At 39.9% G+C, this 288,358-nt stretch overlaps 4 protein-coding genes and 1 non-coding gene across 9 annotated transcripts; 1 reads left to right on the plus strand and 4 right to left on the minus strand.

Annotated features, from left to right (window-relative positions):
- The first annotated feature begins 20,536 nt into the window (after window positions 1-20,536).
- Window positions 20,537-95,317, plus strand: CEP162 (centrosomal protein 162). 4 transcript variants are annotated; one of them, XM_064486893.1, is made up of 29 exons: window positions 20,537-20,783; window positions 21,813-21,925; window positions 27,039-27,150; window positions 30,398-30,544; window positions 30,878-31,061; window positions 33,460-33,527; window positions 38,577-38,692; window positions 40,308-40,338; window positions 42,884-43,000; window positions 47,795-47,986; window positions 48,589-48,670; window positions 52,811-53,090; window positions 53,973-54,234; window positions 61,386-61,519; window positions 61,789-62,016; window positions 62,526-62,666; window positions 64,397-64,509; window positions 65,904-66,009; window positions 67,323-67,374; window positions 70,541-70,663; window positions 71,341-71,504; window positions 72,979-73,083; window positions 74,853-75,065; window positions 77,623-78,073; window positions 78,158-78,275; window positions 80,988-81,129; window positions 83,035-83,133; window positions 87,313-87,447; window positions 93,876-95,317. In XM_064486893.1, exons 2-29 carry the CDS (start codon window positions 21,869-21,871, stop codon window positions 94,083-94,085), a joined length of 4,182 nt encoding a protein of 1,393 aa, XP_064342963.1. In that variant the 5' UTR covers window positions 20,537-20,783; window positions 21,813-21,868; the 3' UTR covers window positions 94,086-95,317. The 4 variants fall into 4 exon arrangements, with proteins under 4 accessions (XP_064342963.1, XP_064342962.1, XP_064342961.1 ...); XM_064486892.1 differs by having other exon boundaries at window positions 20,537-21,040; window positions 77,623-78,275; XM_064486891.1 differs by having other exon boundaries at window positions 77,623-78,275.
- A 9,150-nt stretch (window positions 95,318-104,467) lies between these two features.
- Window positions 104,468-146,621, minus strand: MRAP2 (melanocortin 2 receptor accessory protein 2). Its single transcript, XM_031455996.2, has 4 exons — window positions 146,567-146,621; window positions 127,122-127,254; window positions 115,734-115,833; window positions 104,468-105,724 (listed from the first exon to the last, which is right to left on the minus strand). Exons 2-4 carry the CDS (start codon window positions 127,246-127,248, stop codon window positions 105,331-105,333), a joined length of 621 nt encoding a protein of 206 aa, XP_031311856.1. The 5' UTR covers window positions 127,249-127,254; window positions 146,567-146,621; the 3' UTR covers window positions 104,468-105,330.
- Window positions 146,622-196,573: 49,952 nt separating this feature from the next.
- LOC105089248 (cytochrome b5 reductase 4) lies at window positions 196,574-263,605 on the minus strand. 2 transcript variants are annotated; one of them, XM_064486895.1, is made up of 17 exons: window positions 263,396-263,605; window positions 259,148-259,301; window positions 242,451-242,551; window positions 237,954-238,035; window positions 235,194-235,223; window positions 233,207-233,236; window positions 231,969-232,029; window positions 230,502-230,559; window positions 228,878-228,971; window positions 227,011-227,043; window positions 224,353-224,475; window positions 214,282-214,422; window positions 212,601-212,753; window positions 209,719-209,869; window positions 209,332-209,418; window positions 200,897-201,061; window positions 196,574-197,160 (listed from the first exon to the last, which is right to left on the minus strand). In XM_064486895.1, the coding sequence occupies exons 1-17, from the start codon at window positions 263,468-263,470 to the stop codon at window positions 197,106-197,108; spliced, it is 1,593 nt and encodes a 530-aa protein (XP_064342965.1). In that variant the 5' UTR covers window positions 263,471-263,605; the 3' UTR covers window positions 196,574-197,105. The 2 variants fall into 2 exon arrangements, with proteins under 2 accessions (XP_064342965.1, XP_031311853.2); XM_031455993.2 differs by lacking the exon at window positions 235,194-235,223.
- LOC116154550 (small nucleolar RNA SNORA11) lies at window positions 247,294-247,421 on the minus strand. The gene has a single exon (XR_004138523.1). It is a non-coding gene; the product is annotated as a small nucleolar RNA SNORA11 (small nucleolar RNA).
- Window positions 263,606-265,916: 2,311 nt separating the features above from the next.
- RIPPLY2 (ripply transcriptional repressor 2) lies at window positions 265,917-269,995 on the minus strand. Its single transcript, XM_031455894.2, has 4 exons — window positions 269,863-269,995; window positions 269,604-269,682; window positions 269,209-269,273; window positions 265,917-266,084 (listed from the first exon to the last, which is right to left on the minus strand). The coding sequence occupies exons 1-4, from the start codon at window positions 269,970-269,972 to the stop codon at window positions 265,937-265,939; spliced, it is 402 nt and encodes a 133-aa protein (XP_031311754.1). The 5' UTR covers window positions 269,973-269,995; the 3' UTR covers window positions 265,917-265,936.
- Window positions 269,996-288,358: the final 18,363 nt, after the last annotated feature.

Below are 288,358 nucleotides of genomic sequence, written 5' to 3' on the forward strand. Positions count from 1 at the left end.
GTGTTCCATGTGAATGGCCACTCTCAGCATTTGTCCACTTACAGATGCTCTCTGCATTGTAGTCTCCTGCTGATTCTTTTCCCGCCCGATTTCGAATCTTATCCAGAAACCCGACTGGTGTGTGGCCCTAAGACTCATGATGAAGGATTTGCTAATCAAGACGAGCAGTTCTCTTTTCATGAAGCTTTGCTGGCAGAAACATCCATCTCTATGTTTTCAAAAGACAGATTATGCCCACGAAACCTGGGAGAGGGCACATCTGTCATACAGGAAAGATAAAATATATCTGGCTTTGCCTTTTTGTGTGTTATTTTTTAGAGCCATAAAAAATGAAGAGACTAAGTCAGGGGAAAAAGTTCAAAAAAGGAGTTTGTACCATTAACTCCGCTAGGGCATCAGAGGAGATATAGGGTTTCAGGTCTGAACTTACAAATATGTGAAACTAGAGATTATGAAAATAAATATTTAGCCATATTCTTCGTTGTCTTTTTGTAAAGGTTAACAGTTTCATACTGAATTAAAAGCAAACAAACAGTGGTGAATTAAGAGCTTTGTTCAAACTGCTTTCTTTGTCGTGTTCACAGCGATAATCCCACCTTACAAAACTAAGCAATAAAAAAAGTTAAAGGCTCTCCAAGATAGCACTAAAAAGTGACGTTGTTATTGGAAAGCATTTTCATGCAACATGGAAATTTTCATAAGTAATTCATCTGAAGTATAACACGTGCCTACATAGAACATACAAATATAAAGGAGTTCAATCATCAGATTTGCCAGACAAATTGTTTCATATAATTGAGTTAAGTCCTAATTGATGAGTCAGAATAATAGCACTGACTTGAGAGGGGCTGGGAGAGCGATGTGTCCATCAGCCTATGGGAACAGGGAAGGGATCATTGCCAATGTCTTTTGAGTTTTCCACACTCAATCACAAAAATGGTTGGTGGAGATTCTCGGTTCTCTATGTGGTTTCCACAAAAAAAAAAAAAAAAAAAAAGTCTATTTCTGACTATTTTTAAGCTCTGTCCAGGGCAAGAACATCTCTACCCTAATTCACAGCTCTTCTCCAGAGCTTATCAGTCACTGGTGCTCCTGAAATATTTGTTGAATAAATGAATGAAGGAATGAAAGTGTGAACAGAGGAGAGATGGTCTCATTTTAGGTGATAGATTTAAAATGGCAAATACGAGAAACACAAAACTTTTTGTTAGCATGGCTGATAACATTTTCCTTTCCCTCTCACTGTAAAATATTTTTCCAATCTAAAACTTTGCAAACCAAGAAATAGAAAGTTAAAGGCATTATCTGCAAAACTGAAGTCTTCGGTCACTAAATAGTTATTCCATGCAAAGTTTTATTTTAGAAGCACAAAGGATAAATGGGTGAGCAAAGAACAGGAAATCAATTTGAGGAACTTTGTGTCTGATATAAAGTGACAAAGAGAAGAATATGATACAAAAACGCCGCAAGTAATGACAAAACACTATCTTACGAAAATGAAAATGTCCAACCTCTGCATTACTTTGCCTTGACCAATAGCCCTTGTGCTTATTTTCATCTTCCAAGCTTATTTTGCTGGACAATGCTTTTAAATCACAACAGATTGTTCCAACCCTGCTAGGTGTTTGGAAGCAAAAGACACAAACACTTTGGCACCATATTTTCGTAGGTTCACCCTTGCTCACAGATCATCAGTTAGAAATACCTTGACAATACCTATGCAGTTCAGATCATTTTGAAATGGGATCTTGCACACACAGAGGTTTAAAAAAATACTTTATCTCCATAATAAAGAGAAGACATAGTCCCTCATACATATTAAATGACTTCACATACTCAATATCTCTCTCATCTGTGTGTAAGTACATACCTCTTCTGTGATACACATGGGCGCGCACACACACACACACACACACATACACAGGACAAGTCGGTTTTGAATGAAAAAGTCAGAGAACAAAGTGGAATCCACTTCAAAGGGCAGATGATAAAGACACCCATGTTAAATATCTAGGCAAATAGATCAGACCCATTTCTCTTAATTATTTGCCAAGTGCTTGCCAGAGCCAAGTTTATTACCAACACGATCTTGTATCTTAAAGCCCTGAGAAATAAGCATTATTGTGATTCCCATCTTATAAATAATGAAACGAATGCTCACGGAGATGAAGTAACTTAAAACCCAAGCCACACAGCACCAAGTAGCATAAATCAGATGTTGTCCTTGGTCTGGTCACAGAGTCATTGTTCCTTTCAAACCAGCCCAGTGGTTTGTAAGTGGTGTTCCATATGCAGCAGGGCATTTTGGCTGATGGCTTAGATACAACCCCCACCACAAGCATTCGTACATTTGCATATGCCCACAAGCACACCTTCACAAACATGTCTGTTTGACTTCATTTATATGCTTTTTGTCTCTTTATCAGGGTGAAAGATAGTAAAAGAAGTTATAGCTGGGAGGCACGGTATGGTATCTCTTTCCATCTGGATCATTAGACTGGGTTTATTTAAAAGACAACAGTTATAGGCAGATGGAGAAGTTCAGATGAACTTCGGGCTGTGCAGAAAGGTATGTCAGAGTGTGGGAGAGAAGGTCCTTAGGCCCACCTGTCTTGGATGCCCCGTACTGTTCTGGCACCCAGGCTCGGGAGCTTGGAGAGTGCCCTGCAACAGTGCCTTTGGTGTGGACACTTCAGGGCATCGTGCAGCTCCCCTCAACATGGAACTGCAAGCAGTCACTGGAGGCAACAAGAGCCAGAGAGGCAGACGAGAAACAAGGCAAGCCCCCTGTTAAGGTAGGGAAGGCATCCGGGACACTTTGGAGAAGGCTGTGGATCTAGGGTTGCAGACCCACATATGTGTATGTGCAGACGTCTGTTAGCCCTGGAGCCTTGGGATCTGAGGAGGTGCTTCAAGGGCGTGGTCTTGGGAATTGAGGAAACCCAGCACGTGGGACTCCTGTCCTCCCTGCCTATTTCAACCAGAGCCTCTCTATTTTCAAATGTTTTATAAATTGGGGTTCCAGGCACTATGTCACTTGAAAAAAAGATTCTGCTGCTTTAAAAATGTAAATTACAAATCTAAACCCTAGTACCTTTCTTTTTTTCCAATTAACATTGAGTCTGATTGTGCTTACACAATTCATACCACAAAATGACAGGTAATGGATGCAAGAAGTTTTACAGCAGCTTGTGGAGTGGCTGCTGTTGACGTTCCTGAGGCCATTGTCTTTAGCCAGCTGTTCACTCACCTGTAACTGTCCAAGGTGCTTCATCTGCTCTGAACACCCGAAAGTCCGTCTGTGTCTTTCCATCCCTCACTGCTCGGCTCAGATTCAGTTTTGTATTATGCACGTGCCTGCTGGATATCTCCAAGTGCACCTTAAATGCAATAATTCAACACATCAGACCTCTTCAACTTCCGTAGTCAATGACCCCAGCACCTATGACCCACCCATTCATCCAAGCTAGAACCCTCAAAGTCATCATCAACTTCCCCTTCCACCCCACTCTGTGAGTCAGCAATCCAATACATGTAGCTTCCGAAAAATCTCTCAAATCCTCTCTCCCTCTCTTCCTCCCTACCTCTTTCTTTTAAAACTCTTATTATGCTCGCCTGACCATCATAATAGTCTTCTACTTGAACCCTTTGTCCCCATTCTCCCTACCAAACTCAGCACAGACAACAGGGCTATCTTTTTAAAATGCAAGTACTATTATAACATTCCCCTCTTTTACAGTCTTCAACATGAAAGAAAATATTTCGCATGGCATATGAGACCCTTCACATTCTCTCCCAATCTTCCCAACTGAAACATGGACACTATTAACCTCAACAGGGTCATTGAGTTGTAAGAATTATGGCTGATAAAAGAGGAAATGAATTTATGGCAAGCTATATTGAGTAGCTCACAGAAGTTTTGGAAAGTTTGAAGAATCAGACTCAGGGAAGGCAGAAAGAAAGGGAGGCTAAGCAGAAAAACCACAGCCAAGAGCAGACTACAGAACCCAGCGAGCTGAGACCCACCACTACTGCCACCACAGAACAGTGGTCCTGCACTCTGATTTGCCAGCTCCCTCTCTCTGGACACTGGGCATGGCATTGGACCCACAGCCACTGCAATGATGCTGTTAACACCAGAAGGATTTTCCACTCAACGTGTTTTTCTGCTTCCTTGCTCCATCCGATGGGCAGAGCCTAAACTAAACATCCATTCCTTGCCAAGAAAGAGGGCAAGGTCTGCGAAAACAAGAGGCAGGCTTTTCATCTTCATAGGAAGAAACGGGTCATAAAAAGTAGAATCAGATGCTAAACAACAAAAAACGAACAGAAATTCAATCTATACTTCAGCCACTAGGGCTATGCAACATTCTCCAAAGGAGACAGGTTCCTTTTGCCTCTTTAAAAATGCTGTTCTCAATATTTGGAAAGATGATTCCCTGTTTCCTGATAAAGAAGAACCCACTGAACCCTCATCCGATGTCACCCTCTCTCTGAAGACAGAGCTGGCACTTCTTTTGTTTGTGGTCACCACATTTTATTGGATCACTTCTCACAGGATGTTGTAATTATTATGTCAGGTCACGATTCAATCTTCCCTCTCAACGTGAGTTCTTCTTAACAGGGACTATGTCTTTATCTCTGCCTTTGGAGCCAGGCATCATGCCAGGGACAAAATATATTCTCAGTGAAGTCTGTTGAATAATTTTTGTGGCTCCCCTAGAGAGACCGTGTCGGGGTCTATGAGTAATCCATAGAAGATGCTGGCCTCTCCTGCCGGTAGTAGAGTCATCATCTTCCTCTGGTCCAGGAACTGACAATTCCCAGAACTTTACAAGACAACTGCAAGCTGGAAGGCACTCCTGGTGTGAACATTGGCCATCAGCCTCATAATCAGTAGCCCTCAATTCCTTTCTGAGTTCTAACATTCATTACGGTGTGGTCTTTGGCATAATACTAAGGTTATATCTGTACCAAAGTTTATGTACCACTGGTTTATTACCTAAATTAATTTTAAGTGGGGCAGTATAGCAACTGTGAAAAGTTGTCCATTATTTTATAGGTGAAGGTTAAAGCAATTTCAAAAGTAATCAAATCCCATTGGGTAATGCTCGTACTCACTGAAGTTGATATTGTCTTCCCTGTGTTATGAAGACAATAAAGAACCTATTGTCTCTGCCTAGATTTCCAATTGCAAATAAGATTCCCTAAACTCTTTTTTTTTCAACAATAAAAAGGAGTTATTTATTGGTATATGCAACAACATAGATGAATCTCAAAATAATTGTACTGAGTGAAAGAAGTCAGACAAAAAAAGTAGGCATTGTATGATTCCATTCATATAAAATTCAAGAAAATGAAATCTAACATAGTGAAATAAATTAGTTCATTCCTTGAACTCTTTAACGTTGCACAATATGTCAGTATAACTATAAAACTTGATAAATTTCAGCATATGTTATAGCTCTTAAATTTCTGAAAACAATAAATTTCACACTAAGTATTAAATTTTTTGATCAATAACATAAGTAGAAGATAATGTATTCTTTATACTATTAATATTATCCAAGAGATAACAGAAAGCATCAGTGAATAATGTTCATTGGTTTCAGGGATGAGATATTCTATCTGATATCCCCTTAGATGCTGGCCTAAAAGCAATATGATTCTTCAACAAACACCACTGTGGGATGCCTCTTGGAGGCACAGAGAACTATTGTTCCTTGAGCATTTGAGAGATAGTGGTCAAAAAACTTGGTGTGTATCCCACCAACAAGCACCAAGCTTGTGAAAAGGAAATCAAACTGAAATAGCTAACTGGAGAAGAAATGACACTATAGTTTAAATGGGAAAATTGTGTGACAAATAAATATATATAATTCATGGGGAAGTGTAATTATTCCCTTGTTGTGAGAGTCTGTGATATATTGATTCTTCACATACGCAAACTTATTTTTTCATTTCACAACTTATGGACTTCATCAGTGTGCCTGGGAAGCCTTGGCATTCCTACAGTCCTCAGAAATTAATTTTGATAGACGTTCTTACTCTGGGTTTTTGAGAATCCTTCTAGCCACATAGTCTTGCTTGGGTTATGTCATAATATGTTGGGCCAGTGCAGATGTGAGCAGTAGTCTTACGAAACTATCAACAGGGGGAGGGTATAGCTCAGTGGTAGAGAGCATGCCTAGCATGCATAAGGTCCTGGGTTCAATCTCTGATACCTCCAGCAAAAGAAATAAATAGATAAACTTAATTACTTCCCCTCTAAAAAAAAATTTTTTTAATGAAACTATTAATGTATTCTTTTTGTCTCTTCCCTACTCCTACCTCTAAACTGCGTTCTCTTCTTCACCCTGGGCCCCTGCCTTTGATCCCGTACTCCATGAAATCAAATAATATGTGAGTCTCCAGCCTCAGGAAGAAATGTTTAGATTCACTGTGACCTAGATACATAACAATGGAAGGAGGACGTTTTATGACAAATCTCAACCTGCGTAGCCACCGTTCCTAGCTTAATATTTATTTATTTATTTTGCTATTAGAGCTTTATTACTTTGGACCCCTTCTGCAACATAAAATCTTCCTTACAAACGTACAATAACTTATTTTATTTTCATTTAAACTATAAACATTCTTAAAAGTTTACTGATTCTTCAGTCTTCCACGGATTTTTTAAAACCTAAAACTCTCACATTAGGAACTGCCCATGGAAGAGACATAAACATGACTGATACAGCCATGTTTACAATTTCTCAGAAAATTAAAGGCTTTATTACTTTTTTTGATTAGAAATGTATTTTTAAATAGAAATTAAACAAAGAACTTTAACTTCACCTCTGATAATTGATTTCTTCCCAAAAAATCTCAACCAAAAAATTTTTTAAATGAAAACAAGGGTAGTGCATATTTGTAAGTTTCATATGTAACTTGGTGTTTGCCCTTTTTTCAAAAAGACTGCACTTCAAAAAGCAGATTGTGGGGGAGGGTATAGCTCAGTGATAGAGAGCACGCTTAGCATGCACAAGGTCCTGGGTTCAATCCCCAGAACATACATTAAAAATATAAGTAAATACCTCCAGAAAAAAATTTTTTAAGATAATTAGAAAAATATAATAAAGTATAAGTAAAATTAATCAAATATGCCCTCCGAGCGCAGATAAGTTTCATGTATGGCCTATGCATTTTTTTCTCTGAGATTATATGCATATGTATGTATTTAACAAAATTCAAATTACAAATTCTAAACTTGATGTTTGAAATTCTATCATATCCTGAGATTTCAATCTTTAAAGACTAGAGAGCTTTTCAAAATATAAAAAGAAACCAAAAAGAAAATAGCCTTTTGTTCTTGAAGAATTGCCAGAACTGAAAATGTAAAACAAATTCAGTTTAGCAGTATATTCTGGTTGTATTATCCAGACTTTAAAAGACTGTTGATCTGAGCCAAAAATATATAATTTTCTTTTAACGTCAGATGCTACCTTCGCAGTAGGCTGCCCCAATTGGTTTTCTTTCCATTTCCTGCTAGCCCTGCCAGCCCTGCCTCCCCACTCACATAGTTAACCTGCCTGCAGCTCGCTGCACAGGACTGGGGGTTCTCTGTCTGTCCAATTTCAGCCTCCAGGATGGTGGACATCTCCGGTCATTTGTCTGCCATATTCCTGGATGTTTGGGTTCAAACAAAGTATATTTGTGATGGTGATGTTTCCAAGCTCTATACAGGGTCTACCTCCGGGTTAAAATCATAGCTGGGACTCTCGTGAGAGTCCCCTTACTAAGCCTATGGCTTCTTCTTACATTTACACAAAAAGTATGTTTTTGTTAATATGTGACTTTACTTCTTTATTTCTTGCAGTGTCCGTGTTACATATTTTTAGATAAAAGGCTCAATTTCAACTAAAATTAACTCAAATTTATCTCCTTTAAAATAGTATCAAGAAATCAGAGACAACCTTGAAATATGGAGGTCATAATCTCATGGGGTTTTTTGTTTTGTTTTGTTTTTTGTAAGAAAAGTAAATCATTAACTCCTGTCTTCCCAGTAGGGAAAAGGGGAGGGGAGCATTAATCCTGCATCTTTACCTGTGTGCTAAAAAATAGCCTTTCAGGTTAGGTGAACAGCCTAAATGTGTTTATTTTTATAAGAGAAAGGAAATAAAACTGCTGAAGATAGTTACTTTAACTTGTTACATTAATTTATGAGAAAAATATGGTAAAAATAGCAAAGCTTCTTCAGACTCCTCAAAGATATCGGGACCAGTACCTTGTCCCAAAGGCCATCACCAATGGTCTTCCTGATTCTAAGACTCTGAGGAGCCTTATCATGAAACAGTAAGCAATTAGTCAAGATTATTCATTTATTCTGAACCTTTCAGAATTAAGACATAAAATGAGATCATTTCCCATTGATGTGATATTTATCCAGATTAAAAGAAGCAACTCATTCATCCATTTACTAGACCCGGGAGGGTGGAGACGTGTATGTTGACTATGAACAGCTGCTGAGCTGATGGCAAAGATGCTACAATTCCTATGTGTCTGGCAGTGCTCCCCCTAGACATTTGGTTTTCATGGCTATCGATCCCTTCTTGGCCTTTTGGCTAAGATCAAGTGTGGTTTTCATGGCTATCCCTGAAATTAGAGAAAGTAATAATGGATCATCACCATATTTATTTAATTTTTTTTTTTGGTGGGAGGAGGCAATTAGATATTTATTTGTTTGTTTGTTTATTTATCTATTTATCTATTTATCTATTTATTTATTTATGGAAATACTAGGGATTGAGCCCAGGACCTCATGCATGCTAAGCATGCACTCTACCACTGAGCTATGTTCTTCCCCCCATCACCACATTTAGATTGTAATTTTGATTCTTCCTACTTAGAAATAATGTGGCTGCCTAGGATCAGGCCATAAAACAATCTCTCTATCCAATACACGGGGGTGGTTCAGTAGTGGGGCGGGGCAGCATTACCCCTATACATAGAACCATCATTTTAGAAATGTTTTAAGTTATAAAAAATCATGAGATAATAAAATGGAACCAAGAAACAGCAAAGCCAATAGTTTCAACAACCAGCTCTGCAACACCTACTTGTGCAAAACATCGGTCTGATACAGAAACTAATATAACACAGCACCCACCCTCAAAGAGTTTATAATCTAGTAAGGGAAAGGAGAAAGAGCAGGCATTCAACAAGTAAGTAAATAAGTAAATAAAAAAAATATTTTAAAAGCTAAATAACTTTCCTACTGGTAATAGAAGAACTCGTGTTTCCAACTTGAAGTATCGGAAGGTATACTGAAGGCTTGGGTATGAGCTTGAAATAAAGCTGAATTAGATGTCCTTTTGTCCTTTTTACAGTTTTCTCAAAGTTAAATGGATTCCTTAAATAAGGCAGTGGTGATATAGAACTAATGCTACTCTTAGTATCTTTGATTATCGAATGTAGAATAATGCAGATGGTAGGTTGTTCAGGATTTTTCTTTCTTTGGCTTTCACCATGAGAACCAGTTCATTGCTCATTAAAACCTCCTGCAGAGGGCAAACAAGGGAGGGGGTGGAGATGAAATTCATTTTGGAACCTGTTAGAAGCATTGGTGAAAGGTTTGGTGGAATTGTAGAAACAGCCTCTTTATATTTTCTTTTTCTTTCAAAGAAACCTTGTTTTCCATCAATGAGATTTATATGGTGACTAGAAAATGGTATGTGTACTTTGACTTTCTGGATAAAGGAGTTCTTCAAAGAAGGACTTCAAGAAAAAAATCAAAATTTTCTCCCATTTCATATCAAATATTAATTTATATTTTCCTCTTGAAATTGATTACATAGCCAAAACCAAACCAAAATAAAGTATTTCTCAACTAACAGAACACATCTCTATTCACACAAGTAGCAGAATCTGTTTTCATGTTAAAATTGATGGACCCTAAATTTACTAAAATAAGCAAGTGAGAGCAACAAAAACTCTAAAAGTAAGATTTTTGAAAAATCCAAGGAATGACTTTAGAATAGTGATTATTATCAAGAAAGGAACATGAATTAAAATAACAAAATCTAGGGTGTAGATTTCTGAGGCTCCAGATGCTAATCGGCCTCCTTGACCACCACATACCCACGGTCATTGTATGTAAAAACAAGAACAATTTCAGACAGAAGCAGGCTGCACTTATAAAGAGAATGGAGGCTCCCGGAACTCAATTGAACCCAGTAAGATAGAACTACCTCAAAAAAGAGGACAGAAGTGAGGGGAGGAACAACTGCATGGACATTAGTGAAGACTAAGGTTTGGCTGTTTAAACAGATAGTACACAAAAATGAATTCTTCTGTGAGTCACAGACTTGTGTTTTTATTACTTTTAAGGCTTTTTGATGGTGGTGATGCCCCTGGGGTTCCAAGAGACAAACGAAAAACATCTTTTTATACATTAGATGGAAAAACAGAACAATTAGTAGTGTTGATAGGCTACTCCCACTCTCTCCCTCTTCAGAGACGGCCCGCAATCTGTCTGTGGAGTGTGTACCTATTTTTACTCTAATATGAGCACACAGCTCCCACACCTCATGACCTTTCTCTTGCCTTTTGATGTATCTCTAAATAAATCTACTTTTACTCAACTGTGGCTCGCTCTTGAATTCTTTCCTGCACGAAGCCAAGGACCCACACTTGGCGGGGCGTGTCCCAGGGGTTCAACCGAAGCCTGGGACAGGGCCCTCCTCATGCCCCACATCCATTTTTCCTGCATCATCTCTTTGGTGCCCAAAGTGAGGCATTTACATAAAGAAAAGGGCTCAAAGGGCATAATCTTGATCCGCCAATTGGGCTACGGTTCCCCTCTCTTCGGAAGGTGGCAGGGGGGTTTCTCCAGCGCCGTGCAGATTCAAGTAGCCCTTAGGTGGCGGCTGACTCAGCCTGCAGGATCTGGCAGAGACCAGCTCTCTAGCCGTGAAGGAGCCACCAGCCCACCAAACCCAAGGTTTTTCTCCCTTTGATCTTTTCTCATTCTCTACTCTATTGCTCTATCTCTTCAGACTCGAGAAGATCCACCAAGGCGACCACTCGGACATCCAAACTAAGACCACATGGCAAGTAACTGACAACCTGACTGGATGAGCTTCCCCCCATGGTTCCTTGAGCTCAATTCCTCTTCTCTACACAGTCTTGGTCCAGTTCCAGGACACCAGAACTGCAAAAGGGGGCCCAAATTAGAGGACTCCAGGTGTTCCCCTTTAGAAGTTTGTGTCTTGGCCCTCCCCAAGCACCCTTGGGGGATATGGTCTCATTGCGTCCGCAGGAAGGAGTCACAGGCAGGAGTCACAGGCAGGCATTCCCCTTGCAAATCGTGGATTCTAGCACCCCTTGGTGGGGTCAAAGGTCTAAGCACACCTGAGTGGGAGTCACGGGTGGGCACTCCCTTCACGCATCATGGTCTTTGCACCCCTCCTGAGGTCGCAGTTTCGTTACACCACTGAGTGGGAGTCGCAGGTGGACACTCCCTTAGTGGGCTGAAGTATCTCTAGTCTAGGAAGTATTGTGGCTATAGCACTCCTGTTTTGTCCTAGATGTCCACCTTTTGAAGCTATTTTGTTTCTCCTTCTTTCAAAGAAGGTAATCGCCTTAGTTAACTCAGGACCGAGGTCTCCTCCTTCCCCCTAAGGGATTTAGGCCCTGGGACTCTAGTCACCTCTTCTCCCACTGGCCCTCACTCCTTGACTGGTCCAAAGGGGCCACCTCAGGCTCACAGGAAGGACATCCCAACCAAGATGGGGACAACTACAAGTATTCCAAAGGACTCCCTGTTAGGATACACATTAATTAATTGGGAAATGTTTAAACAGGATAGTTTGAGGAAAAAGGAGTTAATTTTCCTTTTTTTTTAATCTTTTTTTTTTAATTGAAGTATAGTCAGTTTAAAATGTGGTGTCAATTTCTGGTGTACAGTATAATGCTTCAGTCATACATAGACATACATATATTCCTTTTCATATTCTTTTTCATTGTAAGTTACTACCAGATAGTGAATATAGTTCTCTGTGCTATACAGAAAAAACTGTATGTCTAGTTTATATATAGTAGTTAGTACCTGCAAAACTATAACTCCCAGTTTATCCCTTCCCACCCCCTTTTCCCCTCTGGTAACCATAAGTTTGTTTTCTATGTCTGCAAGTCTGTTTCTGTTTTGTAAATAAGTTAACTTAATATTCCTCTGTAATACTGCATGGCCCCTATACAAACTAGGGGACCAAGAGGTCTGGCCAAAAAAAAGTCATTAAATTACAATGCCATCTTACAGCTAGACCTGTTTTGTAAAAGGGGAGGTAAATGGGGGAAAGTCCTGTATGTCCAAGTGTTTCTGACCCTACCCCAAGACCCAGGTCTAAGGAACACCTGTCGGATATGCCTGGCTCATGCCCCTTCAAAGCGGCTCCCCAACAGGAGCTCAGTGTTTTAGATGACCCTTTATGGGTCCACTTCTCCAAGTTCCACAGCCAGGAGCTTTTACCTCCCCTGACTCTAAGGGGGGATAGTCTTCCCAATTATCTACCCTAAGGCCCCTTCTGGGCAGCTGGGGACCCCAGATCACCATGAATCAGCTCATGGATCTGACGTTTAAAGTACTTAACAATAGAGACAGGGTTAAAGAGGCAAAAAGGATTCAGGGACAACAGTGAAAGGCACAGTTCTTAGCAGCAGCCTTCATCCCTGCATCACCTCAGGGTTACCCTCCACAAAGACCCATGGTGAGGACAGGATCCAGGATGCCTGGATCAGAGCCACTGTCTCACCAAAAAGGGACCTGTTTTAAGTGCAGCCAGGAGGGCCTCTGGAAAAACAAATACCCCATGTATGGGGAAAGTCCACTGGGACCCTGCCCAATATACAAACAAAAAGGCCACTGGAAGTGGGGCCACCCCCAGTCCCGAAGGGGGCTTGGGGCTCTCAAACCAACGATGGCTGAGATAACTGAAGACTGACAGGGCCTGGGACCCTCCCTGGCTCCCAAATGACACCTGGTCATTTCACCAGAGGAGCCTTGGGTAACCCTTGATGTGGCAGGTAAAAAAGTTGTCTTCTTATTAGATAAGGGAGTCGCCTACTCTGTGCTGACTGATTTCCCTGGATTCTTGTCCTCCCAATCCCCTAAGCTAAATGAGGAAAAACAAAATTGTCTCTGTCTTATAAATTTAGTCTTTACAGAACCAGAGGTGTGACTCCAAAAATGATACAAAGCCCACCAATCCTTCTGCTACTCCCCAAACCTCCCCTATGTATTTATCTTAAGAGACAAGTATTGAAAAAAGATTTTTTTTCTGGCCTTAAAGAAACATAGTCTTTCTAGGAGAAACTTGCCTTCCTATGACTTTGAGATACAAATATTCTGCTGTGTCTTCTCCAGGAACTCTGATTCACCATCTTTTTAAAATGCAAATCTCAAAAAAGAGGGAATGAATAATTGGGAACTTAATTTGCTAAGGACAAGTAAAATTTTTCTCTCCTTTTCATGAATATTAGTAAAAAGGCTTAGCCATTTAGATGGGCAACTTTGATTTGTTTTACTTGCCAAAAACCCAGTTTAAATCCAACCTCTGGTAGCCAATGGGTTTTACTTTGTTGTATCTGATTCATGACTAAAATTTTAAAATAAAAGCTATAAGGTGTCTGGTTTGTATGTAATAGGTGTATCGTATTGGCAAAATTAAATGGTAAAAGATCTCTTTGATTAGCTTAAAGGAAATTAAGTACTTATATAAATACTCAAACATAGAGAAATTGGCTAAAATAAATTTCAGGGTCACGTTATCTAAAAAATATTCAGTACTGGTATTGGTATTGAAGCTAGCTTAGGTCTGTTGGTTTAATTAATATACACATGTCTTTGGAGACATCAATGTCAAGTACAACACTTCCGTTGTGCCTAGGCTTACTAGAGGGCAAGTAAGACTTTATCATGTCTGTTATAAATTTACCAGCAATAAAAAAACTCAATGTAAAACAACTTTCAAAAAAGTAAACAAAGTAAGAGATTTGGGGTAAACTTTATAGGAGTTTTATTTTGGAAATATCTATCTAAAATTCTCTCTCCAAATGTTGGTACTTAAAACTTGAAACTAAGTTAAAAAGTTCACTGATTATCTGTGTCATTTATAAAATATTAAAACATTAATTGCTGGGCAGGTCTAAGTTTATCTACCTCTGCCTTAGGAGCAAAAAACTAAAACATAAGTTTACAGTCAGGACACAGTGCTATGACAACCAGTTAACAGTTGCTTGCTTCTCGGATTTTGCCAGAGATTTAAGGTTTTCAAGAGTTAAAATTATAATATATGTAATTAAAGCTCCTAAAATAGTGTTTTAATATATAGTGGGAAAGTAAGATGTTTTCAGTAAAAGAGTTTCATAAAAAAGAAATACTAAAAAATTTCATGTATAATCAGGATTTTAAGTATTTAACAAGTTCTAAAAGTTCTTTGTAGCTCCAGCTAACTTTGAGATGCTTTAAAGGAAACCTGAGGCATCTTAGATATTAAGTTAACTAGGGTTATTCGGTATGTTAAGTTAAATATAATCAGTCGTAATTCTAGTAATGACAAACAATTCTGTTTATCGATTACAGATGTTTAACCATGCCTTTTAAGTCTTTTGTCATTATGGACTGTTAAAACTGCTATTACAAAGGTACTTCATCTTTAAAAAGATTCATCAAAAGTCAGTGGAAACAGTGGGTTACAACAGTTCCACATCAGAGGATGGCAATGTGAGGTTTCCAGCCCATGCCGTCCTCTGATGCAAAAACAAACGGCAAGCCTGTCCCTGGGGCCCCTAGATTAGACATTCAGAGATTTTTACTCCCTGATAGGCAGGGTCAACGTCCCTTCTCAGGCCAGAAGTAGTTTCAGAAGACAGACTATCGCCCCTCTGCAACCCCATAAGATTCTGGGAGTAAAATCTCTGAGTGGAGAATGAGATAGGAAGAGGGCAGGGCAGAGCCATTCAAAGAATAACACAGCAATTAACACCAGAATGGCTAAAGATTCAACCCCTAGTAGGCCTTGAGGCTCAAGATGGTGGGAGACCTGACTTCTAGTAGACATTGACATTATACAACTATTGTAATACAATAGCATTGTAAATAACATGCTCACAGGCACCAAGGCAGCCCCAAGGCTAGCCACAAAAGGTCAAACAAAGAGTGGGAAATGGACAACTTCCTGGGAATCCCGGCCCCTTCCCCAGGCTAGTTAGACTGGTCCTTCCACTTTTTAGCATATGAAGCCACTGAGCCCATAAAAACTGGCAACACAGCGCCTCCTGGCCGCAGTCCCCTCTCTCTCCACCTTCGGAGACTGCCCGCACTCTGTCTATGGAGTGTGTACCTACTTTTATGCTAATATAAGCACCCAACCACCACACCCCGTGGCCTTTCTCTTGCCTTTTGATGTATCTCTAAACAAATCTACCTTTACTCAAAAAAAAAAAAAGCTGATAATAATAGGTATTAAACCGTTGTTTACCACATATAGCATATGACGTGCTTCACAAAAAACATATCGCTAATGTGTATTGAGCATTTTGATGTACAATCACTGATGAAAATTTTTACATGTTTTAATTAATTTATTCCTCACAACACTATGGTGTAGATTCTTTTATTATACTTGTTGGATCAATGAGGAATCTAGGTGGATGGTGTCACATTTCAATCTAAATTTCTTGTGTAAGTCAAATACAATTTCTAGCAACCAGGATTTTGATTGTCTGTCAATTCATATGCACAGTATTTTTTATCCCCCATTTTAAAAAATAGTGGTAAGATATCCATAACATAAAATTTACCATCTTAACCATTTTAAGTGTACAGATCAGTAATGTTAAGCATAAGCACATTGTTGTACAATCTTCAGAACTCTTCTCAAATCTTGCAAAACTGAAATCCCATACCCATTAAATAATCCACAGACCCACCATTTTACTTCCTGTCTCTATGAATCTGTCTACTCTAGATACCTCATACAAGTGATCCACACAGTATTTGTCTTTTTGTGACTCATTTATTTCATATGTTACAGAATTTTTGAAAACATGTAAAACTATGCTAATGCAAAAATACTAACAATCATTTTATAAGGTTTTTAATATTATTGTTACCCCCAAAAAAGGGCCATGACAACTGACAACTTCTGTGTTTTTTATAACCCAAATGATTATCTTAACTTATTGTTCTTTTTGTATTTCTAATCATTTACTTAAAGCAAGAAAGGTTTTAATCAACACATGCTACCTATGACAAAATATGTATCGATAGTAGATATTTAAAGGAAAATTTATTATCAGTAAGATACTTGATACATTTTGCATTGCCAATTTCTCAGATGAAGACTTTGAGACACACTTTACTACGCTTTATGAAGTAGACACTATGTTCACTAAGAAATGTATTCCTAAATATTTCTAAGTTTTAGTTATATTTATTTGCTTTCTTTTTTAATAAGTGGGATAATTTTTGTCAATTATTCAATCCAGCTGAAATTAAATATTGTATATCCCAAGACAAGTAGTTATCAACATTTCATATTTAAAATTTTATTCTTAAACTAAAAATTGAAAGCACCGAAGTCAAATATGAGTCTCGTGTTCTTGTAATCTATCAGATAATTTTATTCTTAAAAATTATTTTTTTTCCTTAACAAGTGACATTAAGTAGATTGTGGCTTTTCCTTTGTAAAAAGCCTCTCAAGAATGTTACAGTTCAGATTTCAAACTTAAGCTTTTTCAACAAAGCTCAAATTTTCTGTTCAACATTGTTCTTTCATGACCTCTGATGGTGAAAATGTAAATTGACTTTACAAATACCAACAGAAATAAGGCCACAAATTCCATTTACCTTGTTACTGAAGATCCTGTCCCTTCTTTTCATATTTATTCACCTTGAGAATGTAATGATATCAATTATTCAACAATGTAGAAAGAGTGCTGGACAATTTCATGCTACTTCAAAGCATAAGAAAGCCCTCTTATTCGCAGTATATAAATCTCAAAGTGTATGTGTGCACATTACATATAGTAGAATGAACATTTTAATGATATAATGACTTACTACTGTGACTACTAGCTCTCAAATGGAAATTGAATAAAGTTTGGATAAGTTGAAACAATTATTTTAATTTACAAAACCATCATTCTTCCTAAATCTCTGTACATATGAAAAAGGCAACAAAATTGTATAAGATCTGAATCATTTGTATTTATTTATTACTTAAACTTAGTAAGATTACTGTATTGACCTAAGTTCCTCCCAAAAAGGCCTTCCTCAGGGAATTTATCTGGGAATGTGACACCAGAGAGCAAGTATAATGAACAAGTGGTGAAAACGGGGAAGAAGGAAAAGCTGAAATAGGGATATGTTATCAAAATGACTATGGCCAACTGTGCTGGATTCCACAGGCCTTCCAAGAGGCCTCAGTGAAAGCCAGGAAGTAAAAAAGGAGAAGGATTTTTCCATGGGCTTCCATCGCCCATGGATTTAGTGGCCCCTGGACTTTGACCACCACATAACCACTTGTAGGCTGCATGCGTATGGCAGCTCAATGGGCATTCTGCACCTGCACTTCTTGTCAGAAGACTTCCAGGGAAGTTGGTCAAAGTCTGTGAGAACTGGTAGTAGAAGCAGTGACCTCAGTAGGTCACTGCAGGGCTGAGAGGATGTTAAGTGATGCACAAAGTGGTTGCTGATGCATTAGAGCCTCTGCACCCCTTAGTCATGCCATGCCATGCCATGCCAGTGAATAAGGCATTTTGTGAGCTCCAAGTTCATGGTGCTGGTGGAGGCTTTGCTGGCAGAGAATTAAAATGCATTACCGTTGTAGGTTTAGCAGGGATGAATTGTTACCATCTTCAGGGTAGAAGAGATCCAATAAAGTTAATCTGATATCAAATGGCTGGCTGGTCTCCTTGAGGGAAAATATATCACAGATTCAGGACGAGGCTCTGCTGTTGGCAAGCTGGGCATTCAGAAAGGAGCAGTGTCTAGATATGCATGGTGTCATATCTGTTCATGGGTCAATTGTCCAAACAGTGAGGTCTCTAAAGGTTATGGATAGAGTATAATTCACATTCGCAGAACAAACTAAGCTGTCCACATGGTTGTCAGGTACCTTCTATTCAGAGAACGCTCTTTGGTGGGCATTAACATGAGACAATGATCTGCAGGCTATATACTTACTCCCATAGATCCACCTGCCTCTTTCCCCAGATTTCCTTGTCTCTGTTTTTTTTTAAATCTTGCTTTATCAAGGCACCTGACAAAAAGCCAAGTCATTTGTTATTTCCCAGTGGTGTATATGTATACGTGTGTGTGTGTGTGTGTGTGTGTGTGTGTGTGTGTTGAATTCTCTTGTAGATTGTCAGGGTTAAGTGAAGTAATGCATGTACAGCTCCTATCAACTTAAGTGCTCAATAAATAGTAGCTTAAAAAAAATCTCTGTTATTTTTCACATCTTTATCATAGGGCAAAGTTTCTGGCACATACACATTTCTATTGCAATAAATACTTGCTGAATGAAAAGTTCAGGATGGATAGATATATATAGATATATATATATAGAGAGAGATATATATATATATATATATATCAGGTCACTTCTATCTCCATATAATTTAATTTATGAATTGTTCTGTTTGGAGCTCTTCCCACTGAGAGGATTTCCCTTTAGGGATACATTCCTTTAGGGATACCTCTGGATGAAGCAGCAGTGTGACAACAGTTCATTTATGGCTGCCATCAATATATCACTCTAACCCACATGTGAACCAGGCCAGAGCTTTTTCTCTTTAATCAGTTAGCACAGATATTTCTAGCTACCATCAGATCCATTGGTTCATATTACCTAAGCTTCCAGCAAACTTGCACAATTGCCTGGACCTCCTGCAGACCCATTTATTTATCTGGGCAACATTCAAGTCCAATAAATGGTTGGTACAGTATTCCTATAAGGCTCTTTGTGGAAGGGTAGGGAGAGTGTCTATTCTTATGACATTACAGAGTCGTTCCTCATGGGCACTCACACTCCCATTTAGCCCATGGTATCTGGGTCTGCTGAAATTAAATAAAGCTAGATATTGGGTGAAGAGACTGGACTTTCCATTGTGACAGCTGATGTTAGGAGTCTGCCCACCATGCATTTATTGGGGGAAAAAATCCGTGTATAAATGGACCCTCACAGTTCAACCCCTGTTATTCAAGAGTCAACTGTATTGACAAAAGACCACTGGAAGGATGAGAGAATGGAAGTTGGATAAGGAAGTAAGTAAAAACAAGGCTTGAATTCTAGTTCAGCCACTACGACTTTGAGCAAGTTATTTACTTAACCTCTGTGCTTCACTTGTCTGTAAAATGGGGGGATAACATAGAGACTTTGTGTATCTTTTCACATGGGCTTTTTCTCACTGAAAGTGGCATGTTCCTCTTCATCAACCCTTGCTGCCTTATCCTTTAGGTAGTTTAAGTTTCAATTTAGCCTTTATTTCCTCTAGGAAGCTTTCTCCACCCTCCCAGGGGTTGAGGTAGCCTCTAACTCAACCACACGGTACCTCTCCTACAATAGTTGCTGTCATACAGAATTGCAATTGTCGATCACTTGTCTATCTGCTCCACTAGACCAAAGACTCCACTAGGGCAGGGGTTATGACTGTCCTAGCCCATTTAGCACATATTAGAAACAAAAATATAAATTTCATTGAATTCTCTTGTAGATTGTAAGGGTTAAGTGAAGTAATGCAGGTACAGCTCCTATCAATTTAAGTGCTCAACAAATAGTAGCTTTTTAAAAAATCCGTTATTTTTCACATCTTTATCAAACGGCACAGCTCCTGGCACATACACATTTGTACTGCAATAGCTACTTGCTGAATGAAAAGTTGAGGATGGACGTGATAAGGTCCTTAACTATGTCTGCTGGTAGCGATACATTCAACTGCTACTGATTTTACTTTCAGTATCCTAAATGCTGTCCTCTGAAACTCCAAAGTGCATTGTGTTATTTTCTTTGGAGGAAGCAATAGCAAAAGTAAAATTAAAAATCCAACATAATAATTGTAAGATGCCGCTATAGAATGGGGGGAAAGGACAGGTAGCGGGAAACCAGAGAGATGCTCTGAGATGAGTAGGGCTTGGGGTGTGTCTGTGTATTTTCCATTTCTTGTCGGCTAAGGGTGAAACAGAGTCCCATATGCTGGTAACACAGTTCTTTTCTCACAGGTTTGAGTTTCTTTCAGATGGAAAGTACAAACTGGAAATCACTCAATAAGTTATTTTTTTCCAGGCTTCCCCTTAGAAAGCAGAAGGCTGAAAAGACACACAGAGGGGAAGGTTGGGAAGAAGATAAGCAGGGATGAGAAGCGCGGAAATACAAAGACTAGCGTAGCTAAACTACATTTCCCAGGAAGTCACGGGCCGGCGCACCGAACCCATCACGCCTCTTCCGGCTGTCGCGACCCTGCCGTCCATTCGCTACTCCCAGGAGCGCAGAGAAGGAGGCGGCATAGCTTCCACAGGTGCAGCAGTGACCGCTCCTGCCCGCCAGATTATCCTGGGAGACGGCGACCACTCCAACTGCGCCCGGAGAGGCGAAGAGACAGTAACCGCCGCCCCTCGGCGCCCGCGAGCCACGTGACCAGCTTGGGTCATGTGACTCCGGAGCGCGGCGGCTGAAGCCCGTTACCCCGGCAACCCCCAGGCCCTCCTTAGACCTTCCGGGAAAGCGCGGGATTCAGAGGCAAAGGTAGGCGAGGTGTGGATGCTCGCTTCCCGCTCCGGACTGCAGGGCCGCGACTGTCCTCAGACCCACTCCTCGCGGCTTTAGTTTCGGGTCACTCCCCGTCGCCGCCCCGCTCCGCTGCGGATGCGTTTTTGTCCTGCCGCAGACTCCAGAACCCGCGCTTCCTGGGGCTGGGGACCCTTTGCTTGGGATCAGCCTTTGACCCAGAATTTGCGGTCAAGACCTTTACCGCCCTCACCCAGGACTGAACAGAAACGCAGGTGAGGGGGAGGAGGTGTTACTGTGCAGGTCTCCACACCTCCCGCCTCTGCGGAAGCGAGCGAGGGTTTGAGCTGCCTCAGGGAATTAAAGTCCGGAAGCCGGCGCAGAGCCGAAGTTTGATTCCTTAGGGAGACAGGAGAGGTTTTTGTTGCAAGTCACCATTGCATAGTTTTTGTTGGCCTTCCCTCGCCCCCAAAGAAACATAATTCGTCCTGATGTGTATATATCCCATTAACTGTCTTTTAGGTAGATTCAGAGTCTTTTAATTTACTAAAATTAATACAGAAATTTGTGCCTGGAAACGTCTCCAAATCAGGAACCAGTCTATTGGCAAAACTGTTAATGTAGATTGATAAATAACTAGCTGAATGACAAGGCTGCACAAATACTATCCTTTGCAAAAGGGGAATGGTCTTTTGGATTTGCTAGTTTATAATTTTTAAAAGATTCCTTGTTTGTGTAAGGGATGTTAAAATATCACACGCACACACACCACAGATATGCTTGATTTAGGAAATATTGTGGCGGCCACTTTAACAATTGGATGTTAAGAATAAAGGTGTAATTCTAAACCCTAAGTACAAGGCAAACTGTGAAAGCTGCGTTTCCAAATTGGTTTTATTAATGTATTAGAAACTTCTTGTCCAAAACACTGGTCAATAATTGTGCATATGAGCTAAATCAAAGGAGAAATGTCTAAAGTTTATGCCTCGTAGTTTTTATGATGTGATGAATTTCCTTAAAGGCTGTTTCTTTTCTCTTGTCATGTAGTGTTTCCAACGTAAATACCTTGGAATGTTTACTTTGGGTAATGAAAATTATTGATAATGGCGCATTATTCCAAAGAAGAGCTGGATGAAGAGTTTGAACAGTTCATGAAAGAGGTAAGTTTCTGTTTTTAAAAGCTATATTGTATTCATATTCTTTTGCATTATAGGTTACTACAAAATATTGAATATAATTCCCTGTGCTGTACAGAAGAAACTTGTTGTTTATGCATTTTATACATAGTGGTTAGTATCTGCAAATCTTGAACTCCCAATTTATCCCTTCCCACCAAATTTATGTATGTATGTGTATGACTGGAACGTTATGCTGTACACCAGAAATTGACACAACAGTGTAAACTGACTATACGTCAGTTTTTAAAAAAGCTATATTGTCAATTTGTCTCATGAGGAACTCCTTCAGTTCTCTCTTTCACCTCTAAGATACAGTCAGTCACCAAGCTCTGTCACCTCTGTCTCCGGAACATATCTATCATCCATCTAGTTCTCTCCTTTTCACTGCCACCGTCCTCATCCAGGACACCATCATGTCACCTAGGCCACTGAAACAGTTCCCAAATATTGTCCCAGCGTTCCTTCACCACAGTGCAGCCAGCGTGGTCTGTGACATAAATCAGACTCTGTTACTCCCCAGTGTAGAACACTCTGTTGGCCTCTCATCACATATAGAACAAAATCCAAACTTCTTCTTGTGGTTTGTAAAGCCCTGGGTTTTGCTCATGTCCACCTTCCTGACTTTATACCACTCTTCTCCCTTGTCCATTCATGCTACAGTGGCCTTTTTTCTCCCCAAACACACCAAGCTCATTTCATATTAGGAGCTTTGTACTAGCTGTTCCCTCTGTCAGTGGTGCTGTCTGTTTCCCTAATCTTCACCTGGCTGGTGAATATCTCTTCTTAAAAATGTCTACCTAAGAGAAGTTATTTTCTGTTGATCAAGTAAAAAAAGTAACCAAGTCCCTTCTTAGTACACTATGTACTTTAATTTCTCTATGTGGCACTTAGAACCATTCACTCTTTTACTTGTTTAGCTCTATGTCCTGCCTCCCATAAGAATGAATGATCTATGACATGATGGCTGTATTTTTTTTTTATTGAAGTATAGTGGATGTACAGTATTTGTTTCAGGAGTACAGCATAGTGCTTTTATATTTTTGTAAGTTATTGTAAAATACTGGCTATCTTCCTGTGGCATACAATAAATTCTTACAACATTTATTTTATACATAGTTTGTACCTTTTAACCTGCTACACTTTTTCCTGTTTTGCCTCTCCCTGCTTCCTTCTCTTGCCGGTAACCACTGGTTTGTTCTCTCTATCTGTGAGTCTATTTCTGTTTTGTTATATTCATTCATTTAATTTTTTTAGATTCCACATGTAAGTGATTACTTACAGTATTTGTGTTTCTCTGTCTGACTTATTTCACTCAGCATATACCTTCCAGGTCCATCCATGTTGTTTCAAACAGCAAAATTTCATTCTTTTTATGGTTGAATAATACTCCATCATATGTATATATACACCACATCTTTATTCATTCTGTTGCTTCCATATCTTGGCTATTGTACATAATGCTCCTGTTATCTTTAGAGTTAATGTTTTTTGTTTTCTTAGGATATATACCCAGGAGTGGAGTTGCTGGATCATATAATAGTTCTATTTTTAGTTTTTTGAGGAACCTCCATACTGTTTTCCATAGTAGCTGCACCAATTTACATTCCCACCAACAGTGCACAAGAGTTCCCTTTTCTCTACATCCTCACCAGCATTTGTTATTTTTAACCATTTTGACAGGTGTGAGGTGATACCTTTTTAGGGTTTTGATTTGCATTTCTCTGATGATTAGTGATGTTGAGCATCTTTTTATGTGCCTTTTGGCCGTCTGTGTATCTTTTTTGGAAAAATGTCTGTTCAGGTCTTCTGCCCACTTTTTAATCAGAATGGTTCTTTTTATATTGAGTTGTATGAGCTGTTTATATGTTTTAGTTGTTAACCTCTGTCATATGACTTGCAAATGCTTTCTCCCATTCTGTAGGTTGTCTTTTCATTTTTGTCAATAGTTTCTTTTTTTTTCCCCCCGTACATTTTAAGTGTATTAAACATAATCACTTTTTTGTTTTTGTATTCTTTTTCATTATAGGCTAGTACAAGATATTAAATATAGTTCCCTGTGCCATACAATGGAAACTTGCTGCTTATCTATCTTATATGTGTAGTACTGAGTACCTACAAATCTTGAACTCACAATTTATCCCTTCCCACCCCCTTCTCCTCCTGCTAACCATAAGTTCGTTTTCTACATTTATGAGTCTGTTTCTGGTTTGTAAATAAATTCACTTGTCTTTTTTTTAGATTCCACATATGAGTGACATCATACAGTATTTTTCTTTCTCTTTCTGGCGTACTTCCCTTAGAACGATGATCTCCAGGTCCATCCATATTGCTGCAAATAGCATTATTCTATTCTTTGTATGGCTGAGTAGTATTTCATTATATAAATATACCACAACTTCTTTATCCAGTCATCTGTCAGTGGGCGTTTGTGTTATTTCCATGTCTTGGCTATTGTAAATAGTGCTGCTGTGAACATTGGGGTGCATGTGTCTTTTTTTTTTTAACTTTTTTTATTGAGTTATAGAAATTTTACAATGTTGTGTCAAATTCCAGTGTAGAGCACAATTTTTCAGTTATACATGAACATACATATATTCATTGTCACAGTTTTTTTTTGCTGTGAGCTACCACAAGATCTTGTATATATTTCCCCGTGCTAAACAAGATTATACTGTATAGCACAGGGATGGTTTCCTTTGTTGTGTAAAAGCTTTTAAGTTTGATGAGGTCCCATTAGTTTACTTTCCTTTTGTTTCCTTTGCCTTAGGAGACAGATCCAAAAAAATATTGCTACAGTTTATGTCAGAATGTTCTGCCTGTTTTCTGCTAGGAGTTTTTATGATTTCAGGTCTTAACATTTAGGTATTTATCCATTTTGAGTTTATTTTTGTATATGGTGTGAGAAAAATGTTCTAATTTCATTCTTTTACATATAGCAGCTGTCCAGTTTTCCCAGCATTACTTATTGAAGATGCTGTCTTTCCTCCATTGTGTATTCTTCCCTTTTGTGTTGTAGATTAGTTGACCATAAGTGCATGGGTTTATTTCTGGGTTCTCTATTTTCCCTTGAGTTAAGTGTCTGCTTTTGTGCCAGTATTACACTGTTGTGATTACTTTAGATTTTTAGTAGAATCTGAAGTCAGGGAGCTCAACATCTCCAGCTTCTTTTTTCTCAAGATCGCTTTGGCTATTTGAGGTCTTTTGTGGTGTTATATAAATTTTAGGGTTATTTTATCTAGTTCTGTGAAAAATGCCATGAGGTACATTAAATCTGTAGATTGCTTTTGGGTAGTATGGGCATTTTAACAATATTAATGTTTCCAGTCCATGAACACAGGATATCTTTCCATTTCGTTGTATCATCTTCAGTTTCCTTCATCAATGTTTTATAGTTTTCAGACTGTGGGTCTTCTCCTCTTTGGATAAGTTTATTCTTAGATATTTTATTCTTTCGGATGTGAGGTAGAATTATTTGCTTGGCAGGTGGAAATGTGTGTGTAGTCATTTCGGAAGTTTAAAAAGTCACCGAGGTAAGACTGTCCTGGTTGGGGGACTGTATAGTGTATTCCAAAGTGGATTTAGTCAGAGAAACCCGAGTTTGAATCCCAGCTCTGTATCACTTAATACCAGTAGCAACTTGGGCAAGTTTCTTAACTTCTCTGAGTTTATTTCTCCATTAGTAAATCTCTACTGGATTGTTTGGAGACTGAGATAACCTGGGTATAGCTTCTGACATGGACCAGGCAAGTTATTAATAAATGTTGGTTTCTTCTCCAGGAAGAGTGTGTAGAATGAGGATGAAAAGGACCAAGAGCAAGTCCTGGGAAGTCTTGTGTTTAAAAGAAGGGAAAAGGGCTGAGAGCTATTAGAGTTGGTTAGAAAAGGTCATAGGCTGCAGTGTCACCTGGGCAGTGGTGCTGCGAAGTCGAGGGGGAGAGTTTGGGGAAGTGAGAGCTGGTCACGGATCCAGTTCTGTGGCGTGATCAGGGATGATGACTGACAGTGGTCCTTTACTTGTGGCGTTCAGGAGGCCTTTGGTTCCTGGAGGAGAGCTGTTCTGGATGGGAACCAGATTTCAGAGGGCTGAGCAGTGAACTTGTGAAGTTGGTATATACGTAAAAAAGAAGTGAAAGGGAGGTAGAAATAAGTCTGTTTGTTTTTGTTTTGCTTGCCTTTTTTTCCCCTTCTTTTTGGTAGAGTAGACTTGAGTGTTCATTCTTTTATTGCACAGTCGTGCCGTGTGCTGTGTGAGCCCTGGGGTGCAGGTTTATACTGTGAGGGAGGAGGGTGGGAAGATGGAGGAGGGAGTGGCCATACAGAGATGCGGTGGGATAACCAGGGAAGGGAGAGCCTGGTGAGGTGGGAAGTGACCCCTCTGCGGGGTCTCCTTGGAGTGGAGGAGTGAATTTCTCTTCTGAGAGAGGAAAGAAATGTCCTAAAAGGTGAGTTTAGTGGTGGAGTAAGGTTTTGACCAGAGGTCTTTATTTTCTCTGTGAAGAGAGAGACCAAGTTATTGACTGAGAGTAAGGGAAGTAGATTGGGGTTTAGAGTAGGGGATACAGGATTGTACTAAAATTTGGACCTGAAGAGTAGAAAAGGACAAATGAAAGTTCATTAATCATTGTGATGTATGCTAATTTCTCTGGTAAACACCTGACACTCAGTTCTTCTGGTCTTAGAATTTTTTGTTCTTCTAGAGTGATGCTAGGTAGTTTTTCTCAATCATTGTTTATTCCTAAACCCTAGAGAGGATTTTTATCCTTTATACAAGAGGATTTTATTCTTTTTTTTTTTTTTTACCTTTCCTGATTAAGATTCTTGATCAAGTTTTCTTTATTTCTTTGTGGTTTTTTTTGATGTTTTTTCCCCTGGTTAATCGGCTTGTTTAATGCTGGGTATGAAGTCAGTATTCCGAGGTGTATTCTTGGTGTGTAAGTTATTTTGGCCACATATGTTTAGAGATATGAATATATACACTATTACTGAGAGGATTGTTTATGTGACAGCTGAACTGTGAGAGAACTAACAAGAAACGTTTTTAGTGGGAACTTTGGGATTCTTGAATTTAAAATTCAGTGGCTTATATCTGATTCAGCTTTCAGATGATTCTTTTGAAAATTCAAACAAAACACCTAGACAACCTAGAGAAGTGAAGAAGAAAGACGCAGTGCCGTGGTGGATAACTGAGGATGAATTTGAAGATGGTGGTAAATATTGGTTTTTAATTTTAAGTTATTTGACCACAAGGGGGCAGTCAAGACTTTAAATTCTGGATTTTCTTATTGTGCTCTAAATATATAAAGATAATAATCCTAATAGTGTGGATTTTTGAGATTTGAATTGATTTTCATATTTCATTTTATTATATATTTAGTGTATAATTGAGAACCTGTGTTTCTGTATTATCAGGTTATTTTACGTTGAGATAATTTATATGTACTCATATTAAGATGGTGAATAATGCAGGTATATTTATATATTATTGTGTTTAGTAGTAAATTGGTTTAGGGTGATTTAATAAGATATTCTGACTGTATTTTTTTAGCAAATCAAATGTACCTTTAAAAATATAAAATCATGCAACAGAAAGATTGTTCAGAATTTTTTTGTACATTAGATTTCAAACAGCATACCATCAACTAGGGAGAAAGAAAATATTAGTTTGAGAATCAAGAGATTATATGTCAAAGTTGGACTAAATCTTCAGTTGTCTCCAGATTTGAAGTTCTACATTATCTATTTTGTTTGTTTTCCTTTTATTTTATTTAGTTTTTTATTGAAGTATAGTCGATGTGTTAATTTTTGGTGTACAGCATAGTGATTCAGTTATACATATATATGACAATGTATTAATGTCATTGCAGTGGGAAGGTTTTAACAAATCTATGGATTTTGGTATTACTGTCTGTTAATAACAGTAGAAAAAATAATTTATTGCCCTAATGGTGAGGAACTCATTATTGATCCTGCCTGGCACATGTGTATACCTTTCGTAGAACTCTTCCTAGTCACATCTTTACAAATGGAAACTTCTCTCTTGAATATTTTCTTCAGTATACCTACTATATGTGATGTTGCAATTGTCTGTAAGGACCCCCAGGCTATCTCTAATAAGTATGTATGTTCACACTATTTGTGGATCATTAAGCACCATTTTATGAACTGATAGCATTTCTATATCTCTCCTCTAGGGGAAAAAAATTTACCTACAGCTTTTGTATTTTCCTCTAAAAATTGAGCCCAAATCCTTTAATGTGACGGTCAAGGCTCTACATCCCTAGCTAGAAAATGTGCTAGAAAAATCAGTGATTACTCTTCCCCAGGAGACACCACTGGCACCATGCCTCTGTGCAATAGCTCGGGCTTTCTTGCCGTGGAGCCCTTCCTGTCGTCATCCTTGTCCAGTAAAGCCTGGTGTCACTTACAGTCCTTGCCTAACTGCTAGCTCTCTTGTCAGCATAGTTCCTTATTTTCTCCCTGATTTTGATGTCAGAACATCACGACAGTACTTACACATTGTGTTTTGGTCTGTAGGGCTACTCCTGAGGGTGGGAACTTTGTGAGGGTGGGAAGCACTTCTTTTTCCTTATATCCCCGACCCTCAACAGTCAATATAAATATGTTTATCAATGAATGTTACGGAGAGTCTGATAGTCACTCCTCTGGTTTTTTCTTAATACTATTTTAAAGGAATTACCTTTTTGAAAAATCTAGTGTGTTTTTTTCTTAAATCCCCAGACCATGCATAATGTTAAAATTTACATGTAAAAGATTCTTTTTGAGAATCTTTCCTTTTATTGGTGCTTGAGAAGGGCATCATATGATTAAGTACTATTGAAATTATTGACAAAGATTTGAGACTTAATTAACATTAAAGTCTCTTTTCTAGAAAGTAATGAATGAGATATAGAAGACACAAACTTACCCTAAAGGGAAAGAATAGGTTCTAGACCTATTCTATAACCTGACTAAAGATACTGAAAATATTTTTTGAAGAATGTATCAATCAGAGTGGATTTGATTATAAAGGATGCAAAGGATCCTGAAGAAGGAAACTCTGACAGTGTCCATTTAAACACAAGGGAGAAGGTACACAAGGGAGGTTTCTCTGCCCAAGGGCATAACCTGGTCCCTGGTTCAATCACACTCAAACATGTTTTGAGTTCATGTTATGTTCTGAGTACTAGGCACTAGTATACAAAGACAAAATATGGTTCCTGCCGTCAAGAGTGCAGAAGTTGCTAACGAAGAGTTGAACACCCCTTTTGTGGGGAATACATTCCCAATCTTAGGTAAACGCCATTAAACATCAACATTGAGCTACTTTGACCTTTTGTGCTTTCCCTTTCGATTACCTTAAGGACAAAATGTTCTGTCTAGGTGGTGAAACTATCTAATTCTTCTACTGGCTGTACTCTTCATTAGAAATAACTAAATCATAGCTAAATCAGGTCTTGGTTTCGGATGTATTAGTCGCTTGTGAGGTTGGCTAGTGTGGGTCACATCCCTGAGTCCGGCCACAGAGCTGGGGTGAGACCCTGGACACATGCCCCAACACACTCTGACCTTGGCATGTGTGTTTTCATTTAAAGTGCCTACAGATACATCTCTTGATTTTTTTCCAGCTCTGTGGAAGTTACTATTTGATCCATTAAAACTATTATTCACACAAAGCCATAAAATAGTTTGATTCTGAACTCGTTCCACTTGTACACTAATTAGGAAATTGAAGTTAGAATTTGTGACTTAATAAAGCTTCCTTCTAAGCAAAAGTGATTTTTCTAATCTTAGTATTCATATCATACAATATAGTTACTTGTTTTTTCCATATATCAGTTTTTTTACAAGAAATACATACTACTAAGGTAAAGAAATTTTGATACTGTAGAACTTCATTGTTTTCTGGTGCTTTTGGATAAAGAGCAAAACCCTACCTCTGGCCTCTGAGGATGAGTGTGGTCTAACCATTGACCCCCGCCTGGGGGTTATTTCCTCCCAGACCACCCTGACTCTGCGGATCCAGCCTCAGTGGCCTTTCTGCATCCTCAGACGTGGCCTGTTCCCCCCAGTATTGACCCTTGGGCCTCCTCATTGCCTGCAGTTGTCCCCCCTTCTCCTTCACATAAGGCAGGAGATACACTTTAAAGTGGCCTGGCGTACTGTATTAAGTGCTTCTGCTTCAAAATAATTTTTAAAAATCTTGTCTCATTATGCAAATTTTTGAATTATTCTATTTAATACAATGCAGTGCAATCAAATAGAATTGTAACTTTTTTGTGAATCTTCGGTCTGATGGATTTTTACTTAATAGACGATATTTATTTAGTAGATACTGTCTACGAGTATAACTAGTATAACTGGAAAAAACTAGTGTAACAGTACTACCATGTTGGCGTAATGATCAAAATAGTCTTCTTAATATAGATATCCAACTATATTAAATCCCGTCCCTAGGACTGCGTGGAACAAATGTAAGCTATTTGAAAACGAAGAAGACTTCTCAGCCTGCTATGGAAGTAGAAGAGGAGTCTGCTGAAAGGATTCAATTTCTTAAGAGCAGTGGAACCTCTATCTTAAGTATTGACAGCTTGGAAGCCAATGGTAAGACATGTGAGGGCTGTGAGTTGACAGGTTACTATGCTTATTGTCAGAATTTTTAGAAAAATTAATTTATAACCGTTGTGGAGCCTCCTTTACTGAAGCATGTAGACAGTTGTAATATCTTCCTAGAGGGTTTAGAATTAAACCTCTGGAGAAGCCTTACATCTTTACATATCATTAAGAATGTAAAGCTATATTTAGTGGGTAAGAGTAAAGTAAAATATGTTTCAAATTTTTTGAAGTTTTATTATATATTATCAATAAATGCATCATTAAAATTAATTTTATCAAAATTCTGTATGTTAATAAAATATATTTGTGCTTTCCATTTAGACATAGTAGTTTCTGAGCTCAATCACAGTGTTCTCGGATTGGGATTGGACACATTAGAAGAACAAGAGGAAAAAGAGCAATTTTTTGCCAGGCTTGAGAAAGGCTTAACCTCCTCCATTGATTATTCAAGATTAAATAAGGAATTGGATTCCAATGACTCCATACATTTTAAAGCTTTACCTGGGTAATGTAAATATAATATAAACTAATCATTAAATGATTTTTGCGTCTCTCTATATTTTTGGAAGGCTGGTATATGCATGGACTTAAATGTGCAAGTATTATAACAGGCGAAAGTTAAATCTTATTTTTAATTCTCTTCTCTGTTCATTAGTTTGGTTGGAATTTCATGTGTGTATGTATACATATTCATATATACATATACATAAATGTGTATGGAATATGTTGATTTGTATTTGAGAACCTCCAAATATCTGAAATTTCATGCCTAAGATACTATCAAGTCTAATAGCACATTACCAAAGAGACGTAACTAAGTAGTTTATTAAGTGATTTTCCAAGATAAGGTAAATAAGAGAATCCAGGTAGCTCTTACAAACTCAGGGGAGATAGGAACAGAAAGGGAAGGAGGAACCAGGGAGCAAAGACTGATTTGGTTTGTGTCCTACCTTTGTGTGTGGTTGACCCTAATGATAATTAAGAAACCTCATTTATCTTGGAAATCCTACTCGTTGACCGAGCTGGTGCTGTGTAAGTGCAGTAGACCTTTGGCATTCTCAAGACTTTTGTGAAACCTGATCTCTTTAATTTCCTCAGTTTCAGTTTTTCATTTAATTTTTAAAAGTATAAAGGGAAGTCAGGTTATAATTTAAGACTTTAAGAATACCAAACTACAATTAAATGAAGGCTCAGGAGAATCATAGCCTCTGGTTACTAGAGTGCCTGTTCTCCTCAGGATGCTTAGTTTTTTTATACAGTGGACAAAGCAGTCATTGTCATGAGCTGCGTGGGATCTGAGATTTTCAGTCTACTTGCAAGCCAACAAGTTGTTGATTATTAAGCCAGTTTTATGGATACTGACAACAGATGCAAGATTCCTGGATCAGAAGCAAAAGGACTTTATTTCTTATCACAAAAGAAGTACCTGAATGTCACATTTATTTGCCTGGGTTTCCCATGCCCTTCAAGGTTCTTGTGGTCCGTGACGGCTGTCCCTCCATGCAGTGGCCTGCTTTACAGGAGAGGGTCTCTGAGCTTGGGGCATCTACTGCTATGACAGGAAGTGGAAACAAGCCTGCTTTGAGGGCAGAAACACTGCCTTGCCTCATGTCTCCAGGTTCCCTGCTGCAAACAACCTTGAGAAATAACCTAGAAAAGAGGAGTCCAGGCCTTGTGTTCCTGGCATACCCAGCAAAGATATGCAGAGACACTCAGGGCCCATGGTGATTGCCTGTTCTAACAGGGGATAGCACAGACTATAAGCATGTGTAGGTTTGCTGGCCTCAAGTTTTTGCCCCTTTGTAATATTTCTTAATATTTTCTTATTTAACAATATTCTTTTTAAAATTTGATTGATTGATTGATTTTTATTTATTTTTTTAATTGAAGTATAGTCAGTTACAGTGTATCAGTTTCTGCTGTATAGCACGATGTCCCAGTCATGCATATACATACGTATATTCGTTTTCGTATTCTTTTTCATTAAAGGTTATTACAAGATACTGAATATAGTTCTTTGTGCTATACAGAAGAAATTTGTTTTTTATCTATTTTTGTATAATGGCTAACATTTGTGAATCTTAAACTCCCAAATTTATCCTTTCCCACCCCCTTTCCCCAATAACCATAAGATTGTTTACTGTGTCTGCAAGTTTGTTTCTGTTTCATAGGTGAGTTCATTATTCTTAACTACTGATAGATATCTCTGTACTCAAGAACAGTATGGTATTGCTGTCAGAGCAGTGCAGTACTGAATGTGCAATAGTGTTTGCTATTAGAGTTTATAGTTTCTAGGATCTGCTAATGATCTCACTTAAGACCCAGCTAGGGGACTGAAGAGGTAGAACTGATTCCTTGGTTTGAAAGAAAGCAGTATATGAACTAACATATCCAATAGAATTAAAACTTGCTCAAGCTCCTTTGTCATCTTGCTGAATATTATTGGTTTAAGGCTCTTATTCAGCTTCCATTTCAGGATTAAATGACTTCTCAGCATGTAAATGCTGGCTCTGGCTTTTTTTCCTGACTTCTAGTAGACTTCACTGGTTCCCACAGCCTGTGGTCAGTTCCTAATCTTTAGTGTGGAAAGGCTATCTGGGCCCTGAGACATGAAATGTATATGCATTTATGTATAAAATTGTGTGTATTTGTGTATAGGGTTAAGAACTACAGCATTTTTTCCTTTGTATTACTTTGGCAGCTAGCTACAGTTAGTCTTAAACTTTGAATCTCCTTTATTTTCAAAACATTTTCCTCATAGCTTCCAAATATTTAGCTTTTGATAGAACAGGAGTTCTTGAGAAGACATTTGTATTGTTAGAGGTATATTTTAAATTTACACAAAAGATTGCATGGAAATGTACTGTTAACATGTAATACTCAATTAAGTAAATTTTTTTTAGTAATCAAGCTAATGTGGAACTTACTGAAGATAAACACGAGAATGAATCAAAACATGAAGAACTGGCAGGTAATTTCATTGGCTTTAAAATTTACAATATTTGAAAAGCTAATATAGCTTTCAATAAAGACATTAAGAGGAAAAAAAAAGGAAAATTGTATTATTTTGAAAAGAGCTTGAACGGGTAGGTAGAGTTGCTTATGTTACAATCTGAACTACTAAGAAATTTCAGGTGCACTGCTGCCTCATTCATTGGGAGTGGGTAGTGGACCCATTGGGAAGACAGAAGAAGGATTTTTATGCTTGGTTGGACCAGGGGAATTCGTGAAGCCAGGACAAATACCTCCAAAGCATGGTTGGGGAGGTATAACTTTTTCCGTCTCCAACTTTTAAGGTGTCTGTTTTTATATTTGAAATGGTTTTCTTATAGATAGCATATAGCTGAGTTTTGCTTTTATGTCCAATCTGACAATCTCTGACTTTTAATTGAAATATTTTACCTTTTGCAAAAATATATTCACTAGTATGAATGTGTTTATTTATTTTTGCCATTTATTTCTTTATCCTTCCATCTTTTTTTGTTACTGCTTTTTTGTCCTGCATTTTTTTGGATTGAGTATTTATAGTATTCCACCTTAACCCTTATTTTGGCTTGTTAGTTGAACTTCTCTGCTGTGTTTTCTCTTCGTTGTTGTATGATTCACAATATGCATCTTTATCTTATCAGAGTCTACTTTCAAATAACACTGTACCACTTTATATGAGTCGTAACAATGATAAACTCCCCCCAACCTTTTTGCCATTTTTGGCATATTTTTTTCTGTTTATCTTAGAAACCCATGATTCATTATTATTACTATTATTATTATTATTATTATTGCTTTCAATAGTCTGTTACCATTTTTTTTAATTTTAAGGAAGATTAAAAAATTATATAAAAATTTATATTTATCCACATACTTAGCATTTTCAATGACTTATATTCCTTTGCATAGATTTGAATTTGTTTTTTCTTTCACTTTTTAAAATAAGGTATAGTTGGTCTATATAACATTAGTTTCAGGTGTACAACATAGTAATTTAATATCTGTATACACTGTGAAATGATCACCACAATAAGTCTAGTTAACATCCGTCACCTTACCTAATTACAAGAAAATTATTTTTTCTTGTGATGAGAACTTCAAAGATCTATTCTCTTAGCATTTTTGAAATGGTTGCTGTCTAGTATTATTTTAAGTTTCTATCTAGTATTTTTCTTCAGCATGAAGAACCTATAACATTTCTTATAGTGAGATCTAGGAATAAATTCTCTCAGTGTTCATTTGTCTGAAAACATATTTTGCCTCTGGTTTTTTTGTTTTTTTTTTTTTTTGGCTTGATTTAAAATTGTGGACTTTTTTTTTCTTTGAGCACTGTAATCATTTCATTCTCTTGTCCTCTTGACATTATTTCTCATGAGAAGTCAGTGGTAATTCGTGGTATTGTGATTTTGTACATAGTGTTTTTTCCCCTCTGTTTTCAAAATTTTCTCTTTATGCCAGTTTTGTGCCAGTTTGACTATGATGTAACTTCGTGTGCTTTTGCATTTATCCTGTTTGGAGCTGCTTGAGCATCAATTGATCTGTGAATTTATAGTTTCCATCAAAATGAAAAAAATGTTTCTGCCATTAATTCTTCAAGTATCATTTGCTTTCTGTTTCTAACGACAAGTATGTTAGAAAATTACATTTTTTCCCTCAGGTCACTAAGACTGTTTCATTTTTTAAAGCATTTTTCCTCTCTGCTTCAGTTTTTGTTGCTATGTCTGTCAAGTTCACTGATTTTTTTCTTTAATTTTCTGTTAATTCCTTAAATGATTCTTTTTTCTTTCTGAAAGTTTCTATTGGATGTTTTTTCCATCTCTGTAGTATGTTTCCTCATGTCCTTTTTTTTTTTTTTTTAAAGTCTTCAACATTGAGCACATTCTGCTGATCCCAGTATTTGTTCATTTCTGGGTCTCTTTCTATTGACTTGCTTCTTTTAATTGTGGTCACTTTTTCATCCTTGTAATTCTAGTGATTTTTTAATTCCTGTTGGATATATTGTAGATTTTTACATTGTTGAGTGTCTGGATTTTGTTACCTTCTTTTAAAGAGTGTTAAGCTTTGTGCTGGCTGGTAGCTTGATCCTTTCAAGGCTCTCCTTATGCTTTGTTAGGGGACGTCTAGAGTAGTTTTTATTCTAGTAGAACTTGACACTGCTTCCAAGGCACAGCTTTTTAGAGGTTTCTACCGAATACCTCTCCTGAACAACAAGGACATTTTTCCACTCAAGCTGGTTAGAGCTTCAAAGTCCCTTACCCTGTGTGAGCTCTGGGAATTGCCTAGCCTGCAGCTTTTCAGCCGTTCTTTGCTCAGCCTGCACGTAAATGACTTGGTATTCAGGAAAAGACTCGAAGGGGCCCCATGCAGGTATCTAGTGCTCTGTTTCTGCATGGGTGCCTCCTCTCTTTGTCGCTGACCTGTGGCTTCTCATCAGCTCATCTTTTCTGTACTCTTTTATCTTTGTCTCCTTAACACGGTGATACTGTCCTGATCTCCCCCTCCCTGCTCAGTACTCAGATACTCAGTACATGCACCTTCAAGTACTCCTCTCACTGGTTTATTTTTTCTTAGGAATCATATTTTTGCATTGCTGGCTGTTCAGTGTCTGAAAACAGTTGTTTTACATATTTTGACTCATTATTTACAAAGTCCTTGAAATTCAAGATGGCAGAGGAGAAAGTCCACTAATTACATCATAGTTAAATTAAAATTTTCAGCCAGATTTTCCAACAGAGAATGAAATATGTTTCCCAAATGTATCTTTTGGGTCTTTTACATTGAGTGTTATTTACTTATTTTCTGTTTATGCAAGTAATATTTTCAAAGTTGCAAGAGTGTGGAATATAATAGTAGAAATAGTACCTTGAATGGGTAACAGCTTCCTGCCAAAAAAATCAGAACAATAAAAATTAACTTTCTTACCAGTTTTCAGTGTGGAAGGGCTGGGTATTATTATCTCTGATAATTTCTCTTGTGAGAATCACCTTCTTAATTGGGTTTTATTCTTTCATTTTTATATAAACGTAATTTGCCTGTGTGTTTCTTTCGGTAATCTCTGATATGCTGTTTTCCTTCTTTTTATTTCTCGTCTGTCTCATTTCTCTGTGTCAACCAGTGATATTTCTTTCTTGCTTCAAACCTAGTTTATTCAAGACAAATTCCTGCAGAGGGAGTTGGTCACTTATATATTGGACAGTGTTTGCCGATAAACGATTCAGTTACTAAGTGCACCTAGCAAAATATAGTTTTGAAAAGTGTATATTAGATTAACACTTTACTTTTCTTAATCAGAAGTAATATTTGGCTTTATTAACTTTCAATTCAGAATAAGTGCAACACAAGCAATAATAATACTAACAAAGATAATTATTACTACTAAATATAATCAGCAACACTTTGAAATAAATACTATTATCATCCCCACTTTAGAGATGGGAAGAATGCGGCAAAGAGGGTTTGTGACCTGCTGATGGTTCTCTAGCTGAAAGTGATAGAACCAGGAATTGAATCCAAGTCTTCTGGCTCCTGGTTAGGCTCTTAAGCATTTTGCTGTCCCACCAGAACTGTATCTTATACTGCTTCTTTGTAGTGACACAAACACTACATCTCCTTACACTGATTTCAGATAGTTTCCAAATCCTAAGTAGTTGTCTGAGTTTATTGTCATACCCTCCCATATCTCCTCTCTCCTTGTTTATCGTCTTTAGTTAAACAAAACTAATCTCCGAGGTACTAAAATTCAATGATTCCTGCCTAGACTATTAGAATCTTAATCATTTGACATTGGTCCTAGCACCTAGAATTTGTCTAATACAAAGTAATTTCTCAGTAACTGTTTTGTGAATTTAATTATATCTACTGATACTTAGAAAACCCCTGGAAGAGGAATGAAGGTGAGCCTCTCAGCCTCAGAATATAGATATTGACATACTTAACCAACTCCCGTAGCTTATCCACCTAAGTTACAGTGCCCATGCTGCTCCACTCTTGTATCCCTGTGAACTAAAATGGAGATATTTATGTAAGTAGGTCTCACGGGAAGCATCTCTAACTTACTCATTTTCATACTTTCTTTGTTAACTACACTCAAGTTGTCCCTCTATTCTAAGAGGAGACTGAAGGACAGTCATTCCAGAAGCAGACTCTCTAGTACCTCCTGCAGTCTTTCTCCCATCAGGCCATCCTGTCTCTGAATGTGATCTACTTTCTGAGATACAAATAAGATTATGTTTATTTCTAGAATGATAAGTTTCATACTGAAAAGGCCATTCTTGTCTACAGCCCACAGCCCACTTCAGTCTCAGTCAGTCCTTTGACTGAAGGGCTACAAACAACAAATTAAAAATGGACGAGGAGGTCCTGGCCGGGTGGTCCCTGCCCACTTTCACCACAAGTAGTCTGATGGCGTCGTGTTGACGTGGACACTTTTTCCTTCTGCTGCAAAGCCGTTGAGATATAAGTTGGGACTTGAGCTGAGAAGTGCCCAGGAATGGGAAACAGTAGAAGTCATATAAGGCTAGTATTTACCTGAGGGAGGGGTCAGAGACAACTTTCCATGAGTACTGCTGAAGGGTTACAGGAGAGATACCTGTAAAGACCAAACAAACAAACAAATAAGAAATCAACTTAAAAACGTAAGCAAGATCTAACCTTTTGTTGAGTGTCTCCATTTCACACTAGTGGTGCCTTTTGTAAGCAGTATGAGATTTTTATCTTTAAAAATCAAGTAATTAAAGTTTCTTCTAAAGATATGAAATCCTTTGAACAGCTCTAGAAGTTTTTAGTTGGTTAATAATGCAAAATATTAAAGATATAAAACTCATAACTATTTGAAAGTGCAATACACAAAATAAACCTAAATCTTATGGACTGCATTCTCATTAAATCTTTGCCCCCAAAGTATGTTCTTAGAAGTATCTTTATGTTTAAATAAATTATTCTTATGCAGATTTCTTTTGGAAATCAACAATCTTTTCTTGAAATTTGACGTGCCAGTATGATCCTTGAATTTTTTTAAAACCATTTTCTTCAGAATATTACAGTGATGATTTTGAAGATGAGGAGGATCTTGATGCACCGTTGGCTCCTAAAGAAGAGACAAATTCCAAAGAAAATTCCAAATCAGAAAAAATAAATGTGCCCAAACAGGTATGTGTCAATTACACGTTTGACAGTCTAGAAGCTGCTTTCATCACCTTAGCTGACTGTTGCTGTATGAAGAGCTGTACAGCAGAGTTCTTTATAGTCTTGCTCATTGCTGTAAAGTTACAGGTCTCCTAACTCTCAATTAGATGTGTTCTTAACTCAGGATGTCAATGTAAGTCTGAATGAAATAACATGGCAGTTGGTGATTTTCTAAAGGATTTCTTTTGGCAAGTTTCCTTAAGCTTTAGAAATTGAAAACTTTATGAAGATCTCAAATCTAATTTTTGAGCAGGTATATTAAATTATACTTTTCCTTGGTAGGTCTTAGTCTCATGAAATGCAGTACATACCCTCCTCGGTATTTGTGCTAATAGTGACATTACTCCCTAAAATTTACTTAGCTAAGATTGTGACCTCAGTTATTCTGTTCACACTCATTGTCACTGTAACCTAGTTCTCTCATTTCTCAGTTCCTGCCAAGAACTAGCCACCAAGACTGGCTAAGGGTGCTGCTCCATATTCCCTGCCAGACAGAACTTACCCTTGAAGCTGTCTAAAAGTAGCCAGTAGGACAGATCCTTACTATCTGTTGTGTTGGTCTTGACTGTGTGTTAGGACTGGATGTTTTGAACATGTATGAAACCATAGACCCTCTAAATAAAAGCAAGGATCACTTTCTGGGTATTAAGACATGCTCTTGTTTTTTTAATTTGCCTAAAGCTTTGTCCTTGGGTGTCTTTATGTCACTCAGTTTGGGGGAGAAAAGAAGATGACCTTGGAAGTACATGAAGATTAATGTGATCTGATGATTATTCTTGGAAATTTAATGGGATTCATACTAGGAATATGGCAATTACAGTGTTTTGTATTATGATCATTTCTATTAGAAAAATGAAAGGTTACGCAGAAGGCACACAATAGTTTCGTATATTAAGAAAATCTAGCCTGTGTAAAAATGTGTCAACCTAAATGTGGAAGCCTAGTAGAGAGCCATCTGGGTAAAGGTCAAAATAGGAAGGAATTAGAGCTGTGCTGTTATGGGTTGCTCCTACACACGGCCTATCCAAGTGGAGGATATAGGTGACACCAATGAGAAAACTTGCTCTAAAGGAACCTCTAATTTTGACAAATTTCAGCTATTGCTGTTTGATGACCTGCCTTTTTGAAGATTTTTGTGTCAAAATGTAGGTGAAACAATGAGTACATGTTCTATTTGATCATTAATTTTGAACAATAGGATAAAGTGATTGGTGATGTTATAATAGCAGGAATCTTACGTAATTAAGACATCTTATCTTGGAGTTCAAAAAATGGGAGAATTTCTGAGTGAGGCAGATGAACAGATGGGATCTAGATACTTTAATCAAGGCTCCTAAAGACTTGAATTATTTCCTGGTAATTGCCTAGATTCTGGAGAGGCTTTTAGAAGTTCTCTCACAGCTACATTCTCTAGTCTTGTTAGTGAATGAGAGCGATGAGAGAAACCTAGAAAGCACATTTCTTGATCTTTTCATAATGGAGTAAAGCACTGGCTCTCAAATTTTGTTACTGTTTGCATTGTGATTATTTTATATAACTTTGATTTCAAATCATAAATCATTTTCTTTTTTTAACTTAGGAAGAAGAGAAAACTGGCATGCTGGCCAATGGTAAATACTATGTTCATGAATTTTAGTTGACAAAAACTGATCTGTTTAGAATTACATATAAGTAATTCTGAATAAATTACTATCTTTGTTTTTAAATATCTTTAATGACACAAGTTTGTAAGTTTTCTCAATAATATGTTCTTTACACCTACCTTAAATCCTTCCTGTTGTATTTGAGAATATTTCTTTTTTTAAAAGCCCAGGACCAGATGCCTTTATGGGTAAATTCTACCAAACTTTCAAAGATGAGTTGATATCAGTCCTTGTTAAACTCTCGAAAAATAGAAGAGGGAATTCTTCCAAATTCGTTCTATAAGGCCAGCATCACCCTGATACAAAAACCAGACAAGACAAATACACCTCAAGAAAGCAATTCCACTTACAGTAGCATCAAAAAGAATAAAATACTTAGGAGTACATTTCATGAAGGAGATAAATTTACATAAAAGTATAAAACATTGATGAAAGAAATTGAAGAACATGCAAATTAATGGAACGATAATCTGTCCTCGTGGATTAGAAGAAATAATACTGTTAAAATGTCCATGCTTTCCAAAGTGATCTACAGATTCAATATAGTCCCTCTCAAATTCCAGTGACATTTTGCACAGAAATAGAAAAAACAGTCCTAAAATTTATATGAAACTTCAGAAGACCCCAGATAGCCAAAGCAAGCTTAAGAACGAACAAAGCATGGAGGCTTCACATTCCCTGATTTCAGAATATATTACAAAGCTATAGTAACCAAAGCAGTATGGTACTAGCATAAAAACAGACATATAAAACCATTGAAACAGAATAGCCCGGAAATAAAGCCGTGTATCGATGGTCATCTGATCTTTAACAGGGGTGCCAAGAATTTACAGTGAGGGAAGATGGTCTCTTCAACACTTTGTGTTCGTAAAACTAGGCATCCACATACAGAGAATGAAATTGGACCCTTACCTCACACCACATACAAAAATCTACTCAGAATGGATCGAAGACTTAAATATAAGACTGGAAACTGCAAAACCACTAGAAGAAAACAAAGGAAATAAGCTTCTTGACATTGCACTGGGCATTAATTTTTTGGATATGACCTCAAAAGCACAGGCAACAGAAGGAAAAACAGACAAATGGGACTGCATGGAACTAAAAAAAATTTACTGCATAACAAAGAAAACAGCAGAGTGAAAAGGCAGCCTATAAAATGGAAGAGAATATTTGTAAACCATTTATCTGGTAAAGGGTTAATATCCAAAATATACAGGGAACTCTTTCAACTCAGTAGCCAAAACAAACAAACAAAAAATCAAAAGTGGGCAAAGGACCTGAATACACATTTCTTAAAAGAAGACATACAAGTGGGCAAACTGGTATGTAAAGAGACAACCTCAGTAGTCATCAGTGAAATGCAAATCAAAACCACAATGAGCCGCGCACCTGTTAGAATGGCTTATGAGGGAGGAAAGAAGTTTTGGTGAGAACGTGCAGAAGAGGGAACTCTTGTACACTGTTGGTAGGGATGTAAATTGGTGCAGCCCCTATGGGAAACAGTGTGGAGGCTCCTGAAAAAAATTTTAAAATGGAGCTACCTTATTCAGAATCCCACTTCTGGATATATATCTTGAAGAGATATCTTGTACTCCATATTTATTGCAGCGTTGCACAATAGCCGAGATACAGATATAACCTAAATGTCCACCAGTGGATGAATGGATAAATAAAATGTAGTATATTTAATATTATGCATGTATACATATGTACAGTGTAATATTTAGCTTTTAAAAAAAGAGGGAAATGCTTCCATTTGTGACAACATGGATGAATGTGGAGGACATAATATTAAGTGAGATAAGGCAGACAAAGAAGGACAAATGCTACATGATCTCACCTATCTATGGAATCTAAAAATGTCAAACTTCTAGAAACAGAGTAGAATGATAGTTACCAGGGGCTGATATTAGGGGATATGGGAAGATGTTGGTTAAGAGGTACAAAGTTTCAGTTACGGGAGATAAATAAGTTATGGAGATCCGGTGTACAACGATGTGACTGTAGTTAATGTTGTAGGCTTGAAACTTGCTAAGAGGGGAGATCATAAGTGTTCTCATCACATATACAAAAAAGGGTAATTATATAAGGTAATGGGTATGTTAAATTAGCTTCGTTGTGATGACTGTTTCACAGTGCATACATTTATCAAATTAACAAGTTATGCATCTTAAATACATAGTTTTTAATTGGCAGTCATACCTCAATAAAGTTAGGGGTCAGGGAAAGAATGTTTCTTCTTTGCTAATTCTCTCAGGCCTTTTGCCTTTTGCATAAATGTACATTAGACCTGTATGTAAGCATAGATTTATGTAGATGTTAAGCCTACTCTTTTGTATGTAAAAAGAAAATCATGCTTGTTTTAGATATATGGTTATATATTCTTTATATGTAAATATTTGTCTTTATTTTTATAACAGATTGCATATGGTTTGAGTATTTTACTAATAGAATGGAGCCATACAAACTTGTCTATATTCCTAATATTTTTTCTTCTGTGTTATTCCAGTAGTGCTGCTTGACTCATTAGACTCTGTTGCAGAGGTCAACCTTGATGAGCAGGATAAAGCAACGACTAAGCCAAAGGCCTTGCCAGATGTGACTGATAATGAAATGACAGGAACAGGTAAAAGTGAAAAACTAGTTATTCTCTAAATATGTCAGAGTCTATGACTAATTGACTTCATTTCTAGGGAAATATATGTAATATTTAAAAATAGATATAATAACTATATCAACAATAAAATCTTACATTTCACATTTTCTGCCTCAATGCTAGTAGGCTGAGTAAAGTGTGTTTTAAAATAAATACTTTTTTAAAAAAATGAGTGAATGCTGTTGGTACAAAGTATAGCACTGTAGATGAATATTAACTAATTTTCTGTGCCCCCCAGAATATTCAGTTACATTTGCCATGTGTAAGACAATTGAGACTTCAGTTTTGGGCTTTTCCATAGTTACCTCTGTACAGGAAAAAAGCTAGCTTACATCCCAAAATTCTGCAATGTCTAGGACCATCTAGATTCCGCTAAAGGTTGTAAAGGTCTTTAAGACAATGCCTTTTCAAACTTCTTTAAAGCAGTGGAATCTTTATCTCCAAATGGAATCTTAGGTAGTACGCTCTATATAGATAAAAATGGTATTTTATCAGTATAAATATAAATGTTTACATTTGTGACATTTACTTAAAAAGTTAGTGATAACAGTAATAGCCTATTGAAATTTTTAAAATTAGAAGTTATAGATATTTGTTATATTCTTATATCATCAGGCTTCCAATATATTTGTATATTTTGTTTTTGTTGTATAATGCGAAAATATTCTTGGTTAATCACATAAATAGGTGCAGATGGGAACTTTTCAACTTGCTTTGCAAATCTCAGTTCACTAGTTTGGTCAACTAAACTAACCCAGACATTTTTCAAATGTTTACATTTGTGACATTAAAAAAAGAGCAATAGAAATAATAAATTACTAGCCAACTCTGAATGTTTGCTTGCATTTTATTTTTGCTTTATTTTTTATTTCTTTTTACTTTTTTATTGAGCTGTCATATACTTGTAGAAGAATTAATGTATCATCGTTGTGCAGATGATGAATTTTCAATTACTGAACACAGCCATGTAACTAGCAACCAGATCAAAAAAACAAAACATGATCAAAACCACAAAGTCCACTCATACCTCTTGTTTCTAGTCACTGCCATTCCAAGAATTACCACTATCTTGTTTGATCCACTTCCATTTTAAAATGCGAATATAAAAATTTTAAAGTTACAACAGAAACTTTCCATCAAGACACGTCACTCGTTTACTTATTACCCAACTGAATATTCCACCACGATGAAAGCATGTGCTCAGTCTTCCTGCTGTTTAAGTATATGTCACATATGTGCTGTGATAGTCCACTTGCACTGTTCTCAGTAAGCAGATATGAATTCTTTTAAAAGACCAGTGTAGAGCTACAGCTTTTCAAATCAGTGATGCATTATAGGAGGTTCATTTATGTACAGGGTGGCCAGAGGAACTTTATTCTATGATGTGTGTGAAAACAAAGCTGGAGGTGAAAGTTATCATGCTGGTGGTCTTCAGAAATATTATAGTTACATAAAAGGCACATTTGAGTGTACAAATTAATTTCTATTATAGTTTTTATGTTTTAAAATGAAATTTCAATCAGATATCTGTGGAACCCATGACTTTCTCTGAAAACTATTTTATAAAACTCATTATGAAAACCACTGCTATAGATTATAAGAAAAACTCAGAAATAAAAACAGTATTACTGAAATTGGTTCAAGATTTACAGATACTAACTACTATGTATAAAATGGATAAATAAATTTTTACTGTATAGCATGGGGAACTATATTCAGTATCTTGTAGTAACCTATCATGAAAGAGAATATGGAAATGAACATATGTGTATATGTATACTGAAACATGCTGTAGACCAGAAAAACTGACACAACATTGTAAATTGACTATACTTCAATTAAAAGAAAAAGTCAAAAAACTGTATTACTGAAAGATAAAGTCTGTTAAGATGGTCTGGGCATTTATATAATGCTAATTTTTTTGGCCTTATTTCTTTAATGTTCTCGGTTCTGAAATAATTTGATGAGTCAGTTACTAGAAGAGTGTAGAGTATGATCTTATTGCCTTGTGGCCTTGGATCTAAATGCCGGCCTTGCCAGTTAGCAGCTGGGTGACCTTGGACAATTAATGCCTCTAAGCCCGTTTCCTCTTCTCTAAAATGAGACCATGTGATGATCAATGAGATAATGTTATAGAGCCTCGTATATTGCTGAGATTCCACAAGCAGTACCAACTGTATGGTTATTATTTGCATCAACCCTCTATTAATAGTACAGATTATATGAAAGAACCTGAAGGCACACAGTATAAATACCTATTGGCTGTGAGGTATTAAATTTACCTCGTATTTCAAAAATACGCTTGAAAAATCTTCAAGTCAGCATCTGAACTTAGTTTAAAAACTGAAAAGATCAGTGGGTGGTTTTGTTTTTTTTTTTTTTTTTACCATGTGTCTTCCAGGATTAAGCAGGCTTGGTTTAGGTGGTATGTTGTCAAAGATTTTCCCATTTTTAATTTTATTCATGAAATTCTTTGTGCTTTATTGTCTTTAAAAAGTTGGTAACTATAAAATGAGAGCCAGATGTAGCCTTTTGCTTGTTTTCATGTGTTTCACGGGCAGGCACTAATTGTGCTGTGGCCATGAGACCGGCGCAGTCACAGGTTGTGACAGTATTCTCCACATCGGGATCCTTGCCTCTGTACAGTAGGATTTGACTTGTAATAATATACAAAATAATTACACGATGTCTTCTCTTTTTAACGTAAAAGACAGAGAAGTCAGTCCTTTACTTTTTTCTCCGTAAAATGCATGAAAAAAAGTTAGCATACATGACCCTGGAATTATTTTTAATATCAGTTGGGTTAATGACTCAAATTAGGAGAAAAGTACCCTTCCCTTGCTCTGTTGTCTGAGCAGCCCCTGGTACCTCTCTATCTTCCATTTCTTATTTCTAACTTTTAGGTCATTTGCTTTTCTGCATATTTGCTCTGCTGTTGCTTTAAGCCAGAACCTCTTCTTTCTGGCACCTCACGCTTGCCAAATTAGGCTGAGTGCTCAGTACTACTGTACTGCTTACCATTGGGGTCATTTCTTTTATCTAAGCAGATACTTAAACCCTCTGGTATTTCTATAGAGGAGAAAAAATACCTGTGCCTTTTTTCCTTTCTTCATAAAAATCAGTTCTCTCCTTCAGTCAGGCTACTCTGGGTCTGATCGATGATGGTTTAGGGGGAGAATTAGGCTTACCTTAGCAGGCACAGTCTTTTCCTCAAGTTCTACTGAGTATCCCTGCCACTTAACTGTTAGTGATTCTCCTCTAATGGTGTCTCCTACTTTTTTGTTTTTAGTTTATTTAAACAAATCTGTTCCTTTTTTGGGCATGCTTCAGATAGCAGTGGTGACCTGAAGCATTAGATAGACAGATGGCCCATCGTCGGGCATTCTTACACAGTCGTATGTGGTACTTGGCCGCCTCTTATGTTTAAAGTTGAAAATAGTCCCTCACAATTTCATACTATGCAACTTACAGATTATACAGAGGAATAGGAGGCTGTATATAGTATTTTATTTTTAGGCATTAATTAATTAGTCATGGGTATCGAGAGAAAAGGAGACTGCTCACCCTATTTCTCTTTTTTTCCCACCCTTCCTCTTTTATTCTTTTCTCTAACTTTGAAAATTCCACTGTTAGTAATGAAAGGTACAAAATGAGTTAAGAAAACACTCATCAAAATCGTGGATCATTATTGTCATTAGATCCTTAGAATTCTTTTTCCAGAGTTTATTTCTCAGTTGGTGGGAAGAGGAGGAGTTTAATAGGGAAAGAAGAGTGAACGGTGACATCAAATTTTCTGTCTTGGATGACTGGGTGAATAGTCATGCCACGGCCAAAACAGCAGATCCTGGGAGTAGAACAGGTTTTGTTGAGGAATATAATTAATTCACTTGAGGTTGTGTTAGATGTGATTTACTGATGGAACAGTCTGAATGTCTGTTTGGAAGTTTAATATTCAGGAAAGAGATAAGGACAAAAGACATAGATTTGCAAGTCACATGCATACAGGTAATAATTAAGCTAAGGGTCTTGATGAAATTAACCAGCCCTCCCCCCAAAAAAGAGAGGTTTTAAAAAGAGGGCTAAAGATAGAGTCCTGAGATGAACAGTGTACCATAAAAGATGGAGAAGTATCCGTCAGGGTGATCGGGAGAAGGAGGTGCTGTAGGGAAGAAACAATTCCCAGGGAAAGGGGGTGTCTGATGTCTCACAGGGTGAAGAAAATTAAAACGGTGGAAGAAATTTAAAGGCTGAATTTGGCCACTAGGAAATTACTTTTTTGTTATAGCAGCATTAACAGAATATTGGAACACATACTGGATTGCAAAGTTAGAGGATTGAATTTCAGTGGAAGACATGCAGAAGACGACGAGATGCGTGGTGGCATCGGAGACAGAGAGCAAAAAAGAGAGGCAGAGGAGAGACAGAATCCTTGAAAAGTTGTGTCAGTTTGAGAAATTTCGGAGTAGTTTTATCCAGTGCAGAGACAGATTACGGATGGTAGGAAGAGACAGTAACTAGCGGAGTGAGATTCTACAACGACCATGTCAGACACACCTCCGCCTGCTGACAGGGGTTACTGAGCCCGCCGTGGTTTCATTCTGGTGGGCTGTGCCACATATTACCAAGGTTTCTATTTCACTCTGTCTTTATCACGTCATGTTGTCCCACAGCCTTGTTCACCATTCCTGGTAGATTAAGGGATGACATTAATGTTGTTTTCATGTGTTCATGTGGTCATACTAGAGATTACATTTATTTCAACAGGTGTTTCTTACGGACAGAGCAGCAGTGACATTGAAGCTCTACGTCAGGCTTATTGTCACGTAGCCCATTCTTTGGAAGATGCAGATGAACAAAGAACTGAGAGTGACGCAGGGGGAAATACCAAGAGCTCAGTGAAAGATCATCTTCAAGAAAATGAAGGGTCCTCTAAAAACATCTCTACTACAGAATCTGGTAAAAGCTTCTTTGTTTGAGACCCTCTCTGAACAGTTTCCATTATGGTGTAATTTAAATACAGTTCGCTATAGTGATTGTTTCTCAGTCTGTGAATTTAAAGGATTTGTTTAAATGGAATCTGGGAATCATCGGTTTAACTATAAAATTAGAGCTGAACATAGGATAAAATTTCAGTTCCTCCTGTAATATGTCTTCCCAAATTAAGAAATCACTTAAGTATTTTCACATTTTTTACACATTTCCATGAACATATGCTAAAGTTATTTTTTAAATGGGGAATGGTATTTGGGGATTGATTAAATACATTACTTAGTGTGTGTGTGTGTGTGTGTGTCGTGTACACCCATACACATGTATTTGATGTGTGTACATAAATGAGGGGAGGGAGAGAAAATATATAGATGTATATATTTCTAATATAAACATCAAAGAAGATTTTCTTGTACAAACAGGTGTATACTGGGAAACTGGGATTATTATATGTGCCATTTTGTTAACTATGTCAACCAGAGAAAATGTAATCTTGTTGGTATTAGACATTGAATTAAGCAATTTACATAACTTTTTTGGTTGATGTTTTAACTTTTGTCCCCTCTTAGACCTGCCCACTGTAGAGGAGCTGATGAAACCTATCAGAATAGATGCCTTTGAGGTCGGTGATTTTGATTTACAACCTGTCAGGTATGAGTTTTTTGGAATGGATTGTGCAGGGTGTTTATTTCTTTATTGTTTTGTCACTGGAAGCTTGTGGCATCATTTGTTCTATGTAGCCCTCCCTAGTGAATGATTAATGGTAGCTAGTATGAGTCTACCTGTGAGATACTCTTCTCTTCTTTTAATATTAGTTTCTATCAACTTGTTTATCAAAATTCTTCTAGTGCTAAATTTTTTTTTAAAAAATGGATGCTACCAAAATGTTAATACCATTAGGCAGGTAATCTTAAAGCTTTTCACTGGAAAATAAAATCCCTTCAGCTTTAAATAGCTCAGGGACAGTCAATTCTAATAGTGAGAGGGAACATGAATTTTATTCTGTATACAAGTCATCCATTTGCTTCTTTTTTAAACCAGTTAGTTTTGCAATTAGTCACAGACCATCTGTGATCTCCCAGAGTGAGTTCTTTGATCACAAGAGTAACGGGCTTTGTGAAAACGTTCCAGCTCCAGTACCTTTTAATGGAAGCTTGTGGGACCTTGCTGTCATTCACCAGCACAGAGTAGCATGTCACAGTAACCTTGTCGTAAGACAAGTGTCACATCCATTATCTCATGAGATGTGCACAATAAGTAGGTCAGGCATCTTTATCCCCATCATTCACGTGATGAAACTGAGGTCAACCAACTTAGTGGGGCTCTCACAAGAAATAGATGATGATAGCTAGCATTTTTACCACATGCTTACTGTGGGTTTGATATTGTACAGGGTTCTTTACGTACTAAATTTCATTTAATCTTACAGCAGCCCCATGAGGTATATTCCATTATCACCTGCATTTCATAGGTAAGAAACTCAGGCTTAAAGAGGTTAAATAAATTGTTCAAGACCACATGGCCATAACCCAGCAATGCACTTGGATTGTCAGGTCTTTGATCTCCATAAAATATTTCTGTGAAAAGCCTGTCATCCAGTCTTGTATTCATTTGTTCATTTGTGTTTTCAACAGACAAGTTTTTGAACCCCATCCTCATCATGAAATCCATTTGCAGTGATTTCTTGGCTTTGTTTGTATTATCTGTGCTAGTTGAGAGAAAATGATGCACTGTAACTTACCCTAAACCCCATCTACATGAACGCTAAGCCTAGTATTGTCCACTGACCTGCAGTGCTAGTTAGTGTTTTTACAAGGCTGTCTGATATCATTGCTGTTTGGGGGTATGCTTGTGTCACCAAAGGGATTTTTTTTTTACACGTCTCATGTCTTTGTTGGCATAGCTGACACCATTTTAGTAATGTCAATTCTAAATAGAGATGTTTACATTTTTGTTTAAAAGCTGAAAACAAGTATACTTACATTAAAGGCATAACAATAGTTACAGGAATGTCAGTAGTAGAAACTTGAGTACACATATCCCAAAACTCTTAAACTATAAGATAAGTAATCCTAGCTGCTGTAACACATAATCCTTGAAATTTTAGTAATTTAACATCATCAACAGTTTATTTCTTGCTCACATCATACTTCCACGTGTCTCAGTGAAGTTGGGGTGGGACTCTGCTCCACATAGTCATTAGGGACCTAGGCATCTTTCTGTCATCAACACATGGTTTTAAGGTCCTCCTGGCCTCATCAGTCGATAAGGAAAAGAAAAGGAGGGTTAGCATACTTCCTTTTAACTGCCTAAACACAGGAGTGTTACCTCACTTTGGCCCACATTTTGTTGTTAAGAACCATCACATCTAGCTGACAAGGTCCAAGAGGGCTAGGAAGTATGGTTTGCTCGTGTGCCCAGAAGGAAAAGTAAATGCTTCTGGTAGACATCTAGCCAGTCTCTACCAGAATCTACCCTTCTAACAACCAAATATCCATTCCACTCTTCCTCAGACAAAGACCTACTCGGCCCCTCCCCAAAGCAAACAGCCCAGAGTCCCATTCAGAACTGGATCCATCTGGAAGGCCAGGCTTTCCAGGTGAAGCACAGTTCTCTTTGCCAGGTTTGAATGTAGCTCCTCATTGTCTACTAATCAATGAATTAAAAGACAAGTTACTTCCTCACCCCACCTAATATATGGTGTGAAACTGTGAGGACACTCCTATCCAGAAAGGGAAAGAGTGAGGAAGCTACAGCAATCAGTAGTGCAGCTTGGAGATCCACTGAAAGGGCTTACAAAGACCCCCTACCTTCAGATTGGGCAGTTGGGCTTATTTAGGCCATTATTCTGCTCTTAAGGAGGAACTGCTTTATAAATACATTGTTCCTTGGAGCTCCTGGTTCCAGTAGTCTTCTGTTTCTTTACCACTGGCTTCAGCTGAAGTGGGCGCTGCAGGGGGAGGGCATGCCCATCTTCAAGGATGCACTCTTTTCTCCATGCACTTTCTGCCTGCAGGTTTTAAGTCTGCCAGCAAGTCTCTAGCCTTTTTTTTTTCCCTTAAAGTAGAGTTGTGGTTTCTTTGTCATCTTTGTCTTTACAGTTCCTTCAAAAAGTTTATTAGGCTTTGATCTATTTCCAGTCAGTTCCAGTCAGTTCTGTGTGCCAGAAATTACATTTAAAGAACATTAGTTTTTGTTGGTTTCTCAGTTTAATTGCAACTTTCTGGTTATTATGAGGAACAATAATCTTAAGTTTGAAGATGACACTTCTAATGTGATATTTTCCAAGGAACTGAGTCACTCTTTTCAACCAAGAATTCTCATGAAATCTTGCTTTTTCTCAATTTCTCAATGCTGAATCTTACTGTTTAAGTCCAGACACAGAGTGAACCTGAGAGGTCCTGAGTTTCTAGACTCTGTTCCCTTTGTTTCCTTCTTTAAAAACCAGCCTGTTCTGGCTTGCTCTCATCTTTTTCCCATAGTGTCTTGTCGAAAGTAGCCAGTAGTAGCTAGCATTTACAGACTTCCTGTCCTCTCCTGCCGTTTACAGGCTCTGCTGAGGACCCCAGACTTGGGAGCCAGTGGTCTGCCTTATAAACTACTGTAGGTGACAGTTTAGCAGATGTTTTGTCACTTTACATAGAACGTGAGTTTGCCACCTCTCCAGCCTCTAATATCAGTTTCCTTGCCACCCAGAACCCAACCACTAAGCCCATGACGCATATTTTAGGTTCTGTTTGCTGTAGCACTCACATTCTAAAGGCAGGAACTAGTGACGGTCCGTCTAGATTCAAGGTGGTGAGGAATGTGGTTTAGTTGGTGCACAGCAAGCATGGGAAACAGTGTTAATGAGCAGCTAGCCAGGTTCTGCTGCCATAAAGAAAGAGCTGTTGTATTTTCTGATGATTCCAGCTACTTCTAACAGTTATTTCTAGCAATTATTGAGAAACCAGTCTATCTTACATGAAAATGGTAGCCTCTTAAACTTTCCTTTAATCTTATTTTATAAGTCATAAAATTAAATGACCTAATTGACTGTGGTTAAGTAATTTGAAAATGACAATATCCATATTTTTGGAGCTCCCATAATATGCTGATATTCACCCATAGTTATAACATTTCCTTAAGGGATATTTCTCATATTTTAAAATTTAATGATCTAAAGTGTTACAGTGCATTTAAGTGTTTTAAACTACAGAAATAATTTCATCTAAAAATCCTACTGATTTTGTTCTAAGATTTGCCTGTACATGATGGAATTTATGCATTTTAATACTTGTATTTTATGTTTCATTGATATAAATTATCGTTGCTTGTTTAGTTTCTACTGGAAATGTATGAAATGTTTTTCCTACCTCAAATATATGTTGACTTTATAATATGGATAAAAGATATATTACAAAAAATCCATTTAGAAATTCATTTTTTGTTTTTCTTAAACAAAAGCAATCTCAGTCTTACTTGGTTTGGCTTTCCTTTGAAGTAGGTCATCGGGTCAGCATGAAATCCCTTATATTATACTGCATTAAAATTATTATCTGAAATTTAAAACAGTTATGTGACACTATGTGAGTGTATTCTGTTAACCAGGATGGTAAGTAATATATTCAACATTAATGACCTAGTTTTAATAGTTACAGATATTCAATATATTTAATAGTGTATATATATATATATAAATAATATAAATGTGTTTTTACATATATCTCACATGTATACATATATATTAATAAAACTGATATTTGAGGAGTTATATAGTGTTCATTCTCTGTGTCCTATTTTATTTTATAGCTTTAAGAAATTAGATGAGAATAAAGAAACTGAATTGGCTAGCCCTTTACCCCTGAAGATGAATCCAAATGTTATGTCTCAGGAACCACAAAATGTGAACCAATTTTTGCACAAAAATGAAGAGAATATAGTTTTACAAAAGATAACAAATGAAGGTACAGAAAATAATTGTCCAAGAGTAAATACTGTGGAAGAACAAATAGATAAAATGTACCTTGATATTTTGAAGAAAAAAATATCTGTTGGTGACAGATTACCTCAGGATGACAGAATAAATAAGGTAAGTTTTATAATAAATAAGGTAAATTTTATAATTTAAATTCATTTGACATATTGATAAATGAAGTTATATACATACTGCTGATAGGTATGTACTTCTTAAGCCAGCTGGATTGATTATAGACTAACTCCACAGGGATCCTGGGTATCTGAGCAGTGTCTGTTACAATACCCTTAGTCCCCAGATTTCAAAATGCCATTGTAGCATTAGTTTTTTTTAGAAGCCATTCTTGCATTTTTAATTTTTTAAATAAATGTAGTCCAGAATATGAGTAGCATAAGAAAATTAAGTTTATTCATCATTCTAGTGTTTTTTATTCAGTCTTACCAGTAATCTGTGTTCTGCAAAAGGAAGTGAGTTGGCATTTCATATAAATGCTGTCAGCAGCTGTTGAGAAACTTAACATTACTGTTCCTTTTTTCTGTGTTCTTGATTTGTTCTGGTTTATGGGTTCCATAGCCCCAGTATTCCATTTTTATTTTACAGTTTTGATTTAAATGTTTACCATAAACTATCTCCAGTTCCTTGTGGAATAAGGCAGGGTTCTGATCAGTTTTTACCTTAAGAAATCTGGAGAAAAAGATAAGATTTTAAGTCATTTCAAACTATGTTCTTCCCACGTCCATTCTCGCAATTATATGTCTTGCTTTCTGGCAAGCCTATTTTGTTTTATTATTTTGCTTTGTTTTACTTCTGACTTTGAAGATGTGCTTCAGAATACTAAAATTCTGATAAATTAGGCTTGGAGACCTTTAATTTAATGTCATGGCTTGCCTTCTATGAACTGTGTTCTTCAATAATCGCTATGGTTTTGCAGTCTGTTAAATCTTACAACTGTAGTTGAAGTTTGTTTAAGTATTAAGAGTTTATACTTGTACACAGACTCTTAGGTCTCAGCTGAGTTCCGGAGAAGAAGGGGCTGGGATTGGTACACAGCTACAACACAAGAAGGCCAGGAGTGCCCCTCCTTTATTTAAAAGAAAACCCCAGAGTGGATTATATGCATCAGTGAGGAGCTCAGGCTACGGCAAACCCAGTTCACCATTCAAGACATTTTCTAATCTTGAAAAGAAAACTTCAAAGGACATTATGAAAAGCAAAAACTTGAGATCTATCCCTGCCTCAAATCAAGCTAGGAAAAAAGGTAATTATACACACTTCATAATAAAATTCTGTACATATGATGTATTATTCCATCTTCCTTATTCTCTGCTTTCCCTGTTTCCCTCTCTCCTTCTGTGAACTTTCCTTATTCATAGAAAAAAATTAATCTTAAGGTACTACATTCCATTTCTGAAAGATGGATTCAGCTCAGGAGGTTTTTCATCATTAGTTCTAGGTTTTCCTGAATGAGACCCAGAAAGTATGGGATGTGAATATAAGATAGGAGAGAGTCAAACCCTTCCTCAGCTGGTTGGCTTTGTGATATCTGAAATATTTGCCAGAAAAGAGCTATAAGTTTAGAATGCAAAGGGCAACATACAAATGAAGGCTGATACAGAGGGAAATAACCTGGATATGAGTCGGTCTAGTCCGGTGGTTTTACAAATCACATGCGTGCACTTATACATCACGGGGCCTCTCTTAGTTATTTCCTGGTGGAGTCATTATTGGGGCGGTAGGAAATGGTGGTTTCCCGTGTAAAAGCCCATGCCACTCTTAAGAGAAATACAAGTGTTCAAGTCAGACCAACATTTCTGTTGCCTTTAGACTCCAGTGGGGCAAGGAGACCAGTAGAACCAGAAGTGTTTTGTCCTTTCCTTTGTGATTAAATCGAATAGGTGACCAGTTCCATCACTGCTGTCTGCTGTGATAGAGGAGAACTAACCTCATTGGAAAATTCATTTCTAGCTTAAAGTGTCTCCCTTTCCTTTCCCTACAGCAGTCAATTCCAGGAGCAGGACTCTATTAAAATTCTTTCAGCATTAGAGACTCTCCTCTTCTCTCTGTGTGGTTGTGTGTTCCCTGCAGCAGCCTATCCATGTCAGATGGGAAGGGCTCACCTCTATCAGAGTTTAAGAGAACAGCAGGAGGGGCTGGTTATTCCGAACAGACAGGACTTAGATTCTGTTAGCTTAATAGCAGCATCCTTTCCTCTTGTTCTTAACGTAGGGACCTCTGATCCCTTCCCCTAAGAAGTGTCTCGTTCACTTATTTCCTCTCACTTTTTTGTGGAACATCTACTTGTGCTGTTGTCATCTGTTCATTGTTATTAATAACTAACCATCCATTGGATCTAGTGCTTAATGTTAAGAAAAAACACTCAGAACGTTTCCCAAATTTAAGAATCATCAAGAGGCATGTGAAAGTTTTTCATTAATGTTTTAGGAGTATTCTTTCTGTCTGCACTTTTGAGAGCAAGAAAATGAAATTTTGTTTTTAATATTATATTTATTTTAGATAAACTAAACCCCAACATTTTTGAAGTTTGCTTTATCCAAATTCATTCATTTAACAAATATTTTTGAGTACTGACCTTGATCTAGGCAGTGTTGGAGGCCTTCTAGATATATTGGTAAACAAAAAAGGCAGCGACACCTCCCCTCCCCCATCTTGTGGAGCTGTCATCTGATGAGAGACAGACATTTGACAACAAGCATAATAAATCAGTAAATGATGCTATATACTAAGGAGAAATAGAAAGCAGAGCAAGAGTGTCAGTGGTGGAGTCCAGCAGGTCACCATTTGACATAAGATAGAGTAGTCCTCAGTGAGAGAGAGCCCCTTGAACAAAGACTTGTAGGAAGAATCAGAATTGGCTGTGTGGTTGTGCAGGGGAAGCGTATTTCCCAAAAATGAAACAGTCAGTGCAAAAGTCCAAAGAGGGAGGAATGCCTGTCATTTCAGGGATCAGCCTAGAAGCCGATGTGGCTGGGGCAGAGTGGGCAGAGAGGGCAGGAGGAGGAGGTGAGATCGGGGCATCACAGGGACAGGCACGGCAGGCTTTCTGGGGCATTAGAAGCCTTGGGCTCTCACTCTCAGTGTGGAGAGGCGAGCACCTGGCAAGTTGTGAGCATGGGAGTGGCTTCATCTGACTTCCCTTCAGACAGATTCCTCTGGCTGATGTCATTGACCGTATGCATACAAATACAGACCCACACCATAAGGGCACAGGAAGAAGCACAGAGACCAGTTAAAAGGGGGTTTTAAGAATCCGGGCTGGGAGTGATGGGGCTCGACCCAGGGTGGTGGCAGTGGTGGTAATGAGAAGCAGTTGGATGGGGATGTATTCAGAAGATGGAGCCAGAAGTCTAAAAGATTGGTTTGGGGTTGTGAGGGAGGAGTCACAGATGATGGCAGGGTTTTTGGCTTGAGCAAATGAAAGAATGCGGTTCCTCTCCAGCTGGGATAGAAGGTGAGGTAGAGTGGTTTTGGGGGTGGAGAGAAGACCAGGAGTTGAGTTGCTGAGATGATGTTTTTGAGATGCCTGTTCTGCATGCAAATGGAGTTGGCAAGGAGGCAGTTGGAAAGAAGAGTCTAGAGTTAAGAGAGAGATGTGGACTGTAGGTATCAAATGTTGTTAAAAATGAATATTTTTGAAGCCATGGGTTCTTTTTAATTGAAGTATAATTGATTTGCAGTATTGTATTAGTTTCAGGAGTACAGAAAAGTGAATTGGTTTTTTGCAGATTATATTCTGTTATAGGTTATTGCAAGATATTGGGTAGAATTCCCTGTGCTGTACAGTGAATCCTTGTTGCTTGTCTATTTTATGTACAGTAGTTTGTATCCATTAATCCCATACCCTTAATTTGTCCTTCCCCCCGCCTCCCCTTGGTAACCACAGGTCTGTTTTCTGTGTCTGTGAGTCTTTCTGCTTTCATATATATTCATTTGTATTATTTTTGAGATAGCACAGATAAGTGATATATAGTATTTGTCGTTCTCCGTCTGACTTACTTCATTACATGCAATATTCTCTGAGACTAACAAAGATTATCAAGGGAGCATATACAGAGAGAAAAAGCAAACCAAGGCCTGAGCCCTGGGTGTGCTGACCTAAAGAGGTCAGGAGGAAGAGGAGTAACGTGCAAGGACAGAGCAAGGCTGGAGGAAACCTGAGTATGTGCACTCCTGAAGCCAAGGGGAGAGCGTATATAAAAGAGAGTTGATCTGCTCTATTTGTTGCTGCTGAGAGAGAGAAAATGAGGACTGACAGCTGACCTTTGGGTTTAGCAAGAAGGCCATCGGCATTGGACAAGCAATTTCCGTGGGGAGGTGACTGTGAAAGGCAAATTGAGTGGGAACAGGAGAAGTGGAATTGGCTACTTTAAGATACAGACGCCCCTGGAGGAAAGGGTGTAAAAGGTGGGGGGAAAAATGGGGCAGTAGCTGGCAGGAGGGTGGAGTCAGGGGAAGTCTTTTGCTTTGTCTTGATTTTAATGAGAGAAATCACGGTATGAGTGAATAACAGTATGTTTATGCTTTTTGGAAAGATGCAGTAGACAGGAAGCAATGCGTGATGAGAGGGGAGAGTTGTAGAGCAGTGTCCTCGAGTAGAGGGGCTGTAACGGGGTCCAGTGCACATTGGGAGAGTTGGCTTCAGATGGGAACGTGGTCAGTTCATCTGTGGAAAAGCAGAGAGGAGGGAAGAGGTGGGTCTGGATACTGGTAGGGGTAGAAGTGGTGAGAGATGGGGGTGAGTTCCTCTGATTGCCTCCACTTCCTCTGAGAAGTAAAATGTGCTGTGATGAGGTGGCAGTGAGGATGGGGCCGGGGTGCTGGAGGAGAGCGGACATTAAAGAGCTCTCCTGGGGGGCTGGACTCCCAGCAGCAAGAAGAGTCTGCTCGAAGTTGTGACCATGAATGTGAGTTGAGACCAGGCAGGCAGGAGGTGTGTGTGTTAATCTGTGTGCACAGCCACTTTCTCCCACATGATTGCAGGTGTTAGGTAGCTGTGTAGTTGGATTTACCGAGAGAAGTGGTTTTACCAAATGAGTGCAGTGAACTGAGAGAGACTGAGATTCAGGAGTGATTGCATTACTGGTAACAGAAAAAGACCTAGAAAGCCAGTGGGGGAGAGCAGCTGGGGCAGAGAGATGCATACAGGGAGGGAGTTGAAACGATCTCTGGTGAGTAGTTGGAAATTGCTAAGAGTGAAGCCAGAAGTCAGGTCACAGTGGGTAGAAACAAGGGGGATGGCATAGAAGTTGATGGATGAAAGCAACGATATTTTTATGAGTGTTTTCCCTAATTTCAAAATTTAATAGTGTTTGTGATTGCCAAAATTAACATGAATTTTTAAAATTCATATTAAAGTACAGTGACAAACTATGATTGTCTGTTTTTGTACTGAGCTACTTTTTTCTCATTAGACTTTCTGTTAAGTAGGATTTTTTTTTTTTAAATCTCTGTCTTTTTGTTGGAAAATTGCCCAGAGTGATTTTAGTTTTATTCCAAAGAACTGGAATTTCTTGGGGGTGGTTGTTACCTGTCGTAGGTTGGGTGTCAGAGAAGCAGCCTCTGAGTCGGAGGTGAGAGTACAGAAAGTCTAGAGAACGTGCTTGGCATCAAAACTGGTTCCGAGGAAGCAGCACCCCCCCCCATGACTGCGGCTGATGCATTTCAAAGGCTTCTCTTTTTCCCGTAACCAGGAAGGCAGAGCCAGTCAGTTCTGAGCTGGTGCGCCTGTGCAAGGAAACAAACCTCCTTATTTCCTCCTGCAAAATCCCTAGTCTGTGACTTTAGTCTTCCTTGTCACCAGACAGCTACACAACCTCCAGCCTTTCAGGAGGAGGAGAGGTGGAACGTCAAAGGTGCATGCCAGTTAATTCAGCAGCTTAATCAGAAAAGGTAGTCGCTTTCCTGGAAGCCCTGTGTTGGAATCTTTTGCTTTCATCTTATTGGTCAGAACTTTGATCCTGTACCCCTGCCCCCCACCCCCATCTCAATTGCATGGAGTCCAGGGAAATGGGTGGTTTTAACTGGCACACTGCTGCCCGGGGCAAAATTAGGTGTCTTTTAGTGGGGAGGAAGAGGAGATTGGCAGCTAGCAGTGTCTGCCATGTGGTGATTTTCCTTTTTATTCTAAAATTAATTTTCTTTGGCTATCGACTCTTGTGTTTTTATTTTTAGATTAGGAAGTTTATTGTCACAAAAGGAATAGTTGCTCATTATTTAAATTCAAAAATACAGAAAAGTAAAAAGGAAGCAATAATTGAGCCAGAAACAGCTGGTGTCATACTGGTGAGCCTCATTCCGTGCCTCTCCTGTGTGGGTCCGCATGCAGATGGGAGGAAGCAGGGATGAGAGCTGGAAGGAAGGAGAAAGGCAGATACGTGGACAAATAAAAATGGACAAAACATTTTATAAGAACAGATCACACTTTATCAGTTCTTTTAAATAAAATACTAGATTTTGTTCTACTTAAATCTCTAAGAAGAAAAAGAAACTTCATCCTGAGGAATGTTACATCCCAAAAGATCCCTTCAACAAAATAGATTATAAAAACCCCTGAAAGATTGCCAAAACCATGTTATTTTTAACTGCATTTTCCAATTTTTATATGTTATCAATTTTCCCTTCTATTAAATATGTAGTAAAACTCTTACATCCCCCATCGCATGCCTCCTACCCATTTTTGTTGGCTTTATTTCTAATAAATATAGTGTATATTATAGTATAGGATATGGGTTACATATCCTGTTATACATGTTATATTTATATATAATTATATTATTTATAATCAACATATTTATTATATTCTCTCCAGCAGCTGTAATTCCCTTCAGCTTTTGAATGTGGATCTTGGTTCTGGTTATTACAGAGTCCGAATGCTTTTCCCCAGTCCCTTAGCCATCACTTCTCCATTCTGGAATTATTTTGATTGCCTTATTGTTTGACTGAATTTTTTGAATCCATTGTTTTTTTTTAAGAAGGGTTCAGAAGTCTCAGTGTTCTCATGTTTGAATTTTATATCCAAGCAACTTTTCTTTCCTGTATAAAGGGGAAAGATACTGTCCATGTACTGTTACTGAAAATAACAACTTAGAGAAGTCAAAATTAAGAACTCAGGGTGGGAAAATTCTGGGGTAAAAGCACTGGCTGACTGCAGCTGGAGCAAGAACCACCTGCCACATTCTTGGCTGCCCTGTGCTAGGGAGAATCACAGTGCTGGCAGGTCTGACCCCTTCACTGGCCACATTAATGGACCTCCAGTGACTTGGAAGGATTAATTCCTGCTTTTACAATGACTCAAACAGGTCCTTTATGAATGCTATAAGAGATTTCTCTAGAAAACCTTCTACATCAAACTGTCCAATTAAATATGGTTACTACTCTATAAGGAAAACCTGGGAAAGATTAGAAGGAACTGTTGGGTGAAGTACTATTGGGGGCACTTGTTTCTTCTTCTGACTTTTCTGTATTTTGCAAATCTTCAAGAACCATGTATTTCACTTTTAACAAAAAAGTAAACTTTGCGTTTAAAAAGCTAACATCTTAAAGAAATTATATGAAAAATATTAATTTTTAATTCTTCATTTCCCTCTAAGGTGATCAGATAAATGTTCACTGGGGGTTCAGTTCAGAACCTGTAGTGTTTGAATATGGGCCTTGAGATCTCTTTTAGGTATTTCCCATAAGCTTTTTTTTTTTTTTTGTATTATTAACTGAATAATTTATTGGCCTCAGAACTATTTATGCTGTTTGGGGATTTATGAGGTACCTTAAAAGCTAAAAAGTTGACCAAAATATATATGTGAATAACATTGTTTCTAACGTAATGTATAATATCACAGTATTAGAGCAGTAATACCATTTATTTTGTAATCAAACTTAAACTAGTTGTTATAAAGTTTCCATGCAATTTATATGATTCCATTGACACTATATCTTGACATGCATTATATAGAAAACTGTGCTTTGAAAGCACACTTAATCTGAACTAAAATGCTTCATAAAGTTATCAGCTTCTCTTTAATTCATCTTTTAGATATTTTTAGTTGTTATTGCTATGAACATTTAAAAGAGTAATTTATTTAAAAGGTATAAAAGCTGAAATTACCCCAGTCTACATTCTCCTCACATTTATTTAGCTCCACGTGTCATTTGACGTGGACCGTGGGTCAGTCGGTCTCTGTGTCAGGTGGAGTAGAATGCCGATTCCGGGCAGCGGTTCTGAGCGTGGGGGGACAGCTGTGTGAGGGTGTTTGTTTGTTGTGTATCAGCCTGTTTTGAGATCCTCGCTTGTCTTAGTGTCCCCGTGTATTAGTACTTCTGGTTACGTAATTGCTGAATACACATTCAACTTAGTTTGTATTTGTGGTGCTTTTATCCATTGTTTACAATATTTAGAAATCTTATCTGGAACAAGACTCATCAAGCCTGCAGCTGTGGGTAACCCATCTTCCCCCAGGGAACGTGGCGTGGCTACCCCTGAGAAGTCTGAGGGCCCCGCAGAAACGGATTCCTGTGTTCAGTTTCCAAAGGTAAGTATTGAATTTCAAAATAATATTCAGAATGTTTTCATGATCTATAATTATATATTGAAACTAGAGTATAAATAATGAAATACATGAAATTTCTTCTGCATTGAGTAATACTCTAATCACTCACTCTTACTGAACATGTATTGATTTTCTTGTGTAGAACATTGTTAACCATGTCATTTTCATCCTTGGTGGGGTTTTTTTCCTAACTACCTGTGTGCAAATCTAATGTTAACTCTACGTAATGAAACAGTGCTTTTCCTTAAAAGGATTCTTCAGGATACGGTGGTGGGAACAAGGAAGCAGAACTGACTATGTTTGAAAGAGTTCAGGAAGCAGAGGGAAGATGGAGAGGGGCACAAGCCCTCATTGAGCAAATCAAAGTCACATTCGCAGAAAAAGAGCGAGAGCTGGAAAATCAGATGGAAGAACTAAAGAGACAGCAGGAAAAGGAACTCTTCAAACTGAATCAAGACAATTATATTCTTCAAGCCAAGGTACTAGACACCTTGTCCTATTTTTCCTTTTATTTATGAAAAAAGAACTTGTACTTCCTGTGAAATGCATTGTCATCCTCTGTCCCTGCGGCTCTTTGACTTGATGTATTTGCTGAATCAAACATCAACATGTTTCCAGAGAGTGCCTCCTTCCCCTGGGCGGGTATCAGAATTTAAATTGGCTCATTTTGATTGTTCTCTTGTTAGCAGTCCGATTTGAAAACAAATCCCTTGGTTCACAGTGACCTTCAAGGAAGACAAAGTTTCAGAAAAATTGCTATGGAAGGTCTAATTTCAGAGAATGACACTGGGTAGCATTTCTGAGTTAATTCCATCATCAGAACCATCAGCACAGAACATCTTGTAATGATTTAACTGTGCCTGGTGTTACCTTAATTCCAGTGTGGTTATAAGACAGTTTTAGGTCTGTGCACCTTGAGTTTTCTTTTGTTCTTCCTTACTTCATCATTTCCTTTCCCAAATAAAACAATTTCTGCATTTTCTCAAAGTTAAATAGCTTTGAAGAATCAAACAAAAAACAAAGGTGGTTGCATTTGGGGGAAACATCTGATCCTGTCACCGAAGAAAAATTGAAGCAAATCCAAAAAGAAATAGAAGAACAAGAGACACTTCTTCAGGGATATCAACAGGTAACAGTTCTTCAACACATAATGAGTTTGTTATGAGATCCTTTGGTTATAAACATAAGGCATTTAGAAATATTTGTGTCCATTTAACAGGTAATGGGAATTCTGCCATTGTGAGGAAGTAATGATTTGGCTGGTCTGCACATTTTTCATGAGCAAAATTAAAGTGGTTAAGAGCATGGGTTCTGGATTCAAAAAATCTGGTTTTAGGCTTTGCTTCACTACCTGCTGTGCAGCCTTAGGCAAATCATATTTAGCCTCTCTAAGCCAGTTTCCCCATCTGTGAAATGGGAATGAGAATGACAGTACCTGTCTCGGAAGATGGTTGTGCAATTAAAACAAGACAGCGCAGACCAACCTTAGTGCCTTCCACACAGTAACCAGTTAATGAATGTTGCCTGTTACTAATTTTAATAGCCATATTTCCTTAGAAACTGTCCTATTTTTCTTTCATTTTCTATGTTTTTCAGTAGATAATATTGGCTAGTTTTGATATTATATTCAGAAATACGAATCTGAAATCAATTGCCAGTGCCCTGAGATTGAAAAATATTTGACTTAAGTGGAAGAAAATGTCTGTGTCCTATAGTCAGACATCTGTTCTGTGTGATGGCATCTTGGTGACACTGATCTGACAGGCAGGACAGGTTTGGTGATCTCCAACATCAGACTTCATCTTCATCTCACTCCCCTTTTTTTCTTTAACTTCTCTCCCCTTCCCCTTCTGTCTCATTACCTTTCTCTCTTTTGACAACAGTAAAAAGCCTACCAATAAAAAGCATTTTCACTCCAGGGTCATCCAGAGAAGGCATTACCGCATCAGAGATGACAGCGTTCACTATAAAGGAAATAGTACTGATTTTGCAGGACACTCTGCCCTAGAGTTAGTGAGAACCTTTCAGACCCTCTGCTTGCCATTCAGAGCTTGCCATGTAGAGCATGCATTTTAAGGAGGGTTTCACAGACCCATAAGTATGCCAACCCCCCCACACACACACACAAAAAATCCCACAAAATTTGTATATCAACATATGTACGTATTTTTCTGGGTTTCATGAATTCTGCAGATAATTAAGCACAGACTATCTGCCAAGCATTAGGCCAGACACAGTGAGACAGTTCAGAATTTATATTAGATCCAGAAAGTTCTTTGGTTTTCATCAGATTCTTAATTTTAAAGAGGTCAATAAACCAGAGCATGTAACAAGCACAGAGTGGGACTGATCCCTGATCTTCCAGAAACACCTAGTCTCTAACTCCCTGCTCACAGTTCCAGAAACAAGCATGGTTACCCACTGTGGCTCCCTCCAGTTACCTCACCACAGAAAGATGGGCCAAAAACAGAAAAAAAAAGAATGTACAGTCCCGCTGGCCTTTCCATCCCTTATACGCAAAGTCGGGACGTGGTTACTCCTGCGGTCACTCGCCCACTTACGCCTGTGAAATGGAGTACATTATACTGACAGGCTCTTTGGCTTTGGGAATTTTTGCAACTTTTTTTTTCAACTAAGCATTTTGAGCATTTTGGAAAGAATTGTTTTTAGCTAACAAATTTTCTTCCAAGATAATCAAAAGATTTTTGAAAAAGATTTGAAGGCTTACTCAAAAATTGAAGAAATTTAATAAAAGACTTTTAAAATGTTTAAAGGATGTATCTTTTATGAGCACATACACTAATATTATATAAGTACTACTGACTTTTAACTAAAATGTAATTTTTTATTTATAAAAAGGAAAATGAAAAATTGTATAATCAAGTGAAAGATCTTCAAGAACAAAACAAGAAAAATGAGGAGCGAATGTTCAAGGAAAACCAGAGCTTATTCAGCGAATTAGCTTCCTTAAAGTAAGTCCTTTTTAAATTATTAAAATCAAATCAATTCTTTCTAAGCACTGTATTGTTATATTAATAATACATTTAGTTATACCTAGAAATTTTAAAAATTATACACTGGTTTACAGTTCTACAGCTTTCATATTTTTAATTTTCAATGGATTTTCTTTTGGCATTAGATGACTAGTACACACTTCAGTATTTTCAGCATATTCATATTTGAATTTGACCTCAGTTTTAGGAAATTGAACAGTCCTCGTGATCAGTCATTAACCCTGAGATACTTATGTAATGCATCTCAGTAATGATGCTTTTAGTAATAATAGTAATATATATATACAGTATTATTTACTGTCTTAGGTCAGGTTCCAAATAAGTAGAGCCTGATCTGGGGGTCCTTGTGGAGGTGATTTCCTGGAGGATAACTCTTAGAAGAAGGGGCAGGAGAAGCAAGATGTAGGGGTGGGGAAGGCGAGTAGGACCATGGTCTCAGCCAGAGGCTGGCTTCATTCTTCTCTCACCAGGAAGCTCAGAAGAACAGACTGCACCCCAGAGTTGGTCCCCAGTTGAGGCAGATGGGGGAAAGCCTTTGTGCCCCACAGCCAGTCAGTCCCCAGCTGAAGTGTGCCCCGAGAAGTGGGTGGCGGGTATCCTCTGGGCGGGGGCCGGGGCTGCTGTTTGGCAAGTGCGTTTCTCCAGAGAAGGAGAGCCTGTGAGTTGTGAGAACCAGCACTCACCGTGACAGACTGGCAGAGCACCAGCACCTACTTAGGAATCATACTTCACACTATAAGGTCTTTTGGATGTTATTACATCCATCTTTAATACGTTAAGTGAAGGAGCTGAGCCAACAAACATGGGCAAGTTAGGGTCCTGTCTTTTAGGAAGTAACTAATCATTTCACCTAATATTCAAATAGGACGGCTGTCAGAAGAAACTTCTTTGGCTGTGAATGTCATGTGTGTTACATTTATTCACATATTTCTTCCATTTTTTTGTAAGATAACTTAAGGCGTAAGAGGCAGGGCTGCTGTTAGCTCACACTGATCTTTCATGTAAAATAGAAAAAGGCACACATATACAGACAAAGCTAGAAAGTACACAAGTTGGCAAGCAAGGGCACTTCTGTGTAAATTAGGGGGGAAAAAAGCTCCTCTCCCTGGGCCAAGGCTAATAAACCAATACTCTCAGGGTTTCCATTCTTTTAGATTACACATAAACATTTCCCTTAAAGTATACTCCTCTTTTAGTATTTTAGTATTTTATTCTTTAGAGTAAATAAACTTTTTATCTTCAGTGACTCACAGAGTTCCACTGTGCATTAGTTTTTAATTTTTAAGAATTGAATATTTTATATTGAAAGGAGTACCTTGTAAAAAATATTTTTTTTTTTCAAAATAAATCAGAGAACAGATGCACAAAAGCCATTTCCTCTCTCAAGCAGTAGAAGGTGCAGAACCCACCCAAAACCAGAATTTTACAGATCTGTTAGCAGAACTACGGGTGGCACAGGTAAGTTGCATAAGAATTTTAACTATTAATGATAGTGAAGATTATTATAAAAATCCCCATATGTGTAAAAAAATATGTTTTTGTAATTATGAATAAATAAAATCCATTTATAAATTCCATGCCTTTTAAAAATTAAGAAATATCTAAGATGAGCATTTGGCATACATGTGACCTTAATATAGAGGCAGCAGTGTAATACCAGATTTAGATGGCTTCCTCTTTGTAATCCAGCCTCTTATCAGGCATTTATCACATGCCTGGCATATTAGAGACATAACCTTATCTGGGGGTGTATGCCTGACTTCAAATTCATCATTGGAAATGTACAGCTAAAATGGGAGAATAATCTGAAGATGACTATTCAGCTTAAAAAGTTGATTGGCTTTTTCCCTGTCTTCCTAAGTGGACTGTGCACTTCTAGGGGGCAGAGACTATAGCTGCAAATACTTGTATATGATGTGCCTAACACAAAGGTAAAATGTGTAACTTTTTTCTTTATTTTTATTAATTTGTGTTGTAGAGAATATAGCCGAGAACTTTCTAAAGTAGTATTTATCAATGAGAGAAGCTCTGAAATTTAGGGCAGGTTAATTCTATATTAAGCAGAACAGTTCTATGAATTGCATGATTTTTATCATCCCTGTCCCCAGGAACTATGGTCATAGCACCCAGCAGTCATTGTAGCACTTAGAACCACTGCCGCGTTTCCAGACATCCCCTGTGGGAAGGCAGTTAAGCCTCCACTCCATCCCATAAAGAACCATAGCACTAAACTAAAAAGTCTTTTCAATCTATTTGATTGATTATGTAAATTAGAAAAATTCGTTACATAGCACTTTTTAAATAGAAATTCATTATATAAAGTTTAGGTTACACAGAAATTTAAACATGCCATAATTTAATAATTGACGTTTAACAGATTTTTGTAGTATATAAAATGCAGCTTCAAATATGAATCCATTAGAGAAGTTTCTTCAGCTGCATGTATGTATTGAATGATTAGATAGCCAGGCAGATAGGTAGAATGGATGATTGGGCACCCTCACCTATCAGTGGGCCTCAAAACTGAGCGAGTTAAAAGAGAAATTAATATTGCTGTGGTTCATGAAGGCTTGGGAAAACACGGTAAGGCTTTAAGCATAGGATTAGTTTCATTTAAAGGCTGTTGTTAGTGACCTTTTAAAAGTGCTGTTTTGAACACATTTTTCTGACAAGTAGGAAACTAACACTGCCACTGAAATCACTGGAAAACGCCGGATAAAATATAATAAACATCATGTAAATTCATAACTCACACGCATACTTCTCTCCAGAAAGTAAAGAGAATCTCGGGGGGTCAGAAGTGGACAGGCATACAACCTAACGGTAAGCATCTGCTCCCAGGCTGCCAGTGCAGTAACCGCGGGTCTGGGCTCTTAACAGCAAAGTGCACACGGGGCTCCGGGACTTCAGAGGGCCACATCCTTCAGTAAAACAGTGGACTAGGAAAGAATCCACCCATCTTCAAAAGGGGCTGAGACGTCAAGGAAGCTTTTTTGTCTTAACTTGATCTCTAGAAAGAGAAGAGGCAAAAGTCTCCTTTGCTCAGTACTTTACTGGTTGTTCAGTTTAAATGTCATCCCTTCGGCCTTCATTTGTGTTTTAATATTTGAAATGACTACCGGTTAGGGTTGGTTATGCTCAAACTGGAAAAAAAAATAGCATAAACTGTGGTCCTAAGTCAGTTATCTCTAGTGTGTCCAGAAGAAATAAGTGCAAACCAATTCTTAGAGGTGTCTGCCTTCAACCCAGCTCACACAGTGTCCCTACTCCTGCTGACCGTACGTTCACAATGCAGAATCTAATTACAAAACCCAGAGAAACAAGCCCCCATGAGCAGGCATGGGGTGATTTAATAAACAGCAGGGTTAGAACCCCAATGGAATTACTGAATAGACTATAAAATAAATAGACTTAAAATGATTAAATATAGAAAATAAATAAGGAACATGTGAGGAAAGAACAAAATAGACCAGGAAAATTCAGAAAAAAATAAACAGTTCTGGAAATAAAATATATTCCTGGAAAATAAAAAATAAGTAGAAAAGTTAAATAGATGATCATAAACAAATAAGAAATTGGTAAACTAGAAGATAGATCTAAGGAGTTTAAAGTGAAACAGAAAAATAGAGAAATGGAAAATAGAAATGTGATGCTTATAGCATATATTTAAATATTTTTAGGTGATGACTAAGAATGTTCTAGAAATTATAAAAGGGATGAGTTCTCGAATTTAGGAAGCACAGTGAGTTCTGCTTAGTATATGTAAGTATGAATCTACACGTGGGCCTATCTTGGTGAAAACACCAAGGGCAAGGAGAGCCTTAAAAGAAGTCAGGGGAGAAAAGTTTAAGATAAAAATGAGTAGAAATTCTTGGAAGATTTGTGCAAATACTGAAAGATGGAATGCAAATATACCTTTATTTCCATTCACTTTGACATTCTGAGTTTAAATAGTTTAAGAGCAAAAATTCATACTTGGCTAAATATGTAATATTCATATCAAACCTACTCGTGTACAGTCTAATTTGTACCTTAAAAATGAATACCAGTTAGTGCAGTCTTAAGATGTGAGTTCGGGTGGACATGTACTGAAAGCCAAGGCCTAAGCCCTTTCCTTCTAGCTCCCCGGGATGGGGAGGAGGACGGGCTGCCCGCGGCTCAGTCGGGCAGCCAGGAACTCATCCTGGTGTTGGAAGAACGGCAGGTAACAAGACAGGCATGGGCCTTGCTCGCTGGGAACATACAGTCTCCCAGGGAACACAAGGAATAAGCAAACGAGTGACTCACGGAGGTAAGTTCTTTGAGGATAATGAGAATACAGACGAACAGTAGGCAGGGCAGTGTAAGGAGCACTGGGTGTGGTCGAGGAGGCGCTCTTTGAGCAAGTCGTGTCTGCATCAGGAGCTGAAGAGAAGCAGCGGCTAACCATGCAGCTGTCGAGCCTTCTAGCCAAGGGGAAAGTCAGGAGTGGGCTTGGTATCTCCCAGAAGCAGAGGCCTCGGAGGCAGAAGTGGATGAGTCAGGACCAGAGTGGTGGACGATGAGATCAGAGAGGCAGGCGCAGCCCTGAGTGTGTCTCCACAGTAAAACCTTGAAGAACCTCAGTGCTCTCCTGAAAAGGCATCCACAGAAGGTCACACAGAAGATTCAACAGTGAAATGATGCAGCCGGAAACTGTGATTATCCAGGGCTTTATGGAAGGATTTATTTTCTTTGTAAGATTGGATTTTAGATCATAAGGCAGTGTGATGCGGAACTTCTAACAATTTTTATTTTGAAACAACTATACCAAGTGTACTGCCATGAATCCAAGAGTTTCTTCTGCTGTTACGAGTTGAGTTTATTGAATACCTGCCCTCTGCTTAGTGCCACACAGTAAACAGGTAGTGACATCAGTCTCGGTCCCCAAAGAGCTTTCAGCTTATTAAAGAGAAAAGGCCTGTGCACAAGTCAGCGTCATATGAAACAAAACACTGAATGCTGTGCTAGAGGTACATGGGAGGTTTGTGGCAGTGCCGGGGGGGGGGGGGTTATCAGGAAAGGCTGCATTTGAACTAAGCTTGGAAGGATGAGAAGTGACTGTGTCAAGCAGAGGAAGGAGGCTATTGAGGGTTGTGTGGAATGTTGGGCACATTGAGCTTTCCACTTTATTTTTTTCTAATGTGCCAGGCTTTTTTTTTTTTTTGCATTTGTGATAGAAGGATGAGCAAAATCAAGTTCTGCTTTCAAGTAAACATGTTCTGTGTCAGGTGCTGATGAGTATTTTGAGAAGAAAATAAAGCAACACACTGGGGCCAGGATGGGGGCTGCTGTTTTAGGAAGAGGGATCAGGGAAGGCCTTCCTGGGGCCTCACCTGAGCAGAAATCCTGAGAAAGAGTGGAGTGAGACACCTGGCTCTGTGGGGGCAGAGCTATAGGCAGAGGAAACAGTAAGTGCGAACACCCTGTGGTAGGAATGTGCCAGGTGTGTTCAAAGAACAGCCAAGAAGTCTCTGCGGCTGGAGTGGAGCAGGAGGGGGAAGAATTGTGGGAGATGCATAAGAGGAGCGGGCAAGACTGGGTATGCAACACCGAAGGTCATGGGAAGGACTTTGGGTTTACCCTAAGAGAGAGGGAGCCACCAGAGAGTTTCAAATGGAGGAATGATACTGACTCTTCAGAACAATTGGTCTGCTTCCTGTGCGGAGGACAGACTGTAGTGCCGGGAGTGGAAGAGGCAGACTGGTTAGGAGGCCGTAGTAATCCAGAAGTCAGAATGGTAGATTGGAAGGGCTTTGAAGCTGTGTTGAGTTACGTGACTAGAACTGATTCTGGTAGGCTCTGGGAAGCTCGTAATCATTCGGAGGGGGCAGTGATAAAATCAGAGCTTAAATTTAGGAAAAATAATGAGCAGCAGTATTTATGATGAATTGAATGAAAGAGAGCCTATACCACAATCTGTTATGGTTAGAAGTCATTTGTTTCTGTATTTCTATGAATGTCAAGAAAGAAAAAACCAGTTTATTGGAAGACCTCAAAAGACTGAAGCAAGACAAGCAAGCTCTCGAAGTAGACATGGAGAAAATGAAGAAAGAGAGGGACCAAGCCAAAGAGCAGATTGCTTACGTCACAGGTAACTCACGGCGCTGCAGCAGCTGCCTTTATCCTCGTAACCCGAGGGTGGACATGGCCTTCCCCACCGGGAAAGACAAAGGAGAAGTAAGATAAGTATGTGGAAAAGTTTAATATTAAAAAAATTAGAAATAAACAGGAGGGTGCTAGTAAGAGTTTCAGGGAGGAGGGGCATTTGAGCTGGGTCCTGACAGGTGGAGGGGCTCAGGGGTAAAGGAGTCTGGGGAGGCCGCTCAGGTGTGTTTCATGGGCATGTTACTGATCGCACCTATTGTGGAGCGTGGATGGGCAGAACACAGGGCTGGAAAGGTCCATCAGAGGAGCCCTTGTTTGCCGAAGTAAGGATCTTTCCTCTGTGATTTTATGATCTTCAGTGTAAGATGTACAGTAAAATCCACTTACTTGTCTGCAAAATAGAATAATAATAATCCTTCCCATCATGTATTTGTTGTGTTAAATAAAATCATACGAACTTTGAGGACTGGGACTATGAACACAGTCTCCTTTCACTAACACACTAGACTAGACACAACCTTGTATATACCTCAGTTGTTTTTTTGCCTCTTATTTTTTCATAATGCTTTCATTAGTTAGGCATTGGTTTTCATGTAAAATCTTTTAGTTATTTCCATATTTTGAAAAATTACAGTCGGGTTATTGAGTTACTGTATCTTATAGGTGAAAAGTTATATGAAATAAAAATTTTAGAAGAAACACATAAACAGGAAATCAGTCGCCTGCAGAAAAGATTACAGTGGTATGCTGAAAATCAGGAACTTCTGGACAAAGATGCTGTTCGACTTAAAGAAGCAAATGAAGAAATTGAGAAGCTCAAACTTGAGGTAATAAATCACTTCAGAATGTGTTTCTGTAGATGAACTCTGTTATGTTTAACAGTCAGTTCTTAGCCTTGTGTCATTGAATCAGTACTCTAAATTCTGTTAATTAAAACAGCTGATTTGGTTTTAGTTTGCTTTTATTTGTGTAGTCTATTTTAAACTGAGAATACAGTCAGCTCTCCATATCCAGGGGTTCCCTATCCAGCAGATTCAACCAACTGTGGATTGAAAATACTTGGAAAAAAACAAAGTTCCAAAAGGCAAAACTTGAATTTGCCACACGCTGGCAACTATTTACATAGCATTCACATTGCATTAGATATCATGAGTAATCGAGTGATGATTTAAAGTATATGGGAGGATGTGAATAAGTTCTGTGCAAGTATTATGCCGTTTTATACAAGAGGCTTGACATCCATGGACGTTGGCATCTGAGGGGAGTCCTGCCCCATGGTTATCGAGGGATGACTGTAAGTCCAGGCTCCTTATATCACAGCCTGTCAGGTCCCCACGTGGTCTGAATCCTGCCTGTACCACACTCCCCTAGTCACTCCTCCAGCCACGCCAGACCGCCCTCTGGTTCTTGAACAGGCGAGCTCACCCCACTTGTTGCCTTGGCCCATGTCTCCCTCCTTGTTCAAGTCTCAGCTCAGATTTCTACTTCTAAGAAAGGTCTTTCCTGATCTCTTTATCTCATGTAGCAACCACTCTCGCCCCCTCTGACTCTTCTCATTCCTTCACCTATTTTCTTCATGGTACTTGTCACTCTCTGATATTATTTACTTTTTTAGCTTCTCAACTGTCTCCTTCCATTAGAGCATAAACACCATGAAAGCAGGGATCTGGCTTGTTTGCCTCTGTATCTGCAGCACAGCGCCCTCTCTGGGAAGCAGTAAATAAGTGAATGAATAAACTGCCATTTTGTGTCCCTCCTGTTGTTCCTCTGCTATGTTTTAATTCTTTTTTTTTAATTGAAATATAGTCAGTTTACAGTGTTGTGTCAATTTCTGGTATACAGCATAATAGTTCAGTCATACTGATACATACATATATTCCTTTTCATATTCTTTTTCATTATAGGTGACTACAAGATACTGAATACAGTTCCCTGTACTGTATAGTAAAGACTTACTGATTGCCTATGCTATGTATAGTAGTTAGTGTCAGCAAATCAAAATAAGCTTCTTGGAGGGATAAATTAAGAGTTTGGGATTAACATATACAACTACTATGTATAAAATAGATAAACAACAAGGACCTATTATATAGCACAGGGACTTATATTCAATATCTTGTAATAACCTATAATGGAAAAGCATCTGAAAAAGAATATATATATATGTAAACACATATATATGTACATGTATAATTGAGTCACTTTGCTGTGCACCTAAAACTAACACATTATAAATCAACTATACTTCAATAAGAAAATAACATAAGTAAGCTTCTTAACAAGGTCTTTACTTATTAATAGGTTGAGAAACTGAAAGCCGAATCTGGAAATCCATCCATTCAGCAGAAGATTCGTTTAAAAGAAAAAGCAGCTGATGCCAAAAAAATTCAGGATCTAGAACGACAAGTATGTGTTCAGAATAAATTTTCATTAAGGTATTTCATATACAGTGCATTTTTGTTTTCTCTTTTGTTTCAGGAGTTCCTACAGGATATAGTCAACCTGGAAATTCTTGTTTTTATTTATTCATTTTAATATAGAATGATACCTACTTTAAATATGCCTGATATACATTATTTAAAGGAACATTAATAAAAGCAGTAAACAACATCATTTTATATAATCTATGGCTTGATGCATGAGGAATTTTTAGAGTAATGTGTCTCATTAGATGGTAGACCTACTGAAGAAAGGTTATTTTGCATCCCAGCTTATTTGACATCCAGGAAAAAGGAAAGAGAACTTGAAAACTCTGGTGTAGAGCTAGGATTCCTTCTCCTGACAAAGGGTAGGTGAGAGAGCAGGACAGGAAAGGAGATCCTCAGGTTGGGAACTTGTTAGTAGCACTGGGGAAGTCTTGCAGGACACTCTGGAAACAGAACAGCCAGCCTCCCAGAGAGCCGGCCATAACTTTGAGCTATTGCTCACCGTTTAGGCTTAGAAATACTCATTTCATTGCCAGTGTGGCTGGGGGACCTTTTAAAAAACCATATGGTGATGCTTATAAATTAAGATAAAGTTTTTTTTCATTAAAATAGTTGTTTTGTAGGCTGGACTATTAATTAACTTTTTCCTTATGTTGTTGAAACCTTGTATAATGTAGTGTTTGTATTCATAACTAAATACTGAAACAAAATTAGAATTTCCAGCCCTTCATAAAGGAACACAATGCTGTAGTCACGTCGTGACACTGAAACACACCGCTATTATTCCGTCACACACCTAGAACTGTGAGGTCATCAGTGGGCTGAATATTATCCCAGTTTTATGAGAAGAAGGAAAACTAAGCAAAAAATTAGCTTTGTTATTACAGGACCTGTTATATTAAAAGGTGTGATTTGGTAGTTTGGTTCAGTGGCCAGGAAAGGAACAGAACAAAGGTGGTTTGAAGAGCTAGAAATATTCCAAAATAACTATAGTCCAGGATTGCCTGGCTTCTTTTTCAGTGCTTAAGGCTCAAATTAGCCCACGTAGAAGAAGCCATCCAGAATTGCAAGAGAGAAAACCCCAAAGGGACTATTTCTCCACTAGATGATTTTAAGAGAATCATGTGGAATGGAATTACAGAAAGATCATGTAATATGTTATTGTTTAATAGACTAAATGAAAAGCAGTTTTTATGAAGACTTCATTTAATGTCATTTAATCCTCTTTGCTTCCTAATTGAAAGAAGGCATTTTAAAGTAGATTAAACTTTATTTGGAGGAGGGTTGGGATGGGAGGATTGTTGCAGGTAGGAGCAGGTGCTTAGGAAGCTATACGTTTATTACAAAAATTGTGCACATCCATGTGCATATAAGTAATTTTTCAGTCAATAGATAAACACTATTATCTGAGAGGGGTCTGTGGAAGAAAGAGAGGGGAAAGAGCTTTGTCCTCAAAAAAACTGGTTAATACTAGTATAATAAGATCTATTTCACATAAATATAAGAAGATTTCTATAAATTAACCAGTATTAAATTAGATTTCATGCTATAGTGTTGTTTGATCAGATAATCTAGGATATGAAACCTGAAATTAATTTGGGCTACTGTGCATTTGATTCAGTCTTGAGATGTGATGTAAACATCTCTTTGAAATCTAGACCTGACTACAGCATAATCTAAGTTTATATATTAAACTGCTTAATTTTAAAATATTAGTGACCTTACCTGTATACAAAAATATTTTAATAGGTTAAAGAAATGGAAGGAATTCTAAAGAGAAGATATCCCAATTCCTTACCTGCTTTAATACTGGCTGCATCAGCCGCTGGTGATACAGTGGATAGAAACACAGTGGAATTTATGGAAAAAAGGGTAAAAAAGCTAGAAGCTGATCTGGAGGGCAGAGATGAAGAAGCAAAGAAAAGTCTTCGTACCATGGAACAGCAGTTTCAGAAAATGAAGGTGAGCGCCTGGTAGCCTTGGAGGTGGGGCTCAGAGGTGCACCGTGGGGGTTGGGGGCTTCTTAGATCTCATTTTAACAAATAGCTCTAAATAGCTTTTCCCGCAAAACCTTTACCACAAGTGTCAATAGATGAAAAAGAAGCCTAGAGCCCTCCTGTCTTTCTGTCTTCCTTCGGTGACTTCTGTTTTAAACACATAATAATCAGGCATAGGATAATCTTTACATAAGCCCCTCTCAATGATATTAGACTTAGTGGAAATTAAGTCATGAAAGGGCAGAGTAAAACACCGCTAATGTGCATTAAATATAATTTTTTAAGTACTATGGTTGAAAATACTTTTCTGCAGTTCACCCAGACAAGAGGGAACGAGACGAGACAGAAGACTGTGTTTCTGGGGCAGAGCAGGGAGCAGGGCAGTGTCTGCTGAAACTGTCTTCCTGTATGAGTTTTCTGATCCTTGATCAGGAGTGAATCAGAAAATACAGATGCTGGTGTGACCAAATATGAAACAGGGCATTATATTTAGTTTACTTAAAAAAATGTATTGAGTGCACAGTTTCTGCAGTAATTCATGCTAGACGCTTTCTCAGAAATTCTTGTTCATCCTGTGTACTCCTTCCAATCACCCATGAGAAATAGATATTTTACCCTGTATTACAGACACTTCAGTCCAGGCCTAGTTTCACCACTTATAGCTCCATGACTTTCCACGAATTAACCTCTCTGAGCCACAGTCTCCTCATATGTGAGAGAGATAGTAGCTGATTGATTGCCAGTTACGCCACTTTTACTCCTAAATTTCTTTCAATTCCTCTGTTCCTCTTAATCACCGTGTCACTCTACTGCCATCATTAATACCACATGGCCTGAATTACTGTCATAACCTCCTGACCTATCCACTTCATCCCGTCCACTCATCAGCTTTTGACACTGAAGTCAGAAATTTCATCTCTATCTGTCTTACACACACACACATCTTTGTTTATACCCCTCAAATAACTTAGGATAAAGAAATAGCCCATAAACCCATGAACAGCCAGGCCCCTCCTTTCTCTCCAGTGTTTCCTCACACCAGGCTTCCTCTGTCCAGTCCACTGACCTGTCTCTCCTATTTGCCATGTTTCCTATGGCCACAAAAATGAGTGTGCTCTGCAGCCTCTGCCCAGTGTCCCCTGCCCCCCTCTTCCACAGTGAGGGCCTTCCTAGCTTTGGCTCTCAACCCAGGTGTTGCTTCCCCAGAAAACCCCTGGCCTCCCCGGTAAGCAGATGGCCCCATGCGCCTCTCCTCCACTGCAGTCTCCACATGTCCGGCCGTTTTCATTGATCTCTCTCCCCACCCAGCTTCTGCACTTCTTGATGGCTGGGACTGTTCTGCTTTCGCTCACTGTTTGATTCCATCACTGAGCAGAATCATCTCTAACTCATAGGATTGAGGCTGAGTACATGCAGAGCCCTGGTACCATGCCTGAAGTGTAGCAAACACTCAGTAAACAATTATAATAATTACAATTACTAGTACTATTTCACTGACCAATAAAGGAATGAATTCCAAACCCCCCTTTTTATCTATCTACACCTACCTACCTTTTCCCTTTTCCCAGTCCTACCCTACTCCCCCTCCTGCCCCTGCTCACTTTTGCCACTTCCTCCTTTCACGTCTGGTTCCCAGGACAATGAGCATTCAGGTGCCTTTGCATGTGCTCTTCCTGCTTCCAAAATGTCCCTGCTTTCACTCACCCCAGATTCACACTCACCCCTCAAGGCTGAACTTGAGTGTGCTCTCTTCACCCTGTCTTCCCACATTCCCTTGGGCCTCCAGACACACTCAGGTGCCTTGTCCCCTCTGCGCCATGTTCCTGGCCTGTCATCACCGTTGTCAGAGGGCATTGAAATGGTTGCCATGACGTGCTCTCCCCAGGCCGTGAAGTGTGTGCAGGCAGAGCTGAGTGTGTCTCCAGAGTCCGACACAGTGCCTGGCATGCAGTTACAGCTCAGTACATACTCACTGAATGGACAAACAGAACTCTGTCACACTTCCCTCATGGAGTACACTGTTAGGTTATTTCACTTATAAATACTAAAGCTCCAGTATGCAAATTCTGAGCTGACTTACTCCGTATGAGATTCCTAAATTGATGTTAGAAAGTTGGAAATGTACTGTTTCTTACAGACATCAGTAATCCCAGTTGCTTTCCTTATTTATCCTCGAGGAGTATGGTTTGTCAGTTTGCATAGAGAAAGGTACACGATAATAGGTTTGCTTGTGAGGTTTGAAATAAGTTTCAGTATACAAAAATGTGTCATCTAATGTTTACAAAGCACCAGATAATTATGAAATTATATAACATACACTGAGAATATATAACAGTATGTATGCCCTTCAAGATTAGGACTTAAGCATATTTGACCGACTCGAGGAACATGGAATTGGGGAGGTCAAAATACGTGGTGAGTGCCTGAGGGAAGGAAGAGGCAGGCCCTGGGAGGACGCGGGGCATGGGTAACTAATGAGGCGTTTAGCAGTGGTCTGGCATTACGTGCAGTCTTTTCTTCAGATTCAGTATGAACAGAGACTGGAGGAGCAGGAGCAGCTACTTGCCTGCAAATTGAAGGAGGCAGCCCAGAACCAACATGACAACTCCTCCAGGGTTCAAGCACTAGAGAAGGAACTCGACGACATTAAGGAAGCCCATCAGATCACCGTGAGAAACCTTGAAGCCGAAATCGATGCTCTTAAACATCAGAATGCTGAATTGGAACGCAAGAAAAATGCTAAGGATGGTAAAGATTTCCAGTCTATAGAATTCCAGGTGGAGCAGGCTCATTCTAAAGCTAAACTGGCCAGACTCAATGAGGAGCTGGCGGCCAAGGGGAGAGAGATACAGGACCTTTCGAAAACGGTGGAGAGGCTTCAGAGAGAGAGAAGAACCATGCTCTGTAATCAGAACTCTAAGGGTAGAGAGGAGATAACTGCAAAAAGGGTGAAGAGAGATGCTCTGCACCCAGGTAAAGGAAATGCTGCCTCCCTCCCTGGGGCCCTAGAGGACAAGCTTTACCAACCACAGACTTTCACTGATTCCCGTGTTTCAGAGGTTTTACAAGAAAACTGCAGATTGAAAAATGAACTGGAGAGATTAATTGAGGAGAGGAATGAGCTGAAGATGAAATCCGACGTAGCAGTGAGCCAATATGAAAACTCCATGAAAAGGTAAGAATGAACGTGTCAACGTAGGGGGACATAAAAAGATAAAAATGTAAAGGTTGTAAGATACATTTCTCCTAGGTATTAGTTTGATCCTGAACTAAATTCATAACTAGAGTCGAGGAAACTATTACATTGCTAAGCAGCGATCTGGTTCAGTTGGATCCTCTCCCTGTTGGAAGCCCAGGTTCTGATGAACTTGAATCTCCATGTCAACCCGATCCTTGCACAGACCAGTCTTATCTTTCTGCATGCGTCCCAATGGTGTCAGTAAGCTGGCCCGTTGGGCCTTCCTGCAAATTGAGTATCATCCTTTATTATTGCCGCAGGCAGATGGCTGTCAGAGGACAGCGTACTAAAACTAGTTGACGTTATAAGAGGAAATGTCCTCTTTTCCGGAATAACTCTTTGCAAATTAATCATGATCACATCTATTCATGCCTTTGTTGAACTTTGTTTAACTTTCCTTCTCAGAATCTGCAAGTACTCCCTCCTGTCTCTGCTCTGAGCCCTTTCACATGCTCAGATTAACTTTTTTTAACATCATTTATTGTTTTTTTTACTGAAGTATGGTTGATTTACTCAGATGTCTTTCACCCGATCAAACCAAGTTCTAGGCCTCTTTCTGCCTTTTCTTTCCATTTTCCCACAAGTAGCCTCCTTTTGGTCCCACCTCACTTCCTCTAAACACGGCTCTCCGCCTCACTCTTTTGAACCTGGCCTCTCAGCAGCTGGTCTTTCTCGGCCAGTGGAGTGGTCTCCATCCTCATTTTCCGGGACCTTGTTGACCACACTCCCTTTCCCGCAGTGGTTTCCTCCCTTAACCTCCATGACTTGGCAGCTCTGACCAAAGCATCTTTTCTGCTCCTTTTAGCTGACTCCTGACTCTTCCATCCTCCCTCCTCCAAAATCTGACTTTCTGCCAAAGTCCAGATCTTGGCTTTCTGTCCTTCTCCATGGCCGCACTCATCCATTCTTACAACTTCTGTGAACCATGACTCCTAGATTTACTCTTCAAGGCTTGTTCTCTTCCCTGAGTTCAGATGTTTAAGTCTAAGAATTTTTGGATTGTTTCTCTTGGAATCAGTAGTATCTCAAACTGTCTCTCTTACCTGTAAACTAGCTCCCCCTCCCAATTTCCCCATCTGTCTATGACCATTTATTTTCGATTGCCAGGCCCAGCTTTTACCTCCTTCGTTCCTTGGGTTCACAGTCTCTGGGGTGCTTCCTTGTAAGTATTTATTTTGCTTTCTTCCTCCTGTAGTGTGGTTTTCCTGGTTTACTAGGCAGTTTCCTCACCCTCATCTCCCCAGCCATCTTGCTTAAAAACCGTGAATATTCTTTAAATGTTCCTGTGTTTGAGTCACTCATCCCTCCAGTGACTCCCAACTTCTTGAAGTATCAGGACTGAATTTCTCTCTGTCGCCTCAAGTCCCATCACCATTCTAATCCTGCTATATTAGAGTAGATTACTTGCCAAATGTCTTCATTGCTTTTTGCCTGTTTGTGTTTCATTTTCTAGGAAAAATCTTACCTCAGGCTTCCTAGAAACTTCCTGCTCCTCCCTCCAGCTCCTGTGTAACTTACATAAGAAAGCACGAGTCATACACCACTTAATAGCTCCTTGAGAACTGATGTCAGATTATACCTCTTTTGCAATCTATAGAAAATAATAGGTGTGATTATGAGGTTTAAAATAAGCTTTGGGCTGTACAAAAACACATGTAGTTTAATGTTTATCAAGTAACGTATTATGGAATCCTACAACATATATTGACAATATATATAACCGTATGCCCTTCAAACATTAGGATTTCAATACATGTGACCGACATAAGGAACCTAGAGTTGGAAACATCAGAATACGTAACAAGTACCTGAAGGAAGAGGCAGAACCTGGCAGAAAGCAGGGCTCCTACCAGAGCATGAGCTGTAGGAAGCACCTAGCAAATGCTTATTGGTTGATTGGCAGCCACTCTTGATTGAGTCGTCATGGCAGCCATATTGCTTCCAGTTTGAAACCTTGTTTCTTTAGTCCTGATTGTGATAGTAGTCATGAAGCTATTTGGAAATATCTTCCTATTTGAAAATGTTCTTTCCTAGAAATAATTTAAAATGTAGGTTTTTCCTATAAATTTTCCTATACAGAATTTATAATTTTTTAGTATCCTTAATCGATTTTCAGACAGCTCTGGACCTGAGAAGTGAAAAGTAACTTTTCCTAGTCCCAGATTTAGGCTGCTTTTTACATGGTTCAGTTATCTCATGGATGCTTTAGATTTTTATGCTTTTCCTAGGACCCTAATCACACTGTTTCAGTGAAGAATTATTCATATTGTCAAGTAAGCAACTGATATATTTGTTTGTAGTTTGGGAATTGCCATATTAATAACTATCAAATTTACTAAATATCTGCTTTGAGAAAAATACCTGCTTTGAGTACCAGCTCTGTAGCTTACTGATCTGAGACCCTAGACTTATCACTCAATTCCTAAACTCAATGTTTGCCCTTACAAAATGGAATAAATAAGAGTGAGCCCAGGGAGTGGTTGTAAGAACTCATGGCAGTAATGCACTAAGCACAGTGCAGTAGATATTGGTGCCTTCTCTCCCTTTGCTTCTCTAATTTCCAGGCTTCTTATGCTATTTTTGTGCGAACTCTGAATTGGAGGTTGAAGAGCCACTTTTATGTGTGGTTTTCTTTCATTTGCTCTAAAGGTTCAAGGAAGATACTGCAGCGCACATCACATCTCTCAAAGCATCTCATCAGAGGGAAGTAGAGAAACTCCTTTGCCAAAATGCAGTAGAAAATTCTTCTTCCAAAGTAGCTGAACTAAATCGTAAAATAGCGACTCAAGAGGTAAAAGACTTTAATGAACTTTCTTTGACTGGAATACGATTGTGTTTTCAGGACTGTTGACAGAAGATTTGTTTTGTAAATATTTTAACTTCAGGTTGGTGATAGAAGTGGGAAATTATTGTTGCCTTGATTTCTTTTAATAGGAGATGATGCCACTACCATATATGTGTCTAACTATTCTACTTTGCAGTTATACCTCTGAATAAGCGTTTTTGCAATTGTGGCCCCACCATTTCTCAAATAGCTCTTCCCCTAAATTGGTTGTAACAGATGGCCGAGGGGCACATCCAGTGGGACTGGGACCTTAGTCCTGGGACCTTAAACCTGAATGTTGAACCAGCTCCCTCCACCCTAAGTCCCAGCTGACAAGTAGTTATTCTAGTCATTCTTCTTTCCCCCTTACCTTTCAGTCGTTAAATGATTTGTGGTCTACAGACAGTCAGGCACTGGGGATAAAATAATGAGGCAGGTACACAGCTGTAGCCATTATGAAGCACAGACTTCTGAGAACTATGACAGGGTGTGGTGACAGCTCATCTGCATGTCCTCAAGTGTGTCTTCTTGGATAGCATGTATGTCTACTTGGAATATTTATGAATATCTACTGCGTGGCCTATCTTCTGTGGTGTTTGCAGGTTGAAAAAACAGCATTACTTGCAACTTACTTTGAAATAGTATATCCAAGAAAAAAAGAAGAAAGCAGAGATGTTAGCAGCTGGTAATTCAGGTTGAAGATTATATGAATGTTCATCGTGTTCTTCATCTTTTCTGTAGGTTTTCATTCTAAAAACTAAGCTGAGGGAGAAAAAATTTCAAGAAGTAATTATCTCATCACCACTTTTCCCACCTGTAATTGTTGAATAGTATCTTAATTGAAAACAAATCCATAAATTGGGGAAGTTTGAGTATGGACAGGATATGAGAGAGATTATAATTATTGTAAATTTTCTTAGGTATAAAAATGTTATTTTGGTTTTGTGAGAAAATGTCCTTATTATAAGGAGATGCATGTTGAGGTGTGTGGGGTCTCTAAGGATGAGATACAGTGAGGTCTGTAATTTAATTTCAGATTGCTTAGAAACAAAGAACTTCGTTTTAATGCTCCAATGAAAAAGATTTAAAGTGCTTTTCAAAAGTAACCATTATACAGCCTTGCAGATTGCTTCTGTAGCTTTTTTACCCGAAGGAGCTGGGTGTCAGTGGGCTGTGTAAGCACTGTGTCGAGTGATTATATCATAAGGAGAGGTCTGAGAGGGATGGGAAAAGTAGTGACATTTTGCCACAGTGCCATAAATACGTTATTTTCCCAGACGTCTAAGTGTGATATTGTAAATTGGGAGTTAAATGACATCAGCATAGTCTGATTGTAAAAACAGTGAAGTAAATCATTAGAGATAAGAGATGAGGTTTTCCTAAGTTTTTGCAGTTTTTTTGATGGAAGTATTTATGTACCTCAGTTTCTTTGTCTAAAAATATGAGACATTTCACAGATACTAGGTTTTATCTTTTTTTAGTCAATAACTCTTTGATAAAAGCTACTATCTTAATTACAAAGTACAGTGATAATATTGGCCACTTTCTTCACAATGTTTAGACTTTAGAGAGGTTTATTTTAAATGCTATTTTTCAGGCCTTCAGAAGAAAAGTACTAGAGATAAAGAAGCCAAGTAGTTACATAGTGATTAATTTATAATGCATAGTATTATGTATAAAATGTTGAAACAGAATAATGAATTTATTTGAGTTTAATTCATTCCATGAACTTAATTTCAGTGGCAATTTATTTGTGTTAGATTTTGGCAATTTTAAAATAGGATCCTTTTTATTTTTTAGTACAAACAAAATTCATTAGTTCATTTTCTTAAAAAGCTGTTTTAACACAGTACTTCTAACATAATTTCCTAGGTACTTATAAAACATTTCCAAAATCAAGTTAATGAGCTACAGGGAAAACAAGAGTCTCTTGTAGTTTCTCAAGTTCGAGAAGAAATCCTACAGAAGGAGGTAAGAAATAACCAAAATATTGGGCTAACATAAGCTTTTCTTAGCCATTTCAGACATATTTGTATTTCTGTATAAATTTTTTAACTTAAAGGTACACATAGACATAACCCAAAGATACCTATCATGTCAATAAAATATTAATAAAAATCTCCTTACCCCAGACGACACTCACATATTAAGTTATTTGTATGTTTGTATTTGTTACTGGGATTTTCTTGGCAGTGGGGAAATGGCGTGGGGTTGGTTTGGTTCTTTTGTTTGAATTTTTAAGGGGTAAAATTGGATGGTTAAGGCCATTTCTGCATTAAGTACTAAGACTAATTTGGTTAAGAAATAGGTAAAGAAATTATGACAGTGAGGCTGGTTCACCAAGAACAATATCACTACAAGAAATAGGTCTTTCTGAAAACTCACCATTTTTATTACTCTAAGATCCTTTTGATTCTAGAAAGTATGAAAAACCAGATAAGCTATGCATTCTATTCTTTGGAACATATACATTATTTTTTTATTATTCAAAGATTTATTAAATCACATGGTATAAGCAAAACCATCCAGCTAAATTGCATCATGAAAAGATTAATGTAAAAATACTCCACAATTATGCAACTCTGTTTTAAAAATCTTGTTCTAGTAGTTGAAAGGCTGTCATCCAGCATTGTGTATTCTTTTCAGTGTCTAAGAGGTACGTAAACTTTGTTGTGTAAGCAGTGAATTTACAGACCCTCACAGACCTGGAGTAAAGTTTTTAAGAAAGCGGTAAAAGGAAGTATGTGTTCATGTTCATGTTTGCAAGATAAAGAACAGGGTCAATTTTGGTCAGGTTACAGTGTTCTGAGTTTGAGAATAGCTAAGTATTTTGAAAATAGAAAAGCTGTGACGCAGGATTTTTAAAGCTGTTTACGGGAAAACTAAGTAAAGCAGTCTGTCCTTGAATAAAACTAGTGACGGCCTGCCTTTCGCTGTGGAGCGTGTTTATAACAGCTGGTTTAACAGGGCGGATTTATTCCCACTACTGCTCACCCCCGAGGGCCCTCTCTGGTGCCCCATGCTGTGAGGCATTCCCTCTCAAGCCCGTGGGAATACGAGCCACCCCAAGCCTGTGTGAGCCCAGGAGTCCTTCAGACTGCTTCCTCCAGCTTCGAAACTGCGTCCGGGCAGCAAACAACGCGGCAGCCCGTCTTGTTTGCTTCCCTCTCCCGTGAACCCCGGCCCTGCAGTGCTGTTAGCCAGTGTCCAGGGACAGTCATCTCATGTGTTGTCTGGTTTTTCAGTTGTTTAAGGAAAGAAGGTAGAGCCCTGTCTCTTATTCCATTGTGGCCGCTGGTGAAAAGCACACTGTACATGTTTAAACAGTGATAAATTCTGTTCTGTGGTTTTGACTGCTTGTTTTTAATTTTATAGACCTCTAAGAAAACGGAGGGATTTCAAATGTTTCAACATAGTTCAAGTCTGTTGTTGGAGCTTTTTAGGTTCCTTTGGCGGTGTTCCTTTGGCTGATTTGTGTGTGTGTGACCCTTGATCCCTTGCATCTGAGTAAGTGGTGTCCTCTTCCAGACTTTGCAGGTTTGCTTTGGCAGAGGCAGCTCTTCGCCAGTCAGCTCAGTTTGCGTTTCTGGATGTGTCTGCTGCATAGGTGGGGCCTGCTGTTAGGTTGTGTTTTGGGGCAAGGCCACTGCCCAGGCTCTGAGGCTGGGGGGAGAGGAACGCCGCTTACTCAGGACAGTTGGGCAGGATTTCTGGTTCAGTCCCCTGCCTAAGTGAGTCTGTTTCCTGGCCTTTATCCAGAGTATCAAGTGTGACCTAGGATCACCTCATGACTCTAAATGTTTACTTGAACCTACATTTTCTAATAGAGGAGTCAAAATAGTAAGAATGATAGTTACTATTTATTAAGTGTTTATGGTATGCTAGGCACTGTGTTAAATGGCTCTATGTGGTTCTCACAATGACCCAAAAGAGCAGGTACTATTATTCTCATTTTATAGATGAGAAATTGATGCTAAGAAAAATGAAATAACTTGCCTGAGGTTACCAAGCGGCAGTGCCAGCATTAGAACCCAGGGCCTCTGGCCCCAGGTCCCAGGCTCAGAATTGTTATACCAGTCCCCTGTTGCTGGACATTCAGGTTGTCACCAGTTTTCTCAATAGTATTCCAAGTAGCAGGAAGCATTTTTTCATGCATCTTTGCTTACCTATCCAGTTGCTTCCAATGGATAAATTCACTAAAATAGAAGGATTTTTAAAAAATAAACGCTCAACCGTAACTATACTCTTAAAGATGCTTTTACGTATGTACAATTGAAGGGAAGTTTACTCTGTCTAGAACCAGATTTCTGAATTTATGTAGTTTACAACTGAATTTTTAAGCTTTGAAAGGCAAATCCATTGATTTATTCATGGATAATTATTGAACGCCTGCTCTCTGCTGTGCACAGCTCTAGGTGCTAGGAATACTGAGGAGAACAAAGCAGACAAAATCCCTGCTCTCATGGAGCTTACATTTTATTTGGGGAATCAGCCAATAAACAAATGTATATTTTGATAAATAAGATTAACTGAAACAACATCCAGAAAGTACTCAGCATAGCACCTAGCACATGACAGTGCTCACTACTGCTTGTCTGTCCTTTAAGAGTCAGTTCAGACACAGCTGCCCCAGGTTAAGAATCCTGCAGCCCATCTCTGCTTCGAGTTAGGTGTCCTCACTTAGCACCTCACTACTTCTTGGGCATCACTCCGTCATAGCACGTCATGATAGAATTCTCATTCACCCAACTGCTTCTTCCACTAGACCAGAACTTCCCAGCTGGTGTACCCAGAATGGGTTACCCGTGGTCACAAGATAGTGACAGCTGGAAAGGTGGTCTACTGAGAAGCTCAGAGTCATTCTCCATCATTAAAAGTTTATAGAAGTTGAAGTGATATTTGACCATTCCATGTCTGACAGTGCCTCTGAGCTTTCTTAGGTCAATAATCATTGTTTTTTGTTTTGGGGGTTTTTTTGTTTGTTATTTACAATTTTGTACTGATCATTGTTTAGACATACAAGATTTTTATGCCCAGCATCCATCACCACAGCATGGTATATAAGGCCTCTCTCCCTGATCTTTCTGCAAATCATCCCAATTAAAGCCTGCTTATTTCTTTGGTCACTGATGATATCAAGGATATCCCACTTTTAAAATATTTCAGCTTGCCTCTGATTTAATTTCCAGATAAATTAAGAAGAATATATCAGTTCTTTTTTCTTTTTTTTAGTGTTACCAGTGTTATTAGATACTGGGTATTTCCATGTAAAACATGATTGAATTTGTTAATTTTACCCATTTTCATTTGCTTATTATTTTCCCTTTTGATGTTAACAATTAGCAAGTTATCATAATTATATGGTGTAGAGAAAATGCAGTTAATTGTTTTATCAAGCCCAGTATAGAGTCCTCACATTCCCTCCATTTCACTCTCTGGTGCCATAAAAATAGTACCATTTTTTCTTTGTGCCATGGTATGAAAAAGGAGGTACTGCACTAGACCATCACCTCCGTGAGCACAGGGAGTACCTATGTCTTTCTTACATCTCTGCATCCTCAGGACCTAAGACAGCAGCCAGCACAGAAAGAGTTCAGCACTTCCTTATCTCTATTTTACATGAATACATTTACTAGTGGAAAGAATTATTATAATTATAAAATTATAAAACTCAGAAGAGAATTACAAATAGAATTATAGTGAGCTGACAAAGAAGATCCATATTTATTGAACTCTTTTTCTGTGTTAGGTGCTTTAAATATATTATATAATCCTTAAAATAATCATCCTATTAACACATGCCTTGTAGCAAGGCTGAATACATCAAAGAAAGTATCCAACTTCTGTTTGAGCATCACAACCAGCCTAGCTACGTGGGAGGGAGAAAGTGGTCCAGTTATCTGGAACCTTTTGGAATGTGAGGTCAGTTCAGAGCTAGGATGAGCCTTTACTTTCTGGACCCAGGGAATGAAAAGTATTAACTATTTTAACAACCCCAGATACCTTTATTGTTAACAAGAAGCCTCTTATCTAGAGAAATTTTATACAAAGAAGATGCAGTGAATGTTCTTACTTCTTATGACTGCCTGTTGAAAATGAGTTATTTTCTTTTTATCATAATTTTCCACTTATTTCATATCTCAATTTTAGATAACAAAACTCTTAGAAGAATTGCGAGAAGCCAAAGAAAACCATACACCAGAGATGAAACATTTCATGGTCTTAGAAAAGAAAATTAAACAGATGGAAATGAGACATGAGCAGAGAGAGCAGGAGCTTCAGCAGGTGAAGTAGTAAATCACATTTATATTTGTATAGTTCTTCACGGTCAAGTACCTCCAGTTTGCAATGGTGTGGTCATCCTTAGCAATCACTTCTTAAAGTGTTTCCATTGTATATTGATTGTATTAAAAATAAATGTATAGCTTTTAAGAGAAATTAAGACTTTCTCAAATACCTGAAGATTGATTTGCCTTAAATCTAGACAAATGAGAAACAACTTTTGTATCATGTTTTTAATTTCTGATGGATGCCTAAAAGTTAGGCATTCTACCCTGGGAACAGGGCTCTTAGAAACCATGTTCCATATTTAAGTAATTTCAATAAATATTTGTAAAAACAGGTTTATATTTTTAAAAATGATAATTTAAAATATATATGCCTAACACTAGTAACATTAGGATTACTACGCATAATTGCAAGTAGATAAATTAATAGAAATTAAAATGGCATAAGGGCATGGTGTGTTTTTAGTTACTAGCCTTTGTCCTGAGATTTGCTTGAACAGTGTATTGGTCTGCTTGGGCTGCCACAGAAAAATATAAACTGAGTGGCTTAAAAACAAATTAGTTTTTTCACAGATCTGGAGGCTGAAAGTCTAAGATCAAGGTTACAGCTGATCCGGTTTCTAGTGAGAGCTCTTTCTGGCTTACAGATTACCTTTTCTCTGTGTGTGCATTCAGTCTAAAACAGTATAAATTTATATACTCTTTGAAAACGACAAATATCACATACCTGCATTATGGTTGACCCAAATTCCACAAAGAAACCCTAGCACTGTTTAATCACATCAAGATTCTAGTTCTTTATCATCATAGAAACTACAAAATGTGACATGGAGGACAAAGAGATTAACTGATTTCTCATTCACTCTGAGACTTTTGTGGACTTTTCTTAAAAACACAGAGCAGCAAAGGGAAAAAAATGAATGAAAAAATAATTGAATATAGGTTAAGGGACTTATGGAACACCATCAGATAGACCAACATTCACATTATAGGGTTCCCAGAAAGAGAAGAGAGAAAGGGGCAGAAAACTATTTGACAGAGTAATGGCTGAAAACTTAATAACTTGTGGAAGGAAACAGAATCCAGATCTAGGATGCCCCAAAAGTCCTAAATAAGATGAACCCAAAGAGATCTATATCAAGACACATTATAATTAAATTATGAAAAACTAAAGACAAGTGGAAAATCTTAAAAGCAGCAAGTGAAAAGCAACTTATTCCATAAAAGGAACCCCCATAAGACTATCTGCCGATTTTTCAGCAGAAACTTTGCAGGCCACAAGGGAGTGGCCTGATAGTCAAAGTGCTAAAGGGAAAAATCTTCCAACCAAGAATACTCTACCCATCAAAGCTGTCATGCAGACTTAAAGGAAAGATAAAGGGTTTTCTAGACAATAAAAAGCTAAAGGAGTTGAGCACTACTAGGCCAGCCTTAAAGGATGTTAAAAGGGCATCTTTAAGCTAAAACAAAGGGCACTAATTAGTAACAAGACAATGTGTGAAAGCATAAATCTCACTGGTAAAGGTAAATGTATGGTAATATTCAGAACCATCTAGTGTTAGAAGGGTGGTGAGTTAATCACTTATAAAAATGAAGGTTAGAATGCAGATGGTAGTCAAAATACAACTACACTAATTTCAGGGATACACCACATAAAAAGATATAAATTGTAACATCAAAAACATAAAACATGACAAGAAGGAGTAAAAATGTAGAGCTGTAGGATGTGTTCAAACTTAAATTATCACCTTAAAATAAACTGTTAAAAATATAAGTTGTCTTATGTATGACACAGTAACCACAAAGCAAATATTTTCAAAAGAAAAATGGAATCTAAGCATACCACTAAGAAAATCATCAGGTGACAAAGGAAAAGCACAAGAAAGGAACAAAAGAACTACAAAACACCCAGGAAATAATTAACAAAATGACAATAAGTACATATCCATCAGTAATTACTTTAAACGTAAATGGGCTAACTTTTCCCTTGAAAAGACAGATTATTTGAATGGTTAAAAAACAAGACCCATCTATATGCTGCCTACTTGAGACTCACTTCAGACGTAGGGACACAGACTGAAAGTGAAGGGGTGGAAAAATTTCATGCAAACAGAAACCAAAAGAAAGCGTGGGTAGCTACACTTAAATTAAACAAAATTGACTTTAATAAGACAAAGAGGGTTATTACATCATGTAAAGGGTCAATCCTACAAGAATATACAATATCAGCAAATATGAGCACCCAACATAAGAGCACCTAATATAGAAAGTAAGTATTAACAAGCCTAAAAGGAGAAAGATATAGCAATACAATAATGGTAGGAGACTTTAATACCCTACTTTCATCAATGGATATATCATGCAGACAGAAAATCTGTAAGGAAATAATGACCTTAAACGGTCTTAGACCAGATGCACTTAACATATAGAGGGTATTCCATCCAAAAACAACATACGCTTTCTTCTCAGACACATATGGACAATTCTCTAGTATAGATCATCTAAGAGATCACAGAACAAGTCTTAATAAATTTAGGAAGATTGAAATCATATCAGGCATCTTTCCTGACCACAATGGAATGAAAATGGAAATCATTTACAAGAAAAGAACTAGAAAATTCGCAAACATGTGGAGTAAAACCACGTGCTCCCAAGCAACCAGTGGGTTAAAGAACAAATCAAAAAATAAATTTAAAAATATCTTGAGACAATGGAAAATGGAAACACAATATATACCAAAACTTGTGGGATGCAGTAAAGCAGTTCAGAGAGGGAAGTTCATTGCAATAAATGCCTATATCAAGAAACAAGTCAAAGACAAAGAATTTTTAAAACAGCAAGAGGAAAACAGCATGTTACATACAAGGGAACCCCCCATAAGACCATGTGCATATTTTGCATATTTCTCTACGGAGAATTTATAGGCCAGGAGGCAATGGATTGATAAATTCAAAATATTGAAAGACTGTCAACCAAGAATATAAAACCTGGCAAAGCTGTCCTTCAGGAAAAAAATAAAGGGTCAAAAAAAATTGGGGATGAGGGGAGCGGGGAAGCCAAGGGAATGCATCACCACTCGCCCTGCCTTACAAGAAATACTAAAGGGAATTCATCAAGTGGAAATAAAAGGATGCTAATAAACATCATAAAAAATATGAATGTAGGTGTAAAACTCATTGGTATTAGTAAATATATGATCAAAGTCAGATTCTATAATCTTGTAATGGTGGTGCATAATTCACTTAAAACTTAGTTTAAAATTTAAAAAGCAAACATTAAAAATCATAATTATATTTGTTATTGGACACATAATATTAAAAATACATAAATTGTAATATCAGTAACCTAAAATTGAGGTGGAAAGAAGCAAAAGTGTCAAGTTTAGGTATGCTATTGAAGTTTTTATCATCTTAAAATAGGATGTTATAAATGTATCACATTTTATGTAAGCCTCATGGTAACCACTATAAAAAGTCATCAAAAGAACCCTAGAAATGTAAGAAGCAAGGATCTACAAAACAGAAAATAACAAAATGGCAATATTAAGTTCTTATCTATCAATAATTACCTTAAATATAAAGTTTAAATTCTCCATTCAAAATAATGAATTGCTGAAGAGATAAAAAACAGGATCCAAACAATAAGCTACCAAAAAGAGGCTCACTTTAGCTTTAAAAACACACATAGACTGAGAGTGAATGGGATGGAAAAAGATACTTCAAGCAAATGGTAACCAAAAGAAAGCAGGAGTAACTACAGGTACATCAGACAAAACAGATTTTAAGCAAAAAATCGTCAAAAAAGACAAGGTAATTATATAGTGATAAAGGACTCTATCCTTCAGTAAGATATAACACATAAATATTTATGCAACCAACATCAGAGCACCTAAATATATATAACAAATGCTAACAGAACTAAAAGGAGAAATAAATAGTAATACAGTAATAATTGGGGACTTTAATACCCCGCTCTCAACAGTGAACATTTCATCCAGAGAATCAATAGGAAGCAGCAGAATTCAAATGATACTAGAGAAAAATGGATCTAAGAGATACATACAATACCTTCCCCCTAACAACAGCAAAATATGCATTTTTATCAAGCATACAAGGAACATTTTCTAAGGTAGAGCCTGTGTTAATGCCTCCAAACAAGTCTTAGCAAACTTAAGAAGACTGAAATCATAGCGAGTATCTTTTTTGACCACAATGATATGAAACTAGAAATCAACAGGAGGAAAACTGGAAATTTGACAAACGCATGGAAATTAAACTGCATACTCCTAAATAACCAATGGACCAAAGAAGAAATTGAAAGGAAAATTAAGAAATATCTTGACATAAATGAAACTTGAAACACAACATACTAAAACTAATGGAATGCAGCAAAAACATTTCTAAGAGGGAAGGTTATAGTGATAAATGCATATATCAAGAAAAAGAAAGATATCAAATAAAAAAAAAAACCTAGCTTTATACCTCAAGGAACTAAAAAAAAGAACAAACTAAGCCCAAAGTTAACAGAAGGAAGGAAATAAAGATTAGAGCAGAAATAAATGAAATAGAGAACAGGGAAATAGAAAAGATTAACAAAACAAAGGGTTGATTCTTTAAAAAGGATAAGCAAAATTCACAAACCTTTAGCTAGACTAACCAAGAAAAAAAGTGAGAGGACTCAAAATTATGAATGAAAGCAGAGACATTACAGCTGATACCACAGGACAACGGTCAGAGGAGACTACTATGAACAACTTAGAGGAAATGCTAGAAACACACAGCCTACCAAGACTGGGTCATTAAGAAATAGAAAATCTTGAAAAGGCTATGCTAGAAAGGAGATTTAATTAGTAATCAAAAATCTCCCAAGAAAGAAAATTGCAGAACAGATGTCTTCACCGGTGAATTCCAGATTTTTAAAGAATTTATGCCAGTCCTTCTCAAACATTTCCAAAAAGTAGAAGAGGAGGGAACACTCTCAAATTCATTTTACAAGACCGGCATTATCCAGATAACAAAGCCAGTTAAGGACACAACAAGAAGAGAAAACTACAGACTGATTTCCCTGATGAATACAGATGCAAAAATTCTCCAAAAAAAATTACAAATTATTAGCAAACCGAATTCAACAGCACATTATACACCATTGACCACACACCATTATCAAGTGGGGTTCATCCCTGGGATGTAAAGATGGTTCAGCATATGCAGATCAATAAATTGAATGAAAAATAAAAATCATGATCCTCTCAATAGATGTAGAAAGAGCATTTGACAAAATTCAGAATTGACAGAATTCATGAATTGACCCATTCATGATAAAGAAAAAAACTCAACAAATTAGGTATAAAAAGAATGTACGTCAACATAATAAAGGTCATAAATAAGAAGACTACAGCTAACATCACATTCAACAGTGAGGTTGGAAGCTTTTCCACTAAGATCAGGAACGAGATAAAGGTGCTCACTCTTATCACTCCTATTCAACATAGTACAGGAAGTCTTAGCCAGAGCAGTCAGACAAGAAAAAGAAACAAAGGCATCAGAATTAGAAGGGAGTAAAATTGTTTCCATTTGTGAATGACATGATTTTATATACAGAAAACCCTAAAAACTCCACCAAAAAACTGCTGGTTAGCCAACAAATTCATCAAAGTTGCAGGATATCAAAATCAGTGTACAAAGATCAGTAATGTTTCTATATACTAACAACAAATTATCTGAAGAACAATCCCATTTATGGTAGCATCAAAAACAATCTTGAAAAACGGATTCACATAAGCAAGGCGATCTGATTTGGTAGTTAAGAGCAGGGGCTCTGGGGCCAGCCTGCCTGGGTGTAAATTCTCACTCTGCCCAGCAGGTGAATCTTTTTTACACATCTGTGCCTCTGTTTCCCTACCTGTTAAATGGGGAGGGGGCAATATGTAGACTCTATCTCCTAGTGTGTTGATAGGATTAAGTGAGTTAACATATGTAAAATGCTTAAAACCAAGCCTGGCACAGGATAGATGTGTGTGCTTTTCTCTTAATTCCTACTGCTACAGTGTGTGGTTCATTAATGACAGGGGTTGCATTAAAACTGTCTTGATTGTATCTCAAGCTCATTTTGGGGATGTTTGGATTCATTCCAAGGTATTAGAAATGTGATGCTTTAAATGGTACCCTTTTCCCCTACTTAAGGACGTTAAAGTCTTTTTCTCTTTTTAACTCCCTATCGGAATTAGGAAGTTAAATTTCCCACTTACTCTCTTCACTTGCAAGCCTATTTATTGACGCCGTGGAGGCTGTTAGGTAAAGCTCCCCTCCCTCCGCGATATTTAGGTCACCAGTTTACCACTGCCCCACTTGAGCTCTTCGAGGTTGTTAGATGGTCTTCACCCCCACTACGAATTTAACAATAACATGGCTTTTTTTTAATTTGCAGATAATACAGCAGACACACCAAGTAGTAGAAACCGAGCAAAACAAAGAAATCGAGAAATGGAAAAGACTTGCACAGCTGAAGAATCGTGAGCTGGACAAGTTCCGCACAGAATTAGACTCAATACTAGATGTTCTCCGAGAGCTGCAGCGGCAGGGCGTGGTTGTGCCGGTTGCTTTAGCAGATGAAGTGAACGCACGAGAGCATTGCTAGACACTCGCGTTTCACGGGACCTCACAGAAAGGCCTGAAGATGTACAGTGGATGGGGTCCCTGCCAGAAGGAGGCTTTGAAAAAAAAGTGTTCCAGTATCTTGCCAGAATGCAAACAACACAAAAGCAACATTTCAAAATAAATTACCCTTAACCAATTAGAAAAAAAGAGCAGCACAAATGGTCTATGTTACTGAAAAATCATGAACTGGTCACATTTTAAATAATTTGTGGACAAGTCCTTTTATATCAGAAGATTAGAACTAGTAAGATTTATTGTAAAAGTTCTCATTTACATACTAGATATGGAAAGCCGAAATTGCACATACTTTGCCATCATTGACTAAGTGTGTATTCTTAATTCTCAGTGCCTGAAAAACAGCTCCCCTTTCTCATGAAACACAGGAGGAAAGTGAGCACCGTGGCTTGGAAAGTCACAGTCACCTGAGTGGTGGCGCTTCCGTGATTTTACTGTGAGGAGAATTGTAACTTCTGTACAAGTAGACAGCAAACTCTTGTTCTCCCAGATTCCAATCCTACTCTAGGTGCCTCATTTTGCACCTGATGTAAGGTGCAAAGTATATTTCCCAAGTAACAGGAGAATTTGATTTATTCATTGTTTTAATCTTTTATGCTACATGTCTTAAATTCCAGCCCCTTTTTTTTGTAACTAAGAATATAAACAAAATGTGACATTTTTACTTCCTCCATTTAAAAAGTAATGTATGCTCATTAGGAAAAAAAATTAAAAGCATACATAAAAGCCAGATAGCTACTTTATTTTACAATTCCATTTCCAAAAGCAGAGAGTGGGCATATGAGATACTGATAAGTTCAAGTTCTAGCTACTTTGTTTTTAAATGTTCTAGCCTGGTGCTGTCCTATAGAAGTACAATGTGAGCCACAGGGAATTGTAAATTTTCTTATAGCCATTTTTAAAAAGATAAACAAATGAAATTAATTTTGGTAATTTTGTAATATATCTAAAATAATATAAAAATTGGGTTTTTATATTTTTTTTCATACTAAGTCTCCAAAATCTAGTAAGTTCTACAGCACATCTCAGTTTGGACCAGCCACATTCCAAGTGCTCGATAACCACATGCCAGCAAGTGCAATTCTAGAATAATCTTTACAGAGTGAAATACTTTATAGAGGATAGATGAAATGGATACTGGTGAAATTACAGGTAGCAAATGTGAAATGTGGAGATTAAATACAGGAATGCAATTAATGTCTTAATGTTCATTTTTTTAATGTCCTTTTCCTAAGAGGGTAGAAAGCATTAATTATAGTTTGCCATTTTTTATGTGAAAGAATTTTATAAGTTATAAACTTTTGGTTATTATGAGTGTGCTTTGTATATTTTTTATCTGCAAGCCTGTTGATTTATAGCTATACCCTCCCACCCTTCGCCCTTTTGACTCTCTCTGGGCCATTTGTTCCAAGCACAAACATGACTGATTCTGAAACACAGGTAGTACAGACATCCAATAGAGCATCACTTACAGAGAAAGCACATCCTATTTTAATGAGGAGTCCATATTCTGTACATAAGCTGTGTACATGGCAGACTCAATTTTATCTACAGATTAAAGATCCATAAGTACTATCAGAACTATCAGCTACAACTAAAACCCTTGGGGACCAAGCCCTCTTCCTTAGTTACTGCACTATGGGTCTGCAATGAGAACACAGAAGGTAGACACGTTTAGGCTGTCTTGAAAAGGAAATCTTCGATGAAGATTTCAACTCCAGAAATTTCTTCTTCTAAAACCAGAACTTCTACCGGTGCCATCCCCCTCACTGTGGCATTAAGACACCTGCATCCACAGGACTTCCCTTTAGGAACCATATTAAGATCCATGGTTGCTGCTCACACCACTGCTTTTGTGCAGAGAGGTTTCTGATCGGATCTGTCACGTGTGAGCCCACCGTGTTCTATAACTAGTATCTGTCTACCCATCAGCCCACAGAAATCCAGGCTTTAGTATTAGGGTCCCATTCCATACTGCAAGAATCCTAAACTTGTGACTGCCAAAAAAGACGGAAACATTCCTCTTTCCCGCCCACAGCTACTCAGAGCTCTAATTAGGTAGGTCTAAACTCTACAGGCACATTGTGTAACAGGTCATCTTAGACACTGCAGTTATGCAGCTGTTCAATGGCCACCCTGTTTTGAAGAGCTTCTTAGTGATGAATGGTGGGAAGAATGAAGTTTGAGAGTTCTAATCCAGGTTACTGATAATTCTATTTTAAACATTTGAACCCATTAATTATAGCCTTCCCTTTTGGTTTCTATGAGTCTTTAATGAAAAGCACATGTATTCCTTCTCAGCACCTGCCCAGCTTGGTAAAGGATTAGGTCCCAGCCCTAATTAACGTATTTCCTCCCCTCCAAACCACAGTAGGTCCATTTTTCTCTCCAGGTTTGCCAACAGCTTCAATCACAACCACCTAAATAGAGCAAATAGGAGGAAACATTCTTTCCCACTGATACCTACTTTATAGGATTGTTGCAAGAAATTTAAGTTTGAAAGGAAGTATTAATCAGAGGGGAAATCTACAGGAGGAGAGGAAGAGGCATCAAATTTCATTCGTAGAATAAAACGAGTTGTTAGTAAATTCAGCAATGAGACTAGACTGGAGAACCAGGCCAAAAAAAAGGGGGAGGGAGGGGGTAATTGTACCGGATGTGCATCCTTGGAGCACAGAAGTGAAGAGGCAAGAACACAGCAGGAGTGACCCAGTGGGGCCAGTCTCTGTAAACCTGCCCTGCATTTGAATGCCTCCTGGTCACCTGCCAATGGTCCCCACCCACCTCAGGGTATTGCTATTACAGTGAGAAAGTCCCGATGCAAAGGGCGGATAATAGAATTGCAAATAGTCTGTGTAAGTCCTTGGAGAAAGGTCTGCAAGGGATTTGGGGGAAGGATGTGTGAAGTAGGGAAAGTGAAGTCATGAGAGAAAGAATGTTTATAAAAGTGTTAAACTGAGCCTCATTGGAGAATCTTGAGTGGAACGAAGCACCTTTTTTCTCCCACCAGCTCCAGGCAGGCAGTGTCAGTAATCAAAGATAGTTGCAAGCCCAGGTCTTGCTCACTATCATGGCCACGTGCAAAGAGCCCTAATGAGAGCAGGCAAGTGTTCACCCACCCAGCTTGAGGCCAGAGCCTTCACGGCAGCCTCATTCCTCACACGTGGCAGGGGCTTAAGAAATGCATCACCTTCTGTTGTCCTTTGACCACCACCTACATACAGCCCTGTCCTCCCTCCAGTCCCTGGAGATCACATCTTTGCTCACACTCACGGCACAGCTACCACACCAGCAGGAGAACAGGATCATGCTGGATCTGCATCTCTACCTTTCCTCACTCCTGAGTGCCAGACCTATTAACCAATTCCTGCCAGAATTACCACTGTTCTCATAAAAAGTCAACGTGTTTGAAACCAGCTCCTTACTTTTCTCCCTGAATCCAGCTGCTCGCTTCCCTGGGTTTCAACATTCTCCTGTCAATCAATTCCAAACTGAAGCGTTCTCCACTGTCTTCGTCAGTCTGGGATGCTATAACAAACTACCATGGGTTGGGTGGCTTAGACAACCAGCATATTCCTCAAGTTTTGGAGGCTGAGACATTCAAGATCAAGGTATCTGGGAGAGGATTCGCTTCCTGGTTGAAGATGGCTGTCTTCCCTCTATCTTCATGGGGCAGAGAGCAGAGAGAAGCAAGCTCTCTTGGGCCCCTTATAAGGGCACTAATCCCATTCATGAGGGCTCTACTCTCATGACCTCATTTTATCCTAATCACCTCCCAAAGGCCCCGCCTCCTAATACCATCACACTGGGAGAGAGGGTTTCAACGTGAATTTCAAAGGGACGCAAACATTCAGTCCACACAGCGACTAACTCTCCCCAACGTGGAGTCGTCAAGCCTGTAGCTAATTTCTTCAAAATAATGCTTATCTCTATCTGCCTATTTCCATTCCTACATCCACTACCACTGAAGCCCTGTTACAATTCACTCCTCATGTTTCTGGTAGAGGTTTAGTTGATTCCTCTACTCCAATGTTCTCCTCACTCCGAATAGTCTGCTCAACAGCCCTGCCAGGTAGTTCTTCCCAAAACTCGGCTTGAGGATACCACCTTCCCACTTCATCCGGTTGTTCCTTAGGTGTAAGTGTCAGAACCCTCTCCACACCCCATCCCAGACCTTTAATCCCGTACACAACCCCTCCCTATGTTAGTTTTCTATGACTACTGTAACAAATTTCCATAAATTTAATGGCTTAAACCAGCACGGGTTTATCACCTGATGGCTCTGGAGGTCAGAGATCCAACGCAGTTCTCATGGGGCTAAATTCAAGGTACCAGCAGAGTGTATTCTTTCTGGAGTCTCTAGAAGAGAATGTTTCCTTGTTTTTTTCCAGTTCCCAGAGGCTACCCACCTTCCTTAGCTTCTGCCCCACAACTTCCTCCATCTTCTTGGCCAGCAACCTTTCTGAATGGCTACACCTCCCTCTGACTCTAAACTCAGCTGGGACGTGTTCTCTGCTTTTAAGGACCCCTGTGATTAGACTGGGCCCACCTGGACAATCCAGGCCATTTGCCCCATCGCCTCATCTCAGGACCCTCTTTTCCCATCCCACTCAGGCATTATGTAGCTGTGACACTCACCTTGGGTAACATTTCCTCTCATGAGCAATTTAAGGTTCAAGACACTTATGAATAATTTTTGTTTTTCTTCCTTAGCCTCTCCACACTCATTACGTCTGGTGAGACTGTATGAATCCTGTTATTTGTAACCCAGCACTAATCTTTAATAATGAATCATGTGTTTAAAAGGCTAATGGACAATTTAGAAGATAGAAATCCTCAGATTTTTTTGTCCTAAAATATCTGCCGTCCCTTTTGCCATGTACAGTAGCATTTCACAGAAGGCTACCCTGAGGGGGAGGAAGGGACATTATTCTGCCCACCACACTCCCCTCATTCACACCAACGTGCTGATCTTCTAACCGAGGATCTATGCCCCCGACTTTGCTCACTTCCTCCTCCTTTCCATTGACCATCCCATTCCCACCACTTTCTTTGTTCACCACATCAGGATTTCATGGCCACATTCTTCTCTAAATGGAACATTTATTCTGCATCTAATGTCTGATCATTGTTCTCAGTGTATATGCACACACTCACATACACACATCCCCTAGCCATCTCTTTATTTTTCTAGAATCTTCTAGAGGAATCCATTCCACATTCCATGATGACATTGACAATGATGACAGGGGCCTCTCTAGGACTCTAATAAAGAGGGAATCAAAAAAAAAAAAAAAAGAGGGAGTCACTGCAAAATTGCCACAGAAACAGGCTTAAAGGTAAATAACTGCTATAGTATTTAATGAAATCGACTAATATTTAATTATGTTTAAATTTTTATATCACTGAATTTAAAGTTTTCACAAGAATTTTCATTCACCACTAACCAAGATTCGACTTCAGGAGAAAAATCTAAGAGTATTTCTAACTTCTAACAAATTGTCCATTAGCCTTTCAAACACGTGATCCTTTTAAAAAAATTAGTGCTGGGCTGCAGATAAACAGGATTCATATAATCTCACCAGACGTAATGAATGTGGAAAGACTAAGGAAGAAAAACAAAAAGCTATTCACAGTGTCTTGAACCTGACGTTGCTCACAGGAGAAAACATTAGCCAATGTGAGTGTCACATCAACACAACGCCTGAGTGTGATGGGAAAGCTGATTTCCCTAACCACACGGTCATGCTGCTAATTTGTTAGGCGCCAAAACAATTTCCTCACTGTATTTGCTCCTAATAAGTATGGAACAGTTTAGGCTCTACAAAAAGCAGACTAAACATTTTCCCCTGCTGTCAGATCCCTGGACTGAATGTCCCCATAAGAAGGACATGATTATATTTCACACAAAACTTCCTGAGAAACGACTGGCTTTCAAAGGGCATAACTGCAGTTCCTCCGGTGGAGGGCTGGAGGAGGAAAGAGGGAGCCACTGGAAATATTGCAGGAGTGAATTAAGATACTGCTGCTCAGGCAGCCAAACATACCATTGCTATCTCTAAGGATATGACATTCTCCCAAACATTAGACAATAGATGCAAACCCACAGGTGATGTGGGTGTTAGAGTTAACAACAAAGACAATAAACTAATTACTTTAATGTATTCAAGAAAATAAAGGCAATGCTGGGACCAAAGATAATAGGATAAAAATTCTCACCAGAGAAACACACTGGGATATATTTTTAAGAAACATCAAACAAGATACTCTAGAAGTGAAGCTTTCAGTTCTGGAAACAGGTGAATAGGATCCATTTTAAGTAAAACTTTTAGTAATGCTGGATAAAATACAACAACAAAAATAACATAGAGCTAACTATGGAGAGAGACGTTCCCAGGCGACCATATAAAGAAGAAACTTAGAACCAGAATGGTAATCCTGTGAGCTGACGCCACAGCACCCTGGAGGGAAGGGGTTTTACTCTGCACATGAATAGGGCTGTAAGGTCCATTTAGAAAAAAAAGCTTCATACCAGACATAGAAGAGTCTTCCTTTACAGAAACCCCACACATAAAGTCTATTGGAAGAATTGCCTCTTGACTGAAAGGAAGACTCGAAGTTCTCCACATGCACGTACAGGAAAGGGGTGAAGAAGCTGGTTCTTCAGGAAAGAACAAAGTCTCTCTTAAAAAATCTAAACTCCAAGCCCCTGCTTCATATGAATGCGGAATCCAAATTGATGCTCCACTTATGATTCAGGAATTCCCAAACAAAAAATGTAACAATTCCAGGTTGATCAAATCACTTGGGGCCTTAGGATAAGCAACACAAAACTGTTTTCTAGGGAGACTTTAAATCCAGGATATAAGGAAAAAATTGTACTTGCTGAAGAGAAGCTTACGCACAGACAACTAAAAGCAGAAAGAAATGATTGGCCACGGGGAAGAAATAGTTAACCCTAAAACCCAGGATGATTAATATTCCAGAGCCTAAAATTATGAAACAATCTAAGAGAGCATAAAATAAGTATGACTGAATCATTAAAAAAATAAATCACAGAAAACATAATGAAAAAAATCAGGACATCATGAAAAATAAAACATCAATTTTTTAAAGAACTAAACAGAACTTACGGAAATAAAATACATAACATTTGGCATATAAAATTCAATGGGTGGGTTAAACAACATTTTAACCTTTAATATCTAGTATGGTTCATTAAACTTCAAGAGTAATCTCTAAAATAATTGTTTAAAAAGAGACTAAAAATACAGAAGTCAAAGTGAATCATGCAGAATAGGCCAGTCACTGTTCTAAGTTCTTTACCTGTTTTATCACTTAATGCTCACAAACTCTGAGGTGGACAGTATCCCTCTTTGTATATGAGGAATGTGAGTCTCAAAGAGATTAGGTCTCCTGGTAAAGACCGCACGGTTAGCAGGTGAGGGAACCAAGCCCAGATAGGCTCTCTCTAGACGCCATGCTCGTAACCATGACTGCAAGGCATTAAACAGGTAGGAGAGAAGCAGAGAAAGCAAATAGGAATCACAAAATAAGATGCCAGAAGTAAAACATCATCACTAATCACAATATATTTAGATGAAATAAATAATGAGCTCAAAGATTGACAGATTTCATTTGTTTACCTGAAACCAAGCAAAATTAAAACTTAAAACAGATTGAAAGTTTGAAAGAATAACAGAAAGAGGTCAAAAGTTAGAGACAGAAAAAAGAGACACCTGAGAAATACTAATCAACAGAAAGGGAATCATTCAAGCCTCCCCTAGGCTCCTATGTACTTGAAACCCGACTTGGTCTGCCGCTTACTAGCCCTGTGCCTGGGTGAAACTCAGTCTGCCAGAACCCTAGTTCACTCACCTGTGAATGTAAGTTATGGTCCCTCCCTCCATCCAGCCTGTTCTTATTGACTGCTGAGTCCCAGGTACTGGTCAAGCCACCTGAGGCCCATCAGTGAACAAATAATGATCTGTGTCCTGCAGGACTTACATTCTGGTAGGAGGAGCAGAACATAAACTAGTCGTAACAGTCACGTGAAATGTACGGTATTCTAGAAGGTGACAGAAAGAGTATGATCAGGGAGGGGGGGGTTCTGGGGCAGAGATAACGGGAAGGCAGCTTCCAGTTTAAAATGAGATGGCCAGAGCTGGCCTCACTGAGGACACGGAGAAGGGGTGCTAGTTGCTAGGGGCTTCGTCTACCAAAGCACCACAAACTGGGTGAAGCAAACCAGTTCTGGAGGCTGGAAGTCAGCAGGCAAGGTGTCAGCAGGGTTGGTTCCTTCTGTGGGCTGCGAGGGAGAGGCTGGTCCAGGCCTCTCTCCTTGGCTTGTGGATGGCCATCTTCTCTCCACATCCCTTCACATCATCTCCTGTCTATGTGTGTCTCTGTGTCCACATTTCCCCTTTTTATAAGGACACACATCGGACTGGATTAGAGCCCACCCTAATGACCTCATCTTAACCAGTTACATCTGCAACAACCCTATTTTCAAACAAGGTCATGTTCTGTAGTGTATGAATTGGACAGAGACCAGCCAGGGCAACAGCCCTGTGGGCGCACGTCTGATGTTGCAAAGGGACAGCAGGGAGGCCAGTGTGGCTGGAGCAGAGTGAGTCAGGGAGAAAACAGGAGATGAGATCAGCTGGAGGTGGGGGAGGAAAGCTTTGAGGTCATTGTAAGGACTCCTGCTTCTTCACTGAGAGAAATGAGAAGCCACTGCAGGGTTTTGAGCAGAGAAGTATCACACCCAGGGACACGCATGCCTGACTTAGAGGATCAGGATGACAATATTTAGGCTTTTGAGCTGATAACACTTAGACTACATATTGGACTTTGAGTTGATGGTGTAGTAATTGAGACTCTGGAGAGTGCTGGGATGAGATGCATGCATTTTGCCTGTGGGATGGACATGGATCTGTGGGGCCAAAGGAAAAATGTGGTAGAATAATAATGTTCTAATCCTTAGAACCCGTGAATACGTTACCTTGCTTGGCAGAAGGGACTCTGCAGACGTGATTAAGTCAAGGATCCTGAGATGGGAGATTACTGTGGGGAAGCAAATATAATCACAAAGGTCCTTACGGGAGAGAGGCTGGACGGTCAGAGGCAGAGACGTACAGCAGAAGCAGAGGTCACAGCGACACAGGGCCCTGGGCCAGGGAAGGTGAGCAAAGGCGGGAAAGCGCATCCCTCCCTAGGGCCTCTGTGTGGAGCGCAGCCCTGCCCACACCTGGGTTTCAGCCCACTGACACTGACTTCTGCACTCTAGAATGGTCAGACAGCGAATGCGTGTTGCTTTAAGCCACTGAGTTTGTGGTCCTTTGTTACAACAGCAATAGGAAATGAACTCAGGAGCCAACAGGAGCATGAATCACAGGCTGCCTGCTGTGCGGGCAGGAAGCTCTTTGTCTCTGACCTGGGAGGGAGCCTCTGTCTTCCAGCAGCATCCACAAAGCTGAGTCATGTGCTAATTTGCCAGCTTGCAAGAGGGGTCAAATCTTAGACCCTGCACAGTTCTTGACATTTAGTTAATATAAATGATGGTGTCATCATGGGTATTTTTCCATCTTTTAAATACCCTTCAGTCTTCTAAGAAATCCACTCCTAAACAAGAGACCACTTAAATAGTTTTGCATCTTAACAATAAATAACCATGGTTTTATTTGGTTACTTAAATTATGAATAATAATATTCACATTAGTAAAAGTTATTAAAGTCAACATTCTTTCATGAAAATACGTTTCTTTTTGCATGAACAGGTATTAACTACAAGAAATGTTTCATGCTTCGTTCTGCAGTTTAGTGTTAGGGTCTTAAAGAATAGTATTTTCCTCAAAAGACATTATGGGAAAGGGGTTTCTTTTGGTGGAACAGTTCTGACATGAAACCTGGTGCATAACTCAGACCACTGGGGTCCTAGAGATGATAGAAATTAGGAGGCATTATAAACACGGAATCATTTTTAAAGGACTTAAAAAACTGGATGTGTGAAAACAAAGAACCAGAGAAAACTGTGGTGCAATAAATGTATTTATTTTTCAGCTTAAGCAAGGCAGGGTGGAGAAAAAATCCATTATGAAAATGCCACCTGGAGATCAGCAGTGGGCCACGCATGCAACGTGACTGAGCAAAACCAAGTTGTTTCCAAACCTGTGTGCAGGTTTGATTCCTTCATGAAGCAACTCTGCGTGGCACCAGGACACCTTGAATAAGTGTTAATGGGGTATTTATAACCCCTTCACCATCTCAGCTTAAAGCCCACACACCAGCCACACAACCATCACCTATACAAGTGCAAAGTACACAGCCTGGCGAATAGCACTTGTCTTGTAGCCAATGGCAGGGCAGCGTGAGCAGACAGAGTTCACTGACACAGACACAGAAGGCACCTCCCCTCACTGACAACCTTCCATGCATTTCTGGGGACAGGACGGTCATAAAGATGTACCATGGATTGAGACTCATCCCAGGAGAAGAAAGGTAGGGCTGGCCTCAGGTTTGAGCATGGGTGGCCGGAGGGTCTCAGAAGAGCTGTTTCAGCACAACCAATAGAAATGTGGGCCACCATGTCCATGAGAGACAAGTCTCCTGCCATCCCGGTACACACTCGTGCTCCTGACAAAAGCTGGGCTCGGTTAAGGGTTGAGTGGATGGTACAGACCTGAGGGATGCTCCAACAAGAGACAGGAGGCAGCACCTGGTTATGCTGCTCTGGGTGCATCCCAGCCTCATCTGAATATGAAGTCAGAAATTCGCAAAACAGCAGGGCTGGGATGGATCATCTACTCCAGACTCCTCACCCTACTGTTAAACGTGGCGGCCCCGAGAGGCAAAGCAACGTGCTAAAGGCAGAGCGTGGAGGTGGCAGCGCCAGGTAACAGCGCACCGTGCCAACCCCCATTCAAGGACGCTGACACTGAGTATGGGGCCGAGGTTTCAACGAGGAAAATGAGACAGTGTAAATACTTCTTTCCCCGTAAACCCCAAATGTGTTTTAAAGGCATAAAAACTCAGCGTAACTAGCTCTCTTCTGAGGGGGCTCTCTTCTCTGTCTCTTCATCTTTCTGTCTCTCTGTCTCCATTTCTCTCTCAGACACAAACACATACACACACTAGTCTGTGAAAGGAGACTTCTTGCCATACAAAGACAAACTCCGCATCTTGAGAAAGACACTTGACAAAACATGTTCTCAATCCAAGTCTTTGCGTGAGGTCTGGGCAACTGGCTTATTTTCTAGAACAGTCGGTGGTTCTGAAATCAGGAGATCATCTTCCCCAAAGGAGGAGTTCTGGTCCGTGTTGACGAAGTTGGGGATATCAAATTTCATGAGTCTGTTCAGCTCCTCCTCTGGCTGCCCGCTGCGTCTGATGGCTTCCTGGAGCTGAATGTCACTGTCGAGGGCTGTGGTCTGGAGACCAGCTTTGGCCTTGTCCAAGTGGTCCACTTCATTGATGTAGCAGTGAAAGAAGGACCTAGATTCCTCATTGCCCTGTCGAGAAAACACCTTGTCGGGCTCCAGTGGTCTTCCAAAGTCTGACACAAAGCTGTTCATTCTGAGTCTCTTCTCGGAAGACTCGGCATTGCTATAAAGAAAAGCAGAATAAGCGACTGCTTACACTTTAGCTCAGTGACCTGCAGAATCACGATTTTTGCCGTCTACTGAGTGCAAGTCCCTGCACAGAGCGTGCTTACAAGCATCGGAAGTGAGAAACATCACTTCTGAACACATACAAATAAACCCAAGGTGAGGGCCCTTGGACCATCCTGAAAAGACACCTTCCCCTGGGGAATGCCGGAGAGCATGTATCACACACCAGTGCTTCTCAGTGGGACCCTCAGATCATCTGCATCAGAATTACCTGAAGTGCTTCTTAAAATGCAGAATTCTGGGGTGCAGACACTCAGAATCTCCGGAGGCAGGGACCAGTAGTCTGTATTTTCATAGAATCCCCAAGGATCACTGCTCATGCTCAGGTTTAGAACCACTGGTCTGCATCAGGCCACCAGCACTATGTCACAGGGGTGGGTCTCATGTTTGCCAAAGCTCTGTCATGCCCGCGTACCTCACCTGAGTCTCAGAACTGACCAGTGCAGTCCTGAAGGGCAAGAACTACTCCATCTCACAGAGGCATACGCAGGTCGCCCAACTGATGGATACAATCAGTGACAGGAGAGGGGACAAAGCAAGGTTCCTAATCCTTGCTTCATTTACTGTGGGACAAATTAGCAATTCAAGGGTAGGAAATCGGTGAATGAAAGAATAACGTATCTCTCAGTTAGTCCCAGAAGAGCCTGGAAGAAAGAGCCTGGGCACACTGAACGACCTGAGAGCCCATCTGCTTTAATCGCCATCCTTCCCAGGTTTATACAAAGGTTCCTCCCACCCAGGCAGTGACTCCTGGAGGGCAGGGATTATGTCTGAACACCCTCTCAAGTCCAGAACAGAACCTGACAGAAAGGAGGCCCTGGAGTCTGAGTTCAGTGAGTGTGGGCTCTCAGTGATTCCAGCTTTTACCCCTCTGCCTCCCCCCTCATCCCTCACCATGCAGCCCTGTGACCAAGCTCTCCCGGGGCTGGGGCCACGGAATCCATTTATGGAACTGGAAAAACCTGACCATGTACACTAACCTCCAAATTATTATCAAGAGTCACCTGGATTTCAGGGATCAGTAATCCCAGAAGCTTTGCAGTTCAGGCAGCCGAGGGATTTTTATATCAGATCTATTTCCTACTGTGATTACCTGGGTGATACGAGACAAGGAATTCTTCTCAGAAGCCTGAGTTTCTCCTTTCAGGAACAAGCCTGATTAACAAATCTCATTGCCCACTCAACAAGTGTGATGTGAAGATCAGTGACTGACACAGGAGTACAGCACTCACTAGGTCATGGATTTAGAATTCAGAAAAAAGTCATTTTAGAGAGACTAACAGAATGCGGCTTTAATGCCAACTTAAGTAGTCTTATCCTTCAGTAAATCATCTTCTTCCCCTACTTCTCACTTCACCCAAGTTTAAAAGATGTTTGAGAAAGGGATGAGTGTGCCAGCAATCTGTGACCCGATAAGCTAAAATGTCACCTAGGAAAAAGGGAGGAGTAACACGTTTGGGAAAAGCCTGGTGAGGATGGCGGGGCCACATCATCCCCCAGTTCCAGGCTAAGAAGCTCTGAGTAACAGCTTTCCTGCCTGCCTGGAGCATCACCTGATGTGAAAGTCAAACCAGAAACCCCACAGTGTCCAGCAGCTCTTCCATAACCCAGGCTACACTTTCTCAGGATTAAGAACTGGGTCCACTGACCCGCTTGCTGAAGAACAAAGACACAGGAGACCAAGAGAGTTCTGACCCTCCCCAGGGAAGAGCCCAGACCGTGGACAGGACGATGCCTTCCCTGCCCGACCCCGCTCCCACTGGTCTTTCTCCCCATGATCTACCTGTGATAACATTGCAATTTGTCTGATTCTCCCTCGCTGCGAGCAAGGGAAAAGGTCATCTTGGTACTCTGAGAGTCTGGTAAACATTAAATACTCAGGAGACCATCCTTTTATTCCTTTTTTCTTTCCTTGACTGATACACGAAAAAACATGCATGAGAAAAGCTGTGACCCTGGACACAGCCTGCCTCCATTCAGTTTCTCTTCATCCCACCGTTGGGTAAAGTTTATGTACTGAAATCCACAGATCTCAAGTACAAAATTCAATGTGTTTTTATTAATGTATACATCCATGCAACCGCCCCTCCCACCAATCAAGATATAGATATTTCCTTTCTCCCGGAGAGTTTCCTTCCTTTCAACGTCCACCCCTTCGGGTAACCCTGCTCTGATTTCCATTTTTATTGATTAGCTTTGCCTGTTCTTGAATTGCCGGTCAATTTCCACCTGGAGGAGGCAATCTGTTTTGATTTGCACCGTCACAGATTAGTCTAGCCTGTTCTTGAAATTCATATAAATGGAATCATGCCATATATGTTGTTTCGTGCCTGGATTCTTTTGCTCACCATAACATTTTCTGAGATTCATTCTTGTTGTCGCACATAACATTAGTTTGTCCATTTTCTTGCTCAGAAACATTCTGTTATACAAATAGACTACAATTTGTTTACTCATTCTTCTGTTAAAGGGCATTTCAGTTGTGTCCAGTTTGGGGCTGCTGTAAGCAAAGCTGCTATGAACATTCTTAAAAACTCTTTGTAGATACACACTTGTATTGCTCTCAAGTAAATCCTAAGAGTAGAATTACTGGGTCATATAGTAGATGTTTCTTTATAAGAAACTGCAGAGCTTCTCACTCGTCTAGTAACACTGAGCATCTTCTCATGTCCTTGTTGGCTCTCGGTTTACCTTCTTTTGTGAAGTGCCTGCCCATTTAAAAATGTGGGTGGTTTATCTTTTGTTATTGATCTGCAGAAGTTTTTACTATATTGTGAATATAAGTCTTTTGGTAGATTTATGTGTTGCAAACATTTTCTCTTGATCTGTGACTTGCATTTTCATTTTCTTAAAGATGTCTTTTGATAAGAAGAAGCTTTAAATATCAGTTAAGTCCAAATTATTAACTTTTATCTCCTATGTTGGTGCTTTTTATATCCTCTCTAAGAAATAACTGCCGACCCCAAAATCACAAAGATACTCTCCTATGCTTTCTTCCAGAACCATGCTGTCCAACACAAGAGCCACTAGCCACAAGCTATTTAAATTTTTTTAATTTAAATTAAGTAAATTAAATAAAGTAAAAACTTTGGTTTCTTAGTCATATTACCCACATTTCAAGGGGTCAAGAGCCATGCATGGCCAGTGGCTACCTAATTAGACAGCACAGAGAACATTTCTGTCATCACGGAAAGTCCTATTGGACAGAGGAGATTTTATTCTGGGTATGTAGTCTATGTGGAGATAGGAGTCAAGGCTCATTTTTTCCCTATATGAGTATCCTGTTGTTCCAGCACTGTTGTTAAAAAAAAAAAAAAAAAAAAAAAAAAAACAACTTTCTTTTCAATTGACCTTATATAAAAACCACTGTATTTCTACATACTGGTAACGAACAGCAAGAAAATGAAAAAATAATTCCATTCACAACAGCATCAAAACATAGAACACTGAATTTAACAAAGGATGCGTAAGACCTGTTCACTGAAAATTTCAACACTGCAAAGGGAAATGAAGGAAGACCTCAGTATATGAAGAGATGTATCGGGCTTGTGGACTGGGAGACGTTAGGTGAAAAGCCATGTTACCATCGATATAAACTATCGAAGCTTCCTTCCTTCGAGGGGCAAAAGCCTTTTTCCTTTCTGTTTCTGTCTGCTAATGTTCACTCTCCAGTGCCTTCCAACAGTCATTCTTTATATTTTTCCCAGATTTTATCATTACTGTTGCTAAGAGGCTCACATGCCCTGACTGTCCTCAGGTTCACCCCATTCAGGAAAAGCGGTGGGCAGTCCAGCCTGCGGGCACCTAGTATTTCCAGCAGTCACTCCCAGTGCACTCTTAGAGATGCATAAGCCAGGCAAAGACCGACTAAGCGAGAAACCACCAGCGAGAAAATAACAATGACCGTGAACGGACCCACAGCCTGTGCTGAGAGCCTTCTCCCACGTAACGAGCCCTCACAGAGGCACCAACCAAACTGTTCTCTGTGTGGTGACTTTTGGTTGCTTTGGCTGGTAGTTCTGCCTTGCCAGGGAGATGTCAGTCTCTCTGAGGCAGGACTCTACTACCTTAGAATGACCCTTGTCACATTCAGGGCAACACTTCTTAATTGATGGGGAATTAGAAGTGACTCCTAAACACAGGTGTATAACTTGAATCAGACACCTAGGGCAGGTGGATATTTTTTCACCTGTTGATATATGGAACATCTTTCAGAACGACAGGCCTTCCTCAGGAACCACTTACAACATGTGCACTTACCTGGTTCCTGTGAGCTTGGTCATTATCAAAGACCTTGAGCACATTCTCCTGTCATTCGCTTTCGGGTGCACTGCACCCATCCTTTAGTCAATGTCATATTCAGGTAAATTACATCTCAAGGTAAAGTGTCACTTCCATTTTTACAAGGTCATGAGTAATCCTGAACTCGCCCCTAGAAGAAGACCATCCCCACCTGTTCAAAAACTACAAAAGGAGGTATCTGAGGTGTATGATATCTGGGGTTTGATCATTTTTTAAGAAGTCCGGAACACTCAACATAGAAATGTGATCCAAGCCTTTCCCATACTCTTTCTCTCCGGCAGATTTATGATAATGGGGCTATAATGCCTTAACAAGACGGCAAAGAGAGTAAATGGCTCCTTAGCGGAGAAAGCATGGGGAAAAATGGTTCTTTTATCTTCACTGTCCAAAAAGGATCCAGGTAAGAGGGTTTCCCCACCCACCCAATAATTCAGCAAATATCCTGTGGGAAAAATAATCCTCATTAAAGCTGCTTCTTGAGCCTAAAAGCTTTTAAGTAAGGTGCTGTCAGCTTTATAGGAGTCTTTCTCTCTCTACAGTCAGCTTTATTCATGCTCCCCCCCCCCCCCCAATATCTGGTTGTCTTCTCCTTCTGGACACAGAGATTACCCTCCCCAGCCTGGCAGTCAGATGGGTGCCACTCGTTCTAGCCAAGGAGCTGTGAGGGGAAGGCACGTGCGCCACCTACAGGCAGAAGAACGGAAGGGCAGGTGTGAGGTCTCCACGTGCTCCCTTCCCCTTCACAGTACCCCAGGAGGCTGTGCATTGGAGACACTGCAGCTACAGCGGAGAAGCTTCTGTCCACCCCTTGCTGACCCTTGGAAGATGTGTAGCTTGAGCCAGAAACAAGCCCGTGTTACATTATACTGAGATTTGGGGAGCTGTTTGGTGCTGTCTCACAACCTAGTCTGACCATGACACATCCTCTCCTTCCCAGAAGCCTTTGAGGAGTCAGTGACTCCTGAACTGAAGTTCTTAAGCTAATACGATCCCAAGTTGAAAACTTCAGGGAAGCAGCCTGTCTGCCATCCTTGTTCTTACTACTTTCAAGGGGATGCACGCACTCCTTCCATGGTCGGCAATGACCGGATGCTGGGGAGCTGTCCAGCCTGCCCGGATGCCTCCATGGAGAAAGAGACAGCACTCGGTGGCAGGGTTAGCACTAGTCCACTCTGAGCTCACAGATTTGATCGGGTATCTTAACCAGAATGTTGGAGTCATATTCCAAAAGGGTGCTGCCCGAAACCCCACTTGAGGAAGTAACCGTTCTCCATGACGAACCACCCCGAGGGCCCCTTATATAAAGCAGTCAGAACTCAGACACGTCGGTCCTTCCAACCCATCACCAACATCTTCTACTTAACTTCCTTTCTAAAACCATCTGTTTCACTGAGAGACCCACCCAAGGGGAAGCCAGGGTAGAGTGAGGCCACATTTTGGCACGTGTAGCTCAACATGAATGCTTAGGGCCTGGCTGTCCCGTGGGGGGATGGGTTTCTTCTTCCCCCTCCTGCCCTTTACCTGCACCCCTCAGCTCCCACCAGGACGCCACCAGCCGCAGCCGGACTCATCCGCACTGAGTGCCACCCTCTGTGAGCCCAGCGCGCACCAGCAGCCCCGCCGGCATCAGCTCGCTTCACCTTTAGAATAATCCTAGGGAGGCAGACAGTTTTACTTTCACAAACCAGAAATCCCAAGCATAGAGAGGTTAAGAATCCAGCCCAAATCTGGAAATGTTTGACTCCAGAGCTCTGCTTGATCCAATATGTGATAAAAGAGAACAACCGTGATTGCCTACTAATATCTTTGACTCAATAGAAGGGGGAGATTTAAAATGACTGATATGAGATAATTAAATGCAGCGTTAACAGGAGCTTCAGAGTCAAAGAGGCTTTAGTTTAAGGTCTGGCTCCACAGGTTTGTTTTTTTTAACCTGTGAATCCTCCTATGAGTGATTCAGCCTCATTTTCCTCATCTGTAAAGTGGGAACACTTAGAGGATTTACTTCATCTTTCTGTGTGGACTTAGTGAGAATGTATAAAGTGATTAGCAGACTCTGCCAATGGTAAACATTAAAAAAAAATGTTCTTAGTGTTATTCTCAATGATGTATCATGCTTTCCTCCATGTCTAATTACCACAGGCAAATGTAAAACTGATTGATTGTTTTATAACAAAGTTGGCTGAATGGAAAAAATAATGTCTATTTTAGTAAAAATTCTTGCCAAATAAATGCCAAGTTTACTAAATCTAAAAGCCTTTTAAAACTGATCCATTTGGGGATTTTTCCACATGTCTGTTTCTTTCAGTTTGATTATGATATACTGCCGCCAAATGCCATGTCTTACACTGCCTCAGACTCAAAAAAGCATTTAAAGTGTGACCCTGAGGGCTGATCCATTATTTTATTAAAAGTGAAAAAAGGTTAGACTTTCTCCTTAACCTCATTAAGAGCATGTAGAGTTACAATGACCCCTGTTCTTTGAGATGACTCAGAATTGCCATCAAAAGAGAAACAGTCTATTAGAAGGATGAACTGCCAATTGGAAGACTGGAAAGGCGGTCTTAGCTACCCAGCGTCAACGTGAAATGCTAAGGAAATGTATTAGTCAGTGTTCTCCAGAGAAACAGAACGAGCAGGGTGTGTGTGTGTGTGTGTGTGTGTGTGTTTCTAAATCTATCTATTTTTCTATCTATCCACCCACCCATCCATCCACCTATCCACCCATCCAGCCATCCATCCAGGATAGGTCAGCAGAGAGAGACACATTTATTTTAAGGAAATGGTTCATGTGATGGTAGAGGCTGGCAAGTCCAAAATCCGTAGAGTAGGCTGGCAGGATGGAGACCCAGGAAAGAGTTACAGTCTCTGCCAGAATTCCTTTTTGCTCGAGGGTAGTCATTCTGTTTCTAGGAAGGCCTTCCACTGCTTGGGTGGGGCCTGCTTACATTATGGAGGATGATCAACTTTACTCAGAAAAGCCATCACATCTAAAGAAAAACCTTCACAGAAATATCTAAAGTAATGTTTGACCAAATATCTGGATACCATGGCCTAGACATGTTGACAAATAATATTCATCACTACAGGAAGTCATGTTCTGTTTTGGGCTAGGGTGTTACCGTGGGTAAAATCACCTGCATCCTACATCAAATAAATACACCTCAATAACCCCACAAAAATCCATCTGTCCCTCTAAGGAGAAGGAAGCTAAGGGGGTTATCGTCCCCTGACCACTCTACAAGATGTGTGCTAATCTGAGTTTGTCCTTGGCTTCTCTTACTACTGCTGTAATCCACACCATAGTTTTCAATTCCCTGGACCAACACAATGATGCAAAGGCAAGTGTAGATGCTTATGAGAACAAGGAGTGAGAAAAGGGAAAGTTCATATTTTTTAGTGGCTATTAAAGAGATTCTCAGCTATATATCTTCAGATGCTTCAATAAAATGGTATTTCCCTTTCATTTAAAATGTTTAATTTTTTCACAGACTTTAACATCTGCATGTAGCTGAGTGATGGGCAGAAGTGTTCCCTTTACCTATAACTAGCTGTTACAGTTCAAGTGCAGGCTGAAGACTGAACAGCAGACGCCATAGACTGTATGATGAGATACAAGAAGAACATTGCTGCCAGGCCGTGAGGATTAAGGGAGGTCCTGAACATAAATGTTGGGATTTATGCTAAATGTCTTCCATTTACTTCCCTGGTCACCCTCTACCCTTCCCCAACCCCTGTTCTGTGCTCTGGGAAACTGACCTTTGGTGGAGGTTCTGGCTACTGGTTGTGTTGTGATGTTCAGCCAGTGGCGAGCAATGATGAGAAACGGGAAGGAGAGAGGGAAGTAAGGTCTGGGTATTTATTTGAGTCTCCCCTCTCCGAGAGGTCACATTGGGCTAGCTGTGTCCCTTAACCTAGGTGACTGAGATCACTCTCTCAGCCAGCCCCCGCAGGATTCCTGGGTGCCAATCAGCGCCCCCTTCAGGCCTAGGGTGGTACTTACTCTTCAATGACCTGCACCCTGGCGTCCTGCACTATCCTGGGGGGTTGTCCCCTTCCCTGACCACAACTTGTGAATAGTCCCTTTATCAAAAGCTCTCCTAATTAGCTAGTTTGGGTGTGCTACATGTTGCCAACACACATTATTTTTCCCTTTTTGGGAAGAGTTGGGATAAAAAAAAAATCCTCTAGGTATAGAGAAAAGGGAACTCTCCTACACTGTTGGTGGGAATGTAAATTTGTGCAACCACTATTAAGAATAGTGTAGAGGTTCCTCAAAAAACTAAAAGTAGAGTTACCATAAGATCCAGCAACCCTACTCCTGGACATGTACCTGGAGAAAACTCTAGTTTGAAAGATACAACGTTCATAGCAACACTATTTACAACAGCCAAGACATGAAAGCAACCTATGCATCCATCAACAGATGACTGGATAAAGAAGACGTGATACACACACACACACACACACACACACACACACACACACACAAAATGGAATATTACTCAGCCATAAAAAGAATGAAATGCCATTTGCAGCAACATGGATGGATCTAGAGATTATCATATTAAGTGAAAAGTCAGACAGAGAAAGACAAATATTATGTGATACCACTTATATGTGGAATCTAAAAAAATGATACAAATGAACTTATTTACAAACTAGAAATAGACTCACAGACACAGAAAACAAACTGATGATTACCAAAGGGAAAAAGAGGGAAGGGATAAATTAGGAGTTTGGGATTAACATATACAAACTACTATTTATAAAATAGATAAACAATAAGGACCTACTGTATAGCACAGGAAACTATATTCAATATTTTGTAATAACCTATAATAGAAAAGAATCTGAAAAAGAATATATGCATACATATGTGTAAAATCAAATCACTTTGCTGTACACCTGAAACCAACACAACATTGTAAATCAATTATACTATACTTAAATAAAAATAAATACATTTTTTTAAATCCTCTAAAAACTTTCTGAATTTTTTGCAAAACAAAACTGACCAAATATGCTTTGATGTCACTCAGTGTTCTTTAAGCATCTAGGTAATCATTCCTTCCATTAATCCAATGCCCGACACAAGTGTGCTTTATATGCCATGAGAATTACATAATCCCAGTGTTTCCACTTTTCAATTGTTTCAAGAAATGTGTTGAACTCAGTGATTATTGTCAATAATTAATTTAGCAATTAATTAATTCAGTAACAACTATTTCCCAGCTCCTTGAAATGCTTTTTAAAACTAGTTTTCAATCCTATTTTTACTATTGTCTTTTTTCATTGTTTTCAGTCTCGTGAGTCATCTAAATTCTTTTGGGCATACAGAGAAAATACATCCTAATTAATAAACCTTTCAAAATAAAAATCAAGCCTAAATCAGCATTAAGGAAAGAACAGGAAAGAACAAAGAAACCCAGATACACAGGGGTTTACTTGAAAACGAGCCCCAGAGGCAAGAGGCAAAGTACCAGGAAGAAGGCAGATCCTACCTACCAGCACCCAGGTCCAGACAGCAAATCCTTAACCAGCCGCATCTCTCCACCTACTGGAAGCAACCCCAGCCCTGGATACTATTTCTGCTTCTTCAGGTCCCTGTGGGGTTTAACAAACATTTAGGAACAGCTTACTCTTGGTGTGGGGCTCCAGTCTTGGTCAGCAAGGTCAGCACAAAAAACATGAAAATCACGAAGACGGCGAGACCAACCCAAAATCCAATCACAATGGAATCTGCAAGACAGTTAATGCTGGGGTTAGTATTTCCTGGCAGTTTAAAACTGAAATACTCAGGGAATCTGTGCTTTTTGACGCATGAAATGGGAGAGGACATCAGCCATCCTATGAGGTAATCTTGACCCATCAGTCATCGGGGAAAAAGCTCACATGTAGGGGATGAGGGAGACAAAGGAATCTGGGTGCCGCCGGGTTCCTGTCTCAGGTAACACTGAGAGACACCAGCCTCACTGAAGCTTGGTTTCCATATCCCTCTGGAGGAATCTAGGATGGAAAATAGGCCATCTAGGTCCTCAAGATTCCACTGAAGGGTCTTGAGTAGGAAAATCCAATTTTTAGCAGAAGCTGCAATATGAATTTTAAAATGACTTCTGATTCAAACCAACCCAATTTTGCATTTTCACTTACATTCATGCTGGAGTAACTCAGGTCTTCATTACTTCTTGCAGGGAACATGCAGATGGCCTCTTGAGTGATCTTTCTGCCTTGTCTTTCCCTGTGCCTCATCTCCCTATGAGTCTGCTTAATTACAGCTCTGATAATATTGCTCTTTTATGAAAAACTCTTCAACAAAAATAGACCTGACCTTTTCCAGATGAGAAGAGACTCCGTATACAGAGCACTCTGACAATGGCTGGCATTGGAGAAGAAGGTGGCCCACATTTGCTGGCTATTACTATTAAAATGATCATTTTTCTCCTAGCTTAGCCCTACTTTAAAACCCCTGTTTCCAATTGGACTAGGGGATATTGTATCCCTGTGTTTACCTGAACTCTTAGGCATAGTTTCCTAACACCCACACCTTTTCAGGGGTTCCTGCCTTCACCTGGCTGGAACGACTTTCCCCAATCTGGAGCTAATAAAAATCTAACCATCCTTCAAAGCCCATTCTTCACACCATCTCCACCACAAAGCCTGACTCCCCCAGCTGATGTCCTTACTCCGTCCTGTGAACCCCAAGGCACTTTTGTCTGTACTTCTCTACAGGGGGCCCCTTCTTGATTCTATCGTGGGTGTTAGTCACTCGTGTGTGTCTCTGGGACGGGGACGGGACTAGACTGTCCACAGAACCAGGCATGTACATCACAGGGTCCCAAGTCTGGGGGTGGCAACAGAGTTGAATTATTTTACATTTTCTGATCTATTCTAAGAAGTTTACCTATGTGGCAATACACTGAGGGTGCTTAGCAATTTAATAAAAGAGGCAGGGAGAGGGTATAGCTCAGTGGTAGAGAGCATGCTTAGCATGCATGGTTCTGGGTTCAGTCCCCAGTATCTCCATTAAAAACAACAACAACTTAAAAAAAAAGGTGAACAGAACTTATGCACTAAATACAAAGCATTACTCTAATTAAATTATCTATATATGTAAGTTTTCTAGTATGAAGAAATCAGATTAGCAACTGACTCTGCATAATTCATTCTACATAAACTATAACCCAGAGGTTAACAACTTTAATTCAACAACATTTATTCAGCACTCTGGATGCAAAACTAATGTATCTCTCCTGGGGTTAAAAGTGCCAAAGAAACAGAAACTGTAGACTTTGCCTTACAACATAACAGCAGTGAGGCCAAAACGATGTAAGGACAAGTACCAAAAAACACATGTGCACAAGTGCAACTAACGTGTAACCACAACTCCTGACCGCGGGGCACAGACTGGGAAGCACCCCTGTGTGGAGAAAGGGCAGCTCAGCACACTGTACTTCACTGACTGTCTGCACAGCAAAAGCAAATTCTAAAATGACACACCAGCGTTATGCAAGTCCTCAATTGAGAATTTAATCTAGCCGAGTTGATTCATTTTCAAATCTGTTTACTAGGAAGGGGTTCCCTGAGGACAGCTTTCACACTGCCAGTGGTGGCTGGATCCCCATCTGTGCTCCAGTCCCCTAATCCAGGGTGGACAGAGGAGCCCAGCCCAGCCCCTCTCCCTGTCCCCATCCTTCTAGGGCCCCAGGGAGCTGATTCAAAAGCAACAATAACGGGCATGGGGGGGATCACAGCCCTCAGAGAAGTCGTGGGGGAGCAACGTGGGAAGGAGGAGGGCTTTGGTTAGAATTTGAGACTCCCTGTGATTCAGTGGCATTCTCCAGTGTTTTCTTAATAATGTGGTATCCACGTTTCTCATCACAATATGCTTTATGTATTTGCTTATTCACATTATCTATCAAAGGAAATTCTGCTTCCTTGAATTATTTCCATTCACTCTTCTCTACCTCATCCTCTGTCACATGACGCAATCCCAGGGCACAGTCTCACCCTGAGCCCCTTTCAGAGAACATCAGAGATCTCCATCTCAACCCAGGAATAACCAAACTCTCTTAAAGCTTCATTTATATGCCAAGTTTCATGGGCACGAGCACGGCAGCAAAACAAGGAATGCAGAGCCTCTAGTCTTCCCCAAAGCACCCTTCCTTGAGAGGAAGTCAGAACAGCAGTTTACACAGAGGGAAGCTCCAGTGACGTCAGCTGGTTAAGGAAGCCACAAAAGCCTTCCAAAGAGGTTTCTGATAGAGCCAAACAGCAATGGACAGAGAACTTGAATAGACATTTTTCCAAAAAGGACACACAAATGGCCAACAGGCACATGAAAAGATGCTCAACATCACTAATCATCAGGGAAATGCAAATCAAAACCACAATGAGATAGTACCTCACACCTGTCAGGATGGCAATAATCAAAAAGACAAAAGATAAAAAGTATTGGTGAGGATGTGGAGAAAGGAGAACCCTCGTGCACTGCGGTGGAAACATTAACTTGGTGCAGCCATTATTGAGAATAGTATGGAGGTTCCTCAAAAAACTAAAAATAGAACTACAAAAACTGTACTGTCTAGAGACTGAGCTACTTAGAGACCATTACAGTTAGAGGGTAGAGCAAATTGCCCAGGGGAATTCCAAATAAAATGTGTCCTAATAAAATAATTCCCTTAACTTGGCCGCTAATGAATGAAATGAAACCAGAGAGCTGAAAGCTGACAGCTGCACGGTTTTCACTGGTCTGATCTTTTTCTCCACATATTATCTTTTCCGCTCTATGGTAGGACTAAAGCAACCATCCCATCCCATTCCCCCTGCTCTCCACCCCTTAGGAATAAACTGTGACTCTTCCATCTCATGGTTGTACAGAAAATGAGAGTTAATGCTTAATTTGAAAGAGAGGGCTCATGTCTACGGCCACACCACCCTGAACGCACCGGATCTCGCGTTTTGAAAGAGAGGGCTCAGGGTGCCAGAGCCAGCCTTGTCTTCATACCACTTCTGCTTCCTAAGGTGTCAGGGTCAGTTTTGTGAAATGAATTCCTGGCAGGGATCCAACAGCGTAGTTCCAACCATGGTACCTACCGTGCTCCCGAGGACACGCCTTACTCCCAGCCTTCGTAAGCTCTAGCTCTGCTTCCCACCTTGATGACATAGCTTCCGGCTGACTCACCCATGCATGTATCTGGTATGATCTGCTAGTTGGCACATGACAAGAGTACATGAACTGTGGCCACCACCGATGGGTTAGAATGAGAGGATGCTCCTTCAGTCTTATCTCAACCCAGCAGCCAGAGTAGTCCTGCTAAAATGTAAATGTGTCCACTCATTGACCCATAGACTTGTCCACTCATAGACCCATAGAGTTTTGCTTCTGCTTCTCTAAGAACAGCCTGATTCACCCAGCCAAGCCCTTCACAAATGCCCCATTTCTCACCTTCCCTTCACAGCACAATTCTTGAGAGATCCCTCTGTACTTGCTGTCTCTAATCCCTCTCTTCTCATTTTTTCTTGCACAAATTCTAGCAACTTTTACTCCTAATGCTCCACTTTTAAGATCGTTGACAATAACGTCTACATTGTAAAATTCCTACAGTCAAGTCTCAGTCCTCAATTTATTTGATCTTAACAGCAGCATGAGACGCAGACCATTGTCTCATTCTTGAAATTCTCTCTTCACTAGGCTTCCAGGAAACCACGATGACACAGTTTTCTGCCTACCTTTCTATAAATTCCATTCAGGCTCCTTTGCTGATTTCTTCTGAGCACCCCCCAGTTCCTAAAGGCTAGTGTGCCCCAGGACTCAGTGCTGGGACCACTTTGATTTTCTAACAATACACATTCATCCAGCCTCTGGGGTTTGAATACAATTTATATGCTGATGACTCTCAAATTTATACCTTCACTGTACACCTCTCTCCCCATATCCTCCTGAAAGTCTGTCGGTCTCAATTTAATCGGTCCAAGACTAGCTTCTGATGGTTCTGCTTCTCTCAAAGTCTTCCCCACCTCAGTTAATGGCAATTCATCTCACCAACTATTCAAATCTCAAGGCTTCACCTCATCCTTGGCTCTTCTCTTTCTCTTGCTCCCCATTGCCAATCCATTGACAAATCCTATCTTCAAAAATACCCAGAATATATGCACTCCTTAACCACTCCACTGCCCCCACCATGGTCCAAACCACCTCAGCAGCTGCCTGGAGTACTGCAGTAGCCCCCTGCCTGGTCTCTGCTCCCAATCTCATCTCCTTCCTTCCCCAGTTACAGAGTAAACTCATTGAAAACTAAGCTACATGCTACCCTTCCACTCCAAACCCTCAAATGACTTCCCAGAGAAAAAGTCTGGTCCTTATCATGGCCTCCAAGGCCTCAATGCCCTCTTCCCCATTCCCTGACGACACCTCCTCTATTCTGCCTCTGATTCATGCCCCTGGCACCACGCTGGCCTTCTCACTGTTCCTTGCATGTTCTATTTCACATTTGCCATGGAGCATTTTTCTAGAATGTTCTTCCCTAGGCATCTTATAGCTCAATCTCTCACTTCCTTCAGGTCTTTTCTTAAATTTCTTCTCAGTAAGGCCTTCCATGACCACTCTGTCTATACGTTAACCTCCACATCTCCTTTCCCTACTTTATATTTTTATCACCATCTGGTGTAGTTTGTTTATATAATAATGTATTTACTGTATGCCTCTTCCACTAGAATGCAAGATCCATAATAGAAGGTTCTTTTTTTTTTTTGTCTTTTCTTTTCACTGTTGTATCTCCAGTGCTTAAAACAATGCTGCACAAGATAGGTGCTCAATATATATGCGCTGAAAGAATGAATGAATGAATGTCCATGCTGCTGGTACTAAACGTGTGTCAGATACATGTCCACTTCTGATGCCTTATAAGGTTTAACACCAGATTCAAAACTGAGGACAAAAGGAGAATTCACAGTGACCATCAGAAGTTGTTTCTCAGATGAAAGGCACCCTTTGAAGGTAGGCATCTTAATTTCGGCAGGCAGAAGACCTTAGTCTCACGAGAGATGCAGCTGTTGTTGCTAAGAATGATTCATTACAGGTAAAGAAAATGAAGATAATTGTCTTGTTGTTTCCTATCATCATAAGTGCTTCCCTTTGAAATGACTTGCTTCTGTTTTTTTTAAACCCACACCTAACTGGCTTTGAATTTTGGCTCAGCAAAACAGGGAGACGCACTTGAAGGCCAGAACCATAGCATTTGGAAATGGAAGAGACTATATACCAAGGTGCACAGTGCAATAGTTGACTAAATCTTTTTATTTTCCTGCATGTCTGGGGGTTTGTTTGGTTGGTTGGTTTTTATCCTTCTCTATAGATCTCATATATCGTCAGATCCCTGAAGTTAAGTGCCTCTACTTTAATCAGATCTCTTACAGCAGAACAGTAAGGACTCACCCAGGAATTTTTTCTTTTTCCTAATGTGAATGTTAAAACTAACAAAAGCACTCCTTATTGTTGGTATAGTGGTAAAGTATACACGTGATGTATCACACTTCTGCCTACATTCTGCAGGACTTTTTTCCAGCTATCATCATTTCTAAATGTAAAATGCCCCAAGGGATTTTTAACTGTCTCAGGAAATGCACCAACCAAAATTACAGCAGCAGGCCTGTTTTCTTTGCCCCTTAAACTAAGAAAAAGAGACAGGGGCAAAATGACACAAAAATAAAATCTGTGTCACCGAGCTGTAAAAGCTCAGATTACAGGGACACATATGGCAATTTGCCCAGTCATTCTGGTTTCCACTAAAATTCTTACCAGTAAGAATCCTTACCTAAAGATTATTCCAGAAAAATAACAGATTAAAGAATTAAAGTATATTAAGGAGGATGATTTCACACCCTGACGGCAACAGCCATCCGTCAGATAATCGATGACAGCACATCCTAGTGGATTCCATGTGCTTTTATCTTTTTTTACTTCCATAAAGAACTACTGAGCAGACTGATCAATAAAGGAATGAGTGAAAGCATTTAATCGTTACTGTCACTTCAGGGGTAAAGGATGTGTGGTTTAGTTTATGATTTTTAAGGAATAAAAATAGAAAGCTCTTGATTCAGGAAATTAGTAACTCCAAAGCCCTTTACAGCCCCGTCAATGGAGACGAGAAGGCAGGAACCAGCCAGACAATCGCTGCCCCTGTCACTCTCATTGCCCAGCCAGATGCTTTGCTACAGGCACCAGCAGTCAGGCATCCAGACCCTCAGGACCCACACGTGAAGCCTGGGCTCCTGCGGTCCTTCCTGCAGTGAGGAAGCGGGAACAAAGGCTAAGCACTTAACCAGATGGAATTGGGAGTTGACCAAGACGGAGGCTTAGGAAGCCCCCGAGCTCCCCTCCTCCCACGGACACACCGAATAGACAGCTACCCATGGAGCCATTTCTTCTGAAAGAGATCCAAAAACTGGCTGAGCGACTCCTCCACGTCTGACAAATGAGAAAATACCCACATTCAAATGAGGAGGAAGGGCTGAGACACACTGTTACCACAAGCCCCAGCCCCAGCACAGCAACACACACTGAGAGGTAACCCCCAGCTCCCGCGTTCTCCTTGAGGAAGGACTGGGACCACACCGCTGGAGCCCACTGGAGGCAGTGCAGGTGGTGGTGTAGGAGGATCCTGAATTCACCTCCTCCCACAGACACAACAAAGCTACGGAATCGTTTCCTCTAAAAAAGCCAAAAACAAGACGAGCTGAGCTGCCACAACAAAAGATAAAAAGACGGTATTGAGACAGTTAGGAGAGGCAGAAACAGTGTCACCTAAAAAAATTTTTTTAAAAAATCCCTACCCTAGTTGCAGCGACCCACAATCTTAGAGCATCTGCTACAGAGGCAGGAGCCTGTTGGGACTCTTCCCAATGATGGAAACCCTGGCAGATGCCATTTGTGTGATCTCATTCTGCCTTACTAATGCCAGCACCAATGGGTGCCACTTTGGAACTCTCCCTCTAACTTGCTAGTGCCAGTGGGTGTGCCCCTGAGTTTCCAGTCTGCCCCTGTGCCACAGCTGCATGCCTCAGGTCCTGCCCAGCCCACTCCTGCATGGCAGCAGGCAAGCACATGCAGCCCATGCAGGGGACACCCCTCGAGTGCCTAGCGTGGGTAGCCAGCACTTCTGAGCCCCACAGAACATTTTCTGCACAAGGCCGCTCCTTCAAGACTAAGAGAAGTAGCTTTTTTGCCCTATATAATAGAAATAAACACAGAGAGTCAGGCAAAATGAGGAGACAGAGGAATACGTCTCAAACAAAAGAACAAGACAAAAACCTCAGAAAAAGACCTTAATGAAATGGAGATAAGCAATCTACCTGATAAAGAGATCAAAGCTTTGGTCATAAAGCTGCTCACCGAACCTGGGAGAACACTGGGTGGGTGCAGTAAGTGCTTCAACAAAGAAAGAGAAAATATAAGAAAGCACTAAACAGAAGTTAGAGAGTTGAAGAATACAATAACTGAACTGAAAAATTAACTCGAGGGGTTCAACAGCAGACTGGATGAAGCAGAAGAGCAGATCAGCAAGCAGAGAGAGAAAGCCATGGAGCTCACCAAGACAGAGGGACAAAAATTAGAAAGAATTTTACAAAGTAAAAGATATTTTAAGGGAACTTTGGGATAATGTCCAGAAGAATAACATTCCCATCACAGAGGTCCCAGAAGGAGGAGAAAAACGCCAGAAAGCTTATTTGAAGACATAATAGCTGAAAACATTCCTAGTCTGAAGAAGGGAACACATTCAGGTTTAGTAAGTTCAGAGAGTTCTACATAAAATGAACCCAAAGAGAGCCACACCAAGACACATCATAATTAAAATGATAAAAGTCAAAGGTAAAGACAAAGAGAGAATCTTAAATGCAAAAAGAGAAAAAGACTTCTTAAATGAAAGGGAAACCCCATAAGGCTATCAGTAGATTCTTCAGCAGAAACTTAGCAGACCAGAAGGGAATGCTATGATATATTCAAAGTGCTGAAAGGAAAAAAATTCCAACCAAACATTCTCTATCTGGTAAGGTTATCAGTCAGAATTGAAGGAGAGATTAAGAGTTTCCCAGATAAACAAAAGCTAAAGTAATCCATCACCTCTAAGCCAGACTTACAAAAACGTCAAAGGGACTTTAAGTTGAAAAGAAATGGCACTAATTAATAACACAAAAATGCACCAGAGCAAAAATCTCACTGGAAAAGGTAAATCTATAGTAAAGGTAACGGACCAATCACTTATAAAGCAACTTTAATCAAAAAACAAAAGCAGTAAAGTTAACTAAAACTACAATAATTAGTTAAAAGATGCATAAAATAAAATGATATAAAAGGGATTATCAAAAATATAAAACATGAAGGGAGGGTAAAAAATGTAACCTTCTGGGATGTGTTTAAATTCAAGTTGTTATCAACTTAAAACAGACTATTATACACATAGGATGTTATATGTAAACCTCATGGTAACCATAAGCAATAACCAGGAGCTCAGGCCTGGCTGAATGGTAAGGTTCATCTCCAACACTGTTAAGCCGGCTGTTTTATCCAGCGTGTGGAAACCCACATAGAGAGTAAAGGAGAACGATGAGCTAGAGAAACAAGTGCCAAACCGAAGAAGAAGATAAATCTCCAGAAACAGATGTTAGTGAAATAGAGATAAGTGAGAGTTCAAAATAATGGTCACAAACACAGGGGGAAACGTCTTTCTTGTTTTTTTTGTATTTTCTTTTCATTTTATTGTTGTCCCCCTTGTGATGAGAACTCTTAAGATATACTCTTAACAACTTTCATATGTAATATACAGTAGTGTTCATTATATTTATCATGTTGTACATTACATCCCCAGTACCTCCTGACATCACTCTTGGTAATGATTTTTTTGGATTTAACACCCAGTGCAAAGGCAGCAAAGGCAAAAATAAACAAGTGGGACTACATCAAACTAAAGGGCTTCAGCACAGCAAAAGAAACCATCAACAAAATGAAGAGGAAACCTTTGAAAGGGGAGAAAACGTTTGCAAACCACCTATCTGATAAAGGGCTAATACCCAAAATATACAAGGAACTCACACAACTCAGTCGCAAAAAGAAAACCCAATTTAAAAATGAGCAAAAGACCTGAATAGACACTGTTCCAAAATAGACATTTAAATGGCCAACAGGCACATGAAAAGGTGCTCAGCATCACTTAAAGGAGATGACATCTCATCCCTGTTAGAATGTCCATTACCAAAAAGACAAGAGATAACAAATGCTGGTGAGGATGTGGAGAAAAGGGAATCTTTGTACATTGTTGGTGGTGATGTAACTGGTACAGCCACTGTGGAACAGTGGTATGGAAGTGCCTCAGGAAATTAAAAACAGAACTACCATGTGATCCAGCTTCCCCACTTTGGGATATATATCTAAATGAAGCAAAAACATTATCTGGAAGAGGATGTCTCTTCTCCCATGTTCATTGTAGCAATATTCACAATAGCCAAGGTATGGAAACAATCTAACTGTCCATCAATGGATAAATGGATTAAGAAAATGTGATGATACATAGGTAGATAGATAGATAGATAGATAAGCAGATAGATAGATATTTGAATATTATACAGCCTTTAAGAAGAAGGAAATGCTGTCATTTATGACATGGATGAAACTGGATGGTATTATATTAAGTGAAATAAGCCAGACAGAGAAAGATAAATAGTGCACAGTATCACTTATATATGGAATCGAAACAAAAAAGAAGTCAAATTCATAGAAACAGAGAGTAGAAAAGTGGCTGCCAAGGGCTGGAGGTGAGGGAAATAGGGAGAAGTTGGTAAAAAAAAAAGTACAAACTTTCAGCTATAAGGTGAATAAAGTCTGTGGACCTAATGTATAACATGGAAAGTATAGTTGGTAACACTGGCTTGTACAATTGAAATTTGCAATATATGTTCTCACCAATAAGCAAATAAACAAACAAACAAATACATGTATCTGAGGTGATGGAAGTGTGAATTAACTCGATGCGAAGCATCCTTTCACAATATATACATATTGTGTCTGTTTTGTACACTTTATTACAATTTTATTTGTCAAGTATACCTCAACAAAGCTGAAAAAAAGAAAGGCCATCTCACAAGGGAGCAGCAAGAAGGGGTGAGGGGTCATGAATGCCAAGGCAGCCCTGAGTGGCAGCGGCCAGGAAACACTAACAGCGTGAAACCAATTTCTTGGCCACATTTGCATCTCCAGTTCTAATCTCTCTTCTATTTCCTCATGTGCCCCATGAATCCGAGCCAGTTAAGAACCTACCACTTTTATGGTGCTGCAGTTACTCATTCTGAGAGAACCAAACATCTCTCGAACGTCGATGGGGTCACCGGGACAGGACCGGGAAGTGGACAGCAGTTCCTGCTTGTTACATCAACTCTACTTAAGGGAACTGCCTCATGGCAGCCAGTCAGCGTGCAGCCATGACTAGAGTTGGACAGTCACCTTTCATAGAATTATATTTCCTTTCTCTGTGCTGGATCATTAATCACTCCAATAACATGAAGCACAATTCATGCCTATAACACGGAGCTGGGAATAATCGCAGGCTATTCTGGTCTGCTCCTAATAACACACCCAAGCAGACTTGTCTGCACAGCCCTGGAAAACCAGCGGGGTGGAAAGGATGCCGTGGACTGTTACAAAAGAAGGTTCTTCAAATAAGAGTTCCAGATTCTATTTTGATAGTCCCAATGTCCCCACAGTTTTGGAGAGCTGGAATCATTAATACTGGTTTTAACCTCAGTTTGAAAGTAACTTCAACCCATGTTCCCCAATGAAGGGAATATTTCAAGTTCTTTGTCACTCATGTTATATCCTTGAGCAAAGACCCTACACTTGGAGGGAGTGTTTTCTGAGCGTCTAAGGGGTAGAGGACAGATTTCTATAAAAAGATAGCAAGTTTGGGAACAAAAACCACTGGGGATTTCATAGGTTAAGGCAAACAAATACTTACAATGGAGAACTGCATAAGACTTACATTTGTGAGCCTTGAGTCCTTCAAAGGAAACTGGTCCAATCTCATAATACTCATATTCCCAGGTGTAATCAGAATTAGATGCAGATTGCTGGGACGTTCTGTTAGAGATCAGCCTCTGCGCAGACATCTCCACCTGCACACGTGGGGAAAGGCAAGAGTCGGGTCTGTGTGCTCACCCACAGCAGGTGCTCCCACCGCTCTTGACCACCATGTTCAAGAGGTCAGCAGGAGAAGGAGGTCCAAGCCACCAGGTCAGGGGGAGGCCTTCCCTGGCTGCCCCCGCCTCAGCCCAAGTGGCCATCATTTCCTTTCCCCTCTCCACTAGCCTGGCACGCCTCTGCAGCCAGACACGATGTCTTCTTTGGTGGTTGTCCTGCTGAACTTAACCCAGCGCCCGGCACACAAACAACCTTCAATAACTGATGAAAGAAGGAAGGAAGCAGGGAGCGTGTCAACATCTCTGAGCTCACACAGTCAGCCTCACCACCTGTCCCTGCATTAGTATATAAAGAGCTACGGAGAATAAATAAATTCAGGGTCAGAAGAGAAGTCGCTCAGGTGATGTCGATTAAGCACCTACCCAGCACCAATTAAGACCCAAGGCCTAAGTGTGGGGAAACGGGGTGGGGAAAAGATGAGCGGACCATAAACGTGACATAACTGGAGAAGATCCTCGGTGCAAATCCCAATGTTGGCGACTGCTAACTCCTGAAATTTGTCCTATCTTCAGGATGTCCCAATGCCTTGCGTGAGATGATTTTAGGTTAAAAAATGCCGACTTCTTTAAGAGAAGAGATTGCACTGTGCAGCACGGACGCTAGAGGTGGCAAGTCCACCAAGCCAGTATTCAGTCCTGAGCACCTGCTGCGTGTGAGGCACTGCACGTTGTGGGACAGGAATAGGCGCTAGAGACACAGACCAGGACCCCACAGACCTTCCCTAACAATGGGGAAAGAATACAAAGTGACAAATAACAGTAACATAAGGGAAAATCTGGATGAAGTACCAGCCAAAATGAAGATTCCCTGAGCAGTATAATCACTGGGTCCCACCCCCACCAAGAACTTTCTGAAACTCCCCTGCCCCTACCCACCATGGATCAAGTACCACTCACCACTGCCTCTAGGCACAACCCCCAGAGAAACTGAGGCAAAATCCCCACCACCCTGCTGCCCAGGCAATGAGTCTTACCTTTCCCTCTTCCTTTCCTCCCCAGGCCTAGTCCTGAACTCCAGGGAACCAGACTCCAACCCCTTGGCATCATATTGCTCAAAAGATGATTGCTCTGAGCCAGAGAGGCATGTCAGTGTCAGAATTAGAGGGTGATTCTGAGCCCCCAGTCAGATGAGTCACTCCTCCAAATGTAGAAGAGAATGTATCCAATTCTCGTTTGGGAAAGGAAGCTTCACAAACTCCAAGAAGAGCTGACCTTTAAGTATTCAGTTCCCTTTCTAACACCGGCAGAAAGGTAACATAAGACCATTACCACAGTCCCTTCTTTGGCATTTCTATGATTTGAACAAGAGTTTAACCTCCCTCGACGATGAAATAAATTACCTCGGGAAATGAAAATTAACAACTCAACCCAAGAAACACTGTCCTCATTTATAAGCACTCTCTCGGGAAGAAACGCATCGCGTGAGGGAGAGGGGTAGCTCTTCAGCTGTGAGGTCCAGAGAGAAATGGCAGATTAGGATGAAACATAACTTTCATTTGAGAATATTAAGAACATCACTCAACACAGAAAAAAAGGCACTGGATTTGAAGCCAGAACACAAAGGTCTTCATCTTTGCTCTGCCTCCAATTGTTGCCAGCAAGACACTTCATCTCTCTCCGACATATTTTCCTCATCTGCAAAACTGATCATCCCAACCTCCTGAAGTTGTCATCAGGAAGTGGTTCTGGCTAGTCACTGACAGACATCAAAACATCACCCACCTGGACCACTTCTCGAGCCTCCTGTTGTTTGGCTTTTGTTCTGTATTTTTTTCTTCTACTCTTACTAACCTGTTGCAATCCATTCTCTACACATCAGCCAACAATGTTTTAAAAAAACAAACTGCCCTTGTCTTTCCTTTCCTTAATACTTTAAAATAGCTTTCGATTGCTCCGAGGACAAAGTCCAAAATCCTTAAAATGTCCTGCGAAGTTATGCCTTATGCTCTGCCATCTCCTCTTGTCTCACCTCATAGCCTATCAAGCTGTACTTGGATTTCCTGCAGCTCCTCAGACATGTCTTGCTCCCTGCAACCTGCACACATACCGTTCCCCCCTGCAGGAGTACTCTTCCCATCACTTCAGCCTAACCTCTCCCTCCTTCCCTGCATCCTCTCATCGTCCGCACTGGGGTCGGCACATCCAGCCCACCATCTGTTTTTGTACAGCCTGCAAGTGCAGAATGTTTTTCCATTCTTTCATGGTAGGGGAAAAAAAAATCAAAAGAATGATAACAGTCCGTGACCTGAGAGAATTGTATGAAATTCAAATACCAGAGTCCATAAATAAGGTTTCCTTGGAGCACAGCTACCCTTGTTTGCTTTTGTATTTTTTGTGCCTCTCTAGTGCTGCAAGGGCAGGGCTGAGCAGTCGGTACAGAGCGAGTGCCACCCCCAAAACCCAAAATATTTACTTTCTGGTATTTTATAGGAAACATTTGCCAACCCCCTCCTCTAGAGCCATGGGAAAAAAATGATCTGAGCTTCGGTTTTTCCCATCAGGAGAATAAAGGTGATAACAGTTCTCACTTCATGGAGTTGCAGTAAAGATTAAACGTGATGTTGCATGAAACGTGTGCAGCCAGCACGCAGGTTAAGATCAATCAAGAGCAGCCAACACTGTGAGAATAAGCTAAGAAATGCTGGTCTGGGATAGAAAAGCCTCGATCTGTTCTTCAGACAATACCAACTCTCCTGTGAGCTCATTCCTTTCAAATTCACCAAGCGCTTAATTGATCTATGTGGTCTAGACAAATGAATAAAACTAGTATAATAAAGAATAAGTCAAAAGGCGTTCATTTCGATGGTGGAAAAGTTGTAACAAGAAATATGTATGTCATGGGATTCGTGATGTTTCATCAAGTCAAAAATAAGGTAATAATCTCTGTCTCTCTCTTTCTGAGGAAAATAAGATGAAGCCTGGCTTGATCATATCATTTTTATTGGAAATCAGCATTACAGATAATGTAATAAACAGAACAGAAGGAGGCCCTGGGCTTTATTTCACGTCCAAATAGAAAACAGAAAAATAGCAAAAAGTACATAAGACAACGAAGAAAATAAAGATGGGAGAGTGTTTCCCATGATCTAAGCATCACGCCCCTTGGCTGTGCTCTTCTCCACATCTGAGCTCAGTGGCGCCTCATCTGTGGCTGCCCAGGCTTATGAGACCAGTGTGTTTTCCTGCTATTCTGTGGGCTCAGAAAGAAGCACCAACACCACCTTCACAGGGCCAGCCGGGAGCTAGCAAGTAAAATATCTGTAACAGTGTCAGGTATCAGGAAGCATCCACCATTTAGCTACCACAGGGAAAGAGTTTTTCCATTCCTTCTTTTTTTTTTTCTCCCTTACATCCTTCCTGTTCATCTAAATGAACTATTAAAGGATGGCTAGAGACCAAAGGGTAATGAGAGTCACACGTGCAAAGGTCCTGAGGTGGGAAGGCTGTCCTTTACGAGGAGCAATGCCTGGCAAATGCCTGGAGACAAGAGGTTCTCCGGGGAAGCAGAATGGGATATGCCAGCCCCCATACCCTGCCCCCTCATGAGCAGCCGCCACAGTGGTAACCTTCAGATAAAAGGAGCAGCTTGTGTTTTCACTGGCTGGTTCCTCTCGGTTCCTGAATCCCAAAGATGGGTTTAGAGGACAGAACCTCCAGCTTCCCTTTTCACATCACACCCTCAAGGAAGTCCATCAGGCAGTATTTTTTTCATCCAAGTCTCAAATAAACCACCTTGGGCCATCACATGCACAAAGACAACACGCAGAACGCAGCATTTTGTGTAACGTCCATTATCAAAGCCCAGGGTAGCCTTTCTGAGCTTTGCCAACACTTAAGCTGGCACTGTTTCACCATCTGGAAACTTCCAGTAGGTCTGGGTAGCAGCCCCCGAGTCTGATACTCTCACTGCAGTGAGGACTGGCTGGGCCTTGGCACACGGGGAGGGAGAGGCGGTCGCGCACCCGGGCCGACTCACAGGGGTGCAGGAATCACACAGCTGCTCTCAGAACACAGCAAACAGGAAAACAGGAAAAGCAGGGCTCAACCAGCAGCTGCCTTCTGCGCCCCCGGCCCCTGTCCGGCACCTGCTCCTGAGATTCTCTGCCGGTTTTCTTCATAATATTAGCATCATTAAAAACAACTTCTTGCAGGGGAAACATATCCTAAACAAGCTTTCTGGAGCTGCCCAGAGAGACTCACTGCTCTTCTGAGCAACCGAAAGCCCTCTTGCCAACGTCAATAATGAAAGATACGACTGTGTCTCAGAGCCCCACATGAAAAGGAAGCTGACCTTTCCCAGCTGTGCACAGGGTCATTTAGGCCAATTTACGGGGATGGGAGAAGGAGGGACGATCTCAAAGCAAGCACAGGCTGCAGATGAGCAAGGCCCCAGACACTGGGCATGGCGGCCTAGACATCCCCCTTCTCCCGCCCCCACCCCAACACTTTGATCCCTCCTTCCGACTATCCAGTCTTTCCTCCTCCAACCCAGGTTCCCACACCACTCCTGGGCATTCTCTTGCCTTTTTTTTTTTTTTTTCTTAGTATATACATTTTTTATTGACGTAAGTCAGTTTACAATGTTGTGTCAGTTTCTGGTGTACAGCACAGTGCTTCAGTCATACATGAACACACATATATTCCTTTTCAAATTCTTTTTCACCATAAGTTACCACAAGATATCGAATATAGTTCCCCGTGTTATACAGTATGAACTTGTTGTTTATCTAGTCTGTATCAGTTAGTATCTGCAAATCTCTAACTCCCAATTTATCCCTTCCCACCCACCTTCCCCCTGGTAACCACAAGTTTGTTCTCTATGTCTGAGAGTCTGTTTCTGTTTGGCAAATAAGTTCGTTTGTCTTTTCTTTTTTTTTTTTTTTTTTTAGATTCCACATACAAGTGACATCATATGTATTTTTCTTTCTCTTTCTGGCTTACTTCACTTAGAATGACATTCTCCAGGTCCACCCACGTTTGTGCAAATGGCATTATTTTATTATTTTCATGGCTAAGTAGTATTCCATTATGTAAATACACCAAAGCTTCTTTATCCAGTCATATTTTGATGGACATTTAAGTTGTTTCCATGTCTTGGCTATTATAAATAGTGCTGCTGTGAACATTGGGGCACAGGTATCCTTTTGAATTAAGGCTCCCTCTGGATATATGCCCAGGGGTGGGACTGCTGGATCATATGGTAACTCTATTTTTAGTCTTTTGAGGAACCTCCATACTGTTTTCCACAGTGGCTGCACCAAACTACATTCCTACCAACAGTGTAGGCGGGTTCCCTTTTCTCCACACTCTCTTCAGCATTTATCATTTGTGGACTTCTCCTGCCTTCTTAAAGACAGGTCAAGCAATTCTCTCCACCTCCTGAATATGGAAGATGTACATGGACATGGAACCTCTCATGGAGTGAATAAACTCTTCATCAATATCCTTGGTGGGTCATGATGGGGACACGTGCCAGGGGAGCTGTTTCCTTGGAACTGGACCTTTATTTCCATGTTAAGGGGTAAACATCAGTAGATGAGTTTTCCAGGTGACCACCAACTTAGGCATGGGACTAGCATATTAAAGAGAGATTCAAAAGATGCCTATAAATCCTAAAAAACAAGGGCACACATGTGCACATGCGCGCACACACACACCTGACAGCACAGCCAGGAAGACACTCCACGCAGCTGCCTGCCAATGGCACAGATCCAAAGACCCACTAGAAAGACCTAATGACCTGTTCATATTTGAGACCAAAATTCCCAGTCACAGAGTCATAGCCATTCTAGCTTCTTCCTCTTCAATTCCCAAATCCCCAACATGGGCACGCCGCCCAGGATGCCAACCCCTGCTCTGACCTTGGCCACGAAGGTCTCATCAGTTACTTGTTCTTATCTCTTTCTTCCTTCTATCCCTAGGAACAACTATCTCCATCACAAGAGAGAAGTCACCCTCTTGACCCATCACTGTTTCTCTCTCCCAGCAAAGGCATCTGAGAAACCATAGGTAAAGTCTACCCAGGCTGCATTCTGCTCACTGAGGAGCCAAAGATCAGAACGTCAGAATCACAGCTTTAGAAGCTTAATTCCTTCCTTGCACGGAAGTGTGACCAGGCACCCAAGTCAGAACTGACGGCGTACCCAACTTACCTGCATCTAAATGGGGAGAACCATGCAGAGATCAAATGAGAGTCTGCAAGGTTCTGAGTCAGGCCCACCAGAAGAGCAGAGCCAGCTGCATATTCCTAAAGCATCTCTAAAAGGCACCACATCCCCACAAGGAATCGTGCTGGACCCTCTGACATCAGAGCCTCCCCGGGCCCCTCCCAGGTCGGCGCTTATCAAACGCTGACACGGTCTTCTTCCCGTTTACTCCTCTTTATTGTAGGTACCATGTGAACCACCACCTTCTCCTTGCACTTGGCACTTTAATTCTCAAGTTTGCTGATGACTTTTCTATGAATTCATCTTAAGTCAACAACTTCCTTCACAGAGTGTGGATTTTTACTTCCTTCAATTAAAGAGGCCATGTCTCCGGGACAGTAGACTTCAGTCCTCTTCCTATTATCTTTGGACTTGAGCACACATCTTACTTTTGAAGTCTGAGACTCTGGCCACTCAATTCAGGTTAGAGATATTATACACACACACACACACGCTGGGTTCCTCTTCCCTTCTCAAATGGACAAACTTCCCAAATTTCTTTACACTCCCAAGGTTTCTGCCACTCTTGGGCATTTTCAGTTACCCAGCAGACCTCAAAAATGTGGTAACTGACTGACAGCTGGCAGAGAAGTTCTCAATGCATCCGTTTCCTGTCTCTCTCTACTTCTCTACTGCACACCAGCAACTTATATCCAGGGACAAAACATGGAACAGAAAGTGTTCGCAAGCCTGAGGATTTCCTGCCTTAAAATCAGAATCAATGCCAACGGAAGAGTAACTTCCAAATGCAGAGATGGGACTTAATATTGTGTGCAGCTGGGCATGCAGCCAACACCTGAAATGGAGGGAAACTGAATTAATGAGTGGGCACCCTTCCTCCATCAGCTGGTACCTCAAAGAAGACAAGGGGTCAGGACTCCTAAATCCACCTCCTCCAGTTATGTCCTGGGCACCTACATAGTCGTAAACAGGCAAGAAGGTACTTTCTAAAGGTAGCACCTCCTGGCTCTGTGGTACTCCCTGCTTCAGCCCAGCACATGCTTATTACATACATGGTACACAATGGCTGTCCTTGAGCTCTTCAGAGAGGTCTTTGGAAATGGTGACAGATCTCTGAAATACACCACAGTACACACAGGCTATGCCAGGACTGCACGAACCAACCCTCCAGTGACATTCTCTTTCCTTTGATCTCTATTCCATCAGGGCAGGGCCCTCCCCCCTCGCTCACACTGTCTTACTTCCAGCAACCCACCCAAAACCTGGCTCATAGCAGACATGCGATAAATACTTGTTGAGTCAGTTTCTCCTGATGTGGACAAGCCACAAGATTATCTTTTACTCTCTTTCTCAATCCTGAGCTGAGAGCAGAGTTCTCCCATTCTAACAGAGACTTCAGCTGGACAGCGGGAAGCACATCATGGCCATGCAGGGGAAAAACACCCCAGAAAGGCGCTGTAAAGCCTCCATCAGGAAGTACTTCCTGAGAAGTGCCGAGGCGCAGCTCTGAGATACGTGTGGGGGTGGCAGGCACACTGCCCTCAGCTCTGCAGATGGAGGAAGCTGGGTTTTCACAGTCCTCTGAACTGAGTCACGCTGACCAAGCATAGGAGAATGATTTATAACCAGAGCATCAATTTGTTGAATTATGATAAAGATAAAATAATCAAGCAGACCAGAGCACATGTTTTCTACGGTCTGGGAAACAAAACAGCAGATGAGAAAATTAGCTGATGAATGTGGAATCAGGGCAAAGGAGTCAGGTAATATAACAGAACCTCCTACACACGTGTCAGGATATCCTTTTGTCTGTCTTGCATCCCAACCCAGATGTCCTGTTGCAGCCACAAAGTGAGGCCACACTCACCCACAGTGGGATTGGGGTCCCCATCGCAGAAATATCATAAGGTTAACTCCTGCCTCTTCTGGACCTTGCTTTTCTTGGTCTGGACTTCAAAAAATTCTAGGTCTGTTGAGGACACCAGTAGAATCCCAACTTGACCAGTTTGTTACAGTTCGGTTTTCTGGGTTCCTATTGCTGTCCATTTATTTTAGCTCTACAGCTGAGCCTTCCATAAAAGTATGGTTAAAAGTACTAGAGTCAAGGCAAAGAACCAGCTATCAAAACTCAGTGCTTTGTAACGAAATACCATTTCACATCCATTAGAATGGTTATTACAAATACAACAACAAAAACAGAAAACAAGTATTAGCAAGGATGCAGAGAAATTGGAACCTTTGTGTGTTGCTGGTAGGAATATAAAATGGCACATGAAATACAGTACAGTGGTTCCTCAAAAACTGAAATATGGCATACCTTACGACCCAGCAGTTCCGCCTCTGGCATATACACAAAAGAATTGAAAGCAGGGGCCCCAAAAGATATTTGTACATAAATGTCCATAGACGCATGATTCACAATAGTCAAAAGGAGGAAGCAACCCAAATGTACATTGGTGGACAAATGGATAAACAAAATGTAGTATGTACATGCAATGGAATATTACTCAGCCTTAAAAAGGGAATGTTGACATATGCCACAACATGGATGAACGGTCACAACATTATGCTAAGTGAAATAAACACAAGGATGAATATTGCATGATTCCACCTATTGAGGCACCTAGAACAGTCAAATTCATACAGACAAAAAGTAGAACAGTAGTTGCCAAGGGCTGGGAAAGGGGGGGATGGAGAGTTATTGTTTAATGGATAGGGAGTTTCAGTTTGGGAAGATGAAAAACTTTGAGAAGTGGATGGTGGTGATGGTTGCACAACAGTATGAATCTACCTAATGCTGGTACTTGCTATCTGGTACATTTCCTATAATTTTCTATTGGATGTAAATAAAAGCAAATGTTAAAACTATGATACAGAGAAAATTAAAATGAACAATGAAAATAATAAAATTTATAAATAATGCCTAGATTATTTGTGCTAACATGACTCCAAAACACTAAGTTGGACACTGAAAAATGGTAAATTTCATGTTATATATATTTGACCCCAAAAAGTATAATTTTTAAAATCAGAAAATAATAATAATAAAAATCAGCACTTCCTGACCCATGTAGGGTGGGGGCAGGGTAATTGAGAGCTCCCCAAAGTAAAAGACCACCAACCCAGGGGACAAAAGATGGTGCTGGGACATCCTGGCACCCTCCCCATGTGGGTCCTTCCTCCACGGCCAGCCTTCCAGGATCCAGCGTGGCTCTGTTCAAGAGCCCTTGTGGCACTTCCTTGCCACACAGCAGGAGTACTCTGCCCAGGCTGTGGGGAATCACACGTCCCCATGCCAGCGAGAAGCTGGGACAGCTGTGCCAGCCATGGTCCTGTCTCTCTAACTAGTCCTGGAAATACAGACTGCTTCCCAACCCCTAAGTCTTTTGGCCCAAACAACAGAATTGTTTCCCCTTCCTGTGGCCCTGGTCATTAGCCCACCTCACTCCAGCATAAGTCTATTACCAGTTATCATTCCAAAGCTGCCAGGGTCTCCTCATGCATTACATTTAAAGTCAGTTGCTTCCCAATGACAAAAAGGAAGCAACTTAATCTCAGAAAGCTGGCTCCAGTGTCTGAGAAATGTTTCATGGAGGCCAGTTGGATTTCATGGACCTGGAAAGTAGGGATGTTGACATTATTTTGCTGAGTAAGAAAATTTTTTAAAAACGATGACCATTAACAATGATCTTTCCCTAGACAAAAATGTTTAAGCACTCTCCAGGCAGGGGAGAATCTCACAACAAAAATAGTCAGTCCTCTGCAAGAGAAGAGAGGCAGCTGTCTAGCATCAGTATTTCATAGCGAGCAGGTATTGCCCTGCAGGTTGGAACTACGTTGCCTCTGTCCACTGCGTCCACATGGTAGTTACCCGGAATGGCTGAAATATTCACTCTCTCTGAAAGCAAAGGAAAAGGACGGAGAGGGATGTGGTGAAATTCCCTTCCAGATCCATGACTCTAGAATGTAACAAAATACCAAGCTCCTTTCCACTTGTATCACAAACTCAATGATGTGTGTCTGTTTGTAAAACTCATGTGTGTGTGTAGTGCAATATGGAGAAGGTGTTGTTATGGGCTGAGTTGTATACTGAAGTCTTAACTTCCAGTACCTTTGAATGTGACTATTTTTGGAGACAAGGTCTTCAAAGAGGTGATTAAGTTAAAATGAGACTGTCAGGGTGGGCTCTAATGAAATCTGACTGGTATTCTTATAAGAAGAGATGATAAGGACACATGGAGAGACACCAGGAGCACACATGCACACAGGGACAACCATGTGAAAAGGCCAATACAGCCCAAGGCAATCTACAGATTTAATGCAATCTCTATCAAATTACCCATGACATTTTTCACAGAACTAGAACAAATAATCCTAAAATTTATATAGAATTACAAAAGACCCAGAATTACCAAAGCAGTACTGAAGAAAAAGAATGAAGCTGGAGGAATAACCCTCCCAGACTTCAGACAATACTACAGAGCTACAGTAATCAAAACAGCATGGTATTGGTACAAAAACAGACATATGGATCAATGGAATAGAATAGAGAATCCAGAAATAAACCCACAAACTTTTGGTCAATTAATCTTCAACAGAGGAGGCAAGAATATACAGTGGGGAAAAGACAGTCTCTTCAGCAAGTGGTGTTGGGAAAACTGGACAGCAGCATGTAAGTCAATGAAGTTAGAGCACTCTCTCACTCCACACACAAAAATACATCCAAAATGGCTTAAAGACTTATAAAATGCAAGACAAGACACTATAAAACTCCCAGAAGAAAACACAAGCAAAACATTCTCTGACATAAATCTTAACAATGTTTTCCTAGGGCAGTCTACCTAGCCAATAGAAATAAAAGCAACAATAAACAAATGGGACCTAATTAAACTTATAAGCTTCTGCACAGCAAAGGAAACCATAAGCAAAACAAAATGACATCCTACAGAATGGAGGAAAACATTTGCAGCTCATACAACTTAATAACAAAAAGCAAACAACCTAATCCAAAAATGGGCAGAAGACTTAAAAAAGCAATTCTCCAATGAAGACATACAAATGGCCAATAGGCACATGAAAAAATGCTCAATGTCATTAATTATCAGAGAAATGCAAATCAAAACTACAATTAGGTATCACCTCACACAAGTCAGAATGGCCATCATTCAAAAGTCCACAACCAATAAATGTTGGAGAGGCTGTGGAGAAAAGGGAACCCTCCTACACTGCTGGTGGGAATGTAGTTTGGTGCAGCCACTATGGAAAACAGTTTGGAGAGTCCTCAAAACACTAAAAATAGACTTACCATATGATCTAGCAACCCCACTCTTGGGCACATATCCAGAGGGAATTCTAATTCAAAAAGATATATACACCCCAATATTCATAGCAGCACTATTTACAATAGCCAAGACATGGAAACAGCCTAAATGTCTATCAGCAGATGACTGGATAAAGAAGTTGTGGTATGTTTATATAATGGACTATTACTCAATGATTTTTTAAAAAAGAACAAAATGCCATTTGCAGTAACATGGATGGACCTGGAGATTATCATTCTAAGTGAAGTAAGCCAGAAAGAGAAAGAAAAATACCATGCAATATCACTCATATGTGGAATCTAAAAAAAATGAAAGAAAGAAAAAAGAAGACACCAATGAACTCATCTACAAAACAGAAACAGACTCGCAGACATAGTAAACAATCATGGTTACTGGAGAAATGGGGTAGGAAGGGAAAAATTTGGGTGTTTGAGATTTGCAAATGTTAACCACTATATATAAAACTTGATAAAAAACAAATTTCTTCTGTATAGCACAGGGAACTATATTCAATATCTTGTAATAACATTTAATGAAAAAGTACATGAAAATGAATATATGTATGTATATGCATGACTGGGACATTGTGCTGTACACCAGAAATTGACACATTGTAATTGACTCTACTTCAATAAAAAAAAATAAACAAAATAAAGTTCATGTGAAGAAGCCACAAAAGATGGTCATCTACAAGCCAAAGAGAGATACCTGGAACAGATCCTTCCCTTATGATCCTCAGAGGAAACCAACCCTGCTGACACCTTGAGCTTGGACTTGAGTCTCCAGAGCTATGAGAAAATAAATCTTTGTGATTGGAGCTACTCAGATTCAGGTATTTTGTTATGGCAGTCCTAGCAAACAAATAGAGCTGCTGAAATTAAATTTTGTCAAACTGACGTTCATTTTGATGAGTTCATTAGGTAAACTGTCCTAGAAAGGCCATTAACAGTAACTTACTTTATACCCATCACTCCTACTGCCACTAAATAACAAATACACTTTTGGAAAGAAAAGCAAATGCTATTAATCTACCCCACTATATGCCATCTTCAGCCGACACATTTATCACATTGTCATCAACATGTCTTGCAAGCAGAAAGAACACTAGCTTTGAACATGCTAAAATTAGCATGAGTCAATGCAGCCCAATAAGGATATTCTAAACACTATGGCTTTGAAGATTTAGTGGAGGTTGAAAAGTCAAGGCCTGTACCCCCAAGGAATTCAGAGAATTCAGGCTTGTATTTAGAACCATGGTCTCCCTTGTTGAATTTCACCCTCCCAAATACACACACACACACACACACACACACACACACACACACACACACAAGTTAAGCAGCATCACAGAAGCCTGATAACACCAACAGACAACAGGTGCAACACAGTCATTAAAAAAGGAAGGGCTCATAATGGCAGAGGGGCTTGGGGTCGGGGGACCCACATGGATGGTCCTCTGAGTCTCTGCCCACACTGTCCCGCCTGCCAGGTGGGGCTGCCACCTCCCTCTCTACAGATCCCGCCTACCTTTGAGGGCAGGGCTCCACAGAGTTCTGTCAACTGTCTCAGCCCCCAAGGACTCTCTCCCTTCTCCCAGATCTTGTCATGGGGATTACTTAAATCTCTCATTTTAATAACGAGAGAGTATATATAAGGATCAGCCTTTGCATCACACTGAACCCTCCTTCAGATTTATACAGATGCTATCACCAAGCATCACCGTCAGGTGAACTACTATTTTAATGGTACCAGGGAAACCACCGTCCTGTCCATTTTAATTAGTGGAGTGTTTGAAACACTGGGCACAATAAGACTGAGGAGGGTGAGACTGGCCATCCCTTAAGTCACTTTGAGGATGATTTGGCAAACAAGCCTACTTTGTATTTATCACCGAGGGTTTCTGTCTCCAAGCAGCACACACTGTTCTTTACAGCCCGGAGCTGGATCATTCTTATGACAAACAAGCAAGAGAGGAGAGGGTATTTCCATCTCTGTTCCACAGAAAAGGCAATTTAAAGTTAAGTGGTGGTTTAAGAGCTCAAGACAGAGAAGCAGGAATGATCATCTTAACCTCCTAGGTCTGGGATTCTTAAACCAGCTGTATGTCTTTTCTAGTTTCTCCACCTACCCCACCCACTGCCACCGGAGTGCAGTCCCTGATTATAAGCAAACCAGGGCTTGGTCGAGCAAAGGCAGTCCGGCTGCAGCCACCCTAGGGCCTCCTGGACTTGCAGAAAGGGGCGGGGCCAGAAGTGAGCCAAAGAGGGCCTTGTAGAGCCTGGGGCAACCCCCTCAACCCCGCCCCCAACCCACTTGCCTAGAACTGAGGATGCCAAATAGCCCCAACTCTTGGAGCACACCTGGTTCAACCTCCTGGAGCATCAATTTTAAGAGAAACCTTGGAGGACATTTTTACATTAAAAAGTACAGATATGTTACAAAGTAAACTGCAAATATCAATGAAAGTTCAAGATAAACAAATACTTGCTTCTGGCGCCTTGGCCTTGACCTCACACTTCCAGAAAAATGTGTTAACTCTCCTCACCTATTGAGATAATTTAGTGGAAATTTAAAAGAAGCTCTTGTAGGCATATATGTAAGTTAACATGGTATAATTTCTAGTAGTTTCCAGATTTTCAGAACATCATCTTAAATTTGTTTTTTTCCTTTTTTTTTTTTTTAACAGAAGACAGAATTATATTTTCTGGGAAAACCTACACAAAGGTTGGTAGAAAGACAGGTGTTATATGTTTCTAACCACATATCTTTCAGTCATCTCCTAATTATTCTTTTTTTCTTGATCAACCAGGCAAATTCGGAGCCAACCCGTAAAGAAGTAGCTCCCTCAGCTGCCGGCCTTTGCCTTTAATCGTTTCTGCTGTTACCAAGTACACGCAGGAAGAAAACAAATGCACCTTTAGGGAGGATAATTATTTGAAGCTTATAAATAAGTTTCACTTGAAATTTTATGAAATGTACCAGTGTTCTCTAGTCAGGGGGACATTATACAGATCTTGGTAGAACAGACACAGATAACAATTAAACCGAGACTTTTAAAGAACATCCATCAATTTAGTATCTCACAAAGTCTCAACTTCTGCTTCTTCACATCTTCGCAACACTGCAATGGACTGAAGATTCCCGTTGGCAAAGAAGAAGCATCATATGCAGACTTGGCTTTCTTTCTGATAGGACTAAACACTTCATATACTTAGTCAAGACAGAAAAATCACTCTGTACCCTAAAATAAGCCAAAAATAACATGACCATCCTGTCTGGAAGTTGGTCTCCAAAATAATAAAACTTGGAATGCATCCAATAAACCTGGACTCCCTAAAAAAAATTCTTTCCCTGAGTGTTTGCCCTAGGGACGTCTGAAGATAAGTCATGACTTTGGGGAATGGGATCATCATGCAAGAAAATCGTTTTTAACCGAAACAGCAGACAGACATGCATTTGAGAACTCTGGTAACTTATGGAGTATTTTCCTTCATGTCTTCATTGCGTTTTTATTTGACAAGCCAGTCTGCTGAAGCCCGATTCTGTTGCACTCTTGGCAAGTAAACACTTTCTTCCCTTTTCTAAATTCTCCTACCTCGAAGTCTTCTTTTGTCTGGAAGGACACGTCACGTCAAGTCCAGACTGCAACTCTTTACCATTTTCCCTGAAGCGTAGAGAACGCACACTCTGAGCTGGTACAAATGTGGGACCTGATCACCTGTCAATTTTATGTTTTTTTTCCTGCTGCCCCTTAAAATGCATTCAGTGGATTCATCCTTCCTGCCCTCAGATGAATGCTTGGGTGGAATAACATGACTTTTCTGCTCATGCAACTACTTCCAAGTCCCAAAAGAATGAAAATGTGCAGTCTGGGAAATTAAAGAAAAAAAAACCCCTCCAACCTGGTTATAACATTAAATCTCCTGCCTATGCCAGATTGCTTGCATGCTCGTCCCCTGTAGGGACTGAGGGACGGTGGACCCCTTTTCTTTCTCTGCCTTATGCACAACTGCTGGGCAGCAACTCATCCCTCCAAGATCAAAGACTGAACTGTCTTCACACCCTCTATTTATGGGTGCTTGAGTGGTATTCATTTTCCTTCAACTGACTGCTCACTCCTATCTTAGCCTCTAAACTTCTGGACACTACCTGCTGGGGTGCCCTCACTCCTGGGCTGAACTTGGAGTGGCCCCAGGCCAGTTATCTTTTCCACAAGGACCCACCAAGTCCTTAGGAAATCCTCAGGCATCCTTTGCCTGACAAACTCTGGGAAGGCGGGTGAGCCTGCTACCTGGGCCACCACGTGAGCCCCAAATGTATGTCCAGCTCAACTAGTGGTCCCGTGACATCGCCCCCACACCAAGTTTGGGATGAAGGAAGTGACTACGGAGGTCTCTGAAGAAATCCCTTTCACAAAGCTTCCTCTCTCAATCTCCGTATCCTTGAAGAGGCCAGTGGAGTTCAGGAGTTGGGAAAAGTTCTCAAATATCTACACTGAAATTTCTTCTTGCTCATCTAGCACTTTCCTTTACAAAGTCACATAACTTGAGTGGGTGCCTCAATCAAAACTTTGACTGAGTAACCAATTTTTTTTATACACACACAGAAATGTTTAGGCTAGATTGTTCATTTCCAATTATTTTCAAGTTCATTTTACTCTTGTAGAGCTAATAAAATTGAGGAAGTTGAGCATTAAAAGGGGTGTTCTGAGACATAAAATTCAACTCCCCCTTCACCCAGTGGGGAATCCTCTCTGCAATCCTGACAGAAGGTCACCTGGCATCGGCTTGACCTGCCTCTGGAAATAAACCTACTTCTTCTTCCTCAGGTGTCTGAGGAATGGCCTCAGAATTGGCCAAGGCTCCTTTTTGCCAGGTGAAATGTTCTCTGCTCCTCACACAGCCCGGTATTCAGACCCAGATCACCTTCCTCTGGCTCCTCTGAAGTTGATCTCTGTCCTCTGCAAAGGAGCCACCCAGGATGGGCCCCTGAGTAGAGTGGACCCCAGCCCCTTTGCTCCAGATGCCACAGGTTGGAGGTAGAGGGCAATGGTTAAGCACCCGGGTTCTAATCCCAGCTCTACTATTTACTGGCTCTGTCATCTTGGACCAATGACCTAATCCCTCTGTCCCTCAGCCTCGCCATTTGTTAAGTGGGAATGGTGACAGTTCCTTACTTCATGGAGGTGCTACAGGATTGAGATCAAACTGTGAAACACTCAGAACTGTGCCTGCACATAATAAGCCCCATGCAAATGTCTATTTTTTTAAAAGGCCCATTCTTATCACTGCAACCCACACTGGCTATTGAGCAGCTGCTTCACACTATGGTTCGTGCAGGCCTGGTGGGCCACTGAGATCGCAGGTTTCTTCCCTCCCATGAAATGCTGCTTAGCAGGGCTACCCCACCCGTTACTTTCTTGACTGATTCTGTGAATGCAAATGCAGAACGAGACCTTCAACCCTACTGTGAGCTCAACATTCTATAAACGATCTCTTGTCCAGAGACAAAAATGGGTCTCAGAGAGTAACCAGATTTATGGTTGCCACAACTCTGATCAATGTCCCCTCTATGTCTCTCTCCTGGTGAGTGACACCAGGGAGGTGCAGGGACAGAGACAGAGCCTTGGGGTATGTGCATCCTCCTGCGCCTTATCCTTTGGGATAGTATGAGATTTCAAGAAATGCTCCTGCAAAAGTAGGACCCACTTTACATCGAACACCATGGGGAGGGGGCCAGTGACTGAATTATGTGTAGGTCCCCAGCTTTGGGAACCTTGGTTTGTGAAATGTAAACAACCACAGCCACCAAGCTACAAGGACCAAAGGGAGCTGTGGGTTAGAAATCATCCAGCCAAGTTATGATCACACCAAAGTCATCACAAGGTCAAAAATAAAGGGTTCAGAGATGGATTCTGATTGACCAAAATACCTCAACATCTGGGGGCCTGGAGAAAGTGGGTGGAGGAGGACTGTATTTTCCACAAGGTGCTGATGGTATTTGCAAGGTAAAAGACGGCCCCCACTGTCAGCAGACGGGGTTCCTCCGGAAGAAACAAAGGGGGCAACCAGGGATAAGTAGGCACACCCTTGCAGAGGCAATAGTATAAACAAGGCAGAACAACACACACACATTCAGAAAACAATACCTGCCCTTGTGCATACAATGCACTCTGGTGCTTTCTCTTCCCTTCTATTGAATTTCATGCTTTAAAAAATGCTGGTGAGACTCACTATACTGATATCATAACACAGCTGAAAACTGTGTTTATGGCATGTCCCAATCTACAGCCCAGGAGGTTGCCAGAAAAGAAAAAGAAGTCAGTTTGGCATAAATTGAATTTGTAAATCCTTTCCAAGGTGGTCTTGAGCTAGCTTCTTTAAGAATTTGTTCTAGAGGGTTGCCAGGATTCAGTGTTTCCTTGTTTGAAGTCTGCTGGCTCTGCTCCCACCGCTCAAGCCGGCTCAGAGGGACTGTGAACACTTCACTGCTCTGCGATGCTTGTTATTTGGGCTTTGAACCATCCAGTCCAGATTCAGTTTCCAGACCCTGTTAAAGGGGTTTGGTCTGGTCTTTCCATATTGAAAAGAAGGAAACAGACTGGAAGCAACTCTGCCTTCCCCTGTCACCTGTCAGTATCCCCTCATCTTCCATAAACACTGGAGGATCTTCCTGATTAGAACAAAACTCTTTGCTGCTGGGCACCCAGCTCATGGCAGCCTCTCCTGCACCAGGACTGTATTCTTTCCGGGCCGTGCCTTACCTGCCTGCGTTCTTGGTGATGCTTCCCATGTGATGTACGTAAGGGCCACAGCGTCACAGTCCTAGTTTCCAGATCCCACCTCCCCACTATTAACTAGGGGATCCAGCTGGGAAATTTTATTTACTGTTTCAACCCAATTTTCTTCACATGTAAACTGGAAATACTACCACTTACCTTTGGGGCTTTCAGGAGAATTAATTTATATATGAGGGGTCCCTTCTCTTCCCTGGAGTACCAAGAACACCTTCCCCCAAGTGCTTTCCTCCCTCTGCTTTCAAAACACCACGAAAGGTTTCATTTGCGTCGGATTAAATCTAGAGTGTTATCTGGGACTGTCCATGTCTTCTGTACCGCAACGGAAACCGCAAAGCCTCCAAACAAGTTTCTAATGAGGCGATTCTTTGTCTTCCTCATTAATTACACAGAAACGCGAGAAAACCGAAACGGGTATTTCCCTCTAATCAGTAAAATGACCTGCGGGCATTAATTCATTAACAAGCATCAGACCGGCATTTTTCCCGAGAGCCCGGCCCCGGGGGCTGCGGGGCAGTGCGTCCTGCCTGGACCCTGGACCGGCAGGTCCCCCGCTCCGGGAGTGGCGCTCTCGGTTACCGGGCGCATCGGGGCAGGCCGGCCGGAGCCAGGAAAGTTTTCCCTGGCGGGAGAAGGTGTGGCCGGCCCCATGAGCGGGAACGAGATGCGGCAGCCCACCCCAGCCCCGAGTGCCGCGCTTCCAGCCTCTTCGGATGCCCTGGGGCCGGACGCGCACATCACCCCGCTGCAAGGAGTGCGTTAAACTTGGGGTGCTCACCAGGGGTCCTCACTCTTCCCGGGTCACAGTCCAGCCCCAAGTCTTCCCTCCCTGCTCCCATCCTCCAACCCCCCCAAACTAAAACCCACCCCCAAACCCTAGAGAGCCCAACCATAGGAGCCTGAGGCTCCGATCGGCCCGGGCGCCCCGTCCCGCCAGCGGTTACCGGCTCCTGAGAGGTGCGTGAGCGCCGCCGCCGCCTCCAGCCGCCCGTCCGGCCGGTCGCTCCCCGCGCTGCGGTGCGGCGGCGGCGCGCGCTCCCGACCTGCGGCGGAGGCGGCGCGGGGCGCGGGGCCGCCTCCCGAGCCCGAGGGCGCCGGGGCCCGGCGGAGGCGAGCTCTGCGGAACCCTCTGCCCACGCGGCCCTCACTCACCGTCTGGATAAGAGCCTGCCGCCAGCAGGCGAAGCGGACCAGAGAGAATGCTTTGCCCTGCGGCTCAGCAGGGTGTCCTCTGGCCAACTTTGGGTGACAGGAGCCCGAGAGCTGAGCTAGCGGGAGTGTGGCAGGGTGGATGAGGGTTAGAAAAAATCCTCAGCATTGGGATCAAGTTCAGTAAGGCTGGGCTCCATCATGTGCTACTTAAATTACGACTTCCAATTGACTTCCTGCTCCTGCCCCGTGGTACGGGTGCCCACCCAGTCAGATGTCCCCCAGACAGGGCATTTGGGGCTGGGCCTGGAATAGTTTAAGTTAGAGACTTGACTCCCTTCTCCCTTTCCGTAAGTAATTATCGAGTCCAGTCCATTGCCGACACTGATCTGGGCGCTGGGAAACAGCCTCCTGGAGCTTGTGTTCTAGAGAAGAGACAGGCAATAAACATAACAAACCAGTACAACGTGTCCCGTGTGGATAATGATAAGTGCTGTAGAGAAAAAATAACTCAGGAACGGGACGGAATGGGACAGAGAATGTTGATTCAACAGGGGGACGGCGTGGGGTGGGGGGTATAGCTTTAAACCAGGTGCGGGAGATGGCCTCACAGCGGAGATGGCTTTTAAATAAAGAACTAAAGATGAGGGAGCTGATGGTGAGTGAAGACAAAGCAACTGCTGTGGGCCCGGCGCTGAGACGGGCTTTACTGAAGGCGTCATTTCTTTACCACGCTCAGGCACCCTATCAGGTGTTACCATTACCATTTACATTTTAGAGATGGGGAAAACTGTAGCTTAGAGACGTTCAGTGAATTGCCCAAGGTCACATGTGAGTACACGGAGGGGCTTGCCTTGCTCAGGAAGCCTGGTGCCACAGAACCATAATTTAACCAGGACTGTACTGCAGTGGGGGAAACAGCAAGAACGGCACCCAGGCAGGCTGATGGCTGTGTGATTAACTCTGTCTGCCGGTGCCAGGAAAGGATTCCTGGAAATGACAGCTGATTCATTTTTTTGAAAGCTAGCTTCATTACTACACGTAAAATGAGATATTTTGCAAAGCCACTTTACAGCTGTCCTCATCAGCCTCATCCACATCATGTAACTTGACCTAGTCCTTGCCTAACCAGCCGCACTGGTTCCAGCTGCACATTCCTGGTCAGGCGTAGGGAGTCGGTCTATCCCCTGCACAGTACAGCCTGCGCTGTGTGTGGGCCAGGCATGGTGAAGCCTCGCAGAGAGCAGAGCCACAGAACCAAGCTGCTGACAGGCAGCCGTGTAAACAGGCCCGTCTCTGCCTTAGCCCTCAGAATCAGGTGGCCTCTTTCGGGCAGAGTGCCAATGGCTCATGAGGCAGAGAACAAGGTCACGCTGTCCTGCATGGAAAAGGCTACCAACCATCAGTTTCAGAGGCTGAAACCACAGCATCCAGCGGGAGCAGCATCATCAAGAGGATGATGGTAGAGCTCCCAATTCTGTCCTCCGTATCTCTGCCTCCCCACGGCTGCATCCGTTCCCTTTTTCCCTCCCCCAGTGCCAGCAACATTTTCCTACCCTCTCTTCAAGGTCCATCTCAAATGGCTCTTCTTCCAGGAAGCCTTCCTTGCTGCCTTAGCTACAAACACACTTTTTTTTTTAATTGACATATAGTCAGTTTACAATGTTTGCTTGTTAATTTCTGGTACAAAATAGTGATGTGTATATATATATATACATACTCCTTTTCATATCCTTTTTCATTATAGGCTATTACAAAATACTGAATATAGTTCCTTGTGCTATACAGCAGGACCTTGTTGTTTATACAAATGAACTCTTATGCTAAAATCTGATACCTCTCTTATGGCACCTGTCATTTTCAAGTTTCACTCTAAAATAGGTTCCTCCTATTTCTCCATAGGCCTCCTTTATATTTAATTTCTCCACAGGTCCTAGCATAGTGCTTTGCATCCAGTAGACATTTAATGGGTAATTTAAAAAACAAATTTAATAAATTAATCTATGGGAGCACAGCTTTATTTTCCCTTTTTTTTTTATTGAAGTACAGTTGATGTGCAATACTATATGTTACAGGTATATATTATAGTGATTCACAACATTTAAAGGTTATACTCCTTTACAGTTATTATAAAATATTGGCTACATTTCCTGTGTTATACAATACACCCTTGCAGCTTATTTTATACATAATAGGTCACACCTCTTAATCCCCTACCCCCTATCTTGCCCCTTCCCCTTCCCTCTCCCCACTGGTAACCACTAGTTTGTCCTCTTTATCTGTGAGTCTGCTTTTTTTAATTCATTCATTTGTTGTATTTTTTAGATTCCACATATAAGAGATATTACACTATATTTGTCTTTCTCTGGCCATTGTCCCTTAATTTTGTCTTTTCATTCTAAAACTGCCTTTCACACTCACAGTGATTTAGTGATAGGACTTAGTTATATGTAGCTGTAGCTGTTACTCGTCGATATAAACTGAACAGTTTACTTGAAGGTGAAGTCTATTTGCCCCATTTTGAAACTGGAAAACTGAGGTTTAAGGGTAATGTCCCCAAGGTCACAGTACCAGTTGCTGATAGAGCCAAGATTTATACCCAGGACTGTTTGACACCAAGGTGCAGGTCCTTCACCACAACCTCATGCATCTCCTGAATCAGTCATCCATTCACACATGCATCCACCTGAGTGCTCAGCAAATATTTCTGTTTCCTGTGTTCAGCTCTTCATCAGGCACTGTGAAAATGGCAATGATTAAAACATAGTCTTGCCCTCAAAACTGGTTGCAATCTAGTAGAACAGACAGACAAGTTAGGAAATAATCAGACTTCAGTGTTGTAAATCTCATAAAAGAAATGCCAGAGAGGTCCTACAGGAGCACTTTATTTTACCTTTAAGTAATGACAGTAAGGATTCCCTGAGATAGACTATAATTTTAATTTTGAAGGCTATATAGTAGTCTGTTATAATGATAATGGAGAAAAACATATGGTAGGCAGAGTAAAGAGCATCTGCAAAACTACGGAAGCACGGGAGGAAAACTGCATTCAGAGAATGGCTACAATAATTTGGGAGAGCTGCTGCATGGTGAGAGTGCTACTGAGATGAGGCTGGAAAGGTAAGCAGAGCCAGACCACAGGGGGTCCATCCATTAGTTTCATGGAGTCCGTTACTCCCAGAACATGTATAGAATCATGGATGTCGATGGAGAGGTTGGTTAGCTTTAGTCAAATTTTCAGAGGGGCTGACTGACCGGGGGCTGCAAGGTTAGGAAGTCAGTTTTCCTTGCCACAGCCTGCTGCCTGATCCACGGAGCACGGGGATCCCCCAAGGATCACAACGTCAGCTGGGATGCTCTGGATACCCGATGTGGGTGCAAGGCTCACCCATGCCAAATCACCTCCAAGCAGGCAGTGGTGCTTCCCATCCTGGGCAAGGATGGCTGGACCCTGACCCTCCTAGCATCTGCTCCTGGGTCTGCTCTTAAGGACGGGGTAGCTGGGCAGCTGGCAGGCCAGGAAGCAGGAAGCTGATGACAGAGAACACATCCCAGGGAGGCAGCAGAAAGCAGAACTACCTGGAGCCAAGATCCTAAGCTCCCAGCACATGCTCTACTGCCCGGCCAGACTTCACTTACTGTTACGGGCTGCACCATGTCCCCCAAATTCCTGAGCTGAAGTCTTAACCACTGGTACCTCAGAATGTGACTGTATTTGGAGACAAGGTCTTTAAAGAGATAACTAAGTTAAAACGAGGCTCTTATGGGGAGCACTAATCTAATCTGATGGTGTCTTCATAAGAAGGAGAGATTAGGACACAGAGAGACACCCATGTGGAGAGGCAGCAAGAAGCTGGACATCTGCCAGCCGAGAGGAGAGACCTGGGACAGATCCCTCCCTTTCCTTCCCTCAGAGGAAACCAACCCAGCTGACATCTTGACCTTGGACTTGAGTCTCCAGAACTGTGAGAAAAAAAAATTTCTGTTCTTTCAGCCATGCAATCTGTGGTTGTTATGGCGGCCCTAGCAAACCAATATGTTTACAAAACACAAATTCAAAATTCAAAGATAACGTTTGTGAGAATTTCAATATGGTGGCCACAGAGCATTAAAGCTCAAATGGGGGCCCTCCAAAGCATGGAGTCCTATGCCCTGGCATTGGTCATGTGCCCATGATGCCAGGTCTTGGGAATATGGGAGCGGTGATCTGAAGACAGCTTGGAGAGACGTGGTTGAACCCCTGAGAAGGGGAGAGCTTGCTCCCTGGGAACACGAAGAGAAAACCCAAGAGGGTTGGGATCAGAAGCTTGGAACACAGACCTGGAAGGACGACAAAGAGTAACTAGAGAAATCGGGGGCGGACAAGAGGCGGAAGGTGGAACCCAATGGAGAAAGGACAGTACTGTCTAGGGCCCAAGGTCATGTGATTACCCAAAGCCCGCTGGCCTTTGCGTGGAGGTTGGACAGTGGGAACTGAGGCCAGCTTGCTGCTAGCTAAGGAATAAGGGCTGCCGTTCCAGGCACCTCCTTTAAGGAGGCTGGGTGTGAGGGGAAAGGGCAGTGGGACTGCCAGGGCCTCGGTGCAGGGGACCAGGAGACTGAACTCCAGCTCACTCTGTCACCAAGGCTACACCAGCCTGCAGGAAGCGTCAATGGAAGATCTTCTAACAGCACCGAGTGGCCTCGCCTTGAATGATAGAGCTGCAGCCAGAGCTCTTCGTGTTTGCTTATGTGTTATCTGCAAACCCCCTCACCAGCTCCCTGAGAGCGGCAACTGTTCTGTCTCCATCTGGCACCACCAGCAGTACCAGCACATAGTAGGAACAGTAATATATGTTGAATAAAGGAATGGGATGCAGAGTTAAAGGAAAGGTTTTGTGTATATTCATTTACTTGTTTGCAATGAAAGAGCCTTAAGCCTGTTTATAGATTGAGAGCAAGGACTCAGAAGGAAGAGAAAAGGTGAAGGCAGAGTTGAGAGAGGAAATAATTGATGAAATAAGATACTAGGGAAAGGGAATACTAGAGTAAGAATATCAAGATAACTACTGGAGGCAGAAAAAAAAGTTATCTGAATTGCCTTGGAGAAATTCAGTCATTTGTTCATTCACTGGTGAGTACCTTGCTTTATCCTGAACCCTTCCAAGGATGGGGAACTTTTGGGAAGGGGAGGGTGGAGACTCAAGAAAACATGAGAGAGATTCCCTTCCAGCTATTCAAGGTGACGACATCTACTTGAGAAATTTCTCCTGGAAAAAGATAAACAACAATGAAAGACAGCAGGGGTGTTCCCAAGTGTCTGAGTAACAAGGAAAGATTTGGAAGAAGAATGAACCGGGAAACAACCTGGAGGCATTAGGAAAATCACTGCAGAGATGGAGAGGAGACGGGAAACAGAAGGAGAGAGTCCAGGAGGGCGTGCGGGCTCTGGTGTGGCCCGCTGGCGATGGCTGATGGCAGCTTCCAGGACCTGAAGGCAGGGCTCAGTGTTGGCTCAAGACCTGGGACAGCTCCATTTATTTTCCAGTTGGCCAGGACCCATGCCAGCGAGCCAGCAGGAAGCAGTAAAAATCCAGACATGTCTCAGAGAAGGACACATCGCTAACAGCTAGTGTGTCTGGGTGAGGGAAACTTGGCAGTGTTTCAGTAAGCCCCACAATGAGGCAAGGACACACTGGAGAAAAGGATGGGAACAAAAAATGGACATTGTTTTCAGATGTTAAAGTATATAATGCAACACAGTTAACCATGTCAATGTAACTCAGTTGTTTTCTTCAAACAATAGGATACTCTATACTCTATCATCAATCCAAACGGAAGGCAAAGTCATACACACACAGACACACACACACACGCAGGTCTCTACTGTGCACAGTTATCCAAGGCAGCAGCAAACGCAACTCGCCTCTGTCTAGTTGCTCAATTAAGTTTCTGAAAATAAACAGAAGGGTGAGCATTCAGAAGTCTGCCAGGTGAGGATGCAGGCTGCAGCTGGCCACGTTCTAGTGGCGAAGCTCTCCCAGCTCGCTGATGGTAGGACCTCTCCACCAATTTTCTTAGGCGATTTAACAGTTGTCACCTTTTTCCTTCCTCTTTGCATAATTTGGATTTCATTGCCTTGTCTTGGTTATCCTGTCATTCTTTTCAAATTAGCACACTTGTTCCTGAGTATATGTAAACTGCTCTCTTTTCCATGGAGCAAATGTGCGCCTGGGAACGCCGTACCCACACAGGTGCACACCCGGACCCCCTCCTCGGATTTCCGCCCCATTCCTTCCCTTCCGAGACTTGAGCATCTGTTTGGAGCTTCCTTTTGCTGTTCATCTGATTTTTCCTTCGGCAGAACTGCACAGACTTCCACCCACAGACGTGGCAGCAGGCAGACAAAACATCTCATGTATTTTAGTTCATGTTTGGCATTCAGTCTGGAAGACGGAGCTGCCAGCTACTCTGAAATGCCAACTGGAATATATTTTACACTATCAGGGAGAGAGAGACAGCGCGCCTGGGAGAAACTGTAGCCTCACGGTGATAACTTGTAGCTGGAGGCCCTAATGCTTGCATGTTTCTTTTCCTCAAAATCAAATTGTGCTTTTTGGAGTGAATTTCTGGTGGCTGCTTATTTGTTTTCTATCACACAATAACGAGGACGTTTCAGTCTGTTGGCTCTGGGCTCGTTGACTCTGACAGCAAATGGAAAAGAAAGATTGGTTTGTCCTGGCTACTTGCTCCTTATTTTTCCTTAAATTGTATCGCAGCCAATATGAGGCCTGCAAGAATGCCAAAGTGGAAAAACGTATTGACCCCAGCTCTGATATCGGAGGCTAGTGCCATGTGGGTGTCCCTGGCGTTTGCACGCCTCTCTGTCTGCACGCCTCCTGACCTGCGTGGCAACCCCACCACTGAGCGCAAGATGGGGTCTTGAACCTGCGTGGCTTCATCTTCCCACGGAGCCACCTTCTCTCCACCTTTCTCTTCCTGGTCCCTTTGCCTCAGGGGAATTTTTGCACTCAGTATCTTGGTAAGGAAGGGTTTCATTCTCTGGTTTCTGTTCATGTCCGAGCCAGTGTATCCCTGCCATCATAGAACACAGACTGACCCTGATGCAGCCCCCAAAATTCCCTTGCTTAAATGCGAGCCCACCACCACCTGCCTTCATGGAATTCCTGCAGGCTCCTTAGCACTGCTGGCCCAGAACCTGTCCAGTGTGCTCCACACCCTCCGTGTTTCTCTCGCACCTCCCAGGAACATCAGGCAGCCTGGCCCTCGGGTGAACTTGCCTGGGAGAGGCTGCCTCCACCTCTCAGCCACAGTCCTGTCACCCTGGGCCCCCTCCTCTCTGGCCGTCCTTGATAGCTCACACACACACACACACACACAATTTCAATCCACTGCAATTTTGCAGTGATCTCAGAGAATGGCCCAGTAATACTCTGAGCACTTACTCCGCGCCATGCCAGGTGCTTGGTGGACAGCACATTTGATCCTCGCAACAACCCTATGATACAGCTGCTGCTGTTGTTGTATCCCCATTTTACAGATGGGGAAACTAATACCTAATGAGGGGAGGCCATGGAACCCCCTCCCCACACACTGAAAGCATTCAGCTTACTTCTCCCTCTCCTCAAATTACCACCAAAACCATTCTTGATATTTCTGACTCCACCAGAATGTATGTCTCGATTTCATAGAAACTGACTCAGTGTGAAAAAGATGAATAATGAGGAAGAGATGATTGTGTGTGTGTGTGGGGGGGGGTATGTGTGTTCGTGTAGAGAATCTCAGAAAGAAATATTTAAATAAATGTAAAAGCATTTATATTTTTACTATTTTAAAAGTACCATTAGTACTTTATGGAAAGATAAAAAAGAACATGATAAATAACTTCACTACCATAAAAATACCAATGACAGCATTTTGCACTTTCCTTGAGACTGTTGTAAAGCATTGCTGTTTACAACTGTGTTTACATAGTAATCATATAGTTCTTACAAATTTGTATATCTTTTTTCACTTAATCCTATTGTATGGTAGGCATTTTCTATTTTATTATATAATCTTTAAGAGTATCAGCTTCTTTTTATTTTATTTTTTTTTTCACCAAAAGGCCCTTTATTGTTTTTATACAACTTAATACTGAATAATGAGATTTTACCCACACAGTTCCTCAGGCCTCAGCTGGTAAGATTTCTTTCTTTATTTCAGAAGCCTGGATAGCTGCAATTGCTCTTCCTATCCCCACTCCTCCCTTCTTAAGAGAGGAAGATAAAATAAGATTCATCTATAGTTAAGGTCTGTGGGGTAACATCTTCCAAAGGTGGGGTGCAATACAGCCTTACTCATTCTTTTATAACCCAGATGAATGGTAGCACTGGTATACAATTACAATGTTTCTCATTTGGGACACTAAGAGGTCGGTTTTCACCATTTTCTAACTTAATAAAAACACAACGAATAAAATAATGTCATTTGCTGCAATATGGATGGACCTGGAGATTAAGTGAAGTAAGACAAAAAAAGAGAAAGAAAAAAATACCATATGATGTCACTCATATGTGGAATCTAAAAAAAAAAAAGACACAATGAACTTGTTTACAAGACAGAAACAGACTCACAGACATAGAAAACAAACTGATGGTTACTGGGGCAGTGGGGGATGAGGGTGGGAAGAGATAAATTGGGAGATCGAGGTTTGCAGACGCTAACTACTGTATATAAAATAGATAAACAACAAGGTCCTACTGTAGAGCCCAGGGAACTATATTCAATACCTTGCAGTCACCCATAATGGAAAAGAATATGAAAAGGAATATATATATGTACATGTACGACTGAAACATTGTGCTGTACACCAGAAATGGACACAACATTGTAAACTGACTATACTTCAATAAAAAATTGAAAAAAAAACCACAAAGAGTGTCAACTTTTAATAGCTGTAATATTTCACTGAGTAGGTGCCACAACTTAACTATCTTGTTATTAACAGATGGATTTCAGATTTGTTCTTCTACGAGTTTTCCTGCAATGATATTTGCATTTATCTTATATAATGGCAGATATGACAAAATTCATAGTAATTTTCTCTCTGTGCTTGAATATTCATTTTACATTTGCAGACATTTTCCACACGTCTGCCAGTAGGTGGTGCCAGCAATGCCCACCTTTGCAAGAGCCTGCCCTGGGGACAGCAGGCATGTACTAGTAAAAGGTTTTGTTTTGCTCAAAAATTCTGTCTGCGCTTATCTTATTAACAAGAAATACAGTTATTAAGTACCCTAAGTTTACTGATGAGAAATTATTTAATTTAGCCTGGACGTGAGAAATCTGAGGGCAGAGAGAGATGATAATTGTCTTTAAATATGTGAAGGTGGAGGAACTGGGGGAGGATTATTCTGTGGCCCCAGGTGGAGGCAGGTTTCAGCCGAGTGAGGGAATTTCTGCCGAGTGATCTGGAGAGCAACCCCCTCCGTGGCTGTGATCTGGAACAGGCTGAACAGACCCCTAGCAAGGACTGAAAGGGAATTCAAGTCACCCTGCAAGGCTGGACTGGGACTTCTGTAAGACCATGCCTAAGAGGTAGTGACTCTAGAAGTTATACAAAACAAGTTTTACCCTTTGAAAATAGAAAAGCATCAATTACCGTAATGTTGCACAGTTAAAGTGAGAAGGCAAGTTATTTGATTGTGGAGTGCATTCATGCAGTAAACACTCATGGTGCATCTATCATGACTCAGGCATTGTATTAGACACTGGGGATGCAAGAGTGAGCAAAAGAGAGACCAAAAAAAAAAAAAAAAAAAAAAGCAGCCTTCGCAGAGCTTACACCAATATCTAGCACAGTTTTCAAAATGTTTTTGCGTGTATTTTCTTATTTGACCTCACGATGATTGTGCGAGGTGAGCAGAGCAGGGATTCTCCCCCCATGCACGAGGAGAGCTTAGAGGGTCCAGTGACTGGCCCAGGAGCACACCCGGAGTGATGGGGAAGGAGGAAAACCCAGCCCCACGAGCCCCGGCCCCAGCGCTCCGTGTGCCAGGCTGTCCTGACCTGTGGGCCCTGCGTGCCCCGAGGGACCTGTGTCTCTACTGTCCCACCTCCGACTTCTGGAGTGGGCTACGCATCCTGAATTCCCTCAAAATGACTGCATCTTTAACACAGGCAAAGAGATCAAATCTCAGAAGTAGAGCAAGCCTAATATTTTCATTTCTAAGCTATGAGATTCTCAAAGGCTGACACTGCCTTTAATCCATTAAAAAAACAAATACAAAAACATCTCCATGCCTGGCACACAGCACGTGCTTCGCCAGCGTTTGCTGACAGAGAACCACAACTCCTACTTACCGAACACTCTTCTCATACTGTTTTTAAGGTGTACTCTTCTCATGAATACAGTACCTCGGAAATGGGAAGTTATGCCATTTCACACGACTTTGAGGAAACTAGAAGGAGAAGATATGGAAAAAAAAAGAAATGCTTGGTAAAACTCACGCAGGACTGACGCCTGGGTGGGACAGGGGTCTGACTTCATCTTGGTTCTCAGCGTTGGTTATTCTGAGAGTTGCGTGATTATTTTTCAGTGATTTCACTCTGTTCTGTTGAATTAAATTCTGGCCTTTCATTTTCCAATTGTTTATTTAAATAAGTCTTTTGTTATTATCATTGGATTGTATTTACCCGGAAGTAGAGTCATCTTGTGACATCACATTCTCTGTGCCTGAAAATTAAGGTAGGTTTCTAGCCAGTCTCTGTCTAGAGGGAGAAGTTAATGCAAAGATGGCAGCTTGCTCCCTCTTCAAGTCCTCATTACCCAAGGACAAAGCCGTAGCAGACGTAGAAGAGGAGATATATGCGTGTATATGTTCATATGGACCTACACATATACAGATGCATGTGTATGCACACATGCATAACATAAATACATGTTTATAAATAGATATACTACATTTACATACTATATGTGATTTATGAGAGAGGGAATATTCAGTGGAACAGAAGAGATGTCAGGTGAAAACAAGGTAAAACTCGCTTATCTAGGTAGACGGAAAACTTGTAAAAACTCAGTCCTGAAGAGAGCTCTAAACTCACGGTGTCTGTACCCTGGCAGGATAGTTGCTCACCCTTGTTCATTTGAGAAAAAAAAATGTTAAAAATCAGTTAACGTTTGGTGGGATCCAAGCAGTGAAGGAGACATGATGTAGCAGGTGGTGAGAAGGCAGGGTTGGAGTTAGAGAGACCTGGGTTCGAATCCTTGCTCTGCTACTCACTTGTTCTGTGCCTCAGTTTTCTAACTGCAAAGTAGGGGTAAGCACGGTGTCCCAGGATTGTTGCAACTAGAATGAGATCACTCACATGAGGAGCTTAGGACGGCCTCTGTCCCAGGGCAGATACTCATCACACTGCAGCAGCCGTTGTCCCTGGTTATGCATGACATTAGCAGTAGCCACATGGGCACAGTCTGGCCTTGTGGAGAAAAGATATTTTGAATCTGGACTTTTGAGTTTGAGTCCAAAAGTAAATAATGTTGTGCTCTGGGCAAATCAGTGAATCTATTCATGCTCCTCTTGGTGACAAAGCATCAGCCATCCAATCCTTAGAAGTTACAATCAATTTTGTTCCAATTCCAGGGTCACATGAAAAGTGGAATCAACATGGCCTACTTCAAACCAGCCTCATTCCAGAAAAGGGAACCGCCCTACACTGCCGGTGGGGATGTAAGTTGGTGCAGGCACTATGGAGAATAGTAGGGAGGTTCCTTAAAAAAACTAAAAACTGAGCTACTGTATGATCCAGCAATCCCACTCCTGGGCATATATCCAGATAAAACTCCAATTCGAAAAGACACGTGTACCCCAGTGTTCATAGTAGCACTAGTTACAATAGCCAAGACAGGGAAGGAAACTAAGTGTCCATTGACAGATGGATGGATAAAAATGTGGTGTATATACACAATGGAATACTATGCAATGATAAAAGAGAATGAAATAATGACGTTTGCAGCAACATGGATGGATCTAGAGATTATCATATTAAGTGAAGTAAGTCAGACAAAGATAAATATCATTTGATATCACTCGTAAGTGGAATCTTAAAAAAATGATACAAATAAACTTATTTATAAAACAGAAATAGACTTGTAGACATAGAAAACAAACTTATGGTTACCAAAGAGGAAGAGAGGGGAGGGAGAAATTAGGAGCTTGGGATTAACAGATACACACTACTATGTATAAAAATAGATAAACCACAAGGACCTACTGTATAGCACAGGGAGCTATATTCAATATCTTGTTATAACCTATAATAGAAAAGAATCTGAAAAAGAATACATATACATGTATATGTACAACTGAATCATTATGCTATATACCAGAAACTAACACAATATTGTAAATCAACTATACTTCAAAAAAATAAAAATAAAAAACCAGCCTCACCCCAAGATCTGAGTGGGTTTTGCCTCCAACAGACTTTCCATGGAAGTAGACCATCTCCCCCAGAGATGACACAGCCGTTCCCTGTGGTTCATGTCTGTGCTGTGGTTTTTCTCGGTGCCCAAGAGCACTTTCTAGAGCTGGGTTGCTTCCTTCTCAGAAGACGTGATGATGGCTTGGAGAACTCAAACTCTTACACACAAGCAGAACATAATGAGGGGGAAATTCCTGCGCAGAAATATTCTCATCTCAAAGCAGTTTTTCACCGTCTGCCATTTGGGAGCTCTTATCACAAGGCTTTTTCCTTTGATGGGAAGAATGGACTCAAGGACACTTTCTTTCAATGTGGGCTGTTTGTTGTAGGGCTACTCAGGCTTCCCAAGTGAGAAGCCACTGTATCTCCTGGAGGATAAGATCAAACAGCAAGCCCGCAGCTCACTCTCCTCATTAAGGGGACAGAGGTGCCCCCAGGAAACAAGGAAGGTAGCTTGGTCTAATCTCCTTGTCCAGATGCTAATGACAGTTCTCCTGCTGAGCACAGTAATTGAATTGCTGTCGGGAGCGTCCTTCTCTAAGGAGAGGTTTAGCCGCATGCACCAGCTTGTGCAGGATGGCTTCTGGTAAACACCCCGGGGCTTTGTGAACTTCTGGGGCAGGGCTCCATGTAACAGTCATGTGAGCTGATTCAATTCAGAATAGGAATATGTCTGTAGTTCCTTGAGTCACCAGAAATAGTTATCCATAGAGTGCGGGTGAGAAACTGAGCTGTCAATTCCCTCCCAAGACCAGGTGAAATTATCTCACTCCAGATCAGACAAACTGAGCAAGGCGCGTCTTTGGGTGGCCATTACATTGTCAGTTCTTTCCTCCAGCTTCTGGGGAAAACTCAGGGCTTGTCATGCTGACTAGAGAGCAGAGATTTTTGCCAAACTCTGACGGATGTTCCCCCAGATTTCGGAAGCAGGATGGAAACTGAATCATCAAAGTGCAATCAGCTATGGGCTCCATTTCAGATGCCTCTTTGGGCGGGAGAGATTCAGCTCTACATCAGATGCAGGGTTTCAATCAATAACTCACGCTTCCTTAAATCCCATGGAGACAGAATATTTGCAACAGAATGAGACATCTTGGATGCTAATATACATGGGAACATCCTTATCTTCTTTCTCCCCAAAATGACTGCTTGTTTATGTAAATTTTTTTAACTTTTTTTTTAGTAGAGGTACTGGGGATCGAACCCTGGACCTTGTGCTTGCTAAGCATGGCTCTACCACTGAGCTATGCACACCCCCAATTGTTTGTTTATATTTAATAAAACACTTAGCCATCATTTACTGTTCTTAGTACTTTATAAAGATGAACTCGCTTTGCCCCCATTTCAACTGTGTGAAGTAGTATGGTTATTATTTTACCTTCATTACCATTTTACAGCTGAGGAAATGGAGGCACAGAGAGCTTAAAGAACTTGCCCGAGGTCCCACAGCCTGCCTGATTCACATCCAGTCTGCTCCAGAATCTATGCTCTTATCCACTCAGCTGTGCTGCCTGATTCAATATTTTAATGACACAATTTAAAAGCATTTAATTCACTCTCTATCTTGAAATATTTCCTCCACACACATGGAAACCTCAGCATGTGCACTGGGGAGCCGCCAGCAGGAAGTGGGTGGAGATCACTCACAAGATGTTGGACCAAGTGGGCACCTGCTGCCTTGATTCAGCCGTCTCACTGAGGCCTGGAAAGTTCCCTCCTGTCCCAGGTCTCAGTGGAGGGAGGTCCCTGCCTTCCTGCCCTCTGCTCCATGCCCAGGTTTTCAAATTATTGTTGCTTGTGAGTTGCCAAAAAACCCTCCCATGGTCACATATTCATTTATTCCATAAACTTCTTCAAAGTACCAAGCCTGTACTTGGCATGCATGAAGAATAATTGAAAGCATCTTCTGGGAGAGTTAAAATATGAGGATGCTACTGGAACTATAATATAATAAAATGAAAAATATAATTAAAAACGGGGCTAGAAAGCCCTGAACTTAATGCAAGTTAATCCAGCCTGGATCAGACAGACCAAAAGACAGCAATTCCTCCCTCTTTTATTGAGCACCGATGCTAGACACTATAATGGGACACATCAAAACTAATGTTATTAACCACCTTTACGTTCCTGCCTCTGTACTGCTCTGTTCTGGGGATATATTAATGAACAAAAGAAACTCAGCTGCTGCTTCAAAGAACGCACAGTCTTTGCAGAAGACTGCCAATAAAAAAGTAATTACAGGTGAAGTATAAATCACAAACATTCTGAATTATTTTTCTAGGTTTGACTTTGTCAAATTCAGAGACTCCCTGATCTGGCGCTTATATTCTCAGGAGCTCTTTCTCCAGTCTGGTGATTCAAGTCCTCATTTTAAAACTTTTGGAACACAAACGATAATGGGCAGTAATTTAATTTTAACTTGTGGAGTTGACATTGCTGGGGAAGGAGAAAGATCCGAAAGCTCCACAGGCAGTGTCATGGTGGGGTGCCCTGGGGGGTTCTCAGTGGGGAAGGATTCCTTCCATCAAAGATGCTAGAGGCAGAAAGTCAGCAAAAGCCAGCACAGACTTGGCGGGGAGCAAACCCTCCCTTAGAAGTCAACTGACAGTGAGTCGTTGTTGTTTATCTGTTTTATATATAGTACTGTATATCTGTTAATCCCAAACTTCTAATTTATCCCTCCCCTGCCCTTTCCCCTTATATATAAAATAAAGACCAAGGACCTATTGTATAGCACAGGGAACTATATTCAATTTGTTGTAATAACATATAATGGTAAAGAATACGAAAAGAAAAGAATCTATGTATGTACATGTATAACTGAATTGCTTTGCTGTATGCCTGAAACTAACATTGTAAATAAACTGCACTTCAATATAAAAAAGGATAAAAAAATTACTAATTATTATATCAATAGCAAAAAAAAAGGAAGTCAACTGATTAAAGATTCAGTATATAAACTCCATAATTGGAGCAAATTTTAAAAAATTCTTAAGATAGTGACTTGGTAATAAGGGCCCTGAGCAAAAGGAAGAAATTAATTCAGTACAGCTGGTGAGGACGAGAGCCACACGGGCACACACATGGATCCCCAGACTGTTCTGCAACCAACCAACTTGGAAGAATGAGAAGTGGTGCCTGGCACCAGGACCCCCCTGGCAGTCTTTGTAGAGTGTGTTACTTAAGTGCAATGAACTTACAGATTCTGCTTAGAGAGAATGGACTGTGATTTCTTCCTGTTAATCTTCATCACTTTTCATCTATGTTCCTGGAGAAGGTGAGCCCTTCCTAACTGGAACGGAACAAGGTAAGCAGAGCACCAAGGAGATATTTAGTCCTCTTCAGCAGAGCTGTGTTCTCTGTTCTCGGCCTCGTTCTGCTGCAAGTTGCAAGTGTTTGGAGAGGGGCCATCTCATCAAACAAGCATCTTTCTCTTTTAAGCTTTGTTATTTCCTCTCAGATGAGCATCTTGGCTCCAAGTGAAACAGTCAAGGCTGTAGCCTTAAGCCTTGCGTATCATTAACATTCCTGTTCACACTCTCTGGGCAAAGCCCCAGTACCTTTTGGACAACCTTATTCTTCTAACAGAGATTTACTGAAATGTGTCTAAGTGTGTACAGCACATGATAGATGTGCCAACCAGTGTGACAGGGCGCATCCAACTGAAGTGTGTCTCCCTGTGAGAGATCTCAATGCCCTCAACAATTATGGGAAGAAGCCAAGCCCAAGGTACAGCTATGGACCGGTGACTGCCTAAGGCTGTTGGAGGAAAAGCTTTCAGGGCCTCTGTGTTCAGTGGCCCTTGGCAGGCCTTCAGCATTTGGTTAAACAAGTTCCAGGGCAGTGTGACTGCTTCTCTGGGACAATAGCAGGAGTTTGGAAAGGGAGGTAGGAGGAGAGATCTGAGCTGTGCCCTGCAGTAACCACAGGGCAACTGCCAGAGTCATGTGCCAACAATAAAGTTCTGAGATGCTCCCCAGGCCCATCAAACCCAGCACTGAGGGACAGCGAAATGTCCAAACAACAACAAGCACCAGAATACCCAGGCTTCGTGCTGACGGCAGATTTACTTTCTAAATAGACCAGCTTTCCCCCTTCCCCAGCAAAAATCAGGTGTGGGTAACGATATCTAGTCAAGTTATTGGTGTTGTATAACTGGCCTGGGATTCAGAGTTAAATGGGGGCAACATGTTGGTGAATGGGATGTGTGAAGAGACCACAGAGAGAAAAAGCAATGATGGGCTCAGAAATTGTTTTCATGTCATTTCCATCTGAGACGTGAGACCTAAAGAAAAGATATTTAAAAACAAACAAAAAAAATCATTCTAATGGAGACACGAGGGCTTCAGTTCAGTATGTGTAAGGAAGAAATATAGGCAAAGAAAAGATGCCAAGCCAGTATTTCCTTTCCAACCCCACTCGATTTAGAGATAGAGATTTGGGAGGCAAAACCTAAAACCATGAAATTGATTCCATGGCTTTTGACTAGTTTAGGGTTTTGGATTCAGAAAACCACTTGGTTTACAGACCTCCAACTAAAGAGTGTCCACGGCTCTTCTATATCCTCCAATATAATGGTTTCATCAAATCCCCCTTCAGCTGTAACACTGGAACTTTGCTATCCTAGCGGAGAAGTACCATTCTGAGCTCACCCTTGTTTTTACCAGCCCGTCCATTCCCAGGCAGTCAGCACATTACCCTGGGGTTCCATGTGTTTCTTTACAACAGCGAGACCCCTAGAACACAAAGAAAGGGAAAAAATTCCATCATGATTTTTGATGCTGCGATTCAAAGTGCGACTACCTCCTTTGAGCGAGCTACAAAGAGAGTGAGAAGTAGCGGTTCACAGGATCTGTCAGCTGGCAGGAGAGAGAAGGCACTTTATAGCCATTACAAAAGCTTGAGAAAACATTTGAAAGCTCTTCATTAGGCAATTTCTGGCTCATAGCATTCTCAGGGTGACCTTGCTTGTCCTAAGCCATACACCTCACGATACCCAGGTAATACAAAGTATTTCCTTCTCGCCAATTAGTAACCATGATTAACCTGATCAACAGCAGTGACCCTAAAGTCTGGGAAAGCTCAAATTCCGCTGCCTCATTTCCTGATGCCAGAAACACAGGTTCCCAGCTGTGTGTCTCTCTGAAGGAACAGAGGAGAAGGAAAATTGCAGCAGAAGTTTTACTGTTTTACTTTCGTCCTTTTGCCAGATTTTAAGGACTTTCCCATGAAAACCACAAATGAAGGAAATTCTGCCCACAGTTCTAAATGACTTTTTTAAAAATCTCATTACTTGTTTCTAAAGAGAAAAATGATATCAAAACTTTATATGTATTTGTGTTCCCTTTCTAAACCCAAGGCTGGGAAAATATGAATTTAGTGAGGAAACTCAGGACAAAAGTAGGAACAAAAGTTAATTAAAATAAGACAGAAGCTCGCTTAAATTGTGTTTGCCTTTTTGAAAATGGTTTCCCCACTTGTTCCTTCTTTTGTTTGGAAAAAGAAAGCCAGATAGCAGGGAGAGTACAAATTCTACCAAGGGAGTTGTAAGCAGCCTTCTCTGAGCAAAACCGAGATCCAACCCAGAACGTCTTACTGGAGTCACCATGTGAACGTGACCCACACATTAGTTCCTGCTTCTACTGGTCAATCTTTACCTGTGTTTTTATTTTATGATCTTTCCTAACTGAAGTTGAAAGCACCAGTGATGGCGTTACTCATCATCGTGTTGAGCTTTGTTTTGGGAGGGGAGATAATCAGGTTTATTTATTTTATTTATGTCTTAGTGGAGGTGCTGGGGATTGAACCCAGGACCTGTGCATGCTAAGCAGGCACTCTACCACAGAGCTGTACCCTCCCCGCCCTGTGCTGGCCTTTGAAGTTATATCTACAGGGCTCCGTAACATTGGTGGGTGTGCTAGCTTCCTAGAGCTGCTATAGCAAAGCTCCACAAACTTGGTGGTTTAGAACAACAGACATTTGTTCTCTCACAGCTCTGGAAGACAGAAGTCTGAAATCAAGGTACAAGCAAGGTCAGTTCTTTTTAGAGTCTCTGAGGGAAGTTCTGTCCCAGACCTCTCCCCTAGCCAATGGTGGCATGCCTTGGTTCATAGATGAATGACTCTAATTTCTGCGTCCATTGTCACATGTGTGTCTGTGTCTGCTTTCTCTTCTTCCAAGGATGCTAGTCATACTGAATAAGGGGTCTGCCCTCCTCCAGTATGACGGCATATTAACTTGTATCTTAATTACATGTGCAAAAACTCTATTTCCAAATAAGGTCACACTCACAGGTACCAGAGGTGAGGACCTCAACATATCTTTTTGTGGGACGTTATTCAACTCACAACAGTCAGAAAAAAAAGAAAAAACAAACAAACAAACAAACTTCCTGAATTTAACAAAAACGACTAAAAGGGCAAGAAACCATTTTGGGTGAACAAATTTTGTAGACCCTTTCACCCTTAAAATTTTTACCCTTTGGCTTGACCTATTAAAAAAAAAACAGAACTAAGACCACATGTGTCTTTGAAGTCAACAAATATAAATGGATTGAACACATCTATTAAAAGGAAAAGGATTGTAGACAAGATCCAAAAGTAAAGCCCAACTCCAAGCTGTGTGTAAAATACTCATCTAAAGCAAAGTGATTCAGAAAGACTGAGAATAAAAGCATGGGAAAAGTTATACAAGGTAGATATAAACCAAAAGAAAGTGGGGGTCCCAATTATACTATCAGAACATATGGAGTACCAGAAAAAGAACATTAAATGAGATGATAAAAGGGCATTTTTTAATCTTAAAACTTGCAATTAATGGTAAACACACAACAGCTATAAATATTTACTTGAGCACAGAATTAACATATCATCAATTTTCATAATTTAGAAAGTAGAGGAAATACCAGAAACGTTGACAAAAATATGTCTAGTAGGAGTTTAATTTATATCTCAGTCTGTGAGAGATAAATTGGTAAAAAATGAGTAAGAAAGGATATAGAAGACCTAAGTAACAAAAATAATAAGGGCGACACATTAATAAAAATTCAATACCCAGAAAATAGAGAATACATCTTTTTTTCCCAAGCATCCATCTTATAGTCAACTAAAATTGACCAGATGAGGCCGCAAAGAAAATCTCAAAAAATTCTTTATCGAAAGGAGTTCTGCCCTCCAAGAAAATGAAGGCCTTTCCATTTGTCCAAATCCTGTTTTTCCTTCAGGCGTGTTTTTTCATTTACTTCACATAGATTTTTGCCTAATTACTGATACATTTATTTCTTGATATTTCATCCTATTTGTCACTATTGTTAATAGACTCTTTCATCCCATTAAATTGTTATGTAACTACATTTATGTACACAGAGAGAAACATATAGGTGTGAACATACAGATTTCTGAATAGCAGTTTTATACTATGCTCCTTTACTGAACTGTAGATTTTTCAACTTATTTTTGCTGCCAAACACCCAGAAACTGGCTTTTGGCCCAGTTACTTTAGAACAGAGTACAAATCTGTCCGTCATAATCTGCACCAGTCTACCCCAGGGCTATTGCCAGACACTTGCTGCTTTCCTCCCTCCACACAATAGACTCTCACCTCTGGTTATAACTTCCTGTTTATCGAATCTACTGTGCATTTTCATGTCGTCATCCCTTTGATGCTGGTCTCACTTTCTGGGCCTTTCTTCTGCCTGTCTTCCTGAAGAGCCCCCACTCACACCTGAGACCCATCTAGTGACACCTTTGGGAAACCACTTTGGAGCCCTCCCTAATTAGGGCATAATTTGTTGTGCCCTCGGAGTCTTTCCATGTGGAATGCCCACATCTCTGCTTTATTGTTCGCCAGGCTACATGATGATTAGTGGAGTAGAGGTCTGGTGTCTCATGAAATTGGCAGATCTCAGGTATTATCTTTTTATCCTTAGAAATCAATATGGTGTCCCACAGTGAGCACAGTTCCTGGCCTCAAATTATGCTTACAGCGTGGAGAGTGAGGTATAAAAAATGCAACTGGAAATAAGAAAATTTAGGCACTCTGTGCTTAGATAGTTCAAACACTTTGAGGAAATGGAGTGATCACTAGTCTGCTAGGAATGTTCACAGCTTCAGGGACAGAATCCAAGGCAATCTGTGGATCCTGAGTACCTTGGCATATATTCCATTTCAAAAGATGCTAGTGGGCTTGCTATCAGTGTAGCTGTACAGCAGGGAATATAAATGTGCAAACATGCTCTGAAAGTGAAGCACCATCTGTGGTAGATCACACTTGAAGAAGAAGATAATTTGGGTGTGTATCGTCTGATAACATGTTTATGTTTAACACTCCCAAACTTAACGTACCCACTCATTCATTCCAGCACTTTGGTTCTTTTCCTCAAGGAGAAAAAAGGAGAAAAAGCCCACAGAGGCTTCTGCTCTGACCTTGCCAACACCCACCTCCACAGCGCCCATCACAAAGTAAACAGAAAGAGGACCTCTTTATGAAGCCTTGGTTTTAGAAATGGGTTTCTTACATGTCAGACAAATACATTTTAATTTATCAAAAGGGTCCAATCAGCAAATTCAATCTCAGGTTCATATTTTACATGTTTGGATGTTTGGCTTGTTCAAACATCTGAGTCCTCCTGCAATCATTTCATTGATTACATTTGAATAAGTTATGCAGAATTATCATATATGATCATATCATTTGTCAGGAAATTGAATCAGGCAGAAATACCTATGCATTCTTTCGGTCCAATTTCGTATTGAGTCTACGCAAGAGAAATGGAAACACACTCCCCCAAAGTCAGGCAGAGCCGGGCTGGACTTCCCATCCTGTCACAACCGTTGGACCTTCGGCAAGTACTCATCGTCGCTAAATCTGTTTCCTCCCTTATAAAAGAGGGGTAATAATAACAACATGCCTTAGAGAGCTTTGCATTAAGAGGAAAGAAATTGGTTGCATGTGGTGCCTAGTGTGTAATAGGTTCTCAGTAAGTGGTGGGCTTTTTCTTAATCATGGTCCCATTTGCTAATCAGTATTTTCTTTGCTTTATTTTGGTTTCCTTGGTCTGAGGCCTTTGCCAGCCCTTACCTTACCCTAGGTTGGTTGGTTGGTTTATTTATTTTAATGGAGGTTTATTTTAATGGAGGTACTGGAGATTGAACCCAGGACCTCGTGCATGCCAGGCACACACTCTACCACTGAGCTATATCCTTTCCACCCCTCCCCACCCCGTGAGAGATTGTGTCCTGATTTGTGTTATCTTAGCATCTTTACTTCTAATGCCATGTCTGCATTTGGAAGGGAAATAAAAATAAGGGCTCTTAAAATGCTCTTATTAAGACAGCTAAAATTAAAGAAACTATAGGTGTTAATAATATTTTGATTGAGAACTCAAGGGGAAATTTCCTACTATGCCAAATGTTTAATGTTTTCTAAGTCCTGAGTTAGTCACTACTCTTTTCAAAAAATAAAAGTGTTCCTCTTTTTAATCTAAAAAAATCTTGAGTTCTGAATCTAGGGTTTTTTTTGACTGACCTATAATTAAAATGGCAACTCTACCAATAGCAAATTCAAGCACAACAAAGTCAACGTCCACAATGTATGTCCACAATGTCCAAAGTCTGTAATAGTGGCTCAACAAACCTATAGATGAATAAAGGATGCATAAGTGACCCTCTGTTTTAGGTGAAGTTCAGGTTTGGGAGGAAGGTTAAGAAGTTTCAAGGATGAGTGTTTGCCAGCTGATTGTACGTATTTAATTCTCTGATGTTTGAGGGCGGAGTAATGCTGGTTTCAGAACGGGGCTGGAAGTATGTAAGAATCTTCAATATTTTCTTCAAATCCCTTTTCACACACAAATGTTTCCTCAATTAAGATTAAGTGAATTAACAAGATTATTTTTCAAAATGGAAAATAGCACTGCAGAATGGGAAGAGAAGTGAAGTCATTTGAATGCTACCTTCAAGCACTCAATTAGAATTAGAACCACTTGCTAACTAATGTCGGAGGCAGTCTTGCACCAGGAGTCTGAAAGGCTCAGGCTCTTACTCTCATTCTTTGTACTTTAATTTAGTGCAGGACAATGTATCCAGATTTTGTTCTTGTTGCTATCTGGAGAGGCACTCTACTTCAAAAGTCAAGAAACCTGGTTTTCAAACCAAACACGTGCAGAAGTAGCTCAAAGAGTTTTTAACACAAACAGAGAAAAAAAAATTTTTTTTTATTTATAAATACCCCTTATTATTGAAGGAGGAAGGATTCTGAAAGATTTTGATCGTGAAGCACAAACAAAGCCACCCACGTGATGACATCTGGCTTCCTTAAAAGATGGGTTTGGGAAGTGAGTGTGAGGAGGTCCAGCTGGAGGACCTTGTACTTGATCCTGTTGATCTGCCTAAGGATGGAGATGTGGAGGGAGGAAGGGCTGGAAGGAAGGAGGTGGGAAGGAGAAAAGGCCACAACAAAAAGCACGAGGAAAAATCATCTGCCACGGGGAGGAAGGAGGTGAAAGGGTCTGAGCTCTGTCATATAAACCAGCTTCAATACTAACTACTACATATAAAGTAGATAAACAACAAGGTCCTACTGGATACCACAAGGAACTATATTCAACATCTTGCAGTAACCTATAATGAGAAAGAATATGAAAAGGAACATACATGTATAGCTGAATCTCTATGCTGTATACCAGAGATTAACACAACATTGTAAACTGACTATACGTCTATAAATATATATATATAAATAAACAAAATTAAAATTTCATTTAAAAAATTAAAGTAAAAAAGATATCACATTAGCAAATTATTGCTAAATAAAATTAAACCACCAAAATGTTATATTCTGCTATTTGTAAGTTATGTTGATACTCATGTGTCTATCTTATCCCCACTACATTTTATAACTAAGAAAATATTTGTAAAGGAAAAAAAAAATCTCTGAATAAGAAAGGAACGTCTGTGGCAAAGGCCAACACAGGAGAAGATGGGAGGTAGCGCAGGTTCATTTAATTAGAATTTGACGTCTGCTTTGCATTTTTCTCTGACAACAGTGGTAAACTTTTATTTTGGGGGAAAAAAAACTGACCCACAAAACATTTCAAATATTAAAAAATAAAAATAAAAATAAACCAGCTTCCCCACCAAGCCTTCACTGAAATGTCTGTTTCTCACCAATGCTTGAGGGAAGGGCTTTTTATCTGGGAAATGAGAACCTCTGAGTTCTGTTCCAAGAAAGTCATGGGGTGAGGACAAAAGCTGGACCCAGGGCCCAGCCACACCTGTCTCACATAATTATTTTAGTCTTTTGGTTCGATTTAAACCCCAAAGGGGACCGATTAATTTCACCGTTGACAGAGCTGAAAGAAAAACATAAACTAACTCCAACCGACATAGAGGTTGTACATCTTGCAGAGGTTTGCTTCTGGGAACTGATCGAAAACAGTGATGTTAGTTGGAGATAATGGTGGATGAACTCTTAAGAAGTCATCGGAATTGAGTTTAATGGGCCGCGCTGTCACGTCTCAACTGGAGCAGTTATACTGACAGGGCTGTAAATATTTCCCTTTGAAATCACAACAGTCCAATATAGGGTGTCTCTGTAGTAAAAATCCTCCCTCCCAGCTGATGAAAGCGGTTGCCATGGTAACCAGTGAAGGCAGCAAGTGGCGGAAAATCATTTTCCATCCTCAGCGTGATGCCTTCCCCTTTCACAAAATAACACCAACAACTCAGGTGAAGTAACAAAAAAGAAAAGCCTTAATTGTAGATACTCTAGAATTCATAGTTACCACCTCTTCCTTGCCCTATGAACTCATCTCCCTACACCACCCCATCCCCTGATCCCTACCATAAATATTTTTTTTGATTCATCCCTCCCCTTGCTACAAATCTCCCTTGTCTTTGGACTGATTTGAGAGTAATTGTGTCATTCCACAGTTCTTCACAAATGTTCACAGGCAGCCAGGAGCCAGGACAGACCCAGTAACACCCCCAAGGCCCAATTTATCCACACTCTAAGTCCATTTACAAACAAATCCTGCTAGATCTTTACCTGTGAAGGTGAATGCATTGCCTTCCCCTCCAAATGGACCTTCCTTCCCAAGTTCCTCATATCATCTCAAGGTGGGGCCACTTCCCCTGGTCCCAGATTCGTAATTCTGGTGTCACTTCTGTACATCTCCATCTCTTCTGTTCTTCAGGCCCCACCAGCTACTGAGTTCTCCAGACACTTTGTTGTATTGCTTGAGTCCATCCCTTCCTCTCCCTTTCCTAGCAACCTGCCAAACGCAGAACCTTCATGGCATACCCCCACTCCTTGTGCTAACCTCTCTCCTGGCTTCATATTCTTGCCCTCTGAGCTAGTTCCTCACTCTGGTATTTGAATGTAGAATTCTAAAAGCATTTTTCTTTTCTCAGCCTTGAAAAACTGGGGAAATCCTTGTAGAGCAAGACCTGCCCTTGCTGAGGAAATGATCTGAATCAGAATCAGCTGCTTTGGGATAGAAGCTCCTCCTCAAGGGCCTGAAAGTGGGCGGAACTGTTGTCCGTGGGGTGAGGGGAAGAGTTTGTCCGTTACTTCACAGCAGGGGAAGGATGTGGGAACCAGCGACATGGCAGAGGCTCTGCACCCCCAGGGTCCCCAATACACTGGGGAAGTGATCAAAGTGATCAAAATGCCTGGTGAAAGTAGATTTTGGTTTGTTTATTTTGTGGGGTTTGTGTGTGTGTGTGGCAATGGAGAAAGTGCTGTGTTCCGTCATCCAGATGGACATGGCAGGACTCAGGCAGCCAGGCTGCTCCCTTACGCAGACAGGGAGCTGAGGGAAAAATCGTTAATAAGTGAGGAGTCAGAAATTCTCAAAGCCATAGATGGGCTCTGGACTCTCCTTTGTCATGTCTGAGTGTCGGATGTCTCTTTACGTAAATATCTGAAAGATGCCCTAGCTGATGCCTGGCATACATTTTACTAAATTGATGTAATTGTATAACCTGCCATTACCCCTATCTGGCCCAAAGGAGAGCTCAGAAATAAATAAACCAACAGATAAAATTTAAAGAATGTGAATAAGGACACTTTTTTTTGCCTCTTTTAAAAAATTGAAGTATACTTGGTGATTATAACCTCATAAAAACTATTCATATGAAAAAGAAAAAACCTAAAATATCAACTGTTTGGTAGTAGAATTAAGGGTAATTTTCTCTTTTCTCTTTTTCCAACATTCTGTAATACAGTTATATTTCTTTAGTTTCACATTTTAAGTAGGTAATTATGAAGGCTATGGAATAATGTGAGGAACTGTTCATGACAGAATGTTGGGTTTAAAAAATAGAATAAAAGTAGTACTTTGGTACGTCTGCAATCATGTAAAATATAAGACAGGTATCCTCCACTCTCCGAAAGTTCACTCTACACCACTTCACTTTTATGAAAGGCCTGCACTAGCACCTGTTTTCACTAATGGCGAGAAATCCTAGGAGGATTTTTGCTTTTATGAAAAAAGGTGGAAGGCAAAATGGTGTTGAGCACTTGTTTTGCAGAGAGCTGTTATGGAGACAGTGTGCACCCCGAGCAGAGAGCGTGGCACCACCAAGCTCCCTGCCTGGGAAGCACGCTCAGCATTCCAGCATCAAGCTGCCAGATATTTGAGCTGCTTCTGTGAGCACCTGCACTTTGTCTTGATTTATTTTGGGCATCCATTAGCTAGATGTATCCTAGGATAATCGTTTCTTCTCTTTACAAGGTTCTGACCCATGAAAGCTTTCACAGGAACGCTCTACTTTGGATTTCGGGGTAACCTGTACAGTTAGACAAGAGGTAGAAAGGATGCTAAAAATTGTGCCGGTTTGATTCTTCAGGGAAGTAGACTCTGGGACAGAGGTGGGTTCAAGATGTTTATTAGGGAGCCCTTAGGATCAATACTTAGGGAAAGGAGGAAGCAGAGGCAGGGAGGGCTGAGGGAGAAGTCTGGCAGAACTGGGCCCTGAGAGTTGTCCCCGATGGTGCCAGAATCCCTGTCCTGCAAACGCCCACCGCACTTGGTCCCTGGATGGGGGCCCCTCAGGGAGGGGTGACCTGGCGAGAGGCAGTGCTCATCCTGCTGGGCACCACCCCCTCAAAAGGCCGCCTGCTGACAATACTCCTCGCAGCTGAATCAGCAGTTCCTTCCTTGAGGAGGGATCTGAGCCATACCTCTAAGGATGCTGAAGCAGAAGAATACACAGTCTGGGTCTTCAATGGGGTTCTTGAGATGCCAAACCACCCTTCTGACCTTCTCACTAAGTACAGAACAAATATCCTCTCAGCTGGGCTTTGTTATTTGCAGCTACAAACACTTCTAACTAATATTTAGGGAAGGAAACATAGATGGAAGATTGGGAGGAAAGAAAAATAAGAAGTTTACAAGATGGCTTGAGTTCTGTAAGTTGGGAGAGTTGTGTGAATATGGGAATGTTACAAATAGAACTTAATGATGAGATCACTTCTGACCATGTCTGTTTCAAATTGATCCATGGTTTAATTGTCTGAATAGCTCCCTGCTCCTGACACAAAGCAAACTAATCTCTCCTTTGCCTCTAGGCTGTATGGAGCAGGTGTGTAGGGAAAGAAAGGATACTAATGAGATTTTCTGTTACTGATGTGTACTGGTGTGGCCATTAAAAAACAAAACAAAACCCTTCCCTCAGGACACTGAGATTCCTAGAGCTTTGGTAAGAAGACCTGCATTCTGACAATTTCCAATATTATCTATACTTTTAAGCTATTTATCGTCTTTATTATTCAGCAAGGATGAGCCCTGTGGAGTTGTGGAAAGACACGTCAATCTCCATCCTTAGCGCTATGTGAGCATCACTCCCCTAGTGACAGGCGAGGGGCCATGGGGAAAGAAAATTCAGGAATGAGGAGTTTCAACCATTCGCCAGCATCCTCCCAGCAACTGAGGATGAGCTAGGAACAGACTTCAGCGCTTCCCAAATTTTTATTCTTCATCCTAACTCTCTAAATGATGCTGCTTGTCAGAGGCAAATTTCTAGCTTTTATATTGTTGTAGATAAAAAGAGACAGCTACAGACATAAAAGCTCCCAGAATTATTATTTGAGATGAGTTTCTGGGACTGGAGAGTTTTGAATTGGAACATGATGAAAAATAAGACTGACTTCCCTAGGTTGGCTCTTAAGAATGGAGTAAATCCATTTCCAAAGTGGGTGAATAACGTGATCTAAGCCCCAGGCCCACTGGGCCCACACACTCACACACACTTGGAAATGTCGGTTCGCTCGTAAGGTGCTCCTCCAAGTTAGTGAGATACTTTTGATTATACGCACGTCTTAAATTCTGTTTTGTTTTGGCTCCTAACTTAGGTTGGGTGACTGCACACTCGTCCCAGTGAAGTGATTTCTCCGTGCGTGCTGGGGGCCCACAGGATCAGCAGAACATCTCCCTTCCCGCTCTCCACACTCCCCAGCCCGGACATCCTGACACATATTTCCAGACCTGTCTTTCAGTTGCTTACGGGGTTGTGTGTTATCTTTGACCCATCAAGTGTCATGCGATCAAGTCCACACATATGACGTCCAGGTAGCCTGGCTCTACCATAAGGCTCTGTCTCCTGCTTCTCCTAGCACGTTAGGTGAATCCAAAACCCCGAGGAGGGGCACTGGGGCAGCTGGTGAGTGCAGCACCGCAGAGCCTTACTCTGACCTGAGCGTGGGCCGGCTCTCCCCTCTTCTGTTCCTGCTCCACTTGGGCCCTCTGCTCGTCAGCAGTGCCTCAGCCGAGCCCGGCATGGCGCACAAGTCAAGCCAGCACATCCTCATCTGCCTCCAGAGTGATTAGGTCAGGTGATTGGAGCAGATAAGAGGGCCCACACAAGCACAACCGTACAAACCCTGAACAGATGCATCGGTTGCATAAAAGACTGTGAGTTACTTTTTAACCTCAAGCCAAAGCACTTGGCACAGAAGGGACCCATTTTAATCCCTGAGGAAGATTAATAGTCGGCAGAGAAACAGAGTGAGTCCCTCTAACTCATATATTCCATGAATTAGTAGCAGAAGCAGAGCTGTAGGACACTTCCTCCCAGATAACACACTCTTCTTAGAGTTCTCTTTTTAGTCTAAATGTGGGCAGGACAACATTGGAGTGTTTCCCCAAGTGTGGGCAGAGGGTCGCTTTCCCCAGAATCACCAGAGGGAGGATTATTGTATATACAGTTTTGTGGACTCCATCTCAGAGCTACATCAGAATCTCTGGGGGGTAAGGAGACTGGGAGTGTGTATTTTAATCAGATCCCCAAATTTGGGACCTACAAATACAGGGAATTCAGAGTTTTACTCACCATCTCTGTTTCCCCGGTGTGCCTGGAGCCCTGAGGGTCTTGATTAACAGACTCCCAGACCCCTTCCCTGGAGAAGCAGGTTCAGTAGATCTGGGGCAGGGCCCTGGAATCTGTAAGTTTAATAAGTGTTCCAAGTGACTGCGCTCATGGGGCAGCTGGAGGCACTCCGATAGGAGGCGACTGCTTAAAGCACATCCCGGTTAAACCATAACAGGAAAGCTGACAGCGACTGCGTCCTTACCGCTAAAACTCTGCTGAATGTTTTCCTCTGTCAGCTCACCTCAAAACAATCTTATGAGATAAATGGTATTTTGATTGATATTTTATGGAGGAGGGAAATGAGATTTAGCAAAAGGAACCTGAAGTCATACAGCACGTGAGTGCTGAACCCAAGCCCGAGGGGTCAATGGTCCCTGCTCTTTCCCACCGAACTAGCCTTACACACCAGACGAGCACCAGAACAGAGTGCATCCTCTCCCGGACTGCATCTGAGAGAGTCTCCTCTACATGGCTTTGCAATGTTTTGAACCAGGACTTAGTACTCAAGGTCATAAAATACATTCATTTTGCAAAGTATTTTTCTGACCAAAGCTTTATTTTTAGGTTTATATTTTAAAAATTGTCTGATGTCCCCATTTTAAACCAAATTCACTTCTGCATTGGAACACCTGACGTTTCACACCATCAGCTTCTCTACAGTGATCTTGTGGACTTGGCCTCTATGTCACAGCCCAGAATGCAGAATTATTTATTACCACCTGGAGGCTAGCATGAACATCATAGAATCTCCCTCTGAGTAGTTGCAACAAAGCTGCTTTGGTTGTAGGTGTTCTTGATTTTTATTTAAACTGTATCTATTGTTCACATTGAAATTCTGAGTCAGGCTGATCTCTTGACCTCATAAACTGCTTTTGAAATTTGCTGAAGAAAGTTTGCAAAAAAACATCTTCAGGAAACTACTTCCTGTCTGGGGCTGCAGTACATCAAATAAAGGGCTGTATCAGGGTTAGAGAAGGACATGGGGAGGTCTGGGCAGGGTGAGGGGGTGGAAGAAGGAGATGAAGTTGGCCTTATCTTGGATAAATGGGCATAGGTGTCTTTTCTCCTTCAAATTCAAAGATGGAAAGAGGAACTTGATGGCAGGCACTCCAAGCTTGGAGTGTGGCCACCACCCTGAAGGGTAATTTGGTTCTGGGCCGTCTCTGAGCAGCCGAGCAATGGCTCATGACTAGTTCAAATGGACAGGAAAAACAAATCAGGAATTGTTCCTAAAAAGTAATTGCATTTAGGTAACCAGATGAAACAGTAGCCCGTTTAATTATTGGGAATGCCTAAGGCACTGCTCAGAACTGATTACCTCAGAGTCCTCTTTTTGTCTTTTTTCATAAAAAAAATTTTATAACCGCTTTATTGAAGTATAGTTGGTGTAGAACACACTGCACATACTTAGAGTGTACAGTCTGATGCATTTTGGCATATGTACCCAGTCGTGAAACCATCATCGCAATCAGCGTAGTGAACGCAGTTTCCTTTTACAGCTGTACAAAGTAGCATCTGTAATCCCAACCTGCCCCCTCCACCCCTTGGCAAAAACACTGATCTGCTGTCTGTCACTACGGATTAGTTTTCTAGCATTTTCTAAACATTAAATCATATAGTTTTTAATTCTTTTTTTGTCTGGCTTCTCCCATTCAACACAATTATTGAAATTAAATCCATGTTGTGTGTTAATATTTAATTCCTTTTTTTTTGCTATGTAGTGTTCCATCATATGCATATACCAAAATCATTTACCTGTGAGTCTGTTGATGGACATTTGGGTGGTTTCCAGATTGGCACTACTATGAATAAAGTTGCTATGAACATTTGCTTACAAATCTTTGTGTGATGTATGCTTTTTTTTTCTCTTAGGTAAATACCCAGGGAGAAATGGTGGGGTCATTTAGTAGATGCAGGCTTTGATTTTTAAGAAACTGCCAAACTGTTTTCCAAAGTGGTTGCACCATTTTGCATTCCCACCAGCAGTGCATGAGAGTTCCAGTTCCCCCACACCCTCACCCCACCTGGTCTGGTCAGTGTTTTTAATCTGAGCCATTCCAATAGATGTGTAGTTATATCTCATCGTATTTCCTTAATGACTTACAATGTTGAGCATCTTTTCACTTGCTTGTTTCTATGTATCTTCTCTGGTGATACGTTTGTTCAAATTATTTGCCCATGTTGTAATAGAATTTTTTTTTTGGAATTTTAAAAGAGTTTTGTTTTGTTTTGGCATTCTGTATACAAGTTCACAGGCACCCTTGAGGCTGTTTTATAAGCGCTTCCTGTCTACCTTCAAGCAGGACACCCCACTGCACGCTGGATTTCTGGTGTGCCTCCTTTGACACCATACACCAGTGAGTGAGTTCGTTTTTACAGGTCCATGGACTGGTACTTGTGTTATCCACTGGCAAATGCAGTCATGCTAGGGTGTCCCCAGATGCTTGCTGAAGACCACCCATTTTCTAAGGGCGAATATCGTGACTGGCATTTTCCTATGTATGAACGATATGGTGGCAAATGCACGTGAAAGATGTGTCTTTCTGCAATGCCTGGTTCGCATGGTAGTTCTGGGAGATTTCTCAGGCCTCCAGGTGCTTATTTAATTTTTCCTTTATTCCAGTTCTGAAGAACATTATCCCCATTGACAGCTCCTAGGAAATGAAACACATCTAAATGCCAGGTATTATGGTTTAAACAGGAAAAAGCAAGGCTTGCAACTGATCCGACAGGAACTGATTTGAAGGGTCAGCCAACAAGGTGCAGCTAATTCAAACGGATAATAATGACCTGCTTCTAGGGCACAAACTGCAGACAAAGATTGTGTGCTTTCAGGAGACAAGCCTTCTCAAGTTGCCTTTCCAGTGTCTGAAAGAGCACGTACTAGACAGAAAAGATTTATTGATCCTTGCAGACAGCAAGGCTCTTCCCAACTACACACGATTTGTAACACAACCCAGACATGTTTATTCCCAGTTGACACTTATTTTCCTTCCCTTCTTCTGTTTTGTTCCTCAGTAATTTCTGCTCTGAGAGAACACTCTTCTCAGCCTCCTTCTGATGGAACGTGAAACTGTTGTGTTTGGAAGGTAGCAGTTTCACTCATCCTAGATGTAGGCGGAATGGCCCATCTCAAAATACAGCCAGACATGACCCCATTGGGGGGGGTAAGGGTCTGTCACCAGCTAGGACTTGGGTCCAGAGAGCTGCCCACTGGGGCAGGCAGGGGCTGGGGGAAGAGGCTCTGGAAGTTGGACACCTCCACCTCCACTGTGAGTCTGACGGGCTTCTAAAGGTCAAACAAGCCGTACTGTGTTTATTTCAAATGTATTTAATAAACATAAAGAGCTTATTGTGGCCAGGCACCATCCTGATCACTTGACAAATAGTCATGAAATTCTCATAATTGCCCTGTGAAGATAATACTGCTACGATCCCCACTGTACAGAGGACGGAACGAAGGCACTGGCAGGTTAAGAAACTTGCCCTCAGAGTCACCCAGGGAGGAGGTGGGAGAGCCAGGCAGTTAGGGGCCTGAGTCCACTTCCTTAGTCCCTACTTGTGCTGCTTCCAAGAAAAGCCCAGCCTGGGAAAAGGGGCCATGGTAGCAGTCATGACAGTCAGATGGGAGCAGGTGGCACTCAGGAGTCCAGGCTAAGGGAGGGTATGCAGGAAGTCTGTGGGACAACAGGGACAGAACTCGGGCTCTCAGGCCAGCCCACCTTTGGGTGACAAAGGAAGCTCTGAACCCGAAGCACCTAATGGCACATATTCAAACCTCATCTTTGCTTCTAACTTGTCTTATAACTAAAGTGGATCTTTTAATTAAGGAATCTCTTCATTCATCCATTTGCACATTCATTCACTCATGTATTCCTCATTTATTCAGTCAGTCAGTCATTCAACAAACATCTTCTAAATGTGTCATATTCCCAGGAACCTTGCTAATCAAAACAGTGCAGTATTGGCACAAAAACAGATATATGGATCAACGGAACAGAATAGACAGCCCAGAAATAAACCCACACATCTATGGTTAATTAATCTTTGACAAAAGAGACAAGACTATATGATAGAAAAAAGATGGCCTCTTCAATAAGTGGTTCTGGGAAAACCAGACAACTACCTGTAAAAGAATGAAATTAGAACATTCTCTAACACCACATACAAAAATCAACTCAAAATGGGTTAAAGGCCTAAATGTAAGACTGAATACTATAAAACTCCAAGAGGAAAATACAGGCAGAGCACTCTGACAGAAATTGCATAAGTATTTTTTTGGATCCATCTCCTAGAGTAAAGGAAACAAAAGCAAAAATAAGTAAATGGGACATAATTAAACTTAAAAGCTTTTGCGCAGCAACGGAAACCATAAACAAAACCAAAAAACAACCTATGGAATGGGAGAAAGTATTTGCAAATGATGTGATTGACAGGGGATTAATCTCCAAAATATACAAACAGCTCATACAGCTTAATATGAAAAAACACCAAACAATTCAATCAAAAAATGGGCAGAAGACCTAAACAGACATTTCTCCAAAGAAGACATCCAGATGGCCAACAGACACATGAAAAGATGCTCAATATCACTAATTATTAGAGAAATGCAAATCAAAAATACATTGAGGTATCACCTCATACCAGTCAGAATGGCAATCATCAAAAATTCTCCAATAAATGCTGGAGAGGGTATGGAGAAAAAGGAATTCTCCTACACTGTTGGTGGGAATGTAAATTGGTGCAGCCACTATGGAGACCAGTATGGAGATTTCTTTAAAAACTAAAAGTAGATTTACCATATGATCCAACAATCCCACTCCTAGGCATCTATCCAGAGGGAACTCTCATTCAAAAAGATACATGCACCCCAATGTTCACAGCAGCACTATTTACAATAGCCAAGACATGGAAACAACCTAAATGTCCATCAACAGATGACTGGATAAAGAAATTGTGATATATACCTAATGGAATACTACTCAGTAATTAAAAAGAATTAAATAATGCCATTTTCAGTAACACAGATGGACCTAGAGATTATCGTACTAAGTGAAGTCAGACAGAGAAAGACAAGTATCATATGATATCACTTATATGTAGAATCTTAAAAAAGATACACATGAATTTATTTATAAAATAGAAACAGACTCACAGACATGGAAAACGAATTTATGGTTACCAAAGGGGAAAGAGGGGAAGGGCAAATTAGGAGTTTGAGATTAACAGATACACAGTACTATATATAATATAAACAATAATGACCTACTGTATAGCACAGGGAACTATATTCAATCTCTTGTAATAACCTATAATGGAAAAGAATCTGAAAAAAAAGTGTGTATGTGTGTGTGTGTGTGTGTGTATAAAATCACTTTGCTGTACACCAGAAACTAACACAACATTGTAAATCAATCATACTTCAGATAAAAAAATTGGCAACTCTAAACTAGCAATAAAGAATGACAACTTAATGATACTCTATATTATCTGAAAATTTTCTGTTGCACGAGACCCAGTTGGCAAATTATTAATATCTATAAAGTGAGAGAAACATAGCTTTTGTCATTTGTTTCCTTTAGTGCTTTGCACAGGCTCTTTGGAGAGTCAGAGAATTCTGTTCTGTCAGATTCCATGTTCTTCAGCACCTCTAGACGTGGATGGTACAACTGTGGGTTGTGAAAGCAAATCTGCCACATTTTCCATTTTATGACAATATCTCTTCTTTAAATATAAGAAAAATATAACTTTAAAATTTTACAATAAAATTATTGAACCTGAATGTTTTAAATAAAATTTTCAAATATAGGTTTTCAATAAAATTTTTAAAGTATTGTAAAATTGTATAGATAGTATGATCTCATTTAAACAAAATTATATTTGTATGTATATCTATACACAGAAAATACATGTAAGGATGGTCACTGACATGTAAATGATAACCATCTCTGAGTGGCAGGATTTCAGCCATTTTTGCTTTGCCTAAATTTTTACCATGTGTTTTTTTTAAAGAGCACTTAAAAGCTATTTTCCTTATTTGTTGCAGGGAGAGAACCCGTTCCCAGTAGTCACTGTGCAAACACCTTGGATGCTGCAGTGTGATGTGCTGTGGAAAGGATGAGTGGGACCAGTCAGATTTGATAAATCTGCCTGGAAGTAATTTGGGAGAGAAAATTTGTCCATGCTAATCAGAGCTTGCAAAGGTGGATTTGAATACCAAAACATGAATATTTTCATTTAATTTACAAAGAGAACTATAGCTGTCAAATTCTACCAGAATATCATCTCATTCTCTTCCAAATCACAGCACCGATTTGAAAAAACAAATTATAGAGTCCTAGTAGGCCAGAACAGGAAAGGAACTTAGAGACCATCTGGCCCAACTGTGTCATGTTACAGACTAGAACACTGGGCTGCCAGAGGAGGAATTGTGTCTTCCAGGTCATGGAGAAATCTCAGAGTGAGTGTGTCGTGAGGACCAGTGCCATCTGGGAGGCTGGGATGAAGTCTTCAGGAGAGCCCTGATTTGTCAGCACTGGAGAAACAGTGTCCCAGCTCTTACGCCCCATCTCTCCTTTATCAACATCACCAAAGCTTCCCCTAAGCTTCTTGTCACAGCTTCGAAGATGTCTTCTTTCTCGCGGTTTGACTTCATTTGCTCTAATCTTCCTGCTTCCTTCAGAGATGCCACCTCATTCTTACAAACATATGGTATCTAAGACTTATGGCAGAATGAAGAGCCTTCACTCATTGACAAATAGGCTGCTAATGCTTGTTAGCGTCAATTACTGACTGAACCCTATTTCCAGATTCCAGAGCTCAGTCTCTGCTGAACCCATCATTTCTATTCTTTTCATGTATGTGCTGTAAGGATCATCAGCCAGGGGGACAGTGACCTGGAACAGTGACCTGGGACAGGAAGCAATGGATTGGAAGGAAATAAGAGACACTCAAAAATCTACTGAAGGTACATTCATTGCCTAAAAATTGCATACCCCTACAAAATGTAAAGCCAGATTATGCTGAATGTGGTTGCTTGGCCATCTCAAAGTACTTCTGGAAGCAGTTGGGGTATGTATTAGGGTTCTCCAGAGAAACAGAACCAATAGGAGATAGACAGATATAGATAGATGATAGATAGACAGATAAGCAGGTAGATAGATCTATATACAGAAATATATAGATAGAGATGGATTAATTGACTGATTGACATAACGACAGAGAGAGACTTATGTCATGCAGAGCACAGTATATTGGTTACCAATCCCTGGTAAGGACTCCAAACATTTATGCCCATTGCATCTTGGTACTGGAGTGACCGAGGAAGACACTGCACGGTCAAGTACTATATGGAACAAGTCTTTACTCACCTAGAGAAGAGACAGAGCAAGATTAGCTCCAAGAGCATGCACTGGTCCTCGCGGCTGGTGGGTCCACCTCCACCACAGCCAACCCAGGGCAATTGGCCTATGAACCCCCAAGCCCCCGAGCTCCCCTCTCAAGGGGCAGTAGAAGGACCCTGACCAGGAGTGAAATACTGAAAGCTGAGCTGGTGCCTGAGGGCCACTGACACCCACTTAAACGGAACAAAGGGACACTCATTGCATGTGAAAGCGGGAAAGATATGCCCACACAAGGAGATAAGCAGCCCAGGCTGGGTGGGCTCTTAATCTCTAAGGCCCGAGGCCCATTCTTCTTCAACCAGACTGGGGTGGAAAGATCATGCACGTGACACTGTGTTTGCCAACATTTAGTGTAAGGAACTGACTCACAAGATGATTGGGGGCTGGCAAATCTAAAATCTGTGGGGCAGACTGGCAGGGTAGAAAGTCAGGGAAGAGTTGATGCTGTGGTCTTGAGTCCAAAACCTGCAGGGCGGGGCAGGCAGGTGGGCTGGACACCAGGCAGGGCTTCTGTGTCTTGAGGCAGAATTCCCTCTTCAGGAAACCTCGGTCCTTTGCTCTTAGGACCTTGAGCTGATTGGATGAGGCTCACCCACATGATGGAGGGTCATTTACATTATGTAAAGTCAGTAGATTAATCTGTAGATTAATCACTTCTTACAAATATCTTCATAGTAACATCTAGATTAATGTTTGACCGAACAACTGAGCAGCACACTCTAGCAAACTTGATTTTTTTAAAAATGCACTGATTACCTTCCTTATGCTCTAGATCACTGGTTCTCTGGAAGAGTATCACTGATACTTAATTCTCAAGCCATTTTCCTGCTCGAAAATGTTCAGAGGGTCCCTGCTATCCTTAGAGTTATAGACACACTCCTCAGTCTGACACATAAGACCCCCCCTTTGACCTGGAAACACACCCCACCTGCCACCACTCACCCTCACGCAGGCAGCCGAACTGCACACCTGACCCTGCCAGGCTCTGGTATTTGCTCCCCAGCTTACCCCCCAATGTCAGCTCAAAGACCATTCAAAACATCTTCTTCATTGTTCATAATTTAAAATATCTCCCTCTCCTATAATTTCAAAAAAAATTAGTTTCCTTAAATCCTTTATTTTTAATGTTCTGCCTTGTAGAGACCTTTTGCATTCATTATCACCCTTCTGGATGTAAGCACCTTGAGGACACGAAGCATCTCTACGTCCCCAGAGAACAGGCACTCATAGATGCAGGTCACTTCAGAGCCAGCGAAATAAGGAAGTGGAACAGTATTCTCAAGGTTACTGAGCAGCATGAGAATAATCTCTACTTAGAGGTGAAAAAAGCAAAGTCCTGCTGTAACTACCTGCCCTCTGCCCTCTGGGGCCACTTCATCCCCACCTGTGCATGCCAGCTGCCCCGACCCTGACCCTGGGGGAAGGAATGTGATGGGTACAAGGTCAAGTCCTCTAAGCGCTGACCCTGCTTTCGCTTCAGACTCCTACTGTGCTTCACCCTGACTGAGACTCTGCTCAGTCTGCCAGGCCTTAAAGGACCAGACTCCTGCCCCATCTCCATCCTCTCACAGCCAAGGTGAAGAGAGGTTTCTGAGAGTTACCCGAAGCCACGGCTGTGTTTAGGGAGAGGAGGTGGGCAGAGGAGTCTGATGAGCTGGCTATCAATTCTGAATGTTCCCCTTTTCTGGTGAGTTATGTAACTTCCCCTAGCGTCTCTTCCCCATCTGCAAAGTAAGAATTATTAATACAGTGCAATGTGTAGGGTTTGGTGAGGAACAGATGAGATGCAGCTCGTGGAAATGCTCGGCAGCAGTTGCTACACATCTCAGTTATTCCTGTGACTGGGGCTTACTGCAGCCCCTCTGCGCCAGAAACACTTTGAATCAGGGACTTGGTTCCAACTGACCAACCTTTCATCTTGGGCCATGTTGGAGGACAGAGCGAGTGAAAAGTGTCCACCAAACTGAGAAGGCATCTTGAGACTGAAAAACAGGCAGGCAGCTCCATGTAATCACTGAATCAGCTTATTATAGGGTAACTTACGTGCAGGGTGGCATCAGGATCGGGGAGGGAGGAGACAGTGATCTGGAAGAATTCATAGCTCCACTGTGCACGGCTCAGGGGCCACCGGGACAATCCTGTAATTAACCTGTGGTACCTGGGTATGTACTTGGAAATAGGAAGTCCATTCTTTTTTTTTTTTCAACTTTAAATTTGTATTGTTTTCCACTATGGAACTCATACTGTAAACATTTTTTTCACTCTATCAAATACTTAACAAGATATATTAAGTAATTTGTTTTTCAATTTTTAAATCAGAGATATTTAACTGCCAATAAGAGTTTATTTTTAATATGGCAGGATGTAGTGATCACTAGTAATAAGATATAGTCATCTTATTAGTTTGCGTTTTTTTGCTATAACAAATATGTACAGGTACAACCATAGGAAAACAGTGTTTTAAAAAACGTAATTTTGCTTTAAATGAGGCCACAAAGACCAACTAAAAAAGTTATATCATCTTGTTTTTTGCCTGGAGTTGGAATCATCCTGCTATGTTAGGAAGTCCATTCTTAAGTCAAGATTCATGAAAGGGTAACTAGTCTCCTGGATGCTGGGAATGTGTGAGCAAAGTTTTCCATCATTGTTTAGGGACTGACTGAGCAGAGAGGCTACCTGGTCCTAATGATTATTTAATAGTGCTTGTTAAGTACAAAGCCTGTGATGACAGAGAAGTGATTTACTGCCCAGTACATCCTGGGTGAGTCTGTAGCAAGAGGACAGGAGGAACTGTAAGAGCTCATTTGGCACCAGAAATACTCAAAGCCACACACTCCACTCTGACGTCTCGATGCCTGTACGACCTTATCTGACATTCTTCTGCATGGACCCTAGGGCCAGATATAAAGATTAAGACTTTATATCAACTGATATAAGTGTATGGAATTCTAACACAGTCTTCTTACATTTCATATGACAATAATTTTTGAAGTTATTTTTCAAATAGAACATTCTCTGAGAATGCTTATGTCCTCTATTTGCTGCCCTGATGCACATGGTGGGAGCAGTCAGCACGACCTTCATCCAGCTTCCATGTCCTAAGGCTTGGCGTCTACTGACCAGATCAGCCTTGGCCCCAATCCCTGATCTGGCTCAGCTGCTACTGTCTTCTAGAAACGACAAGGCAGGATACAAGGTCAGTGAGGAGCAGGGTCTAGACAAGGAGAAAGATCTTGCCCCCAGATCAGTCACTTGAGAGCACACGCAGCAGGCAGCCTGGCCAGGTGGCATGGGAGCAGATGGCTCCTCCTCTGTGTGGCACCAGTTGAGTGACACTACCCTCACTCTAGGTGAAATCTGAGAGTCGGTGTGCATCTTCTGCACTGGAAGTCACCACCAGTGATCCAATTAAGAAAGAGATGCTTCACCACCCACCCCTCCTCTCCTGCCTCCTTTCTCATTACTGGAGTGTTTGAGCAGATGGGAACACTGGCTTCTCCGTGGGCCTGGCCTCAGTGCCTTTATATAGCCCACCAATCAGCTCATCCCTCTGGCCTTAACTCCTTGCCCATCATGCTCATTCTGAAAGAGATTCCACCAACTTGATAATCTAAGCTTCAGTTCTTCTTCCAGGAAACCTGTTATGGTTCCTGAAGACCAGGGAGAGATTCTGTCTCTACCTCTCACAGCACACTTTGCCTGTTTCTAATGCAGCATTTAGTGGAAGGCACCCACAATTGTTTGTTTACTTAATTGTACACATTAAATTAGAAGCTTCTTGATTTAAAAAAATATTCTATTATATTGAGAGATTGACGTATCTGCCCCAAGTCGGCTCAGAGGACGTCAGAAATTCTGAGTTAACAAAGGGGCCAAGTTGGTGGGGGACAATAAAGACCTCTGTGAACAAACTCTTCCTAACAATTGCATATCACTTGGGTTCTCGCAGATGCTGGAGGTTGGGAAAACCTTGTCATGGACGTGGGCCCCGGTTTCATGAGGGTAGGGGTGTATCAGCGAGGCAAAATGCCAGAGCTCAACCCATGAACTGTGGCTTAGAAATAAATTATATAGTCATTGCTTTCTTATTTTCTCCTCCTGTAATGAGGCATTTATGAGCTCTGCAATGAATCACAGCAGTAAAGAAAACGGACAGCTTTCTCCTTTTGCCTCTGAGATTGCATAGAAATTTGTCATGCAGGAAAAACAGCATGAACCTTCTCCAAAAATATTTCCCTAGAACATACCTTTTCGGGCTTTCCAAACAGCTCAAAAGAAGGGTTTCAAAACTTTTCCTTTAAAGAACAACTTGGGCCTAGCACTTCTCAGAAGACACACCAGCCTCAGTTTTTCTTGGCTTAATTTCACTCCAGGAATAGTACATTTTCTTCTTCCTCCTCTTGAGCTCCACTCCCTAGTCCCAGGAAAAAGTGGAGTCACAGTAAAGCAGCCACAGTTAGTAGATGAAAAAAGGAAAAGCAAAAATAATGAGACTGAAGAAATAAAAATACATTTGGAAAGATGGACAAAACCAGAAAATCATTATTTAAAAACACTAATAAAATAGCTAAATCTTTGAAAAGATTGATATGAGAGAGAGAGAGAGAGAATGAATTTGCAAATAATAGGAATGAAAAAAATGCCCTTAGCTACAGATATAGACGCAATACCCAAAATAAGAAAATACTTTGAACAATTTTTCCCCAGTGAATTAGAAATGTTAGATAAAAGAAAACATTTTCTAGATAAATATGTTAGCAAAACTGACTTGGGGCGGTGGGGGGTGGGGAGCACAGAATCCCTGCTATAGTCTAAATGTTTGTGTCCCCCAAGAACTCGTACACTGAAATCCTAACCCCTAAAGTTGATGATCTCAGTAGGCAGGGCCTGTGGGAGATGCTTAAGCCATGAACGGGACCTGTGCCTTACGAAAAAGAGAGCTCTCTGGCCCCTTCTACCACGTGAGCACACAGCGGAAAGGTGCCGGCTCTGAGCCAGGAGGAGACCCTTGACCAGAATACGACCGCGCTGGCACCTTGCTCTTGGGCTTCCCAGCCCCCAGGACTGTGCGAAATCCGTTTCTGTTTATGAGCTGCCCGGTCTGTGGGGCTTTGTTGTAACAGCCCAAACAGACTGAGACATCTGCAAATATTAAAGACAATCAGCCAAGAATGTAAAACCCTATGTCTGTAGGTCTGTTTCTGTTTTGTAAATAAGTTTATTTGTGTCCTTTAAAAAGATTCTACATGTAAGTGGTATCAAAAGGTATTTTTCTTTCTCTTTCTCGCTTACTTCACTTACGGTTACAAGGGGAGAAAGGGGGTGGGAAGGGATAAATTTGGGAGTTCAAGATTTGCAGATACACACTACTATATATAAAAGAGATAAGCAACAAGTTTATACTGTATGGCACAGGGAACTATATTCGATGTCTTGTAGTAACCTATAATGAAAAAGGACATGAAAAGGAATATATATACGTTCATATATGACTGAAACATTGTGCTGTACACCAGAAACTGATACAACATTGTAAACAACTATACTTCAATTAAAAATATATATATATAAAAACCTGCCCATGAGATCAGGGGAAAAATGATGAAACAGTTTTACAAACAAGATCTACCAACCATTGAAGGAACAGATTCCTGCCACGTAGGAATTTCATCATAAAATAGAAAAAAGGAAGATTTGCCTACCCTAAAATACATGTTACATGACCAGTATTACTCTGTTATTAGAACCAGATTAGAATGATTTAAAAGATGAAAATAACAATGCTAATCTCACTTATAAACATTGACAAAATCTCTTTAATAAAAGATTAGCAAAGAAAATTCAGCGATAAAAAACAAAACAAAACAAGAATTATGACCCAATTGGGTAACTGGGTTTATCCCAAGAACATGAGTTAAGTTTAGAAAATCTATTTTTTATTTACATTTTATCTATTATCACATTAGCTGAATAAAAGAGAAAATAAGATCATCTCAGTAGATAAAGAAAAACATTTCCTAAAAATCTGATGATTTAAGAAAAACAGCACATTTGTTTACAAACTTAGAAGGAAATTTTCTCAACTTAAAAATGTTAGCAATAGAAAAATCATACATAATGTAAAAAATGGAATAAGAAAAACATTTGATAAAATTAACACTTTTAAAAATTAAAAACACAAATTCAGATATAGAGAATAAACTAGTGGTTACCAGTGGAGGGCAGGAGAGGGGGAAGGGAAATATAATGACGGGGATTGAGGGCTACAAACTATTAGGTGTCAAATAAGCTAGAGGGATAGATTGTACAACATGGGGAATACGCCAGTATTTTATAATTGTAAATGGAGTGTAACTTTTAAAAATTGTGAATCACTATATTGTACACCTGTAAGATATAATATTGTACAGCAACTATATTTCAATAAAAAAAATTTAAAACAAATGATGTGCAAACTAGGAGTAAAAAGGAACTTCCCTAAACTGATAAAACTTGTAAAGCTACAACAAATATCCTATTTAATGGCAAAACATTAGAAGCATTCCTTTCTTAATTTAAAATTAATAAGATAAAGACTTTCTAAGATTACACTTTTTTGGGGAGGTGGAGATGGGGGTCAATTTCCCACACAGGAAGAAAGAATAGGAAAATTATAGGAATAAAGATTTTAAAGGAAGAAATAAAATTACCATTAGTCACAGATGCTATTCATTACCTAAATAGAAAACTCAAGAGAAAATAGGCCAATTATTAGAATTACTAGTTGAAGCCAGAATGTATACTAGACATGAGACAAATAAATAAAAATAGGTTGCATTCCTAAATATCAAAAAATACATATACATGTAATTCTAAAGCACATTCTATATACAACAGCAACAAAATATAAGGTACTAGAAGTAAATCTAGTGAAAATGCATGTCTTCATGAAGGGAATTATAAAAATTTATTGACAGACATTAAAGGAGTTCTATATATGTGGAGATATGTATCATGTTCAAGGTTAAGAAGAGTAAATATTTTAAGGATGTTAATTGCCACCTGACCCCCCACCAAATAAGCTATAAGGCTTCAGTCATAATCCCAACAGTACTGTTCATGAAATTTGACAACTTTGTCTTAAAATGTATACAGAAGAGCAAAGAACCAACGACAGGCATGACAATTCTGAAGAACTTCAGGGTGAGGACCCTCACCCTAACAGCTATGCAGACTCTCCTAAAGCTTGAAGAGTGAAGCAACGTGGTGCAGGGAAGGGCCAAAGAAACCCACAAACCCACAGACTAGAGAACTCAGGTATTGATGCATTCCTGGATGAAAACCTGACACCCGAGAACATGACACACTTGGCTTTTTAAATCAAGGAGGAAAGGACAAACTGGTCCAGTGCTTTTCACATTTTGTTCTACCAGAGTCACCCACAGTGAGAAATGCATTTAATATTGCAACCCAAACCACAGCCATATGTCTGTAGGTAAATATATACATAAAACAAAATCAGAAGATTCAAGGAAAATTGTTATAGTGACTATGTGCAAGGCATTCCGGCATTTTCTATTTAGCCCCATTTCATTTAAAAAAAAAATAAACCCCATAAAACTGCTGTAACCCATAAAATTTATTCTATAACCATGACAGAGTTGTGACCTTCAATTTGAAACACTGCACTGTACAATGAAGTTCTGGATAGAGAATTGCGTGCAGAGTGGCATGCTGGTGTAGGTCACCAGAGGTCAGAGAAGGAGTTGACTTGCAGCATTTGCCCATGACCGTGGTATAAAAATTCCTACCATGGCCAATACGAGCTAGCAATGTGTTTAACACCAGCTACCGGAATTCCTGAGCATTTAACAGTGGACTTTCATGGGCTGGTACGAGGTAGTTCTAACACACTACTAATTCTTGGATAACTGGTTACCCATTTGAAAGAAAGAATCAGACCACTACATCTCACCACACATGCACATTAATCTCAGATGAATAACATACCTGACATGTGGAAAGCAAAGTCATTTGTGAATGTGAAATGTGAAAAGCAAGTTAGAAAAATGAAAAACAAAAAACAGTACTACATCTTTTTGACTCCCGGGGAGGAAAGGATTCTTAAATGATATGAAAAACACAAGCCACTAAGGGAAAGCTTGATACATCTGATTACATTTAAAATAAACATTCCTGAGCATTAAAATACATCACTTAAAAAGTCAAAAGTCAAAAAACAAGAAAACAGAAAAAACTCCAAACAAACAAAAAAAACAAGCCGCAGACTAGGTTACAATATTTGCAACTCACAGGACAATTCAGAATTTTAAAGGCACTCTTATAAGTCAGTAAGAAAAAGGTAACCCAACAAAAAAAATACACAGAGACATGTGCCATTAATTTACAGCAGTGATGCTCTAAATGGCAGAAGAAAAAGGCAAGGAGGGAAAGAAGGATGGAGGGAGGAAGAAAAAGAACTCAGTCCCATTTGGGTTAGTTGTATCCCTTGGGCTCAGACTGGAAAGCAACATTCACACCCAGTTGTCCAACGTAGGAAATTTAATTCAGAGGCTTTGGAAACCCAAAAGGGAAAGCAACCAAGAGCTGTAACTGCAGGAACCCCTAGGCTGGAAAGGAAAGAGAAGAGATTGTGTTTTCAGACTCCAGGTCTGGGGCCACCCAGCAGGCACTGAGTGGAGAAGGGACCAGCCAGCCGAGTGGGAGGCAGAATGGATGGGGAGAAAGATCCTGGCTTCTCTCCTCCATCTCCTACCAGTGCTTCCCATCAACTGAACAAAAATGGAAGCTAGTGGGCAAGGGACCCTGGGAACTGTCTTTTCAGAGGCAGGCTTCCCAGGATGGAGGAGAGGAAAGATCTGAGAGCAAACAGGTAAATGCCCAGCACGTCAGGGGAAGGCACTGAGACCATTCCGCACGTTAGACCTGGAATATTTCTAAAGTCAAACAATAAAAAGCATTTCAAGCATACAAACTGATGAGAACTCTAATAGATAGTGAACGAGCAGGTAAATTGACACAACCAATTTTGAAAATAAAGGGTTTTTTCCTCCAGTAAAATTGAAAGTGCAAATCTATGACCTAGAAATCCTACTCCTAGGTATAAATATTCCAGAGAAAATTCTCACACATATGCACAAGGAGACATGTCCAAGAATATTAACCATTTGGGGATGGTTAAAAAATTGGAAACAATTTCAAGGTTCAATAGGAGAATTGATTTTTAATGTTATATATTCATACAATAATGGAATACTATTTCACAGTTAAAATGAATTAACTAGGGCTACACATATTAACATGGATTTACCCCCCAAACCAGGGCCATTAAAAAAAAGCAAGGAGCAGAAGACCATATACAAAGTCGTTCGTGGAAAGTTTAAAACCATAAAAGACAATTCTGCATTTTGCATGGGGATGGTGTTTGGGACTGTGTACACAGTTAGACATGCATGGGAATGGTAAACACCAATTGTAGGATAATGGTAACCCTGGGAGTGAGACAGAAGAAAATGCGATTATGGAAGTGGCCCTCGGGGTCTTCAACAGTTTTGTTTTTTTTCAAAATAAACTCTTTATTATAAAATATATTGTTTAAAAAATGGATAGACAAAGCCACAAGTTAAAGGAAAATTTTCTCAATACATGAATATGACAATGGATTAGGGTTGAGTGAATATAATAAAATCCTCCTAAATGTTAATAATAAAATCTATTCAAAAAATAAGTTCTTCAACAGTATTTTTAAGTGCTTTGTTTCTCCAGCTAGGTAGGCAATACTTACTTGTTCATCACATTTTCTCTCCACGTTTTTGTATGTCTGAAATATTTGATTTCTATTAAAAAGATAAGGAAGCACTGGCATCAAAGTACTTTATTACTTCACTAAATATATCAATCCCAGTGTTTGTCAAAACTCTGAAATGTGTTCATAGGAATTCACAACACAAAGCTTGTGTAAGAAACAGCAATGGTTCATAAAGTGCCCATTAATTATACCCTGTGTTTCTCAGCTTACAAAAAACATGTGGTATTTCCTCCAAAAAGCTCAGCTTCTTTGTTTCATTGAATATATAAGAACCCAGAGTATTTTGTTAGTGTGTTTGTGGCCAGTATGCATTAAGTGCCTACTCTGCTCAGCCACCAATCATTCCCATTGTACAGATGAGAAAAACACAGCACCAAGAGAGGAAGTCCATTACCCAAAGTCACCAGCTAATCGGGGATAGGGCCTTCTCCACACTCGCTCTTCTGCCCTGCCCAGGGCAGCCCTTGTGTTCCTGTCTCACTTAAGTAGTTTTTAAACAAGGATAGATAAAATAAGAGTGCTTCTGGCAGTCTCTAGACCTGACCATCACGTGGGAGCGTTCTAATCTCACAGAATAGAAGACAAAATTCAGAGGGCTCTCTGGGATAAGCGAGCCCTCCCCATCAGAACCCTGACTCCTACCAGTGTGTGACCTTGGCCAAGTTAATCAGACTGACTGTTCTCCAGTCCTGGTTCTACCACTTGGTGACTCGTCACTTAGCTTCTTGAAGCCTCATCCCCAAACCGAGCATTGTATGCCTGCCTTGTAGAGTTTGAGGGTATTAAGTGAGAGCACGTGCTTGGCTCTTCCACACTGCCGGGTTCTATGACTGCCCTGGGACTCCTACCCACGGGCAGAGCCAAGGTGCCCATCTCTTCCCCACCCCACGTTCAGTCACCTCACACTGACATTGGCCCTGGCAAAGGGACGTAAACCACAAAAATTCTACACATCGAAGCTTTTTTTTTTTTTTGAGAGCTGGTTGTTCAACATTTACCAGCAACCCCTGCAGGGTGGTTGGAATTTACTTTGTCAATTAAAAAGCACTATGTAAATATTAGCTATTATTATTTATGATTTCATGACTAAGACGACAATATGGAGAATGTTTAGGGGTGAAATCACCTTCCACTGGAACGTTGCTCTCCACCTCACGGGACACCTGGGCAGGACACACACACACACACACACACACACACACACGGCTTTCCTCTGCCCCAGCTAGGATGATGGGGGGCCAGGGAACCAGCACTTTTCCCTGAGTTGGTCCAGCACAAAGGGGCACATCTCCATGGCTTCATTCCTGAGGGAACAGGTGGTGTCTTCTCTTCACCTGTTACTTCTGAGTCTGACCTGTGTTGTGCTCTTCCTGAAACCCCAGTGATTCCTGAATCTCCCCCTCTGGTTGCCTTTGCTACTTCCTAACTGGGTGAGGGAGACTGCCTCTTCTTCTGATGGTTGATTGCTCAGAATTCCCACCTTCCCAAAGGTTTAGAACAATAAATTCAAGATTTTAAAATATGAAAGTATAGTTATCAAAATACACCACTCAACATATGAAAGGCAACAAGGAAAATCTGGACATAACATGATTTCTGTGATTTTTTTTTCTAAACTGCACCTTAAGAATGTGGCTATCCTGAAAACTGCCTTGTGACAATTCTTGTATAAATAAGATATTAACTTGCTCAGAAAGTGGGAGAGCCTCAGCAGGATGAACACAACAGCTGCATGTGTTTCACTAAGAATTTCAGCAGCTTTTCCCTTAGACGTGTTTCAAGAGCAAGGGTTATCTGGACAGAGCACAAGTAACTGCGTTTCTCAGCATGTCTAAATGAGAGGAAACAGTAATGAGGCCTACGCAGGCGACCTCAGCAAACACTACAATACAACCGCATTCCCCGCGTGATTCTGATCAGCATGGGCTGAGATGGCTGATTAGAAAATCCTAAATCAGAACGTAAGATCCTTGAATTCGAGAAAGAAAGTTGACGGCATCATTTTCAGATTCACCTTCAAGCACCCAGCTGCTACAGAGCAACAGACAAAATGTGCTGCCACATGTAAATGGTTGTTCCTCCCACAGAGCCAAGCTTCCACACGGCACGGGTGGCTTGTATTTGCCTCTACGGCGGCAGTTCTGACTCTCACCATTTAACATGTTTTCCGTTGAACCAGAACTGACAGTGTCACATGAGGGTCCTGCTTGCCATTAGCTGCTTGCCTCCCTTCCAGAACGTCCTCCCTACTCCATCACTAGAGTTTCCTTCCTAGAATTTCAGTCATTCACATATCAACTGCACAGTTCCCTCCTGCCTCCCGCACTAGTATTTATTTTACATTCTTAATCTTGGTTGAATTTAAATTGATTTACATCTCTAAGTTTATTCCTGCTCTAAGCACTCCATACGATTTGCTGTCACACAATGGAAGAAACATGTTCACAAAACATGACTGATGAGGGACTTGTATCCAGATACATAAAGAATGTTTACAATTTAATAACAAGAAGAAAAACAATCCCATTAAAAATGGGCAGAAGATTAAAACAGACACCCTACAAAAGACAATGCACCAATGACTGATAAGCACATGATAATGTTACACACCAGCAGACATCAGACAAATGCAAATTAAAACCACAATGAGATAGTACTACCCACTAAAATGTAAGAGTAATGATTCAAGTTTGCTGAGGATGTGGAAGAACTGAAAGTCTGATACAACACAGGCAGGAATGTAAACTGGTACAACCAGCTGGAAAAAAAAAAGACCTGGCACTTTCTTAAAAGCTTGAAACCGTACATTCCAAAACACGATTATCTAGCTGGTATATGTCTCTGCATTAGAGCTAGAAACAGATGCAGAATAAAATAGCATTTTAAACGTAAGTTAAATATACGGTTACCATACAACCCAGCAATTTCACTTCTAAGTATTCATCCTAGAGAAATGAAAAAATATGTTCACAGAGAGACTTTGACATGAATGTTCTGGGGATGGAGGCAGTAGAAGCTTCTTGACCAGCCCCTTGCACCTGCGAAGCTTCCTCAGCTGGGTGTTGGTGACAAGGATTGGTAATATCACGTTCCTCCTGAGTACACCATTCATTCAGTAAAGACTTCGCTGTTTACAAAATATTCACAGGGTAACTGGAGACCACCCCCCACCCCCAGCCACTTATTTCTGTGAAGCACTGCTGCTACCTCAAATAAGACTGAAAAATCAAAATCAGCTTATGCTTAGCCACAGATACATCCAAAAGTTGCCTCATGGGAAGCTCATGACTTTTCTTGATACGCTTTGCTGAATCCCCCCCACCTGTGGAAGTTCTGGAAGGCTGCACACGGCCGCGGGGAGGGAGAAGAGCTGCCCACACAGCAGAGCGCAGGAGGGCCCCCTGCTGGACTGCTAGCTGCGGGGAAAGCGGCCAGCCAGGAAGTGCCATTTAGGACAGAGTGTTCCTCACTCACCCAGCTGGTCTAGATGGGCTCAAAAAGAATTTAAATTGAACCCATTCCAAAGCACCAGATGACTGTGTTAGGCCATGGCACAAGACGCTACACTTTCCTTATCTTTCCTGACACCTCTAGTTTGGGCTAAGAATCAAAATAGCTGTCCAGGGTCTCTTAAACTTTCTAACACATCCAATTCACAGCTGCATGTGTCTCCAAAACCTTTCACTGTCGCCTTTTAAAATTCCCCTCAGACAGTACCCCATATTGTTGCCTTCAAACACATTTCTACTACAAAGATTAAAAAGTACTTAAGTATTTTTTTATTCTACTCTGTGTCAAGGCCATATACACACAAAATGTTTGGATCACTTAATAAGTTATAACATTCCATGTTTCTATAGCAATAACAAGGACATAAACGATCACTTCCTGAGTTAACAGTGCAATGTAAAATTTAATCTGTATTGCTAATAAGACATTTTACAGCATAGAAACGTGATCAAAATGATCATTACTTTATCATGTCATAAAACACAAGAGCTTATTGTAAAACAGTGATACAGTTTAAATGGTAAGGAACTTTGTGATTCAAAACAAAATCCCTCATGTACTTGTTGCCATGATTGATTTTCCAGGACAAATATCAGTAGTAAAATAAGTTATGGTACAAAATAAAGTCAACAGGTTATCTATAGTGAAGGAACATTTGATTTCATTTAAGAAACTGAAACCTGGATTCTAGTTAACCTTTCAGTATATACAAAAATGTTTCTTAAAAAACCCTAAGTAATCACAAATTTAGATAAAACAGTTGAATGACAGCTCTTTATTATGCTGTAAAACTATGGATCTCGTCTTTGGAAAAGTTCAGATCATGCAGCAACCTGGAAAACATAATAAAAAAGCACATGTTTCTTAGAGAAAATGTTTAAAAATAAAGAAGTAAGGTCAAAGTTTACCATCATAACCACAGTATTTTTTCATTTTCCCCATTTGGTATATACTTTCTAAGAAAGCCTACAATTATCACTTCCAAAAGAAATTAACAATAATTCCTTGACACCATCAAATACCTATTCAGGGTGCAAATTTTCAATTGTCTCAGAAATGCCATAATTTTTCAAAGTTTGTTTGAATCAAGATTCAATTAAAGTCTACCCACAGTGACTGATTTACATCTCTGTTAGGTACCTTTTGATATTTCAGAACCCCTCCATCTCCCTCTCCCTGTCCTGCAGTTTATTTGTGGACAAAATCAGATTTTTATGTGTTGAGTCTCTCACAGTCCTCATTTTGCTACATCCCTGTGGTTTACTTTAAATAATACGTTCCCTTTTCCTCTTACCTCCCACAATTTAGTAATTGGACCTAGAGGCCTGATTAGGTACAGGCTCCATTCTTCTTGACGAGACTACTTCATAGACAGCACTCTTTCATCAGGAGGCACGTGATACGTGGTGGCCTCTCTGGATGCTAACAACCACTGACGACCTCCATACAGATCCATCAGTTCATTAAGGACTGAAGCTGGTGATATTCAACTTACTATTTTTCATTCATTTATCAGCTGAGGAATTCTATAAAGAGTAATGTCTATTCATTTGTTACATGGTTACCCAGTGGTAGAGCTCACACAGAAAAGGCAGAACAAATGCTTGATTTTTTTCCCCTTTATTTATTTATCTTTCAAAATTTTATTTATTTATTAATTATTTTGGGGAGGGAGGAGGTAATTAGGTTTTTATTTATTTATTTAATGGAGGTACTGGGGATTGAACCCAGGACCTTGTGCGTGCTAGGCACACACTTTACCACTGAGCTGTACCCTCCCCTCCTCTTTTTTCCCCCTTTATTCACCAGTTTTCAAAGTAAGGAGTTGATATCTTAGCATTCTATCTAAATTTCTCCCCACTGAACAGGAAAAGCAGAAATACTGCTTAAGTATGATTCAGCTTGGAAAATACTAGAAATGGAGACTAAAATCTTACAAGTAGCTCTGTTTAAAAAGCTGCTGAAAATAATAAACATTTACTTAGTACTTAGTATATGTAGTCACTGTGTTCAGCACTTCACACGCATTAAGTATTATTATTTACTCCCTGGGACAGGTGAGTGCTCTAAAGCTGAGAAGGATCTGGCCCTAGCACACTTGGCTAGTGACTGGAGGATGACTGTAAGTGGGAGGGCTGGGATTTAAACCCCAACTGGCAGCTTCCAGGGCAGACAAACATATTCAGACAAACGGATGGGATGGCACAGGAGTTACGAGGGCCAACCTGGTGCGGCAGGCAAGCCTCGCACAATCTGAAGGCATCCCACCTTTCCGCCATACCTTCTGTCAGCCCCTGGCCAGGGGCGCCACGCCAGCCACAGGAGGCCAGGAGTCAAGTCCCTGATCACCCAGGCCCCTTGTGTGCCTGCTTGTCTTCTCCCTGCCTGCACCATTCTCCTCTACCTCCTCTGACTGGGGACGTTTTAGTCAATCTTCAAAGAACCGGTCTTCCTGACCATGTGGCTCCCTTCGCTCCAACACCACAACCCTAGGTAAAAGCAACCTCTCTTTCTGAATGTCTGCAGCACCTCATTTCCTCTCTAGTAAGAGAATCTATAGCACTCGGGGTCACTGGCATGTACACCCATGCCCGCCGCTCGGCTGTGAGGGCCCAAAAGCAGAAACTGTTTATTCATCGATGCAATACACAAAGTGGCTTAGTTAGTGGATGAAAGGACCTTTATCGGCCAAATAATTATAAGCTCTTTATCTATATTGAAAAAAAAAGTTTCTGAGTCCTTCTCTGTTACATCATACGAATTTGACAAATTTTTACCTAATATGGACAGCACGTTTGGAATGTATGTTACACTTACATAGCAGACATGAGGGTGCCTTTGGAGGGTCCTGGGAGTGGGCAGCCCAAAGAGCCGCCATTCAGGACAGCAGGAACTACGACATGATGAAAGACCCACGTAACTGCCTAGTGAGAGCTACACCACACCTGGTAAGATGGTGAGGATCAGGAAGTCAAAGAAACAAGGAAATAAGGAATCCTAAATTGAAAGTCACAGGGCAGATGCTATGAAGTCCTGACCTGAACCAAGCTACACCTCACATGGCCGCTCTACACAACACGCTCGGGGTGAGTGGCAGCAGGGACCCACATATGATGACAGGTCAGACTCCAGCAGTTATGGGCAGGCCAGCGAGCACAGCACAGGAAGACTTGCTCGGAGGGAAAGCTGAGGAAATAAAGCTGTAGAGACTACAGTCAATCTAAAAAATGAAAAAAAAAATACTAGAATCTTGGCTTCCTTTGATTCAATTATACGTAGACTGAGGCTCCAGTAGGCAAGGAATTGGCTAGGCCTTGCCTGGAACCCAAATGAAGAGCCTGCAGGAAGCCCAGAACTCATGGGAGCAAACAGCACACTTCCATCGGGGGTGCTGTACCAGGGGTCCCTCCTCAGTCAGTGGAAAATGGACCAGGTGGCCTTACACGCAGTCTCTTTCAATGATCAGAGTTCATGATTCTCATGATTTAAACGCAGGGTTAGACTGCAATCTATAAACATCTGGACACTCCTAGTGGGCAGTGTCAACGAAGGAGAGGAGTACAGCTCTCAGCCTTTTTTTCTGAAAATTATTTTACTTCCAACCTTATTGTTAGTCTTCACTATAATTTTAATAGTTCTGTTTGAGCTTTAAAAGAGTGGAAGTTTAAATAGCAATTAAAAATTTTTACTGAGAGAGCTTAGACAGATGCACATTTTCCTGAAAGTATTAACATCCAGAAATACATTGAAATTTAATTAAAATATCTTCTAAATACAATGTGGAGAGAAACACTTTTTAGTGTCTTCATTTATTTATTGACATCAATCTTTTTATTAATTCAAATAAAAAATAAAATAGCAAGAGAGAAAATCATCCAGCAAAATGCTAGGTTGGGTCACAGACTAAAGGAAGCACAGGCCTTCGAAGGCAGTCATACTGTGAAGTCATCTAGAAACGGCTGCCAACAGTGGCTGCAACTAACCAAATATTTCAAAGTGTCTTTTTAGAGTTAAATCAGATCAAGGTGACTTTTAAATAAGACGGTCACTACGACCGAGTTTTCACTGTGCAGAGTCCAACTCTTATCTTGGCTTTTCGTCCTAGGTCTCTGGTTTTTGTCTTGCTGCCTGGCTTTCTCCACTGTCTTGTTTACTAACCCTCACCCAGTTGCAGAGAATGAAGAAAGATCACAAGCTACAAGGAGGAACACTGCCTATTAATTATTATATATGATAAAGCTGTGGGGGAAGAGGAGGCTGAATCTAGTGTCCCCCAAAAGACCTGACACCAATCATGTGAATGTGCCCAGACCGCCAGCCGTGAGCAGAGGCATGAGGAGCTGGCTGTGCCTCACTTCCGTGTTCACGTCTATCTCTAGGCATAACTGGGGACTCTGACCCTCCACCCGTGTGCAGCTTTAGCACTCTGTTATTTTCTCAGGCTGTAACAGACTATTAAAGTGCAGGTTCCTATGAAGAGGAAGGACTGAGAGCGAGATCAGCTGCCCTCTAGAGGAGCTCTTCATTTCACGGCACTGGGACTCTTTTTCCTACCACACTGTGACTCACTTTACTCCTTGCTCTGTAAACGGCACTGGTCCACAGATGCAGACGAGGACTCTGGATCTGTCTAAACTTCTTTTCAAAAATTCAGAAAGCAGACCTGGTGAAATGTGTCCCTGTTTGCCATTCCATTCAGAAGTAGGTGCTGAGAGGACAAATTCAACGTCAAACCTGGAGAAAAGAAACATTTAAAAAAGTCTATTATGTGAAACATTATTAACATGTTTCAAGTTCAGTAAAGCATCTTTTTCTCCCCTGGAGAACAACGGAATTTATGGAGATTGATACACTTGCTACAAAAGCACCAGAACAGATTATAAGCAAAGATATCGCAAAAGCACACGGGTAAATCCATATTTACTAAAGACATACTTTTGATACAAATAAGAAGAGTGACATTTTTTGTCGAAGTCACTAGAAAGGGAGCTCCAAGGGATCTCAGAGAACACATTTCTATTAGTAACGCGCTCGTATAAATTCCAGTCAGGAGCAACTACCAGTGACAGTTTTAATCTCTGACTCAGACCTCTCCAGTGAGTCCTAGACCCTCATAACCAAAGACCTATCTGACTTCTTACTGTTACTGTCTCCACACCCTCAATCTCAACTTACCCTCTCCCGGCCCCACACCTGACATCACTGCTGTGAACGGCACCACGACCCACTCGGCTGTACAAACCAGAAACCTGGCGCTTATCTGCCACCCCCTCCATGCCCAAATTCTCACCAAGTCTGAGCTCCTCTGTCCTCTACTTCTCTCAGCCTTCACTGCCACAACCCCGCCCACTCTCTTTCTTCTTTCTGTAATGTTTCTACCACATCCTGCTCTTCAGTTCTTGGCTCCAGCATCACTTCCACAGGGAAGCACTGCAGCCCCACCAGTCTGGAGTCCTTATTTATATGTGTTGTAGAAATGTCTTCCTTTTCCTCTTCTTTATGGCCCTTATATCAGGCTGTAAATATGTGGCCAGCAGGTTGATGGTTTTATTACTATCTACCCCATGAGACCATAAACTCCATGAGGGCAGGGACCATGTTTGCTTTGGCTACCACTGCACCCCTAATGGCCAACACCAACGGCACTCAAACACTACAGAGTGAAACAGATGAAAGAAACAGAAAGGGTAGAGAATTACAGTGAGAAAGAAACACATCAAACCAAGTCTCACAAGGTAACTACAGATCACGTCTCCCCACAGCTTTGCAGTCTGTTGAGTGAACTCCTGGTGAAGAACTGAAGTAAATTCAAAATTCTGTGTCGTGCTTGCTCCCTTTGCTCCATTTTCTCTAACACAATTCACTCTGATTGTTTTCAATAGCGTCAGATCGAATGCAACTCTGCATTTTCTGCTTGAGTAATGGAGATATTTTCTCAAGGGTGGCAGGAATTAATTATACATTCATCTCAACTTGAGAAAACGCTGAAGTGCATCTTTTCTCTTGTGAGGTGGCTCAGGGAGCCAAACATAACAGAAACTGCATGCGGCTGGCGCAGCTGTCTGCCCACTGCTGTGCGGCAGCTGGGGGACCACTCCTGGGGGTGAGGGAGCCCGTCCCCACTTGGAGTGCCAGCCGGGATGCAGAGCCCGTCCCAGTGCTCCCCAGACCCAGCCTCTAGGTGGGAAAACTCTATAATCTCAATTCTAATATTCTTACAATTCTAACATTCTGATTTTACACTTGAAAAACTCTTAAAATGACATTTTATTTCTCACTTTCAAGGTTCCCATTTAGTTTTAGCAGCAATACAAACCCACCCTATGCAAGACAGCCTCCCTGAATACTTTCTTTCACTAACATTTTTTCCTTCCTAGCACTTAAATTAAGTGTTAGATAATTCTGGAATGTGCTATTTGTTTACTGCTCCATAAGGATGGAGTCCTTGTTGTGTTTAATCCTCTATCCAGGCTTGGCCTGAGGCAAGTGTGCAAAAATTACTTGATGAATGAATGGAGAAATTTACTTAACAAGAAGCCATACAGGCTAAAAATAAACACTATTGAGAGCCATATGCTGGCACCTATGAGATTCCATACAAAAATGTACATGAACTTCGCATTTTTCTGGGAAGAAGGTCCATAACTGTCCATCAAAGGGGACCCAAAAGCAGCTGCAGAACCACTATCTGAAGGCATTTTCAATTAAACAGAGACAATGCAATACAAGGTAACAACTGCCTTATTAAATTACAAAAGACAGTCTCCTCTGGCTCCGTTTCCAGTAAGTCTGTTACCGGGATAAGACTGCTAAGGCACGTAAATCAATACTGGCGTCCCTGTCATCTGAAAAAAAATCTTAATTTTCCTTTACTGACTTGCTTTAAAAAATAAATTCATCAGTGGCACACTTTCTGCAGGCATCTACTACAGCGTGAGAAACAACGGTGATCCTTCCGTGGATGGTACACATTTCTTTCGCATTTTATATTGATTCACATGTCAGTCCCTCTGGTACACCTCTGGGGCCCTCCATGGAAAACATGACCAGATGGTACAGATGCAATTTTCAGGGTCTGGTAAGGACACAGCCATCCTACTTCTCTTCTTCACAGCCCAGAAAAGAGCTTCCAACTGCAGCGGGAGCAACCCCAAGTTAAGGCTCAAGGACACTTCAGTGAAGCATTTCTTCCACCAGATGAGGGTAGAGATGGTTACTGTGGAATGTTCTCTTCTGAATTTTTCTAAGGGCAACTTACTATCTGATATAATTACAGCCTTGAGGCATGAGGGGACCCACTGGTAAACTGTCCTGAAATTCCTTTCTGCTTCTAATGAATGCCTGAGGTCCAAATATCTATGAAAGCAAACAAGCTTGTCAAAAACAATTATTTTGAAGTAGACTGATAATGCTCTGAGATGAAAAATCTTGAAATATAAATGTATTCAGTCTAAATCATATGCAAAGCCCAAAGTCATCCAACAACTTATTCCCTCCTCCTCCAGGCAACTGGCTCCCCAAACCCACTCTTCCCTATTTCTTACACTTACACACACACACACACACACACACATCCCTGCCTTCCCATCTTTACCACCACAGCTCCAGGTCAGACTTTCCTGTCTCCTGAGCTACTGCTTTAACAGCCTGACCCTCCTCTACCTGGCACACCACTGTCATACCAGCTCTCCTAAAACCCAGGTCCGATCCTACAACTTCTTTGCTTCAAAAGCTTTCGTGATTTTGTCACTGCTCACAAACAAATAGTACTTCAGGGTATTTGGGGCCCTAGCTTTTCCTGGTTTCCCTAGCTAAAGAAAAAGACTAGAAACACAGGAAAACTTGCTATTTGCTCATGGGAGAAAGCTCACAAAATCAACAGCGAGGGGTTAAAATTAGAGAAAATGAACATCTTAAAGAAACATTTCTCAAAATGAATCTGATGAAACACTCGTGTTCATCCAAATGTTAGTGGTATTCCATGAAAAAAAGGCTGGCCTATCAAGTAAGTTTGGGGCTCCTGGGTTAAAAGAAGTTAAACAGACTTCTTTAGAATCTCTCAAAGCCTTGAATATGTTAAGTTCATAGTAAATCTTTAAGAAGGTAACATGCGTTATTTCTCAAACTTATTTAATCCTAGAGCCCTGTAGAGGGGCATACATGAACATGTCAAGGAACACATTCCAAGAAACACCCCACTGGAGGAACATCTGGGAAGAACAGAGAGTGGGAAGGGTCCAGACTAGGGGCCCACATAGCTGACGTGCATCAGAGGCTGGAGGACAAGAAACGGGTTCAGGCCTCTTGTTCAATTTACTTATGTTTCCAGAATCGTTTGCTTTTGCCACCTTAAATGGGCCCAACGTACTGCTAGTCCCAACACTGACACCAGAATACAGAAACACTCTACCTCTGTAGAATGGATAAACAAGATGATACTGTATAGCACAGGGAAATATACACAAGATCTTATGGTAGCTCACAGAGAAAAAAATGTGACAATGAATATATATATGTTCATGTATAACTGAAAAATTGTGCTCTACACTGGAATTTGACACATCGTAAAATGGTTATAAATCAATAAAAAAATGTTAAAAAAAAAACCACTCTACCTTTCTAGAGGCTATTTGTCAAAATGTATCAGTAGCCTTGGTACACTCTGACTTTGTGATTCTTCTGGTGAATTTTTATCCTGCACAGTTAGAGAAGTACAGGAAAACTTACAGTCACTATGCCAAATTGTAGGGGGTTAGTTAAATAAGTTATGGTATGAACTCAGTGACCGAATACAATGCAGCTATTAAAAGTCATGGTGCAGGGCAGGTTTTCCCGACTAGCACTATTGGCAACCTTGGGCTAGATAATCCTTTGCTGTGGGGGCTGTCCTGGGCACTGCAGGCTCCTCACAGCAATCCTGGCCTCTACCAATTAGCTGCCAGTGGCACTCTCTCCATCAGTTGTGATGAACAAAAATGCTTCCAGGTGTAAATGTTCCCCAGGGTGCTGGAGGGAGAAACAGAATCCCTCCAGGTCGAGAACCACTAGTTTAAAGCATTCTACACCCAGAATACACACAATACACTAAGTAGAAACGTAGTTATAAAAAGTATAGTCAGTGTGACTACATTATTTATGAAACCAAACAACATGTGTGTATGTGTGAGTACGTGTGTCTATGTATGTGTGCGTGTGTGTATGTGTGAGAGAGAGAGGACGAGAAAGAGAACGGAAAAATACAGACCATAATGCTAATAACTGTTCCTCGGATGGTAAGATTATGGCTGATTTTTTTTCCTTATATTTTTTTCTACATAAATATGTATTAATTTTATAAACAGAGGGAACAAACCAAAAATTCTCCCTATTTATGGAAAAGAATATGCTACTAACTTTACTAAAATAAGGTTACTGTCCCCAAAATGACTGCTTTGAAAGGAAAGGAAAATACTTGTTATATTTCTATATTACATAAGGACATCCGGGAGTCAATCTCATTGTCAAACTTTCCTGCACCTCAAAACTAACTCTGCAAAGACAGAGACCTCAGCGAGCAGCACCTCCTCCTGAGGCAGGGGAGGACCAATGTGTAAGGCTAGGTCAACCAGGCTTTATAACACTGCTCAGTAGTCAAGACAGAGATAAGTGAAATTTAATTTGGATTCCAGTTTACACAGTAATTGGCCACATCTGCTGTTGCACATATTAACCTTCTGTTTCCTCTCATTTTTCTTAAGAAAATGTGTAAGACTTTGTTAGACTTGGAAAGTTGTGAATCAAATTCCAATGATGAGAGTTAAACAGTCAAGTGTACTAACATATGTGGATTAAATTCAGGCAAGCTACTGTTTTTTCTTTTTTTTCCCATTCAAATTATATGCTTATGACATGAAAACAGAAATGAAGTAGAAACATCCTAGAAGAGTACTTACGGTCTTCCCTATGGTTTGCAATTCTGTTGAGTTTTGGCAACGTGGGGAAACGAAGAGCTGCGTTCCCTGGGCCGCATGAGAAAATAAGCCAACACGATATGCTCTCCCTGTTACACCCTGTGCACAGGCACACGGTAGAGGCTCACATGCACTTCGTGAATGAATGAATGAATGTTACAAATACGCCACTTCTAGGGACTTGGCACCTAACTATGCTATCTTATTGCCCCCACACCCAAAAAAACCCAAACAGTTCTGTGACATACAATTTGATGTCCCCATTCTTCAGATGGAAAACTGCAGCTCTGTCAGATCAAAGAACTTGCCCAAAGTCACAAAGTTACTAAGTTTCCATGATACAATGATGTTTCTAAGAATTTCACTTGCTACTGATATCATGTGGATAAACTCTGAGGACAAGCATAGCATGCTTGCTGAAAATGAAAATATTAGATCATACACCAGCCTCAGTATCCATTTTTCCTATTCTTTGTTCCACAAAGGACTGAGTGGAAGGCTGTGTCCTAATCCTTCAGAGACAAGGGTGTTTCGTTTGTTTTAAATACAGAATTTAATTATTGTTATAGTCACAATCCAAAATAATTTAACCATGGAGATGTTTTCAAGTATCACATTTTGTCATCAGAAACTTTATTACTAAAATGAGAAGTGACAGGAGAGTCAAGACATGGGAAACAGTGGTTTAATAAATTTAAAAAAAAAAGCCTTCAATGTTAACTAAAACCCAGATGTGACAAATTAAAAACTGCTTTATATTAAGTTTGAACTTTTGCTTTCCTTCTATGTACGGGACTTGACAATTACTACCAAAGCCCATCAGCAAGCCTTTAAGGCTTGGTTTCTTCTCTATCTGCACCAAGCCTCTGAACATCGAAGGATCTGATACACGTTCCAAAGCCAATTACACCAGCAGGCCCTTTGTGTTTTCCAGTGAGGGCCTGGCAGTCAGTCTCCAGGGGACACAGATTATCTGATGCTGGAAATTGGGGCCAGCAGAGGGCCTCCAGCTAAAGAGCTGTGCCTACAGAAAGTGGACAGAAAGGTAGGGAGCAGAGCACACCCAGGAGCAGGAAGAGAGAGGGTAAAGGCAGGCCAGCACTCTCACTCCTCCCAGCAGACTGGAGCATGGCACTCACCTGGTGAGTGCGGTTAGAGCCTGGCACCCGAAAGTGAGAAAAAAGCTGGGGCGGGGGGGCTCTCCTCATCCTCCTGCCTGCACAATTCCAACAACTCAAATTATGTTGACCGAAACAGAACAAAACAAAACACAGAGCTGACTCTGTTAAAGGACAACTTGTGTTCAGAAGCTGTCAACACATTCCTTTTATCAATTGCTTCTTAAATCAAGTTTAACTCCTAGGGCTAGACTAAGTCTAGACAATGTCTGTTCATGGAAATAATAGTAAGTGGATTTTTCTTGTCTAGGAAACTATCTTGAAGAATACCATGTCAAAAATTTGCCAGAAATACTTAAAAAAAAAACGAACTAAGAAAGTCTAGCTATGTCTGTTTAAATTCTTTGAAATGTTTGAACCAGGAGCTCAAGCAGTTCATACAAATCCATGTATACATAGGCCCTCCACAACCACAACCCAAATATCCGAGGTGGGCTGTCACAACTTCAAAGCATTTACACTACCTTCTCAATCTTCACAATAACCTTATGAAGCAAGGAGGAAAGATGTCACTATTCTATTTCAAAGATAAAGACACCAGCCCAGAGGGCTATGTCATTTTTGAACAAAGTTTCAAGCTAGTACAGGGCAGAATGAAAACTAGAATTTAGGTCATTTGGCTTTTTGGTAAATGCTGCTTCCAATTTTCCATCTAGAAAATTAGTAAAAAATACACTTGAAAGCTTAGGAATTTATATTTCTTTAAATTATGCTCTAAATTGCCATTTAACTACATAAATATAGTAAATATTCTTAGGTTTATATTTTCCATATGTAAGAAGAGAAAATACTTCCAGGATAATTAAATTCAGATCCTCCTTAATTTGTGCAAATTATTCATTAAAAGAGAAAGAGGGGGAGGATGGGAGGCAACAGAGAGAAAAAAAAAAACTAGAAGGAAGCACAGCATCACCTGAGGAAGGATATTCAGCAGCTGTTCAGAACCTGGAGCCCCGGGGACAGCTGAGTTTCTGAGGCCTTTCACTGTTAAATGGCCTAGAATGTTATCTCTACCATACTGTCATCAACATAACTATTTGCTTCAGATATTTTGTGTGATTTATGAAGTCCTGCAATTCTTAGAAATAGTTTTTAATGATTACAGAAATGCTTTAAAAGTATGACAGCTTGTCCAATTCACTCTTCTAAAAAAACTGTTTTGAATTCCCTACGGCTTTCAAATCTCTGTAGGGGAGATGGGGCACACATGCCTGTTCAAATTATCTTACTTCAGTTAACTGTGCTAGGGCTCCTTTCTCGATGAAACAAATTTTTACCTTGCTGTCTCGTTCTACCACTGAACTCTCTGACTCAAATTTTTTTCTATTACCTATATCAGCATTTCCCAAAGTGTGTACTGAGGACCACTAGGGATATAAATGAGTATTAATGTAAACAAACAAAAATGAAGAGAATCTTGCTAAATGATGCGTAAGGAACCCTCTTCTTGGAAAGTCACAGTGGACATTAGCATAGTAAAGAAACATGTTTATTTTTGTTAATCCATCTCACCAAATTTATTTGATTTGTCCCCATTATAATAAAATCTTGAATTACCAAATTGGCTACACTGGATCATTTTCAATGAAACCCAACTCAGTATAATAAATAACATAAACATAAAGCCCAGTACATATTTTGTTGATACATATTTGATGTCACATTGATCTTATCAAATAGTATTTCTTTGGGGGAGGTGTATTAACACTATTCATATTTAGAGGTTGGTTTTTTTTTTAAAGAGAATTATTGATTAGTTTATTTTTGTTTGAACAAGCTTCCTAGTCAATTAAAACTCCAGCCAAAGGCAGTATAAGGCCCTGACTGAGTAAACATGTATGAATATTTAAACACAGAGCTAATACCACTTTAGTACCTTTCATCCTTAAATGCTAGTTTCTCCAACTGGCTTCTCCAAATTATATCATCCTCTGTTTTATTGAAGAACATCAGCTTCACTTTCCTTAAAAGAAAAACAACAACAACAACAACAACTCAAAAAAAGTACTATTTCAATTACATTTACAATATGCAAGAATGGAAAGTCTAGAAGTGAACTAGCATGAATGATTTTTTTAGTGCCAATTAGGAGGCCGAAAGTACCAAAAACAAAGCAACTCGGAGTGAAGGAGGAAGTGTTAGAAATGATGACTGAGGATGAGGACACGTCTGTTGAACTCCACTAAGTATTTAATCAATTTAGAAAAGCTTCTACTAATGTAACAGCCTCACAGCGATAGTAATTAAGGACACAATTACATACCTGAGACTGGGTATATTAGTCAAAGCATAATTCAGCACTTTAACCATTGGTGTGAAGCCTGTTCCAGCTGCCAATAAAAAGAGATCTTCCAATTCTTCCAACTGGGTTATTTTAAAATTGCCCTCAGGATTGCTTATGGAGACATAATCTCCTAAACAATGAAATATACACTGAATCAGAAAAAAAATCAGGGAAACTAAGACAGTTAACCTAGTTGAAATTAGAACACCGAGGAGAAACAGGTTGAATGAATAAATATCGTACTACACCTCAGTTTCTAAGGTATGTAAGGAGCTTTAAGAATACTCCTTAGGCCCCCGAGTTATGTCATTATCCTCAAATTATCATTATAATCAAATTTATAATGACATTTTATTATACTCATTTCCCAATATTACTTTTCCCAAACCATCTGGACTCTCTAATATACAAACTACTGACAAATATTTAGGTACAAATTACAAATTGAAACTAAATCACTTCAAAAACAGTCTGTGTATACCTGTCTTGCACAGTACAGGGTGGAGAATATATATTCGCTACTTACATACTGATTCTTAACAATAGTAATAAGACTAGCAGGAGAGAAAACTGGAAAAGAAATGTATTCTACAATCTTATGTTAGTAAATGCACTAACTTCATTCCCATCAAATCTTTGAAAAGACACTGATTAAAACAAGAGCTGTTCTGAATTTCATTCCTATAAAGACAAAGACCAGAAACTGTACTTGGAGAATGCTACTTCCAAATCTACAGTCAAAATCACTGAAGGAACCTTTTTTTGCTATGCAATCGATATAAGTCACTATGCACCACTCATATAAGAGAATTGTCTTTAGGATATTTCAGAAATTTTCAATGTAATTTTAAAAATAAAAAATAAAGCTGTCCATATTTTAAAAAACAATTTCAAATGCCCTGGTTTATTTTTAAATGCTTGGATGCTTATAATTTTCCCCCTATTTTACCCATGGCAGGATAGCAAGAATCTCACAGTAACTGACGAATTAAATATTAGAGAATAACAGAGACCCTTTGTTACAGTTTGAAAGGGACCATAAGATCAGAATATCCTCAGGAGAAAGTCAGCTGGCTATTTACTAAACAGTCTCAGAGGATGATATTAACTTGATAACTTCTGTCCGCAGTCCTGTCCTTCCAATGTCATGAAATGATGAGACTCAGGCAGGGACCTGATGCACATTGACGAGCGATTAACACACACGTGCCAGAGTGGCAGTGGATTTTCAGCCAGCCTATCTGTATCTAGTGACCTGAAGATGTCATGCCCCATTCAGGGCATCTCATTCCCAGTATAAGAACATTGGGAAGGCCAAAATAATCACATAAGAGTTGCCTGGTGAACATGGAACTGAAACAAAGAAGTGGATAATTTTATAGGGTAGCTCATTTAGGCAACAACGAGGCTTCACGAGTTGTCACTGCCACGCCAGTGCACAGCCCTCTCGGTAACACAGTATCTGTGCCATGTCTAGATGAAGCTGAAAAACACTCATCTGGATAGTTTAGCTCTCCTTTTCCATGCTCTAGGCTAACTCTCCACCCTGCTCTCTGTTCACACCATCTCTGTAAATAGGTTATAACACCATTGGTTAAGTTTCCACCTACTATATACAATCCTGTGGTCAGTCCTTCACAAGGTGGTATCACCTTCACTAGATTTTCAGGTATTCCAGAATTCTTTAGGTTCACATTTATGTTCAGTATTTTGGTTTCTGTAACCAAAGTTGACTTATCACATGTGTTATGTATAGAAGGCTGAGCTTAACTTTCAGAAAGCAACAAATTTTCTTTATTTCCACATTTTAGTGATCTTCTCCACTGTTACCTCAATATTACTGCTATCTTAATAAGGGGAAGAGTACTTTTAGTGTTAGTCAAAAGGTGATGAAAAATTGAAGACACAGAAAAAGGAGTAGAAACAGGAAGACAGAAGTCTCCAAATCTTTACAGATTTCACTACAGTCCCTTTATTAATTCTTTCAAAATACTTGTACTGAGAGCCTATTCTGTGCCAACTGTCATGCTAGGTAAAGGGAAATACAAAGACAAGACAACTCTAGTCTTAAACTCAAAGTCCTGTAAGGAAGGAATATTACTCATTTTTATCCCAGCACTACAAACAGCTTGTTAGTTATTGAGGTGTTTGGAAGAAAAGGGAAGCTTCATAAAGGAATGATATTGTGTTTGAGTCTTGGTACTTGACAGGTAGAGAGAGGGTTGATGAGCATCCTACAAAACTCAGGTACCTATGAAAGAGGAGGACAAATGTGTGCAGCTCTGAGTAGACTATTTTGTATAGGGAGAGGTGAAGCTCTCTTCACGGTAGGCCATGAAGAGGACTTGATCAGTTAGGTAATGGACATCCACCAGAGGTTTCAAAGCTGTGGAGCAACATGATTAAATCCATCCTCAGGGCGGTATGGAAAAAGAACTGGAAAACGCAGATAAACAGCAAGATACTAGGTAGAGGCAACTGAGAGAGACCAGTTACTGATCAAGAGAGAAGTGATGCAGAGTTGATCTAAGGGGCTGGCAGAAGGGATAGAAAAGAAAGATTTAAAAGTCTGAGAGGTAGACTTAATAGAGCTTAGTGGCCGACCAGATTGGGAGGGAGAACGTGGGAAGACTCGGGCATGACTCAAGTCTCCAGATTGGGTCGAGGAGGAGCAGTGATGTTGCAATCAACAGATGAGGAATATGGAGGTAAGGATGGGTTGGGTGGGACTAAGAGAGCACTACTTCGTAGAGATGGTGAGTTTAAGGTATCTGACAGACTCCCACAGGGAAGTAACTAGAGGACAGCAAACGGGTGATCCAATCCAGAACATGAGCTAGGTTAAAAAAATATATACTAACCGATCTGAAGATGATCAAGCTCTGGTGTGAAGAGTCCAGCAGGATAAATTTTGATCAAAAAGTAGATGTATTTATTGTTGGGAAGAACTGGTTCCTTGAACTCTAAGAGTAAGGAATCAGATACAGGTGTATATGGCTTCACAATTTTAGTACCTAGAAAAGGTCATGACAAAGAAAATCAATTCTAAAAACTGAAATGAATGAAGATGAAATACACAAATTTTACGATGCTATTGATACATATTTAAACCTGTACACTTAATGTGAATATAATTTTACCTATGTCCTATAGGTATATAGTACATGTATATATACCCCAAGCTTATGTTTGCTGAAATAACTTAACAAATCAATAATTCACCCATAATACAAATAATCTGTTTTTATTAAATGTGGCATAAGATGGTAGGGATTTATGTTACTAAACTTAGACAACCATCTATGTCATTAGCATATACACTTTGTAATGGGCCACATTACAAAATTAAAATATGGCATCAAAAGTCTGCATAAAGATGCAAGAAGGTACGTACACATAATAATTTTCACTATATACCAAATTTTTAACAATGGATACTGATGGCCAATGGGATCATTTGGGTTTGAGTAAGGGAAGAATTTCCATCTTTACATATTTTGAATTGTTTTAACATTTGAATATGTCATATATTACTTTGGTAATTGAAAAGAATGTTAATCTAACTACTACTAAGAATATAATAATAAGAAACAGGGGGAGGGTATAGCTCAAGTAGTAGAGAGCATGCTTAGCATGCATGAGGTTCTTCTTATAAAAAAATAAGAAGAAACAGGATAAAATCAGTAAGAATTCATGTTATATTTTAGCTAACCAAATTCTGAAGTAAGAAGGGTCACCACACATTTGAAAGACCAAAATTTTATACCTGGCTCCCTGAATATGAAAATTAATCAACCTGTAAATTCTAATACACTGATAATAACTGCACGGGGGAGATGTCAGCTACTGAGTGCCACTTGGCATTAGTGATGATGAAGAGGATGGATGCACAGTGTCATCATAATACCCCATGTTCCCCAAATCCTGGCTGGGAGCCTGTGAGACTGACTGCTGGGAACACTAGGACTGACATGGGAATGTTACCTTTTGCAGCTTCAGAAAACCAAGATGACCTGAGACATCAGTAAAAAGGGTATTGAAAACAAGTAAATAAGGTAATTTTAGGATGAAAATGAGGGGAGACAAACCCACACAGCGAGGAATACACTTACAGAGCTTCTCATACTGGTGGCACATGCTAGGAAATCACTCATAATCATCCACCTGTTCGGAATTTCATAAATTCAATTTCATAACTGACACAACCGTAAGTGGCTGATGAGAGATGCTAGTGTGTGTTCCTGGTACTTGTCTCCATGGAAGACCATTTGTACATTCCCTCACCTCTTTCCTTTAAGGCTTTGTCAGTAATAAATTCCAATGCTAGTGGCACCATCTCTGTGCCTGGTGACGACTTCTCTGTCCCACACAGTGATACAGCACAGCCACCACACTGCATCATCCACAAACTTAGACTCTTATCACTAAATCCAGCTGCCCGGAAACATTTGTTAATAACCTAAATGGGTGCTTCCTCAAGGGATCAGTACTGGCTCTGAACGGCTGATGAAAGATGTCCCCCAGAGCCTCTGTGGGCCTTACCTGCAATAGTTAGCTTGAGGTAAACATGTTGCCCAATCGGCACCTGAAGATGAGTGCTTGGTGGCAGCATCAAGCAGAAAAGCTTCGTATCATGAGTCACATCTTCCTTGGAAATTAACTGGCACTTTCTGTAGTACAAACCTAGAAAGTCATTCATTTTTTCTTACTGATGAATACATTGAATAAGAAGTCCTACCAGACATACTAGGTGAAAACACAGGCTCAGCTCTGCTCTTCAGTGAGCCTGGATTTCACTAAAAGGCCTACAACATTTTAAAAATTCATCAGAATTTTGAAAATCTTATAGTGTTAATTTTTTTCCATTTCATTTTCTGAGATAACTATTTTCTAAAACCTGTAAATACTTCTGTAATTTGAAAAACAAGCTCTACAAAATGAGTGTTATTTCCTCACATCTGTTATTATAACACATTAAAACCATCACAGTCTAAGAAATTAAAGCCTAATTTACTTCTTAAATTTACTTTTTAAAATAAGCCCATTTTTTAAGCCTTTACTAACAGCTATATAATTAAACTGTAGATGTGAAAAATATTTGATAACCAACAAATCCAATTCTAAATTCTTTCCTTACAGACTGGAAAAGTCTTGAAACTCAAGTATTTAAGGTTTAACAATGCCAGCACTATTAAATAACTTTAGAAATATTTCTTTGATAAAAGCAGGAAAAATAAGCATTCTTGTGTCTCTGTATATGTGTACTATATATACACAAACAAAATTCACATGTATATGAATTATAGAACATTTTAACTGTCAAAAAATGATTAAAACAAAACATAAGCTTATGTTTGAGGATGTAAGTTCCAATTATCTGGAAATTTAATTTAAGTGAAAAACTGAAGATGTCAGGTTTGTGGCACTGAAATACAAATAAGCAAAAGGAATCAAGTATTTCTATAAACACTGGAAATATCTGAAATTAATATCCCAAGCTCAGGAAAGAGAATTTTGGCTTTTATGAAAAAAGATGAAAAGCACAAACAGCGTTCAGCATTGGTTTTGCAGAGAGCTGTTACAGAGGCAGTGGTACCCTGAGCAGAGAGAGGGGCACCGCCAAGCTCCCTCCCCGGGAACTACACCCAGCATCTCAGCATCAAGCCGCCATAGCTCTGAACTATGTCTGTGAGCACCTGTGCTTTATCTTGATTTACTTTGTGCACCCGTTAGCTAGATACGTCCTGGGGTAAATGCTTCCTCACTTTTTGTCATTTCTGCTTATGAAAGGTTTCATAGGAACACTCCACTTTTGGATAGCGGGGAAACCTGAAGCATTTACTTACCTCTCAATTTGCAATCTACCTTTACTCACTTCTTCCTCTAAGATCTTCCTGAACCAATTAGTGGGAGGGCAACCAACTAGTGGGACTACACACTTAAAACGCTCAAATGGAAAACAAATAACCAAAAACATACTAACATCTACAGGACTTAAAAATGTATTGCTATTCATACCTAGATATGTCCAATCAGAAAAACCCACAACTTACAGCCATTCAATAAACACCACAACCTACAGCCATTCAATTCAATAGACATTCCATTTAGAATCTGGGCTATGTAATGAGGGAAATTCAAGATTACATGAACACCTTGAAAGAGGGTCAGAGCAAGGAATGATATTGTCTCTTAGCTCAAGTTCATCAGATGCCTGAAAGGGTGAAGACATACATAGCTGGGACCACTCCTGCTTCTGGAACCTGTCAAGATCAAAAAGGAAGCCTGCACACCTGATGGGCTTTGCCCGGGGAGACATTTTTCATATGATGCGATGATGGACCGGAGAGTCATTAATGACTGAATGAGATTCTAGGAACATGTCAGTTTCTTCTGAGCTGTGTATCATTTTGGTGTAAATCGTCCATGGCCAGAGACCAAGGGGTGGGCCTGAAATAACAGAAAAAATATATACCGGTCTCTGCCCACCATTCCTGCTACAGAGCTCCTAAAACTCTTATAATTTCCCAAGTGATAAGAACTCCAGAAGCATCTCCTGTTCTTATACAGCAGTTCCCCCTTATCTGTGGGGAATACATTCCAAGACCCCTGTGGATGCCTGAAACTGTTTTTTCCTATACATACATACATATGATGAAGCTTTAATTTATAAATTTGGCACAGTAAGAGTTTAACAATAACTAACAATGAAATAGAACAATTATAACAATATAATGTAATAAAAGTTATGTGGATGTGGTCTCTCTCAAAATGTCTCACTGTACAAATTTAATTTAATAATTTTCATCTTAACCAAGTATTTATTGTGAACTGTGACCGTAACTTTTGCAGGTTGAGGTTCAACAGCAAAACTAGCATCAATTCCTTTTTCCTTCTTCACAATTTCACAGATAGAGAAGGTTCAAGCTTATGGTAGATCTTAGCAACCACATCATTCGATTTTTTTTTCTTTCCTTATTAGGTCAAGAACTTTCACCTTTTCACTCTAGGGAAGCACTTTATGGCTCTTCTTTGGCATAACAGTATTGCCACCATCACTATCCTTGTGCTTCGGAGCCGTTATTAAGTAAAATAAGTGTTACCTGAACACAAGCTCAAGTGGTAACATTTACGGTTGACCTGATAGTTCAGATGGCTACTAAGTGACTAATGAGTGGGATATGCTGGACAAAGGGATGACTCTTGTCCCCAGTGGGACACCTCAAGACTGCATCGCATTCCTCAGAAGAGTGCGTAGTTTAAAACTTATGAATTGTTTATTTCTGGAGTTTTCCATTTAATATTTTTGGACCATGATTGACCTAGGGTAAGTGAAACCTCAGATAAGGGAGACTACTCTATCTGCCTTTGACCCTCATTTCTAACACAGGACTCCTAAAACCCTTGAAAATTCCTAATAAGAGCACTAGGAGCATCTTTTGTTTTCATGAGGTGGCTCTGAGTGGGCTCCTGGATGACAGCCTGTCACCAGAAAGACCAAGCTATGATTAGAAGCTTGGAATTTTTGGCCTCACACCCCATCCTCCAGAGAGGAGAGAAGGGCTGGCAGTGAAGTTAATAACTGATCATGCCCACATGAGGAAGCCTCCATAAAATCCCCATAGCAGGGGGTTTAAAGACTTTCCAGGTGGGCAAACACATCAACACCAAGAGGGTGACATACCCCAGGGACAGAAGTTCCTATGTTTGGGACCTTCCCAGACCTGACCTCGCCCTCTATATCTTCCATCTGGATAATCACCTGTATCCTTTATCAGATCCTTTAATACACTGGTAAACACAAATTATGTGTTTCCCTGAGTTCTATGAGCTACTCTAACAAATTAATTGAACACAGGGAAGGGGTCTTTGAAACCTCCAATCTATAGCTGGTTGGTCAGAAGGACAGGTGGTAACCTGGGCTTGCCACTGGCATCTAAAATATGTGTGTGTGTGTGTGTGTGTGTGTGTGTGTGTGTGTGTGTGTGTGTGTGTGCGCGCTGAGGGGGCGAGGGGACGGACTGTGTGGGACTGAGCCCTTAACCTGTGGGATCTGATGGTATCTCCAGGCAGATAGCATCAAAATTGAGTTAAACTGTAAGACGCCCAGCTGGTGTTGCAGAGACTTGCCTGCAGTGGAGAAAAACCTCATATTTGGGACCAGAAGTGTCAGAAGTGAAGCATCCTGTGTGAATAGTAAGAGACACACGGGACAGGATGATAGGAAAGAATCAAGTTTTTCCTGATATAGGGAAGAAAAATTTGGGATTTTCCTTACAGAATCTGTCACAGTTCATACAGCAGGGGTCAGCCTGATTAGCTTTGCTGTTTCTGCCAAGACAGTGACCTTAATGAGCAATGAACTTGACTGCAGGGATGATGTTCAGAGCACTTGAGAACAAACTATTTTCAAGTACCATACAACTGTCTAACATTTTGACTACCAATAAAATGACTCAAATTCAGTAGAATATCTTCCTATGCAGAAGAAACAGCAGAGTTCTAGTTATTATATACTTTCAAAAGTATTATTTAATCGCATTTATTCTGTTATTTTTAAAAAATTATTCAGCCTTTTCACTAACTTTGATAAGGCTTCCACTTAACCTCCTGCAGTAGAGTTCTGTCATCCTCACCCAAACCACTCTTGCATGTACAAGTAAGAATACGTTCATAGTATGTCTTCAAACACTAGGATGGTAAAGGTATATGGGCACACAGCTTTCCATATACTGGGTAAAACATCATGAAGCAGGATCATTAAATTGACAATAAAGCATAGTTTCCTTTCAGTTTCAACTATTTACTGTCAGAAATGTACCTAAAGTGTGTTAAGATACTTTATTACCTCACCGAGACTGAATGAGTTGAATCATCCTTTCAAAATGAGGATTTTTGTAGACACTAGTGTTAAACTAGGAGAAAGACAGCTCTTTCTCCAAGACTAGATTCAATGGGGCCTTTAGACAACGGGGCCCACACTAGTTAGCAGGACTGTCACTGAATTAGAATATTTCTGTGCTTATCACTTTTCCTCAGTTCCATAACTAATAATTCAGCCAACATTATACACTAAAGTGCCTGAATCATCTGAATTCTAAGTTTCTGAACTTCTTCTGTTCTATTTTTTAATACAGTAAATAATTTCTGACTCAATTACAGCCTGCCCCATTTATTCTGTGTTTCTTCCTATTCAGGCCATTCTGCTAGAAATGAGACTAAGACAGCAAAATGCCAAAGCATCTTACAGTGACTGTGCAAGTGACAACTTTACACCTGCTGGGCTGAGGAGGCAATTTAAGAGAACAAAGCACAGTGAAGTTTCTATTTGCTATCCACAATATTTTTTTCTTTTCCAGTAATTCTGAATGCTTGCTTTTGGCAGCAAGGAAACAGGGATGCACAAGCAACTAAGGGCTGGGGAGAGGTGAGGGTGGTTCTTTCTATGCCTGCAAGATGAGCCATTGTTCACTGTGACAGCAGACAGCGTGCCTGCAGAATCACAGGCCCCGCAGAAAACCTCAATTAAATGACTGTTCACATAGTGTTGACAAGCACTTTTACAAGTACAGACAGTACTTCTGTGTGTGTGTGTGTGTGTGGTGTCAGCAGTTAAGAAGCACTGATGAAAGTACAGGTCAAATCATGCGAAAGTGTCATTTTCCTAGGTTAAAAATAAGTATCAGTGATTTCATACAGTTCAATTGGAATTAAAAAGATAGTTATAGATTCAATAGATTCAATATATATTTAACCTGAAGGTTTATAAATGGCTGCTGACGTATCAAAATTATGACATTAAAAAAATCTTATTTATAATTTTGTATCCCAATATTACTGAACTGTTGTTGACAAATCTTTAAAAGTACCTTTGTCTGACGATCTAAGTCCCCATAATAAGGGCAATCACAATTAAAATAAAATTTTAGGTTGGGTACAGAAATAGCTACCCAGTTATCTATTAGTTTCTGATCCTTAATAGACAAGTAAGTTCCTCAGCCATCTCTCTGACACACACAAACACACACACACACACACACACACACACACACAACTAATCACTCATAATCTTCATCTTTGGGAAGAAGAAAATAATTGGAAGCACCCAGCTTACAAATGGTACTCTCATTCATACAGTTCAAATCCATACAATTTAATTTACCATTTGGATTAAAGGTAAAAATGAAGTAGTTTCTCTTCTCTGATTATGTTCTTTGCTGTATGTGACTCTTTCATGTAAGAAAATTCTAGATTTGGCATGAGAAGGCATTGCATTAAAAGTCTTCAACTTATATGCTTATTTTCAAACTTAAATTTTTTAGCAAACAAATTTCAGTAAGAGAAAGCCAGTATGTTAATACAGTAAAAACTGATAATTTTAGTAATACATATTGAAAACCTAGGAACCACATGACAGACTGAACACTTGAAGTTACTGACAGCAGGTTAATCGTAACACTCCAATGATGTAAGTATCCAGCTTTGCTAGTGCATAAAACAATCTATACTTTTGTCATCATTTAAGGAAGAGAAAGAACAAAGAAATTATCTATGCTTACGTCAAATAAATTTAAAAAATCCCCCAAACTCTGAGTCATTTTCCAAAGTGGAAAATCTAATTCACTGAAAAATACAAGCATGGCCCCAATTTCAGACAAGAAAGCTAAAGCGAAATATGGTGGTTCATAACTCACACCAAAATCTATGGCAGGGGTAAAAGAGTTCATGGAAATCCTCGGGGAAATTATAGGGAAGGATACTTGGGCGATGTTCATTCTAACTATTTCCAAATGGAGGTCAGCTTGGTTCTCAGTATCCTTTATATCTTGGCCTTGGATTTTATCTGGTTTGCTAAGATTTTTCAATCACAAGACAGTCAGATAATTTCAGGGCAACAGATTTCACTTTAATGATACCTGTTTTCATTTTCATTGTCTTTCACTAATTCTCTTCTGATCTGCTAAGTCACACTATTATTCCTCTGGGTTCTCCCTCCCTACCTTATACCACACAACTGAGACTTCCTGCTCTGGGAAAATGCATCTATTTCAACATTCCCATACATGGCTTATATTTTTCCTTCTCTACCACCTGCAAAAGGTCTGGCACAGTAAGTACCCAGTAATGATTTGAACTGCTACCTGGAAAGCCCTTTATAGTTTTTGTTTGTTTGTTTGTTTTTTGAAAGCCACTTTCAAAATCTTGCTTGAAATTCACCTCTCCGTACACATGAAAGTCATTCAAGGTCATCTGCACCTGTTCAGAGTTACCTTAAAATACTTTCAAGTTTGCACTATTGTAACTTGCTCTCATTGGCCTGTTTCTTGATAAAAGTATCCCTCAACCTCATGTTTGTGCATGTTCCTTCTTCCACCTGGGAAAATAATATCTGATGCCTTTTATGTTTCGTACCACAGTACCTAAAATAACATTCTGCATATAATGTGTACTCAAAACAAGGCTGCCTGATACTTTTCTGAAAATTAAAATATTATCCCCAAATATATTTTTTACAATTTTAAATATTTAAAGACGGCAAACTGAAAAGATGCAGTTAGTTCTTTCTCATGTCTCCCTAAAATAACAGCAAAGTTTTTTTGTGTGTGTGTTTGGCTGTTTCTTAAGGGACAGCCTTTAAGGATAGGAAAAAAAAAAAACAGAAATAATAAAAAAGCAACAAAACTTCGGGAGCTGACAAGGCAAAGAAATGACTGGTAACTGACTCAGTAAAGTTGAATCCTCAGCTAGCTGTCGTACAAAAAGCCAAGAATCAACCCATGTAACACAAGATCCCTTTAAGGCTCAGAAATTGGCAGGACCAAGTATCTCTGGAATCAGGATGCAGGGAAAGATAAAACCACTTCTGTTGCCTCAGTAGATTGTCCTAGGAGAACACTGCTACGATTTGTATCAGAAGTGTTTTGCCTATGTTCTCTTCTAGGAGGTTCATGATGTCTTGTCTTATGTTTAAGTCTTTAAGTCACTTTGAGTTTATTTTTGTGTATGGTGAGGAGTGTTCTAATTTCATTGATTTACATGCACCTGTTCAGTTTTCCCAACACCACCTGCTGAAGAGACTGTCTTTACTCCATTGTATATTCTTGCCTTCCTTGTCAAAGATTAATTGACTGTAAGTCTGTGGGTTTATTTCTGGGCTCTCTATTCTCTTCTGTTGATCCATGTCTGTTTTTGTGCCAATACCATGCTGTTTTGATTACTACAGCTCTGTAGTATTGTCTGAAGTCTGGGAGGGTTATTCCTCTAGCTTCATTCTTTTTCTTCAGTATTGCTTTGGCAGTTCTGGGTCTTTTGTGATTCCATATAAATTTTAAGGTTATTTGGTCTAATTCTGTGAAAAATGTCCTGGGTAATTTGATAGGTATCACATTAAATCTGTAGATTGCTTTGGGTGGTATGGCTATTTTTACAATATTAATTCTTCCAATCCAAGAGCATAGCATATCTTTTTATTTCTTTACATCATCTTTAATTTCCTTAATCAATGTTTTATAGCTCTCTGCATATAAGTCTTTTACCTCCTTTAGTCAGGTTTATTCCTAAGTAGTTTTTTTTGGATGCAGTATTAAAAGGGATTTTTAAAATTTTCTTTTTCTGATATTTCATTGTTAGTGTAAAGAAATGCAACAGATTTTTGTATGTTAATCTTGTATCCTGCTACATTGCCAAATTTGTTTATCAGTGCAAGTAGTTTTTGTGTGGAGCCCTTAGGGTTTTTTATATATAGTATCATGTCATCTGCATATAGTGACAATTTTACCTCTTCTCCTCTAATTTGGATCCCTTTTATTTCTTTTGTCTGATCGCATGGCTGGGACTTTCAATACTCTGTTGAACTGAAGTGGTGAGAGTGGGCCTCCTTGTCTTGTTCCAGATTTTAGTGAGAAGGCTTTCAACTTTTCACTGTTGAGTATAATGTTGGCAGTGGGTTTGTCCCAATGTTCATATCAGCACTATTTACAATGGCCAAGATATGTAGTGGTATACACACACACACACACACACACACATACACAATAAAATACTACTTAGCCATAAAAAATAATGCCATTTGCAGCAATGTGGATGGACCTGGAGATCATCATACTACATGAAATAATCCACAAAGAAAAAGGAAAATATCATATTATTATATCACTTATATGTTGAATCTCAAAAAAAAAAAAAAAAAAGACATAGATGAACTTATTTACAAAACAGAGACAGGCTGACAGACACAGAAAACAAACTTATGGTTACCAGGGAGGGGGCAGGGGGTGAGAAGGGTTAAATTGGGAGCTTGGGATTCATAGATACTATATATAAAATAGATAAACAACAAGGTTCTACTATATAGAACAGGGAACTATATTCAATACTTCGTAATGGCCTATAATGAAAAAATATGAAAAGGAATACACATATATTTATGTATAAATGAATCACTATGCTGTACACCAGAAATTAACACAACATTGTAAATCAACTATACTTCAATAAAAAACAAACAAACAAAAAACAAAGAAAGCATCTAATACGAAAGGCAGACCAAAACAAAGAAACAAACTGCAGAAATACAGGTTATACAGGGAGATAAAAACTCTAAAATACTATCAGTTATACTTAAAAAGATAAAGGAAGCTAGTAATAACAGGATGCTAAAACAAAGGGATAAAAATCAAAAGAGTTTTTTAAAGTTAAAAATATGAGAGTAGAAATGAGAAACTCAACAGCAGAGCTGGAAGACACAGCTAAAGAAATCTAGAAATCTCCCAAAAAGTAGACCAAAAGGACAAAATTGAAAATAAAGAGAGAAAAAAATAGAGAAGTTGTCAAGAAGGCTTAAAATAAGAATATTTCTAGAAGGTAAAAACAGACCATGAAGGGAAGAAAAATTAATATTGCTCAGACCCAAGGATCTTAAATTTCCATAATGGGAAGATTAGCAAAAAGGATGAACATCCAGCACAAAAAATGAAAACAGACCCCCATTAAGGCATACCGAACTGTCAAATTTCAAAATATTTGGAACAAGAAGCAAATCCTACCAACTCCCAAAGAGCAAATATAGCATGTGTTCACTCTTTGAAAATTCATCAAGTAGAACACTTGTAATATACATATTTTCCTATAAATATGCTATGCTTACATAGAAAGCTTTAAAAAATAAAGGGAAAAAGGAAATGAATGGTATCATCCTTCAGGAGTAAACTCAGAAACTGGCTTAGATAAGCAGAGAGACAATAAATGTGCCTTCTTTAAAAGAAAAAAATTAGACATGCAAACAAGGAATATACTTAACTTGTTTTTGCAGCTTTTATAAAAAAGAATGTGAAGGGGTGAATGGCTGACCAGTCTAAGCACAGTGGGTTGTTCCATGTAGGGATCATTACCTAATGACTTTCTTATGCCAATCATTAGATAGTAGAGTCAGAAATTTAACCTCTATTAAAAAAAACAAAAAGAGGGTAACAGATACAGTGTCCCTTTTCAACTCCTTAGAAGGAGATACAAGGACCTTTGGCTCATTCGAAGTGGCCTTCCAAACTCTGGTATAACTGAGCCACTAACATGACATTTTCATGAACCAGGACTTAAAATAACAGCACAGCATACCTGTATCTTTCTTTGGAATAAATGAGTTATGATCCTCCAGGGGATGACCAAGGCATTTCCAAGAAGCATTTTCTTTTTTCTTTACGACAATCTCTATTTTTCCCACATTCTCAACAACCCGCACTGAAAAGAAGATAAATTCAATTTGCAGTCACTGATAATTTAAATACAAGATTTTATTTTTAAACCAACCTTTCTCAAACAACCCAAATGTCCCAATCTGATACTAATGACACTGATTATTAGTGAGATAAATAAAATTTTGTGTACATGTTCATGAAAATTGTTTATGCCTTATATGATGTTAAATCCAGTTTAATTTATTTTAGATTCAGACTAACTTCTTTCAAATTAATTTATCAAGAGCCAAACTAATACATAATGCATTTTCATACAAGCTCAAATAGTCATGGCAACTAATTAACACATAGCTTAAAAAAACTTAAATATACAAATTAGCCATGAATGGATCCAACAAAAGCAAATTTAATTTATACCCTTTTAACATTTCTTGGGATCTGGGGGGTTCTTATCAGTGAATTCACTAAACCAACACTGAGCCTCATAAACAGAAACAGCTCAAGGAGAATAAGTCCCTATAAAGCTCATGTCAATTTTTGATAATTAAAAATCTCTTGGATTATCTTTTTATTTTGAATGATCAAAATAGTTTAGAATATAAAATAGTTTATTATAATAACAAAATAATAAATAATAATTCATAATAAAATATAATAAACTTTAATATTCTATAAAATAAACTTTAATATTCTGATTAAATTTTATGAATTGAATGTGCTTTTAAAGATCTAAAGTATATTTCTTTTTGTCTTTAGAAACAATCTGTTCTTCACTATAAACATAATTCAGTGGCAATTAAACAACTCTGAAAGACAGATTAGTCAAATGAATTCAATTCAATGAACACTGATTTGAAACTTAACAAACATTAAAAAGTTCTTGACCTTAACGAGTTTAATTTATACAATTTATAGAACTTACTGTGTTATACAGAAAAGTGAAGGCACAGAACCAGTGTAAGGTACTATGACAGTACTTTAAAAGAAGAAACTTGTTTTAAATGGATTATTATTTAGCCTTTAAAAAGTAGGAAATCCTGCCATTTGCAACATATGATGCATCTAGAAGGCATTATACTAAGTAAAAGTAAGTAAGACAGAGAATACATATACTGCATGGTATCACTTGTATGTGGAATTTTTTTAAAAAGTCAAACTCATAGAAACAGAGAGTAGCATGCAGCAATATGGATAGACCTGAAGATTGTCATTCTGAGTGAAGTGGGTAGGAAGGAGAAAGAAAAATGCCATATGACATCATTTATATGAGGAATCTAAAAAATAACAATAATAAGGACACAAGTGAACTACTTACTACTTATAACTAAGATGACTGACTTCTTGAATATGTGAAAGCACATTTGACTGCCCGTTATGACTGGATTACTGCATAATGTTGATTCTTATTTTGTAGTTGGTTTTATTCCTTTGATAAGTATGTAAGTTTGAAAAGATAAAGTTCTAATCTGTTCTTGGAAACAATAATCAGTACATATATGTAAACTAAAAAAAGTGCAGTATACTGTATATATGTATTTACATGCAATATAATGTGTATGTGCAGTCGAACTGTAATAATTTTACCTAATAAAACTGAAAAAGAAAAAAAAGAAACAGAGAGTAGCAAAATAGTGACAGGAGTTGGGGGGGTGGGGGAAATAGGGAGAAGTTGATAAAAGGGTACAAACTTTCAGCTACAAGGTGAAAAATGTCTAAGGATCTAAAGTATAACATGGTGACTACAGCTGATTACACTGTCTTGTATAACTGAAATTTGTTAAGACAACAGAACTTGTGTTTTCACACACACACATACAAACACAAAGGTAAATCTGTGAAGTGATGGATGTGTTAATTAATTTGATTGTGGGAATCTTCACAATGTATATACCTTTATCAAATCATCACATTGTACATTTTAAATCTTTAATTATAATTTTGTCAATTATACTTCAATAAAGCTAAAGAAAAACAAAAAACAAAAACACAAGAAGTCACCATTTTCTAATGAGGCTTCTGTTGTTAAACAGCTGTGTAAAATCTGCACTGTGCACTCACACACAGCAATATCCATAAGTTAATGTGCACTGTCAATATTAAACATTTAAATACAGACATCTAAGAAAACTTTGGTCAGTATATTTCTACAAGCTGCACGTCAGGAGGAGGGCAGGAAAGAAGAATGGAGACAGGACGTTTTTCTAAGGAGAGGAAAAGGAAAGCACAAGACATGAACAGGGGAAAGAAAAAAGGGGTGTGGGGAACTGAAATCAGAGGGAGAAGAGTGTATTTAAAAATGAATGTATTTGATATGTATGCATATGCATGACTGGGACATTGTGCTGTACATCAGAAATTGATACATTGTAACTGACGGTATTTCAATTAAAAAATTAATGTATTTGTTTATATAGAAAATATTATATCTTTGTTCTGCAACAGGAAAATACATAGAAGAAAAATAAGATAAAATGCTGTTTTTTTCAAACCCTTTCTCTCTCTTCCCATGTGCGTATGTATGTATGTGTGTGTGTGTATGTATGTATGTAGGTACATACATTATTTTTTGGTAGCTTACCAGAAAAATCTTCCTGAATCTCATGGCTTAGGCCTGGAGAAAAAAAATTCAGTTAAAATCCAACTTCATTCAATTCATATGGTCTACCAACACCATATAAGATCATTTAAATGGTTCTTTTACACCCTATTTCAAATCTAACATACCCTGAGAGACCAAAAGACAGAAACTGAACACAGCCAAAATGTCGCATACAATATTTTGAGACAAATTATTTCATAACTAATTATTATATATTTCTTCAATTTTTCCATTTCTCTATTACTCAAAGAGTAACTACTCAGTTGCTCACAAGTGGGGGCCCATACTGGTCTAAGCATGGCCCCAGACTGACAAGCCTACAAACCAAGACAGGAGCAGGGCAGGGAGAGAGGCAGCACATGAAGCACATGTGTGCAGGTGTGCGTGTGAACACAGGCCAGGCCTGAGTCCAGCCCAGTTTTTCCTTTCTTACTGTCTGCTAAGTTGAATGTTCATTCAGCTATTGAAAAAAATCGCTGAGAGTCTACGTGTGTCGTGCACTTTCTCGGGTGCTACAGGTACTGCAGTTAGTAAAAGAGAAACATTCCTGCCCTCATGGAACTTACATTCCAGAAGACGGAGATGCAAGAAGTATTTTTACATACATCTGCTCTAAGTTTCACGGTGTTAATATGGTTATCTGGAACTTACAGTTTTGCATTATTTTAGCCCTACTGATCTACTGTTAGTAAGAAGAGTTTCACATTTTTGACTGTGGAATTTTGGGTTTTTATACGTGTGCTAGATACAGTTAGCTATGGTGTGAATAAAACTAGCCATGAAGTATCTGAGACATAATAAATGCTGGCACAGAGGTCTTCATTAAAGAAAAGTCATGACAGAGCTAATGAATAATGTATACTTTTCTAGACATCTGAGTTTTCGGTTAAAACTCTCCCTAAGAGGCAATATAAGATCTTACGCTAGCAAAAAACAGGAAAGGACATATTTCTGGAAGAAAGGTTTAAGATTTGAGGTTGATTAATCTAATGAATGGGGGAAAAAAGTGAAGGAAAAACATTTATCAACTCCAATCAAATTCAGGACTAAAGGCTCTTCATTAATGTAGTAAAGCCGTGAGCAGAATCGCGAGTCAGCTGAGGTCCGGAGAACTTCAGTCGCTGTTTTTCAAAAGTAAATGAAATGTTCTTTACATGAGAATGAATGCTTAAATCACCGTTTTCTTCTTGTTTTTATTTTATTTCATTTCTGCCTTCTAGCAGAATAACATTACCTTCTTAAAAAGAAGAAAGGATGAAATCTTAGTCATTACGGGTGAGAACTGGATTAAGAATCTGCTACCTTTGATTCCAGATTTTAGTGTTTCTTTCTCTTGAAGGATCTGTAATCTCTCTAAACAGCAGAAGTGAACTGCATGGGTGATCTGTGGCCAGGAAGGGCCAGCAGCGGAGGGGCACAGTGCAGCCTCACAGCCCAGGGGGCTTTGGCGTAGCCTCTGACATCCTATGGCAGAGCTGTGAGAAACAGGCCAACGAAGCGGTGTCTGGTGACGGCTGCTCCGTGGGAGCGTGTGACAGGCAGGCCTCCGGAGGCTGGTTTGTTAGGTGTTAGGTAACAGAGTCTTAGAAAGCTGAGCCAACAAATTATTTCATATCAATACTGATTTTGATCACATCCAGTTGCTTAAACTTGCAAAAGGGGAGGATGTATTGCCATTTGCAAGCACTTTCATTAGTATAAAGAAATAACAGAAAAAACTGAACAAGAATAACAAATTAAAGTGACAATACCAGATAAAATATCATAGTTACCAAGACTACACCAGTTACTACTATACTTCAAGGAAACAAAAGGTGCTCCCATTAATACAGAATAAGGTACTTACCAGTATGTATCAGATAGGAATAGTCCTTGATAAATGTTTCTGCTCTCAAGGAATCATCCCGAAGGTCAACTATTACTGAGTCTAAACTGATATCCTTAAACAGAAATCGAGAAGAGAAAGATCAAAAAGTAAACCTTTTTCAAACTTCTATCACTGTATTTCTAAGATGATCAGTGCAAACTCACACGGCACTGCTTTACAGACCTGACAATGTGCACACACAGCACTCCTGTTTTTCCCTTTCTCATACAACCCAGTTCTCCTCCTTTAAAACATACATCACAATTTTAACTACACACTTGTCTGTGCTTCATGTCTACCTTACCACGTGTCTCTAAGCTCTAAGCATAAAGAACTGTCTTCAGAATTGCTTGGCACCTAGTAGGTGCTCAATAAGTATTTCTCACATTAATAATGTGGAAAAACAATTAGAATCAGACAAGAAGCCAAGCTGTTTGTGTTCATTTTAATCTTTCCACTTTTATATGGCACAGGGCAAATAACACAGCCTCTTAAGCTCAGCTTGTCAAAAAAAATAAATTCACTAACAAATTTTCACAGAATTTCTACATAGCTTTGGGGCCAGCTATTTGGTACCTATCATTTAGACCATACACTGAACACATTATTCCATGTAGAAATCCTCCCCCTCTCTTTAGTCATCCATCCTCTGTGCCTCCTGATACCACCAATGGGAGTAGACCCCACCCTCTCCTACTGAGGAGACAATAACAAGGAGGAGCAGAAGGCGGGACCAGCAGTGCCTCTGGCCCCCTTGGCTCTTTCAGGCAGAGGCTGGTTGCCCCCGGAGAACAATCAAATCCTGCTGCAAGAATAGGGGGAACTCGCTGGCTCAGGTATGGTTCTGCTCCCACAGAAGTAGCATGAATGCTCAGAAATTCCTAGCGGCCAGAACTTGCCTCTAAATCTACATGGGTCCTCAGGTGTGGGAACCTTGCCAGTTTGCTGGAGGATGTTGTCTGGAGGTGTAAGTTGCCTGCATATTTATCTGACTTTGCAGCTGGACTGTAAGCCTGGTGAGAGCTAAGTTTCTATGAATGTGGCCCATAATTAGATCTTTGAATTCTATGGAAGTGTTGAAAATGAAGCAGGTGTTTAATAAATACTTAGCGAATGAATTAACTCCTTAATTGTAGTTTCCAGAGGGCATCTGAATCCCATTAGTGGTTTAAGCACACTAAGCCACAGTAGTACAGTCTTTCTTGTCACAAATCCCAATTTATGTGCAGGAAATTAGTTCTTATGGTGAAGTTAAACTGGGACTCCCACTTCTGTTATCCATGCTTTAAAAAAAAATTACAGAAAAGCATATAAAATACTTCCTAGTCTATTTTCTTCCTAAGATGCTATAGCATGGTTGTTAAGAGCATATCCTATGGAGCCAGCCTGCCTGGGTTCAAAATACTAGACCTATTCCTTACTGTGTAACTCTGAGTAAATTAATCTCTGTTTCCTCATCTGTAAAACAGGGATAATGAAAGGATGGACCTCAAAGAGTTGCTGTAAGTAAGTTAATACAAGGAGAGTGCTTAGAAAAGTACCTGCATGTAGCTAAATTTATTATTTACTTCTGTTTTCCTTCTGATTTTAAAGACATGTTTACCTTCTGTTTAGTATATATGACAATGGTGACTAAAGAGTCTGTCTGGAACCAGTCATAGCTGTAAAAAAGTAAAAAAAAAAAAAAGAATGAATAATTTGTGCATTAACACATATTAAATCATTAAATAAAATTTTTAAATGTATACAATTAAAAATACAAAATATGACAAAATAAATATATGATTTAAAATATATAGCTTAAAATCTACAGCAAGAAATTTACTTCTCTAGGTTAACATTTTTCCTAAATAATCAGTGGTGTTACCATTAAAACTGGCAATTATTTCTAAGTTTAAAATACGTATACTTTCATGTATTCCAACTAGTAGAGAAACAAACGATATTCTTGACAAGACACCTTATAAAGGTTACATATCTAAAGTTTCTTTTTCCAGAGCAATAACACAACACAACATGTTTTCTGAAGGAGTATGACAAAATCTACATGCTCATCACCTTCACTCTTCCCCATCACAAATATATTACTCAAGAAATTAATTCACCAAGGATGTTTAATGGGCAACGGTAAAAACTTAGGGAATAACTAGGTCTTCTGGTTTGTAATAGCTAGTGATCAAACTGGTAACTGTTTTTCAATTTATTACCTGCATACAAGTACCCAGTGTGAATCCTAGGAGGAGGTATCCTGAGGCCTTTAACTTAAAATTGGATATGAAATAATGTAACAGATATAAAAAGTGCAGCAGGGTGCTGCTTGTTACAGAGTCGTGATTAGGGGAAAGGTGACAAGAGAAAGAACTACACATTAACACACGTAGCCTATGGGCATCTGGGATACCACTAACAGAAATATACACGGATTGATTGTTTAACTTACTAAGACAGTGAGCAAGACATTCTGAAGGATTTCCATGAAAAACTGATCAAACAAACTAGATATACAAAAAACAGAATAGCTGAATATACAAAAAACAGAATAGCTGAATACACTATGGTATGATCACATGATGGAATGCAGACAAAATGCTTTTGCAGGATATTTCATAACACAGGAAATTGATCATAGGATATATTGCAACACCAATACTATCAAAATAGAATAATATGGAAATAGGTATTACATGAATCAGGTATTAAGAGTATGTGTCTAGGGTTGATGGGATTACAACTGATTTTTATCACTTTCTTTTGTATTTCTCTCTACTTTCCAAGTTTTCTACCATGAATGTGTATTTTACAATCAGAAAAATATTTTTGAATAATTTATTTTCAAAGTTGTGGTGTTTAAAATGGATTAAACTTTAGTCCTGTTAAAAATTCACCTTTACAGAACAGTTCATTCTCCAGCAATGCTTGATAAATGAGGCACTACAGTTCTTGTGTTAAAGAAGCATGATTAATATAAAAAGCAATACATCAAACTTGGAGCCATCTTTTATTTTTTTTAATGTGTATATTTTGGTGTAGAACTGATTAAACTTTAAAAAAGTAAAACAAGAATGCATACCTCGGAGAACTAGGACCTTCTTTGGCAAGTGTATCTGTCACTTGGCTCCTGGGAAGCATGCCTTCGCAAAGAAAAACAACCAAAACAGCTACAGTTTATCTAAGCAGCATTTTTCTCTCTTTTTCCATCTTTTCAGTAAACTTTTTATAGATATATGATAAGAGGTCACAAATCATAAATGTATTGCTCAATGATTTTCCATAAGTAAAACATACCCTTGGGGCCAGCACCCTCCCAGTACCCCTTCCAATCACCACCCCTACCCCAAAGGTAACCACTATTCTGACTTTTAACATTATGATTAGGTTTTTAACATTATAATGAGGTCTGTATTTGACCTTTATTAAAATAGAATCATAAAATATGTACTCTTTTGGTCTGGCGTTTTTGGTCCGGCTTTATAGACATAACAGTTAATGTCAAATAAGCATGATTCTAGTAAACAACAAATCAAGGCTGGAGCTTTCTGAGATTTTATCCATGCTGTTGCATGCATTAGCAGTGGTCCCTTTTTATTACTGAGTTATTATTACACTGTATGAACATGTCGCATACTGGAATCTATTCATTCTCCTGGTGACGGACTTCGGGCAGTTTTTGGCTATTATGCATAGCGCCGTAATAAATATTCTTGTGCATGTACACACGCATTCTTAAAGAACACACGTCTGTATGGGACGTGTATGTTTTGCTTTGGTAAATACTGCTAACCAGTTTTCCAAAGTGGTTGTACCAATTTACACTTTTTACCAGGAGTGTATGGGGGGCCTGTTGCTCCACTACTTCACTGACACGGGGTATTCTGTCTTTTTTCATTTTAGACATTTTTGTGCGTGTCCTTCAACGTCGCATTTTCAAAGGCCACTAATGCTCTGGTTTGTGAATTGTTTTAGAAAACTCTGAGACGTGGAAGATCTCCAGAGAGTCTGTAAGCATTAAGTATTTTCCTTCCACCATAAGAGTGTATTCTTTGGATCTGTAAGATTTAGTTTGGGGAAGGAAAAAAAAAAAAGAGTACTTCTGCTCAAAGACTTTGGAAAATAACTGCATCAATTATGTTTCTGTTTCTCCAACAGCACAGGGTAGGGGATCTATAAAGTTCTGTCCAATGCTCTAAATTTAGGCAGGTAAAGACATCCTTCATATAAAAACTATCTAAATACCCCAGATAATTCCATGAGGCAACATATATAATCATGTGAACGAGATTCATTTTGTATTATAAATGTATGACTTACCATTCAAGATTTTCTTTTCCTCACGATAGTCTGTACAGTGATTTAGAAAAAAAGAAGTCAGATAAGAATACTGTAACATCAGAGAGAACAGTGGTTAACATTATTGATTTAAAGGTAACTGCCCTCCTCTTGAAGGGCTTTCTTCCAAGGCCTGACAAGATAAATAAGGCTAATAAACAGATGGCCTATTTCTCAAATAATTAATTTCATCTCTGAAGACTGCCAGGCCATTTCTGCAGGCTCCCACTTCACTGGGCTTTTTCCTCCTTCTTTGAACTTATTTTTCTAATATCTTGGTTAATTTCTTTAGTAAACACATAAAAACCCAAGCTTTGTCCAGGTCATCATATTCTAAATGAGTCAAAACTATCCAAAATTTATTATATTACACTTTATAAATGAATCATATATGTTAACCCAAAGAAAGTTGCCTGATTATCTTTCTCTTTCATCTAGGTCAGCACTTAACATGATTATTGTTACTTTAAATTTAAATGGCCAAAATGCTGAAAATATGTAAAGACTTCCACTTGTATATCAATTCATTTATCAGTGTTAAAAGCCAGAAAAAATTTAACAGGTATTTTCTTTCAGGATGGCAGCCAGCTCAAAAACCTATATTATGTCTCGATCACAAAAGTGCTGTACTGTATGTCAAAATAAAACCCTCAACAAGTTGTCAGAGCTTAAAAAAAAAAAAGCCAAACTAACACAAAATATCCAAGTAGCAAATTTATAGACATCACTTGTTAAGGTAACACCTTGTTTTAACAGAAAAAGAAACCAAAGTACTTAAAGCTTCCAAATTTTTCATGTTCTGATTTTCAATTAACCAGATATCCTATAATTACTTCCACTTCACTCACATGTCATAAAATAACCATGATTAAGGAGAACAGATGACCATCCTTTTTGTTTATTTTCCCCATTTGACCAAAATAATTTCATAGCTGAAAGGAATCTTAACAACAGACAACAAATTATCATCCAATCCCCTCATTTAAGACTGAAAATCAGAGGTCAGGACTTGAATGAAATCCACACCTCTTCAGCAGCAAAGCCAAGATCAAACTTCTTCCGTGAAATTTAGCACTATTTTTCTTGGTATGTCATTGTGAGGGTTAATACTTTCTGAAAAAACACAAGCCCTAAAAATCATTTAAATTAGACCTCAAAATCAGCTTTGTTTCTCACTGCCAGATAAAAATCTCATCATTACAGTTTGCAAGGGATCACCGATGTCCCCACTTGTTCACTTACTTTCATCCGGTTTCATCTGTCTTTGCTACTGTAGTTGTGATTATTTGTTTTATCTTAGAACAAACAGCGAATTCACAGTAACATAAGTAAATTAAATCTATTTTCACTGTACAAGCACAGTTGGCAGTTTGATGAATCTCTTTATCATGGAAAACAATTTGTTTTTATCTAAGAGCAGCACAGATTTTGAAAACTTACCCCAGGTAATTTATTCCTAGGGAGAAAGTATGTCATCTCATACGATTACCTCCTGTCTGTTTGAATCCGTCAGAACTTTCTGGATCTTGCTAAATTATTCATTTTTTTCCTGAGTCTTGTTTAATATAAGAAGTACCAATAGGAAGAGAACACCTACTTAGATCTAAAATATCATTAAAATGCTACTAGTCTACTTGTGCAACTCTTCAAAAACTGAGCCATAGAAAGAAAAAAGCCTTTTTTTTTTTTTTTTTACTTTTAAGCATATTTACATCTGAGTCACATGAGACCCTTCCTGCTCTAACAAGAAATGTCTTGATAACTAACTCCATCATTTGGTTGGCTCCACGGCCAAGAAAATTCACATCTTCTCATAACATTGGTCAGACAGCATTACTCTGATAAGAGCCTGTGCTTTCTGAAGAGGTCAGAGTCATTTAGAAGGCTGGAGCTGTGAACTATCAGCACTCTATTCTTCTGAGGTAAGAGGGCTGGGTTAGAATTTTTAATTGACTCCATTCTAGCTTACCTCTGGTGAATGGAACCACAGAAGGATCCCCTGGGATAAGGAAAGTTAAAAAACAAAACAAACCAAAAAACCTGCTTTACTAATATACTCATTCTTTTAATAAATTTCTGTTACCATCTTAATAGGGATATTGACATAATATGAAACCATTTGGATAAACAGGAAATCTGACTTTATATTCAGTTTGTCTATACACACACAAAGATAATATGGAAGGATACACAATCACATGGTTACCTTTGGGTGTACACAGGAGGGAAAAAGAGCAGATGGGAGACAAAGGTATGACCATGGCACTTGTCATTCTTGAATCATGTGAATGTATTACTTACTCAAAAAAATGAAATAAACTAAACTGAAAATGTCAATATGTCCTTTTTAATATGATACACTAAATGCTTTAAAAGAGATATATGAATGGTGGTAAAGGAAGCATGGGGGTGGGAAGGGGGGCATCACTACTTGGAAGGCATTGAAAGGACTCCATTGAGGAAGTAATGTTTTAGCTACATTTTGAAAATATGTATGCATTTGTCAGAAGGCCCTGGAAAAAAGCATTCTAGGAAGACAAACACTGCACATTTATATTTAAATGTCTTATGTTTATCCACAGCTACATACCCTGTCTTCCTTTTTGACTCCAAAAGGCGGATGTCACATAATCATCAGTCAGGAGCTCAGTCTTGTGACCAGGGGTCTCAGTCACAAACTCCAGTGTGTACCATTCTATGTTCCCACCACTGCTTAGTCTTGCCAGAAGACTCCCTGGTTCTCTACAATATGTTTAATAATCATTTTTTCTGTAGAAATTCTTCCACATCTCTAAAGAGAACTCCTTATAACACAATTGAGGCCTAATTCCTGTTTTTGTATCAAAAGCCATATACTCATTTCCTAAACCCTGTAAAATTTAATAATTTCTGTATTTCTAAACTAACTTTATCTTTTACTTTTCTTCATTCATCTTTCTAATTGTCTTCTGAATCATCTTCAAATTTTATATAGCTCTTAAACTTTAAGGCCCAGAATTACTCCTTGTACTTGAAGTAGTTTACCAGCAGAATTAACCCCCTTCTACCTTTATTCTACTGATCTATGGTTCTAAGCACCTTATAGGTAGTAATTGCTCAAGACAGTGGGCAAGAAAACAAAAAATGAAGTATTAGAAACCATGATAAAGCAATGTGAAATTAAGAAGGAATATTTCTAACACTGTGCCATGCCATTAGAAAATATGACTATTTTAAAAATGTGACTTATTAAAAAAATTTTAGTGTGTTTTTGGTCTGGAACAGGGACCTATGAGATAAAATTAAAATGTCTAGAGTATGTTTATTTGGAATTTCAGAAGGAAAGAAACGGGAGAATGGAACAGAAAAATATCTGAAGAAATACTGGTCAAAAATTTTTCCAAATTTGGTGAAAGACATAAAGTTGTCAATCAAAAAGCTTAGCAAATTGGAGTATGATCAATACACAGAAAATCACATGGGGCACATCATATTCAAATAGCTAAAAGCCGAAGATAAAGAGAAAATATTGAAAATAGCCAGAAGAAAAACACCTGGACACAATAAAAATGTGTCTGGCAATAAGACCTTGAATTACAAATCTCACTAAAAATAAACAGTAGAAGACTCAGGTCACACAGGCCAACTTATTTCTAATTTGGATGTCAAAATCAGGAGTTGCTCAAAAGAAACAACTTCATCCCATCCATAGTAAAGGATTAAGCAAAGTACCCCTGCTACTCCTACTGCAAGCCCATAAATTTTTCAAAAGGTGGTCTTCTGAAAAAAGCTCAGGAGGAAAGAGATGATCTCCAACACCATGCTAGGTGTAGAGCGGCAGTTTGGAAGGTAAGAAGAAATGGTTTTTTTAAAATATAGTTTAAAAACCAGAACTTGGTTTTCTATGGTAAAAGGGAAAGGAGCGGAAAGGTTCAAGGCAAAAGGGAGACAAAGCTGGGAGAGAAAATTTCACTGTATAATTTTTTTATATTTTCTCATTTTTTTGGTATATATATGTATTTTTATTGAAGTACAGTCAGTTTACAATGTTGTGTCAATTTCTGGGGTACAGCATAATGCTTCAGTCATACATGAAGACACACATATTCGTTTTCATATTCTTTTACACTGTAAGTTACTACAAGATATCAAATACAGCTCCCTGTGCTGTACAGCATGAAGTTGTTGTTTATTCTATATATATATCAGTTAGTATCTGCAAATATTTTGATTTTTTGAGTCTCATGAGTGTACTAGATGTTCAAAAAATTAAATTCTAAAAAACTAGTCTAAAAGTTAACTGGAACCAAGTGATCCAGCTAATCTGTATAACAATAGAATAAAAGACTAGTGAAAAGTAAATAGAGTAAATAAAATTCCTTCACTTCCATCATGCTTATTCTTCCCACTATGAACGTATCTTAAAATTTTGACATGTTTCAAGAGAAAAGTCATTGTTCCATTCTGAAGAACCAAAGTAAAACCTTTACAGTGGCTAGACCAGGAGGCCAGTAAAAATGAGAACAGTTTAGGGATTTATTTAAGCTTTTTTTGCCAAAATCCACGTAAAAGACAGTACACGTGTTAAAGGATAAGGAAAAAGAATATAGATATGTACACGTATAACTGAATCACTATGCTGTACACCAGAAACTAACACAACATTGTAAATCAACTATACCTCAAAAAAAAAAAGAGACAGTACATGCATGTCACACATCAGTGCCAGTTTCGCCCTGGCACCACTTACCTTTAGGAAGAGCGGGTTTAACTGCCATCCTGCCAACCAGGCATCCTTTCAGCATGGATTCATAGTTGACCCAACGATGAACCTGGTGTGGAATAAAAAAGACAGAAAAGCAACATGACTCTTCACTCCATGAGATGCTCTAATTTTCTTCTGATCAAAACTAGACATTATGACACTGCTCTGAAAAACTAAGAAACAGATTCAATTTGCCAACAAGGGAGTGACAAACAGCAGCATACATAGGGATTGTTCAAAACAATGTCCTCAAAGTGCTGTCTACACAACTCTGAGGTTCCTGACACCCTTAGTTTCATAATAATACTGTGACATCACTTGCCTTTTTCACTGTGTTGACATTTGCACTGATGTTGAAAACGCAACGTTGGGTAAAATTGCTTGCATTTTAGTACAAAGTAGTGCCAAAGCAGAGGTTTCAGTCATTATATTCTTCACTACCACAGACCCACAGGGGTGGGGGAAGTTGATTTCATTTAAGAATATCCTTCTTGAAGTAGAAAAACCAATTAATTTCCTTAAATCTCAACCCTTGGTTACAGGTCTTTTTTATATGCTGTGTGACAAAATGGGAAGTTCTCAAAAATACTTCTGATTCAAAGATGGTTGCCCGAAGGAAAAACACTTAGGCTACTGTTTGATTTGCATATTACATTGTGCTTTTTTTCTTGAAAGGCTATTTATATGCAAAAGAAAAAGAATGACCAATAAACTAGTTATTCAGACTCGAGTATGCGATAGAAATTTTCTTCAAAATGAACAAAGTGAGACTGTCACTTCAAGGAAAACAACTGACAGGATTTGTTGCCAGACTTAGCGGTGGGAATTAAATGTAAACAGCCTTGCTGGAGGGCACCTTCTCAATATACATTAAAGCCTCACAACATGCAGCTCTTTCACCTAGCAGTTCACTTACTTGAGAAAATATTTATATAGACACAAAGATGCAGGCACCAGAATATTCATCATAGCAATATTTATATTAGCAAAATATTGGGAGCAACTAAATGTCCAATTATGAAAGACCAGTGGAGGAAAATCATAATATATTACTCAATAAAATACTATATAATCACTAAAATAATCAAGTCAAAAAAATACTGATACCAGCATCTTTATGTATATTCCTGAGTAAATAAATATATACCAAAATAGCAAATGTGTAAAATATATATATGTAATTATAAATGGGCACTCACTAATTAATATAAATTGAAATTTTATTTATCAAATATTTATGGAGTATCCAGTAATGTGTCAAGCACATCTCTGGGGCTATGGGGTTGGGGAGCATTCTAACAGACGGATGAAGGAGAAAGATATTCAAGGAGGCAAAGGTATGGAGTTTGTCAATCATGGAACTAGTGATTTACTCAAATCTATATAATAACAAAATAAAAATTCACTCAAAGCAGGTTGCATATTGAGAATAGTTACCATGATACAGTATTTTGAGGCCCTCAAATGCTGGGTAATGACTTTAAATTTATTACACTCAATGGTAGAGCAAGGTACTAAGACAATGGTCTTTAAGAATACTACTCTAGCTGCCATGTTATCTAAATTGGTACTGAAGGTAAAGATATCAGGATGGTATTAAAATATTAGGGTTAGAGAGGGTGATGATGACTTAAGGTAGTGGGAGGAGAGAAAAGGGAGCAATGTTTAAAGATAGCACCATGGAATTTCACCAGTCATTGGATATTGAAGCACATCTGTTACCAAGGCTGCTGCCCCAGAATCATACCACTGCCCCTCCCTCATGTGGAAACTAATTGCCCTTATCTGAGTTTCAGGCCCAATTACAAAAGGAGGAAGCAACAAAGAGAAAAACAAGAGCTGGTTACAACTAACTAGTCCTAGTTAGTTGGACTAGTGGAAGACCTTACCTCCAGTGGACCTTGAGCTTCATTATAAGCTCATTCTAATATATTAGCATGCTAAATGACACACCCACCAGCGACACAACAGTTGACAACTGCCATGACAACCAGAAAAGGACTGAAAAGGAGTGTTGCCTCAGTTCCGGGTCCAAACCACACCCCTGTTCTTGGATAAGTCATGAATATTCCTTCCTCTCTTTACTCAATTCCCTCCTTTTTTTCTTGACCTTCCTATATATATATGGTGTCTTAGTCGAAGTTAAGTTGAGAATTTAATTTGCAAACTAAGTTCCCACTTCCCCATTCTCTGGCCATTGAATAAAGTTTGTGCTATGCTCTCAGCATGGGTTTCTGCTGGCTGAGCAAATCTGAGCAGAAAAAGAACCTCCCCAGCCAAGAAAGGGGTCTGGGCCCAGGCTAGGATCCTGGTGTGCGTTTGGACGACCAATTTGGTAACAGAATGAGAGAAGGCAAAGGTTATTCAAGTGCTTTCAAGTCCCCCAAAACAGGAAACAGACTAGGGGACAAGAAGGGAAGAAGAGGATGAGTTGATATTATTTGAGGGCACACTGAGGTCAAGTGCCAACAAGTTATCAAATTGCCCACTAGGCATTTGGAAATGCAAAATAAGAAGTCAAAGTGAGATCAAAACTAGAGACAGAAATCTGACAATCAAGAGATTACTTAATATTCTTTGTACATCAAACACTAGACACGAATTGATTCTCAAATATTTAAAAATAAAAGAAGCTTTACCACAGTTTCTAGACTATAAAGTTGTTCACTTCTGCAGTGAGTAAAAGTCATTAATAAACATCACTGGTCTTATTAAAGCCAAGGGGAATGTAGCAATCTGGTAACTAAAGCGTGGACAAAGAATGCAGCCTGCCATTTCAGTAAACAAAGGATGTCGCAGCCATAAAGCCATTGGGGCCATTCCCTCTGGGGTGCCCTAAGGAAAAACAGAATACTGGTCCTAGATAGGCTACGTGCATATCAAAGAAGTCATTTCAATAGGCCCAGACTCTTGCATCTTCCCATACACAGGAAAGCACTAAAATCATTAACATGAGATGTGTTTTTTGTGATCAGTAGTTATCTTTTTTTGATATTCACATTTTGTTTTGTTTTGTTTTCCAGCAAAAAATTCCTGTATATCCTGGCTTCTCCCTTTTCTCTTTGGAACGGTTCCTCAAAGATATCTGAGAGGTTGTTTCTAGCTATAGGCCTCAGGAATGTCCCAAATAAAACATAATTCTCATCTTTTCGGTTGTGTGGTTTTTTTTTAGCAGACAAAAGTACTGCTGAGACTGCTAAAGATCATAACAAAAATAGCAGTTCTTGTGACTTCCCCAAAACAAGCTTACCTAAATAAGGTCCATATAACCACACAACACTGAGATATATAAATAGGACTAGATGTTACTGGAAACTCTTCTCGTAGAATGTACTTGAAGAGTACATGCAGCATCACAAGGTTACAGCACAGACAAAAAAGTATAGCAGACAAGTTTTCTGGCAAATGTTCCCAAACTTTTCTATTTGGCTCACATTGCTAGCCAATAACAAACCCCAAATGATAATTGGAGTTTACTTCAAATCAGCAATAAGAACCCCCAAGGAGAACCCAATCATCACCAATGGGCAAAAATGACTTTTCTCCAACTCAGGAAGAACATTAATAGCAAATGGGATTCTGCTATTTAAGCAGATGCATGTAAGTACATTTAAATAAAAAACAAATTATATTTCTGGTAGCTGGTCAAAAAATAAATCCTAAAATGGATGAGAAGATAAAAGGAACAGAAATCAAACTTCATTATTCAGAAGACAACTCAAAAGTAACCTAACCTGATTCAGGTATCTTAAATGGTAAAAATCCAGTACTAGAACATGGTTAACCAGCACTAAAACAAAGATAGAAGATAAAGCATATGTGAGACAGAGGCAAATTTCTATTCATCTCAAGATAGTTGTTTCAAAATAATAGTTCAGCCAATTGATAGTAATTAACGTATTCTACATAACTTTAAAATAGTATAAGAGCTAATAATTGTTTTTAATAAATATAAGGGGGAAAGTAACTAATTTAGGTATCTTTTGACACATACATACAGAACCTCTGCTATCACTCTAGGAAAAAATTCGTTTTCTGTTTGTTCATGATCTTTCTACATAACACGCGGATTCAGTATAAGCAAGACAGGCTGATTATGCAACAATCCCCAAAAGAGAAAAGACTAAGAGCCAAGAAGCTAAGTGACCTGTTGTTCCCTCTAACCGTCACTACCTCCCTTAAGGCAGTCATCACCATTATCAAAACTGATCAAAACTGAGTAAACGGTCCAGCAGAGGCAGCAAGCACTAAGAATAGACTCCCAGATACAGATTTTAAACCATCTCTAAAATGTTAGTAAAGTAATTCAAAGGAAAATTAAATAAACAGTTGTTACTTATGAGCATCTACCCACACTTTAAGATTCAAGCCAACATACCTGAAATTTATGTTAACTATTTTTTTTTCCTTCTACCACCATCACACTACTAAACCTAAGGGTACTCTCCCACTGTGACAGAATGATTACTTTCAGCAACTTACCTGATCAAAAAGGTCAGTGCCATCGGATCCTGCTGCTCTCATAAGTTCATCTTCGCCACCAGGATGATACTCCATATACGGGCTGACATTATAAACAAACCCTACATCAAATAAGGAGAAATAATACCCTAAATGAACTTCTTAAAAACTGTACAAATTAGAAATATGTTTCAATAAATCTATCCAAAAACATTCCATTTAACAAACGATTATTTAAAGTTTTAAGAATATAAAAGGTCTGAGATTTTACCATACTTACAAGCTAACAAGTTAGCCTGCCAGTTTCATGGGTCCTGACAGAAAACATGGGACTCCTAGATTAGAGACAAAGGATAGCTTCTTACATCAACAGCAGTAACTAAAACAGCAGCCTCTGCACGAGTTCCCTGAATCCCAGTTCCCACAGAGCCATGTGAAGAGGTCCTGATAATACCCGCACACTCAATGTGCTGTGTGATGGAAAAGGCATCTTGAACTTAGGAAACTCGGATCCTTTATAATAGGCAGTAAATATACCTGCCCTTTGTTCTGGCAGGAGACATTATCTTTATTGTATCGAACAGTAAGGAAGCCTGTCCTTTGCTCTAGAGGGAGACACTAGCTCTACCATCTAAGGTTGTTCACTATGCAAACATCCCTGAAAAGACTGCCTGGAGCAAAGACAGTCAGTGACTCTGCTTGCAAGATGTGCAGATATGCAAAAGACTTACAGAGAACTGCAATACACACACACACACACACACACACACACACACACTCTAATGTTGATGTACATCATTTTTTAAATGCCCTAGCAACATTCAGGGGTACATTTTATAGCTAATTCATACCAAGAGAACTGCAGTGCAACTGAAAGTACACAAGTCAAATCAACAGCTACGCTGAGTTCTTTAGGCAATGTACGGTGGTACCTGTTCTAGTAAGTTTACCCTAAATTATCTCTTTTGTGTTGTATGTCTGGAACTCTGAGCTCTCAAATAAGTTCTTAGAACAAAAGTTATGCGCTTTAAAATGACCACTTAGTGCTTTGTATTGTCAGAAGCTCATACTGCCAATTTAATCACAGAATGAAGAGTCTTCAGACTGGGAGGACACTAAAGGCAATTTTCAGTCTGCTCTCTCATCCAGTACAGGATTCACGTCTACAGGATCTGCAGACAGACCATCATCCAGCATCTGCCCGAACAGTAGCAGCCTCTAGGAGCTCACTGCTTGTTTAAAGCTCAGCTCAACAGTCAACATCATTTCAGGTATAACCTGGAAACTGATGTTGCCGTTTTACACACAAAGAGCTCTTTTCCTTCTCGGCAAATGCTGCCTCTAGTTTTTCACATATACTTTTTATATCTGCTGTAATTTAAACCCCAGCTGCTTACTGATAAGGACTACAGGCATCTTAAAATAAAATATTTAAGTTTGTGTAAGTTTACACGTAAAAATTTTAAAAACCCACAATAAAACATGTAAAAGAAAAGAAAATATACCAGTTACCTAACCTAGCTAGTTACTGTGATTGAGCAACTAAGTACAGTCCTGATCTTCCTAGCAGCCAAGGCCAAAAGAGACACTAGTCACCATGGTCTCATTATCTGGTCTTAAAAAGTATTCAAATGAAACAAACAAACAAACAAGAGAGACTCATTCATTAGTTCTTTAAAGGGGAGAGACTCCCTTTGAGGCTTTGATAATTGATATCGTGAAGAATTATGAGTTCCAATATAGGGGCCACTGGCCACATAACAGATACTACAATTTAACCACATGCAGAAACATTCTCCAAGTACCATTCCTCCCACCCTCCCCAGCCCTAGGCAACCAGCAAGGTACTTTCCGTCTCTTTAGACTTACATATTTTGGGCATTTCACATAAATGGACTCATACAATACATGGTCTTTTGTATTTGCCTTCTCTCACTTAGTATAGTATTTTCAGTTTCATCCATGTTGTTGCATGTATCATTCCTCTTTATGACTGAATAATATTCTATGTATGGAGAGGCTGCATTTTGTTTATCCATTCATCAGTTCAGGGACATTTAGGTGGTTTTCACTTTTTGGCTATTACAAATAATGCTGCTATGAACATCTGTGTACATGTTTTTGTGTGGACAAATATTTTTATTTCTTTTAAGTATATGCCTTGGAGTGAATTTGCAGAGTCATATGGTACCTTTATGTTTAACCTTCTAAGGAACTGTCAGACTGTTTTCTATTCTCTGCAGCAATGTGTGAAGGCTCCAATTCCAGAGAACTCTTTCTTAACTCACTACTCCAACCCCCTTCAGAGAGGAAACACCTTTTCCCACCTATAGAAACTGAATCACACCTTGTGTCTCAGATAACTGAACTCAGAACTGGACTGCGGCATGCACTAAACTATGCTCAACTCCCAGTCCTATATGAGACAGACAATGTAAGATTCAAATACCTATTTCATATCTATTAATCTATCTCCCAGATGAGGCTGCCACAATTTTTCAGGTTAGGTAACCATGTATGTGAAACCTAAGAGCCCACCAATAAGGAGTGAACTGCATCCTCATGGTTCAGGCCACACATTCACTATTAAGTTTTCACTTTCCCTTTGTTCTATTTTGAAAGTCAGAGAGTTTCACAGTGTGGTCCAGGGGCTCCTGCAGAGCTCAAGACTCTTTTGGTGGTCCAAGGCCAAAACTTTTCATAATAAAACTAAGATGCTGTCTGCCTTTTTAAAAATCTCATTTTTTTCCACAAGTGTATAAGATTAAATGCAGAAGGTGATATGAGAATATAGTTGTCATCTATTAAGCCACATATTAAAGATATTTGCCAAAATGTAAAACAACGTCACTTTCTCATATTTTGTTAAAATTTCATTTTCCATGAAAATATTATTGTTTATGATAACACAGAGTGAATTTACTTTTACTTTTAAATTAATTTTAAAAATTATTTCCATTTCTCAATTTTAATTTCTAAAGGGTAAACATTATTAGCCATAACCACCATAAACAAAGGTTCTTTGGGGTCTTCAATAATTTTTAAGAGTAAGGGATCTTAAAACCAAAAAGTTTGAGAACTACTGCTATAACTAAAAGTGCTTTTTTTAATTAGATTTTAAAATAATTTGTTTTAAAATTCAAACACAAATGTAACTCCAAAGCCCAACATTATATTCATTCAACAAAAATTTATTTAATATGTACCATGTATGTGCAATGTATTATGCTACTACACTGCGGTATTCCTATTTGTTTCACTAATCATCACTGTTCATTTTGTTGGTTCTAAAATAAGTGAAGGAAAAAGGTGTGTTCACCTAGTAAAATCATGGCATAGTTCACTGTATTCAAATGCATGGATCCATTTTTGCAAGTACTGTGACTACTTTGCCATCTTGTGTTCAGTAAAGGAACTGCATATTATTTTTATTATCTCTAATGTTTAGTTCTTCTAACTGCTAAGAGGGGATGATAAAGTATGCAACAATGGTTATTGATTTGAATTCTAGCTTTCAATTCTATTAATGTTTGCTTCATGTATTTTGAAGCTTTGTTATCAGGCATAAACAGTCTTCCTAAAGAACTGTCCTCAACATTACAAAATCTCTAGTCTAAAGATTCTTTGTCTGGTAATAGATCTTACCTAATATTAATATAGTCTAACTTTACTATATTTACTGTTTAGATAGTATACTTTTTTCTACACATTTACTTTCAACCTGTGTCTTTATAGTTAAAAGTGTATCTTTCATAGATATCATGTAGTTGCGCCTTGACACAGAAACACACAAAGAAAATTCCTTTCAATTAGAATAACTGGTTCATTTATACTTGAATTAATTATTGATGTGACTGAATTTTGAGCAACCATCTTATTAGGCTCCCTTCCCAGCCCCAAGTTTTCTTTTTTTGTTATGCCCTCCAAGTTTTCTATTTGTGTCTCTGTTCCTCTTTCCCTGACTTCTTTTGGGTTAACCAAATTTTTTTTTAATTTCATTTTACTTTATCTATTGTATTTTTAATGTAGCTCTTTGCATTATATTTTAAGTGATTATTCTAAGGTGTATAATATATATCCTTAGGTTTAACCAACATTACTTGTGTTAATGTTGTACCTCACACACGTAAGAACTATTTACTGCTCTCCATTCCTGATACTTTATGTAACCCCACAATACAATGTTACGTTTTAGCTTTTATTTTTTAATTTTTTTGAGGTTAATTTTTGCTTTTATTTGCCAGTGTAACTTAACTACAGTGGCTTACAAACTTTTTTGATCTAAAAAATACATTTTACATCACAAGCCAGCACACACACACATATATGTATATAACTGAAACCAGTTTTGCCCAAAATGCCTACCCTGAGTTTCCTTGTTTTTAAGACTTTTTTTTTTAAAGCAGTTTTAGGTTTACAACAAAATTGACAGGAAGGTACAGAAATTTCCCATATACCCCTTTCCACACATATGTGTAGTCATTATTTTTATTTACTAGAGTGGTACTTTTTCTTTTTTTTAACTAAGGATGAACATACATTGACACATCATAGTCAAAATCCACAGTCCACCTTAGTTTGGACAAAAGTAAAATGACATGGATAGCCATTGTTCTAATGTCATACAAAGTATATTCACTGCTCTAAAAACCTTCTGTCCTCAGAATGGCATATGGAATCTCTCTTTTCCCTTGAAAAGAGGTTCAAAGCCTTCATGTCTGTAAGACCACTCTTGGCCCGCCCATGCATGGACCAGACAGGCTCTAGGTGGCAAATTCCCCCACTAAATACTGTGGCTTTTCTTCCAATAGTGATCCCTGTCCCACTGGTCCTGCCCAGCAGCCATGTGGAGGTGCAAGGGGACACGTGTAGCATATGTGTTCATAGGAAGGCCCCCAGTTTGGGGCCCCTTGTCACAGTGAGCCCAGATTCCTGTCGGGTGTGTTGTGAACAGAGGAGCTCTCTCTTTAGGCCCCCTGCTGAGCACACCCCCAGTTTTAGCTTTTAAAAGTCACATATTTTTTAAAGGAGGAAGAAAAGTAATCCTATGTCTTTCCTTACATATTTACTATTTCCTGAAGACCTGAGCTTGCATCTGGTATCACTACCCTTTAACCTGATGAATTTCCTTTAGAACTCCTTATAGTGAACTCGTGCTGATACAAAATTCTTAAGTTTTTGTTAATCCAAAAAGGCCTTTATTTCATCTGCATCTTTAAGGTGTCTTTAAGGATACAGAATTCAGTGTTGGTGGTATGATTTTCTTCTCTTCAACATTTTTATTGTGTCCAGGTGTTTTTCTTCTGGCTATTTTTTTTAATTGACAATTTTATGTCTTTCACCAAATTTGGAAAATTTTTTGGCCAGTATTTCTTCAGGTATTTTTCTGTTCCATTTTCCCATTTCTCTCCTTCTCAAATTCCAAATAAACATACACTAGACATTTTAATTTTACCTTATAGGTCCCTGAATCTCCATTCATTTTAATTCCAGTAATTTTCCTCTTTGTTCTTCAGATTGGATAATTTCTATTAATCTATCTGTAAGTTCCCTAAGCTTCCTTTTGTTAGGTCCAATCTGCTATTAAGCCCATTTGGTAAAACGTTTTCTTTCTTTCTTTCTTTCTTTTCATTTATTTATTTATTTGTATTTTTTCATTGAACTATAGTCAGTTTACAATGTTGTGTCAATTTTTGGTGTACAGCACAATGCTTGTCATACATGGTTATACATATATTCATTTTCATATTCTTTTTCACCATAAGCTACTACAAGATATTGAATATACTTCCCTGTGCTATACAGTATAAACTTGTTTATCTATTTTACATATACCAGTCAGTATCTGCAATCTCGAACTCCCCAAATATTGTATTTCTCAGTTCCACATTCCCGTGTTTTATAGTCTCCTGTTCATTACGAACACAATGTGATTTCCTGAGATTTTGTATTTGTTCATTCATTACATACCTATATTCCTTTACTTCCTTGAATATTGCTATAATAGATGCTTTAAAATCCTTATGAACTAAATTCAACATCTGGATCATCTCAGGGTCAGTCTTTAATAACTGCCTTTTCTCTTGAGCATGTCTAGAAACTCTGGATTATATCCTGGCCATTGTAAATAATGTTTTAGAAACTCTGGATTCTATTACATTCCTCTAAAGAGTACTGACTATTTTAATAGGCAATTAACATGACGGGACTCACACTCCAAACTCTGTTTTCCTTTCAGAGGAGTGAAAACTAAAACATCTGTTCAACAGGCTGCCTAGAGTCTGTCCGTATACAAGATTTAAACAGTTTATATCCCTCTCTGGATATCTCTTTTTCTAGATTTTCTTCCTCATTTTCCAGTTAGTACAAATGCCCTAAAATTTGTCATCTAGTTCTCCTAGCCAGTAAGACTGGGAGTCTCAACCTGAATTTTAGCCACCCTTCACAGTACCAACTTGGGCATGACCTCAAGTTAAATGCCGTAAAGAAATGGCAATTCATGAAGTGACAATTCCTTCTAAAAATAGATAACCTTTACTCTCTAGTTTCTGTCTGCTTTTGGTTGCTCACTAAGTTTTTAGATAGTTTTTTTTTTTTCTCAAATACGTTGTCCTGAGTTTACAGTTGATATCTGCCAGAGCATTAGTTTAATAAGAGCTATAACCAGATCAGCTATAACCAAAGCAGAACTCTGCATATTATTTTAGAAAACTAGGCAATTACCTTGCTAATGTCAATGGAGACAAACAGAAAGTAAGTCAATAAAAGATAAATGGATTTTATAATGATTTAAAGTAAATGTGGCCATGGCACTTAAGAATAGTAATTAGAATGCAGGCTTGCAAGGTGTTTGATAATAGAGTATCTTAGGACTTTGGGATTAAAAGCATTCATTTGTCTCCCACATTTATGAAAACTTTCTAACGACTGTAAGCTAAAACCACAGAGACACAGAAATCAGAAGAGGAGATGACAGCAATAAAGTTTTGGAAGATTGAAAGCCAAATAATAAGCAGTAATATACTTAGCAGAATGAAGAAATGTGAAATAAGGCCTAGATGTAAACTGGAGGGGAACCTATTTGAAAAAAAAAGCTAATATGTGCATCAGATCCCCCAAAAGGTACAGTAGTCAGAGATTCCAGGTAGTTCTGAAAGTTAGGGTGCAGGAGGGTCAAATTCAATATAAGCTGTATGGCCCTTAAATCCTCTCCCCACCCCCCACAACCACGTAACAAGCCCCTTCCCAACCCACAGGAAGTGTAGGTTTTCTTTGTAGAGATAGTGAACCAGAGAGACACTACACTCAGGGAAACAGCACACAGTGGAGGAGGAGCTTGAATTAAAAATGAGAAGTAAAAGTCTACATGTCAAAATATTAAGATCTACCTCCTACCACCTACCACAGCAGAACACCTATTTGCAGGTGACTGGAGGATTCTAGCCCAAAAGAAAAGACTTACATTAGTAGGTTAGGGTGCCCTGGCACTGCCCCCAGTCAGTTCATTAAAAAAAGTTCTGCCTCTACACATGAAACTTCCATTTAGCTTTCTGGTCCATCACTCTCACCATGAAGGGACAAACATTTGGAGAAAGCCACTAAAAATTAAATTAATGTCTTAAGCATTTATTAAATTGTCAAGGTCTGATGCACAGTTTTTAAGAGCTTAAAAAAAAAAAGGGAGTAGAAATGAAACCAACACTACTTCAGTGAAATTAGAACCAGGAAAAAAACTGTTCTGAAGACAACTCAGAGCTTCAGATTGCTCCAAACAACTTCAATAGTGGTCACTACAATTTACAAAAGAACTAAAAGCATCTGGTCTGAATGCCTCAGTTTGCCCAGGAAGATTTAAACGGAATGTGATAAAGGGCTTCTAAGCATTTCAGAAGGTCAACTGGCCATAATTATCAAGGTCAACTTATGTGACATTATTAGTATCAGGAAAAACAGCCGTGACATTTAACTAAAAGGAAATTGACCGGTAAAAGCATTAAAAATTAACCAACAGTCTGAGTAGTCAGTTATACTCTGAGTATTCTGAAAAAAAAATCCACAAACTTCCCCTGGAAAGAATAATGATCAAACATCATTAGCAACAGCCACATTTACTATTCTTAAACTAGATTTACAACTTATATCAATATTAAACAAGGCATTCTATCTCTAAAAGATCAGTCTTCCTACCTTTCCCCACCTCTTTCTTATTCTATGGGATCATTTCCCTCCGTCCGCCTGTGCCTTAGGTCTACCAATGACAGCTACCAGCACTCACTGCCTTGCAATTAGTAACCTGGGGGTAGGGGAGGGAGGCTAAACATGTCCTTACGCTTTGGGTTATTTCCTATTTTCCAAAACAAGCCAGTGCAAAGATCGATTAAGATGTAATGATGAACTTAAGAAGTAGAACCCATTGCAAGATTTATAGCATATGGAGAAAGACAGAAATATAAAAAGTATCTCCAAAATGTTATAGATGGTCTAACATCAAATGCTGAGGAAGAAAGCCCAGAGGAAGAAGCAAAGTCCAAGACGTCAGGATAAGATGAAGAGAGTGAAAGGAAGAAACTGTTGGAAGAAAGGAAGGAAAGAACTGAGGATGTTATGTAAGATAAGCGACTACCCGAGATCACAGAGGCGGCTGGGGAGGATTGATAAGAGCACACGAAGGGTCAAGTCTTAGAAAAAAGTGTGCCTTACAAAGAATGATGCCTATGAAAGGACTATGTCTTTCCAATATAAGAGAGAGAGAAGAAGTTATACAGATATCACTAACTTTAAGTTCCTTATATTCACAGTGAACACATAACGTATGTGCACTTGGTCTGTCTCTCTCTCATAAAATCACCCCATCCAGCCTCCACACATGCTTTTTCCAGAACCTGTAAAACAGTTCCCCTTCCTCTGTGCCTGGTTAAGGGCCATTTAGATTCCATCTCTGCTCAATCTTCTGGAATCTTCACTCTTAGCACAGCAGACCTCTCCTTCACAATGCTTGTCAGATTTGATTAACACTTTGTGTTCCCCACCAGATTGTAAATTCCATAAAAGCAGGGGCCAGCTCTGTTTTAAACTTCCATATTACTCTCCAGAACCTGGTACAGTGAATGACACATAGTAGACTCCGAGAAATATTGATTACATGAGTGAACCAATACAGAGAAAAAGAAAAAACATAGAGTCTCTGTTTTCTATGAATGACAATTACACACAAAGTCACAAAAAAAGCAAAAGCTATGTCTCATTAAGTTACTAAAAATAAAAACTGTCTCAGAAGGATATCCTATATGATTGTTAATTAGCCATGTTAATTATCACAAGAGAAGAGCTACAAGTTAACAGGCACTTCATCGTAATTTCTTAATGAAGTTGCATATGGTATTCAAAGTGAGTTACACACAAATGCCAAGCCAGGAGTTGGATATGGTAAAAACAGGAGGCATTATAGTGCAGTTTAAGCATAACAGCTTACCCTAGATCAGGTATCCAGAGGTTTTTACTCCCTGACAGGCAGGGTCAATACCCCTACTCAGCCCTGAAGCAGCTGCAGAAGATGGACTGTTGCACTTCTGTCTCCCATAAGATTGTGGGAATAAAATCTCTGAAGGGAGTGAGACAGGAGGGAAGGGGGCAGGGTACAAGCATTACAAGAATGCCACAGCTCTTGAGGATATGATATAAACTGGTTAGAACCAACTTGGCCCAAGATGGCTAAAGATTTGACTTCCAGTAGACCTTGAGCCTCATTATACACTCACTGGAATACATCAGCTTGCTAAATGACACACCCACAGGTGCCATGACAGTTCCCAGGCTGACCATAAAAGGCAAAAAAGTAAGCTGGGCCAAATTCCTGGAAATCCCCACTCCTTCCCCAAATAGCTGGAATAAGCCTCCCTCTTGTTAGCATATGCAGTTACCCAGCCGATAAAAACTAACCCCCCACACATATCGGGGCCACCCCCTTGCCTCCTGAGACAGCAGCACTCTGTCTATGGAGTATGTATCTCCCTGAATAAATCTACTTTCACTTAAAAAAAAAACCCAGCATAATAGCTTAAAATCAAGTTGCCTAGGTTAGAACAGTGGCTCCATTCTCATCAGCTATGGCTTTAGCAAGATGGTCTCCTCTCTGCAGTAGGCATTTTCCCTACCCAGGATCCACTCCTCTTCCAGCAACAGCATCACTTTTTCATCAAGGAGGCACATCTTTCCCGATTTTTCAGTCTGGTCCCTCTCTAGGCTACGGGATGAAACTGCGGCATAGGTTTAAGTGATTAAGTATACATTTTCCCCTAAATAGAACTACTGTTCCAGCAATGAGAATATGATTAAAACTGTGCCAATCAGAGCCAATTCCAAGACTTTTATTTTAGCGACCAAGTAAAAGGAATAGAACCTGAAAATAACTGGGGTTAGAGTTGACAAGGTCATCTTGCTGCTATGAAGAGTGAGTCCTACAATGGAGCAATCCCAGAAGGGAAACTAAAAGACAGTGTGAAGGCAGATCCTGGGGACACTACCTGAGCCCCTGTACCACTCCTCACCTCAAGTCAGCTCTATCTGTTACTTTTCAGTTGATCTTTGCTTTCTGCTTAAATCAGGCTAGGCTGAAATTTCTGTCACTTACATCCATGAGTCCCTAGTAATTATACTTTCTCAATTTCAGTTTCCTAATTTGGAAAGTGAGGATTCTCTAAGCTTCAGTGCCCTCATTCATGAAGCAGAATACCGACCTCAGGTTTGTTGTGAAAATTAAACACTTAGCACATAGCACAGATCTGACAGATCACCAACCTGCTAAGAGATTTAAAAATAGAAAACACTTCTTATAAAGAATATTGAGCTATACACATGATTTTAATTAAAAAACTGAGACTTATGTGACTGGATTATAAGTTCAAGTGAGCAAAAACCTCTGGCAAAAAGAAAATGGCAATAGCTAAAACATAACTTGGGATAAAAATCCCAACACTGAGTTTGCTGTCACCAGGTAATTCAGACATTAACTAAGCCTACAATGAGAGTTATTGCAAATTATGTCCATAAAGATACTGATGCCAATGCGAAAGGAAAGAAATTCAGTCAAGCCCCCACCAGTAACAACAAGAGTAGAAATCAATGAAATAGAAAAGAGACAAGCAAACAGAGAAAATCAAAACCAAAAGTTAATAAAATTGATAAACCTCTAGTAAGATTGATCAAGTAAAAAAAAAAGAAACCAAAAATTATCAATATCAAGAATAAAAGAAGGTATATCACTTTATGAAGTATATCACTTTAATGAAGACATTAAAGAGACAATAAGGGAATATGGTGAACAACTTTATGGTCAATAACAGAGATGAAATTAACTTAGGTTATGTTTTGTTTTTCAGTGAATGTGTCATTTCTGACACAAGAAAGAGAGAAAACATGAATAGCCCTATAAATTTTTTTAAAACTGAATTTGTAATCAAAAACTTCCTTACAAAGAAATTTTCTAAATGTTGGTTGAAGTCTGTAAACCACTGTGTCAATCAAACAAAACACTTGAGGGTTAGATGAGGTCCCAGGAACACCAGTTTTTTTTTCCCTCTATTGGATTTTTAGTGAATGGAAGGGAGGTACAGAGAGAGGAAGAGTCAAAAAGAAAGAGACTGAATGACAATTAAGGAGATAATGACAGATAAAAGTAAAAGAAAGCAAAACGTCTGGGATGTCAGTAGGACAGAACTAATAAAATCAACAAAGACTAGATTACATGCATTAATGATGTACACTGGGCAACCTGAGAACCTATGGGGTGGATTAGAAATGGATGAACAAAGGGGAAAAGATCTGTAAAAAATGTTGGTTTGTATTTTCTAAACAAGCAAGAGATAGGAGAAAAGAGTTGTTCATAAATCTGCAAACTGTCAAGACGGAGAACAGTCTACAAAGCAGACAATCCACAGAACAGCTGAGCTAACTGTAATGACACATTAATGTTTAGAGGCACTTTATATTACTGGATGACATCTTGTGTTACATATTAAAACATTAGTTCCAAACCTGAAGACCTGCTCCTAGAAGAAAATTTTCAGATAGAAAGTTTCTCAGTTGCGGTTTCTCAAAACACAATTGAAGCAGGGAGCTAAGGAAGCCTGGAGAAAAGAACTTACTGTTGGAAAAGTCAGCTCTATTCTTAGTGGGTCTGACTCTAACCTAAAAAGCGTAAAACTTACTTTACTTTATTATTACTGCAGTATAAATAAAAGCCTGGAGAAGTACAGTCAATTCTTGTTACTCTGGGCAGTTGAGTCCCATAAATTGACTTCGAACACTGAATTAGCCAACACTGATCCACTGCTTCTAAGGAGAAACACAAGGCGAGGTTCCAGCCAGCCTCTGGTGGCATTTCTGTCAACCAACCAAAACATGACCTGTTTAATGTGTGTTTCTGTTTAAAGACGTCTTATTCAATACACATTGCAGATTCATGAACAGTGAATTCACAGCGAACAGCACTAACAACTGTGAAAGCACTATGAGCACTGACTTGGGGGTTACAAGTTAATTTTAGTGAGTAGGCAAATTTGCAGATTTAGAACAGAATAATGAGGATCAGTATACTTACAAAAAATTACACTATGAATAATTTTTTTAAAGGTGTACTCTAAATGAACCTAGAAATCTAGAAAACTGTAATGGGAAAAATACCATTTCTTGGAATCAATTTGCCAAGATTTTTTAGTTATGAAACATTAAAAATACAAACCCATGAAAAGTCACTTTTACAATGGTCTTAAGCAGGCCTCTTCAATTTACTAGCATATGACAATCAGCTTTAGGAGAAATCAAAGTATGCTCATTTCTAAGCTATAAATGAAATCCGTTAAATCCCATTTGGGGAACTTAATTCACTAAATTTTTAACAGCAGAACGGCCAGTATATTGACTGTAATCAACTTTTTAGAAATACCATTTACTCAAATGGACTGTTATTGAGTATCAGGCCACACTTCCCGCACCCTAAGATTAAAATGCTGCCAAAAGATGATTTCATGACTTAATACATCACTACCCACGTTGATTATACACTACTGTAAAACACACTACAGAAAAAACAAAGTCTGATCTAGGCTCAACAGAGCTCTCACAAATGAGTGATTTAGATGTTTACTCAAACACCTAAATGTCATGTTCAAAGCTTCACATATTTGTAAATCACCTTTCATTATTGCAGGGGGTGAGGGTAGAGAAACAGCAATAAAGGAGAAGACTACAACTGCATGAATTAATGATACATTCAACTAAATTTTTGAAAAAGCAATCTCTCTCCCATCAATTCCCTTAACATTCCAACCAACTCCTATTGCGTTACAGTAATTACATACTTTACGGAGAAAGGTGAGAATTAAGTGCACAAATTAGAAACTCTATATACCTGCCTTAGAGATCATTCCAGGCCAGTGCCCATGTTTTACAGGCGGCTGCCAGCCGGTAGTGCTCCTTCTACACCACCATTTTTAGGAACGTGACCAGACTCAGCATAGCTTAACATGAGACAGACAGAACTGCTGCTTTGTACTCAAAAAAAACAAAAACAAAAACAAAAACAAAAACAAAAAAAAACCTCAAAATATTAGCTATAAAAACCCATACCAAAATGAGTATTTTATAAAGAGACTGTGTCACTCTTGGCTCAATCAAGCCAAAATCTGAACTAATTTAAAAACAGGGCATTTGTTAGAAAGTGAAGAATTCAATATTTTAAAGAAAGAGAAAAAAATTATACTATGATACCATACTTCCTTGTGGTACAGCTTTGATTAAAACTTGGGTCCAAACATTAATTAGCGCCGACCTTTGAAGCTAAATTTGGCATACAGTCCCTTTAAGAAGATATCATTAGTATTTTAAATTAGAACAGCTAAGAAAAAGACAATTACACGTAGCCTGTGCTTTCTTCTACTTTTACATAGGATTGTGTTAGAAATTACCAGTAATCTGTCTCACGTTCATCCTACTTTGTTGCCTTTGTCAACATCCTGGTTCACCTATTAACTCCTGCACTTCCGTAAGAGCTAAAAGCTTTTCTAGACCCATCTCAATCCAGTACACCCACCGCAGACTGACCTTTCCAAAGCCTTCTCCGATCACCTGTCCCCACATTCGAACACCTCCAATTGTTCACACTGCCATCAAAACTAAGAACACATTTCTTGGCTTGGCTTTCAAAGTCCTCTGCCATCTGCCCGAACATGCCTTCTTTCTTATAATCCTGCAGCAAGTAACCTAAACTCCAGAACATCTCCAACTTTTCTGTCTTGACCCTTGGTGAGGCATGTCCCTTCCCTTGCATGCACTTCCTCCTCACGGCCTGTTGAAGTCCTGCCCACCACTTCAAAGCTTATCTCTATCACAGAAGTGTCTCTGATTTTCCTAACCCACGTCTCCCACCCTGAAATACGACATCACTTTCTTTACGTCCCCTGTAGACAGCCAGGCTTGTCTAAGAGTCATTCACCCTCTCCTGCCAGAGTGGAGGGTCTAAGGGCAGAACCTAAATCAAGTGTTTCTTTATTAAAATTAAAAACCAAACTCTTTCAAAAGGAGAAAAAAGGGACACATCTTACTTTGCAATGAGGGGAAAAGCCTTATTATTAATAGGGTAGAACATATTCTCCAACAGAAACTTTAAAACAATTTATCCTTAAATCAGCAATCTTACCGGAAGAGGGCCATCGATACAAATCTTTATGGGAGGTATGGAACTGGGAACAATGTGTATTACTTTTCAAACAGAGCAAATCAGCCCCTTATCTCCATCAATACATCAAATGAAAAATAAAGTATGACTGTATTACAGCAATGTCTCATTTATCTAATAGCACTAGGATGTGAAGGGTTCACATGAAAGAGTTTTCTGGAAAAGTGGCTTCCTACTGCAGAAACAGCGCAGACATGCCTGTCACATGGACCAGCTGAGAGACATCCTGGGGAAACTGTCCTCCACTTCACCCAGTCCAGCAGGAAACCCCTGGGCAGAGTGGGAAGGTCATTTTGTACCAGTTACTTGCACCTGGTAGACAGGTATGCAGCATGAAGAGAAGGCAAGGGGGCTATTAAAAACCCTGTAAAATGGCAAAAGGAGCTTTTTGCACCTGGCAGAATCCTTATTCCAAGTTACTGATACTATCCACAGCTGTATTTCCCTGAGAAATTTCGAAAAGTTGAACAGCTATTCTTCTGTCTTGGAACAAGCTATATCATCACCTGCTGGAAGATTCCATACCCTCTGCCACTGAAAAAAGAAATTCACACTCTGATTGTATCTGTTATAGATTGAATTGTGTCCCCCCAAACTTCATACGTTGAAGTCGTAACCACCAATACTTCAGAACATGACCTTATGTGGATACAGGGTCAATGCGGATGTAATTAGATGAGGTCGTTCAAGTAGGGCAGGCCCTTAATCCAATACGAATGGTGTCCTTATAAAAACAGCCAATTTGGACACAGACAAGCACACAGGAAAAATGCCATATGAAGGTGAAGTCAGAGATCAAGCTGATGCTTCTACAAGCCAAGCAACTTCAAAGGTTGCCAGCAAACCACCAGAAGAGAGGCGCGAGGCATGGAACAGATTCTTCTTCAAGCCCACAGAAGGCGCCCTAATCTCAAACTTTGGCCTCCAGAACTGTGAGAGAATAAATTTCAGTTGTTTAAGCCGCCCTGTTTGTGGTACTTTGTCTGGGCATCCCTGGCAAACTAACAGTGATACTGGTCTCTTTCCATTCACCATATCGCTGGGTCTGCTGTGCCAACCACACACCTCCTCGAGGAACCAAGTTTCATCAAAATGGTAGGTGCTGCATTCATTCAACAAACACTTATCGATGACCTCTACGTGTCGGGCACTGAGGTGACTGACATGGTCCCTCCCTGCCCTCATACAGGTCACAGTGTCATCAGGATATCTGACAACAAACCAAAATGATATAATAATAAAGTTACAATTGTGATAATAGCCATAGATGACACACTTCCTTTCTTTTTTAAACAGAGGACAGTGGAGGTACTGAACCCTGTCTGGGTGACTCAAGGACATTGCTATGGAGGCCCAGGGTACAGCTGCAAGTGCCTTATAGTTTTTGCTCCCCTCCCAGATGCCAGGTTGTAGGACACCAGGAGATCTACTTTCCCCAACCACCATCCTATTTCTCCCTATTTCTCTGCTCACTTTTTCCAGTCTATCCATTTCTAGTTTGGGGCTTCTAATTTGCTGTGGACTAGAAAAATCAGGTAACTAATATTGCTAAGAAACATGAGTTAAGAAATAAAAATTGCTGCAAGCGAGAACTAAAGATTTGGCTTTAATGTGGCCTTTCTGACTTTAGATTCTCAGAGATACTTTTCCCTACTGAATCCTGTTACACAGCACAAAGGTGGAACATTATTCCATATAAACTATGTGTTATCGAATAATTTTATTACTTTGGTATTAATAAGCCTGGCAAACACTTGTTTTCTTTCAAAAGGGGAAACACTAGGGGGATACTATGTGAACAGTGACTTAGGGAAGAAATACTGTCCAAATTCAGAATTAAGAGAATTTATTACTCATTGGAAGGCATATTTTTGTTATCTAATTGCAAATCATATCACCAAGTAACAGGGCCAAGGGGTTATACAGCATTACAGCTGGAAAGCCCAGACAAAATGTTCTACAGTACATAATAAATGCTACCTACCTCTTATGCATATCCAACAATCATCTTTTTTATTGTGTTTTTTAAGTTCTTCTTCAGTTACTTCAATTAATCTGCCTTTTAATCCCGTTAGGTCTTTTCCACTTTTGGTCAGTCGAATCCAATCCATGAGACTTCTGCCCTGCTTCAGAGGGACCTCAAAAAGGAAAAGGGAAGAACTCAATGTGGCTTCTTCGAACAAGCTGCTTTCCCTCCCCCTCCTGCTGATGGTCTTCAGGCCACTTCATTACTCTGATTCCCACTCAAAAAGATAAGAAAACTCAAATCCAATAATTATAAAATCTTCTTACAGCTTTAGGAGGTTGCATTAGAATTATAAATGGAACACTATATAAAATACCTGGGCTATGAGGCAGGACTTAGAAATTCTGTCACACACAATGCTGTAAATCAACAATACCTCAATAAAGTAAGAAAGAGAGAGAGAGAAAGAGGGAAGAAAGAGAGAAGAAAGAAAGAAAGAAAGAAAGAAAGAAAGAAAGAAAGAAAGAAAGAAAGAAAGAAAGAAAGAAAGAAAGGGAGAGAGAGAGAAAGGGAGAGAGAGAGAAAGGGAGAGAGAGAGAAAGGGAGAGAGAGAGAAAGAAAGGAAGGAAGGAAGGACATTCAATTGCCTCCAAAATAACCAAGTTAATAGGTCTGAGTGCCCTTCCAATTTCACATTCCTTCTTATCAATCCACACATCCCATTCTTACCATCAATAAAAGTCTCTAGGTCTCTTGGTCTTCATAAATGAAATAAAGTGTGAGAACATACATGATCTCTCCCATCCCAAACCAAAATCACTTTACTTTCACCATTCCATAACTGCAGCGTAGTTAAAAGTAATCTTTTGGAAATGCAAATCTAACCAAGGGTCCTCCCTCCTTCAGTGGTTCCCCATATTCCTTATAATAATGTCTCTAAATTCCCTAGAGTGGTTTACCAGGCCCTTCATAATCTGGTCAGAGTTTACTTCACTAGCTCCATGTTTTAACTTTTGCCCCTTCCCATCATATGCCTTAGGTAAATGGAAACGGATTCCTTGATTGCTATGAAAATCCTGTCCCTCTGTCTGCAAAGATTCCCCCGTCCCCCACCTCCACAGACATTACTTCCTCCAGAAGCCTCCTTGTGGTCTTAACAGGCTGTTACAGTACTCACAGCATTTACAACTGCCTCTTTACTAGTCTATCAAGCCTACTGGACTAAACTCCTTGAAAACAGATGTTGGGGTCCAGGGCAGGCCATGCAAGAGCAACACTCTGACCATCCTGTCTCCCTGAAAGCAGGAAATAATCTTCCATTGGACGGTCTCCTCCCTGTACTAGGAAGCAGAAAGACATCCTTTTCACCAGAGATAGGAAATTCAGGGCCAAGAAGCCTGTATAAACAAACCTTGTTACTTCTTTCCTCATTTACTACCCAAACCCAAACTTTGCTTGATTTCCTTACTAATTAAAGACCCAGGCCTACATTTCTTTGTCCCATCAATTCCTCTCAAATTTATTGTTTGTCTAAAAAGTATAAAAGCTGCCTGCTTCGGCCACTTCTTAGGTCCCATTTCCATGAGACCTCTGTGTACGCGAATTAATTTTCTTTTTCTCCTGCTAATCAGTCTTGTCAATTTTATTATTATCCTAGCCACAAGAATTCAAGAGGGATGAATAAAAGTGGAAACTTCCCCCTCCCCAACAGAGACCACATCTCTAGCATATGGTAGATTCTCAATAAATATTTACTAGCATTCATAGAAATAATAATAGCTATGAAGTCTTGAATGCACACTCTGCACCAGGCACTGTGCTAAGGGCTCTTTTACACAACAATCTATGAGGTCTGAATAAAAGCGTAAGGGCTAATAACACTGAGTAAGTGCTTACGATATGCCAAGACTGTGCTGAGAGAAATACCTCATTCAATCCTATAAAATGGGTACTATAATTCCCATTTACTCCCGAAGTAACAGAGACTCAAAGAGGTTAAATGGTGGAAGTGGAAAAAGAATGGGTCTTTGCCAACTCAAAAGTCTACTCTTCCAACAATTATGATATACAACCTCCCCCAACTAAGTTCTATTTTCTCACCCTCTACCATTTCATACAATCCTAAGACAAGTTCTAACATGCTTAAGATTAGCTTATTCTGCAATAAGCAGGACCCCACAGGACCCTCCCTGTTCCTTGTTTGTAGAAAAAGTTTTAGTCTCCTAGGCCTTCCCCAAGTTTCAAAGAGCAGATTCAAACAGTTAATGATTAAAGAAGTGGGAAAAGGCAGTGGGACTCCTAGTCCCTCCTGAAGGGATATAGATAACAACTTGATACATATCCTTGGGTTCTACAGAAATGAGAGCTCTCATGGGATAGAAACCGCTAAAACCACAAGCACATATAGACCCCAGACTGGTTGGAACCAGAAGGCTGATAATTGAGATTTCTAAAATATCCTCATGTTACCTCACCACCAATCAGAAGAATGTCCATAAGCTGATCACTCATCCTGTGACCCTCACCCCTAATGTTGCCTTTAAAAACATCAGGAGTTGCCTGAAAAACATCAGGAGTTCAGGTCTTTTGAGCATTAACTGCCTGTTCACCTTGCCTGGTGCCCAGCAATAAACACGGTACCTTCCTTCCCCACTACCCACTGTCAGTAGGTTGGCTTTACTGTGAGTCAGGCAAATGAATCTGAGTTTGGTTTGGTAACAAGCGGGAAAAAGTCTAAATTTTCTCTTGATTTGCAAAATGATCTTATTTTGTTCTCTTTTTGGACTCAAAGACTCACCTTTGCCATCACTACCTGTGGACATTTTGTCTTTGCCTCTAAGTTTACTCCTTTAAATGATACTGAGGACATGGTTGGTAGTTTTAATGGAGAAAGGCAGCAACTCTCATATTCTTATTCAGAAATTCTTTCTGTGGAAAGGCTATACTATTTCAGCCAGCACTTAATTTAACGAGAGAAACAGGTCAAATGCCAAAGAGGAGAGGACACACAATTAGATGGCCGAATAATATACAGAGCGACAAATGAAATGTCATAGAGTCATATCACATGAAGTCTATAGCATCCAGTGCAGCATTTCTCAACCAGTTTCCTTTTCTGTGAAATGGAGATAACAAAAGCACCCACTTCATAGGATCATGGGAAAGATTAAACAAATTAATACATGTAAAGCACTCAGGCTGTCAGTAAGCAATGAATAAATCTCAGCTATATTATCATCACAGTTGGGGTTATAGACTTCTGAAAAGTTAACAAAAGCTACAGATCCCTGAATCTATAATTCTGATCTAGGGTCAAACTCCAGGTCCATGTGGAGAAAATAAAGAAAGTTGGTGAAAGTCCCAAATGATGCTAATAATGCTAAGACTCAAGAGTCCAGAAATGAAAAAGGGTGGCCCAAGTAGGTGGAAGTCTTGAAAACAAAACATAAAGATGTGGTTATTGAATGAGGAACTAACAAACAGGCGCAAGCAACATTCATGCTGCAATAAACACAGGAGCCAATTTTATTAAATTCTGTAAATATAAAACACATTTGTGCTTCACCTGTTGGTAACAGTAACTATGTTCAACAAAAACTTGAAGAGTATTTATAACAGCTTCAAAGTCAGCAAGTGATACCAGTAGAAAAGGCAGTGATAAAACAACGAGGTACCAGAGGAAGAGAGAAAGGGAGTGTGATTTGGAGAAGTGTCCGTAAACCTAACCGCAGGTTTGCAGACATTTGTTCTCGCTTCTCCAAACTTCCCTAGCTCCCGGAGTCCCCACCCTTGGCGGGATGATCACTGCTCACTGTCGCTACAGCCCAACCTTTCCCTTTTTCTAGGGAACCCACATCGCTCAGAACTCCTTCGTCAAGTGAACGAAAGAACAGAGATTACGTTGAGGGAAGGAAGCCAACAATGAGTGCCTACAATTTGGGAAGCACAGTGCCCGGCCCTAACATACATCTTAATTTAATTAGCAAGGAAAGACTTGGAAGAAGGGAACTGACAGAACAGGATCAAGGGATGGGAAAGAGAAGGGGCCAGTAGGTAAGAGGGAGGGAGGTTAGAAGAGTTCGAGGACTGGACACTGCCTGGGATCTGAAAGGGATCGCCAGCAAGGGCAGGAGGGAACGAAGGCTAGAGAAGGGGACAGCAGGTGGGAGAGGGGACGGAAGAAGAGAACAACGGACTGTGCCGGAGCACGAAAAGCCGGCAGCAGGAGAGAGCTGCTGCGTGAGACCAATAGTGTCACCCGCTTACCTTGCTACGCCCCCCGGAGGCGACGCGCTGCTGCGAGCTGAGGCCCGGGAAAGACTGGGAAGGGACGTTCAGCATCCTGAACCCCTGACCCGGGCCCTGCCCGGGGTCCGCCGCGGGACCGGTTAGTTCTGCTCGGCTCCTCCTCCTGTAACACCTCCCGCTCCGGCTCCGAGGCCGGGCAGAGGCCAAGCCCCCGACCCACTTCCGGGGTCGCCCAGGGTGAGGCGCGTCATGACGCAGCACGTCGAGCCGCTGGGGGCGGAGCCAACGTAGAGCCGGCAGGAGTGGAACCTGGGCGAAGTACGCATGCTCCGTTAGTCCTGCACCCTGAATTTCAGCACCGCAGGGAGGTGACAGCTATTCCGTGGAAAGATTAAAGAATGAAGCTGTTCCTTAGCCTTGGTGCTGACTGAATCGGAGAATAAATTCTTACAGACGCCTGTTAACCCAGAACACAAGTGTCTGTCCGTTGTTAAAGCACTACCATCACACTACTTGAAATATGGAATAAACTAACACTATTAAGGCATTTTGATTTCTCTGAAACTCTCTCCTCTAAAGCACCAGGCTTTATAGGAAAGAGAATCTTTAAGAATTAAGATGCCGAATGCAAACAGCCACTCCTGCGAGGTAAGGAGAAAACTTCACCTTTAAGAGCTCTCGCTAATGACTAACGAATGAATCAAAAAGGTTAGTAAAGTCTCCTTCTGCTCCATTCACTCACTCACAAGTTCTTCCTCCTCATCTAACTTCCTCTTTTTCCTGAAAGATAGAGGGAATTGTGTACTGATACAGCCAACCCCTAAATGTAGTGTTGAATAGCTAGCCAGGTTTACAAATCATATAGGTTTAATTTGGATGCTATCCCCGCACTTAATAAATGAGCAGCCTTATGCAAGTTACTTTAGTATCCCAAAGCCTCATTTTCCATCCGCATAATGGGTTTAGGTTTTAGTAAGGATTAAATGAGATGTCATATGTAATTTACCTAGTAGAGTGCCTGGCTAATAGTAGGCACTCAATAAATGTGGCTGTGGTTCTTCATACTACTCCAACATACTAATGACAGCAGCACAAATACTGTGCAGGTAACACAAGTCCCTAATGCTCAGAGTCCAGATTGGTGACCTGGTGGGTTTTCTGCGTATCTCTTGGGGAACACGCACAGCCTTGAGAAGAATCCAGTGAAAGGAGAAAGTCTTCAGAAGAAATATAGTTCTAAGTAACTTTCTCCATCCTCCTGCCATGACTAACTTATCCTGACTCTGAAACATGGTTTGAACTTGCGCTATTTCAATTGTCTTGTCCTTAACGTGGCGGTAAATCAATGTTTGTAGTATCTTCACAATTAGAAGGAAAAGTGTGCAAATGTATGTAGTCATTCAAGTAAGGGGCATTTCTTAGCTAGACAACCATCTCTGACATTCACCTCTGCTCATATCATTTGCAGTGGAAATGTGTATTTCAATTGCTTGAGATTGAAAAGATTATATCTGAGCTAAAAGAATTTCATGATCATAGCTTACAATATTACCTTTACCATGCAAAGTGCTCCTGCTTTCTCTTTCATTAAATGATGTATTCTTCTCTATGTTTTGAAAAAATGTAATCACAAAGAATGTCTTATTTCACTTCCCATGAGAAAATTTTTACATGAGAGTATCAGGAGCAAGAAACAAGAGCAACAGAAGGTAATGCTGCTGGAGAATGTTTCCTATCTGCAAATTTCTTAGCTCCCCCATGGACAGAAATGTAAAAATACTATCAAATTCTGGCCTTTGGGATCCCCCTTTTTAGACTCCATGTAAGCCACATCCACTTAGATGTTTTGTTTTAATTATGGGGAATCCCTCAATGTAGTGCTATAAGGACTGAAAACCTCTGCTATTTTACTTCTGGATTTAAGGACAGCAGAAGAGTGTTAATGTCAGAATTACTTGACTCACCATTCATTAAAATCTGTAAAACTTAATAGCCCTAACATTGATTCCCAATCTCAATTATAGAAAATGATTTACATTTTTCACCATCTGCTAGCTAATACATAATAATAATGTGTGATTGGTAACATAAGGTGCTTTTCCTCATTAGCTAATAAGATAATATTAGATATTATATATATTATATAGATATTATATATTATTAGTTATTTGTAACTACAACATCCAATGGGGATCAGTAGGGAATACCAGCTGTTACAAGATTCAGTCTTGAAAATTAAATAATGTCATTCTTTGACAAGTCATATATAAACATTTTCAAAGTTATAACTAAAGATAAATTTGTAATTTGATGAAGAGATCCAAATTATCTTTTGTAAGCCCCAAATGTTTACAGTACAGTCAAGACATTTGTAAGTGGAACCTATCTTTAAATTCCAACACTGAATTATAGTGTAGGGATAAAAAAGGCCAAACTCCCATAGTAAATATTTCATTTTATTAATAATTTATATACAAATAAATTAGTTTATAAGAATTATGATACATTTGTACACTAATCTAATTTGTACCTACAAGCTTTGAATGTCATCAAAATAGACTAATTTTCACAGATCAGCTCCTCAATTTCTTCTTCACTATCAGAATCTTCATAAATTGAAATTGTGGCTTGAATTGGAAAATTTTTCAGAAGAGCTTCTGCTTCTTGATATAAGTAATCACAACACTTTGATTTTGGCCAAAACAGTCTGAAAGAAGCAGACAACATAATATGCTTTATTTTTTTCGCATTCAGAATCCTTATGCTCATGAAATGTTCAAATTTCAAGAGCTCCATATATTTAACAACTGGTTTATGCATTTAGATAGAGAGTTTTAAATGCTACTAACAGAGCTTTCGTGGAGTCTACTTGACAAAATATCAATAACTGGTTGATTATTTTAAACCTTTATCCAAGCTGTAAATTGGGTCAAACAAATTCACACCGAATCCTTGAAGTGCATAAGATCAACATTTAGCTTATGTCAGGCATTATGGGTACATTTATTCTCACAAAATATAGAAGAAGGTTTGTCTTCCAATTTCCAAATTCCTTTGGGGAAAAAAATAAATCCTATCAGGACATTAAAAACTGTGATAATAGCCAACTTTATAAAGATGACAAGATATTCTGCACCTTACACCAAGGCAGAAATTACCTAGTATCTTGCTTGAAAATCAGACTTAGCTCTTAGTTACAGATGTAGCCAAAGCAAGTTTAGAAAATTTAAAAAAGCAACATTTTAAAAAGCTTACCTCTGACCCCAACTTTGATCCCATCTCTCTCCCCTTTCCCTACCCAACTAAATTTGGGAACAACATATTGAGATATTGTGAATGATACTGGTTTTATACAAATTAAGTTGCATGTAAATGTGATTACCTCAAAATTTCAAATTTCTGACAACTATTAATCTTGCCATCTGGTCTTCTATTATTTTTCATCCAAGGAAAATAAAAGAAGGACAAGGCTGAATCACCAATTACAGTGCAGTCATTTTAGTGTACAATAAACAGTCCCATGCACCCATATAATAGATTGATTCTAACAAAGAAAAGGTTACATTATGTTCAGTATACTTCATTTTAAAAGGCAGTGTAGTTTATAAATGTTGCTAGCCAAATAGTCTGTTTTTAATTTACAAATTTGGTGCCTAAATAAACAACCATCAGTAATTCGTCATTTAATAAACATTTTAGGGACCTCTTGTCCCAAACATAATTCATAATTCAAAGATGAACAAATCATGGTCCCAACCCTCAAGAAGTTAACAATGGAGTAAAAAGAATCAGAAACACACAATATTACTCAAGACAGAACCTAATAAAAATAAACTTGAGAGAAATATAAAGATATTGCTACAGTAGTTCAGAAAAGAAAGGAATTGCTTATATAGGAAACAACTGATTTTCTAATGTGTAACTGAAACTACCAAACCCAAAAAATGTAGTTTAATTGTCACACTCTCTAAATAGCACACTCTCTCTCTCTGGAATCTCTCACTGACCATTTTTCTTCCAGGGGCTTCATACTTCCCTGAATTTCCCCCTATTCTGAGTAATTCTTCCCAGCCATCCTTGTGAATCTCTCTTTGTATGCAGGTTAGATGTTGGCCTTCCCCCAGTGTTTTATCAAGACTGAGCAGCTCTCATCTGTCACTCCTCCAGATGACCTGACCCACTGCCATGATTTCTCCAATTGTTTATTTGCCAAAGAACTTAACTATGACCACTGGCCTATATATGCAGCTCTCTATTGGATATACCTATTTGAAGGCTCCACAGGCACAATAAACATGATAAAGGGAAATCTGATTCATTATCTTGTTCCCCAGATCTGTTTTAAGCACTAATTTCCATTCTGTTGGTACAGCGTTCACCTGGTCATCAGCCACCAACTTGGGAGACATTCTGTCTTTCTACCTCTTCTTTAACTACTGTATCCAATACATTATAAGCCTAATCTATTCTATCACCTAAGTATTTCCCAAATTCACCCAGTCCCATCCCCATTTCCAGTGCCTTAGAATGGCTCTTTATCATTTCTTGTCTGAATTGCAATAACTTCCAGTTTCACTTTTGGTGTTCTAAGCCTTCATACCATTTCTTTAGTGACTGTTCTGAAACATAGTTCTGATCACACTATTCTTCTGGTTAAAATCCTTTGAGTAACCCCCAGTACCACTTACAGAGTAAAGTTCATGCATTCCCAATGCCACATACATGATCAGAACAAAATTCTTGTACAACATCTGTACAAGGTATAGAAGATCTGGCATCTGGCTCCCCTGCTGGAATGACCACAGCTTCACACACCCAAATTCTAATTCCTTGATGGTCCCAGAAGGAACCATGCTATTCTCTTTTCTGTGCTTTTTTTTTTTTTTTTTTTTTTTTGCCCCACCACTTCCCCCACCTACCATCCATCTGGCTAACTTCAAGGCTCAGTCAGGTAACCACACCTATGATACATACTTCCCTGCCTCTTCCCTACTCCCTCTGGCAGTTAGGCATAAAACTGACCAAACTAAACTATTGCAACACTTCCAAGGGGCTGTGGTTATTTTTAACTTGAGTCCTTCACCAGTGCTAGCACAGGGCAGGAAATTAATCAACATGTATTGACTACTATGTGCTCTTATAAACAAATACATGTTCTACAAACGTTATATAGCTCTTCATTTAACAGCTGGCTGAAGCAGGCAACTGCAGAATTAACCTTTCACTTGATTAAAAGCTACAAAGAATCTCGCAGAAAGGCTGACTTTCTGTAGCAAGGAACAGTAAACCAGCTCCTCCTTGTTAGGTCAGATAACTTTTGATCCCTTTTATGATCCTTAATAATCTTTAGGATTTTCATCACATTTCCATTTTCTGTTACATCTCAAGCTCGATTTGTTCGATTTGCTGTAATCCGCAATTGTGAATACCATTTTTTCTTCTGGTTTGCAAGAGAATAAGAATATACATACTCCGCCTGGTGTGAAGTCAGTTTCACATGAACTCTTTGGCAGTAAGAAAAATTGCTTTGCACGCACAAGATGTCACCGTCCTACTTTTATCAATACCACCCACTTTCCCACTTTATAATATTTCTTTAAGTGTTTACTGAGTGTGCACTGATTAACAGTTCTTTTAGGTGAGAACATGGGCTCCTACATTTTATCAGTTCGATGAGTAAAGGACCTCTGGGACTAGGAAGATAAACATTGTAGATAGATTTTCCCAGAGAGAAAAACTTCAGGGCCAGAGTTTGAGCTGGGCTATGTGATGCCCCAGGCTCTTCCCTGGGGCTGCAGGCGCAGGAGACCCCTAGTGAGGCCTTCACTCACCTGACGGGGTGTTTGTATCGGGAAAGCTTTCCTAAGGCGTCCGTTATTCCGGGGCCATCGGGAATCTGGGGGTGTAAGGAGATGAATCGCAGTTATTACTCACCTTCTTCTAAAAGCTGGAAACCCAGACGACCAAGCGTTTCTCGCGCCTGCAGGGAATGTGACCCCGGGGCTCTCAGGAGCCTTGCTCCGGGCCCAATCTGTGCATCCCAGTTGCTCCGGAGGACGCACTCGCCGCATCAGCACCGACAGGGCCACCGGTACTGCCACCAGCAGGCGCGATCTTAAGCGAGGGGCAGGCCAGGCGCGAGTGCTCCCTGGGGCCAGGCGTACCCAGCCCTGGTGGATCAACTGCGCGGCTGGCAGGCGCGGCCCGCCTCGCGTGGCCCACTCACCGCCTGCGCGGCCTGCTGCGGCGCCTCCTCCGCCTTCTCGCCCCGGTCGTCCACCCACGGTCTCCAGAAGCCTGCGGATCTGCGAGGTGGGGAGCACAAAGCGCGCAGAAGAGAAGTGAGCCCAGACCCGCGAGAACCGACCGCAGCCGAGCGAGGGCCGGGAGGGTGTAGGGGGCGGAGAGCCGAGGGGAGGAGCTGGGGAGGCGCGGACAGGAGGGATGGGGTGGGGGAGGCGCAGGGCGGGGCCGAGGCGCGGTACCCGGAGTCCGCGCCCCCGCGCCGCGTCGGGCGGTCCGGGGCTGCGGGCGGTTGGCGGCGGCGTCGCGCGCACTGGCCGGCTCGGCTCTCCGTGCTCTCCGGGATCTCCATGGGCAGGCTGGCCCCTGGCACCCACCAGGCCCGAGCCCGAGCCTTATATAGCCCCCGCGGCCCGCTGCATCTTTACACACTCGCGCCCTCTCCGCCCATCTCTCCCCTGCCGGCCGCGTAAACAAAAAGGGAGCGCGTGAAGGCGCCGCGGCCTGAACCCCGGGGCGAACGCGTGCAATGCCCAAATGGCCCGGGAAGCGGTTTGCCGAGAGAGTGTTAATCGCTCTTCGACACTTGGCTGCGGGGAATGGGGAGTGGGGGACAGCGTTCGCCCGAGCAGACAAATTCTAAGTGAAGAGGCTGGGAGGGGTTAAAATTAAGCGGTTCTACACGTTTTGTGTATTTCTGCAAAAAAAGACCAAGTGGCAGCTAATTGCTTGACTGGCCCAGTCTCATCACTTCTGGCCTTCGGCAAATGCAACTGATTCTGGACTCCTTACAAAAGGAAGATCAGGTCTTGGGGTTTTTGTTTCTTTAATATATTGACAGATTAGGTTCCTAATCTGCTGCTACTTTTGAAGATAAAAGATTCCCAAGAGCTGGACTGTGAAAGACTGAGTATTCCAACCTAGAGGGCCAGAGACTGGAGTCGTAAGATTTGGGCATATATCTCTGCTCTCTCTTCCTGAATCTTTGTGATTTTCCCCAGCTCCTTATCAGTGTCCTCCGAAGATAAGTCTTGAGTTTCATTTGGACAATTCTGTGACTGTTGGCATTCTGTCACTCAATGATAATTAGAAACGTCTTTCGTGGGTGTTGGGTGTGTGTAGAATAATAATGAAATCTTGGAAAGTTATGATGTGGGACAAGTTAGTCAGCCTCTCTGTGCCTTTTTCTCTTATTTAAGTTACCCCTTACTTACCAAGAAGGTCCATTAAACTTGGTTTAAAAAAAATGTTATGCTTCAAAGGAAAGATGATATATAAAGGTCATAATTTTTACTCAAAATGTTTTGAATAATAGAGCTTAACTTCCTCTTGAAAGTTATGGATAAAAACCCCGAAAGTAAGCAATAGTGTCTCTGTTATTCTTTCAGTTACTGTGTAAGAAAGTAATCCTTCTAATTAATACCCCAGGGCCTATAATGATCAGGAAGTGAGATATGGTTTGTTTCAGTTAATGAAGTCAGTAAGGATAGGTATCTAATGCACGTCTCAGGGCCCTAGAATTATGGTTAGGCTAAATAAAACAAAACTTAAGGAATGCTTGATACAGTGCCTGACGCATAGTAAGCTCTCACCAAATTTTAAGCTATATAAAAAATAGAAGCCCTTAACAAATACTAAGCTATCTGATGAAATGGCTTATCATTTCAGTTTTGTAAACATCGTTAAGATGTCTGTATTGTGCTAACTGGGGTGCTTTCCAGATATAATTGTGAATAAGATATCTCCCTATTCTCAAGAGGATTACTGTCATTGTGATCTATGGCCATCACAATAGCCACATAAAGAAGGTTTTTTTTTTTTAATTGCCACATTCAATAACAAAAGCACATTTTAAGCAGAGAAGTAGTACAAGAGAGAGAATTGATAAATCTTTTTGGGACAACCCAGAAAGCCTTCTTAAAGTAAAAGAAACCTAAATTGGGATTTCCAGAAGGATCAGTTGAGAAATAGTGTAGTCTGTGTGTGTGTGTGGTGCAGGAGCGGGAGTAGAAGGAATAGTGCTTCCGGGGCTGGGATACTGCTGAAGCAGAGATGTGGCTGAAGAGATAGAAAGGGCTAGGACTATTGAGAGTCAAATATACCATGTTAAAACATTTCAGCTTTGTTCTGGAAGCACTGGTGAGAGATTTTAAGCAGGAAAGTGGAGTGATCAAAGTTTTCATTTTATAACAGTCACTCTGGCAGCCACATACAGGGAAGACAGATTAGGGAAGTCCGATCCTGGAAACAAGGAAGTCATTTACAAACTCCTTGCAGTAGTTCAGGGAACAGATAATGAGAAGCTATGTACTAAGGATGGAAGTGAAAGAATGTATTTGAAGGATACTTAGAAATAGAACCTCCAGGACAACCTGAATCCTAAAATGTGGGTAGACATGAAAGTGAAGTCTAGATGTGCTTCCAAGTTTGTAGCCTGCTGAAGTGGATAGATGGTGATGGCTCAAAGAAAGACGCAGAAAATGGGACGTGGGAGGAAGAGCAGGTGAGATGCTTTTATGTTCTTTTATTCTGTTAATAGTGCTCAAGGGAAAAAAACAATCAATTTGGTTTGGGATCTTGAATCAGTCAGGTTGGGCTAGGCTAGATGGCAATAACAAATAACTCCAAACTCTCACAAGTGTAAAATAATAGAGCTTTGTTTCTCACTCAAGTTATATGTTTCTTTTTGCTTGGTGGGAGATCACTGCACATCATCTTCACTGAAGGACAGAAGCCTGTGAAGACTCTTTCCTCTGGAACAGTATTAACTGTATTATCAGGCTGTGCATTACATTCCTAGGAATTCCTTATTTTCTAACTTGAAGACTGTACCTTTCAACCACCTTCATCCCATCCACCCACGGACCCCTCCACCTCTGACAACAGCCAGTCTGTTTTCTATACCTATGAGTTTGTTTTTTGGGGGGTTGATTTTTTTTCAGGTACCACATGTAAGTGAGATTATATGGTACTTAATCTTTGTCTGACTTATTTCACTTAGCCTAACGCCCTCAACGCCCATTCACATTGTTACAAAGGTCAGAATCTGCTTCATTTCTATGGCTGTTCACTTGGGAGGTTTTTGATTACTGAGTCACCCACATTACTGGTGATTGGTCCGCTCAGATTTTCTATTTTTTCATAATTCAACTTTGGTAGGTTGCATGTTTCTAAGAAATGATCCATTTCTAACATGTGGGCTTTATATAATATATCAACATGCTTTCCGTAACACATCAATGAGGATTAAAAGTACGATTAGAAAAATAAAAAACCTTAATTCATACAGCAAGTATTTATTGAACACCTGCTATGTACCAGGCACTGTTCGGGGTGCATGGGATGTGTCAGTGAACAAAACGGACAAAACTCCCTACCTTCCTGGAGCTTCCATTCCAACAGACATTTGAGCCACCAGCTTTTACATTTTACTAAAAGAAAATATTACAAATTCACCTTACACGTGGTGCATGTGTACCCAACATGCTTTTTTTTTTTCAATCTTTGGATTTTTGAATGACTATAAGATGAAAGATGTCTTGGAGAAAGAGTGCTAGGTGAGGGTTCCTGAGAAGAAAGAAGGGAAAAAATCAAGACCACAGAAAAACAATGGAAAGATGCTTCTGTCTTATCCAGAAAATGATAAGCAATGAAAAGAAATATTAGAGCTTGAACTAGGTTCCCATTTTGAATGTGACCCGATGTTTCCCTGCTCTTTTCCATGGATGGGATGACCTCAACTCGGGTATGACATCTTCTCCACTTGGAGACTGAGGTGAGAAACAGCAGTGTGAAGGAGTGAGGGGGAGTCAGTGACTCACAGCTGCTGTGGTCACCATGGGCCTCCTGAATGAGGCTGCTTTCACTTGTACCAAAGCAGGGCCAGTCTCGGTTCCTACATGGCTCCTTTTAGCCATGATTTTATGAATATTATTTTTTTTAAACTGTAATATCTGCCTACTTAGCTAGACTCCTTTTAAAAAGATTATCTATACAAAATGTGCTCCTTTCTGGGAAAATTATTTATTTGTCTGAATGCCACCAGAATCAAACTTATTAACATTTTCGGTGGTTTATTTCGATGATGTAATTGTGTTCTCACACAGAAAAGTGAAAAATGCAAGACAAAACCCTAAATGTATTATGCATGAGGGATCTATTTGAAGGGATGTTAACGTTCTAAAACTGGATTGTAGTGATAGTTGCACAACTCTGCAATTTACTAAATATCATTAAATTGCAGTTAAAATGGGTGAATGTTATGGTGTACAAAAAGTATAGCTCAATTCAAAAACTTTAAGTATGACATGAAAGGACAGATTCCTAACCAGACTCAGCCCAGGCTTTAAGAACTAAACACCACAGTCAGAATCAAGCCTAGTTTAGATGTTTCTGATTTGCTGGTTTTTAAAAATATGCATCTTTGGTAGAAAAAGTGATTGCTGTAATGTCTGTGATAACTTGAGAATTCATTTAAAGCAGACATTGTATTTACGCTGGTCTCTGGACAGTCTCCCTGAGGCTCCATGTGGATGCCCTGGTCCACGGCAATCAGAGCAAGTTCTTTAGAAAAAATCGTCTTGGGTCTGCAGTAAGGACCTCGGCTTCCAAAGCATTGAGTGCAGTGACAAACTATCTGTCAGGCCTTTGTCAGCAAAGACTCCACTGCTGCTGATTTGCCAGAACCCAGGACCTCACACTGAGGCCATTATAAAAGGAGCATTTGCATCACTCTAACTTGAGACTGAACCAAAGATCAAGCAAGTGTCCTCAACTGACTAGGAATTTTATTTTGCATTATTAGAAAATTGAACACGTGAATGTGTTCTAAATTGAAAAGTAAGCTGCAATACTCCTTTTTTTGACCCTTACAGTCAGATTGGCACTTCTATGGTCAACATTTTCTGCCAGTAAAATCTCATTTGAGATAGTTGACTTAATAGAAATCAACTTGTTTCAATTTGAGGATCAGATTCTCAGTGAAAGGTGGTGTTTCCAAACATCAGGCATTTGAGAATCTTCCCAGGTTTAAGATAAAGATAGCAGTTGTGGTAAAAACTAAGAACTGAGCAGAGCTAGCGTGTGTTGTTTTATACCAAGAAGGTGCTCACAGATGGCTCAGAGAGAGATTTAGCAAGTCTGTGCTAATCACACTCATACATGGGAATATCTCCGTTGAAAACAGCCAGATTTCATCATCCTCCTTCAGTAACAAAGAAGTATAATATTTAATGGCCTAAAATATTCCATGTTTTATATTATAGTTACAGTTGGACGTTTATTATTAAAACCACAATGCAAGTTCGTGAGAGATGGTTCCCATTCAAAGTATACAAAAGGAGTATTCAAAATATTTTGAGGATACAAAATATTTGCCAAAGTCTAGATTTCAATAAATTAAGTCTTATGAGTTCTTGGATGTCTTCACTTCTTGACATTTCCAAACTTCTGTGTTAGCCTCAAATAGGTTAATTTCTCATACCTAATAAATTATACAAAATAAAAATACAGTATATAAAAAGGTATCCATTTGACATACAAATAGATTTATCTGTCCTATTATAAAACTATATTTTACCACATCTGACACCTTATATTAAATGCCCATTAAGTATGCAATTTTAATATCATATATTAGTAAGTATCAGTGGCCAAAATATGACAAACACCAAGTTTAGTTTTAAATTTTGCTTTCAGAATATAACACAAAATAAAGAGATGATTCAAAAAATGATTCAATAAATATCTATTGACCACTATGTGCCAGGCATTGTATTAAGTTTTGAGCATAAAGTGTAAAATAAAACCAACAGGTTTTGCAGCTCTCATGGTGCTTATATTCTAGTTGGGAAACAGAAAATAAACAAATGCATGAACAAGATAATTATAGGTTTGCCAGAGTGCAACAGACAGGACTAGAAGTGTGATTTATAAAACGTAATTGGAGGAGGCTTCTTTTAAACAAGGTGGCCAGGGAACACCTCGGAAAGATGACATTTAAGTTGAACCTTGAAAGAAAAATGACAGTGGACTAATTCCTAAATGATCTATAAGTCATTCCTGCTATAGCCAGACCATACAAAGTCATAGCAGAAAATGCATATCTGCTCCGGTTGGCTCTACTGTTAGTGAGAGACCAGACAGCTGGTGTGTGGGTTATCACAGAAAAAGAAAGACACATTAAATAGTATTTTTCTGTATGTATTTCTGACTTTTATTAATTACTTAGAGAATTACTTGGACTATAGAATGAAATTTAATTCTTTTAAAATATACATGCTCCCAATGTAATGGAGAGTCAAATTTTAACTGAAAGTGTTGAGTTTAAAAGGCGTGATAATACTTGCCAGCAGCGACGTGTGTGATAATTTAAGTAACGAAACAAAAATGTGGCAGTATTAAACTGAGTAGAATTGACTTTTTTTTATTTTGAATGAATTGTAGAAGACTACAAGCTAAGAACTGAACAATCGATAAAAATGTAAGAAACTGAGACTTTTTCTTTAATGCTGCTAGGCATTCATTAGGTTCTCAATGACTACTGATTAATTAAAAGAGGGAAAATAGGCAAATATGATCTTTATAAAACTTCTCTGAATTTCATCAATTACCATAATAGTCTAAGTTACCACAATGGGACATTTCACAATGAGACACAGATTGTGCAGGAATCTACTGCTTGCCTATCCCATAGCTATTCCCTAACCCCACCCTCATTCTTGCTAAAAAGAACCCCAATGTTGTGTAGATATGAAGAAATTAAATGCTTTGGAAGAGCTAGGTCCTTCCTCAATCACAGAGAATCATGATTGGTCTAAGCCAATTGGTAACCTCAACTCCACTAGCCAGTGACTGGTTTCAGCAGTTACATGATTCAATTCTGACCAAAGATACTTGAAAAGGAGTCAATGTTATAGTGGCACGGTGCTTACAGGAAAAGTCTTTCTTGCTTCCTAAAAGAAAATGATGGGGGGAAATACGCCATGCGTCCATGTTCTTGATCTTCTGTTTACTTTTGATATCAGGATTTGGGGCTCATAAGAGCTTATATGAGCCAAGATCCCAAAACCAGCAGGTTGGAAGGATGTAAAGATCCTGGGAAAGTTTTGACACTGTTGAGGTTGTCAAATAATCATCTGTGGAAATATCCAACAACTAGACTTCTCATATGAGAATATGAATTTTCTTATTTATAATGTTAGCCTCTTTTTAAGTGAGTTTTAGTTATTTGCATCTGTGTTTATCTTCATTCAGTGACTAGTTCTAGTCTCAGGAAACATTCAGTAGATTAACTGAACATACTCTATTGTAATCCAAATATACAGTTGACTTGGTATTTCAATGTAAATAGTCAAACCACTCTTCCCAGCAGCAGGATGAGTATTCACAACACAGTGCTCCTTGTGTAGGTAAACGCAAACTGTTTCCCTTATCTCACTGATCCTTAAAATCTTCATTGTAGAGAAAATGTTTACTAGTTCTCTCTTCTGAAAGATCAAATTGACATTACCAAGCAGCATATTGTCTAAGGCAGTGGTTCTTAAGCCTTTTAGTCTCAGGACTCCTTTAAACTCTTAAAAATTATCGAGGATAATTATTTCAAAATGAGAAGTTAAAACAAAAATTACTGAATGCTCCAAAGACCTTTACTTTATGTAGATTATATCTAACAACATTTACTGTGTAAAAAATTAAAACTGAGAACATTTTAAACTATACATATACAATTATTAGTTCCTTAATGGATAATGGATAATTAAGGAATGGATAATTCCTTAATGGATAATTCCTTAATAGATTAATGGATAACAATTATCCATTGCATATTAATATAAAATATGTTTTTATATAAAAATAACTATATTTTCCAGAACTAATTTCTTCTGCAAATCTCTTTAATGTCTGACTTTGTTGAAAATGACTGGATTCTCACATCTGCTCTACATTCAATCTGTTACTGTATGTTGTCTTGGTTGAAGTACATGAAAAAATCTGGTCTCAAACAAATATGTTTGGTAAAGAAAGCATTTTATGAACCGCTAACTGAATTCCCCAGAAGTCCTGCACGCTTCATGAGCCACTGATCTGAGATAACATGGTCACACTATGACTCGTTTTTTCATTTTCCATCATCAGGAAGTCACAAGCAAACACTGGCAGATTAGAAGCATCAGAGTCAATCCTCTGTCTCTTTAGGAAAATTTCACTCTCCATAATCATGATAAATGGCTCATTCTATTAATCAACCAAATCTATCTTAGCTTTTAAAATTATTGAAAGCAAATTCAGGGGAAGACTGAGATGAGAAGCCATAAGCACAGAATTAATTGTGAAATGCTTTATCTGGTACTCACTAGTGTTCTCCGGTGATTCTGGGATGCCCACCCTGAGTGGGTACATGGCAGAGTGCACTTCCTGCCTGTCACTTGAAGTCAAGTGTGGCCTTGTGATGTATGAATGGAAGCAATATGCCTTGTTTCTAAATGAAAGCCTTAAGAACCAATGGGTGATTTGTCATGTTTCTTTCCCCCATGTCTGGATGGAGGATAGTCCATCAGTCTGAACAAGGAAGATATGGAGCAGGGCCTCCCACTGACCAGAAGTAACTCTTTGTGATTTTAAACTAGTGAGATTTTGGAGTTGTTTGTTCCTGTGGCATAGCACTGTGGTACCTAATTCACTTTACTTTTTGACCCATTAATGAAGAACATCATGAAGGGAGAGAGTATAGTTCAGTGGTAGAGCACATGCTTAGCATGCACAAGGTCCTGGGTTCAATCCCCAGTATCTCCTCTAAAAATAAATATATAAATAAGTAAACCTAATTACCCCCCCCAAATAAATCAATAAAATTTTAAAATTAAAAAAAAAAGAACACCATGGAAGCATACAGTATAATCATAAAATCCTTTCTACAATTCTAACAAGTTGGAAGACTAGATAAGGATTGTATTGCTTTTGACTAAAGGTTTATAGGGAGAGAAATACATTTAATGTGATCTTTGAAGAAAATTATAATTATCAAAACAATATAAAATTGGGATGAATTTCTAATGCCAAAGGCAACATTTTGGAGTTTTGTTTTTTTTTTAAGGATCTTCATTCATTCTAAAAATATTCATCTACTGAAACAATGTGAAGACTCTGCTAGGCTCTAGACATACATTGATGGGATCCACCCTCATGGAGCGGACCATCTGAAAACTTCATAGAAACTATGAGTCTAAGTCAGACCTTAGCTGCTTATTTTATTTTAAAAAAATACTGTTTTATGATGAATAGTAGAATATCAAATTATCAGTGACTTAAAGTTGAAGTTTATTTTTCTCTCATGTAAAATAGTTTACCAGGTAGACATTCCAAAGTTAGTATGACAATTCTTTTTAATCAGAGACCCACACAGTTTCCTTTTGTCTCTTTGTTCCACTATCCCCAGGGTATAGGCTTTGCCTTCATTGCCCAAGATAGCTGCTAGAGATCCAGGCATCACATCTATACTCCAGGTAATATTATGATAGAATAGAGAAAGAAGAAAGGTAAAAGAGCCTATGACTGATTCTTTTAAAGAAGTGTCTTGGAAGTTGCCATATAACTTTTCTTTTTATTCTCGTTGGTCAGAATTTAGCCACATAACCACACTTTGCTGTAAGGAAAACTGGAAAATAAAGCCTTTATGGTGAGCAACCCTATCCCTACCTAAAAATCAGGGGGATTATTGCCAGGGAAGAATGAACATTGAGGTGGCAACTACCAGATTCTGCCACACTGTTCTATAGCAATTGCTACATAAAACTGCCTGCAAGAAATTTATCAGAAGACTAATTCATATATTTGCTGATTCCCTCCTTCCTGCTTACAGATTCACTGGGCTCTGGAAGTCTGGAGCTGTCATGCCTTTGATCATAGCATTGGATATGGTTTGAAAGCGAGTTTTCTCTAGGTTTGGAAAGGTGAATGTCAGGATAAATTGGTCTACTGGGATTACCCTTAATCATTGAATGATACCTAGACAAGATTATGTCCAGGAGGCAATCTTTTGGTCATAGTGTATTTATTTTTTATAACTTTTAGTATTGTATTATTTCAAACTTACAAAAAGATTACAAGGATTCCTATATTCCCTTTACCCAAGTTCACTAATTGTTAAACATTTTGCCTCACTTGTTTTATGGTTGTATGTGTATATTTTTCCCAATAATTTGTTAGTAAGTTGCAGACATCTTGCCCCTTTATCACTAAATGCTTTAGTGTGCAAATGCTCAAGTCAAGGACAATTCTTTAAAAACCATTGTACAGTTAACCAAATCAGGAAATTCTACACTGACACAATGACAGTTATCGACTTCCAGCCAGTATTCAGATGTCACCAATTATCCCTATAAGACCTTTTATTCCTGTTCGTATTTTCCTGGCCCCGGATCCAATCCAGGATCATGCACTGAATTCAGTTTGCACGTCTCCTTAGTCCCCTTTCATTGGTGACAGTCCCTCAGCTTTTCTTTGTCTGTCATAATCTTAGCATTTTTTCAAGAGCACTGGCCAATTATTTTGCAGAATGCTCCGCGAATTAAGTGTGTTTGATATTCCCTCATTATTTATTCAGATTATATAAATTTGGGAGGAATAACTCAGCAATGATGTTTTATCTCTAGCAAGGCATCCTAACAGGGGGTACATGATGTGGCTTTGTCGCATTATTGTGATTTTAAATTTAATCACTTGCTTAAGGTTCCTCCATTGTGAAGTTGTTTCCTCTTTGTAATTAATAAGTAGTTATGGGACTATGCTTTGAGACTATATACATATCCTGTTTCTCACCAAATGTTCACCACTAGTTTTGGCATCCATTGATTCTTGCCTAAATCAATTACAACGGTGGGTTCAAATTTCTAGTTCTGTCATTTCTTCTACATCATTAGTTGGCATTCTACACCATAGTACTTTGATTTTTTAAAAATCCAGAGATGCTATTTCATTCAGAATTCTGTTTGATATTTAAGTCTATAGGCATGGAAAATAATAAAATAATTTATGGTTTTGTAAATGAAGTATTTTAGTCAGTTTAGGCTTCTGTAACAAGTTGCCATTGATGGGGTGGCTTCTAAGCAATAGGAATTTATTTCTCTCAATTCTGTAAACTAGAAGTCCAAGATCAGGGTGCCGGCGTAGTCAGTTCCTAACGAGGGCTCTCTTCTAGCACGTGGACCACCGCCTTCTTGCTGTGTCCTCACCTGGAGGAAAGAGCTAGAGAATTCCCTGTGGTCTCTTTTATAAGGATGCGAATCCCATTCATGAGGGCTCCATCCTCATGATTAATCACCCTCCAAAGCCCCACTTCCCAACAACATCACACTGGGGTTAGGATTTTAACATATGAATTTTGAGGAGACACAAACATTTACTCCATAACATGAAATTCTTGAAAATCTGTCTTTGAGCACAGTGTAATTTTGATGGGTGGCTTTTTATAGACAACCAAAGTAAGTCATAGGTGTATTATAACCACCATTATGTAACTAAAACTGTATTTTTATTGAAGTATAGCTGATTTACAATGTTGTGTTAATTGCAAGCGTACAGCAAAGTGATTCAGTTATGTGTATGTGTACATATATATATATATTCTTTTTCAGATTCCCTTCCATTATAGATCATTATAAGATATTGAATATAGTTCCCTGTGCTGTACAGTAGGTCCAAGTATTGTGTATTTTTTAATCCCAAACTCCTAATTTATCCCTTCCCACCATGGTTATAGATTTACCCTGTTCTCAGAGCCAAGGATTATCAAGAGCAAGGCAGGCTTCAGTCCTAGGAGGGCTGATAGCCAAGCAGTGATAGGTAAGAAAGGTTATATTAAAATAGATAACTTGATATTAAAAATTTTGGAACGTATGTGACTGATTACTTACGGTCTACTAAAGTTTTTAGAGGGTAAGATGCTTCCTTGTAACAGGGACATTTAGCCCCCGTCATTTCAGTACGGGGCCTCCTCCCACACACTTCAGCTGTGCCTGTTGTCCTCGGATCCAAAACTTGTCGGGTCGGCCTTTCCCGGCTTCAGCTGTGGTGGAGCAGGGGTGTTTGCCTGGGGCCTGTGCTGGGGAGGGTGGGGGTCTAGCTTCTGCAAATACAGCCTTTTAACTATTACTTCTGTGTTCAGCATCTCTTTACATTCTCATCTTCAGTGGTGCTGGTACCTGCAATTCTTGGGGCCTCCCAGGGTTCTGCAGTGTGAATCAGCTTGTTTCTGGCTGTGACTTTCCCCACTGCTGGTTTGGGTGTCAGCTTTCTTCAGATCGATGAATCAGTCACTAGTTCTCCACTCACTCCCCTTCTCTTTGCCCTTGAGCATGTACGCCTTTTTTTTTTTTTGTTCTTTCACCATCATGCTGAGTAGGGTTTTAGGAGAGAACTGAGATAAATGTGTGTATTTAGTCCACATTTCCAGATATCTCTTTAATTATGTCATTAGAGGTAAGCTGGATTGAAGCAGAACCAAGAACAACCGCCTAGTCAGTATAAATTCAGAAGCATATACACTTATTCTGGAATAAAACTATTATTGACAATCTGCTATATGAATGCTATTTCTTAATAAATGTTAATTCTAACAAGATTTTTCCAGAGCTAGTTTCTTTTTTCATATATATTTTATTTAGTTAGTTTGTTTTGGGATTTTTTTTGGGGGGGGGGGTGGATAGGTAATTAGGTTTCTTTCTTTTTTCTTTATTTTAATGGAGGTACTGAGAATTGAACCCGTGGCCACAAGCATGCTAAGCATATGCTGTACCGCTGGGCTATATCCTCCCCTCCAAAGCTAGTTTCCATAGACAATTTAATACTAGTTGAAAATGTACCATAATGCACATAATGTATACTTGATGTCAAATCCAGTAATTTGTTACGCAAACTAGCAGAGGGTCACAGGATGTTTGAGGAGGGTGACAATGCTACTTCTGCAGCCCACCCCACTCCCCACGTTGTCTTCTGCCCTGTTCAGTGATTGCTCCATCAGTCTGACTGTGGCTAACTTAAGGAAAAGAGAATCTGTTGGAAGGATACCAGGAATGCATGGACTCAAAGGGAGGCTGGAATTTGAGAGAAGGAAGGACAGGAACGAAGCAGGGAATACTGACTATCACCCACACAGAACACCCTGGTCAAATGTTGCAACTGAGGCCACTGCTGTATAAGGCTGATCATTAAAGTGCCCCATCCTTGGTACACTCCCTCAGGATTCAAGGTCCAGGAATATCCTTTGTCCAGCCCAAGCCATTGCAAAGGGTTGATATCAGGTTGCTCACAACCGTAGGAAACTGAACTTGATCCTTCCGGTACCTTCCAAGGCGTGTACAGCCTGCCTCTCAGAGGCATCCACTTACCCACCAGGTGAGCTTCAGTCAGGCAGAGGACAGATCTGTATCCTTGGCTTTCAGTTTCCGAGAAATGGGAGATTAGAACCATGAATTCCTGCCCCCAAGAATTCCCCTTAAGAAATCAGGGTTTCATCGGAAAGGGGGCTGTGTATCAGACACCTGTTGGGCCCCGCCTCACATCCTCAGCCTCAGCGCTGTTTGCACCCGTGGCTTTGACAAACTGCTATGTGGGTTCAAATGGGTTCATGCTGCCGGCACCTTACCTCCAGCCCTATGAGCATCCTTTACTGCCTGCCCGGGGCTGCTGTTCCAGCTGCTCAGGAGACTCCTCAGCATGTTCCCATGTACATCCCTGAAGTCAGGGGGGTTATTGCCTCTGGGGCCACCCTCAACCAGTGGGTGATGGATAAATACTTCTCCTGGTCAAATTGTTCAGTGGACAGTTCTGGAACTGTCTATCCCTCCTCAGCAAGTCCTGGGGGGATCAAGTCCCAGTTGCCCACTGTGGTGAATATCTTGATAAAAGAAAAAGTAGTTTTTTCTTTCTTTACTGTATTATGCTTTCTGGTTCCTTACTCTGGCTCCCCGAGACCACATGCTAACTAAACTGCCTGCAGGCAAGTCTTTGTTTCAGGCTCTGCTCCGGGGGAAGCCAGGCTAGGACAGAATGAAAGCTGACGAGACAAAACAAAGTCAGCTTCAGGGGTTACGTCCATGAAAGCAGCCAGCATTGTTTATGTGGGTTCTGTTTGTTCTAATTTTAAATGTTAGAAAAATAATAGTACAGTGTATCCAAGGTGTTGGTAACTGTAGTCCCATCTCAAAGGTCCCTTGCATGCACAGAACTTGCATGTACGGTTCAGTCCCCCAAGTACAGTCCAGACCTTCCCACCACTCCCACTATCTTACTAGGTGTCCAGGATCTGACATGTCTTGGGCTCACTGGCATCCTGAGGTACAGAGGGGGTAACCGGGGGACAATCAGAAGGAACCCCAGAGAAGTCTTTCTTTCTCATATGTCCCCCCTACTGTAAACTCACTGGGGCTGGTGTCAGTGCCCTCATAGTGATGTTCCCTTGGGGATGAAAAGCAAAATCAATTGATGTTTTATTCATGACAGTGCTGCATTAACCAATATACCCCAGACTTCAGTGGCTTAATCCAATAAAGTTTATTTCTTACTTTTGCAAAGTCCAATGCGCATACCCCTCATCATGCAGCTTTCCAGGGTGGTGTCCTCCAAGCCCTTTCCATCCTGTAGATTCACAGAGTGCAGTGAAAAGGGAAGCAGGGTCAAGCACTGATGATTTCTCATAGTCCAGGCCTGGAAGTGGTACTCGCTACTTCCATCTAGTCCCATTGGCCAGAACCAGTTACGTGGTCTCACCTGAATGCTGTGAGCTGGAGACTGTAGACTCCTTGTGTGACCAGGAGGAAATGAAATGACTTGGAGAGCTCAGGAGTGTCTCTGCCTCATCTGGCAGGAGGTTCTTGCTCAGTAATTGCTGGACCATCGTAGAAGAGGACTCAGATCCCTCCTCAGGCCTGTTCTCATGGCATGGGACTTTTTCCCATCTTGGGCTACTTCTCCCAGTTTAATTCCCAGGCTCCTGGGGTCCCAACTGGTCTTGCTCATCTCTGGCCCCTCTCATCAGTCTCCCCCATCCCCACGGCCTCCATCCCTCTCCATGCCCTGGGTTCTCTTCCAACAGACTTCAATGACTTTTGAAATCTAGGGCCTAAATCAAAAGCAGCCAAAATAGTCAAATCCCTTCCTTGAGGGAATGGAAGTTTCAGTCTTTGAACCCTCCCATAGGGTAAGAAGTAATTACATCCCATCCGTCTAATTCAGTAAAGAAAAGGCTGAGAAAAAGAGCAAAGCAGCCAAGTTTTCACATGCAGAGTGACTGGATATTTGTATTCTGCCATGACTGTCTCACATCCCCTTTTCTCCATCCACATTGTCCCCTTCCTGGTTCAGGTCCTCACCATCTCCTACCTGGACCAGTCGGGAGTCTTTGTATGTACCCCTCAGTCATTGTTATCTTACAACATGAAAATCTGACCAAGTCATTCTACAGTGTAAAAACTTACAATAGTTCTCCACAGGCCCATCAAAATGCTTGTACTCAATGGCATGATACTTCTGGCAGGAAGAGTAATGCATCTTCCCACCCTGTGAAGGTGTCCACACCCTAATCCCCAGAACCTGTGAATATGTTTTAGTAAAATGATCTTGCAGATGTGAGTAAGGATCTTGAGACAGGAGATTATCCTGGGTGATTTGAGTGGGCCCGAGGTAATCACAGGAGTTTTTGTAAGAGGAAGGCAGCAGGATGTCAGTAATAGGAGATGTGGTAATGGAAGCAGAAGCTGGAAGTGATGGGAAGAAGGGGTCATGAGACAAGGGATGCAGGCAGCCTCTGGAAGCTGGAGGAAGCAGCAAACGGATTCTCCCTCTGGAGACTTCAAAAGGAACCAACCCGGAGACACCTTGATTTTAGCCCCGTAGACTTATTTTGAACTTCTGGCCTTCAGAATGGTAAGAAAATTAACTCACGTTGTTTTGAGCCACTAGGTTCGTGGTAATTTATTACAGCGGCCATAGCAAACTGTTACGGTTCCCAAGGCATTTTCCATGCTGGTCCCAGGCTACTGTTCCAACTTCTTGTTCAACTCCCCCTTCTACCCCCTCCACCCACAGTGGAAGAATCACTGTTTTTCAAATATTTTGAAACCCTGCTTCTGCTGTCCCCCTACTCCTGCTCCTGTCCACATGATAACCTGCTAAACTCCTACTCAGGCTCCAAGGTTTGGTCCAAATGTCCTTTACGCAGGAGAGCCCTGCCCTGTTCTTCCTTCTCTCACTAGGATTCCACCACTTCAGAGATAACTAATCATTTACTTGGCCTTTCTCCATTACCAGAGCGTGAACTCCTCCCCAGAAAAGATTACTGAATATTTCTAGTTTTTAAGCCGCTGCCTAAACTACAATAGGTATTAATAAGTGTTTATTGGGGAGAATTTAATTATACACACTTGTCCATATGTGATGCTTTAGGTGTAACAAAGGGAACTGCTATCAATCAGATGAGGAATTTTCCACATGTGGACTTCTGTTTCTATGCAGAGTTAGGCGATCTTCTTACCTGTACTATCCAACCCCCACCCATTCTTAAACTATCATAAGATGAGAAGTAATAATGATGTATTAGATAAAATCATTTGTTGGATCTGGACCAAGCTTTATAAATCTACTTTTAGGTAATAGATAATATTTATATATTTCCACGACATCTGCATCACTTGTAAACTCAAAAGTGTATGAGGGCTTCAGAACAATATAATAATCATAGCAGAGTTTCCTGCAATGACATTAACTAATTTTTTGAGTGAACACTTTAAGCAATTAAAAACAATCTCATCACTTTACTGTACACCTGAAACTAACATTGTAAATCAACCACACATCAATAAAAATTTAAAAAAACTTCTCAGATTTTAACAAGTCAAATTCTAATTGAAAGATAGTTATCTTTCAATTAGATAAAACATTCAATTAGATAAAAAATTAGAACAGAAATATGCTTATACATCAGACATCAGGTTTTATTATCTAGACACAGCTGCCAAGGGACTAATCTTGGGCAAGATTTTCCAAATCTCTGACTTAAAACATCAGAACCCTGAATACTTACAAAAATATCACTCCAAAGAAAATTCGGGGACTCCCTACTGTTGTTTCTTCTTTTGAAGGAACAGGAGAGGCAAACTTTGGTGACATGCTGCTGTTAGAAATCTGACCTTTTCAGAATTTACAAGAAGAGCAAAGAACATTGTACAATCACAAATCCATCCACAGTCTTAACAACCCTGAGGACAGAGGTTAGCACAGAGTTTTCGTGATAATTTTACCTTCATCTTAGGGATGAGGAAACTGGCACCAGCAGGCTAAGAAACTTACCTGCGGGTCCCACAGCTGGTAAATGACAGGGCTGGGGTTTGAACTCAGGCAATCCGGTGCTGCGTCTGTGGTCCCAGCTATGAGGCCATCCTGCCTTCCATGGCAGGGCATCCATCAGCCTGCTGCCCCCAAATAGCGTCTCTGTTTCCGAGGTGACCTCCACAGTAGGGTGGCTTCTCAACACCCAGATGATCACAAAAGGTGGGTCGGTGTTGGACAGGGCTAACCAGAACATAGCAGGTGTACACACTCCTGCTTCTACTGTTGTCTGAAGCTGTTCCAGGCTGTGAAGCTCTGACTGCAAGGTCCAGAGGCTCCAGGCCCCTCCGAACCAATAGGAGGTTTCTGTCCCCAGACAGATGAGTGGTGTGTGGGAGAACTGTTTCTGTGAGAACTCATAGGCTCCAGCCTCTGCTCTTCATGGCATAGCCACTCCGTAATATAAGATTTAATTATTTAAATTTAATTTGTTAATAGACTGAAGTTTAATTTTAAACATAGAATGAATTTTATCAGTGAGGTTCCAACTTCTTTAAGTTCTTAATAACCAGAATTGTTTCATCCAATGACACAGTCAAGTATGACCTCTGAGAAATTCCTCACCTTTACCAGGTTCTGTCCTAACCCACACTCCTGGTTCTCTCTTTACTGTCAGCCTTGACAGTGGAACCACCATCTTTGGGTCTATAGTTGGATATGGACACTGCTCTCCCTTCCCCAACCCCTGACCTGGGGAGAACTGGAGATAATGATGTCCCAAAATTATACACAATAAGTCTGCTTTTTGTCTTGCCTTTGCTGAAGATTTAGCTTTGTCTCAGGGTCTGCTTATGGGAAATGAAAACAAAGACAAAGGCCAAATGAATCTCCATTGTGGGTTCAATCCATGGCCTTTCTGAAAATTGAATCTTCAACCCAAAGACATCATACTTCATTTCTAGGCTTGACTATTTGTCTCTAGGTTAAGAAACCTTCTGCAGAGGCTGGAGGCTTACCTGCAGTCCTGGGAATTAGGGTAGCCAAGCCCCGCTATTGGACACTAGCTGGTGACTGCTAGGACCTGGCTCTGGAGTCAGACAGCTCCAGGGGTGCACAGGAGGCCAGTGCATGGAAAGAGCAATAGGCTTGGCTGCAGCAGGATCTGCTGCTGTATGAAGCCCTCCCTAGTCTCCTCATCCCCCAAGGAGGAGTAACTCACCTCCTCCTTTGTGCCACCCTCACCCTGGACACAATTCTGGCCTAGTACCAATCACATGGGATTATACTCTTTGTACACATATGTGTCTTCATATAAACAGCAAGCTCCCTGAGAAAAAAGACCGTAGTTTCTTTATCATGGTGTCCCTGCTTCCCAACACGATGCCAAAAATCAATATTATGGAGGCACTTTAATAA

The sequence above is a fragment of the Camelus dromedarius genome, chromosome 6 (genome assembly GCF_036321535.1).
Source record: "Camelus dromedarius isolate mCamDro1 chromosome 6, mCamDro1.pat, whole genome shotgun sequence".
Lineage (NCBI taxonomy): Eukaryota > Metazoa > Chordata > Mammalia > Artiodactyla > Camelidae > Camelus > Camelus dromedarius.

What these genes read in the sequence shown, in the direction of transcription:
- LOC105089248 (XM_064486895.1), bottom strand. Translation starts at nt 263,470, where the DNA reads ATGCTGAACGTCCCTTCCCAGTCTTTCCCGGGCCTCAGCTCGCAGCAG. An exon ending in TGTGGTTCCATTCACCAGAG is followed by an intron (nt 233,237 to 235,193) that starts GTAAGCTAGAAT and finishes ATCACTGTACAG; the next exon opens with ACTATCGTGAGGAAAAGAAA. An exon ending in TTTACAGAGCAAGGAGTAAA is followed by an intron (nt 197,161 to 200,896) that starts GTGAGTCACAGT and finishes TATGTTTTCCAG; the next exon opens with GTTGCTGCATGATCTGAACT.
- RIPPLY2 (XM_031455894.2), bottom strand. Translation starts at nt 269,972, where the DNA reads ATGGAGATCCCGGAGAGCACGGAGAGCCGAGCCGGCCAGTGCGCGCGA. An exon ending in CGCAGCAGGCCGCGCAGGCG is followed by an intron (nt 269,274 to 269,603) that starts GTGAGTGGGCCA and finishes TTACACCCCCAG; the next exon opens with ATTCCCGATGGCCCCGGAAT. An exon ending in CGATACAAACACCCCGTCAG is followed by an intron (nt 266,085 to 269,208) that starts GTGAGTGAAGGC and finishes TGCTTCTTTCAG; the next exon opens with ACTGTTTTGGCCAAAATCAA.
- MRAP2 (XM_031455996.2), bottom strand. Translation starts at nt 127,248, where the DNA reads ATGTCTGCGCAGAGGCTGATCTCTAACAGAACGTCCCAGCAATCTGCA. An exon ending in AGGACTCAAGGCTCACAAAT is followed by an intron (nt 115,834 to 127,121) that starts GTAAGTCTTATG and finishes ACTGTCTTGCAG; the next exon opens with ATTCCATTGTGATTGGATTT. An exon ending in ACTGGAGCCCCACACCAAGA is followed by an intron (nt 105,725 to 115,733) that starts GTAAGCTGTTCC and finishes TTTTCTTTATAG; the next exon opens with CAATGCCGAGTCTTCCGAGA.
- CEP162 (XM_064486892.1), top strand. Translation starts at nt 21,869, where the DNA reads ATGGCGCATTATTCCAAAGAAGAGCTGGATGAAGAGTTTGAACAGTTC. An exon ending in AAATAAATGTGCCCAAACAG is followed by an intron (nt 38,693 to 40,307) that starts GTATGTGTCAAT and finishes TTTTTAACTTAG; the next exon opens with GAAGAAGAGAAAACTGGCAT. An exon ending in GTAAAATAGCGACTCAAGAG is followed by an intron (nt 81,130 to 83,034) that starts GTAAAAGACTTT and finishes ATAATTTCCTAG; the next exon opens with GTACTTATAAAACATTTCCA.